This window comes from Strigops habroptila, chromosome 4 (genome assembly GCF_004027225.2).
Source record: "Strigops habroptila isolate Jane chromosome 4, bStrHab1.2.pri, whole genome shotgun sequence".
Lineage (NCBI taxonomy): Eukaryota > Metazoa > Chordata > Aves > Psittaciformes > Psittacidae > Strigops > Strigops habroptila.
Window position 1 is genome coordinate 63349757 of NC_046358.1, and position 288358 is coordinate 63638114.

At 37.3% G+C, this 288358-nt stretch overlaps 1 protein-coding gene across 2 annotated transcripts; it reads right to left on the bottom strand.

The window, feature by feature from the left end:
• Positions 1-517: 517 nt before the first annotated feature.
• On the bottom strand, positions 518-175561 carry LUZP2 (leucine zipper protein 2). 2 transcript variants are annotated; one of them, XM_030481770.1, is made up of 13 exons: positions 175213-175274; positions 103771-103969; positions 91127-91244; positions 89600-89670; positions 87690-87771; positions 79531-79593; positions 50894-50956; positions 47535-47597; positions 28066-28140; positions 25147-25308; positions 12198-12284; positions 1944-2021; positions 520-1127 (listed from the first exon to the last, which is right to left on the bottom strand). In XM_030481770.1, exons 2-13 carry the CDS (start codon positions 103869-103871, stop codon positions 1023-1025), a joined length of 1068 nt encoding a protein of 355 aa, XP_030337630.1. In that variant the 5' UTR covers positions 103872-103969; positions 175213-175274; the 3' UTR covers positions 520-1022. The 2 variants fall into 2 exon arrangements, with proteins under 2 accessions (XP_030337631.1, XP_030337630.1); XM_030481771.1 differs by lacking the exon at positions 103771-103969 and having other exon boundaries at positions 518-1127; positions 175213-175561.
• Between the last annotated feature and the right edge of the window lie 112797 nt (positions 175562-288358).

Consider the following 288358-nt stretch of genomic DNA (forward strand, 5'->3'; position numbering starts at 1 on the left):
AACACTTCAAGCAAGAGGAAAGCATCAAAGCATTGCTTCAGGCAGCTAACTGTTCCTAAGGCACTAGGGCTTGAAAGCCTTGCATCTCAACAAGATGAGGCATATGCATTCCTACATCAGACCAATAATGATATACACACAAAGAAGCAAAAGCATCCTTTCTTCCTTCTCCCTTTCTTTCCATAGAGCATGTGACCCATGAGAAACTGCAAGAACCTTAGGAGTCACAGAGCTTACCCTATCCAAACACTCTGCTGGAGTGACCAAAAGCCACCTGTACTGGAGAAAATGGGGTTTTACCATTCAAAGTATGTTTATCCTGTTGAGATTAGCATAAACATAGGGGATAGAACTGACTTCCCATGACTGGTACACAAGCTATAAAATTTTAACGTAGTTGCACCTGCAAAAATCTTTGCTTGACCCCTAAAAGCCATGACCAATTCTATCCCCATTTTTCTAACTCTGCATTTCTGTCAGCACTTTAGTGCTCAAAAAAAGGACTAGTTGTGATAGCCATTAGATTAAAAAAAAGTCTTTTATTTTTTAAGTAAGCAGATTTGAAATGGTATTACTGAAAGGTAAGTATACATGGACCTCCACTATTCCGTTTTTACAGTTTTTATGAGTTATACTGTACTTAGACTATGTTTACACAAATGTTTTTTCCCCATATTAACTTAATTCTGAACTTGATTTAAAACCTAAACTGCAATAACAGAAGAGACTGTGAAAATACTTGAGAATGACAGTTGTCTACTAAGAAACTAATTTATAGTGTGCAATTACTAATCAGATAAACAAGAGCTCGAAAATCAGACTGTATTGCAAAGCATTTCTTCAAACATCCATTTTGGATTATTGCTGGAATGTAATTCGTCTATTCTAGACTAATTTACAAACATTCAAAAAACAGTGAAAAATGCATGCTTTAGAAACCTGGTACATTTCATGCCTCTGGACTAAAAACAATATGAGGATGGAAGCAAGTCATAAGCATTTTGAACGGAAATTAGTAGTGCTTAGATTTTTTTTCTTTTTGTACTAATAGGCTCCTCGATTTTTTTCTCATTCCTTTCAGGTGATTTTTTATCTTCGGGTTTAGTCCATGGAGAGCTGTGCAACTTCTGTTGAAGGTGAAAACAGCATCAGTTTAAACACTGCACATATGATAGGCACATATGTAAGCAAAGAAAGAATTGTGTTAAAAATCCATGACAATAATGCACACAGAACTGTACTTCTGTTCAGCTGATGTACCAGACTTAAAATACTGTGGCTCGATGTGATATTCATCAACTGCATCTACAAAAGGATTCTGATCTCTACTAATGGAAGCATATTTAACAATCTTTGACAGTGCAAAATCACACAAGTCTGATGCTGCTTTATAATTACTGTGATTTCATAGGATCATGGACTGGTCTGGGTTGGAAGGTATCTTAAAGATCATCTAGTTCTGACTCTCCTGCTATAGGCAGGGACACGTTCCACCAGACCAGCTTGCTAAAAGCCCTGTCCAACCTGGCCTTGAATTGTATCTTCTTCTCTTGGTCTATCAAATCAAAGAACTCAGATGTACAACTTGCTTACAACTTCTTCCAATGGTAATATGGCTGCATACAGTTTCACGTAATTCCATATATATACAGTTATTTCAGAAACCTCTCCCTTCTCTGTTCCCAGGGCTATGGACATCACGTTATCAAATTAAGCCATTTGACCACTAGGTTAGTCCAGTTCTTCAAGTATTAAATAGTTCTCTAATTTTTACCAACCAGAACCCATCTCGAACTGATTAACTGCATATGGTCAAAGTCTGAATTGAGAAAGCAGTTCTGTCTCAAAAGCAGTAGCGCAGAATGTGTACATATACTTCAAGTAATTGCATGCTTTACAAGACCTTTTAATAAAACCCCTAGAATTACTCAGAAACAGAATACCTGAAAGCTTGTCTCTGATTCTGCTGTCTTCAAATGAGATGTTGAATTACTGCGATTCCCCAAACATGTCTTGCCAACCTGTCAATACAAATGTCAGAGTTAATGACTTTATATTTTTTCTTAAAAGATTCATTGCTTAAAAAAAAAAAAAAACCCCACAAAAAACCCACCAAAAAACCTCAACAACCCCAGGTTAGCCTAGTTGATGAAGTGAAGCAAAACAGTTTTCATAGCTAAGTGAATTCCGTACTCCCATCATCACTAATGTGTCTAATGTGGCTGCAAGTTTAAGAACTTAACACTTATGTAGTTTTTTTAACTCATGTTTAAATCTCATCACAAATAATGAATTTTATCCCTACAGCGTTCCCATGGAACAGATAAGTAAATATAATTGTCTGTTACAGGTGAGGGAAATGGTAACACACAGCTGAAAAACCAGCATTACAGTTAGGACTTCTTCATTACTATTCTCTTGTCTTAGCAAGATCTCTTAGCTATAAGAATTCCCTAAATGGGGAAGTTAGCTGACTCTCAAGGTATGGAAAAGCTTGTTACATTCAATGCTATCGTTTTATTCCAGCAATAATGTAATTTTCTTTGCCAATATGCTTTGTAATATCATGGAAAAAAGAGTCGAACAACATAAAATTCATTACACAAATTTTTTTTGAAGCAACGAGAACTCAGGTTGCAAGTCTTAAGCAGAGATTTATCCATCATTGCCATTTCTGCTGTAATTAAATTAAAGTCCCTTCTGGAGAAGGATTAATGGTGCCATAGGTGGAAAACTGAAACATGAAATACAGCAAAACATTGATAATCTTTGATTATTACTTTAAAAAGTGTCCACATTGGAATTTAGCTACTTGCTTGCTGTTAAAATTGGTACATTTAAATGGAGTGAAAATAAATGAGGGGCTTTTTAAAGTTTTAAGTCATCAAGACTCTTTCCAACATAATAGTAATTTTGTTTATTTTAAACATAACTTTTCCTCTGAGATGTTTCCCATTTAGCATGAGCCCTTGAAGGTTTGTGAATCTAAGTAAAGCCTAGATAGAATAGTTTTTCCTCATCAGACATAATCCAATATATTAATGAAAGAAAGGTGAAAAAAAATCATTAGTATATAGACATGAGCTTTGACGTGCTGACAGGAATATGCATGCAAATAGACCTTCAAGTAGAAGATTCCAATAATATCCACTAAAATGTTTGTTGGCCTTTCTGATTTTTTTTAATTATGGTTGATAACATTTGTTTGGGGTAGAATAAACTATTTGGGTCTAGGAGGCCAAATGGCAAAGAGAGAAAAAAATCTCTAAATAGTATGTTTTGAGGCTTTTTGTGTTTTTTGGACAGACTTCTTAAAAAACCAACCAAACAAACAAAAAACCAAACCAAAAAGAAACTAAGCCAGAAAGTAAATTTGAATTCATCCTGTAACAGCTTAAAACACAACTCTAAAAAATACTTCACTCAGCAGAAAACATGGAAAATAAACATCCTCACAGGCAAATTGAATAGCAAGAAATTTAATAAATATCCTTTCCGTAGACTTGACATTAGATTGGAGTTAATTAAAAAGTAAGGGCGAAGAAAATTCATTAAGTTTTTGCACTTGAGAAATTCTGACAGTCCCTTGCCTGTAACAAAGTTGATTTATGAACAGGTGTGATTACCAAAATGAAGACTGCTATTAAGAAAACTACTTGGAAAGGATACAACTTCCTCCCTCCTGAAAGCTTCTAGTGACACTGGTACTGCCAAGGATTTTACAGCAGTTCAGGTGGGGTTTAGTAATGTTTAAGCTACTGAAGTCAGCCTCTGAGATGGTGCAAGGGAAGTGAGTGATGGTGAGGACTCTCAAAATTTTCCCATGACACAAAATTGCTAATAAAAGTTGGATTAGTGTTACATTATGGAGACTAATTAGGGTAGTGTTGATAAAAAAATAATCTACTGATAAAGCACCTACAACGTTTATGAAAAAAAGTCAAATAACAACAGGGGGTTTATATTAAAAGTAGACATTTAAAATAAAATTTTCATACTTCAAAAGCTTGAAAGTGTGGTCCTGTCAGTACTTGTGTTTAAAACGTTTACCAGTGAGCTAGATTAAAGAAGATGTTTTCCACTTAGTTATGTTGAGAAAAATTTGAGGGTTTGAGAGACTTCCAGGTGAGCAGCTTGAGGACAAAAAAAGTTACAGGTCAACAAAGGAAGAGCAATTCAGGCTGTGTAATGAAAAGGACAGAAATAGAACCATTGAAATATAAGATCATTTACAAATCCATAATCTAATGGTACATACTAAAAAAAAAAAATCAGGTAACCTATTTCACCAAGACAATACAGAGAAAATAGGAATCCAAAAATATTAATTTAAATTAATAAAAAATATAGGTTAACTATATAAGACTTATGAAAAGAAGTTTAAAAAAAAGGAGAAAAAAGTTTGCCTTAGAGAAAAGAAAAGCTAAAGATAAAAGCAATGCTTTGTGACTAATCTTCCATGCTCTTTTCATAGACCGGATAACAATGGCTGTAGTGGTAGGAAAACAGCAGTGAAGATTTATGTCTCCAGTATTTCATATTTGCCAATTTGCAGTTGTCTTCTTTGTCATACCATGCGAATCACTGTGCGTTTGTATATATGCAGACCTATATAGTCTGCACATATATATATAGGTATGCAGAACTATATAGATATACACACATAAGTGTGTATATAAGTGCAGGTCTATGTATATATAAATACATAAATGTTCAAACACACCCACCCTTTCCCTCACCTAAAGAACACCTCAGACCAATGGGGAGCTATAATACCAATGCACTAGAATACCTTTCACAGCCATGAGTGACAGACAGACAAAATCCTCCAATATATTAAACTTGTTTTTTCTGCCCTTCTCTGCGAGTCAGGTTCACTCCTGTGAGAGGTACACTAATTACAAAAACGCAGAATGATAGCTTGACATGGTGGAAACTAGCAGAAAGCAAAAATAATTGCTTTTTGAAAAATAAAGGGGTTGAAATGTTGTCAGCATGGTTTTTCTGTTTTATAGAATAGTTTGTGTTGGAAAGGACCATAAGATCATCTAGTTCCAACCCAAAAATTTTTGCATGTGTTTTATGAAGATGAGATTTTTTTAGAAGTGTCTACTGGAAGAGATAGGGTCAACATATTAATACAACTAAATAATATTGGCTGCTTTTCTGTTTGTGCCTGAAGTGACAGGTGGGTAAAGAATGTAGATCAAAAAGCAGAGGACATGGTAGAGGTGGGCAAGACTAAGCACCTGGGAAGCTATTAAGTAAGGAGAAGATAATTCAACACACATGCTTTAATCTAGTGGAAAAACACTAGATGACTAAAACCTTGCAGCATTTTAAAAAATGCAAATTATTGTTAGCATGGTGAAAAGCTGTCTTATAACCAACTTTTCATACAAGATTATAAAAGAAAAGAATTAGTGTACTGTTTTGCATTACAAAACCAACAGCAAAAAAGCTAATAGTGTTCTCAAATTTTAACTTTATTACAGAAGTCTATTTCCTGCCATTGGCATTTGCAACAGAACATGGTAGTTTAACTGTTCTGTGCTTTCTTCTGCCTTCCTTTAAGGAGCCTTAGGTTGTTGGTTTCAAAGGGTGCGGGGATTTCAGACTAAATCCTAGACTCATTCAGAAGCACAATCTCTGATGTTTCAGAGTTGACAGACCCATAGAATGCTTTGGATTGGAAGGGACCTTCAAAGCTCATCTAGTCCAACCCTTTGCAATGAGCAGGGACATCTTCAACTAGATCAGGTTGCCCAGAAATACATCCAGCCTGGTCCTGAATGTCTCCAGGGATGGTGATTCAATTCGTGTTTATTCACTGGCCACAAACAATGCTTTCCTCCCCAGGCTTGGAGGAGCATTTGCACCATTTCATTGTCTTCCTCACCCAGCTCAACTTAACATTTGTCGAAACTTGAACTGCAAGAGTCACATTCATAGGTTCATCAGATGAAGAGGAATTTTGCTACAGATATTTTCTTCCCTTTCTAAAGACTTCTCAACAAAGTACATTTCATCTTAGCTTCAATAACATGTGCCTACACAAGCAATCCCCTTTTAATATGTTCAGGAAGCAAACCTTCTATGCTTATAATCACAGTCAGTACTTATCCATGTACATAGTTAAGTAAATAATGAGTAGTCTTTGAAGGACTTTTATGACTCAGAGCGCTGAAAAAAGACAGAAAGATAGATTTCTCTGGAGCTTATCTCTTCTATTCCCCTTCCCTAATATTTCCTCATTTTAAGAAAATTTATAATAATTTAATGTGTTGTACACTAATCATTAGTGACAGATCCCAGAATTTAGCTTGGCCAACATTTAAAATTTTTATGACTAAGCACAACAGACGTCTTATTCTGATTTTCTACATAGAAGAGAAACAGATCAAATTTAGTAATGTTGAATGCTTATTACTTGGTCTATGTAAACTTTAAGAAACACATTAATAATTTATTTGTGCTTGTAAAAGAAAAATTTCCTGCAACAAGTGCATTTTGCCTTAAGCAATATATTTTGTATTTGCAAGAGGAAAAAATGTTGACAACAGTGAGAAATTTAACAAGATGGGACAATTGAGGTCGGGCATACCTTGAAATCTTGTGCTGCTTTAATTAATGTGTGCAGTTTAATTAAGGAAGTATCTGTGCGAAATTCTGGTTATAGAAAACACTGCTTGATCAGTAAAGTAAGCAAAATTTCAGAAGTTAGTGTATACAGTTCACCTACTGAATTATGCAGCAGAGCTGGAGCAGTTCACAGCAGGATGTATAAATTACAAAAGTGGATCAGCCAAGTGTGCATCTTCATTTAAATAGAATTTTCAAAAAGCCAGTTAAAATTCTGCATGTCCCGTGGTTAGTAAACTATGCAATTTGATCGGAAAACTGCTCAACAATATAAGTAGAAGGATATTTCACCGCGTCAACACAGCAAGTAAGAACTGGCTTTATTGCTCAAATAACCACCCAACATACCACAAGAGGACAGGAAATGAAGAACTTTAAATAAGTGGTATTATATCCAGCTTTTATAATTAGAAAACAATTCTGCTGCTGCAAATGTATATCATATAGATTTAGTAGACCAAACATTGCAGCTTCAGCTTTCCTCCACATCACTACAGACTTCGCTGTGGCTTCAGTAGGCACTAAAGCAGATATGCAGGATGTTTGTAGAGTACAATGGAGGAGAAAGCACTGAGCTGGTTCTGAAGACACTATATCAGCTAAGGAGAAAAGGATGGTATGGTTAGGTCAAGCGACAAACTAGATAGATGGCTTAGTTCTCACTAGCTAAGTTAGGTCCACAGTTTATTCAAGGATACGCTTTATCAGATTTGCTCATTAATTTATTACAGATCTGTATGTCAATCCCCTTAACCCTCATAGTTTAGAAGAAAGATACATAGCAAGATGTGAAGTGCGTATAGCTGTTTTCATAAGACACCTTTGCAGTTTTTCATATCCTTCTCCTATTTTAGAGCACAGTGTACTGAGTGGATGGTTAAACTAAGATGATGTAACTCTTTTATGACCTTCTAGTCCTCATTTAGGGAATAGAATTACTGAATTCACTTGAAGAATTTTATCAGGCTGAAATTCTGTTATAATGATGCCTTTTTTTCCCCCTCTCATTACTCCCTTGGGGAAACAATGGGAGAACACAATGTGATCAAAGCTCTGCGACTGAAACTGATGGAGAAAAATGAAGCAAAATGCTGTGGGTGCTTAGAACATGTACAAGTTTTGCTCCAATACTTGGCATCCTTTGTCACTGAATGATTAATGAGCATGCAGTATTTGTTTACTGCAGGAAATTAAGGTGGTAAATAAAAGCATAATCACTTTTATTTACCAGAGAAGAGCCTACAAGGACAAAGAGCAAGAAATCTAAGATGAGAACTGAAAATAAAGAATCACTTTATAAATTGTTTGATGTTCTAGCACTACTGCATAGGTGGATTTAAATTACGTGTTACTTACAAAAATTATTTACTATGAAGAAGGGGCACCAGTTTCTCCTGTAATAGGAAAAAAAAAAAAAAAAGAAAAACCCAACTCCCAAGGCTTCTGGAAAGAGGGAAAAGGGAAATGATACCAGGAAAAGAGCTCTGCAGAATTCTGATTCTGCACAGAGACTCTCAGCTGGTCATAGTGAAAACATCTCCGGAAAAAAAGTAGTATTGACAAGATTCCTCTAACAGAATACTACTAAATAGAGGCCCCATGTCAAATTCCATACCAAGTAAGGTATCATCAGTACCTAATTTCAAAACCTTCTAATATAATTTGGCCTGCCTGTATCCTGTTTGTGAACAAATCTTCATTTGCATGCATTCCAATGTAAACTATATCAATTATTATGAACATGCATAAAATCACAAAGAAAAAATTGTAGTAGGATTAGGGTTTGAGAAAGAGAGAGAGATGAGAGATGCTTAACCATAGAGACTGAAAAAATAGCTGAGACCAACAGCTAGCTATTATTTCCCTTTCTTTTTGCCTTAAGAAGTGACACGCTGCATGTTCTCTGGTCAGTTTTTACTACAGTAATTCTTCCAAAATATAAATCACATTTTGTTAACCAGAGACACAATCAGAGGATCTTTGCAAAGTTCTGAGAAAGCGTTGATGAAATTCTAAGCAATACTGAATTAAGCATATTCATGTTTTTTTTATCTTGGCCTCAACCTTCATTTATTTTTCTTAAAGAAATGGCACATGAGAACCTGTCATATGTTCTCAGCCATCCGGCCTATACCTCCTTCATCGAGAGTTTAACAGCTGAAAAAACTTCAGATAAGAACACACACACAAAACCAATAATGATAAAAATATGAGAAAAACCCTAATGCATTCCCAAGTCTGGAATTTTCTCAAAGCAAAAGTGTTCACGGCCTTGTATTACAGAAGTACTATGTACCTTCAGGAAAATAAATTGCTTTTGGTTATTTCAGGATTTAAGGTGGTATCTCTAAAGTCATCAAGACTTTTCAAGAAAGAAGCATTTTTATTCATTTCTCTAATTAATTTGATTTCTTCCTTGTCTCTAAAGCAATATATATACCTGTTAAGATATAAAAAATAACAATAAAAGGTGGAAGGAAGTTGCCAGCCCCGTGTCACCATCTGTACTATTTATATGGCCCATGCAGTCCATGTTCAGATGGCCAGGGTGTGTAAAAGAAAAAATAAAAAGCTTCACCTTAACGACCAGGAAAATTACTGTTCTTATCACCGAGAGCAACCTATAGGCCACAAAGTAGCCAAGGTAGGTCCATAGACTTGTAAAATAGTTGGAACAGTTGTGAAAAACATATTTTGATGCTTTAGTTCTGTTTAAAAATTTTACCGCCTCTCTTCAATCAATCCCTGGATTTACAAGAGAACTTTCTCATTTCCATTATTGAAGTTTGTGTGGTATTTAAAGAAAAATCAGGGGATTCTGACAAACTGGGATGTTTTATTCTCCCTTGACAGACTCCAAATGAACTGTTGTCAAAAGTTCAAGTGTGGAATCCTGAGAGCAAGGACGGATTTCTTATAAAACTTCATAGGTCAGCGTGGGGATGACAGCACAGAATTGGAGAAAATTCTCTAGAGAAAAGAATTATTTAATACCTCTCTAGCAATAAAATCCAGCCCTCGGAGTGCAGCCACAATTTGAAAATAAACATTTCTCTAAAATTATAATGTATATTGTGTATTACCTGAGCTATATTCATAGAGCTACTCTTTCATTTGTAGGACAGGGCTGTTGCAAGTTGTCCTGCATGCCAGAGGCCATGCTACTGCACTGTGCAGCTTGCTGCTCTCCAAAACAGTTCTTGTCTGAATATTGCTTTGCAGCTCTCTGTACTAAGAATTAACTCCTGGAATTCTCTTTGGACCATACCAATCAATTGCAAAAAATAGTGAACTGAACAATTTATATATATATTAACACTGGAGATTCTGTTTCTGACTGGGATAAACACCAGACTATTTATGGCTTCCTTGCTTGGAGGTGTGTCTGTCTTTACAATCTTTTTTGTGACTTGGCTCTCAAAGCCATCCCTCTAACAGATACTGCAAGCACAGAGAGGTGAAATCTTTGGACATTAGTGTGAATCCTAGATTCTTAGAAAATATGAACAGAATGGAACTATAGATGTTAGACAATACCCATTTTTTTCAGTTGGAAAATGAAATTTGTTCAAAAGCAAGATAATACTGATTGATACTACTACTGCCTTCTTAATTCTCCAATGAGAAACGTTACCTAGTAAGGAACAGTGAATTTGAATACCCTTCTGGTATGCTTTCTCTAATTTTACTACTTTTTCCTCCATACAGGAGGCTTTGTCAAATACAGACTTAACAAACCTTAAAGATTTAAAACTTAAAGAAAATGCAAGTCCCCTAGAATACAGAATTGGTCTTAAAATATGATAATTGAGAGGTTAAATGATATAAAACTTAATCCTATTACTCTAATTTAGATATGTAGCCTAACATCTTTTTCTTTGAATTATAATGTCACTTAGATGACGGCAGAGAAGAGGCTTAGATTTTAATTTAACTTGAATTATGAAAAGCAGTTTGACTCCTCACAATGTTTAACTCCAGTTGGAGTAATTTTCTGCTTTCTCTGACAAATTTTTCATACCAAGAGACATTCTATACTTACCGGCTAAAAATACCAGTTGCTAAAAGCACAAAAAGCCACCACTACTCCCTAATCAAAATTCCCAAATCATTGATTTTGTGGAAAACTGCATCTTTTAAGTATCTTTCGTTGCATTACTTGACACAGAAATTAAACACTCTTGATTTGTGAAATGCATTAACAACTTTCTTTTTTTCTCTCTGCTTTAATGTATCCACTTCTGTAAAAAATAGCAGCTTGAACCTTTTTCCACAAATACTCAGCCAAAATCAATTCAGCCTCTACCTAAATTAAACTTCCATAACTTTCCCAGATGGCAACCAACCTCTAGTCATAATCTAAATGAAGTTCACTCCAACTTCAGAATTTTACATCTTATTCTTTCTTCTCCTCCTTCCATTTTTATTAATTATTCTTATTATTATTAATAAGAAATGAAGTTCCCCTCATCTTTAGACATTAAGAAAGGTGCAACAGTATATAACACACTTTTCTCCTGGATACTCAATTTCTCCGCATCTCTGCCTCCCTCTAGAGGATGTGGCAGTGGGGAGATCACTTATAATTGAATAAACTACTAGTGTATTTGTAACAAATGGATAATATATACAAATTTTTACAATTTGTTGGATACGGAATTATCTAAGATTTGCTTTCCAAACTTTTCTTCACATCGCTATGATTGCTACCTGCAAGCTACCCAGCTACTTCCAGACGAGTTTGTTGTATTTGGAGGAAGGTAATATGTTCAGTAGTTCCTGCTGTATTCTATATTTCACCTGCAAATTAGTCAAGGTAGCACTATGCTTTTTCGACTACTGAGCAGACAATACACTCAACAAATTTTGTGTGTCTCATTCTTCCTGGGTTTTTTTTTTTTTGGTTGGGTTTTTTTTTTTTTCATATTCTATCTGCATAATTATTATTTCAGGCATAATACATGCATTTGGGATTTCTGTTGACAGCTCCCACTATGCTGTTTCAATTAGAGTTTTGCCTTAGTAAAAGCAGCAGATTCAGCTTTATGTCAGATGTGTCGTAAGAAAAGCACAGTTGCAGCTTTCCTAAACTGGCAGTGGACATGATTACATATTGTCAGCTATTACACTGTCACCTCTTACATCTCCCTTAAGGTTTTGTTTTATCAAATGAAGCATCTGTGACAGCTCTGCCTGATTATTAGTGGAAACAATATGTAAACAAGGTTCTGGATCTCACTGTAATGTGGCAACTCGTCGGGAACAAGCCAATTCTTGAAACGTTTGAACATCAAATCACATCTTTTCCACTCCTGCTCTTTGTGCAATAGCTCTACCCATTAAGTAGTCTTTAAACGAAACCCAGAGAGTATACCTGCACAGATTGACAGCAAAGAGCATTTGCTCTTCAGCACTTTAGTGCAGAATATAGCTGGCTTTTAATATCTATGCACCAGCTTGACTAGGAAAAGTAAGTCACATTGCTAATCCTCTAAGGCATTAACGTTTTCATAGAATTTAGATTAAACTCTGATTTCTAGGTGAGAGAAGCTTACATCTTGAGAATCGCAGTCCTGGAAGCTCTGATTTTCCTCCTTTCTCAATGCCATGTGAAAATTCTCTTTCTCGGCTGAGGCATTTCGCTAGACATGGGAAATAGAAAAGAAAGAGGTCATAGAAATTACATTGCAAGCAAGTTACATTTCAAAAGTCAGAATAATGATAAAAACCCAGTAAGTCAGGTATTGCAAACTGTTAACTACTTTATACACTGCAATTTCAGCAAATTTTATGAAGAGAATAAGTGCCTGTGCATAATGCTTCCTGTTTCAGAATTTGAATCCTGCTCAAGATTAGCAAATTATACACACAGCATATATAGCTGATTTCTCAGCATGCTGCACTCATTTCTACACAACAAAGGTAGGCGTGGGATATTTAGGTGAGGCTGTCTTCAAGAAAGCACTTTCCCAGTGCCACCTTTTCAAGTGTTTACAGCATTTTCTACATCTAGGAAAGTAGAAAACAGGAGAATTTCCAATTCTTATCCTCTTTCATTCTGAAAATATTCAAGTGTAATACTGTATCCTAGAAACCTTCCTCTTTTTTCTCTCCTAAACCAAAATCCAAGATTTTTTGAGGTGTTTCAATTTTCATATGATTGCCTTACCAGTAGGACCAGATACTCTAACAGCCTTTAAAAAATCACTTGCCACAGCTGCACTGCTCAGAATCCCGCCAAGCCAGGGAGCACCAACAGGTCTGCTGCATTTCATGTTTGGTTTCTAATTGAGCTATTGCGCAACCATCATCACCAATTATTTATCATATTGTTAGTCAAAGCTGATCATGATCTGCACGTCATGAGTTCTAGTTTAAAAGATCAACACACTTCTCTCACTGTGTTTTTTTGACTTTGATACAGAGTTCAATTCTTTCCTATATTCGAAATAGTCTTATCGGATCTTTCTTGTTCCCATGTGGCAAAAAAAAACTTTGGCATGACTGCACGACTTTTACTCTCTAGTCAGCATTTGTTCATGTGAGATGCCAGTGTTATTGACAGAACTGCTTGCCAGATGACCTGCCAACACAAATATGGGTTCCATCAATGCACTTATTTTGTGTTACTTAGGCTGTCTTGTTCCTTTGGATGGAAATGTCTTATTGCCACATCTAGGAAATTCAAAATTGCTCAAGGATTTGTAGCACTTACTGTGAACAACTAGAGCAGTTTTGTATGTAGCAGGTGGATGAAATTGTCAGAGCTTTTCTGGGCAAGGTGCATAGCTCAAGAGCCAGATATATCTCCTTTCCAAAGTTGGTTCTGTCTGACTGCTCCTGGAAGCCAGGATGTCTGTATATCACACATGGACACAGGCCAATTGCCATGTAATGCCTCACAAATAGTCCTTTTCCTTCCCCCGCCTCTTTTTGAGCAGCTTTGATTTCATTTGCAACTATGGAAGTTCACAGCAGTGTTTTGGATTGTATGATAGAATTTTGACTTGTCCTCCTAGCCCTATAAATTTCAGACAATTTAAAGTAACAGACATCACAGACAAATAAGTATTAATATCTACATATAGTATAAAGGAAATCACTGGATCACATTTCCTCATATCCTGACTAAAATCTTCCACAGTTCAACTCACACGCAGAAATAAATGAGAACTCCCTATATATTTCCATAACAGCGATGGTCATTCTGTATGTATTTAGAATCATATCATAGAATCACGGACTGGTTTGGGTTGGAAGGGGCCTTAAAGCTCACCCCGTTCCAACTCTCTGCCACAGGCAGGAACACCTTCCACTAGACCATATCGTTCCAAACCCTGTCCAGCCTGGCCTTGAACACTGCCAGGGATGGGGCAGCCACAAATACACATATATTTGTCTGTGTTAACAGCACAGGTAACTAGTTTTTCTCTATTACACAGTCAATATTATTCAACAATAAGTGTGAGAGACATTGCTCAGTTTTTATTTCTATTTAATGCACATCTACAGAGTTACACTTCTATAGGGAAATTCTTGTCAAAAGACTACAAATTCCACAATGTACTAGATCCTTTAACTTCTACATGCTGTTTCTAAAGTAAACAGAAGTACCCTTGATTTATCTTTTCTTAGCACTATATACATTTAAGGTGGAAAACAGCTGCTTACTGGTGTATACATTATGCTAACATTGAGCACAACAATCAGAAGTTTTGCACCTCACTCCCATTAGAAGTGAAAATTGTCAGGACATCTTTAACATGGGTACCAAAAGACCATATTTTCTTTTCTTCACATTTCACAGGCATTTGTGTTGGCTGTAATGGAATTCCTCCGAGTTGAACATTCATCATGACCTCAAATGGCTGAACATCCATCAGAGGGAAAGGACTTGTTCTTTCAAATAGATCATTGGGGATGACAGATGACATATTTAGATGTTAATTTCCCAAATCACCCTTTTCATCACATTACTACGGGTGCAGAATTTTACCTCACATATGCAGCTGCCTCCCAGGAGGGTATCATGCTGGACATACCATGTACATTATTGTTTAGATTTTTCTTTGTTACGTGTTCTGGGGTCCTTCCTCTCTTAAAAAAACTATGCTAAAAGAAAAAAAAAAGTCAAGAAGTCTCCTTTGTCAAGATCTGGGGAAGATGTCTTGAAGTTTTCAAGTGCTGTTTGAAGTATTCCCTACTAGATAATTCTTCTGTTAAAGTCAACTTCCTCGGGGAAAAAATCAAAACAGCTACTAACCACCACCAGTGGAACTTGTCTCTACTTGAACATCCTTTCTACATGAGAGCCAGTGCAGTGCTCCCTGAGCTCCAGAGAGCTGGAGGATGAGACCTGCTGTTAGAGCTCAGAGCATAGCGCCCACTCCAGGGGAGTCTGTCATGAAGAATAGAAAACTCACAAATGTGCTTAAAATAAGAAAGAAGCACAGAAACAGAAACTCAAATAGCAATAGCTCACTTTCCTCTGGTAGTATACAAGAATGTATTTGAATTTACAGTAGGGAGTGGAACTCCATTAACTACGCTCAGGCATATAGTGTTTAAGTTGATACCCAAATGCCTCCAAGGCAGCTGCAAGCGGCTGGTGAAGGAGACAGGTCTTGCAGGAGAGCAGTGCCCTTCTCCAGAAGTATCTGGAGAGCTATTCCAGGGATCTAAGTAGGCAATAGATGCCAATTTAAAGCAATTCCCAAAATACCTAGCTATGTGCAAACAAAAAGAAGCCACATCTGCTTATCATTGCACTCTGAATTCTGCTGGGTTTTTTTCCTAGCACAGCTTATTTTGAAAGTGTTGCATTTTTCTGACAATATAAATACATGTTCTCTAGCAGAATCATCACTCAACTATTTCAGTTGTCTCACTTCCTTGTAAAACTGCAGTTTCTCATTTATATTTCCATGAAGTTGATAGGTGAAAACCCCTTGTGTATGCAATCCATTTTCTCAGCGTCAATGAGAGCAGCTCTGTGACAATTCATTGTGCCTCAGTTTTCAATACAGAGCCAAAATGATGTATTTATTTCTATTTAACTACAAACAAGATAAAGCATATCTAAGTCACATGCTTTGAGAAGATTAAGCAATGTAAACAAAACAGATTTCTGGTAAGACTATACAACAGAGGGAGCTAAAATACCTAAATTAATTGGAAACAAAATTTAGGAATACTTTTCCTCATAATGACCTTGTGAAACCTGTAAGTAATAATCTACAGTAAGCTCAGGACAAAACATCACCATCTCCTAGTCATGTAGCAGACATGCATATGTTTGTATGAAGCATATGAGACAATTAAAAACTGAAATTATTGGAGTCAGCTGCTAGGTGAGGCTGCTCAGGAAAATAAAACACTAAGGAGAAGCCCATATATCACAGACGTTTAGAACCTAGTGAGGCTAAACGTTTACAGGCAAAACTATATTTTAATCAATAATGACCACCATAAGAGAATCTAAGTAGTTCTAAATAATGCTTAGTGCACAGATACTCCACATGTGTGCACACAGAATCATATATAATACCTAAAGTATAGCATGATATATAAACTTGATATGAATAATGTAGTAATTTATATATAAATGCATGTGTGTGTGCACAAGTGTGAGAGAAGAAAGAGACAACACAAGATTGCGATTAAATATCACCAGTCTAATTACAAAATTCATTTTTTAATCAGGTCATGCTTATGTCCTGGTTCTTATTCTTCCTAACTGACAAAATAAAAATAAAATTTAATAAACCATGTTATATTCAAAGGTATATTTACAGTATTTAAGGAAAGACCCCTATCTGATCATTTTATAAGTTCCACCAGGTGGCAATTTCCTAAGAGTTAGAGAAAATGGCGGCTTTGTTCTTTTTTGTATGTATTTTCCTGTTTTCTTCCAGAAGACACAGTCGATTTTGAACCAACTGTTATTACACTTGTCAGTGTTTAGATTTGAAGGTCACTGCAAGTTTTCTAGGGCATACACTGTTCTTTTTTACTAGGTTTGGGGTTTTTTTGGCAGTACCCGTTTCATATTTTCAAATACTCTGTGATTAACAGAGTAGACATTCACTTGCACAAAGGACAGTAGGGAAGCAATTTCCTGGTGGTTTTTTTTATCATTATTATTTATTTTTACCAGGAGTTGAATGGCCCTTATGTCTTAGATGATTTCCTAATGATGATAATAGTAGCAATAAAAAAAAACAATTTATAGATGGCTCATGATGGCTTACAGGAAAAAACAGGAAAATTAATCAAATAAACTATTCACTGTGAAACACTTATTCTGTTCTAAAGTTGTACATGTCTGGAGTAGCCTATGCAGTATTTTCGAAAGTAAATCTTTATAATGCCCAGCCTATCAAGTACTCTAAATAGAAACAGAGCAGAGACAGACAATTCTACTGGCCTCTTTGCAGAGGGTGGAACAATAGGATTGACGCCAATACTTTTAAAGTTTGTATAGGTGTGTAATAATCCAAGACCAAAGCATTAAAAGCTATTTGATTACCCACAACTTTTTCAGTCTTTACTGGTTAAATGCAGCAATTCATTGTCTTCTTGTTTTATGCTTCACTCTTCTATTACTAGAATCTTTTGTATGAAAAAAATTTAGAAAGAAAGTCAAAACAATAAAGTATTTTAACCATTAACAGAACATTGCATTCCAGTTTACATTTGTTACTATCTCTAAAGCTGTGAATACTCCCATGTACCAGCTCCCCCTGAAACTCTGCTGGGCCTAAACAGCTTATGCTTAGACTAATTTTACTTCTATTTCACATCAACAGAGCGGAGAAAAATCACAACTGGCCAAAGAACAGCCTGAAATCTAAAGCTTATCAGATAGCATTTTTTAAGGCTTTTACAGCCATGGAAATCTTTAATCACTCCCATTAGACCTATAAAAGACCTAAAAATAGCCCAGCAAAATTTTAAGTGTAGGTACCTTGTGACAAGCTAAATTTGCTCTGTAAGATCATTGTGTCTGCCAGATTTTCTAGCTTGCACTTTTTTCCTGTGTGTCTCCTTAGGACTTAAAACCAAATTAAACTAAAAAGAAATTAATTTAAAGTGCAGCTTAATTCCAGTGATAAGAGAACTAACCTGTGTAAGTCAAATGTATAAATCATCTATTATGGAGGATATGCAAGCATGTTCTGCGTACAAGGCAATTCTTCCACTGCCAGACACTTTTGGGTTATGAGAACTAGTGCAGTCGCAAGAAAGATTCTTAATAGAAAAGACTTTTGCAATTTTCTGCAGATAACAGAACTGAGACCTGCAGCTAAATACGTATGAAACACTTTGGCAATGCAAGAGAGCTAGTGAAATGTGAGGACAGATGGCATTCTGACATTACTCAAATGGCACTGTGTCCTACCACCACCACAAACCCCAGCTATTCAACTTTGAGGGTCACTGAACACTAAAATGAGTTTCCAAATGAGTCCCAGTTACAAATGCACCTGTCCCCAGTAATTTTGTACTAATCCAATAAAAACTGCAACATATTAAGCATCATGAGTCTACATAATTCCTCTTTTATTACCTGTAGTAATTTAGCCTACTGTTTACCCTCTCTATTTTAGTAGAGGACATATATGCAAAGTGAATTTAAAGGGTACTTGTCTTACATTCTGCCAAAACAGCTATTTCTTTGCTAAAAATATCCAAACTTGTTATTCATACAGTAAACTCAGCAAAGTATGCCAACCAGGTTAAACTTTGTATGTATGTATAGATTTGTAAAATGAGGCCATGGAAATGGAAATTACATCTTGTCAGGAAAAAACAAAACAAGCTTTCAGTACTATCATCAGCAAGTGACACTGCATTGCGTAAGAGAATGCCAGTGGAATCGGTAAAATTTTTGCTTTATGTGATTATCTGTTGGGATTTTGTTTGTAACCGGATAGGTGTTCCCACAGCTGTCTACAGCTTCTGCCTCACTTTAATCATTTGGCTGATATGTAAAAGAAGAGGAAAATACATTCTGAAAAACATCTCCTATTTTAGGAGTATATACCAATATAGCAAAATTTGTGCCTTAAAGAAGAAAAACTAAATTACACCTTGTACAATCCAGTTAAGAAATTTAACAAGTCCTATTAGGTCTCCTCTACTCCATCCGTAGGTGTAGCTTTCGCTAATCCTGACTTTCAAAGGTGACAGAAATGCTCTATTTGCTTACTTGAAGTTAACTGGGCTAATAATACAAACATTTTCTGAAGGCTAGTGCTGCCTCTAATGATGTAGTTAAGTGTGAGCTGCATATATATAAAGGATTTTGAGGACAGCTGAGTGCTGTGGGAAAGCTGTTGATCACATATTAGTGGTTTGGTACTGCAAACTCCAATGCACCACCATTGCAGTTTCAGTGGAAGCTGAGCAGGTTCAGTGCCTTACAAAAATGGGTGGGATTCCTGTAAGACATCCCTTGCCTCTAGATTTTTAATTCCCAAATGCAGCCTTTTTCTATGACCTTTCCAGTCTGAGATTTCCCTTAGATTAATTTCCTACTCTGACACAGATTTTAAAGAAAGTTTGTGTAGTACTACAGGATTTCAGTCCTGAGTTCAGATCTCATGGCACTACAGTTAGGTCATGGGCTTACCATAAAGTTATGCTGCAGACATTTTTATAATTCATCTGATAGTGTGCTGTTAAGGTCCACAGACAGCTTTTGCATAAATATCTCAAGAGAAGTGGATCCTAAAACCTTTATTTATATCACATAGGCGTGTACATGCTATTGGATATATTTAAAAGCATAAAAATATCATTGCTAAACTGCTTTCAAGGCATTTTATTGCACCCAATACACCTAAACCTATATTACCTAGATAAAAGGAAAAGTAGAATAACCTCTAAAATGGCCGAGAATTACATTTCTTACTGAAGGCTCTATGTAGTTGTCCTAGAAATATAACTGAATTTGCCACATAAGACATCAAGTCTTTCTTGAATTATTGTGCCCTTAAATGACTTCGTTATAGACTTCTTGAATCTGCATCATTAATCATCTGTATTTCAATTACAAAGTTGTAATTTGTTGTTTGTTTAAGTCAAGCAAAAGAATTGGGGACAACCTGAGAAATGACTGGGTTTGGACATCGTAAAAGCTGTATCTACTTTTCATATCCCATAATCATTCAAAGAGCAGTTTTGTGGAGTATTGTCTATGCTGCAGACCTGATACAAAGCACTTAGAGATCAATATTTTCCTAATATTTTTTGGAAAGGCAGGATTAGCTCTACGATATTGTGCTGCCTCCCACTATGAAAAGTGTCCTTCAAATCTTATTTCTGAGTCCACTTTTGAAATCTGAAAAAGAGAGAGTAAACTCCAGCATGATTTTCAGGGTCTTCTATGGCTGTTTGTCAAGATGTTGCATGAACTTTATTTCCAGGAGATCTTCCTAAGTATAAACAACAGATTTTAAAATATTTTAGCTTATTTTATTTTAAAATATTTTTCACCCAGCACACCTTGAATACAACAGTCCTGAATATGTACTTTGAAACTGCAGAATACCCTGCAGCTCCTTTCAGTAGCACCAGAACATTCTGTCTGTTTTGGATATTATACTTTTGACATACTCGTACTGTCATCTGCCAAGACCAACCCCAACTCATAGGCAATTTATCAGTCAGAGTACCTGAAGCATTACAAAGACGGAAACAGAGCACTATCTGACTCACCTATGCAAATCACAGCCTTAGGGTAGCTGAAAATTTATCACCTAGACAGTGCTGCTCACTAAAAAACAAAACAAAAACACCTCAGCCCTATCCCAAAAACCCACATCACCAGCCCACCGAAACCCAGAAATTAAGGATAATATGTCAGAAAACATATAAGGAACAAGGCAACCAGTGTAATATTAAAAAAAAAAATAAAAATTATAATGCATCTGCATGCCACTAACAGAGTTAACCACGCAAGGATGTCTCCGTCTCATCTCCCTATTCTGAATTCTTGCTTGTCACATCATAAATTGAAACTTATTTGGATGAGTGCAAAAGTGTGGACGTGATAACAAGCAGCATGCTGAAAATAGCTCTCCTACCGTTCATTCAGTTGCCCATGCTACAATTTACATGGCCTACCCCACACAGGGACAATAAGTGAAATAGCAGTTCATCAAACCTAAGAATACTGTGGTAAAATACAGGAATAACTTCATCTCCAAAAAATTACAAGTATTCTTTTAGGCCCTAAACATGTGAAATGAGTGAATACATTTTAGGCTTCCTTAGTGTTCATGTGCATTTAAAATATAAAGATGGGAACAGAGACAAATCAGGATGGCAAGTAAAGCACAGTTTACATTCTGCATAGGAATACCAAAACTTTAGAAATACGCTATATTAACAAAGTTAAAAAATTAAAACTATCCAACTGCAGAGCACAGGTTGTACATCATTTGTACAATACTGCATAGCAGACAAGGTCCAAACTTCCATTTGTAATACATGCTAAGATATCTACCACATCAGTATTCCACATTTCTCTAGAGCTCCTAGCACTTAAAGAAAAAAAAAAAAAACCAACCCACAACCAACCACCAAAACTTCTTCAATAAATAACATATACACTTTAAGACTTAAATAATGCATCTGGAAAGAAGCTGGGTTTTTTAATGACTTCCTAATAGACATTAAGTCTTGCTTGCTGCTTTTGGAGCTCTTGGATCAGCTTGTGTAATATAGAACATTGAATATTGCTGTAAATATTTAGGCATAACGTTATTGTTTGAGGATGAAGGGTCACCTTGACCAAGTTAAATTGGTTTTGGCACGTACGTAACCACTTTACTGACTTTCAACAGAATTTCTATGCAAGTCAGTAACTTTGTTTTGAAGATTACTTCAAACAAAGCTACCTCATGTGCTTCTACTATTTTGGGCTCTAAATTCACATTGAAACAACTTTATGCAGCCCTACTGAGGCTAGTCTAATCTTAAAATCATGCTTTGGAGACATTTTTCCACTTTTTTCTCCCACTTGACTTGCAGTGGGAGTTAGGCATTTAACTTTTCTTTCTTTCTTTGCCGTTCTCTAGGGCAGTGCTCTGACACTCTGTGAGAGAAACCTGAAGGAATATGAACCACAGATTCACCAAATCACTTTTTTTTTTTTTTTTCAATTGTCTCATAATTTGGAACTGCAGCTATACTAAACTTCATGCCAGCCCAAATTATGACATTATATTCACCATTGAAATGGAGAAGGCAGAGGTTGATTACTTTGAGGTTACCATTTGCACAAATGAGCTCAAGTTCTCAAGTACTGAGCTAGAAGCATTCTGGCATCTGTAATCTGTTGCACAGCAGAGGATGCCAAAATGTAAATAATTAGTTTGCAATGTATGGTCACTATATCATCCTGTATATGCCTTTGGTATTCACGCAATGCTACAGCAATTTATAATGAATTGCTGAAAACCACCAGACAAGCTGCAAAAATTGACGAGTGTGACATGCTACTAGATATTAAATATCTCCTTTCAAACCTTCAAAGGGACAAAACAGCAGCTGTAAAGTCCTCTTAACTACAGACAAACCAAAAGTTTCTTTTTTCTGTATCCACGCTTTCAGCTGATCAGTCTCAGAAATGTAATAGTTTTTCCATTACATGGTTCCCAGAGAGACCTTGAACTTGAACAATTAAGGGTTGTAAAAGCAGCATGAGTTATTCTGACTTGGATCCTTGATTTAATAAAGAAATAACACGTAATTTAAACAGAGCAATATCAATATGAATCAGCTGAGAAGCTGGACTGTGTTTCTGTAAGGTATGCTATCAAGAAATTACTATGTTCAAGGACTGTGCAGTTCTAATGCATTTTTCAGAATGAGTCTAAAATCAGAAAATTATCCTGTAGTTCTGATTGCATATAAGATGCTTTTAAATGCTGTCAGCCTATTTCTGGTTTTAGTGTAAATCACTTCTATGCATTGATTTGTACTGATTTTTTTTAAACATGATTTATACTTCTTTATATCACATTCCCTAGAAAGATCAAAATACCTTACCAGAAAATATTTTTTTTAAATGAACTTTCCCAAGAAATTTGGCACTTGGTTTTCCTAGTTATCCTTTCTATACCATGTTCTTGTGTGAAATGTCTCTAACAAGCACACAGGTGTTATGGTTACCAATTATGAACACAGGTATACAACCTGCTTTTTTTAAAATTTATTTTATTTAACCAGGAAGCACTCCAATCCCAGGGATGATTGTCCCCAAGTGATACAGGTATCATACATTTTATGATGTACCATTCAATGGATTTAAAGTAAGTTTGATATTTTCAGAAAGCAATTTTTAGCCTGGATGAGAACGTCTTTGAAATAACATATTTACCAGACAAATTATCATTTCTTCCCTGAAGGTGAAACTGCTGCTTATCAGACATGACAAGATTCATAAGTGCTGCTCCTCTCAAGTTCCCATTTTTACACATGAACACTTATTCAAGTAATCACACACATTTATATTCACTTAAAAATACTAGCTTGCTATATCAAAATGTGTATGCAAATTTAATTATAATAAATTAAAAACCACCAGCAAGCTATATATCTGTAGTTATGAATTAGTTCATTTGAAAAGGAAGAAAAAGTCAAGGAAAAGATACTTAAGAATGGATGCCATCATAAAAAAAAGCCTTCTATAATACAGCTCAAGTGCAAAGTGTATAACTCTGGACTGACTAGGATTCTTTGACAACCTATTTCACAGTAGCAGTTTTCAATGGTTTTTCAGGTAATGGACAGATTTATTATAAAGAGGTGTCAATGTGTGGAAGAAGAGGATTGCAGACCATTATTTTCTCTGACATTTTCACGGCATATGCCAAGAGCAGAGCAATGTGAGCGATGTCTATTAAAGAGGCAACATAACTTATTCAGGTCCTTTTCAATACAGAGGACTAAGTGCTGGTTCTCAAAAGGCTGAAGCACGAAATACTGATAGATTTTCTAAATAGGAACTTTAAACACAAAATCTATGTGAGGACTATTCTGTGTTTCAGTCAACTATCAAAAAACCTAATTCTAGTCTCTACACTGTATTCCCATTTCCTTTGCTTCACTGCAGTAATACCTGTAAAACCAAGGAGACCTCAAATAGTTCAAAGGCTCTGACCCTACAACAGTCTTAAACACAGGTATAGTGGCTTGCTCAGCCTTACCCTTCAGTACACCTACACTTTCATGATGTATGCATAAACCCTTCCAATGTGAAGAGAAGGACAATAAGAACAAGACAGTCAATTCTACAGCCACATCAATTAGGAAAACTGTGCTCCTGAGATCCCAGAGTGAAGCTCAGTCTGCACCACCTACAAGAATCTGTTCTCCTGAAGAACCCAGAACCAATGATAACCTAAATGAGCACTAATATCCCCATGTGATGTTATTAATTAAAACAGTGCTTTGTTTCCAGAGGTAGTAACTTTTGGGAATGAAGGATTTTTTCCTATAAAACAGTTATTAAGGAACTGACAATCATTAGTATTTTAAGAGTAGTAATGTGAGATCTAGTTTTATAATTCTACTCTGCTTTCTGAAATTATGTTTCAACTTTAATTACATACAGAAAGATTACTAATTTTTGGCTTCAGACTCTGTAATAACAGTGAGTATCAACAGCTGCCATATAAAAATCGGCTATGAGTTAGCAGTTCCTATTTATATTTCAGGAAGGAGTTCTGGAATTTAAGGAGGACATTGAAGTGTCCTTCAGCCATTCTTCTGTAAAACTTCCTTTTTAATTGAAAGGAAATTTTCATTTAAAGAAATCACAGATTTCTTCTACATCTATTGAATCACTTGAATACATGAGCAAAATGCAACCCCTTAGGACAGTTGTTAATTACTGCATATCTTGACTGTATTAAAATGCTTGAATTTATTGAATCAAAACATTTTTCATAATTTTTTTTTCTCATGTTTTCTCCTAAACTGCCCTTCCCAACTTGCACGATTGGAATATGGCCTACATTGGAATATGGCCTACTATCACTCATATAGATCCCTTTTGGCAAATTTGATTTGGGTCTCCCAGACTGTTCTATGTTTCCATATCAATATTTTTCACTAAGAAACCACATTAAGCAAAAACCACCTTACTGCTTATTTCTGTATTACTACAAACTTACTATCAGCGCCTGACAGGTAAATCAATGAATTAGCGTCCTCCTTTATTTTAGATGCAAATCCATCTTCCTTATAGACTTACTATGTAGACACAGTCCATTTAACAAATGATAAGCAGGATTTTGTTCCTCAGCAAAAATGTAGGTGTTTCCCAAGTTTTAAACAAAGTTTAGTGACATCAGAAACAGGCTTAGAATTATCCTCAAAATTCATCCTAATCTTTCAATGAATTTGAAATCCTCCTTAGTTACAGTTTGATGTTCTTACAGGACAAATTTCCAAAGACATTTAAAAAAAAGAACAAGATAGAAATCCTACCTTGGTGCTTGTCACTTGAAATGGAACTTTCGAGCCCTTTGCAACTGGAGTTGTCAGCTTAGCTGGTTTTGCAAGGATTAGATTCCTAGCAGGAGGCTGACTGTGCAGAACAGACGACAGGCAAAGCTGCACAGTCTCCTTCAGAGCTTTCAGCTGTGACTCCTGGGGAAAAGAAGAAATTATCAGTTCTCTAAGATGTATTATTATGAACAAAATTGCTTGCTTTCTCCCTCTGCACTAAACCAAACATTTACAAGCAGCTGCTGCTGCTTCTTATTAATGGAAGAAATTAAGGCTGTTTAAAGCAGGTTTTTAGTACTGCTAAATTACTGTGCCTTGCACCCCAAACTCACTAGCGAGTCACTGCACTCTTCCCTTCCTCCATGCAATTTTACTCACATTGATTATTGCAAATAATTATTAAATATTATTTTCTCTGAAAACAATAATACAATCTATACAATGTCATAGACTGTCCAGCCTTTTACATATAATAGTTACAGAAAATTAAACGTTCCCAAGTATTGCAAAGACACAGAGTTTGCACGGAATTTTGTTTATAACATTCACCCTAATTGGTGTTTTTCCACAGGTTATAAAGATTGATTTTAATTGAACAAAGATGACTTCCCCCATGAGCATCTTATGCTGCTGCAGTGTATAGCAAATAAACCATAGATGTTTTCATACTAACTTTCAAAGATTTTTTGAAGATTCATAAATCAAGATATACCATGGCAAAAGTTGATGGAAAATATAGGTATGAGTAACATTACACACTACATACTGCATGCATGAAATATTACATATACAATATAAAAATATTTCACACTTATACAAATCCTAAGCAATAGCATTTGGCATACATCACCTTATTTTTTTGCTAAACAAGTACTTTTTAGAACCTGACAAATATTCCATGTTTTACACCAGATAAACTTCCCCTGAACTGGGACCAGGGAATGTATTTCCTAACTTGAAAAAACTGAAGGTTTCTTTAAAAATAAGCAAACAAAACCAGTTAGTAGGGTACACTTCAATGGTAGGATCAAAGATAACCATACAAAGTTTAATGCGCAGCAAAATAAGGAAAATCAAAGAAATAGGAGATAGAATGAAGCTTGGTTTGTTTGCAAACAGACAAAAGCGAATGTCTTTCTCTTAAGATGTGTGCAGTGAGAAGGAATGCTGGATTATGAAAGAGGACAGACTTTGTATGAATTACTTACTAAAACGTATGAACCTTAAGTCAGAGTAAGATGTCTCTGACCTAATGGCAGTTGAAAAGTGAAAGGATTACTTCATCCATCTCAGGGATCTTTTAATTTCTAATTGACTTCTTTCATGTAATATGTCTTCTTCCCTACCTTTTCAAGAAGTTACTGCATGGAGAACATAAATCACCATCGGACATAGTCAAAATAAGCTCAAACACCAAACTGGCAGAGGTAGCAGACTCTGATTTTTCTTGAAGATGTGGACTCAGCCATTACAGCACTATATGACCCTTTTGCTCCCTGGAAATCACACTGATTTGAAACCACAGTTCTCCCATCCAGACATCCCTCTGGATAATTTCTCCTCCTCTCGTCTCCCACACCTGCCACTTAAGACATGGATGGACCACGGACTGTCTCTTTTCAGTACAAAGGTCATAAAGAAAAGCTCTTAACCAGAGGAAAAAGGTACCTATGACTTAAATGGTGCTATTGCTCTGTAATTAGAACTAGTCAAACGTGTATTTCTAGTCTGATAATTCTCACTGGCATGACCTTTATTTTTTTCCTTCACTTGCACTGTTTTTTTAACTCCCGCTTGCCATTTTGCAGCATGTATGCAGTGTACAGACTGACTCCATGATGATTTACGAGAAGAAGGTGCCAGGCTTCTGGTAAGCCTACGGAACCATAACTGAGCCCTGAATTAAAACCCTATCATTTTTAATAGGAAAGAAACAGAGAGTCAGAGAAGCCAGTTGTGTACGCTGCAAATTCCCTTTAATCTGCAGACAGAACCGCTTAATAGCAGTCTCATTAAAAGTTCCTGATATCATATGTTCTTTGCTTTCTCCTTAACAGCTGTCTGCATTATAATGAATAACTGCATTTGGAGGATATTTAGAGCAAGCATTGCTCTCCTGCCATTGCCACGGACAGTGTATTGGCACTAGTGAGAGACCATGCCTGTGAGTGTTATACTAGCAAAGAACAAATGTGCTTAATTTTTAAATTAAGATGTGGAGCAGTTCAGTGTGCTAACAAGAAACATGACATAGCATCAGACACACACAGAGATTTGAATAATGCTGCTGTGAGCACTGCTTACGCAGATGACATTTTGCAATGCTGGATGCAAACCCTCACTACTCAAGAGGATGAGTTCAGTGATTACAATACAGAAGAAAAATGCTTTTAGTGCAAGAGGCAAACTTTTCTTTAGATGTCTAATGGAAGCTGAAAATACCAGGAAGCCAAACAAAAAAAAAGTAATCTTTGATAGCATAATGAAGTTGTTTTCCTTTCTGATAAACTGCTTCCCTATTGCATGACATTTTCTTCCCAAACAAGATACCGACCCATTTCTATACTGCATCCTCGTTGGCAATATAACAACTTTAAATAAAAATCATATTGGTTACACATTCTCATTAGTGTACTTTTCTTCATAAAGAATTGCATCATTTGGCTTGCTGTGGGTTTTTGAGATGTTTCTAATTTGATCGCCCTCCTCTTAAATAACTTTGCAGTGGTACTTAACTCCATGCATCGTAATCAGTTCCACTGATTTCAGTACATTACTCCCAGGTACATGCAATCAAGTATGCATCTAAATAATTGCAAGACTTTGATTTATGTTTGTCAAATTACACTGGAACATTCACAGCTGATAAGCATGCTTACATTACAGTACAATTCTTACTTTGTCAAGGGCTGCCTTTTCCAGTTCATCTTTTGCAACTGCTAGTTTTTGCTCCAGATCTGTTAGCTGTTGTGCCTGTGGGAATAAAGAGGAAAAAGCTGATGCATTCTACAATGCATTTTTTTCCCCCCTTAATTTTTCATGCAGTGCCTGTGAGAGAGGAAAGGATATAAATTTTACAAGTAATATATATGAATTGGGTCAGAATTGCTTGCAAAAAGACCAGGCCTCAAGGGACTATTTTTTTTCCTGAGAAAAAAAAGCGAGTTTTCATGTGGAAACAGGGCTCAAATCTGCTCCATTTATGTGAATTCAAGTTCAGTCTAATTTCAGTGTCAACAGCAAAATTAATTCCATACCACAGAATATTTAGAAATATGCCATAACATCCTTATGGAAAATTCAATGTGTTCAATCAGTTTCTATTGTTTTGTTCATTTATCTGACTTCTATCTGCAATTTGAACTACTGTTTTCTAGTTTTCAACATTGAGATGCTAACATTAATGTAACTCAGCATAAACAGAGAAATTACAAAATACCCAAACAGTCATCCATGTAGACACCTTACAAAAGGTTACTATCTGCTGGTATACATCAGGTGAACTCCAGAGTTGTTTCTCCATCTACTTCCCTGGAGATATGAAAGGAAAATTCAGAATAGCTAGTTATGCAACTGCATAGGAAGAAAGCATTTTGGTTCAAGCAGCCTTCACCCTGTGCAGACGGGCTGTTGGATTTTTGTATGATATAACATTATTTTCCTGCTTAGTCCTTCAGAATGAAATCTGGCTTTTTACAATGTATAGACAATGCACTGAGTGCAGGGGTTCAGAAAATGTTTTTAAATGCTCAGTAAATAAAAACAATTATTTCCTCTCCCCTTCCCTAAGAGCTAGGTACACTCAAACAGACCTCTCTTCAGGGAAATACATTCTTCGCATGAGCTGTACAATTTAGAGAAGTAGGAGCTCCCAGATTGCTGCAGTTCTTGGCCCTGTTATTAATAACACATTACTATGCAACCAAAAGGAGTAAGGTACAGGTTTCTTTCATTGTTGTAGTTGCAAAAACCAGTCCATTAGTTTTCCATGTTTATGAAGGTAACCATAGAGAAAGACATTGGGCTTGTGGAGATTAAAGGCACGGACTCTGGCAATCTGCAGACCGATCTTTATTGCTTTAACAGAGCCTTATTTATACAGTAATAAACGTAAGCAGTTGCCACCAGGCAACTCCTGATGGGGTATAGCCTTTGCTCACACACCCCTGCTATACGTTAATTGGTTAAAGTGTTACCTACACACACGCAGTCTCTGTTAGCCAAGGCCCTGATTTTCTACTATGTCTCTTCACTCAGATAACTTTCTCAAAGTTGTTTTCTCTTCAGAGGCACAGGGCTCTATCATCAAGGTCAAATACTCCTGTTGCTGTCCAAGTCAGGGCCTCCTGCTACAGGACTAACCAGTTTTCTCCTCTCTCTGAAACTCTGATTAGGTAATACATATTTTGTGCATATGGTATAATTGAATAAAGTTCTCATTTCTCAGTTAAAGAGCAACACATTGTAATTTTGATCAAATATTTGCCAATGCCCTTTCCCTCAGCATCACCCCATGCTCATCATGTTTGTGAAGTTCATCCCCAGCCAGATACTATTTTCTTACCAGACTTTTCAAGATCATATGCACCCTGCTGACTTGAATTGCCGAGGTGAGTATCTCCAGAGAGGACGCCTTTAACACCGGAGCGGGGGGAAGCACAGCGTCCCGGAGCCTCAGTTCGGAGCGACAAGAGCGACCGAGAGAGCCTCAAGGCCTCGACAGGACTTGCCCAGGAGCCGGCAGCTCCGCTGACGCGAGCAGCTGACTCACAGGGGGCGGCGCCAGGAGTGACGGCACCAGCCCTCAGTGGGGAAAAACCCGCCCCAGGGAACGCGGGCGAGTAGGGCGTGGTGCGGCAGTTTGCGCGGGCAGGGTGAGCGGGATGGTGAGCACTCGCCTCAGGACCAGGGCCCGCTCTGGAAGCTCTGCCCCGGCGGTGGCCAGCGTAGGCACCCAGACAGAGCCGATGAGAGGGGAGGCTGCGGCGCAGACCTCGGAGTGTAGAAAGTGCCTCGACTGGTCTCTTGAGGCGAGGGTGCGCAATGGACAGGGCTGCACTCGGTGCGCCCTGGTGGGGGTCCTCCTGCAGCAGGTGGCTGAGCTGCGGGAGGCTGTTGGAGAGCTAGAAGATGCCAGGGAAGCTGAGAGGAAGCTGGGCTGCTTGCTCCAAGCCCAAACTGGTCAGGGGCTGCAAACGTCCAGCATTGCTCACATAGGAAAGAAGGAGGGCAGCAACCCAGGAAGCTGGGAATTAGTTACGAGAAAAACTAACAAAAAAAGGAGGAAGAGGAAAATTAACAACAAGGGGCTTCCTCCTAAATCTGATGTCCCCACCCAGAACTGCTTTGCGGTTCTGCAGGGGGCTAATGAGAAAGCACCCACCACACCTAATGAGCATCCTGCTGATGCACCAGTAAAGAGGATCACTACTGGTGCCTCCAGGAAAAAGAGGAGGGTCATAGTAGTAGGGAACTCTACTTTGAAAGGCACAGAGGCACCCATCTGCCGGCCTGATCCAGTCTCGAGGGAGGTGTGTTGCCTGCCAGGGGCTCGAATCAGGGATGTTGCTGAGAGGCTGCCTGCTCTAGTAAGTTCTGCTGACTATTACCCCCTTCTAGTGGTCCATGTGGGTGCTAGAGATATAGATAGCAGTAGCCTGGAGAACATTAAGAAGGACTACAGAGCCCTGGGAGAGGTGGTTAGGGGCTCTGGAGCTCAGACAGTTTTTTCATCGATTCTCCAGGGCAAAGGGGAGGACCTTAAAAAAGCTAGGCGCGTTTGGCAGGTTAATAAATAGTTAGAATGGTGGTGCCATAGTCAGGGGTTTGGCTATTTAGAACATGGGGCTCCATTTGGGAGGCCAGGTCTACTGGAGACTGGTGGAGCTGGTCTGACAAGGAAGGGAAAGAGCTGTTTTGGTAGGAGGCTTGCCAGGCTGGTCAAGAAAGCTTTAAACTAGATGTGTTGGGGGAGGGGAGCATTGAGCCATCCCAACACTCCTGCTCAGTTGCCAGCACCTGTAATAAGTGCTTGGAGCGATGCAGAGATGTTCCAGCTGCCCCAGCCATTGAGTCGGCTGCATTTGGAGCTCAGCTAAGGTGCCTCTATACAAACACCCGTAGTATGGGGAACAAGCAAGAGGAATTAGAGATGTGTGCAAGGCTACAGGAATATGATGCCATTGGTATCACAGAAACATGGTGGGATGGCTCCTATGACTGGAGTGTTGGGATGGAAGGTTACAGGCTGTTTAGAAAAGACAGGACAGGCAGACGGGGAGGGGGTGTTGCTATCTATGTCAGTGAGAGGCTAGAGAGTATGGAACTCTGTCTGGGGACGGGTGATGAGGTAACAGAGTGTTTGTGGGTCAGGATCAAAGGGAAAACAGCAATGGGGGACATTAGGGTGGGGATCTGTTACAGGCTGCCTGATCAAGAGGACTCTGTGGATGAAGCGCTCTACAGACAGATAGGAGCAGCCTCACGCTCGCAGGCCCTTGTCCTCATGGGGGACTTCAACCATCCTGACATCTGCTGGAGGGACGGTACGGCCCGGCACAAGCAATCCAGGAGGTTCCTCGATTGTGTGGAAGACAACTTTCCCTTTCAAGCAATAGAGGAGCCGACAGGGAGAGGTACCATGCTTGACCTCGTGCTCAGCAACAGGGAGGGACTGGTTGGAAATGTGGTGCTCCAGGGCAGCCTTGGCTCCAGTGATCACGAGATGGTTGAGTTTGAGATCCTCAGGACGGTGAGAAGAGCATGCAGCAAGCTCACTGCCCTGGACTTCAAGAAAGCAGACTTTGGCCTCTTCAGGAACCTCCTTAGTAAGGTTCCATGGGATATAGTCCTAGGGGGCACGGGGGCCCAAGACTGCTGGTCGATTCAAGGATCACCTGCTACGTGCTCAAGAGTGTTGCATCCCGACTAGAAGAAAGTGCAGCAGGAGGGCCAGGAGACCTCCATGGATGGACAAGGAGCTGCTGGGGAAACTTAGAGGGGAAAAAAGAAGCTTATAGAAGGTGGAAGCGAGGACAGGCAGCCTGGGAAGAATATAGGAGCATTGCCCGGGAAGCTAGGGACCAGGTTAGGAAAGCTAAGGCCCAGCTAGAATTAAGTTTGGCAAGGGATGTAAAAGATAACAGGAAAGGATTCTATAGATACGTAGCAAATAAAAGACAGACTAGTGACAACGTGGGCCCTCTCCAGAAGCTATCAGGAGAACTGGCTACCATGGATTTGGAGAAGGCTGAGGTTTTTAATGACTTCTTTGCCTCAGTCTTCACCAGCAAATGCTCTGACCACACCAAGAAAGTCTTGGAAAGCAAATGCAGGGACTGTGAAAATGAAGACCTTAGGCCCACTGTAGGAGAGGATCAGGTTCGAGACCATCTTAAGAACCTGAATGTGCACAAGTCCATGGGACCTGATGAAATCCATCCACGGGTCCTGAAAGACCTGGCGAATGAAGTTGCTAAGCCACTGTCCATCATATTTGAAAAATCCTGGCAGTCAGGTGAAGTTCCTGATGACTGGAAGAAGGGTAATATAACCCCCATTTTCAAGAAGGGGAAGATGGAAGACCCGGGAAACTACAGACCAGTCAGCCTCACCTCTGTGCCTGGCAAAATCTTGGAACAGTTTCTCCTGGAAAACATGCTAAGGCACATGAAAAACAACGAGGTGGTTGGTGACAGCCAACATGGCTTCACTAAGGGGAAATCCTGCCTGACCAATTTGGTGGCCTTCTATGATGGAGCCACGGAACTGATGGACAGGGGCAGAGCCGTTGACGTCATCTACCTGGACTTGTGCAAAGCGTTCAACACTGTCCCGCATGGCATCCTTGTCTCTAAATTGGAGAGACATCAATTTGGTAGATGGACCACTCGGTGGATCAAAAACTGGCTCGATGGCCGCATGCAAAGAGTTGTGGTAAATGGCTCAATGTCCAGTTGAAAACCTGTAACGAGTGGTGTCCCTCGGGGATCGGTGTTGGGACCGGTCCTGTTCAACATCTTTGTCGGTGACATGGACAGTGGGATTGAGTGCGCCCTCAGCAAGTTTGCCGATGACACCAAGCTGTGTGGTTCGGTTGATATGCTGGAGGGAAGGGATGCCATCCAGAGGGACCTTGACGCGCTTGTGAGGTGGGCCGATGAAGTTTACCAACCTTATGAAGTTTACCAACCTTATGAAGTTTACCAACCTTATGAAGTTTACCAACCTTATGAAGTTTAACCAAGCCAAGTGTAAGGTCCTACAACCTGGGTCGGGGCAATCCCAGGCACAGCTACAGGTTGGAAGGAGAACTGATTCAAAGCAGCCCTGCAGAGAAGGACTTGGGGGTGTTGGTTGATGAGAAGCTTAACATGAGCCAGCAGTGTGCGCTTGCAGCTCAGAAAGCCAACTTGTCCTGGGCTGCATCAAAAGAAGCGTGACCAGCAGGTCGAAGGAGGTGATCCTGCCCCTCTACTCTGCTCTTGTGAGACCTCACTTGGAGTACTGCGTACAGTTCTGGTGTCCTCAGCATAAAAAGGACACGGAGCTGTTGGAGCGAGTCCAGAGGAGGGCCACGAGGATGATAAGAGGGCTGGAGCACCTCCTGTAGGAAGACAGGCTGAGAGAGTTGGGGCTGTTCAGCCTGGAGAAGAGAAGGCTGCGTGGAGACCTCATAGCAGCCTTCCAGTATCTGAAGGGGGTCTATAAGGATGCTGGGGAGGGACTCTTCCTTAGGGACTGTAGTGGTAGGACAAGGAATAATGGCTTCAAACTTAAACAGGGGAAGTTTAGATTAGATATAAGGAAGAAGTTCTTTACAGTGAGGGTGGTGAAGCACTTGAATGGGTTGCCCAGGGAGGTTGTGGATGCTCCATCCCTGGCGGTGTTCAAGGCCAGGTTGGACAGAGCCTTGGGCGTCATGGTTTAGTGCGAGGTGTCCCTGCCCACGGCAGGGGGGTTGGAACTAGATGATCTTAAGGTCCTTTCCAACCCTTACTATTCTATGATTCTATGACTGTAGCCTAGTTTAATGTATAGCCATATAAGTGTTGTTTAGTGTAAACCCTACAAAATGTGGCTAAACTTGGTCTCTGTGTTGAGGCAATGACCAACATATCATAGGCCATAGGCAATGTGTTTTACCTTAGGCAAGCCTGTAGTGGCCAGGAGATACCTCAAGTGATATTTATTGCATTAGGCATAGGCTGTATTGGCTGATAAAATAAGAAGAGCCTGGAATTTTCAGTTTCCTGCTCATTTAAACTACTTAGTCACATTTTAAAACAGGATTAGGTGTTTATCTGCAGATTTATCAGATCAGCCACAGTTTCATTGGTCAAAACCATGCACGATTAGGCAATCTTGCTTCAAAGCAGAAGTCAACTGCTTGCTCAAGTGTGGGGAAGTCTCTTGTGAATGCCTCTAATTTCCACTGCATCACATTTCTTACACCTGAAATCAGTCACTAACACACACACACAACCCACACAGAATGCTGGTTTGGTTCCTCAGTCTGGCTACTGAGCATCCAGTACAGAAAGAATCCTCCCATTTCATTAGAATTTGCAACATTTAACTGGACTTATCACTGGCTTATTAGAGAATAACTTACTAACATACAAGAATCTTTCTAGAGTTCAGTAATATTTGCATTTATTACTAAATATAGTACATAGTACACTCACAATAAACATGATTCCAACAAATATGGTCACAATAAACATCAAGCCTGGCTCTTTCTGATGCAGAGACAGTTTTCATTGGGTACTAGAACCAGACCAAGTTATTTCTCACATCATCATTTTAGTTTTTGCTACTTATCAAACTGTTTTTACAGCACATTTACACAAATTAGTACCACTGAAAATTTGACTAGCTGACATAAAGCAGGTAATGGTAGTTTTAGGTGGCTGCTGCTTCTTTCTTTACAGGGGAAAGTCTAGTATAATACATGGTGTTCAATGAAATATCAAAAATCAAGCTGGAAGAAAAGTCTTTAATTTCTGCCTGCCATTATAAAGAATTAATATATTGTAATAACATTGCTCATATCAAGAAAAACAATTCCAGTTTATGGTGAAAAGCTATTCCTCCAAAGGACAGGTTCATATGTATTAATAAGATATTTCTGCTTGCATCATTTATTAAGCCTTATCCTTATTTTTGGTAACACTGTCGTATTTTGATGGACTTGAACTTTCATGCATATTTATTTTATTTCACAGATTACTGAGCCAATAGGTCAGTGATATCAATCCACCTGACATCAAGTAAGAATAAAATCCTAGCATTATTTATGTATTTTTCATGAACCACTCACTTGAGAATAGTGATATTTCTTAACATCTTAGTCCCAAAATTGCAGATTAATGCCCCATCCCTGGCAGTGTTCAAGACCAGGTTGGATGGGGATTGGAGCAACCTGGTCTAGTGGAAGGTGTCCCTGCCCGTGGCAGGGGGTTGGAACTGTGCGAGCTTTAAGGTCTCTTCCAACCCAAACCAGTCTGTGATTCTATGATTGACTAAATGATGTTTAATCACATGTTAAATAGATTGGATATTGCAAACTCCATTTTTTCCCCACACAATTTATTTATTTCCTTAAATAAATGTTTAAGGAAAAAAGATAAAATATTTACTTGACAACTTTTGAAATTGGAAACCACTTAACCAGAAACTGGAATAAATTATCTGGTAAACACAATTCCACTGTGCTTATTCTGTGTTATTTGTATCTTATAGAAACAGAGACTTGTGCTTCTAAATTGCACTGTTTATCGTAGCACAGGGTGTTAAATGTAACTGAAAACAACACTTTCTGGCAGCTATGCCGTTTAATCCAGACATTCGGCAACATCTGCATAGTATTTCAAGCACTTAGAACAAGAAGAAAAGTCAGTTAAAAACATCATTTCTGCAAAGCCCACAGCTTGAACATTTTCTTAATGCTCATTAGTGCCACAATACTTCTATCTCTCATTTGTAACTATTCTAGATGTACATTAAAAAGGAAATAAAACCTATATGCTTTTTTATTAGCTGAAATGTCACTTTTCCTTCCCCAATCCTCATGCTTTTCCTTCACATATAACTCATTACAATGAAAGCAAACCAGCAGTTCGCTAAGGTTTTAATGAAGTACGCAACTTCTAACTAAAGGAAAATAACTGGTTTCTCTGCAGAAATGAGTTATAAAGATGTGCATGAAGAGCCACCTCACTGACCTTTGTGCCTGGTCTCCTGTAGGGGATTTTCCTTCCTTCTAATCAGGCCAGAACACCTTTGCTTGTATAGTACCACTTGTCATTTCCAATGGAAAACCAATCCACGTGATCACAGCTACCTGCTGCTCTCTCTTTTCTAAGTCAGTCTTCTTTAAACAATTGACTTGCTTATTTTAGCAGTAAAAGAACAAACACTGAGGGGTAAGCATTTTAAAATTCCCATTAGGCATGCCGGAACATTCCACATCTCCACCAGTAGGGCACAGGAAACATGTATTTCCTCTTTTTGGGAGAGGATTAGTTCACATATGGTTTTCCTGCTACATGTTTACACAAGGCAAGGCTTTGACTCATCTTTCAGCTTCATATTGGGGGTTGGAACTAGATGATCTTAAGGTCCTTTCCAACCCTAACCATTCTATGATACATGTCTTTCTCTCTATCCATTTTTTTTCCTGAGATTTGGAATTTGTCAGTATTTTATGTCACAAAGTTTCTAAACTTTTCAACCCTACTGGGCACATACAAAATCATTATTATAATGAAAACATTTGGAAAATGTCAGCCAAAGTCCAAATCAATTCCAATTTGATATCAGTAATAAACCTCTCCTCATTTTTCAGTGGGAGCTGGACCAAGTCTGTAAGTGATTGAATAGCTGTACCGGTTAAATGTGGAGTTGCTGCTAGTAGACTTAAGTAACCTTGTCTCACACAGTAACTCTGACATAGCTATTTCAGACTACATCACTGTCTAATGCAAGTCCAAGTCCTTAAGGCCACATTCTCAGGACCATATAGAAAATTTTAAACTTGGATTTTTCAGTTCATTTAAAAAGTTACAACGATTTTTCATGCTCACAACTGTGTTGTAAAATATGCACTGTCAATAAATTAATAGACCTGAATTACTAAGTACTGAAATGATATCCACATTTCACAAGTCTGTGATTCAAAAACTGCATGAAACTATTCAAAAAATAGAACAGTAGAAGGAGATTTATTTCAGTAAGGATATAACTTCGTTATGTTATTACATAATTTATGTCCTTACCGGGAAATACTTATGAGGACACCCCTCCACCTTCTTTACCCTTATTTCTTCACCCAATATTTCTTAATATTTCTTCACCAGCAGCAATTCTGTCTAGATCTTTAGGTCCCTCCTGTGTTGCTAGTATAATGTGCTAGCACTAACATATTAGTAATGATTATATCATAGTAACAACATCCAAAATGCTAACATACAGCATTTGAAATGAAAATATGCACCAGGAAAAAGATGCTAATGTAGACAGTGACATCTACTTCCTAAGCAAAACACAGATAACCTAGATAAGACTTTCTACGTATATTTTTTGGTCAAGGTTGTGAAATCACACTTTGTCAGCGTTCAGGGGAAAATTAAAAAATACCTACTACTAAAGAAATAAAAATAATAATCTTGGGCTTCACAAAAACAAGAAGTACTCATAATACAGTGACAAAAGACCATGTATCAGAAGATGAGGAAACAGTCCCTATCCTATGTTATCTCAACAAGATAGCTATCTGAAAAGAAATCATGGCATCTCTTACCACCCCAATATCCCCTACAGATATTTATGCAACAGCCTTAACATATTTTACAAAAATCAACTAAACAAATCTCAATTTCCTGTCTCTCCCAGGGGCCTCAGCTTCTACTGAGAAAAACAACTCTATAATATCCTGTCTTAAAGCATTTTTCTACATCTAGTAAGTAGCCAGATGTAATCACAAATAATTGATATAATAATAACCTGAAAACCAAAATCCAGTGGGCAACAAACAACTACATATCTAAAATGTGCAAACACATTGACTTGATCAAGGAAAAAAAATCTCCAAGTGAATAATGAACAAAGACACTATTAAAAAAAAAAAAAAAAAAAAGCATCATAAGCCTTCTCACTTGGAATGGAAAAAAACTCCTAGCAGTTTCTAAGACTGAGCTACAACATCGAGTAAGAGCTATAGGGATCCTAAACCATGAAGACTAAGTTCAACACTCTTTATATTACAAAGTAGAAATACTTCAAAAGGAAGATTCCACAATCTCTAATCTTAGAGGTCAAAACGATCAGTTCTCACTCATGATATATTAGCCCATAAAATCCTGCACAGCTGAGCCCATCAGTCGTCCACCTTGGGGAGCAGCCTGCCAGATTCATCAACAAAAAATCCCAAACCCGGCACAAAGTTCATATGCAATCCTTTTATTCTCAAAACAGCAGAAATTTACTTCTATGAAGTTATTACATTCCAGAAATCCACAGATAAATAGAATAATTTCACATAACCGCAACTTCAAATATGAACAAAACCTACACTATACTTCCATTCCCTCAGCCATCAATGCAATTGCTTTGAGGAAAATACTTAGTTTTCTTCCTGCCATCCTGATGACTTTCAAAAAACAAGGATACCCCTTGAAGAAAATACATGTATTTTCAAGGAAGTCAAAGTAATAGCTGTACATTATCACATTGCAACATGAAAATTCAACTTTCCCTAACAACATGCTCCTGACTGTCATATATCACTAGATACAGCAACTTCTGTGGAAGAGCTATTAAACATAACTTGACTGATTTTGTAATTACCTTGTATTGAAAATGCTTTGAAAGAAAAAGGTCATCAATCTTTCTATCTGGCTTTGTACAAACCAATGTACATAAACAGAATCAGAGCATGAAATGTAAACCACTCTCTAAGTTCTGGGCTTGTAGACAACCTGATCTACATGTTTAACCATCAAATCACTGCATCTATTACTCACAAATGTTTAGTACTGCTAGCACAAAGATTATTACCCCTGAGCTAAAGAAGAAAAGCATTTTGCAATACTTGCAGCCATGATGCTGTCACCTTCACTACAGATCTTCACTAGAAGAGAACAAATCATAATTTGAAATAATTACTCAAAATAGTACTACCAAGGCCGTCTCCCAAGGTGCAGGCAAATTCCTTGAAATCTTTCATAGAATCCAAGAATACCAGGTTGGTAAGGACTCTTATCAAGCTTATGCACCAGGCCTCCCAGGCCCCTTTCCAGAAATCTGCTTCCCAGCCAGGTAGATCCCAGCCTGTGCTGCACTCCTGGATTATGTTTTTCCTTCCTGCAGGGTTGCTCTCCCTTCCAAAATGTCCACTTCCTCATTTAGTTTGATATTGTCAGCAAACTTCACCAAGGTACAATTGATCCCATCTTTCAGATGACTTACAAAAGTACTAAACAGTGGCGGGTTTTGGTCAGTTGATATAGGATTTGTTTTCACTACCATCTCCACCCCTTTTCAGCCAAATTTAAATGCCATGGTACACAGAACATGGTTTTTTTTGGCTTTTTTTTTTCCATGTAGTCCTAAACTTTTAAACAAATTGCCTTAGGCAAAAGATAATTTTTCTGTCTAATACAACTCTGTCCAATTACAGATTGATAAGAGTTTTCACTTGATTGTTTTCTGTTTGTCATGGTTGTGCATCATCACTTTTATTGCTTTATGAAGTGGTATTTGGCTCTAAGACCAAAGTTCCTTACATACTCAGTAGTGTGGATGAAGAACCTGAAGACTGGAAAAGAATAGGTGTGATACCCATCTTCAGAAAGAGAGAAATTGAAGATTTCATGACTTACAGATCCATTAGCACAACATTCATTTTTTGAAACATGCTGAAAAGAATAATCAGGGGAAAGAATTTTATTTGGTATATGTACCATTCATGAACTCAACAGTAAATTAAACATATACTCATTAAATATTCTGGTGGCATAAAACCAGAACTGTGTGTCACAGAAGATAGGACTTATTTAAATTTATCCTGACAAACTGGAAAAAATAGGATGACATTCACTAAAGACAAGTATAAGAGGCTAAATACAGACAGGAATAATCAATAAAACAAATATAGACTATAGAACAGTAGGGATGACTGACTCAAGATGATATCACCACTGAATGCGTCATAGAAAAGCCAAAGAACTCTGTGGGTACAGACTATAGAAATCCTTCTGCTCTGCTGAGCATGAATGAAATGTCCAGCTGGATTTGAGTGATTTTAGGGCATTGCAAACGGACTGAGAACAAAGAAAATAAGTTCAAATGCAACTAACATGAGGTATTAATGGTATGTAAACATGTACTGAGAAGCAAGACTTCGAATACAAAAAAATCTACATATGTTAAACTAAAAAGTACACACTGCGAGAGACACAGGGTAATAATCTCAAAATATGCAAAGTATGGCTTTAAAGGAAGGGGTTTAAATAAAAAACAAGCTACTCTCAAAGTCTGTGATAGCATAATAACTCATAGCCTTCAATTTCAGTAAGAAAAATTCTATATATACCAGAAAACATTTTCTACTACTAAGCTAAAAGACTAGAAGAGAGAAAAGCAGCAGAAATACATAGAGTTTGAACTGGTGATAATTTCTAAAAAGCTTAGATAAACATTGTGCAAGAATGCCATGCATATAATCAAACTTTCTTTGGAGTCAGAGAGTATGGAACATCCTTTCTGTTTTCCATCTCCTCCTAAGAAAACAGCTTTTGCCAGAACTAAACCAGTGATGGGATTGCCACAAAAGAATTTTTGATCTTAGTAAATACAAAGTAACTTCCCTTATTTATGTATTTAAAAGGAAAATCCGTGAGAATATTTTCAGACTTTTCAATTCATCGTCTATCAGAGTCTGTATTGTGGGCACTTCTCATTTCATCTTCATCCTTCATGAGAAAAGTAAAGGCCTTTAGAAAAAATAAACTCAAAAAAATAAGCTCAAAGAAAAATAACCTCTTTTTTTTACTAATAAAATAATCAAAGAATAGTATACAAGCCACAGGAGACCAATGAGATGAATTTTATCAAATAGAAAACATCATAAAATAAGTAAAAATATAGCTAAAGGAGGTTCAGTTTGCTATTTTATTCATTCATTTGTGATTTCTGACAAAAAAAAAAACAACCAACAAACAAAAAGCGCCATACATTAAATGTGTAATAACCAGAAAAAAAAAACCCAGATTCTGTTCCGTTGCTATATGATGTGCTGAGGTCAGCCTGTAGCTTATAGAACTTCTTATCCCTAAAAAAATCACTGGTTTAAGATCTCGGGGAGAAAAAAAACCCCTCTACTATTTTGCATTACAGTTATGTTTGTAACTGATATTTTGTAATAGTTTGTTTTGGTTTTCCTGAGCAACATTGCTACATTCCCAAGGAAGGTCACAAAAGATGCCAGTGCTGAGGAAACACAATGGATGAATAAGCACACCACAGTCAAGACATCCTGTCTGAAATGGAGATGAGTTGTAGTCTTCTCTCTGGGAACTTCGTATGAAAGGCCCATAGGAAGCTGCCCTCAGTTTTCTCTTATCATCTCCTTTTAACATTGAGCTACAGAAGTTACATTTAGCATTACAGGGCAATGCAAATGCAACAGCAAAGATAAGAACATTCTTTTTCTCCTAAATAAGTCAATGTATAAATAAAGTTCAAGGAAAACAATGTTGCTTTTTTCCAAACTTTCTGCAAGCAAAGAAGGAGTTTTATGGTACTTGGAACATAATGAAGAATCGTTTAAAATGTGTTAAATGGACTCATTTTTCAAACATGCAAAGTCAGCTGAATTCTGCAGTTGAGAACAGTTTTAATACAAGTAGGTGGAAGTCATGGGTGAAGTAAACGTACATTTACAAAATGGCTGGATTTGGGTCAAGCCTGAGTTCCAACTGTATACAAATAGTTAGAATTATATTGAAAACCTTTTCATCTCCATAACATGTGCAAGCACACAAAGCCCTTCTGTAAAAGGTTACCGGAAATCTAAAATCATTTAACCAATTACTTCAAGCTCAGACAACAATGTTCAAGTTTAACACAAGTTCTCTATTAAGTCAGGTCTTTGGTGGTTTTCTGGGGTGGTTTTCTCTTTGTTTTTCTTGAACCATTTCACCCCTTTCTCTTTAGAGAATGCAGAATCTCATAGTCTGTGTTACAGAAATAAATTGCAACTCCAGGAACTAGGTTTGCTGTGGCACGTAACTAACTACTGCTAATAAAAACACACATGGTAGCATCGATTTGACTTTGGAGGCAGGAATGGCATTATATAAATATTTACCACATCCAGTCAGTATGATGTGAAAACAATTTCACATAGTTTTGCTTCTTTTTTTCTTTCTTGATTCTGCTGTAGCAAATGCATGGTTTAAAGTGATTTTTCACACTTCTAAATAATGAATTGATTAGTGCAGCACTATGTGTTTCAAAGAATTTGGAAAATGGTATTGACTATAAATGTCAGTTTAGTTAGGTTAAGTCTTTAAAACATATCCTTTGCCTCTTACATATAAAGTCGATTCAGGTGTTTCCCAGACAGAAATACTTTCTTGAAACAAGTCCTTGAAACAAAAAGGAAAAATGATTAGTTTTAACCTGTCTTCTCTTTCTTATATAAGTCTGTATAAGCAGGTATAAGTCTAAATTTGAAGTGTTGATATGGTTCTGCTTAGTCCTTTAGAGGAATTGAGCACTCAACACTACTGAAACACTACTTAGAAGCATAAAAGAGAACTGAAGGCAAGTAACAATCTGCTCTTAATTTGTGACACTGCACTCCATAGAAACATGTGAATTCAAGCATACCACCATGGAAACAAGCTAGACCACTGTGAGGAGAGGTTGTCAAGTGTTGGGAGCAAGGTTCTTTCCTTGCTCCGTTTTCCCTCTTCCCATGCCTGTTCCTCTATCCCAGTCACCCCCACTATCCTCCTGCCTGCCTTCTCCTTTCCTTCTCTAACTGAGCACCATCTGCTACTTTTTGATGCCATCCATCTCGCAGCCCTGCTTTAGTCTTCCCAGACATCCTCTAGCTTCACACTATTATCTGGGCAACTGGTGGCTCTAAACATGTGGAGAGGCCTAAAAGACCCCCTAGGGCCACAGGCAGTAGAGTAAGTCAGTGTCAATACCCTCCCTTGAGAGCTATGCTTCAGGAACCAGACATGTCTGTGCACCCAGCTGGAACAAACTTGGTTTGCTTTTCAGAGGAGTGTGCCTTGTTATAAACCATCACACTCATGGTAAGACCAGGTACTCATTATATATGTGTATATATGTATAAAAATATATATATATTCATATATTTTAAGGCAGATGCTATTTACTTGCTTATTTCAATTTAAATTCTACTATGGAACAAATATTAAGCACATTGGTAGGCCAGGTGTTGCTTACATTTGAACTTTACTTTGGTTTTTAGGACTGTTTATATTTTGCATCAGAATTTAAATGACAAAAAGGGAAAACAGTAGATTGACACTTCTGAAATTCTGAAGTAGAATGCTTAGAAATTCATCACCAAAAAAGTAAACAAAGGTATACTCAAGCCATAGCAGTGAACCGTTCTCGCCATTTAAAAGAACTATTTCAAAAATAGAAGTTACTTGTATAAACTTATAGTGAATTGACTAAATTATTGATAGATTTATTTTTCTTCACTGCATATTCCAGTCAGACACACAGTTCATGAAATATTTTAATGAACAAAAACCCCCAAATTGTTTTTAACTCTTTCCTAATTTAATACAACTTGTGACTTCTTCTAGGACAGTACAGCCAATGATGGGAAGACAGTTAATAAAGGAGTAGCAATTTTAAAATAAGTGATTATGAATGCCCGAAACAAATGTAGATCTCACTTTAGCACAGCATTTAAACTCAAGGGTACTTCACTCAATCAGGGTTTTAGGACCACACTAAAATGATTGCAATTAAGAGTAGACTCACTCAGAACTAGTAAAGGCAGATATAAAATTAAGATGCTTAAGTGAAAATTTTTATTACTCATTCGTTAATTTTCTCATTATAATATAAAGCAAATTTCACCTGTTAACTCTTTTAGGATACTTGGCTGCATGGTTTAAGGGACTGAACACTGACAATGAGACAGGAGCTCCAATTCTAGCCTCAGCAGATATACCGACAGCTTCTACAGCCTTGAGCCCATTATGTAATTTCTGTGACTCTCACTGTTTATCCGTCCTGTGGCATTATATCACATAGAGGTATAAAAATATAAATATACATATGCACATAATTTATCAGCTAGATTACTTCAAAAGAGTAACCAAATATGATTAACTTATGTTATATTTACTACCATTTGTTAAGTAACTGTCACACGATGTTAAAAGTAAATATAATTTACCAATTCATTGGAGAATTAGAGGAGAAAGCTGTCTTTCCCACCCACTCCTCTTCCTCTCCCACTTAATGGCCAGAGCTCTAGTCAGTACAGAGTCATTGACAATAACAGTTACCAGAATTTAAGAAGTAGTTTCTCAGTGTTGCTTATGCAAAACAATAAGCAAAGTGCCCCTCCCGAATTACTTCATGTACATCTGCACAATTAATTCCACCACAGAAAGAAGTAGTTTAATGGACATGGACTGAAGCATTCCCTCGTGCCATTTAGAGATCTAATAGCCTGACGTTGTTCTGGTGAAGTGCTGTGGGAAGCTTGCTATATGCAGAGCTATACAAAGAACAGAATTCCCTGAAGTCCTCAGTAAGTCACACAGAAACGTCAAGTTTGATGAGGTGGGAACGCAGTGGAAAGGGGAAAGGGTAGAAGTCCTGTAACATCAACGAAACTAGCAGCCATGAGATTACCACACACACCATTCATGCTCTCTGCTGGTAGAAGACCATCCATCCCCTGGTTTGATCTTTTATCATAAAGAATCAGAGCTTCACAAAACAGCTTCAACAGCAATGATAAGATGAAATCTGTTTAGTTTTAGTATCAAAACAACTAGAAATGAAACACCACCTGTTCTTGCCCAAACCCAGCAGCCTCTCTCTGATCAGACAGGTATTTAAAAAGCTTTCCACCCTCTACCAAATGGCTTCCACTCTGTTTGGTGTTTCAGGTCTGAAGATGATAGACACACACACAAACCAGCACACTCAATCTCCCTTAATCTCCCCTTCCCCATATCTTACACAATTATTTAGGAGGATAGTGTAAGCTTGCTGTTCCCTTTTCTGCATAAATCCTTCCTTAGTCAGGAAAAAGATCAACAAAGAACCCTGACAAAAAAATTCTTGGCTAAAATAAATGATGTATTGAATTAGCAAACCAGGCAGTCAATCTTATACAGAATTGCATATGGTCAAGAGATTTTTCAGGTATTTGCACATGCAGTTCTCAGTATGTGGGACTTTGGAATCCATTTCACAATTCATTAACATCATCCATATAAAGTTCTCAAAGCATCTTTAATTACATTAGTTCATAATTTCCCTAAAAGGCATGTAACATTTTCCCTATTTTGCAAGTAAGTGCATTCAGAGCAGAACTCGCCCTATGTAACATGAGCTGGTAGCCTGAGTATCCCTTCATATTCAAGAGCTATGTCTATTCAACATAGGCCAAAGAGGTTAAGGCATAATTCATGTGACCAAATGTAGATATAGTCTTTAGGAGAAGATAAATTCCCCAGACTTCCACAGCAGTACTGGATAACTCTCCAGGGAAAAGAAGTGGAGCCTGTTGTGCAGACATCCATACCTGTTCAAATGGGAACCACTTCTATTCACATTCACATGATGCATTGCTACCATTATAACACAAGCAACATCCACTCCTCCACCACAAACCTCTGATCTTTACATCTGTACCTTAACTACTAAAATGTCCTGGTTTACTGAATTCGGATGGATGTCGTTTTATGTATGCCAGCAACTTGCCAGCCTTTCCCATTTATTTGTTCACTTCTTTGTGCTCCTGTTTTCCTTCTCCTTTTCTCTAAGCTGTTTGCAGGTGGGCAGCACTTACCAAGTATCCCCTTGCTAAGCATTACTACACAACCTAGCATAATTCTGATCCATTTTGAGGATCAGTGCATATTAGCATAATGAAAACAAGTAGATACCAATACTGAACAATCCTGCTTCAGCTAAAGAAAACAAGATCTCATACCTAGGCAAGACTAGAAATTAGAATCTTTTCCTCTGCTCAAGCTCTCAAATATACCTAAACTGAACCTGAAAAAAGTATATTATTTTTGTTAATGTTAGTTGGTATTAAAACTTAACTTTCCAGATGCATAATATGCCTAGTTTTTACGTCTAAATCTGTTCCCCTGGTTTAGCCCTTATGATGATGAGAAATAAATGTTCCTGACAAACCTTGGATACAATCTCTGCAAGAAAAAAATTCACACAAATCACACTGTGTTTTTTAAATGATCTATGTTATTTCATCTTCACAGCACTATGCATACAATAGAGGGACAGTAGAGAGAGTTAAACACTTACAGAAGGCAATTTGGACCTCATATTGAGCTGAACTGCTTTGCAAGTAATTCTATCTCTAGCCACTTTGAAGATGACTACTTATCTTCATCCTTTATGCCAGGAATAAAAGCACTGCTCAATTAGCAGTCTCCAGTCAGGTGACCTGAATCTCTCTCCTTCTTTAACAGGGATTAACTTCTCCCTGTGTTAAAAAAGACTTGCTGCCCTTCAACAGTGTATGTTTTGTTGCATACCCTCCCCTCCTACATTGCTTTTTTTTGTCAATGCCATGGAGGACTGCTGATCAAAGAAAATACAAGAACCATCTGTAAAATATACTATTGTTTAGTTAGAAAGCTGAGAAACATGTTACAGAATATATAGAATAGGCAATGGCTTTCGGTCACCAGCAGGAAACTGGAACATTGCTTTATGTGAGCATGTAAATACAGATATTCATAAACTAAATACTTGCCGCTGCATTTCTCTATTTAAAAACAAAGACACCAGACGAGGGTTTAGACTTTGAATCTTCTCTTCCTTGCCACAGAAAGCAATATAATAAAAAGCACTGTCCCTGTTAGAGTGGTTTTGGGGGGGGAATGGAAAAGAAAAAGAAAAAGAGAAACCAAAATAGATAATATTTCTGAAATGCATGATGATATTACGTCTGATGCTTTGAGCTTTTTTCTGTGTGCTGAGAAAGAAATGATTCCTTACAACTACAGTAATAAAGGCAGCTATCATACTCCTAGATTGTTTCAATACTACAATAACTCTAAAACCTTAGCTAAGTATAGAGAAATAAAACTTACCTTAAAAATCAAGTCCTTTTTCCCATAACGAAGCTCTTTCAGCTGGGCTTGGATCTTTTTTGACTGAAAACGAGGAACATAAAATCATACTTTTAAGGTCAGAAAAAAAGGTAGCAAGTTCTGAAAACAGCAGAAAGAAGATCAACTTTAAAATGCAGAAAAACAACCAAAACCAATGTCAACTGCTTTTTCAGGGTAGCAAGTCTAAACCAGGCAAAAGTGTCAAGAGAAATGTAAAATGGCACTCACCTAAAGCGCATACATGAGTTAGTACTACTGTGAATAGCTATGTGGATTACACATTTTCAACATGAGATGTTATTAATACTTTCCATGAAGCATAACTGAAGGCATCACCTTCAAAGTAAACAATCATCTTTTTCCAAGAAGGAAAAAGGTTCCATAGCATTGCACACGTTCTTTGTAATGACCAGGAACTTCCAGGTGGTATCCAAAAGAACTAGGTTCTCAGTTTGTGACCATGTGCTCTAAAATAGGCATAGTTATGCTGATTTAGATCAGTTTTGGATGATATTTATTTTAAATACTGTTACATTTATCCTTAAAATAATTTAAAGTAATGATTTATACATTCTTTTATATATTTATACAAAACAACATAGAAATGGGGCTTTTTTATACTACACCCAACTATCCAAGGAGCATTATTTCATCCTTTATCTACAAATCCTGTCAGAATAATAATATATTTTTTAAACAAAATCCAGAGTCTCAACTGATATGCAGTATATTTTCTTTTATTAGTTAATGCCAAATATTTAGAGCTTCCTGGAATGGATTAGAAGTCCATTTACTGAAACAGCAGATCCATAAACATGACATATTACAGATAGCAGTATATCTTTCATAAATAAATTGGAGCTTTTGGGAAGACTTTATGTCTTTCCAATTGGTGCAGTCAAATTCAGTGACAGACTTCTGGGATGGATGAAAGAATTTAAAGATAAAATTTTAGAACTCACTTCAAGTAGTTAAGAAGGAATGCCAAATTGGTTATCGCATTCCGTAAGATCTGAAACAAATAGCCAAGATAAGTTCAGTTCGATTCTTTCATCTATAACTGTATTTGCTGTTATTTCATCTACAGAGCCATCTAGAATTCATCTAGAGTGCAGCTAGCAGTGTTCTCTGACCTGGACCATACAATCAGTAGAGCTATGGAATATATTCCACATAACTAAAGACCTCCGAGAAAACCTTAACCAACTTAAATTGTTCTATGAGTTGTGCTTAAGAAAGTATACACTCTGTGACACAGCCAAAATGGCTATAGAGGGATCTAAGAGTTACAATTAAGATATCACTCATTTGCTCAATCACAAACCTGTGATGAAATTAAGAGTTACAGAGCTAAATGTATTTAGTGTATAATTTAAGTGACTCAAAAGCACGCATGTGACCTGTCATTCTTTATGATAAAATTTGGTTGGTTTGGGGGTTTTCTGCATTTCTAGGGAGAGGACTTAGAAAACTGACACCTTTTAGTGCAGTCAGTGGGATAAGGTCCTGATGAAACACAGGGTGATAGCAAACCCTATACCAAAGCATCTGGGAGTATTTTGTGGCACATACACCTTTCTGTGTCCTGGGAAGCCTGAGGTTTGCACCACCAGGTTTGCACCAGGGCTCTGAATTCTCGGAGAAGAAAAAGCAACCCTGTCAACTGCGCAGGAGCACAAGCATGCTCCCATCTATGCAACTGGACAAAAAGGAATCACAGGGCTCATTACAACTGTCTGCATGCAGCCCCAGAGAGCAGAACAAAGCAGGAGCTTCCGGGTGGGCAAATCTATACATGAAGGCTATTTGATTTAATAACTAAAAGGATACTGATTTCACACAGTTATATGCATAGTGACTATACTACTTAATTAAATAGCAGAAAATACACTGTGTTTCTCTGGCTGACATCACCTAACTGGCAAAACAACAAGAGGAGGATGCCCCTGCAGCACCTTTGCTAGTTCTAATGGTGCTAACCTGCTTAAGAGCCACAAATTTGCCAGGATGATTCACAAAGCCTGAGATTCTGAAGGTTTAAAATACACGTACAATCCGCTGCCCTGAATGTTAGTTAGCTTAGGTTTACTTTTCTGAAATTCTCTGACAGCCAGACTTGTCACACTACAATAAATTTAATTTGAGGTTTTGCCCTTTGATGACATTTGTGCAGCAAATATTGGAGACATAATCAGGCAAAAGATCTTCAAGTTAATCACCAAACATTGAAGACGTTATGCAGCTAGGAAAAACAAACTTGAAAAAAAAGGGGAAAACAGAAAGCTATGTTGCACACACTGTCAATTTTTTAAGTAGTAAACAAGGGAAGGAAGTATGTTTGTATCATATACTGTGGCATGTTTGAAAGCAACAATGATGGGATAGGAAGATAACATAGATTTTGACGAGCTACAAAAAAATACCCCAAAACCCTGTAATTTCCTACTATTGAGGATTACTAAGTAACCGTGGTTGCAGATCTTCAGTTAGGCTAAATAGCTAATACAACTAGAAATCACTATTTTGATGTTATAGCATTGACCTCTAAGTTAAACGGTAGAGTCTTTAATGCAGAAAACACATTCAACCATCATTATGAAAATTTTACCCAAGAAGCAAAGTGTTATGTTTGTGTTTCATTCTGGCAAGGTGCAATGACTTTCACAGAAATTATAGATGCAAAACCCATGACTGAAGTCATGTACTCGTGACATGCTTACTCATTAGTAAACCAGATTCATATATAGTAATATCCTCTTTCATGAAAAGTTAAAGAGCTAAAGGGACTACTCGCATGAATGCACTCACTGGTAGATTTATGTATTAGTGAAAAAAAGGACTTTTTGCATCATAGACTGTCTTTACTAGCTCGCTCCTCTGTAGAGAGAAAATTTCTTTCCCTCTTTTTCAGACAGTGACCATTTTTCCTTGAAGTAATGAAACATTATAGGAATCAGTAATAATAAATCTTTCCTGTCTCTTCATTTATTTCAAAAGGCAATTAGCTGTTCCTGTCTTAATCTAGGCATGGAGAGCATGGAAAGGAAATCAGGTTTATATATGTTATAGGTGTATAATATACATCTACAGAGCTATATATTCTTTTCATTAGCATGACCAAACGTTATTTTATTTGTCTAAAACTTGACTTTGCAGCTTGCTAACACATTTCAGTTTCTTCTATTGAAGTCACAGAAATGAATTGAGATAAGAGCGCTGTAGGAACACTCACGATACACGCAGAATATATAATCTATACTAGAACTTCAGTACAAAAGACTTTGATGCAAGCTTCTTTTAGGTATGTTAGCTTTAGAACAGAGAAGAACCTTACTTACCTCTTCTGCATGAATACCACAAAGCTTGTTTCCTGATAAGAGCTTGGTTTTGAGGCTTTTGTTCTAAGAGGGAAAAAAAAATACAGTTTTATTACTGAGAGTTACTGAAATATTAAGGGACCAGTAAAACATACTGGTTTTATTTTATACATTGATAACACCTTCCAGTCACCAGCAAAGACACGGATAAGATATATGTATCATGGCACAGTATCCTCTCACAGGATTCTATGATTCTATAAATTTGCATTAAACCCTCCTTTCAGGGGAACACCACTGCACACAGAAACCTAGCAACATAGCAACTGAAGCAATTTAGATTGGATATGCTGAGGTAAAAAAGGAAAGAAAAAACCCTCTAATTCTTTCCTGGTGTCAAGTACATAGCTCAATATGATTTTCAGTAAATCATTATAGCAACTGAGTAATAGGGCCAAGATCTCACCACTTGACCTTGATCAAATTCATGGGGTCTTTTTGCTAAATACCCAATAGCATTTTTCCAACTCAACATGCTTTTTCATGTAGGAGTTTTAAATGTATTTCTTCTCATTTTCAGGGAAAACAATGAACCTTGATAAAATGAGTTTTCAATGGTCTAGTAATTCTTCCTACACTCCTCAAGCATATGATTGCATAATTGACAATGACATGTAAAGACTTCTCTGCAGTGAGAATATCCTTCAAAACTGTTCCGAAACATGAGTATTCAATAAGCAGATCTTCAGGTGCCAGACATAATATGCTGAACACTAAAAAGAAATTAAAAGAACACCAAAACCAACCTCTCTCGTATGCTACACTGCATTTCAGGAATAAGTAGTTATTACTGAATAGCAGTAACTTTCTTGAACATTCTGCACAAGACCAAGCTGGCATTAGAGAAAAAAAAATGGTCATTCCATCCAGCTCAAATTGAGGTCCACATCCCACTGAAACTCTGGAAGCTTTATTTTCAAAATTGAAAGCTTGGAGGTTTTCTTGAAAAAAACCCAACTGTTTTATTAAAGCAAATGCAAAGAAACTAAAATTCCATTGAAACCTCCTTTGCACAATTCCAAAATAAAGAGAAGATACATCAAAATAAAAAGAACATCTTTTCAGATATTTCACTGTCACTATCTACTGTGCACCGATACACATTGCTGCAGAAACAGTAAATCTTTTCCAGCTGTTTGACACAGGTACCCACAGGTCTTAATGCAGCAGAAAAGAATTGGGATGTTACTTTGAGGCAACCCAGATTCTGCCTTAAAAAATATGATTTACAAAGGGCTGAGTGTGTTTAGAGAGAGAAGAAATTTTGCTCTGCTAAGTCTCACACTCTTTTTGTTTGTAATTTGAAAATGATGCTGTAGCTCATCACAGAGCAGCACCTTAGCATACTAACCACTGTAGAAATACAGAACAAGACAACTGGCTCTGCACAAAGGATTAAGTAGCAGATAAAGATGAACAAAGATAAATCAAACAGAAACCAAAGAAATGAAGCACACCCAGCACGTCTATTGCTCACCAGGGATACATCTAGAGAGCTCTGTTGTACTGTGATCACACAGTAGATGTGGCTGGTTTCACATAAAAGATCAGCATCACCTCTTGGGGTGATGGCCAAACACATGTGCCAAAGGCACTTTTTCATTAAAGAACCACACTTAATTAATCCAGGAAGTCAAGTCATCATGTTGTTTTGACTAACTACCTTAAGTATTTTTCAGTCCCCCTACAGCTTGGTGATGGTTGGTTTAGGTAAAAGACTCTATTCATATTTCAGATTCAAAGTAACAATGAGCTGCAATCCTTGCATTTTTTGCTCATTTATCTTCCTTTTGCCAAGCCTAAGCTGCTATAAGAAGTACTTCTATTGATACATTAACAAGTAACTTCTACATGTGTTATTTTGAGAAGACCCCACAGCAACCCAGAATGCGAAGAACTGAATTCCTACCGCCTCAGTAGGACACAAATTTTTTAGACGGTTGTCACAATTTCCACATTTTGTGCCAAAGTAGCCTGGCAAAAGAATATAATTAAAAGAATTTGTTCAGAACCAAAGCTTGATAAAAGTATTGTAAGTTGGGAGATGGACTCCATTTTGAAGGTTTAAGAGGATTTACCAATTCTGTTTCATTATCTATCCAGTCTATCAGCAACAAAACAAAAACCACAGTTACCAGAATGCAGGCAAAATAGTCATGATTTAATTAATCTGCACTTAATAATGTGCAGATAAATCAGAGCAAGCATTAAAGATTACAATTATCGAGAGCATAGTAAGTAGGAACTTGTCAGAGGTAGATGACAACTTCTTGCTTACAATTTGAGTGATTTAATGTTATTTCAAAAATCACATCAGTGTTAAAAATACCTTTGCATCCTGATTAACAGAGGTAATTTTCTATAGCAGAATGTTAAGTATACCAGTATAAACACGTGAAGTGTAAGAGAGCCTGGTTTGATAGGAATTCTGAATTAAATGTGGCAAAATGAAGTCTGATCAGATACATACTCTGTAAGTTTGCTAGAAAGGGGCTATTCAAAATCAGGTCAATCCATCAATGAAAATTTTAGGTTATAAATGCTTTTTGAGTCACGACAGAAGTTCTGACTTCTAAGTTTTAGATAAGGGTTCAAGATGATGCTTCCTATTTTCCTACTAAGTATCCTTCAAAGAACAACAACAAAGAAGTTAAACTAACTAAAATTTTACACAGTTTTTATTTCACATATTTGATTTCTTGATAAGTAGTTTTATGGAAAAGATCTTTATGTTTCAAGTTTAAAAAATAATAAAGTATAAAAGTTTAAGGAATGAGTTAAGTATCTGTAAACATGTCTTTAATGGCCTCTTTTAAAATTATACAGCATAATTATTTTAATTAGACATGGCCTTTTAGATTTAGAGAAAGGATACCATTATATTCAAACTAAATAGATATTTTAATTTATTTTACTATCTTAGAAAGCTTATAGCACAAACTGTTAGCTGGAGCATTGGCATGCAATCATAACATTCAGCCAAGTGACTGTAGTAGCCAACTCTGAATTTACTAATTCTTTTAGCTCATTTTGTACCAGTAGTTTCAGTGCATCCCTAAATTCAGGTGCAGAAAAGTGCTGTCAGCAGTTGTCACATGTGCAAGAATCCTGTTGTCTCTTCTCATGCAGTCAATTCTTACTGTCCCGGTACCTGCGCTCAAGATATATACCACACTGAAGTATAGTGTTTATTCTATGTCCTCAAAAAACATGAGAACTCTCAGTGACAACTGGTCAGAATTGTTAACATATTCCTCATAGGGCTTCCATATTGAAAATAAAAAGGTTTTTTCTTCATTCCTAAATAGATTTTTTCAGTCAGTCCCTGGGCAGGTTTTTTTCCTTACACTGACATAACATTCTCATTTTTTGTTTGGGTTCTGATATTATTCTGCTATTATTTTCAATATGTGAGACCAGGCTTAACAGAAGCTGTTCTTTCTATGAACATTGACAGTAACCCTACATTTAGGTTGCCTAAAGATCTCCCACCGATATAAAAGCACATAGAAGAAGCTGTAGCTCTGCCATCATGCCTTTGCAACCTGCAAGAAAAAAACCCCAACCTTGCTTGCTGGCTAGGCATATATATACCTTTATATTCCTAGCTTCCATTTCTATCATTTGTTCTCCTGAATCAAAGGCCAGCAGCCTGTACCCATGTTATTACAAAAGGAGCAATCCCTAACATGACAGACTGAGCACATCGCATCTCCAGAGAAGGCGGAGAGAAGGAAGTAAAATACAGAGGACTGTGACTACCTTCACATTCTTAGAAAATAATAGCCATGATGCCAGAGGTCCTTTCTCTTCATGTTGTTAAATAATTTTACTAACTTTTAGCTCTGTAAAATTGAGGTCTCCCTCCCCTCCCCTATCTCTTTCTCTCAACAGTATCAATGGATAATGGCTGAGAGGTGTGATAGAAGTTTTTTTAGTAGTCATTTTTTTTCTTTTTTTTTAGTCCCGTCTCTGTGTCAGAAAACTCAGAAAGACTTAGAAAGAAAAGCGCAAAGTATAAACTTGAAAGCTCAGTAGAAGCACTTTTGCAGTTGCAGTTTTAGTTCCTTCCTTTTCTGCAAAATCGTTTTATTAAAATCATTAATTACATAGCTACATATTGTATTTTTGATAATATCCTCTTTTTATTTAGCGTATACAATAAGCACCTTATGAGTCAAGCGTCACAGTTTATAGGCATTGTTAAGTGTGATAAACTACCCCTGCATCCAGTTCAAAGGGGTTTATCATCACTGTAAATCTGAAGTTATGGGGATTAATGTTTAGCTGATGTATCATATATTCTCTAATGGAAAGGTCAAATTATGCCATGATGTAAAACACACAAATTTTCAGATCTCATTTCTTGAGGTTGACCTCTGGCCACACAGATGAGTGCTTTAATACTCTTATGTTTATGTTTCATAATGTGAAACACCAGTGTTAGCTCTTTGAAACAGCATAAGGATGTCAACCCAGGATGAACAAACTATACAATTTACAAACAACAGTACAAAACAATTTTGTTTGCCTGCTAGTCTTTGAAAGCACAAGGACACAAGGTATGTTCAAGGAAAGAAAATCACTTTCTCAGAAAATTATTCCCAGCAATCAACTTCAAGTCACACATTTATCTGAAGTCTGACAGAGGTTGTTTGTTGTATACGAGATAAATCTGGCTCTGCCTCGTCTTGATGAATAGCACAAATCCTACTGTGCTGAGCCCCTGCTCATTACGGGAACATTTCTCTCTTATGGGCATCATATTAAAACAAAACCAAAAAGTGAACAGTAAAAAAACAAACCCAAGAACAACAAAACCTTGGTCTCTGCTCATCAGGAGTGTCAGGGCCAATTGCCAAGATGAACTGTTTTCCATCCCCTGTTAAATCAAAGTGGTTCACTGCGCCCTTAGGAGAGAAATGAGAAGACAGTAACAGACCAAAATCAAATATGTGGAGTTATCTGATATCACCATGTATTGGTATCCATTTTGCTTTGGATATTAGCTTTGTACTTCACGATGATGAAAAACGCTTTTAGCAACATGAAACAGAGTGACTGTTTTAATGCCCCAGCAGGGTTGGCTCAGCCCTTCATCTTTGTGAGACAGGTAAATTGAGTTTCCTGCTCCCTACTATGTGAGGTTTTTCAGATAAGACCTTAGAACTGCATTTCTACCTTCTTTATGATCTATAAAGACACTGTCTTTTTGTAAGAGGAGTTTCCTTTGATATTCTTGAGGATGTTTTGAATCTCTTCCCCCCCCAGTTTTTCAGTGGTCAAGTGTGCCAGACAGCTGAAGGACTCTGCCCCACCAATGTATTTTAGTGCTGATGATGCATATATGAACTGCACACTTTTCAGATTTGTCTGGATCTAAACTCAGAAAGCACAATTGTCCCCCTAGCTCTGAATTCCTGGGAAAAGCCCACTTTCACCATAGAAGTTGCTATTTTTAATTCTGAATTACAGGTAGTCCTGCTGAGCTGAAAGAGTTGATAAGCAACACACTAAAATATTATATTTGAGATTTTAGCTAGAGTTTTGTGGTGAGTGCCACAGGGCACAGGTACAACTATATAGAAACACACTAACTCCATGAATCTGGAAGTAACAAAGCAATTTTCTAGTGAACTGAACAGACTCCTGTTTGGTTGAGAAGTGCTTTGTCCACAACTTCTTCCAAACATTAATCTGGAAGCACACATTGAAAAGAAAGGGCAGAGTAAGAAATATAGCTAAGCACATAGAGCTTCCTCCTGAGAAAAACAGGTTTTGTTGGTATCTCCTTGTCTTTGTGCATACATGACAATTAAGCACAGCAATAGTCTAAGTTGATATGAAAGTCTCTGCTCTAGCAAATAAGCAATTCCTTATGTCTGAGACACGGCATGTCCTGCAGTTGTGCCCCATATAATCCCATGGTGTACAACTGAAATACAACTGTCTTCTGTCAGTGCTTTATCAGGTACCCAATGCTTGCCAGATGACATTGATAATTCATGCACCACTGCTGCTCAAGTCCTGACAAGTTTGGTACAGGTGGCCTCTGCTATCCCAGTGCATCACCTCCAAATCTCTCCATTAAGGAAGTTTTGTTTGGTTTGCACTCATGGGGCTTAGCCGTGGGTATAACTGTGGGTTTGTTGCATCATAAAACGGTTGTTATAAAAATGACAGCACAATGTTAAATGAACCAGAGTAAGGAGATGTAGAATAACATTAATATAAAGTATACATTTTGAGTATTTGTGGGTTTTTTCCCAATCTCTATTTCTTTCTCTAAATTGACACTTGAGATGGTAAATATACATATATATATTTAAAGTCATAACAAGCTAACACTTTGCAGCACGTTGGACTGGATTCATTATACACTGCAAATTTTTAGTCATGTCATTCCCACTTGATCATGTAAAAAACTTTGGAAGTATAATACAGAAAAAACCCTGTAGCACATGTTGAGGTTTGATTCCATCCAAACTGTGGAAGAGAGCTGGGTGTAAACGTGAGCCTGCTTAACACTCGTAGGGAAACAAAATTTCAGAGGCAGGCAGAAGTCTTTCTATAGCTAAAAACCACATTTCATCTGTCACATAATAATATTACATTTTACATATGTAATATATATTTTATATACAATATATACAATATATTGTGTGTATATATAGTATATAAATACACAGTAATTAATCTTTGATCTAGCCTTCTTCCTGCACATGCTCTTGTCTCACAATCTTTTCATATATTTCAACTTTTTAATGTTTCCACACAGAAGCACTGGCTTCTCCATAAAAGCTCATTCCTACAAAACTGTTTTAAGTGGGATTTGTGTCTCTGAAGCACAAATCGTTGATAGCTTGCATTGAAAATATTTAACGTTAAAGTTTAATGACTTAATAGGAAAGTTTAATTCTCAGTCTAGTTGCCATCAGGATTAGCATTTGCATCACAATTGCCTAGATACCTACTTGCAGACCAAACCCCGTAGATACATGGCTCTTCTACATTCAGAACACAGCCAAGCACAGGAATAGCAAGACTGATGTGAAACTATTCTCTCCTACCCAGGATGAAGTGTTAAAGATCCCTTCAAAGGCAGCTGGATTTAAGATGTCCTCCACCCTTGCTAGTCACTGACAAACCATTTGTATTCTGAACAGCATTAAAGAACCTCTGCTGTGGTTTATAACATTTTTAGAGAATGATTTAAGATGCTGATTTTTTCCATCACTGTCTTTTATATTAAAAAGGTGTGATGGGATCTAAGGAATCGAGTCGCTTTAGGGCTCAGTCTTTCATGACTGTTATTAGAAATACTTGTGCTCTGAATTCGAGAGAAATTCATAATGCAGTTCCTCAGCCACCAGCTATCTGGCAGCCTCTGGGACTAGCTCTTTTTCAGGCAAAAAAAGTGGCTGAAAAGCTCATTAAACTTCTGATCAAACACATTAATTTTAGTAATTATTACTATATTTGAACTACTATTTTCACAACATTTAAAGATGTGGGGTTTGTTTTTCATCCCTTTTATCCTGAGTTTTGAATTGTGTGTCTCCAAGTCACAGCAGGTTTTGCTCTACAGCTTTCATCTAAGGTGAGATTTATTTCTTGCCTAGTCCTCACAATTCGAAGCACTTGGAGAACAATGCTAACCCAGAACACCACAATTCATTCATGGAGAACAGTTATTTGGGAGCTAGGCTTATTCCTTCTCTTTGCCAGGTGGAATTTGAAGTCTTCACTATGACCTGTAAGGCAGCTTGTCTCTTCCTGCTATTACCTTCATGTACGAATAAAATTAAAATAAAAAGAAAACAAAAGACAGATTATAGCACACTGATACTTCTCTAATGCCTGGGAACTTGCTTCACTCTTCCTTAATCCGAAGCTTTTCTTTTCACCTGGAATAACTGAAATTGGGCAACTTTTCACGATTGTACCCAAACTTTCACACATACATCTGAATATTAATATTCTGTCAGAGTTTGCAAATATATATCCAAAGAACAAAAAAAGAGTTTGAGAAAAAAAAGCACATTCGTGAATGACTATTACTGTTTATAGGGTTCAGATACTGTATCAAATGTTGGTACATGCAATGTTTCCTATGCATGATTTGAATAGTTCAGTGGGGAAAATAATACTCTCAAACTCCCAGCACTCAGGAACAGTGGATTTTTATGTTACAACAGTGAATCAGTATACTGGACTAAGTATTCATTTTTTCCAGGGTGTTTTTCTTTCGGATTGCAAGAGGCCAGGGCCATTTATTTTCCTTATCAAAATAGCTCCCAATTGGAAAATGATACACAAAAATATTTATTGGACTGATTTACTTTGCAGTTACACATTTCCAGTCATTTCAAAAGGACTTTGTTATGGGAAAGCAAATGCCATTCCAAAGTCTTTCCATGTCAGCTATTCTAATTAAAAACAGAGCAGCAAATTAAATACAGCATCCCATTTTAGAAAATTTACATGATTAAGGCTGGTTGCCTATGCCATGCAGGATTACCTAGAGAAGAAATGTGGCAATTCTTTGATCTTTCCCTTTCGTAGAGATGGCTGAGTGCCCTGAGGATGGTTTGTGGGACCAATAAAGCAGAACACCTCATAAGGTAGATGTTAGCCTGTGGCTCCTACTTGTAATTTGTTCAACATTTGTGAACAGAATGGTGAAAAGCAGCTGATGCTGCTGCAAAAGAAAAAGCCTTCAGTGAGAGCTCTATTAAAATAAGGTGACAGAAATGAATAGAGCATGCTGAATGCAACCAAACATGTAAATAATAATCTAAATATAAAACATGTTTCTGACTCTAAAAAACTCAAGCTCCTCTATCAGCAGTGGAGTGAAGGGTCATAGTGGTTACAGTCTGTTCTACAAGTTCACTTTTCCTGCTGTACCAGCAGCAGGGGAAGAAATGCTGCATTAAGCATATTTTAGATTCAGAATTGTCAACATCTGGCTTAAAACATAAATGGCATATTTATGAAAAGAGAAGGGCAGGAGATGACTAAGGAATACATTTATGCTGTTCTCTGTGTAGTCATATCAGTCAGGTTCACTTCAATAATAGGCTCTGTCTCTGGAATTCTCTTAGTAGCAGAAAATTGCAATCTCTGAGGCAGAGAGAAACATATTTCCACCATGTTGTGCTTATTCAATACACTGAGAGGTAAGTACCGAAGTAACAGGTACTAGATAATACCCTATTCTTGTCTCTGTCCCCACTTATATGGCATACAAAGTGATTTTCAGAAGTATATTAACTTTCATGTTAGGCTATTTCAGCACTTTCTAAATTATTATTTTAAATTAAAAAATTCAATGCAGGCACTATCTCTGGTGCTACAAGGTTTGAAAGGTGAGACCTCTGTAAGGGTAGAGTTTCTATCAGGAAGCAATGCAATGCTGGCTCCACCTTTGAAACAGAAGAAGTAGAAATGAGTTTGCTTTCTCTTGTATCTTGATAAACAGATCATGGTAGCAATTTACCACAGTCAGCATATGCATAGCAAAACCATAAGCCACATCCATGTATTTTCAAAACATCAGGAGAGTAACCTAAACGTCATCCACTGCCCTACTATGTCAGGTGCAGGTAGCAACACAAGCTCTATCTATGATTGAAGCTGGCAAGACATGAGTTGTCTTCAGCCTCGATGTGGCCTGACTGCATTAGCCAGTTAATTGAGTCATTAACACGATTTCTTCAGGAATTATTGATCTACCCATGACAGTGAATTTACCTTTTTATTCCAGTATCACTGGAATAATCACTGGAATCCAGTATTGGGAAAGGAGGAGGAAAGGAGTATATCTTAAACAAAGCTAGTTTTCCATGTTACTGAAAAGTGTTTCCCCCTGTTGAAGCTCAGTACAGGAATATAAGATGCAGACACCTTGTACTTTAACACATTTAAACTAACTAACTATTTTCAGGAAAAAAATAGAAACCAATAAATAATATTTTGGTAAAAAACTGAAGTTAAAGATCATCATACAAAAAGTTGAAGACAACATTTCTTAGTACTTATGAGAAAGCCTAATCAGTCAAGAGGACATGGGACAGCCCTACTCTAAGAACATGTGGATTAGAAGGTGATCTGCCTGGTCATCTGCTTATCAATTCCTATATTCTGACAGGAATATATCCTTTTCATTAATGCTGCCATGAATGTGACTTGAGTTAATATCTCAAAGTCAAGAGAGGGCATCAGTGATACTTGGGGCCATGCCCTAAAACAGTAACAATTTAATATTACAAAAGAAACATTTTCTTTGTAATTTTTAGAAGTATTTTAAATGATAAAGCAAAGTTCTTTGAAATTATTCCTACAAAACATATTTCTCTGTAGATAAACTATCACATTTTTTCATGTTGATGACTTGATTCAGTATTGATGTTCTGCAAAGGACAAAAGGAATTCGTTGATCATTTACCTCATATAATTAAACAATAGAGGTTATCCTATGTAACTGTGAAATTACACAGACCACAATTCTGAATTATATTTAAAAGGACAAAGCCCTGAATATTTGAAGTATCAAAGCACGTCTTTACTGTTATCTCCTGGCATCCTGCTTTTGTGCACATTCCAAATGTCGTCTATCACTGATAATGTTTCTGAACAGCTGCATTGATGTGCAAGCATCAAAAAGTAATTTGCCAGGGCCATTTACCGTATCTAGATGTCCAAAAAAATGTTCTGTTATTCTTGATTAACTTCCCTTTTGGTTCTGCAACAAAACAAGTTTCAGACTGCTTGATACCAAAACTTCCTCTAAACCTATTTTCATAAATTAGATCATAATCCATTCAGTTCGAGTTACTATTAGCACTATAAATCAGAACCTCAGCCATGAGTCCAGCTATTTTGCCATCTTAGCATGCAGAATTAGCATCCTGAAATGAGCATCTTGTCTTTCTTTGCCATACTTTCACCTTACCAAAGCAGAGGATAAATGGTAGAATACATTTCATTCTGGTCTATTTTAACTGTCCTTTGATCACCTTTAGACAAGTCTTGACCAGACTAAAAGTCTTATAGTTTTAGGAAATGTCCAAAATAAAAATACGTTTCAGTCAGTCTACTAGACTAGCTTTACTTTGGTGACCTGTTAAGTTTAAATGTACACATTACATTTTGTAATGTGTAGTTACACTGCAAATGGTGTAGTATAGAAAGCACTAGCTCAGGAGTGGTTTGCAGATGGAAACTTTCTGTAAGTCTGTTTTTCCTTATTTTAATAATTGCCAAACAAGATCAGTATCGACTGTCAATACGTTATCACTCACAGTTGTATTTAACTTAAAATGGTATTTACAAAATCTGCTTAGCTGTGTTTTCTGTAGCTGAAGAGCAGCCTACATACATTGGCAAGGTATTTTTAGGACTGGAAACATGCTTTATGAGAAACAGACTTGCCATTTTCTAGATTTATGATCTTTGTTATTTTGCTAGATAGAATATAAGCATACTAATCATAATAGCAATTATTTTTAGATTGATTTACTTCAACTTTTAGAGGACCTTTCATGCTAAAAATAGAACAAATAAAAAAAATAAAAAAATCTGTGGAATACGAAAGAGATAGCTCTCCACTTCTCCCACCTCAACATCAAAGCCAACAAAATATTCAGAGGACTATGAATGTGCATAAGGAACATTTATGTTCGTGCTTGAGATTATCATGATGCAAAATATTTTGCTGAATGTGGTAACTGATGTATAAAATTATATCAGAACTAATGCCCATTTGCAATTTCCTGATTCCTTACGAATTCAGGAAAACTCTACATGCTGATGGATTGGAAAAATTGAAGACAGTTACGAATCCAGAGAACTACCACAAATGCTTTAAAAACCTCATCTGGTTAGGACTGATATCTTGCACATCCCTAAATAAAAAGAGGAGGGAAGATCTATCCTAAGAAAGACTAGGAAAACCAGAAGAGAAACCGGGAAAAGCAGAAGCCACTCAGCCAGTCTATCCTTGGAGGACTGCAACAGTGTGTGCAGTGTCAGTAATGAGTTGAACACATCCCCTCACCTCCAGGCAGCAGTGCTGGCTAACCACATCAGGACACACTGACATGATAAGAGATGCCAAAACTATGTATAAACCAACACAAAAATGTAAGGCAAAAGGAGGAGAGGAGAAGTAATTAAGACGACTATGCACAAGGTCAATCATTCCTGTGTAGAGCCTTGAATTAACAAACACAGAAATTTCTGTGCAGCTGCATGAAATTTATGACTCGAGCTGAGATTTCAACTCTGGGAGCTGGCATATGCAGCTATAACCATGGGGAGCATTGTTGTACCCTTCCCCCAACAGCAAAGGCTTCACAATCCTAAAGGAGTCTGCTACCTGAATAAAGTACCAGGAAATGCAGCAAAGAAAAATAAATGACAAATACACATTATTTATCCATACAATATTATAAGAAAATCCACACGTGCACACAGAAGTAAAAGATATGAATGATACCTCCTCTACAAACGCAGGGAGAGGTAAATGACGTAGAACAGCCCAATTCTGTTTACTGTTCCCATAAGGGGAAAAGGCTTACACAGAAAGCAAAAGGCCAAGCATGTCAACTATGTGCTCATTAAAAGCATATTCTGGAGTGAAATGAAAACAGCAAAATAAGCTAGTTAAGGAAAAAAGAGTAAATTAAAAACAATAAGCACAAAACCAGTGCATGAGATACATATTTTCTTCAATATGGATCCAAACAGCTGCTGTAAAGTCAGGTAGCTTAACTGAAATTACTTACTGAATTACACTGATTTAATGCTAAGCAAGTGTCAGACAACAGGTCTTATTGTGGTTGGTGTTTTTCATCATCATATCAAATGCAAGTTGCATTACATTATAACCACACAGGCGAATACTTTAAATACAAAACGTTTGTTCGTCTTCTGTCTCTGCTCTCTAGTCCTTCAATCTACAATATTAAAACCTCATAAGACTAATATGGTGCTTCTTGGGAGGTTCAGCACCATGGGTGCTCCAAGCCTGGAATTTTTGCTACTTTAGGGTCATGGAAGGAAAAGTTTAGAAATTGTAATCCCCTTTATGAAAATTATTGCACTTTGCACAAAATACATAAAGAGAGTACCCACAAAAAAGTGTGCAGGATTAATTTTTCATCATCACCCATCCCTTTTTTTTTATTCAACAGCTCTTCATATTTCAATACCGATTAGATTTTTCCTTTTTAGTTTTGGTGAAACTAAGTCTTAATAGGTTTGGACAAGAAAGCAAATTTGACAGTCAGCAGATTTCACATTAATACTTGTCTTGGAAAAAGAAAGGATGTAAAAATGTAATTTACCCAATCTGATGATATCAAATAGAATATTGGTCTGTCAGTCATAGGCAGGCAATCTAGGTAATGCATCTGCCCAGCAAATTTAATAACTTTTATGCTCATATACTTCTCAGAACTATCTTAGAGATCTGGCTCTAGGTCACAGAAGGTGTACTTCTGCTGAATGCTTCTTAAATCTACAGCTGACTACACATACTATTTAAAAGTAGTATGTTTTATGTCACTACTTCTGAACGCAGCTGGATTTTCAGAGGAGCAATCTTTTAATGATCTTACTGCTCCAACAGCCGCATGTCTTGGAATCCGTAATTATTTCTCAAAATCCCAACCCCACATCACTCCTAAAGCTATGCCATTCCAAATTCCCACAAGTTCAGGATTTAAATTCACAGATTCATAGACTAATAATTCTGGCAATTATAAATAACTATGCCTGGAAATGCTGAAAGCCAAGACATGACAAAATCATGATCATTAAATCTGGCATGCCAAGCAGATGTGTGGTCCTATTCCCTGTTGTGATATTTAACACGTGATACTAGTTCATTTTGCTTTAAGAATTGGTCCTACTCATTGTTCTTTGGAATAACTGATTAAACATAAAAATAAGGTATTTGGCAAGTAAGAAAAGGGAATCCAAGCCACAGAACAATCAGCATCTTGATTAGGGACTAGTGAAGAAGAATAGCCAACCAAGCTGTCATCACCCATGCTGCAGCAAAGGCAATCATCACAGAGGTGATGCTGATACCATGGCTCAAACAGATGAGACTCAGCAAACGCTTCAGGGATCCTGATGCAAAGGTCAGCAGATGAAACAAACTGTCCAACTACTTCACAAACTTCTGGTGGGACTTGAAGATGCCTGAACTGCCTCTGCTGAGGCTTGAAAGTAGAAGAGTATACAGTTGCAGATGTGATTAGTTGTTTATTAAAATTATCAGCTACAAATACTATTTTTACACTGATATTTGTAAATTAAGAAGCCTAGTTCCTGAGATTATTTTTTTTAAAGCCAAAACAAATAACAAACCACAATCAAAAACAAAGACAGCAGAAAGTAGACATTTACTTTAGAAATCACAAAATAAACATTCATGTGCTTTAAAAACTTTCCTTAAGATTTCTACAAGATGATTGCAGCCTTTATAAAAGACAAACATTTCTCACTCTAAGCCACCCACCAAATAGCAATAGTCTCTTTCTTTCAAGCACATGGTCTTGAATTCTTTCCACAAATACATAGTTCTGTTTATAAGCTTACAAAGACTAACAGTACTTAACACTACACTGTTGAGTGTCTTGCTGGCTCCTCCACTCTCCTTTGGAACCAAGAGTTACAGCATGAAAATGGCAGAGCACTATTTTAAAGTCAATCTTAATTGAATGGAAAAAAGTAATATCACTTGGGTTGTATTAAATTATATGTAATCAAACTTTAAAAGAAAGTCAGAATTAGAATGAGAAATATACACTCTAAAGCATCATTAAAAATAACAGAAGAAAAACCCCAAAGGACAAAGTTATGTTTTAATTTCCTTCCTTTGAACACTTGCAGGACTACTTCTAGTTACATCAGCAAGATCATAACGACTAGAGGAAAACAAAAAAATTTTCCAAAGGAAAAAATGTGGTCTGTTTAATGATTAAAAATCATTTACTTAAAATTACTGATTTCTACATCACTCACTGAGCTTAAACCAACAAAATTGGGTGTTATTTCACAGCAATTTTAAAGAACCCACAGTAACCATGTATCTGTAGTACGCAAAGTACTACCCAACTGACCGTTTCCTATTGTACTTGCTCTCTGCAGAGGATGAAAGCCATAGTAAGCAATGCAGTGCAAATAAGATCACTATGAACCGCACATACACACCTGCCTCCCCATGTAAATAAATTGTGGCTTTAGTCAAATCATAAAATAAGAGTTGGCAACAGTCACTGGAAATCTGCATCAACAAAGAGAAAAATAATCACAATGTGTTTTCCAACTAAGCGTTTTGGTGAAATGCAATGCCATAATACTGCTTCTAATCTAGCTGTATTTTAGCAATCAAACTAGATCTAGTGTTGCTTGTTGCAACAATAGTAAGCTTAAGAAATCTTATTTTTTCTCCTTTTGCAGCCACAGAAAACAGTCACCCTCTAACCCAGCAAAGGATGCAATTATCTATAATCATACCAGCCAATTCTTGTGTGGTGTTGAAATGATGCTTAAAGAAGCAGCATGAAGCTTACAAAAAAAATTCATTTTCCATACAGTATACCAAGCATGCATACTGTAGGTAGAGGGACTTTGCAGAAGTAGTCCATGAAGAGTATTGAATCACTCCATTCTCATACCTGTCTCAGCAATTCTGGCTTTGACTGGTTCTGTGGTATGTTGCATTTACATTTTTCCTACAAATAATGTCCTTTTCACAATGAATTTCCATGCCACACTATATCTTCTTGTAAAATTAAAACAGGGCAGCAGCATTGTGAACAAAACAGTGTATTTCAAAGCAAGATTCAGTATCTTAGTGAATCCCTATGCTGATTCCTAAAGACAGACATCACTATAGGAAAGAAGCTTTGGTAAGTAGCAGGTTACCGCTTTTACCCAAAACTAATCTGCATCCATTGAATAGCTACAGGATATCAATTTCATGCCTGAGTTCTAATATTTCCTTGATCTAGTTAAGCTCATCTTTTGGCAAAGGAAGGAGAAGATTCTCACTTTCAGGTTCCAGATCTTCACTTCTTTTCTCCTGAGACTTAAAATGCATCAGCATAAAATCTAAAGTTTAAACACTAAGTGTCTAGCATTGGCCAAACCAAATACACAAAAGTTCACAGCTGTAATGCACAAGTGCACAACACGAAAAGATTTTTTTATAAAAGAACAAATCATGCTATTGGGAATTCAGGGAGAGAGAAAAAAAAAAAATGTCTTTTACACTTAATCTGCCTACTGACTCCATGCAGCAATAAAAAAGAAAGACATTTCCAGCACAGCAAGCGTTTGATTTAATACCAGCGATACACAGGAGTTACCTCAGAAACCTGATGGAGATCACCTGGCCTCTGTGACTACCAAAGCAATGCAGCGGAATATGAGCAGAGAGGCCAACTCGCCATCTATCTACTCCTATTGTTCATTTAGGCCAAACTGAAGGCAATCTACTCCTGTTGTTCATTTAGGCTAAACTGAAGGCACAACTAGCCATCAAACAGGGCATCATCACATGGCTCCTGGGAATTTTGTTTTACACAACTCTTACTCTCTCCAATATCCAATTTTTTGCTGTCCACACACATAATTTTAAATGGAAAGCAGTTTCTTATCAGTAATCAACAAGCTGATGCTCCTAGGGCTGGAGCAGCTCTGCTCTGGAGACAGGCTGAGAGAGCTGGACTTGTTCAGCCTGGAGAAGAGAGGGTTCTGGGGACACCTTAGACCAGGTTCCAGTGCTTAAAGGGGCCCACAAGAAATCTGGAGAGGAGTTTTTGACAAGGGCCTGTAGGGACAGGACAAGCGGAATGGCTTTAAACTGACAGAGAGGAGATTTAGATGAGATCTTAGGAAGAAGTTCTTCCCTGTGAGGGTGGTGAGGTGCTGGCTCTGGTTGCCCAGAGAAGCTGCAGCTGCCCCATCCCTGGTAGTGTTCAAAGCCAGGTTGGATGGAGCTTGGAGCAACCTGGTCTAGTGGAAGGTGCCCCTGCCCGTGGCAGGGGGTTGGAACTGGATGACCTTTAAGGTCCCTTCCAACCCAAACCAGTCTGTGATTATCTGAAGCTGGAAACGAGCAAAGAACAATCCTAGCACCTGCATTCACTTAGCAGGAAGACATCCTCATTTTCCTCACAATTTTTTTGACTATCTTGCTTTGACCATTAAAACGCAAGTAAACAGCCCAAAAGAACACATACCGAAACCAAAGCAAGTTGTTAATGGCTACTCTCTTTCTCAGGGAGAGGCTTTAATTTTTGGCTTTTTATCAAGTCCAGGGATTTTTCTACATAAGAAGAACTCCCCAAATCCCTTTTTATGCCTCCCAGTGGCACAGCATCAAAAGCTGTACAGCTGAAGCATACCTTTGTGTGTGCCCACCTTTACACAGCACATCCCATGTTCTTCCACTAAAATATGGGCCCCAGCATAAAATCCTTCGTGTTTAAAGGTTCTTGCAGAGTACCAGCTCTCCACTGTCAAAATAAAGGATGGCAGGCTGATACGATTTTAAGAAAAACTAAATGGATAGAGTAATACTTGAGACAATTGCTCAGGGTAATTCAGAAATGTGGATTTTCTAGCTCAGTGCTCTCCTGAAGGACTTAAAATTTAAGATCAAATCATCTTCTGCAGCAAATGAGCAAAACTGCACTGAAATAAATTGAAAAATAACCTCACATAAGGACCAAAAATTCTGCCAGAAACAGAATAACTTGAGTGTGACATGCAAAGATTTGAAGTTTTGATACCAGAAATAAGATCGGCAAATTGATACGAGCAAAATTTTCCTGGGCAGATCCAGAGGAACTGAGCCATTAGTTTTCAGTGAATCAACTGCTGGCATTTTGGTACTTTTAACCTACTTTTTAGCATCACATTATATTCTTGTACACATGTAAATACATGCTGGAATCTATATGTAAAGGGTGCTTTTGATTTAAAAGTACACACAAATACTTCCATACAAATACATGCACAAATACACATGCACATGTGTCGTGGTTTAAGCCCAGACGGTAACTCAGAACCAGGCAGCTGCTCACTCATTCTCCCCCTTCTTCTCGCCCCGCTCCTGGAGGGATGGGGAGGAGAATCAAAAGAATGGAAATCCCCCGAGTTGAGATAAGAACAGTCCTGTAACTAAGGTACAATACAAAACCACTACTGCTACCGCCAGTAATAATGATAAGGGAAATAAGAAGGGGAGAGGATACAGTTGCTCACCATCTGCCGACCAATACTCAGCCTGACCCAAGCAGCGATCTGAGCCTTCCGGGTAACTCCCCCCAGTTTATATACTGGGCATGACGTGCTGTGGTATGGAATACCCCTTTGGCTAGTTTGGGTCAGGTGTCCTGTCTCTTCTTCCTTCTGGCTTCCCCTTCTCCCTGGCAAAGCATGAGACTGAGAAAGTCCTTGGTTGGAATAAACATTACTTAGCAACAACTAAGGTTATCAGCGTTGTTCCCAGGCTGAAAGTCAAAAAACACAGCACTGCACCAGCTACTAAGAAGGAGAAAAAATGACTGCTGTAGCTGAACCCAGGACACATGATCAGGAAGTGGACACCTGACACATACAAGATTAAATTTACAGTGTGAAATTGAATAACTATTTTACATTAGAAAGTAATCGCAATACATAAAAGACATCACAGCTTATGGGTGAACCATATGAATCTGACATTTGCACAATATTTCTTTTTAATCCATGCAGACCTTTCCTGAGTACATGTAGCTATGTGATAAAATGCTACTCAGATCCTTACTCACAAAAGAAAACTGAGATAAGACACCACCTTCCAGAATACTTTAAGCAGCACCTGCTTGATTAAACCCTTATAATTTCACTTAGACACATTTCCACATCTATTAAACTCTGAATGTTTTAAATTTTTTATGAGACAGAGATCATTAAATAAAGGGAGTAATTCATGTATTATTGTGCTTGTTCTTTTAAAAAATTTTGGTTGTAAAAATTGTGAAATCAAATTCTGAAGAACGGAAGATTCATTCCATGGGAAGGCTTTTATAGGTAAACTTGACAAATAGGCCAAATTATTGGGACAGATATGGCAAAGCCACTTGGAAGCAATCTGATTAAAACAGTATTTTTGAATTATAGCATAGCTATAAAACCAGCTTTCTTAAGATCAATACAGTACTTACACAATAACTAAATAAAATCAATGCAACTCAGTCCAGGTATTGTGCCTAAAACTATGACAAGTCGATTGATCTACTTAATATTTCCTTCCCTAGTAACATCTGCAACTCCAAATGTCATTGAACAGTGTTCAAAAGGAGCATGGGAGAGAAGACTTAGATGTTTAAGATGTTACTGGCTAACAGAAAACTGGCAATTTTGGCTGAGAATAGCACAATTTCTACTAATTTAAGACTCAGTATGATGTTGACTGGACATAGAGGGTGAACTATTTCCTATCACTAGGGTAATACACAGTGAATTGCTGCAGTGATTTTACACGAAGAGGCCAGTCAAATTTGAGAGTTTTGTTTGTGCTGCACTGCACAATAAAGGTTTTCATATTTTTAAGGCAAGCAACTCCCTAAGAAGCTGAGCTTTTCCTTAAGAAAAGTGCTACATAAGTATTTGAGTTGAATAAATTTGAATATCCCTCCTAAGACTGCTGATCTTTTTTTTTGCAGGAACAAAGATGTCTGCATTTGAGAATACTCCAGGTTTTCAAGCTTAAATAGATGCAAAGTATGTGAGAACCAATTCTTTTTGCTGTAAAGAAGAAAGTTTTGTGTGTTTCTACTTTTCTTATAACAACACGGTAGGGTCATAACTGAACAGCTTGAACAGACATCTCAGCTCAGGTCATAAGATGACTGACAAGATAGGAATTTCATGTGAGGCTCTTTTCTAGAATAATTCTAACATGAATTTCAGTTAAGTGTTTTTTTATTGTTATCTTTTTATCCTCTTTGAATCACCACACATAATTGGAATTATCATTCCAAATATTGTATTTAGTTTGATCAAATTACAACTAGAGGATAATGAGTCTCAGGAGAGGACTATAATCTTTATAAAGGCACAGGCTATCAACCTGCAGTTGAAAAATACTTCACCATATAAAGTTGACACCTCTTGATTAAAATTAAAAAGTACAAGACAATAGCAGTCAAGTTTAAGTTAAACCCCTGAATAGCAAATATTAAAAATAAAAATCACTTTCTGCTCCCACTGAACTTAGCAAATAAACATCTGTATTCAACAGCATGATCCTAAAGAAAACACAAACAACTCAAGCCTTCTCCCTGGAAATTAATGGAAGTTTTGTATGATGTACTGTAATATGATCAGTTTGGGGCTTGCCAGTCTTTTTTCTCTAAATTCTTATTGACTTTCATGGAAATCTAGTTATAATATGACAGCCACGTCCCTGCGAACTACTCTAGTAGTCTGAGCTTCACAGTTCCTGGAGAGCTCTCAGCCCAGGACAGGAGCAGTCCAGGTGCAACACAACTTTATCAAGCAACTTCTTAACTTAATAAGCAATGTCTCATGCTTTTATAAATTGTTATGGTATTAAGCACTGTGTGGTGTTTTCAGAAGCAAAGAGTACTCTGACACTGAATCTGGGTGACTCAGCTTCTCAAGAGTGATCTCTCTTTTTTGATCCTAAGAGACTAACATCAGTAATTGAATAGCATTATTTGTAATGATGAAATCAACAACTCACCTTCTCTTTCTTTATGAACCATGGAAACATGATTATTAAGTGCTCTTTTATTATTTCATCTAAGGATAAAAATCCATAGTTGCAACACCCTGAAGTTAGCAATTTACATTCTTTTTTCTTTTTAACCACATCTATCACTTCCTTTTAAGTGGTCTTTCCACTATGTAATTTTAACATCTTGGTACTAAAAGCAAACTCTTCCACTTTTCTGCACAACACGAATAAATAAGTTCAACACTTTTCCTGTTTGGCAAGACTTACGCTAGCTTCAGGGAAAGTTTTCCATTAATTATAAAATTTTATCTATGCTTCAAGTTCTCTGAAGCTTGGCTCCGACCACGCCACCTTGCTCCAGCATCTGTCATGCTGGAAAACACTGATTTGGATAACAGAGACTCACATAACTCTGTATAAGTTCAAAGATCAAAGTTTTTAATTAGGTTTCATGCTGGCCCTGTTACCTGGTGTGAAACTGCAAGAGATGTCTGAGAGTTGTGTGAATGACAGAATATAGAACTTCTAAACTTTACTATTCAAGATGATCTCTATACTTCATATTTTTCTGCCTTTTTGAAATAAGATGTAGTGAAGGAACTACTGGTTACACTTACATAAAAATAAGATGCCTCCCTTTTCCCACAGATATATACAATCTGATCTTTGAAATGCTTATAGAAGTTTACCTTAGACACTACCACATTATGTCGCATCAATATCCAGGAGCACTAATTACCAGTAGCAAGTTCCTATGAAAGGAAATGAAGCCATAGAGTGGAAATTACTCTTTCTTTTCTCCATGGATGATATTTTGCTACAAATGACAATTGAAAAAGACTAAGCTTCAGGGATAAAAAGCCTATTACACAGATTTGAGACTAGATGAATAAGAAAAATAAAGAATTCAGACCTGTCTTAATTTTTTTTACTTAATGAAGGAGGGCTTCAGAAATAAGAATTTAAAAGTGTCCTGGGCAGCAAGGGGAAACTGAGTCAAGACATCAGAATGACTTCAGCAAGATTACAAAGAACACTGCTATGATTTTCAACACTGCAGTCAACTGAAATGATGACAGACAAAGAATATTGGGCAAAATCCAAGCAGACAGTTTAGTAAGCACTGTGGCTAAGAACAGGATGAAAAGAGAGCCTTAATAGGTATACATTTGATTTTTAATCTTCTCATATATTAAGGATACATTGAACCCAAATATTCTTATTTGAACATCTCCTTACTCCTTCACTTTCTAGTAACTCATGGCTGTGAATCTTTAAACCCTGGATCAGGATGGAAAAAATGAATGAAGACTCCAAGATTTGGCAGTCCCCAGGAGAGAGAGGTCCAGGCACACCAGAGCCATTATATTCCCTCAACTGCTGCTCTGATTCCAATTAGCACTCAACTGAGAAAATGTGTCCTAAGCTCTTAGGTCTAACAAGGTCAGGAAAACAAAACTTGGAAAAACAAAAGCTTATTTTAACATTCCCTGCAGTTGCTACTGTATCACCATAAATATATCTCACTGACAATCTTGATGCAGAAGGATTTGTTGTCTATATGATCTTATATACTGTCCCCTAAGAGCCATTTTCAACTGATTAAACTGCTTTTCATAGAATCATAGAATGGTTTGGGCTGGAAGGGGCCTTAAAGCTCATCCACTTCCAATCCCCTGCCATGGGCAGGGGCACCTCCCACTAGATCATTTCACCCAAAGGCCCTGTCCAACCTGGCCTTGAACACTGCCAGGGATGGAGCAGCCGCAGCTTCTTGGGCTAAGCTATGCCAGAATATGCAGCTGCTCCTGCATTCTTCCTGCTCATTCACCTTTTCCTGGGCAATGCCCCTACCTCTGACACTTGTGGAGGTTTTCTGATTGTAGAACCAATGCAGTACCCAAAGAGGGAACAGGACTCTACCCAACTTTCTCGTCAGGGGGACGGGATATTATGCTTAGTTAAAAAAAGTCAGTTTTATCTGCAGAATAGGGACACTGATGAACTACAATGTCCTCCTTTACGGAACAGTAACAGCATACAGTCTCAAAGCCTTAAAATTTCATTTCTGCTTCACTAAGGGTGGTTTCCTCATGATTTTTTTCCCCCACCATAATTTAATGCAATTCAACTGAATTTACCCTGCAGGGAAGGAAATTCTGAATAGATCAGGTGAGACTTTAAACTGCTGTGACTTTACCTTTTATTAGTGCAGCTAAGCACAGAGAGCTTGGGGAAAATTCTATTTTAGGACAATTTACTCAACACTAAAGCTATAACCACAATTTATACACGAATAGAGCAAACCCATTGTTTACAAGGTAGTTATTTAAAACTGTGCTTCTTAACAAAAAGAACACAGATTACAAAAAGCTACAGTCAAATTCATTTCCTGTTCGTCGTTTACTTCATATTGCCTGTACTACTATACATCTTTCATGTAATTTGTGTTTTTCAAAGTTCTGCCACAGCCGGAACAGCAAAGAAATATGTTGCTTGATTTAAACCACAGGCTTAACTTTATAAGTACATGGGACTGTTGTAAATCTATAAATATATTAACATACCTTAATGTAGGTATACACAAGCGATATTATAGAATGTTTTGCCCACAAATAATATAACAAGCTAGGCAGTCATTTCTTATCTAATGAAATGTGGTTAAATGGTATAAGTAAGATTTTTTTTTTTATACACACTTCTAAGTCAAATGTGACAAAGTTGAATAACTTCTCACTACCTTTCAGTAGAGAATATACACCATTTATTAATTTTCAGGGAAAGTTCATGACTGAACTAATGGAAACTGCATAGAAGTGTATATCAGCTAGGACATTTACCTTCAACTGAAGGTGGCTTTTAGAGGTGTACCAGTAGGAAATTAATGACAAACTACCACATGCACAACACATCAATGCAGGGAAGACATTCCTTGAAGAGACTAATCCATCACATATATGCATATTCAGAGTTGCACCCAAAACAATCAGTTCTGAATGCCAAATAGCAAATGGAAAGACCCATAATTTTTCTGATCTAAACAAAGGTTGACACCACATCCTACTATAGCTTCATTGTTAGAGCAGTTTTGGCATCATTTTCCACAATTATATATGACTAACAGAAGGGAGCTGGTCACTCCATAACAGACCATCCCCAAAAGTGAAATCTTTGGAAGTATTTTATACATATTCTGTTTCACTTTGCATCTTGGCCAAGTTTCTTAGCTCCACCATTGCTTCTGAATTTTCAGACCTCTTGATTCTTTGTCAATAATAGAAGCTTCTTAAAATAGGAGATTATCTGTTCACATGTCATCCTTTATTAGACTACATTAACACATAACACGTGATGGTACAGCTGGAAGTCTGACAGATTTTTTTCTGCTACTGCAGGAAGCACTTGGAGACCCCTAATAGATAGGATTTTTAGACACATAATCCCTATGCACTCTATCTGGCACGTTTTTCCTTCCACACCAGTGACTATTCTTGCTGTTAACTGTTTTTCCCAAAGCCTTGAATAGACTAAAAATTGCCTTTCTGTACAATGTCTCTCCTCATACGTTGCACCACAGCTGCTGCAGTCAGTTGGAAGGCTGCTGTTTTCTGTTCCTATCTCTGAATTGCAAAGTTGAATGGCAGTAGGGCACGCGCTAAAAGAACACAACTAAATAGGGAATTTTTTTTCCGGCCATGGAAGAGCTGAGATTGCAAAATTCGCCATTTCCCCGTACAAACTGAGGATGAATGTGCTATTTGAAAGGACAAAAGTAGCTATGAAAGGAAATCCATTTTCATTAATGGTCTCTATCTATCTGTATGCAGGTGGCACTTCTAAAAATACACATATAAAATGCTATTATTTAAATATATAGCATATCCAATCTTAAACCCAAGATTTTTTAAAGCATACTATATATTCAGTGATTGGAGGCAAGACCAAGATAACATTGTTTCCTTGAAATCATACCATCTAAATCCAGCCAAATTTTTGTCAAAATATGAAGTCCTATTGAAACTCTCAAAAACAATTACTGAAATTTGAGCAAAACTGGTATTAATGGACTTATTTTTAAGGAACCGTCAAACATAATATAGGAGTTTAATAGAAAGCTTTAAGGTAGCTATTGGTTCCTTTTCCACATGGTACCTGATGCACAGAAGTACTAAGCAATGCTCTCAAATCAAATTTCTCTCAAGACAAATTTAGTTGACTGAGCCAAGAACAGAATGCTGGAGCTTCTGATTTCCAGGGCACACTAGGACCATACTGCTGCTTTAATCACAAGTACTATTCTGTGTTTCCTCTTAAAATAAGTGCAGAATAAACAGTGCCCACAGCTTTCTCCTTCAGCTCTTGGAATATCTTGCAAGTTGATAACATTAAAAAATGGAAATATTTGAGCTAATTTGATTAATTGGAAGCAAAAAGCTGATCACTTGTGCAGACTTTTCCACTATTTATCTACATAAATGTGTTTGGATAAAGTAGGAATGAAAGAATGGCAAATGCATCACCTGAATGCAAGTGCTGTCAAGCACTTGCATCAAACTTTTTCCTGCTCTTTATATGCCTATATATCTAGCTACATATTGTTGCTTTTAAATACATAGGTGTGCAAAACCCGTGTCTCTTGGGGAGGAGGGTGGCATTTGGTGAGGGCAGGGGAGATTGGCCTTTATCACTTCCCACGCAATTTTGAAAACCTGGAGGACCAAATATTTATTGCATTTTTTCTACACCTCATTTCCTCTTTGCTGCATATGATATTAAGTCTCTTTCCCTTAGTTATGTCTTTGTTATTATACTCCTTCTGGAAGATTTAATCCTTTTATTCCCACGTCAAGTTTGATACATCTGTAGAAAGTACTGGAAGATTCTGTAGTTCCATTTAGTGCATCTAGACATTAATTCATTATTTCCCTAGAGAAGAATGTGGCCTTTTTCTTCTCTACAGTAGAACTCCCAACCACCACCTTTTTAAATTTATGACCTAAAAGAGATGAGTAACAGAAACAGACAGATCTTTTTTAATAATTCCAGGACGATTTGAATGACAATTAAGTCTTATGTAATTTGGATATATGGAGAATAAGATGAGCTAGGGTAGAACACACAGCACTGAAGGCCTCAGGAAACTGGAAATGTTTTTGCTTGTTGTGTTGTACTTCCCACTTATACCAACAACTCTAGTCTAATCAGTGCTCTAAGGTTAATCATAATTTTTCATTTTTTTTTCTTTTTTTTTTTTTTTTTTGCATTTTGAGAAGTCTCAATCACAGATGTCCCAAATAACATTTATGCAGGACTCTAGAAACCGTTCACTCGGAGACTCTCAAAACCCCTATCTGTCTTCTCTGCTGTTTTGTAGTCAAAGTACTTCCCTAAAAACTCAGGCAAATCACAACCAGGCAGGATAGTAGCGATGCATATCAAAAGTACTCCTTAAATATTTATGATCTTATAAATGTCAGTGTTGTGGTTTAAGCCCAACTGGTAACTCAGAACTCGAAGGGATGGGAGGGAGAATAGAAAGAATGTAAATCGTACGGGTTGAGATAAGAACAGTCCTGTAACTAAGGTACAATACAAAACTACTACTGCCACCACCAATAATAATAATGACAACGGAAATAAGAAGGGGAGAGAATACAATTGCTCACCGCTCACCAACCAATACCCAGCCCGACCTGAGCAGTGATCTGGGCCTTCCAGGTAACTCCCCCCACTTTATATACTGGGCATGACGTGCTGTGGCGTGGAATACTCCTTTGGCTAGCTTGGGTCAGGTGTCCTGTCTCTGCTTCCTCCCGGCTTCCCATGTCCCTCCTCCCTGGCAGAGCATGAGACTGAGAAAATCCTTGGTCGGAATAAACATTACTTAGCAACAACTAAAAACATTGGCATTATCAGCACTGTTCTCAAACTAAAGTTGAAAACACAGCACTGCACCAGCTACTAAGGAGAAAAATGACTGCTACAGCTGAACACAGGGCAGTCAGTCATTCACCTTACAGTTTTACTTTTATAAGCAAAACATTACACTGTTTATATTAAAAAGCTTATACTTTCCTTTTCATACTTCTATGTTTTTCCTCTGTGTGTTTATCTATTCTCTAAGGATTTGCAAAGTTATCAAAGAGAAATCATAATCTTTTCCATTTTTCATTTAGCAGAGAGACCCTAACCAGACTGAAGCTTCATTTAGCACCAGACATTTGTAATATGACTAAAAGAAGCTACACAGTAAACTACTGCAGCCAGCCCTGCAACCCCCAAGAAAAGACATTACTCTGTCTTTTTCTCAAGGGTTTCCTTGGGTTCACAACTGCTAACAAAGTGCAGTCACATGTCCTACTGTGGCAGGGCAGTAAAACACATATAAATCCAGCACGCAGACATTCTATTTCATGAAAGAGTACTATTTATAAGTAAAGCAAAGAGTAGCAAACTCTGAAAGGAACAGTCAGACAACCAAAAACATACAAACTGCCTAGAGGCTGTAAAAAAAGTGCTGTATCAGAAGCACTTAAAACCTTGAATGACTCAATAAAGCCAAAGTGGCTACACAAGGAACAACTCAGAATTTAGAAAAACTTGCTCAAGGGAGGAGAACAGGAAAATATAAAAATTTTAAGTTAAACAGAGTGAAGTGAGAGGGAATTTGACAGTGTAAGAAGTTATGGAAGTATCTGGTATCGAAAAAGGCCTTGGAGAAATTAATAGACAACAGGTTCATAGGGATACACTACAGGGAATAGACAGGGACACGCCTTTCCTAGCATCCCAAACCCAGTGATTGCAGATGTTGAGCATTTCTTATGTTCTTGTAATTCAAAAGACAGGAGGAGTCACGCCAGAGCACCATCTACCAGAACATGGTGACTCCTCAGGTTTGCCACAGGCATGAATTTGTTTGTGATGTACCTTTGTGTGCAGTAAGAGATAGGATTATTTTTTTTTTTTTTTTATGGCTGGTCAGTAGGATTCTACTGATACGATTTATTAGAATTAACAGGCTTAAGTGCAAAGCATCCAATGATCACAGGTGGGAAAAGCAAGCAACACAGTTGTGACTGTAGGCGAAGACAACTGCAAACTCAGTGTAAATAATGTGAGCAATTAAAATTAACCTTTGCAACTTAAAAAGAGATGTCCACTTCTATCAGATTAACCCTATGTGTATATATATATATATACACACTGTCATAGACCAAAGACATAAGAGATCACTATTTAAATAAGTGTTTTAGGGACATCGGGTTTTCATACACATCAAACTCAGAATAGTTTAAGTGAGTAAACTGTAAGAATTGAACAGAACAGATAGAGACAAGAAGCCTGATCGGTAAGAGAACAAGAAGTCACCAGAATATTTTCAAGCGCAAAGTTCTTTGCAAACCAAATCAATGGGAAGTGAAACTATATCCTGACTCAGGCAATTTGTTTGGGGAGAAAAAAATTAGGAAAAAAAATATTATGCTGCTCAGATGTTTTAAGTTTCTACTCCAAGATCAAATTTCAAAATAAGTTCAGCTTAATACTAACAAGAATTAAAGAAAATATGTTTCATGTTTTATTTGGGATTTTGGGATCAATCTGGAATTAATATTCATGACATACAAAGCTTAGGAAAACATCTTAGGAATGTGTGGCAGGGTAAATTTTATAAGGCATGTCCTTTTTTTTTTTTTTTTTTTATTTTTACGGTATTTCACGGGAGCTTTACCTTTCTATTAAACAACGTGTTTTAAACATGAAGCCAAACTATAATCTCTTTCAGTGTAAACTGTGACTGGAGATGACACTCTGTTCCTCTTACCTCGTTTTGAAGGTCACGGATCATTTTGCTTTTCCTTTCCATTTCAGTCTTCAAAAAGTTGATCTACAAGTTTAAAGAAATGCTGAGTGTGAGTTGTTGAAATGTACCTAAACATCAGTTTATCCATTCACACTTTTTTTACTCCATTCACAGCTTTGAAAAAAACACCAACAACAAAAAAACAGGAGGATGCTCTTGGATACCTTAATTAGCAAAATACTCATTGCTATGTACTCAATGTCACATTCCCTCCCCCACTGATACAAAGGATCTGCGTTCACAGGGAACTACAGTTGTTCTCACATTGCAGCAGACTTGTTCAGAAAAACAAAACCTCTGTAACAAAAGGGATTTAGATCAGAGAGACACTGACCTAGAGATTGATGCTTTGGATGTCATGCAGGTGAAAAATGACACTGAATTTGCATGGTAGGACAGCTGTTCTTAGAATTGTGTCAACACTCAGGTAGGCAAACGTAGTAATTTGAAAACCGTCACCAAACATGACATCACTCTCATCTGTACCAAAAGAGAACTCAGAGTATTATCATCACTTAAGAGAGGAAAGAGGTGGGGGTCCATGAGGCTAGTGCCACATGACATGCATAAATGGAATTTCTTTTGCAAACTCTTGCAAAATTCTAAGTAGTTCGATTGTGGAGATGCTAACTGGATATCCAGCGAACACTGAGGGTGATGTTTTAACAGAACATTAATATAGTCAGCACTTGCCTAGCAATCACATCCACAAGTACTGACATTTAGTCTGTGTATACTGTGTAGCAAATATGAAGCTTTTGCACAACAAAAAATAAAGGTCACAAACTATAAGATCAGGATTAACAGGAGAAACATAAAAAACTATTTATATGGTGGGTTTTGGTTTTTCAGCTGTTCAAAAGATTTTCCAGCTACCATTAAATACAGACAAAAATAATATACTGACGTCTGTTAAAGAGCGTTCTCATTCTTAGTCCTCACTCTTAGAATCATAGAATGGTTTGCATTGGAAAGGACCTTAGGATCATCTAGTTCCAACCCCCCCGCCATGGGCAGGGACACCTCGCACTAAACCATGACGCCCAAGGCTCTGTCCAACCTGGCTCCACCAGGGATAGAGCATTCACAGCTTCCTTGGGCAACCCATTCCAGTGCCTCACCACCCTCACAGTAAAGAACATCTTCCTAATATCTAATCTAAACTTCCCCTGTTTAAGTTTGAAGCCATTATTCCTTGTCCTACCACTACAGTCCCTAAGGAAGAGTCCCTCCCCAGCATTCTTATACGCCTCCTTCACATACTGGAAGGCTGCTATGAGGTCACCACGCAGCCTTCTCTTCTCCAGGCTGAATAGCCCCAACGCTCTCAGCCTATCTTCACACGGGAGGTGCTCCAGCCCTCTTATCATCCTCGTGGCCCTCCTCTGGACTCGCTCCAACAGCTCCATGTCCTTTTTATGTTGAGGACACCAGAATTTTACACAATACTCCAAGTGAGGTCTCACAAGAGCAGAGTAGAGGGGCAGGATCACCTCCTTTGACCTGCTGGTCATGCTTCTTTTGATGCAGCCCAGGAGACGGTTGGCTTTCTGGGCTGCAAGCGCACACTGGCGGCTCATGTTAAGCTTCTCGTCAACCAACACCCCCAAGTCCTTCTCCGCAGGGCTGCTCTGAATCAATTCTCCTTCCAACCTGTAGCTGTGCCTGGGATTGCCCCGACCCAGGTTGTAGCACCTTGCAGTTGGCTTGGTTAAACTTCATAAGGTTGGTATCAGCCCACCTCTCAAGCGTGTCAAGGTCCCTCTCGATGGCATCCCTTCCCTCCAGTGTGTCAACTGAACCACACAACTTGGTGTCATCGGCAAACTTGCTGAGGGCGCACTCAATCCCACTGTCCATGTCGCCGACAAAGATGTTGAACAGGACAGGTCCCAACACCGATCTCTGAGGGACACCACTCGTTACAGGTTTCGAACTGGACATCGAGCCATTTACCACAACTCTTTGCATGCGACCATCCAGCCAGTTCTTTCTCCACTGAGTGGTCCATCTATCAAATTGATGTCTCTCCAATTCAGAGACAAGGATGTCATGCGGGACAGCGTCGAACGCTTTGCACAAGTCCAGGTAGATGACGTCAACTGCTCTGCCGCTGTCCATCAGTTCCGTAGCCCCGTCATAGAAGGCCACCAAATTGATCAGGCAGGATTTCCCCTTAGTGAAACTGTGTTGGCTGTCACCAACCACCTCGCTGTTTTTCATGTGCGTTAGCATGTTTTCCGGGAGAATGTGCTCCAAGATTTTGCCAGGCACAGAGGTGAGACTGACTGGTCTGTAGTTCCCCGGGTCTTCCACCTTCCCCATCTTGAAAATGGGGGTTATATTACCCTTCTTCTAGTCATTAGGAACTTCACCTGACTGCCATGACTCTTAAAAGACTATTGTTATTCCTTGAAAGCACTTCACTTCTAAAGCTTAATATGTATGAAATAACTAGAGATATTATACCAAAATTATTATTTGTGTGCATAGGTTGCAAGTATCAGCTTGGATTTTGTAGGGGAGAGATATTTAAGACATTACAAGGCTGTTAATTTAACCAGCAATCTACATTAGTTAAACCAGCAATATTTGTTAATTACTATTAACATACACATACATCTGGTATCACTGATATGGACATCTTAAATTGTGCAGAATTACTGTTTCAGGAAAAAAAAAGGACACTCCTTTTAAAAAAATAACAGCATTAATTATGAAGTAATTAATTTTTACTTTCATATTAAAACAGCCTTTTAAAAGCTTTTCTAATAAATCTCTGACAACTGAAGGACCACTTTGTCATAAAGAATAGTTACAGAGAGCCACATAGGAGAGATTTATGTGGCTTGGCTACTGGAGCTAATACAGAGATAACCCTATTAAGTGCATCTATGTCTATAATTTCATACTTTAGGGAACATCAGTCTGTATCAGACTATTTGCATGATGCTTTTATGTAGTCCTAAGGACTAGGCATAATACAATTTTCCAGAAGAAATGTAAAGCTTCTACTTTCAGTCACCAAATCCAGACAGCACAATAAACAAGAATGGACATTTATATCCAGCTCTAAATTAAAAGGCACAGAAACTGAAAAATTGAAACTAAGAAACTTTCTACACCTCTTCCGCCTTCGCACCAATCTTCGTTCTTATTTGACATTCATCTCTTCCCACATGTTGGCTGCCTTTAATTTCTATCTAGCTGTAATTATGAAAATAAATAATGAAAATCTATTGTTCTAAGACTGAACTTCGCAATATTAAGCAAGGATGCTGCTTCTGTCTCCTGGAGATAAACATCCAAGGTACTCAGAGCTTCGTGTGTTTCAGAGCTCATTATGTTTATTAAAGGCAACAGCTTCCATCCAGTGGCCTTTACTCACAGCAGTCTGTGACCTTGAAATGTTCAAATTAAATTTCCCCCCATCGAAATACAGAATACTTTAGCAGATGGCAGGGATGTAATTCTAAGAGTCAGACAATAGTTATTTGCTACAGATGAAGGTTGGAGGAATATCAATATAGCATCATTACCACACAGTCCAAGCTCAGCTGTATGCATACTTGCTTACCTCCAGACTTCTATCTTGCCCAGGACTAAGACATGAGCAATTAATACAGGATTGTAATAATTTATTAACATCTAACTATTTTGGCCATATCTGGAAATCCTACCATACTCCATATTAATTTTTATGGTCTCATTTTCAAGTTATAACAATTGACTCCAAAAACCAGAGTGAACTTGTTAGGCTATTACCTAAATCATAGGAAATATTATTTCCCTGGGCAAAAAAGTGTTCGACAAAGTGTTAAATACTTTCAAAAGCAAAGCTAAATGTATTGTTACCTACCAGGATTCCTTGAATGTAATTAATTAAATGTAAATTATATTGTGATTAAACACATTTTTGTCAGACAAGTGAATGAACATCTGATTTTTTCATAAAAATACTGCTCACATGAGCTTGTGGTGGCTCTTAATATTCTTGTTTGGTGGTGGATATGTCCGAATTAAATTCCCCATATTCTGTTAGTCTTCTATTCCTAAGAAAAAACCTACTAATTTCAAAATAACCATATTGCTTATTGTTTATTTTTACAAGTCTTACATAACATGTTACTCAATTCTAATTTTTGATAATGAACACAGAGCAACTGGGAAAAGGGAATTTACATAGACATTTTCTCCTTTATTTTGACAGACAGTACTATAAATTGTATTTTCATTCCACCACCATATCTTTTTAAAACCATAAACATAATGTAAAATACCAACAGTAACAGAATGTAAATGCAGACTAAACTTACTCTACATAGCCAAACTATTTTTGAGTATTTCCCTGTTTCATTCTTTATTTTCTCTCTCATCCAGTGCTATCCAGCTCTTTTTATGAACCTTAATTGCAGATAGTGGGAAACAACTTTACAAACCTCGAGGTCTCACTAAAAAAAAAATAACTATTAGATACAAGCAGTTAGCATGAAATACAGTCAAGTGAAGAGCCCTTCACTAAAAAGCTCTAACAGCCTGTTAACCTAATGCAGAGGTACAGAATCACTCATTATTCTATTTATTCAAATCCACTGGGAAAAAAAACCCACTTCCAAGTTACATGTGTCATTTGCCCTCTGTCTTTTTGAAAAGAAAAGTGAAAATTAGTCCATGGTCCCTAATCCTGTTTCTGGAAGCAGTGGTTCCACTTCACATTTAGAGATACAGCCTGACATTATTAACACTTTTTTTCACCACATAACAATATATTATAAATTGCTTAGGCATTTGATATTAAATGCATGACAAAAAGCTCTATCAACCTTCATCAATTGTTAAAGAGGACAGCAGGCTATTTGGAATGATGTCTTACATGTTTTATATACATATTGTATAACTAAACCCAGTTTGATTCTTCTGACTAACAAGCTTTACCTATTTAAGAAATGTTTTTTGATGATATACAAATAATCCATAGTTTTAGTCTGAGATGGTCTGTAAAGAAGCTCCCCCACAACCCAAGGCTTTCTGGAAGATGCTGAACTTTGCGACATAGGATTACTCTAAAATTACACCCTTATCATAACTAGCATTCCTCTGCACATTGTATTATCCCAAATAGAGCAGCTGTGATCTGCCACATATTTTCTAGAAAAGCCTTGTCCGAAGACAGACTGCTGCTCTTGTTCTTCATATGTTAGTACTACTGATGCAGAAGACAAAAGAACCCACAAAAGGGAGTGCTCACTCCTGCTAAGAGTCCCCAGGTCAGTCCTTGGAGTGATTAGTACTGTAAAGGACAGGAATGTCTTTACACCTCGTTTTCTCAAGCTGGAGTTCCTGCTTCTACTGTCAGAAGGTTGCTACTACCCTGGCAACAGCTCTACTGGCTGCTCTCTGAGACTGTACCCACCAACAAATGGTCCAGCAGAGACTCTGAACAGCAGCTGCTCAGATGCCTACCCTTCTTGGCTTCTCTAATCTAAAAGGGGGGAGAGCGGAAATGGATAAGGATGCATGATAACATTAATAACATCATTTCTGATGAATTATTTATACAACTAACAGTGAAGAGTCTTGCCAAACATTGCACAAGAGGTGGATGCAAAGTGTAATGTATTGGTGTTGTATCTTCTTTCTTTTTTTAGTTTGGTCAGAGTCCTTGAATACTTTTCAGGTTATTTTTCCATGTAATTTTACTTAGTTCTTGTAAATTCTTGCTTACACTTTGGGATGTACTTAGTAAAGAGCACCTTCAGGCAAGTATTCCCTGTTGAATATATACAGCCAATTAGCATACAGTGAGCATTGTACTCTGCCTCCTTGACAAGTGCAGCAAAGTAGGTATTTCCAACCCCCCTCCAGTGTTTTATTCTTTTGGCTTTGAGAAACGTAATTCTATTCTTATTTACTCTGATTGAAATCAAGATTTACTTCACCAAATCCTGTAGAGTAAAATGTATTTAAATTGGATTGGAAACAAGACTCACAACTCATTAAATTAGAATTAAATTCAAGCTCCCATTCTGTAGCTGGGCCTGCCTCAAAGTTCCTAAGACCTTCTTTCATAGCATTCATATTGCTTTCAGAAAAACATGAAACACATAAAGAAACCAGGTGTAAAGTAGTCCTGTGTGACAGGAATAATATTTATTTCCAGTTCTATTGCAGCTTTCATCTGAGGATTCTGAAGCACTTTTTGAATATTCAGTCTTACTGCACTGGCGAGCTTCATTATGTACACTGTACCTTGAGGCATAAAGAAATAAATGTCACAAACCAAGGACACAGTGCTGCTTTCCTTAAAATCAGTGGCAAATTTCATATTCTACTATTGGCAAGTTTTAGAATACAAGAACTCAGGTTTATAACGATTCCAAGCCAATTTCTGTTATAAACTCAGATGCGTTTTTCCTTGTTTCTGCATTAGGTAATATTTTTGCTAACAGTTAACAGTAGATTTTTTTTTATTTGTGTTTTCCCCAGCACTAGGGTGTGAACTGAATTTACACAAAGTACTGCTGCTCAAGTTTAAAAAAAAACGAATACCACAAAGAACAGAACCAATAACCCTTTCACTACATCTGAGATTTATTTAACCCACAGTTGAATTAGTCTTGATTATCAAAATGTAATGCAGAGATTAAATAATGAAATATGTCTTCCACATTTAATTTGTAGGACTAGAATTCATTGTGCTGATGAAGCTAGTTAGAATGTAACCACGCACCTGAAAAAAAGACAACTTTCAACCAGCATGTTCTGAGTACTTGCCGGAGATAACTGGGTTCTCATTTTTTCTTATTTCAGCACTATATCTCTTGCCTCAGTATAAAACCGTTGTCAAACAGAAAGGCCTCAAAAATATGTTATCTTTTTCAAGTTCAATACATCATTCAGTTTACTACTTTTCTCCCCTCCAGAGGGTTTTTGTTCTCTAGACAAAATTGCAAGCACCAAAACTCTACAAAGTATATGTTGTGAGGGGAACAAGAATAGGTAAAGCAGTATCTTTACCCTTCAGACTTTTGAGCAACAAAGAGGAAAAAAGTGTTTGCAAAAATCACATTAATTGAAAGAAACCTGCAAAGGAATACGTCAGTTCAAAATCTACATTGTTTCTAATTAGAAAGTAGCGTGTAAAACATGCACACTCCTATCTTGTTCACCAAGGGCATAAAACAACATACAAATCGCATTCATACAAAACAATGCATTTGTAAATATTTCCTAAATTTAGTAATTATATTCAAATGCTTCGCTTGGAGAAACTGTTGTTTTATGAACCTGGATGACAGTAAAATCTTACTAAATAAACCAGTAATTATCTAATATGAAACTTAAACCAGGTCTAGAAATCCTTCTAGCAGATTGTTTTCAAATCCAGAGTAAGAATCACATAAAACTTGAGGTTTGAAAGGACCTCTGTAGATTATCTAGTCGACTTCTGCTCAGCGGCGTTCGTGTTATAGAAACACTACTAACCAAGACAGGAAAAGTTTCCTTTTTGCATTTTAGAATTAAACAGAAAGCATGATTCTACTTTTTTTTTTCCTGCAATAGCAAACCATGGCCATTTATGCCCCACAACATTACGGTGCCATTCAAAAATCCAACCAATTGTACAATTTATCCAGAAACAAAATTTTCTTAAAGCATGAAACCTGAATGGGACTTAATAGCTTCCTATAGTGATAATTAGATCTACTATGGTCAAAATCAGACACTCTATTTTGTTGCTGAAAATCAGTAGTGATTCTAAAAAGTCAATGAGTGTATGGCAGTGTACATTGGTACAAATGAGAGATGAGGGTCTATAAAGATAAACTCATCAGGGAACGTACTTAGGCTCAAGTCTCCAAGCGCAAATCTCCAGAAGTATATATATATACCTAAATTCCACCGAAATTAATCGATGGGGATCTTGTCACTTGTAAACATACAAACTTTTTTGAGCTTCTTTTTTTCTGAAGCTTAGAGTACTAACACATACTTGAAATCCAAGTTTTACATGCAAACTTACTTGAGCTAATTGCAAATTCAAGGCAAAATGATTAAAAAAATAAAAAACCCAGAAGAAACAAACAAAAGTAATGAAGGAGGGACAGGGAATCACTCACGGTAGCCTGCTGCTTTTCTGCTTTCTCAGCTGCCTCATTAAGCTGCTTTTGAAAGGCCTCCTGGAGAGATTTCATTTCTTCCCTAGTTTATTGAAAACACAGAACACAAACTTCATCTCAAGTGTCCATTAAGAAATAATTCTTTAGTTTCAAAAAAAGACACCCTTCATTATTCAAAGTAACAGACAGATGTACTGTGTCTATTAGTCTTGCTAGTAACATCACAATGACACCCTGATCCACAGTGCCAACAGAAGACAAAAATTATCTATGATGGAAATTGGCCACCTTTTACATCTACTGAATTGCCTGCTGTGCAAAACATCTGCCAGTGTATCATTTCTAGCAAAAAGGATTGGCATCAAATAAGTGAGGGAAGCAGGCTACTGAAAACACATCAAAATGGAACCATACCGTTAAGAACTAGTTTATACTTGCTTTAAAATAATTAAATAAATTATGCTTAGCAACACTGGTACAGACCAGATTTAATTGAAATAGTGATGGAGCAGCATGAAACCAGCACATCACCAGTACATTAGAGCTCTCTTATCATACAGATGTGATCATTCCAAAGTGCTGATAGTACACAGAAAGAATAAAACTTGAGGCACCACAGTAAGTGACCCAAATTTTACTTGCAACTTAGTAAGTACTGAAGAATTCACACAAAAGGGGTTGAAAAGAAAAAATATAATTTGAAGTCAGCAGAACTGTGTCTACAAGCTGAGATTCCAGCACTCTAAACTTTACTGTATCATCCATCACTGTAGAGAATAATTAAAGTAGTGCTCACAGACCAAACACAGCTCACATTTGTCCAAAGAAAGATCATAAATTTAATATTGCAATATATCTCGAATTTTGGTTCAAGTACAATAGGTTTAAGCATAACATTATGTTCACTGTTCTTTACTTACTCCAGATGAAGTACAGCCAGAGGCTACTGGCAAATAAACTGTGATCCTTCCTTGACAAAATTCTATGAGGGAGATTCCCTGGAACATTTTTAGTACCAAGTTCTTACACTGAACTTCCACACCTCTCTGGAAGTGAAATCCAGTAAGCCTGTGAAGAGCTGTCAAGTACCTGCAGTAGCTCCAAGGCATTTCCTTGGAGTATATTGTAAAAGCCTTTTATTTTGTGAAGGAGGATGAGGGCTGCTCAGCAGCATTTTTCACCCATCCAGATTCTATCTCTGGGAACTGCTATGGTGCAGTATACTCAATAGCTGAAACCCTTAGAAGCAAAAGTCAACATGTACTTTTAAGTGGTCCTGGAGAGATTTTAAGGGCTGGTTTAAGGAAGAGATTGGGAAGAATACTTGTAGTTTGTAAAACTGGCAGACTCAATTTTCCTATCTGCAACTAAGATCTATTTCCTAAACAGTCCCTTAATACTTCTAATAGATTAATCTATTTCATCAGATCTGCACATCAATCAAACTACTACAAAAATACATTAACGTATGAAGGATGGAGTCTGTGACAAGGGCGGCTATGATGCTGAGATGTATACCTTCAGTTGCACCCAAGCCATATAACATGAGTTTAAATTGGGCATTAGCTGAAGTTTTGCTTTCATCATTTAATAGATTTGTCTGGAATACCTGAAAGATCCTTATGTGATTTCATGACTAACTCTTCACAAGAAATTCAAAATCCCTTTCTTCAGCAGATATCTCACTATAGCATTTTAATATCTTTTCCTAACATTAACCAAAAATCAGCAACTACATCATTTGTTTAAATAACTTCCCAAAATAGCATTCACTGACTTCCTTTTACTGTTATAATCAGCAGACTATGGAATACAGTTTAAAAATTAAAGTAAAAAGAAAGATGGCATTTCCTAGTCTGCCTGTTTTCAGTCTGGAAATGGAAAGAGAAGGATGGAGATAGGGGTCTTACCTTTGCTTTTGGCCCAGTTCCAGAAGTTTCTGCACATCATTTTTGGCTGATGCTTCATCATTTTTCAATGACTGATAGCAAGGAAACAACTCTATTACCAAAGAGATCTTTAATATTACTCATCTGTGAAATGATACATTTGGTCTTCTTTCATAAAATGTTCCCAGTGAATTACAGTTATTGCCACTTGTGAGAAACACAGAAACAGCCTGACTTTCCCTTTACCCTAACTCAAACACAGCTAACTGTACACAGCTGTTTTTCAAATATTAAATGAGAGCCAATCAAGTAAAAGAAGTAGATTTAGAAACAAACGACAAATCATTAAAATTTTATGACAAAGGCAAGTGTGTATATACAGAAGATAATACTACAGCTCTTTGCCTATATCTGGATCTCTCCAGTGATGAGTCTAAAATATCTTATAGTAGCATTTTGCTGACTGCTACCTTCAGCTGTACCGCGTACAAAATCCAACTCTAAAATAACTTAGTTACAAGGAGAAGCACATTTATCTAAAATGAAGAAAACACCTACAATAATAGAGTGGTAAAGCACTCCGAAAAAAAAAAAAAAAAAAAAAGGGAGAAATAAAAGATTTAAGAATTCACATTGATTAGAACCACAATCTGAAATATAAGTCAATATAACATAATTTAGCACAGTAATAATACACAGTACCAGTATTCTTCTGTGAACAGACACAGGGAATCTACTCCTCAGTATTTTTCCCATCTAGCTTACATCAACATGAAGATAAAAGTGCAATTTCAGAAAACCACTGTCCTTTAATATAATATGGAAATACAGAGACCAATCTCAAGTGATAATGTGTCTGAATGTTTTCACCAGATCAACAGACAATACCTGGAAAAGACAGGCATGCTCATAAGTGAACATCTGGTGATTTCAGGACCTCAAATCCAGAGCCAGATTTTTAATCTACTTTTCACTCTTAAGGAGCTGATTTGAGTCCAGAGATATTATGAGACTATTGCCCTTTCAGCCTAACCATGATACCCAAAATTTAAATGCAGAGGTGTCTCAGCTCTAGCTGCAGGCTCGTCTAGCACAATTTGTCAGCTAAACTTGTAAAGTAATGGCCTGCAGTAAATCCAGTCAATCTGTGCAGATGGCATGTCAGGGAGGTAAAGTGAGCACCTAAACTAGGCTGAATGTATGTAACTCATCAGCAAAGATGCAACCTGCAACAGCAAAAGATCCTTTGTAGTAGCTGCCAGGACAAACAGGTGGTAACTCCACTAAGAAGGCTAATTTTTTTCCTTCCCTTCCTCTTTTGTTCTGCTATGCTCTATTTTCATATTTTTAAGTGGACAAACAGCTCAATTCATTAGGATTATGTTTTCCATAAAAACATCCAGTTTATGTTAAGTACAATAGCAGCAAAAAACCAATTATTCACATATTAAAACCAAAAAAAAACCCACCAAATTTGTTTTAATAAATAGATACCAATACGAAAAAGTTAAGGAAAGTAATCCTAGAGAAACCGAGACAGAACCTGACCTGGAGGTTTGCTTTAATTCCCTCAAGTTCTTTAGATGTCTTCGACAGCTGACGAAGGATATTGCTCCTTTCCTTAAAGACTTCTTTCAGCTGTCTTTCCAGTTCTTCATAGCCCTGTCTAACACAGAAAACAAAAGCATGAGATCTTCTCAAAACATTCCTCAATGCATTTGAAAACAGACTCGGTTCATCCAAACTGAATTAATTCCAAGTCGCATTATAGATTCCAAATTGGAACATGTCCCCCTGTTCACCTATATAACAACTTGATTTCTCCTAGAGTAGATCAATAGATGTTTTACATGTATTTATGTGCTGCATCTGAGTTTGCAAATTATCAGCCTAAAACACTGCCAGTGGTGTATCGTCCATGATGAACAGGAGACAGAAAGGATGCATTTAACAAAAGTGATGATACATAGCATAAAATTTTTCTTGTTTGAAAAGGTATCCCATGTAGGAAACCAAGCAACACCTGGGAAGCATGAAGGTTTGTGACACCCAGTAATTTAAGGGAATGATGTCTCATATTTATTTTAACTTTGTAACATTTATTACTTCAACGATTTCTCCTCACTTAAACCTCCTTACAGTATGAACTAGAACCAACAAACATGCCAAGACTCAAACCTAATTATTAATTAATGGGTAAGTCAAAACACTCTATTCTTTTCAAAATGGTAGTTTTTACTTGGAATGCAACTATACATTTTAAATTTTTTTATAACATCCACAATGAATTGAAAAATCTGTTCTTTCTACAACTCAATTTTTATTTTTTTCCTCCTTGCTGTACCTCTGGCTTAAGAAGGGGGAAACAAGAAACTCAACTCTGCAACGCATCAATATTATTTTGTTATCGGAATCAAGACCTTGAAGTTAAACAGGAATCTTAAAACTCCTTTAATGAATTTGGAATACACACTTTAGCAAGGAAACTCAGTAAAGCAAATGAAATGTTATCTAGTATGAGTCCTTTTTTAACAATAGAGAGGTCACAGAATATATTTACAAAAAAAGAAAAATATTCTTTATTAAATCATACTTTGGATACCTAGAAGAGATGAAAGTGAATAAAACATCTCTTTCATCAACATAAGACTTTAAGCAAAGAATCTTCATGTTATATTGGAGTTTCAGCGATAATTGTATTTGGCTTTGACAGAATGTTGCAAATTAAAATGTGTAGACTTCTTTGAGCTTGCATTGCTAATGAAACACAAAACATCTCAAATTTCTCCTTATTGCTGCAAAATTCAGCACAACTGCTAGGTCAAGTAGAAATTTTACAGTAGAAATTCTCTTTTAAAGGAAAGTTGAAATGGAACACAGGAGAGACATCCCTCCCCTTCCCAAAATTAAGTTTTCCCAGGATGCTAAAATAAAAACTACAGCCTTTCTAATATGTTCCATAGCTGGTAGATAAAAAGCTCAGCTGTCAGTAAAATATTTTAGTCTCTTGGTAAGTATTGCTTTTTCTTTCAATATGTGGATGAACTTTATTTCAAGAAACCATGGCTTCAGACCATTTTAATTATGTTCGTCCACCAGAGGAAAGCAAAAACTGCAGATCTAGTGGAGGAACAAGAAGTATCTCTGAGAATGACTGTAAGAAGACATGGCATGAAATCAGTGGAAAGAGATAATGCCAGAACTCAGCTATGCTTACCTGTGGTTATCCTTGATCTGGATAACTCATGTTATCAAAAATAAGTTGTCTCAAATACAGGTCAGGGAGCCAAAACTCATGATGGGTTTACAGGAAAATCTATATGCCGAGATTACGAACCTTCCAGAATTTAGCCAAACATCAAGGGTTTGGCTCAAATTTTTGTATCAAATTGAATGAAAGAATCTATATGAATTAAATCCAGCTAGTGGTATAATATCTGATAAATATTAGCATTCTGGTTGATACAGGCAATGTAAATAAAACATCCTGCATTCAGTTTTATGTAGAAACACCTGTAGTTTTGGGGGGTTTGTTACCATTCCAGATGGTAACCGTGTGTGGTTTTAAACCAGGTATACATCACTGTAACAGAGCTGGCTCACCTCAGCAGTAACAACATTTTGCTTAATCAGCCTGACAAGCTTCAGAGAACACTCCCATTTCAATTTGCTGATGAACAGAGGTCAAGGAGGAATTTCCTCCTGCTAAAGTAATCAGGGATATTCAATAAGGTCATCATTTCCATTCGTCTTTACGCATTGCAAAAAGTTATACTTAATAGTCTCCTTTGCCACTGAAACATGCTTTTTTTTTTCAAGTTAAAACCTGTATTTAAAAAAAAAAAAATACTTGCAAGTAGTAACACTTTGTTTTAATGATCACTTTAAAGTAACACCCCCTTCCAATTCCAGTTGAGCTTGAGCAGTTAAAGGCCATCTTTCCCAAGCAGTTGACTGTGCTGCCCGTGAGTATCCAGTTGGCACAGGTTTCATCCTACTGTCTTGTAAATACTGATACATATCAATTTGCATCAACTAGGATATTTCCCAAAGTTCTACATTAAATTTAGTATAAACTATGCATGCACTTATATCTTCCTCTCTATTATCTTTTATGACATACTGGGCAGGGAGAAGGAGACAAAAAGCCAACAAACATCTTACTACTTGAGAGTCACAAACAAATCAAACCCTCAGAACTATTAGAAGATAACTTTAAAAGGAAAGAGGGATGAAGATAAAAGACATAGGTAGCATCTATTAACTATTAGGTCCTCAACACTTTTTTAATTCTGGACAATATTATCTCTGATATCAAGCTTTGACACTTAGCGTGGTGTCCAAGAACAGTGCCCATGTGTTTGAAGACAGTAAAACTCCACTTTGCAACTGCGTAATAACCAATAAATCCTCAGATTAGCCCATCTACTTTGGTCACCTCAATTTCTACATTACTAACTTGCATCATTTAGACCAACAAAATAAAGTGAAATCTAAGTGGCAAAGGGTAAGTTTGCAAATATGGTGGTCTAATCATGAATCATTTAGATTATTCAATAGCTCTCATATTCTCCCACAAAAATTAGTATATCTTCACTTTTACACTTCCTTAATACTAACAGGATTCTCAGGATTGGGTCTAAGGAAAGACCCGTGGTCCTTTGGTTTTCATTTTCTTCCCTTCTTGAATTCTAAAGGTCCAGATTTTAGTCTCCCAAGTATTTGAAGAGCACTCTTTGAAAGGTTTCACACAAATATATATGCAATATAATTGGCATAAAAGTATGGATAGGCAGGCCATTCTAGAAGGAAAGTCACTTTTCTACACCACCACACCCATACGCTGCAGCTGTGCTACTATATGAAAAGCATAGTATATTTTCTAAAACTAAGGCTAAAATAATATTTCCACTATGACATATTAGAATTTCTTTTATATTTGAAAACACATCAGTTACAAACTATATAATCACATATGCAGAATTTTGTCCTGATGAATATCGGCAAACTCCTTTGAATCTGATTAACTAAGATTATTTGTCTAATTAAGAAAAACCTGCAAGATGTAAAGCAATTGGACCAGATATCAACAAGACTTAATCAGCATAATTCCTCTGAAATCACAGAAGAGTTGAATGGAAGGAACACCTAATCTGTATCTAGGTACCCATGTGAAGGAACCATATGGATCTTTAAGAAGGATGGCATCATCCCTCACTATGTGGGAGAAAGTAAGAGAAGGAACTTCAGCAGAAAAAAAGTGAAATGTTAAACTCGATGGCAAGTTAGGTGGGTGTGGGGGGATTCCTGCTGCCAGAAATACAAGCTCTAAACTGAACAATTTGCTTACACTGAACTTGGATGCCAGTTTTGTGCTACAGGATAATTCTGGAAGAAGGTGACTTGGTGGATATGAGGCATCACCACTGTACCACCCTGCCATGAACACCATAAAATCCTGGGATTTTCTTAAAACTTCCAATCCTCAAAAAATGTTGAGGGTTCTCTACTCATTTTTCAGTGTAATTATACATGGCCAACATAAATTGAAACCCATCCCTAGGAAACCCAGTATGTAATTATACACAGATGACACCTGTTCTCTAAATATTGGTTACATCAGTTACACCATTCTGCAAAATAAAGTGTCATTATCAGCATATCCACCTAGGATTAAAATGAGTATTTATCATTTTAGCACATAAACGTGCTTTTAAAAACATTTATTATGAAACAGAACAATTTAATAATACTCTTTACATGTTAAGGTCTCCACTAGCACTCTAATTACAAGTTGTTGCATTTTTACTGTCAGGTTGTTGATGTAGTATTAATGTAAATTCCAATATAATTAATTTTCAAGGGAATGATGTTCATGTAGAATTTTGAGCTTAGCTGTTTTGGCTCCTCTATTATTTTTACTGACACGATTTAACACAGTATACTAAAAATTTCAACAGAATCTAATTTGCAGTATGCAACAGAGACTAATGTCTAGTAACTCCAAAGACTTGCATCCCACAGACCACTCCACCTCAGGCTATTATTTCCCTAAATATTAGAAGCAAAGCTTTTAGTCTTCAAAATAAGGATGGAGTTTATTTCTCACTGAATAACATGTACTATGTCAGGCCAAATGAAAATTGATTTTGTTTTCCCACTAGGTTTTCAAAGCCTGTCTTTGAAATAAAACTTTTATAAAGATTTCAATTATTTATGGTACATAGGTGTCCCTGGCAAAAAAAAACCAAAAACCAACCAACAAACAAAACCTAACCCTTACGTACAAAAGAGAAAACTCAAATACAATCTGCAGTTTAAGACTAATTTAAATAGATGTCTCTTTCAGCAAATCTATTGCCACTTACGTTCTTTCAGTGACTCTTTTCACAAAACATTTCTGTTCTAATTGCAATTAATAGTTTAGGGCAATCTACTGTGAATTTAAAGTAAATTAAGTGAGAAGATGAGACGATCACACTCTCTTGGGTTTGGTTATTTTTTAAAGCAGCAACAGTTAAAAAAATCATAGACTATATACATTTTTATGCATTACATAGAAAATAGTGCTTACAGGTACACTTGCAAAGTGCACGATTCCCTTTAGGTGTCTTTAAAGCAATCCTTTGAATATATTCTTGGTGGTGCACGTGAACACATGAATGTGATTTACATTCAAGCGAGAAAAAGATTCATCACAATTCTAAATCAACATCTGGAAGTTGAAGATAGGAAACTTTAAAACTCTAAAACAAGCAAATGAAATGGAAATAATTTATAATGACAGAGCACTGGAATGCTGCTTTTTCTCTCTTTCTAAATATGGGCATTTTTTATCTAGAAATTCAGTGGGAGGAAACTAATTTATTAATGATCAACAAGCAGAATGATCAGGTTATCTAATTATCAAGTATGCAATATACAGTGTATATATAATTATAGTGTGTATATATAGAGTGTACTATAATAGTATTCAAGCCAAGTGTCACCTACTTTGATCTGATTTCAGTTGACTCTGAATAAACAATTACATTTGGGAAAAAACAAAGATTAAGTTGATTATGAGATCAGCTCTTGCTGAAATATAAATGGCATTTACATTATATATTGTGTATTTGGGCATTATCTAAACACTGTGTTTCAGACTGCGGGGGAGGGCAGAGAGGAAGAATAATTAAGAGAAATCTTGGGGATTTAAGGCAAGACAAGGAAAATTTTTCTTTACCTGACCCTTATAAATTGTGCTAAATATTTGCTTGGAATGTTTCATCTCTGTCTACTGAGAATAACGTATGCTTTTGTGGTTCAGGCTTGATTTACAACTACTTCAAATAAAAATCCCATTGTCAGTATGTATATGACTACAACAGTTTATGACCACTCAAGCAGACTTAAGTACCCAACCTATTGTACCTTTAATAGCCTAAAAAATGGAAGCAGTGCTTGTGCATTTTGCTTGGGTTCTACACAGCCAGCACTACAGACTCAGTCCTTTGCATCTATTTCACCTTCTTTTTAATGACTTGCCATAAATAAAGCAAAACAACCTAGCTTCCTTTTTGGCAGACTCTTGGCTGTGTAGAACCAATGACTGATCAGGGAAAAAATGCAACTGTCCGTTCCCATCAATGAGTAAAAGAGCAAAAGAAGATTTCTAAAAACTTGTAGCTGGCACAAGCACCTGGCCTCGGGAAATGGAACTGCAGGTTCAATCATTGTGAAGAATATGATACTGAAAGTAATGAACCAAAGGGAAAAACAGCTTGTATTCATTCACTGAATGCCACAAAAGCCACAAAAAGCCACAAAAGCAAAGAGTGAACATCACAAGGAGGACTGTGCAAAACTCTGTGATTGACCCCAAAGAAAAATAACTCCTGCCCCCACACAGAGAGATGTGTTGAGCCTTTTTTCTGCTTCAAGCTATCAATCAGAAGGGACTCCACCTACAGCAATGAATCCCTATTGGATTTATACAGTTGTAATACGGAACAGGCTTCTTCTGAAAAGGAAGTTATTAAACTCTTTACAACTATTAAAATACAGACTGCATAAATATAGGCTTGTTCTCTGTATGTAGAGTTGATTTTTCACATCAGTTCTACAGGATTTAGTCTTGAGTCTCTAATAGGAAATCTATTCACATCAAACCCATTCTTTTTCAATAGCTAACATTACCCTTTTCGGTTCTGACATTCTTCATTATTTAACTCCATAATACTGCCTGTGGTCTGATTTTCTACTGTACATCTAAAATTTTTGGCTATGACCTCAATATTTTACCCTTAAATATAGCACTGTTACACTAGTCCCCTCAGACAACCAGCAGCGCTTTTTTCCAACATCTCTTCCAGTACAGTCAGGTTAACATTCCTCTCTCAGCTAGCTGTATAATTTGATCTCATAGTTGGTTTGGAATTTTACATTTAATTCTGCTTTTTAATAAAAAGAGGACCTCCCAACATAGAATCATAGAATAACAGAATAGTTAGGGTTGGAAAGAACCTTAAGATCATCTAGTTCCAACTCCCCTGCCATGGGCAGGGACACCTTGCACTAAACCATGATGCCCAAGGCTCTGTCCAACCTGGCCTTGAACACCGCCAGGGATGGAGCATTCACAACTTCCTTGGGCAACTCATTCCAGTGCCCCACCACCCTCACAGTAAAGAACTTCTTCCTTATATCTAATCTAAACTTCCCCTGTTTAAGTTTGAACCCATTACTCCTTGTCCTACCACTACAGTCCCTAAGGAAGAGTCCCTCCCCAGCATTCTTATACGCCTCCTTCAGATACTGGAAGGCTGCTATGAGGTCACCACGCAGCCTTCTCTTCTCCAGGCTGAACAGCCCCAACTCTCTCAGCCTGTCTTCACACGGGAGGTGCTCCAGCCCTCTTATCATCCTCGTGGCCCTCCTCTGGACTCGCTCCAACAGCTCCATGTCCTTTTTATGTTGAGGACACCAGAATTTTACACAATACTCCAAGTGAGGTCTCACAAGAGCAGAGTAGAGGGGCAGGATCACCTCCTTTGACCTGCTGGTCACGCTTCTTTTGATGCAGCCCAGGAGACGGTTGGCTTTCTGGGCTGCAAGCACACACTGGCGGCTCATGTTAAGCTTCTCGTCAACCAACACCCCCAAGTCCTTCTCCGCAGGGCTGCTCTGAATCAATTCTCCTTCCAACCTGTAGCTGTGCCTGGGATTGCCCCGACCCAGGTTGTAGCACCTTGCAGTTGGCTTGGTTAAACTTCATAAGGTTGGTATCAGCCCACCTCTCAAGCGTGTCAAGGTCCCTCTCGATGGCATCTCTTCCCTCCAGCGTATGAACCGAACCACACAGCTTGGTGTCGTCGGCAAACTTGCTGAGGGCGCACTCAATCCCACTGTCCATGTCGCCGACAAAGATGTTGAACAGGACAGGTCCCAACACCGATCCCTGAGGGACACCACTCGTTACAGGTTTCCAACTGGACATTGAGCCATTTACCACAACTCTTTGCATGCGACCATCCAGCCAGTTCTTTCTCCGCTGAGTGGTCCATCTATCAAATTGATGTCTCTCCAATTCAGAGACAAGGATGTCATGCGGGACAGTGTCGAACGGTTTGCACAAGTCCAGGTAGATGACGTCAACTGCTCTGCCGCTGTCCATCAGTTCCGTAGCCCCATCATAGAAGGCCACCAAATTGATCAGGCAGGATTTCCCCTTAGTGAAACTGTGTTGGCTGTCACCAACCACCTCGCTGTTTTTCATGTGCGTTAGCATGTTTTCCGGGAGAATGTGCTCCAAGATTTTGCCAGGCACAGAGGTGAGACTGACTGGTCTGTAGTTCCCTGGGTCTTCCACCTTCCCCTTCTTGAAAATGGGGGTTGTATTACCCTTCTTCCAGTCATTAGGAACTTCATCTGACTGCCATGATTTTTCAAATATGATGAACAGGAGCTTAGCAACTTCATTCTCCAGCTCCTTCAGGACCCGCGGATGGATTTCATCAGGTCCCATGGACTTGTGCACAATCAGGTTCTACATCATGCCATCTATAGTAAATTTCAGTCTCTAAGTTGTTCTTTCAGTTGATATAAAATTGAAGTATCTCTACCTTACATAACAAAACTGCCAATGAGGATCCTCTGAAAGCCTGTTTACTGTTTAATAATCTAGTTTAGTAAAGTTCACTGATCAGCTATCAGCAAGCTTTAGAAACGTAACTTGTGAAAACTTTTTTTTTAACCCAGAGGCAACAAGATAGTAGTCCCAGATCATTTGATTCTATATACATAACCATGCACACACACTATGCACATATATAAACATGCACAAAAATGAGATGTATAAACCTAGGACTAAAGCATTTCTAGGCAGAGACAAGCCACAGGAGTATTTTTAAATTCAAGCTGGTATTCTATAATCATGCTAAGAACATGCATAATAGGATCAGAAGCCCATAGCAGGGGTGTTGGAACTAGATGATCTTAAGGTCCTTTCCAAGCCAAACCGTTCTATGATTCTGTCTATGATGTAGATTTCCCAAGTCCACTCAATTTTTCTAGTGGCTGTGGAAGGGCAAACAACACAGTATCATAGAATCATAGAATAGTTAGGGTTGGAAAGGACCTTAAGATCATCTAGTTCCAACCCCCCTGCCGTGGGCAGGGATACCTCGCACTAAACCATATTGCCCAAGGCTCTGTCTAGCCTGGACAGCTGACAGTATAAGGTCAGCTAGTTAAATTACTTTCCCCTACTCTATTTATAAACATAAATGTGTCCTAATGATAAGCTACCCACTTTGTGTTATGTGGCACATATTTCCTTATATTCTGTGATTATGAAGGAGAGGAACAACTCCTTCAGACAGGAAAGACAGTGACTGTAGCACAGCTACAGTTTGGGCAGAGAAGTGATTCAGAGCAGCCCTGCTGAGAAGGACTTGGGGATGTTGGGTGATGAGAAGCTCCCCATGACCTGGCACCATGCGCTTGCAGCACAGAAACCCCCTTGTGCTGGGCTGCACCCCCAGCAGTGTGAGCAGCAGGTCAAGGGAAGGGATTCTCCCCCTCTACTGCGCTCTGGGGAAACTCCTCCTGCAGTCCTGCGTCATGCTCTGAGGGCAACAACACAAGAGGGACATGGAGCTGTTGGAGCGAGTCCAGGGGAAGCCACGAGGATGATAAGGGGGCTGGAGCACCTCCTGTACAAAGAAAAGCTGAGAAAGCTGGGGATGTTCAGCCTAGAGAAGAGAAGCTGCTTGGAGACCTCAGAGCAGCCCTCCAGTATCTGAAGGGGGCCTACGAGGGTGTGCTGGAGAAGGGCTCTTCATCAGGGACTGTAGCAATAGGACAAGGAGTGATGGGTTTAAACTGCAACAGGGGAGATTCAGGTTAGATATAAGGAAGAAGTTCTCTCTGAGGGTGGTGAGGCACTGGCGCAGGCGACCCAAGGAAGTTGTGAATGACCCATCCCTGGCAGTGTTCCAGGTCAGGTTGGATGGGGATTGGAGCAACCTGGTCTAGTGAAAGGTGTCCCTGCCCATGGCAGGGGGTTGGATCTGGATGATCTTAATGTCCTTTCCAACCCAAACCATTCTATGATTCTATGACTCAGGAATTAACCCCTCTGCAGAAAGATTTCTCTCTCCTGCTGACTGCAAAGGAAGCCTAGCGAGAAACACCATCATGATAATGTTTTCTGTAAAAGACTGAAAACAAAACAAAGCTGCTGAATATAACTGAATTCAGCCACAACAGCAGTAATTGCAGAAATAGCCAGACTGCAGCAGTAAATCAACCAACACAACTGTCCCTACCACCAAAGCCTAGTGACTTGCTTGAAAGGCAACATAACTTTAGTTACAGCTTTCCAAAATCCTTATGCTGCTTAAGAATTTAGGGAAGATGTATCTACACTTCTATTTCTAGTCCATCTCTCCCACATTTGAGATAGCTGGTATTAATAACTGGGTTACTACCAACGGAGATATATGTTAAGTGTTGGGAGAAAGAAATATCCTTGCTATTTAAAGTCCTGCCAATACAAAATACAATATATTAGATTTGTCCAGTAATAGTTTCCCATTTTTCCCAAATATTCCCAATTCTCAAATTATTTGATTTTCCAATTTACCAATTTCCAAATATTTGAAATTGCTGTTGCATGTGACTTTTACATTAGCTCTGCTCAAAAGTGAAGAAAAGAGCCTGTTTAGTAGAATTCTTCCTCTTGTCTCTCACATGCTCTGGTGCTAATGTGATTCACCCTAGATCATTACAAAAACCAAGCATTAGTGTTTTTCAACTGAAGAAATGAAAAAACCCTCCATTTGATTAAAATTGTTACAGACATTCTTATAGAAATTTAGAAAATCAAGAAGGAAAAGTTTATTGAAGAAATACTCTATCATCTTCTGCTGACCCTATTGTTCTCTGTTGTAAAGTTGATAGCATTTCAGCCCTTTAAATTCCCCAATGGCTCAAAGCCTTGGAACTTCTACCAAACGCAGAATATTTCAATAATAATAATAAAAAAAGCTTCCTGACTTTCAGCCTGCACATTTCCTTTTTTCCCTTGAATCATGGAAACGCTTGCCAACAAATCTGTCACATTTAAGTTTGTCTCCTTTTTCTCCTTCATGGCGCTATAAATTAAATATATGCTAGGCACATAAAGGACAGTCTCATGGTTGCAAAGACATAAAACATAATCAACTTATTTTCGTATTGTGGTTTGTAGGCAAGTAGTATGGCTAGTTTAATACTTGGATTTTCGTTTATGCATTTTGACACTTGAGAATACAGAATATCACAAGAGTCTTATTTGCTACTGAACGTGGCTGACCTGGAACGATTGAGTGCATTCCGTTCTAATCAGAGAATGATAGGTCTGCATATCTTTTGCTTTGAGGGTGAATATTTCTTCATCTTGATTCTATTTTCAAATCAATCAGGACATCTCACTCTAAAATACTACTTCAATATGTCAATATATCACCAAGCCAAACCATTATTTCTACAAGCTATTAATTACATATTGAGTATATGATTCCCAAAAGAGGGATGTAAAGTATGCTACATTGTAGGTGTCCCACAACTTGTTGGCAAATAAAATTTTAATTTTTCTTTTTTTTTAAATGCATCATAGCACATCACTGAGCCCAGACTCTATAGAGGACTGTCTCTCATTACCCTGCCATCAGCCCTATGTTAAATTGTCTTCTGCCTACCTTAGAGTCAGAGCAAGCACGTGTCTGTCTGGAAAAGAAAATATCAATAACCTGAAAAAACCAACTTCTTTCTGTGCAGAAATTGCTACAAAAGCCACATAGTGTAAGAAATACAGAAAAGTTCATGTCATGGCTCCCAGACATCAGTAGAAAATTTGTCATCAGTTTTAGGCGACTCTTCTGACAACACATCCTAGTCTTAGAATATAAAAGTCTCATCCAAGGCAACTCCAGAATCTGTCCTCGACTTTTGGTAAATTTTTCAGCACTGTCTGGGGGTAAGCTGGCCAGCAGTAAACCTCCTGTGTTTCATTTTTTAATCCATCTGCTAGACAATTATGCAAAAGAAAAAGCCTGCAAATCCCTTCAGCAGAAGACTATCTTTTTAAAGGAATCACAGTAGGAATATTCTGTTCTATCCAGCAGCAGGAGTTCGAGATACTCGTTTTACTCAAACTGGAACAAAATGAAGAAAATGAAAACCAAACCTCCTTATAATGCAAGCCACCCACTCAGCAATTCTTTCAGCACGTCTGTCCTTGCGCCTGCTCTTCACCCCTTTATAGTGGCATTACAATAATAAGCAGCATAGACAGAAACAATACTGTAGTTCATTTTCTGCTAGAAAGGACAACTTTTAACAATTTACCATTAAATCGGTCTTTATGGTATCAAGTCATTTTTAACTTTGTTCACTCCGCTGTGAACATAGATTATCTCAAGATACTATTATCCTGTGCTTGTACAAAATGCAGGACCATGCATGCTGCAGCTAATTTCTTCAGGATCCTTAATATATTCAAAACCACTTGTTCCAGGGATCGAAGGGTTCCGGGTGGAGAAGGAATGTAAGCCACACACACACCAAACTGCTAGAAAGTTTGTTACAAGATCCAGAGATACAACAAGCTAGAAAGAGAGATAACTAAAGGCTACCAAAGCATAGATTAGGCACAGATTCTTACCGACCCACACACTTGTCCAGCGACCAGGAGGCCAGCTCCAAGGTGCATCGTGAAGAGATGGGATGGCAGGCAGTACTTTAGCGGGCGTCCCCGTGGAGGCAACATCGACCTTGGTAGTAGTTGGATCCGCCTCCTCGATCTCTCTTGAACCCCAGGCTTTTACATATCAAAAACTGCAGATTCCTCCTGATGCGGGGTCCAGCCTGTGTCGGGAGGAGTGGCCTAGTTGGCTCTTTTTCCCCACGCACACTCATTCTGACACAGGGGGCCAGCCTGCACCAGGAGGAGTGGCCTTGTTGGCTCTTTGCCGTGCACACTCATTGTAGATGATCAGGGTGGTCCACCATGGACCAATTCCACAGTGCTAGACCTATCTAACACACCACTTGAAACAATTCTTTGTTACTTTTCAGCATGACAATGATGCTGTTCCACTGACACATTCAGGATGTCTTTTTCACATCTGTTTTTACAACTTACAAAAAATTTTCTCCACCTCTTGAACTTTGTCCTCACTACACTTCAAACACTTGCCTAAAGTGCCCATAAAGCCTTGTTATGTATAAGTGCTGTTGTGGGTATAAATCCATGTTCTTATAATCTGTACCTCACTGGAGGCCCCTAACCTAACTGAGAACAATTGAATTTGGTTTTCTTGCTACTCTATTAGGCATTTCTCTTGAATTGTACAGATGTACTATATTTCTATTTTAATTACAATGCTCCAAAATGCATTACTTTTTAGGGTCATATACTGACTGACCAACCAACCAAAACTGTTACCTTGACTTTAGCCATAATGTCACTTCATTTCTGTATCTCAATGTGACATGACCACCAGGTAAAAAACAAAGTAAAAGACAGGCAAGCTGAAATGAAAAATATAACTCTACCTGCTAAGGATCAAGGTACAGTCTCACGAGAGAAGGTGGACTGTAGAAAGACAGAAACAGAATAAAAGTCATCAAGTGGAAAAGAAGATATAGAAGCAGCAGAAAATAAATATGAAGTTCTGAAGAGCCAGCTGAAATCTACATCAGTCAGAAATATCTGAAGAGCTCAAAAGAACTGGCAAGTCCTGGGTAAGCAATGAAGGGGGCTAAATAAAGGTCTTGCGGTCCACTGCTGTGTTTCTGAGTCCTTAACAACAAAATACTGCTCTCAGCATAATTTACATCAGGGGAATTTGGAGTAACAAAATGTAAACCAACTAGTGAATACAAATTATGAAGAACAGACACAAGTTCTTGGGCAGCCAGAGAACTGGCAGTTCAAAAACATGTTAACATCATAAAAAAGAAACAGAAATGCTGAAAACTAAAAACAACAACAAAGAAATTAGGTAGATTTTAAAGAACAGGAAATGAAAAATACAAGAAAGGATCATAAAAGCAAAATTATTTTTCTAACACTTGTAAAAATATTGCAAATTTCTGTAAAAGTGATATAGTCTTTTCCAACCACAGAAAATGATCCAGAAATAGCTATATGCAGAAAACACTACATCAAGAATTACGCGCACTAAACCAGCACAGAGATTAACTGACTTAGAGCAGCTCTGCCCATACATTCATTTTTTCCCTCTCATTCCATATCTGCTTTGAATGACATCCCCATTGCAGGTTCAAATGAAGAAAATGCTATATAGCTAACATCTTCATCAATACACTTTGTGAGATCAAAAGTTTCTTTCCGAGAATGGTACATGAACATGCCTGATATTTGCCATAGATGCAGACTGAGGAGGATGGTTCAATGTATTGGGTATCAGTTCTTTCCTGAAAAAGAGCAGCTTCCTTCACTCTGTATTGAGCCCATTTTTACTAGATCAGAACTGAAGTATAACTTCATGAAATTATCTATACTTTTAATGTTTTGCAGCATGACTGTCACACAGTTTTATAAGTTTTGCATTGTCTTTTGTAATCCTCACTCAAGTGATCTCCAAATCAATTCTATCAAAATTGGAAAGAACAGGCTCTAGCTCTACTGTAACATATGAATTCATAGTGGAGAGATTTTCCAGGTTATCAGCATACTATTACAGGCATGCTGTCCAACTACAAATGTTACTGCAGGATTTACATTTTCCTAAATGCTCAAAATATCAGATTTCTTCGTTCAGATGATTGTTTCTTATATAAGAGTAATATATAATTAAAAAGTAGAGAGTTACATTCAAAAGATGTTCAGGAATTTAATTAAAATTTGAACAACTCTAATTCCCTACCCAAGAAAAAAATCAAGATCATAGAAATATCTAGGCCTGCTAAGCTGCATGTATTCTCATCTCTGAAAACTGTGCTCCTCTGCAGTAAGTATGCAAAGATTTACCTATGTTAGAAAAGAAAGGCAATGCCAAACTGCACTCAAATATTTCTCTTCAGTTAAGTAGCTTACTTAAATAACCTACATCAGTTAGTTTGAACCTGTATTCAACTTCTCTCTGATAATGGCTTGGTCTTGAGGGAACTAAAAATGTTAATTGCTTTTCTGGAAGCACTGAGAACTTAAAACAACTGTTATCCGACCTCAGATAGTGCAGACAGAGTCCTGGGTAAGATCCTATCCCCCAGTATAAGTACTTGGTATGAAAAACCTTTCGTGCTGCACTTGGAAGTACCACTGAAAAGCAGCCTGACTGTGAGAAACTATCCAATCTTTAGCAGAGTTTAGTTACAAATTCCCACAATCGAAGTGAACAGTAGTCGGTCTTACAGGAGGCTGTAAAGGAGACACTTCTATTTACCACTACACATTCCAAGAAAGTTAGAAAATGAGTATAACCTATATAATCCACTAGCAACTTAAAAGGCTTATTGATTTAGCTCGTACCTGAACTGCAGAATGGTTTTCTCCAGGGAAATTACAGTATGAGATCTCTTACCAAGGACAAGTCCACTCCTTTTGAGAGTGATGTATTTTGCCTTGTAGTATATATAACCAAATGGCTACCTAAGGCAAATACACATGAAGGGGTTTAAAGCTAGCAAATTATAGTATTATTAGATATGAGAAAGGATTAGTTGCTTATGGGATGAAAGTTGTATTTAACGTAGCCATTTTACAATTTGTGCTGACTACAAAATCTAGGATATTGCCTTCTTGAAAATTCTGTCACCACTTGCTCCGAGACAAAATACAAGGTATTTTCCTCTATATTTCTTTTTCTTGGGGACCATAGTGAAAACACTTGAAATGCTACAAACTCCATGCTTTTTTAGTTATTCATTATCATGGGAAGAATCTTGCATTTAGTTCATTAACTTCAGAGAAGCAGAGGTGATGTAGAGCCTTGATGATATATTTACACACTTCCAGGCAGGAGAATTTAGAGAAAAATGCTTCTACATACAAAATCAGGCATTCCTACATAGCTCAGAAATCAAAAGTGCTATTTGCGACAAAAGACTTGGATAGTCACACTCCAAACTCCCATGCTGCACACATCCATTTGTGCCACAAGCAACACCCAGCAGGTGCCCTCACACACGTGCAAGAATGCCAGAGTTAGGAGGCATGAGCTCTAAAGCATTACTAAGATCAAGACCTGAAGAGTCCAATTCTTACAAGGCTTGCTCAAAGCCCAGCACGTCTTTCACCTGTATCTTCTGTTCCCTGCTCTTTTTGCAAGACTTGACTGACACCCGCATTTTCCAGGAAGTAATCATTGTGCTTGTCTGTAAGAGTTTATTTATGGCATGTGGTTCAATTACTGAGACTGTTATTAAAAATCAAATAACTGACACACAGCAGTAGCAAAAAGAGGTGGCAGGCCATCTCAGACCAGCAAGACTATTCTCTGGACAAACAGATGTTGTTCTTATCTACACACAGTATATCCTTATGCGTCAGGTTATCATAGACTATGAAAACATGAAAATAGGAAAGCGAGTTGCAGCACATTAATTACAGAAGAGAGGCCAACTTAACTATTACATCAACAGAGTGGTTGGCATTGACCCCAGTGGAAGCTGCATTATGAGCCATATAGTGATCTATGTCTTTCTGTTTGGATTAATACTTACGTGTCAGTAATTTGTGTTCACTTAATATTAAGAGTGGTTACTAATTAATAACAAAATTCAGGCTTTAAAGTCAAAGTTGGTTTGGCACCACACCCTGATAATAAGTATTTTGTGGCACTAAAAGAAACTCTGACTCAAGATCTTCCATTCTTATCAGAAAACCCCGAGACAATTCAATGCATTAAGAGCAATGGGATTCTAAATATTTGAATGGAGTTCTACAGAAATTATACTAGGTACAAACCCCCGTATTTTGCCAGTAACACAATCTCCAATAACAAAATCGGACAAACTGAATTGTACCTACACGTCTTGTAGAAAGGACAGTACCTTTGGAAATCTACTTCAGTGAAACAGATCCAAATGTTTGGTAGCAAAACATGTAGTGCTTAGGTTATAAAACCTTGTAGCAAACTCACCAACTCATTACACAACCCTGTGCTTGCTGTTTATCTTCTTATCTTTTATTTACATTATTTTAAAAAGTTGGCATTCTTGTGTTTACACTTCTTTTGTGATCAATTTTATGAAGGGAAGGGGAGAAAACAAATAATGTTAGTTTTCATTCACTTTTTTCCTCCATGGCACTTGGTGACATTAAATACTCATAAGCGTGCCACAGGTTTGACTTTATGAACTCAAAATATGACACCATTTCACTTGCTTTCTTTGCACGGCCTACTAAACTGATGCATGTTGGTCTAAACTGCAATGTCCTTTCTTAAAGGGACAGCTATTAATTACTAACTGTTCGTATCTGAAGTAGTCTTACTGTTACTAATGCAACTCTATCATTAGAGCTGCGTGTGCATACACAAACCAGGGACTGATGTAACATTGCTTTGTGCTGGATCACTACAAATTTTCCAAAGAGGACTACATGCTGCACTCAATAGATCATCTTCTGAAGGTACCCATATTTTAAGTTCAAGCTGGAAAAGTATGAAAGGGAGAGCACAATACTAAATGATACAGTATGAGTAATTTCCACATTATTTTCATTTGATCTGATTCATTAAATAGCTCTTGCTGGAAGGAAAAAGTAGCAAAGAAGCTACAAAACCAAACAAGGAACAGCTATATCGCTCATATTCAATGGCCCCGTTATGAGTATGTGGGAGATTTAAATTGATATTTTCAACTACTTGAGCTCATATCTCTGACAATAATGTAAAGCAACCAGATTTTAAAGCGCTTACTGGTAACACTGCAGTTCTCACTGGTGGTGTTCACAATTAATAGAGTCATGGTAGTGGAAGTACAAAAATCCCACCCCTCATGTGAGTGATTCTTTCAAGAAGAAAAAAATAGAACTATTCTCAATGTATTTGCCTATTTCACACAAAGTAAACCAGCTATAAATAAATGGGAATGATATTTCACCTTCTCATCTTTCAAAGTAACTAATTAACTTCATATTTCATATATTAAACTTCAAAAGTAGTACAAATCCACAGCCTGCATAACACAGAGACTTCAAGGATTTTGTGACATTGGAGAGGGAGAGGTTACGAAAAAAGAAATATTATTTATTTGAATGTTGTTAGGCTAATAAATCAAAAATAATTATTCATTCTTTACCAATTTTAACTCGCACTCAAAAAATTAAGTTTTAAAATATGAGGTGTTCAATACAAGTTATTAGTTGCAAAAAACCTTAACCCTCAAAAGGAGTCAGAGTTTCCTTTCTGGTACTCCTGGCATTTGTTTTGTTTTGACATATTTTTTTCAATGCACATGGCAAACACCAAGGGTCCAATGTAACTTTCCACATAAGAAAAACACATGTCACTTTTTGGGTGATAATTTGGCTCAACAGCTCTCTATCTTTAGGCAAGTAAGCCTGGGGGGAAAAGGCTTTATCAAACCAACAGCCAGCTTGCAGTAGATCCTGCACAATACTTCTGAGGGAGGGAGAAAGAAGTCTTAGCTCCATAAAAGCTCATCTGTTAAACTGGCAGTAGGTATTGGTACACTGAGCCCTGCTAACACTAGTTTAAGAAACAAGTGTTCTCAAATATACTGCTTGGAGAATGGTAGTTTGGGCATTTGGTACTGGGGTTTTGCATCACCCCCACTAGCATAGTGCAACACAGTTCTGTTGAAGGCAACCCATTTGACGAAAAGTTCCTGGTTGAAGTTAAGTCATTTTTTAGGTTCTTTTCAAATTAGTTTCACCTTTGCTGCTTAGGTATAGCAGACTAAGCAGGAGAAAGGACAGGCGGACTGGGAGCAGCCAATTATTTTGTGTTTGCAGTCTAGTGTCTGTTTATGCTTGCAAGCCTGAAGCAATAATTCTTCGTTAATGGCAGCTGATTTCTTGGTACACACTGCTTTTAAGGGGTCACTTGCAAAGATTCCTCATTACTCATCATAAATAACACAAACCTTAGTAAAACAATCAAACACTGATAACAAATTTAAAAGAAAATTTAATTTAATAAAAAATGCCTTTCTGTCCATCCTCTCTTCAATTTTTTTTTTTTTTTTAATTATTATGTTATTCCCAACTTTTGGAGGCACGGAAGAGCTCCATACTGAAGATGTCTCATCACCTTTGCTTTAGTGCTGTATTCAGAAAGCTTATATACTTGCCTGAGATCTTTGAATACTTCTCTACTGCCAGTTTCCCAAGGATATATTAAATTCTTATCTGTTATTAGTCACACTGGAGTCTGTTTTTTTAAAGTCCAGTATTAAGTGAATATAGTCTAGTTTAAGTATTTTTATCCTTCCATTTTTCATTTAGCCAAACTAAAGAAATTATGATCACCAGACTCTAGATGTTCAAAATCTGGTGTCTAATTCATCATTCATGGTTAGTTTTCTACTGCATAGTCTGAAATAGAATCTTAAGAACGATTTGAGTTGGAAGGGACCTTAAAGACCATCCAGCTCCAACACCCCTGTCGTGGGCAGGGGCACCTTCCACTAGAATAAGCTATGAAGTTAAGGCTTTTCAGCAAACATAATTCAGAGGAAGGAAGGAAAAGGAAAAAAAAACAAACCACAGTACTGATAAAGTTCTTCTTTTGGTGGGGAGAGGCAGGGAGCTATGTTTTCAATTGTTTCTAGCAAGAACCAGTCCAATTGTCTACTTACTGAAACTCCCTGATCAACTCAGTGTCCTCTTCTACATATTTAAGCTTTGCCCTGTAAAGCCTGTTTATAACTTATGCTTAAGCTATCTTTGGCAAAGCTGTCTATTTACCTTATGGTTTTGAGTTAGAACAGTGTGAAAAATATTTACGTTAAGCAAACAAAGGTGAGTAGAAAAAAGAAGCACCTGGACCTGATGGCTTTAATGGTGAAATCTTATCATAGAGTATCTCACAGAAATTGCCTTTGTTTAATGAAACAAACTCAAAGAGCAAGTTTATTTTGCTCTGTAATATGTAAATATTCAGCGCAAGACAGAACCTATCCCTGGTCCTCTAATCTCTTGCTAAGCTTACAATATAAATATATTTTTTCCCTATAAAATTAAACTCACAGGACATCCACAGTAGTCCAATTCCAGCGAAGCAGCCTGTGCCAAGTCCAGCCACCGTGCTTGCCTATCCTCTTCTTTTAAAATGCTTCCTCTGAAAGCTGAAAACTGCCAAATGGTAGGAAAGGCATCACATTTTAAGTACAGGGAAGGATGATCCACACAGAAAGTGGAATGTAAGGTCTGAAGCTACCCTCTTTACACACCAGTGGAGCAGAACTGCGAGTAGCCAGGCAAATCCCCGATGTAAATACCACGGAAGAAACAAAAACAAACCCTCATTTCAAAACCAATGCAATGTCTGACTCTTTTTAGCAAACATGGTCTATTTTACTTTTATAGTCCCCAGAGTACAATGCTGCTGTCAATCCCAAAGATACAAAGATTGATAGATGATCTAGTATTATGCTAAGCAGGCTTTCTATGCTTTCTTTTTGTTGTACTCAGTTCATATGGGCTCTGCTGTCCACATCAACCAAGGAAGATACGTAACTCTACCAAGGCATGTATACAGAAATTAGTTGATATCAGGGTTCCAGCAGCTGAACAGAAAATACAAATGCACTCTACCCAGGAGCTAGGAATTTGTTATCATTAGCTTCATGCCAAAAGGCTAATTTTTGATGCTGTAATCTTTTATTTAATGATTTGGATCCTGGTAGTCTAATACTTTGTACGTAAACCTACTCCAGATGTTCTCAACCTGCAAGTTCCTGGTAGTTGAGCAGCTTCTCCTCTGAGGCACTAACAGAGCATTTTTATTACTGCTACGATTAGTATTTGAGGTAGACTGGGCAAACATAGATTGACATCTGATAGGAATTGTATGAGCAATTTAAACCTCAAGGAACTTAGTTTTATGTTCTACACAGCAATTAGCTTGAAAACAGACTATGTTGTCATTTCCATGGTAATGAATCATACCTTTAGAGAACTATCAGACACCATCAAGGAAATTAATATGATACTATGCAAATTGTTAGTCTATAAACCTGCTTTAAGATCAAGCAATTATGGTGGGGACAAAGATATGAAATATGAATCTGCATAATTCTCAATTTCCCCATTCCCTCTCCCTCCCACTTTTGGTTTTGTTTGTTTGTTTGTTTTTGTTGTTTTTTTTTAACTTAGAAAACTGTAGATTTGCAGCAGGAAGAAATATAGGCAGTATTATTTCAGTCTCTAAAGACAACTTCATAAACAGTTTGTTTCCAAAAAAAATGAAGCAAGATCCAAAGACAATGGCAAGCACCACTAAAATGAGAGTCATACTCAGCACTTACACCAATCAAAGAAAACACAGATTTTACTGAAATAAAGCAGATTTCTAAGGCATACCTAAACTCTGAACCAAAGAAAGAGTAGATTTGTCAATTGTTATATTACAGGTCTGTGACCTGTAACAAAAACCATCTCCCCCCCAGTATTGACCTAGAAACATTTATTTAAAGTACCATCCATCTTCCAATCTAACCTTTATTTTCTACTCCATACTTATGAACCGGAAAAAGGAGCAATATATCTGTCAGCTAATCAAAAAGAAGCCAGAAGCAGGAGTAGAATAACAGGTTTAATGCATAGGTAAAATGAAAAGTGTTTCATGTTCCCCAAAATGTTCCAATTTATTAAAGTCTCCTAACTAAAAAATATTTTTTGAGTAAAAACATTCCCCTTGTTTATAGTACTTTTATGCTTGTATTTGAGCAAGAGACAGAGGAAACACTCATTTAAGAAAATACCTAAGGAGGTGACTGGCAGTGTTAAAGCAGACTCTGTTCAAAGGGCACTCTGCTGCCTGCTGTCAAGCTTTCCTTGCTCACCTTCCAACCTGTAATGAGACACCGAAAACTCACATGGCAGGAATTCACATTCAGAAGAAAGGAAGGAAAATCTTAAATAGAGAAACACTAGACTGAAGAAAAAAAACCCACCAGCACACAAAACACATAACATTAAGATTTGATTATTTAGCTCAAGAAGTTCATTAGCTTAAGCATCCTAACTCGTCTATCTTTTCAAAGCCTTGCCAGATGCCACAGCAAGAAGTTGCCTTTACAAACACAAGATTTTATTTATTTTGTTCTAATAATAACTACCTTTTCTATCCCTAATGAGTAGATCTGATTATCAATGATATGATATGAGACAAGGAAGTACAAAATGAAATATAATCCTTTGCAAACAAGAAAATTCAGTTCTAAGTAACGTTAAGCTTGGTGGCTTTGTACATAACAACAAAACTTTCCAAACCTAAAAAGCCCAACCAAAAGAACATAATAAGGATCCTTGTATAAGATAAATCGTTGTAGCTGACATAGTTTTAGAACCTTATGACCTTCGTATAAAATTTATTGTAAGCAAAATAAGGACTGTAGATAAAGTGTCTGAAACTAGGAGATGTTCAGGATGTGCTGTAGCTAAGTTAACTGATAAGTAGAAGGACGAGAAGAAATCACTCACTTATGTCAGCAGTGTTACCGAACTAATTAAACTGACGTAAGCGCTTGTCCACTGTGCAGACCTCAAAGACTACCAGAACAAGAATTCAAGGAAAAGATAAGGTGATGAAGAGGAAGATGATGAAGAAACAACCACCAAAGGTCCCAAAGACCACTACCTTAATAAAGTGCGCATGTGGGAAGAATTTTCTAGGAATGTGATGTCATGTATAAACAACTTCATGAATATATATACAAGATAATGAATATGTATGACTAACGACAATATAATCACGGTTTGATTGATGCTCAGACGGAACATGCTAGGAGGATCTATCCCCTGTGTTCTCCGGTGCTGCAATAAAGAATACCTGCTTATCAACCTTAGACTTTTTTGGTGAGTTTGTAACGAGTTCTACGAATCAGATAAATCTCAGTGAGAATCACATGGAGTGTACTGGGTTTGACATCCAGCACTATCCTCTATCCCAAGCCTCCCAAACCTTAGGGGCTGCACTAGAACAGTTAGAACAAATGAACACAGTTTTCTTAGCTTCTAAGTTCAACTGGTCCAGAAATTATACAGAACAGTTTCATTTAATGAAATCTAACCAAAGTCCTATTAATCCTGTTAATATCCTCCTCCAACTATCATATTTTCCCCCTTTCACCTACTGAAATGTTTCTGTTCGAAGATTTTCCCCAAAGCACTAATCATTTCTTTTCATAACATTTATCATGCTAAAATCAATTGGATGCTTTTAATACCCATGTGATGTCACTTATATTCCTGGTTTCTCTCATTCAAATAGTGAAGGGAAACAGATGCCTTTGGCAAATCTGAGAACAAAGTTGCAAGGTCAATAAGTATTTGCTCCTGTTACTCATTTTTGTTCAGGCGTGCTTTGATCAGATAATTGAATTGTCCTTTTTAACCTCAGTACGTATCCACAATGGTAGTTATTCATGAGCCGTGTTCCAGTACAAAAGAATTGAAATGCCACTGAAAATGCAAAAATATTGAGATCACACTCTTATAGGGAATCGTAAAGGAAAAGTCTGTCCTGATCCTGCTCTGTCTGTGGTAGAATGAAAGAAGTGACTACTAGGTCAGTGCATGTGCACCAGGATTAAACTGATGTATGAGATAATCAGGACTAAACCATATACAAAGACTGACATCTAAATGCTTTTTGTAAATACAATATCAAACACAGTAATATTTCATCATCACTAAATTTTCATATCCCATTCCTCCATTTCCCTTCTTGGTATGTCTAATATCAATATTAGATGCATACGAACAGAAACTTTATCCTGTACAACCATTCTTCCAGAATTCTACAACAGTGAGAGGAGGTTAAGGGGATGAATGGAAGTTCAACAGTGATACCTTTTCTGAAAATAGCTGTAAAGCCATAAAACTGACCTGGACCTATTGTACAAGTTATTACAGAACTTAAAAAAAAAAAAAAAAAAGCCCAAAGAAAACTGACCTTCACACAGCACTTTGCCCCTGAAAATTGGTCTCTTTGGATGATTCAAAAACACACTGAAGAACAGACAGTTTCAAATTGAATAATGAAAACCTAAATTCACCTATACTGATTCCCACCTACGAATGTAATATTTGGATAGGCAAAAAAATGGTTGCAATAGTTCTGTTAGTCAAATCAATAAGATACGCCGCTTATGCACATTCTGACTTTCCACAGAAGGATCTTGTTCCAACTATTCTGTCCATTCTGGTTGTTTTCCTTTTCTAGAGTATGCTGACATTCTGAATTCAAGACAACCACCTACTGCCAATCTCTAGCAAGGGTGTTCTGCAGCATGGCATGGGAGAAATATATATGTTAATAAATAATAAAGCACTGGCATTTCCTATAATTCCTAATATTTTTCCTATCATGGGACACTCACACACATACATATAGGATGATCTTAAAGGTCTTTGCTGACCTAGTTGATTCTATGATTCCATGTGCATATATACACACACACACAAATACAACCACACAAATAACTGCGTGTACCCGTACATTTATGTCAAAGGATTTTTAAGTATTTTTTAAGTGTCATCATTGCTATCACACACTTCCCACCCATCTTAAATATTTCTCTTGTTTCTGCATTTTTTTTTAGGCACATGATAGAACCCCTCAGAGCTTTTTGCATATATACTAAATCACTTTTCATAAAGTTCTGATGGATTCAGTTACTACCCTGCTACTCACCTCATGAGTATTCTCAGTTCACATTTTGCTGACAGGAATACGAGACAGCTTTTCAACACACATTCTGCATTTAGAAAATAAGAAAAAACACTGCAGAATTTCAGGAAGCTTATCATAATCTTTAAACTAGAACCAAGTCAAAGTAGAAACATTTTACCTGTGTGCCTGCCCATAGAGAAACATAGAATGATTTGAGTTGGAAGGGACCTTAAAGGTCATCCAGTTCCAACCCGCTGCCACAGGCAGGGGCACTTTCCACTAGACCAGGTTGCTCCAAGCCCCATCCAACTCGGCCTTGAACACTGCCAGGGATGGGGCAGCCACAGCTTCTCTGGGCAATCTGTGCCAGCACCTCACCACCCTCACAGGGAAGAACTTCTTCCTTATATCTAACCTAGATCTCCCTGGTTTGAGAACAGAAAAATTAGTTCCCTGTCTTCTGCCAGAGAGGATCAGGCACTCCTAATGGTTTTTCTATAACCCTATTATGTCTTTACATATATTTACAGTTTAAAAAAAATATATGGAGAAGCTGCCATATTGACAGTTTTAGGCAAGCAACCATTCAGCATTTGCTTACATTAAAGTTATTTCTATGCACTTATTTGTCTTTTCATACATATCTGAACCTCCTCATGCACAAGATAATGCTCTCACAAGCCCTGCTGACTCCCTCCCTCCTAGAAATCACAACTTGTAGAACACTGCCTTGTTTATGAAATTACTAGGAACAGCATAAACAAGCAAGGGACTGGATTTTCAACTGATGTTTCCAATTTAAGTGAAATCTGTTGCTTTAACATTTGCCTCAAAAGGTGTGGTAAACACCAAGCAAGCATCTACACTAAAATAATTTTACTTACAAACGTTTTGAGTGACCTGAATCTGCCTTTCCTATTATAGCTACAAATAATTCTTACAGCTGTTCTTTTTGCAATTCTGAAATGAAAGACAAATTCCTGCAAACAGCCCCCTTTCAATAAAAAAAGATAAAAGAAAAAAAAAAAGAAAAAAAGAAAAAATGAAAAAATGAAAGATTCAGCATGCTTCGCATTTGTCATTTAATTGGATTGGGATCCTGGATTTGAACTCAGATTTTTCCTTTTAAACCTGGCTTCATTGTATAATAATTTTTCATAGCTGCCCTTTATATTGAATGGTTTTGTACAAGTATCAGTATATCACCTCTTTCAAGAATCACGTCAAAAGTCGAACGTTTTACATCTCATGAGTTTTCTTCAGGTCAAACAAATAGTCAGAAATTGAACTGAAAACCTGACCTTGAAATTGGCTTTTCATTTCTACAGCTCTCAAAGGTACCACAGTATCAATAATTTTCTTCCTTAGATACAAGTTTAAGTGGGGAATACCTGCATGTTGCTTCAGCAGAGAATCTGGGAACTCCACTTCTGAAGTAACTGAATCAAAATGTTACTGTTTGCTTTGCTAGGATCTGCCATGGACGAAATTGTCTCAGCTTGGGGAAATTTTTTTTAACTAATTTTATTTATTGTTGATCAACACCAGCTTCTGATAACTGATTTGGGTATGAGGAAAGAAGGGGAGCAGGAAAAGAAAAACCCCCAAACCAGTACTTCAGTAAATACTCTTCCTTCCTCTTCCCCACACTCATCCTACATCAAACATCTTCCCCCACTCTCATCTCAACTTTTCCTATGTGCATGACAGATTACTCTTGAGCCATCACAGGAGACCGGGGACAGTGCAAAACAGTTTTCCCCTACTGCTCTTTGCTTCTTGGTGCTTTTTCTTTGCTCCAGCATCAGTCCTCCATGGGCTGCAGTCACTCAGGGGAATTCCTGCTCGGGCATGTGTGGCCCACAGGCTGCCTTCCCTTTAGGATGGCCCTGTCCTAGTGTGGGTGATGCCCTTTCAGAAGTGACCCCACTTTAGCATACAACACTTCCTTCCATAAAGAGAAGGGCAGGAAGAGGTTCTCTGGAAAATAAAACCCTTTCAGATTCAGAAAGAAATTAGGATTCCTCGATTTCCCCCCATCCCCATTTATTCCACCAGTATATGCCCCATCCCTGGCAGTGTTCAAGGCCAGGCTGGACAGGGCTTAGAGCAACCTGGTCCAGTGGAAGGTGAACCCGCCCATGGCAGGGGGTTGGAACTAGAGGAGCTTTTAGGTCCCTTCCAACCCAAACCATTCTGTATCAACAAGATCATCACTGACTCAGTCATTTACAACAGTTACAACACGTAAATGACTACATATTTCACCTGCCTTCAAAATGAAAGCTAGAGAAAAAGCATGGCTCAGCATGCATTAGGAAAAACTGTATGTTTTATACAGTAGAAAAGTGATCTTTTTACTCAAAAATTTGCAAGCTTCCTTTTCCATCGTATTTTTCTCATATTTTAGAATGTTCCTAAAAGTTTAGTGAAGGGCCAAAATACAGATAAATAAATCATAGAATCATAGAATCACAGAATAGTAAGGGTTGGAAAGGACGTTAAGATCATCTAGTTCCAACCCCCCTGCCATGGGCAGGGACACCTTGCCCTAAACCATGTGGCCCAAGGCTCTGTCCAACCTGGCCTTGAACACCACCAGGGATGGAGCATCCACAACCTCCCTGGGCAACCCATTCCAGTGCTTCACCACCCTCACTGTAAAGAACTTCTTCCTTATATCTAATCTAAACTTCCCCTGTTTAAGTTTGAAGCCATTACCCCTTGTCCTACCACTACAGTCCCTAAGGAAGAGTCCTTCCCCAGCATCCTTATAGACCCCCTTCAGATACTGGAAGGCTGCTATAAGGTCTCCACGCAGCCTTCTCTTCTCCAGGCTGAACAGCCCCAACTCTCTCAGCCTGTCTTCCTACAGGAGGTGCTCCAGCCCTCTTATCATCCTCGTGGCCTCCTCTGGACTCCCTCCAACAGCTCCATGTCCTTTTTATGTTGAGGACACCAGAATTTTACACAATACTCCAAGTGAGGTCTCACAAGAGCAGAGTAGAGGGGCAGGATCACCTCCTTTGACCTGCTGGTCACGATTCTTTTGATGCAGCCCAGGAGACGGTTGGCTTTCTGAGCTGCAAGCGCACGCTGGCGGCTCATGTTAAGCTTCTCGTCAACCAACACCCCCAAGTCCTTCTCCGCAGGGCTGCTCTGAATCAATTCTCCTTCCAACCTGTAGCTGTGCCTGGGATTGCCCCGACCCAGGTTGTAGCACCTTGCAGTTGGCTTGGTTAAACTTCATAAGGTTGGTATCGGCCCACCTCTCAAGCGTGTCAAGGTCCCTCTCGATGGCATCTCTTCCCTCCAGCGTATGAACTGAACCACACAACTTGGTGTCGTCGGCAAACTTGCTGAGGGCGCACTCAATCCCACTGTCCATGTCACCAACAAAGATGTTGAACAGGACAGGTCCCAACACCGATCCCTGAGGGACACCACTCATTACAGGTTTCCAAATGATTTAGAACATCTGAATTCAATATAATTGTGATGATTGCAGTTATTTTATTCTACATATCTGTACAGATACTCCTTCCTCTGAAGTAGCTGACACTGAGAACATAGGACTAGATGCATCTCTGTACAATTACAGGATGGCAATTTCTACCTTCTCATGTTAAGAAGAGTTCAGAAGCACCTGAGACTTCTGGCCAGATTTTTAGAAGAGACTGGAAGGTGACACTTGAGCAGATGCTCATATCCAGAATTGTTTTGTATTTCCTCTATGTCTATTCACCTAATGATGATCAGCTCTAGATTGAGGGTATAATTACCCACTGATTAAAAATGAAAACAACAATTAAAAATTACCAATTAACATCTCCTAATATGTCAATACAGAAGACACATTATCAGTGTCACTGCAGTCGTAACTTCTCAGTAGTCGCAGCAAGTGCAGGAGAGGTCAAGAACATATAAAACATGTTCAACTATTTTTTCAAACAACTGATTTACAGGCATCTGATTAAATTTCTTGCTTATATTAAGAATTAAAATGCACTTCTTAATACTTGCATTCCCTAAAGAAGGTGCTATAAATTGTCTATAAAGTATCCAAATGTAATCAAGATAACTGGATAATGATAACAATAATACAGCATTTTTTTAGAATACATCATCTGAAATTCAAATACTGTTGATAATCAGAAAAAGAGGTGGTTCAAAATGCCGGAACAGATTTTGGATAGGATCATCTTTTATTGTCTACAATAAGAGCTGAAAAAACACTTCATAAACCATAATGGAGCACACATGCTGGAGGCAGGCTAAAAGCAAGAAGGCAAGTACTTCAGGATTCGCAGCTACCAGTGAAGTACCCTGTGGACCCTCCTGAGGAGTTAATCATAACTGACAGTCATCAGACACTGTAATAAAAGATACACCTCTAAAAAGTGCAGTATACAACCCATGCTTATTAATGCTGACTACAACAAGATTTAGTATTATTTAAGTCCTTTTGCAGGAGTCATTTTTTGCTCACTAGAAAAATACAGGTCAGCAACTTATGGCACTTACAACAAGAAAATGGATAAAAATTAATTATTTCAAAGAAAGATTTTAGGAAACATTTGAAATGTTTTCTTCCTTACTTCACTTTCTTACTTCACAATTACTTTGATGGAATTTATTGATGTGAGGAAAAACACACTTGATTTCTTAATTTTTCACTTGTATAAAAAAAAAAAACCAAAACCCCAAAACTGCACAAAACCAACCAAACAAAACCCCAACAAAATAAAAACCCCTGAGCTAGGATATGAAACACAAAACAGACAATTAGACAGTTATGTAAAAAAATAAAAGTAAAAAATATCAAGAAACAAACACTTGCCTGACCTAAAGGGAAAAAGTAATTTTGCAGAAACAGTTTAAAAAATTCCTTGGTTGTTTTCCTCTTTTGAAGAAGAAAAAAAACAAACCGACACATTCTTCAATATAACAATTTAGTTAATAAAGGATGCATCAATCTTCCTGAGAAGTTTGGCAGAAGGAAAAATATATAGAAAGGCCGGTCCTTGGTCATTTGAAAATGATTTTCCATCAAGGACTGACTTTACTGCGAGTATAGGCCTGCCATGTTCATATAATTGCCTGCATTTATCACCTATTATACATATGCTGTGTTTTAAATCAATGCACTAATTTATTCCATATTATTCAAACAATAATGGTATTTTTTCATCTTTCATGGTTGTAAGTATTGCGTTTACTTAATTCATCAGAGAAACTGTCCCAGTGCACTTCATTTTCACCTATTTAAAGCATTGACTTTTAACATGTCAGAAACTTTATGTATGTTTTAATTGACTTTGCTTGCTCCCCAGGTAAAAGCACCAACCAAATACTTTAAGGCAACTTTGGCAGAGGTCTGCTTTGGCTCTGTATGGCTCTTTGAGAAAGGGTCTAAGATCACACTGTTCATTCCAAATATCATCCTCACTATTCAAACCCTTCACAAGCAAAGGGTTTAAACTACTTCCAAATGAGAGGTTTTGTGCTGGACCCAGTCATTCTCCAGATGCATACTACTCCTTCCCCTCTTTAAATGCAAAAAAAATGAAATGTGACTATGAGGGAGAAAGACTTCTTTGCACAGAGCATTTGCAACTATTTATACTAATCTCATAAAGCCTCACACAATTCTGACATACATTTGCAGAAGCGAATTGTAGACACACATAACTAGAGTTACTGTTTTTAATTTCTTCAAGTTTCTCTCCCCCTTCTAGTCTTTTAGAAATGTGATTCTATGAAGTTGTACTTGACATTTCAAAATTTGAACAGAGAGGGGGAATTTATATTTGTGAAGTTTTAAAAGACTCACTAAAGCCAAGTGAGGGAGAAAGGCCTATGAATTACTCCTAACACCATTACATGGTTCAGCCAAGCTCTGAGTAACAAATCCATTTGCCCAAAAGAGAGAGAGAAATGAAAGAAAAGAGAATAAAGGGACTAAACCAAAGCCAGGAACTAAACGAAGAGCCCTAAAAATGTCATGTTCTTGGGGTTTTTTTTAAAAAGCAAGATTGTACATAGATATTGCTAAATATTTTTTTCCCCTGGAGATGATACATTCCATGCTCACACATGCTTCAGTACAGCTATCCAACCTAACACTCCCCACAAGTGTCAAAAGATAGAATATATAGGACAACTTTTACATTATTCCAGTATTTTCACTTGGACACTGGCCAGTGACAACCTTAACAGACCAAGCCTTACACCACATAGCCAATGACACTGCTTCACTCTGCTGCTACTCCCTCCTCCTATGGAAGCAAAGGTGTGCTAATTATATCTGGAGCTATTTTAAACTGTGATCTTTTCCTAGAATGCTCATCACATGACTGAGCTGCAGCACACTCTCAGGCTCTGTGCCAAGGTAGTTATATTCAAGCTGGTTGGTGCTTCTTATGCAGGAAACAACTGAAGTCAAGTAGAACATCCTAACACCCTCAAAGTCAACAATCCATTTTAAGCAATTAAATATCTAGTGTGATCTAACAAATTCAAGAGTTGTATGAATTCAGACTAATACCTACTGCAACTATGATAAACAAAGGGATACTTTTATTAATTAAAAGAATATCTGAATGGCTAGTGCATTGAGAACTTCAATCCTAAGTCATCTGATTATCTTAGAGCTTGAACATATCTGAACTCACACATTTCCACATATGGATCGTACAGCCTGGAATCTTGTTTCTAATTTCTTAGTCTTCTCCCACTTGCTCTGAAAAATAGACTCTCTCTGCTATTTTTTGTTAATGGCAGATGGCTCTCAATGCCTTAATGATATTGCTTTCATAACTAAGTCCCCTGCAGAGTTAAACTTGTTTTACTATTATACCAAAATGCAACTGATACATAGTACAATATCTTTAGAATATAAGTTTCATCAACTTGCTGTGGCTTTGTGTTTGTGGGTTGGTTTTGTTTTGGTTTTTTTTCTTTTAAGAACTTAGAGGGTTTTTTTCCTTGGTTTTAAACAAATAATTCAAAATATAATCACAATGAATACCCATAAAGGTTGCAAACTTTAGAGCTTCTCAATTCCCAACAATTTTCACATTTACAAGGACTGCTAACATGCACTTAAGCCCTTGCTGCTCCTCCATTTTTAATGGAGTATTTTATATTTTTACCTACTAAACAAATAAAAAAATAATGTCCACCTTTTCATCAACTAAAAAACCCAGTACTGTGTGTTAAGCACAAGTCCATATTCTTCCAGCAATTTAGATGTCAACAGTGGACACATTTCCTGCTCTATTTAACATTTGATTTAAAGCGCAGCTACTTCGTCCATTAGGTAGCATGTCGATATTTACAGTCAGTATAAAGCCATATGTGCTTTGAGAGTTACTAATTTTGGCTTATAACTCACTGCTGTATGGCACAAAACCAGTTCCATCATTTACTAGTTGGCATTATTAATTTCTAAATGCTTCTTCTCAAGTCAGCAATACGTTTTTGAACTCATGCTGGATAAACCAGAAAAATAGTCACCTGAAGTAAGAATGCTTTGATAGTTTAATATTAACACTCAAGAAGAGTTTAAGCTGTATTCTTTGTTAATTAGGAAGATACTCAAGAGTCACACAGTTGAGTAGCCAGAGTTTCAGTGTTCAGCGGATTACTTTTCTGACTTTAACAGGCACTTAATCAGACTTCAACACATGCCAGTCTGTGTACAGCATACTATATGGCTTGTAACACTATGGGTTAAAGATACGTCAGAATACTTGAGGACATCACACACACCACTTCTCAAAATATAAAATGCCAGCGTAACAAGACCAGAGATTGCTATAGTCCAGACATTTGTTGAAATACCTTATAAATCAAAGTAATTATACTACCATTCTGGATGGTTATTTTCAATCTGTAACATTAGCCATTTAGTTTAGATGCATTCAGCAATCATAAGTTTAGGAAAATGAATCACCTTTGAAAAATTAACACTTAATTTTCCATTAAAAAGAAAAAGTTAAGATGAAACAATCTTTAACTCTTATAAGGGAAAATTCCTTAAAAAAATGATTACTCCATGCAGTTACAACTTGTGACTCCTATTTTACATGTCTTAAGGAACTGTTCTAATAGCAGTGACAGTGACACAACGTCACTAGGGGGCATAGGCAGTGTTATATAGGAATGCACAGGCTTATAATCAGTTCCTTTCCATTTTCAAAAGAGACACCAACCTATTATTTATACAATGCAAAAGCAGTGAAAACACTTGACACCACCAAGAAATAAAGTTACACTCTGAGGAATTTCCAGCAAAAGCTGTTACAGGCATAAGTGGAGAGTGACTCTGTGGGCTATGTTAAAACTAAAATTATGTTCTTCCCATTTTATCAAAAGTAAGTTCAATGGGTCACCAGAAGAGCAAAGATGGAAGTAATAGCACATATAAAACTCCAAGAACAGTATGGAATTAAATCCTTGTGTTTCATTGTCCTGGGTTCAGCTATAGCATTCCCAAAAAGCCATAAACCCCATGATTTTGCTGCTGTGGACTTGCATGTATTTAAAAGTACATGAACTGTCCCAGAGACACAACTGAAGGACCAGTATTAGACTGTGTTTTCCAACACTTTAAATACAATCTGCAGCAAAGAAAATATGTATAAAAACATATGCAATCAAGTTATATACATATTTTTCATACTAATTATTATTTACAAGAAAAAGAAAATGCAAATGTTCCAAGTTTGTGACTTCGCCAATGGTTAAATGATTCTGGCTTTCACACAGAATTTTGTTTCCAAAAAAAATGACTTTAAAAATACCTGCAATATGTAACACTTAAATGAAATTAAAGTACACCAAAGAATGTTTTCCTGCTACAAGTTTAATGCGCTTGACAGCCTAAGGTGATAGAACCCTTTTTTTTTTTTTTGTAGATCTTTTAACCCTGTAAAGGGACACTGCTATCACAACTGTATATTACTTCAGCTTCCTATTAGAAACAGAGCTTTTAGGGAAGTATCCAAAAATATCACAAGTATTATATTTTTCAGTTTACATTTTCCTTGTTTTTAAACTGAGCATCCATTTAAACACAAGCATTAAATTGTAAACCTCCAATTACTGTGAAATCCTGTGATCTCTACCTCTAGACACACGAAATCTCTGTATGGAATTATTCTCACCACTTCAGTAAAGACCTATAGTGAGCTGCTCAGTGATCATACCATGAAAATATCTAGATTAATGTTTACAACTTTGAATTTTTCTAACTTAAGGTCTAACTGCATCTAGTCATGCCAGGTTTATGTCAAACTGTACATGATTTGATTTCAGAAGTACTAATGTAACCAATTAGTGCTCTGACACATCTTTGTCTTCTCATGTTGGTCTCAATAGAACTTCAATAACAGTAGGGCAAAATACCATCTTACAGAAGACAGTCTGTTCTCACTTTTAGTGACATGTCTACCCTGAATATTGATTGTAAATTACACTTCATAAAAATAACTCTATTGGCCAAAAGAGGAATTTGTTCACACAGTGATGGCCATCTGAGACATGAACAATGAAAACCCTGTCATATGAAGAGTTCTTGTGAAGGCTTTTTAATTAGAAAGCCTTTTTAGTATGAGGATTCATATATACAAACATCCTTCAGCCAGTGATGATGGTTGCATATTTTCATGTTATTATCCAGAAGTATATGCTATAGAAAGCATAAGAGTGGAATTCAAACAATTTAATACATTTTATGAACAACTAAAGTCAGAATATCTGTTGTTATACCAAATAAATAGAATAGAAGCATAATGGAGTCCTGTCTCTCCTAGTTTCAGGACCATATTGAAAATATCATTAGTCTTCTCATATGGAAAAAAAAAAAAAAAAAAAGAAAAAAATTCCCAGGTTTCTTTGGCTTTAATTGGTTATTTAACTTTTTAATCATAACCTGAGAGCTTCACAACAATATTTATTAAATTCCTGTTGAAATTAATATACATACAGGAAAATTAAAAGCTTGTCAAATTATCATTTGGAGAAAAAGTGATCTTTGACATTCTTTATCTGTCAGATAAAGATGATCTACACCCAGGTTAACGAACAACAATAATACGTAGGAAATGCCGCTATTTCCAGTGCAAGACAACATAACTAGAAACATCTTGCAAGTATTTTGAGATTTTACTTATGCATGAGCTGCACAGCTGCAGCAACAATCCATGACCCAGTATTAAAACCTTAGGTCAGATTTATAAAGCACTGGATGTTTGACACACAAATAAGTAGAACTTTAATTCTCTGATACACTTGACCACTCTATAACTAAAAGGTAAGTTATAAAGGACAGTAAGTCTATAAATAAGTACATAAACCATCTCCAGAAAACCAGACATCTTTACTTTTGAGAAGCTATAAAAATTCAACCTCATCTTTGATCAAGATTACCATTTAAAAGCAATTTAAAAGATAGATAGGCAGTGGATTACTACAGATAAGGGAACACAGATTGAGCAGTACAGCAATGCCAAAGAGTGCTGGGAGAGTAAAATCACAGACATTGTGCTCCATTATAGAGAACAAATTTGAAGGTTGCTTGTGGTTTTGGGGGGCGTTATTTTGCTATGCAAGCAGGTATCTCTCATCAGTGCACAAATTTGAAGGTAACACCTCAGGAAACAAATACTTAATTTGCCATCCTGTTCATCTTGTTAATCAGCATTTACATGAATTTGCAGTAGAGATTAGAAGCAATAACAAAGCAACCAGAGTGGAAAAGAATTGCCAGCCCCTTTAACAGATTTCAGTCATTAAATATCTTGGAACTTTAAAAGGGTTGGTTTTATGACTACAAAATAGAGGTCAGGACATAAATAGCTGTCCTCAATGTTTAGTCATTCCAGAAAATATGCAAGACAGAAAGCTAGAATAAGGAAATAAATCAAGAAAGCAAGTTTCCAAATTGAAATGGAATGCTTTGAAAATATTCCTTGGTGCTGTATTTTTATTTCCCCTCTCAGTGAACACTTACATCTCTCAGCTTGCTTCTGAGAAGCTTTTCCACAGATCAGGATAAAAAAAGGCAAAACACTGGAAGTAAACACATTCATAATGAACTTGTTTTCACACACCCCTGAAAATAGGTGGATATTTTATGTTTGCTTAAATGCTTCATGAAAGGTTTTTTGGTTTGTAATAATTTTCTCCCACTCTGAAGCCTAAATATAAATGTACAGAAGGCACGCTTGCTCATACTTTTCAAAGCTAAGTGATAGGGATGCAAAGCACTGTGCATTTTATCTTCTGAAGAGACTCAGGAAATATTCCTTGGGTATGGGTCTGAAACAGCTTGTGTCTTTTGCATATAGATAGGTCTTTTGCAGAACTAGGATGCTATATTGAAAACAGAAAAGGTTACTAAAAAGGTCTCAGTAAATGAGTAGGAATTAAATGAGGGAAGACAATCTCCACTGTTCTCTACCTTGTGCAATCAGTTATACACATGTGCAAGGAGAATTTCCACGCTTTTTAATCAGCCTGGATTTTCACTTACTTTGAGCTGACACAAAGCCCAAGAGCTGTCACTGATATTGTTAAATATAAAGCCTATTAGTCTCAGAGACAACAAAGTCTTTCCCCTTCTCCACACATTCACTTTGTCTTCAAGTCTTCCTTTATTTTAATGAAGGGACTACAATGAAAATAAACCTCACAAAGAACAGCAGTCAGCATAAAATCAGATACTGGTTTTCCAAGTGACTCAAGATGTAGACATTTTCTCTCCATAGTATTCCATCTTGTAAGTACAAGTTCATTTTCTGTAGAACTTTGTTTGCCATTATCCTATCCAATACACACCACCATTAAAAAAGTGGTAAAGATGATTATGATAATCTGTCATTCAAACAAGATCTTCACTTGAAATTTCTTATCTGAGGAGCTCATAACTATTGTTCTATCTCAGACTAGAAACATAGAAAGAATAATGTTTGTCCCAGCATAGTAGCATTGCCTTTCTTCTAACATACGAGCCACCATCCTTACATATGACCTATGTTTTGCTGTTATCTTTTTTTTTATTTTTTAACTGTTGTTGTATAAAATAAATTCAAGCAGGGCCTTGGAGCAACATACAGCAACAGAGTTGTTATAGATGATGGGCATTTTTCTCCAATTAATTTAAAACTAAAACAATAACTGCAATCTGCGCTGGAAAACAACAACTAAAGTGTAATACTAGCACCAAGAGATAAAATGAAACGTCTCGTTCACTCTGCTGCTCTCAACCATCCCAGAATTACTAGTTTTGGGAGAATAGCTAAATAATCTAACAGGAAAATAGTGCTTACAAGAAAAAAAGAAAAAAACCAAAACCAAACCCCACACATTTCCCATACCTATCAAAGCAAAGGAGCCACATTTACTAAATTTTATTCTCACCTGAACAAAGCTTCTGCTTTTGATCTAAAATACTGAAGTAAAATTTTTGGCATTTCTGATTCAGCATTTCTTATTTTAGTTATCCTATTTTGATTTCTTTTCTCCCCAGAAATGGTAACAAAGCTAAAAGAAAAACACTGGGCTGCCCAGAGTATGCAAATCCTAAGTTTTAAACACACTTTTTCATCTATATGAATGATGAATATCCACATGTTTTAAAGCCAAATGAACAAAATGAGGGAAGGAGGTTTGGTTTTCTTTTATGCTCTCACACTTAATAATTACACTTGTGTGCAATTACTGGCAATTTTCTGATTTAAAGGGTTTGTGCTTGGTTGACATGAGTAAAAATACTCAAAGTAGGAGGCACCTCAATGATCTTCTCAAACTCAGACAGGGTATTCCCCCCAATAATGGTTCCTGTAAGAATCAATATGCAAACATATACATGCCTGTTATCAGCTATTTCATCAAAGAAACACCAGTTTGATCATATTGCTCTGGAATTGGATTGTCTAAGCCTTTTGACCTACAGGTTACGTGCTTGTCTGGAAAATAGTAATGATGTTCCCATGAACCCCAGAATACAGAACATGCCAAAATAATAGAGCCCTGGTGCCAAGAATACAAAGCATCATATTGGATGGCAAGGTGACCTACATGTCCCTGGAGAAGTAAAGTAACTTTAACAGAAGAAAAGACTGAGAGGTAATTAAACAGCAGGAAGACAATCGAGAGAATGAAAGAAGCAGCGCTACTGCATAAGCCAAAATGAAAGCATCAAAGTTATTCATATTTCTACACAGCTAATTACAGTGGCAATAGGCATGAATAGCAGACTTTTTTAGTTGGCTAATTTCTGCCATAGGTACTGAACTATGTGAAGAAAAGAACATAAAGGAGGAGAAGGACAGAAAAAAAGCAGCTCAGAAAAGGTCTTGAGCATCCTGAAAATACTGAAGAGGATTCTTTCTTCCAGGCAGGACCTGTAGCACTATTCTCTCTTACTAATTATACCCTATTTTTTCATTGGCTACCAAAACAGATTATGACAATAAAAATATAACTAAACCCAAATGAAACAGGGGAAACAAAAAAAAAAAAAAGGAAGAAAAAACCAAAACAAACCAGGAATAGAGGAATTATTTTAAAAGGTCAAATCCTCATGAAAAAAGTGTCTAAAAATACGAGAAAAAACAATGGGAAAAGCCTCAAGAAGTGTCTCTATTGGTATGATACTTCAGCAACTTGCTGTTCTGTAGCAACTGCTTTATCAGTGATGTATCTTGCACCTAGCATTTACCCCAAGGTGACATGTTTCCATTAACATTTCCAAGTCATTTAAGTAAAAGTACAAATAAAAAATATCTGGTTAATTCTGGTATCATGTAAGGCCAGGCAGCAGCATACAAGGGAATAAGAATGGGAAAATGTGCTCAGCAGTGCTGACTCACTTGATGTACCTGGTCTCTAGGTATTACTAGAAAACCCCCCCAAAACTCCAGGAGATCCAGAGCCTTCATCTTCCAAAGCCAAAGCCACTTGGATGGAACAGGTCCTCTTCCCTCTGCACAAAGATGTCCCTAAAACACTTTGCACCATGAAAACTACTTAAGGCATCTCCTTTAATGTTTTTCCAGTGTCATTTACCACAAGCGGAAAAAACCCCCGAGTACTATGTCTGGGTGTTGTAAACATAAATCTAGACTCTACCCTACATTTCATTACAATATTTAAGTAACTTTTTTTACTTGACAGCTTGGAATAATTGTATTACCATCTAAGTATAACCTTCTTTAAAGAAATAGAAAAGTAACATAATTACACAATACTTTGGACATTTTGAAAATTATAAGAAATTTAAAACAGAAATAATAATTAAAATACCTTGTGTATAAAGTACAAAGAAAGATAGGTTTTAAAGCCTTTTGAGAAAATGAATGCCTTTTCTCCAGTTATGCTAATATAAATCAGAGGAGCAAAGGGTTGGGCTTTTCATGGATCGATCAATTTAACTGAAAAGTTATAGTCTAGCAAAATTTCAAATCAAATTTTACCAACATGGCTCGACCTCACATCTATTACTAGCCCTATAAATCAGAAGCACCATGTAAAATATGGAATCAACTTCTTCAATCATTAGCATTCATTAAACCTCTCCAGCTAAACCAAACAAGCAGAGGAGTTCTCGTTAATAAGCTGTAAGAGTGCAGGTTGAAGAGAGTCCTTGACTCAGCATGACTGGCCTGTAAACCTCTACAATGAGAAAAGGCCCAGAGGAGATTGGCAAGGGTGATGCACCCATGAAGTTCAGGGAAAAGGATGGAAATATTCCTTACTATATTAAAAGTGCCCGGAGAGCCAATGTAAATGTGCTCATCTGGGCTTGTGGAGATGGGCTTTGTATGGCTGGTGGCTCCTATGGTGGGCCTGGGAGGAGCCAGGACAAGGCATTAGGAACATACTACCCAGAGATGTTGTGTATGTCCCATCCCCAGCAGTCACCAAGGCCAGATTAGATGGGGCTTGGAGCAACCTGGTCTAGTGGAAGGTGTCCCTGCCTGTGGCAGGGGGTTGGAACTCTATGAGCTTTAAGGTCCCTTCCAACCCAAATCATTCTACGATTCTATGGCTGAACACAGCATGGGGGCAGTGATTATGTGCAACAAAAGAATTTCAGAGAGAGCAATGAGCTTGAGCTGGCTCCAAGCCACATATTGCTTCCTGGTGACAGGATAGACAGCATCATGACAGAGAGCATATTACAGAGACTGGTAACAGAGATTACATTGATATTGTGATTAACGCGCATATTGCAACTGCTCTATTTTGTTAAGTGTAACCTACACTTATATTGTGATTACTGTACATTGCTGTATCATTCTGCCAGATCAAAAAACCTGTGTAACATCAAGTATCTTCACATAACTAAATGTGACATTAAACAGTATACCATCTGCACATGGAGTATCTAGAAAAACCTGGTCAGAACAGGCTACTAGTCTCTGAGGGTAGAAGCAAAGCAAGTAACATGTAATACAACAAGACTTCCAAACGTTTGCCTAGATCCTTACAGCTGAATACAGACCTCACACAACAGTATACCACACCACGCAAACCTAAGGACTGTGGTTTCTAAAGCACTGTGCCCTGGTCAGCAGTTCTGCCCATCAAACAAGTTCCAAAGTTTGCCTAGAATTCTCAACACTATTTTATCACATAGTGTAGGTAGTTAAGGTCTGGTGGCCGGAAGATATCACGCTGTACGGAAAGAGAGCGCCCCTCCCCTGATACTTTTACAAGCCCCATAGCATGGAGAGGGGAATTGTGGGGCAAGGCCTGGCGATACCATAAAAGGCAAAAATTGTTAACCTGCCTTCTGATTGGATCAGCATAGGTACTTCCGTGTGGCCGAAAGGTATATAATGCTTGCTGTTGTTCAATAAAATGCTGTTTGATCATCCTCCATATTGGTGTCTGTGATCTCTAGCCCTAAGCCAGGGGGTTGGCTTAGCTCTGCAAGTCTTGGCTGGAGCAACGCAGCAACAACATAGCAAAAATATGCACCAATTCTCCCTCAGGTTATCTCTTGATTGTCTCTTTCTGGGTTTCTTGTTTCGACACTACACTGGGCCTTGTTTTGTGGATATAATCTAGTTCTTAAAACATACAATTTTTAAGAATTGAGGAAAAGAATGGAAGAGATGTATTGAGGTGCAGGTCAGGAAAGTAAAATGATTTTCTATCTATCTCATTGAAACAGCTTCAAACTTCAGCAGTAATAGCCAAACCTTTCCATCTGGTAAGTGCTCAGCTATGTGACCAGAGCTGGTAGGTGCAATTTGGTCCTACCTAGTAGCTACATACACATGATCAAGAGATTGTATTCTCTCTCCAATCAACACCTAAGCATACCATGCTAACTGCTTCTTCCAAGATATTCTTACTGCCTCAACACAGTTTCGCACTTAGAGCATGTCCTTGATTTTCAAGGCATTGCTTCATATTCCCAGCATATTTCTGTGTCTCAGAGCTGCTGATCCAACCCCCTGCCAAAAGAAAAAAAGTAAAAAAAAAAAGAAAGAAAATATCTATGGAAGGGGACACAAGGTCATGGAAACATCACTCATTACACAGGGAACCCTGGATTTATAACAACCACAAATCAGAGAAATAAACCCTAAATGAGGAAATCCTCTATTTATCTGAGTGATGTGAAATGTGGCATAACAGGAAATCTTAGGAGTAGTACTTAATTTGATTTTGATTCTCACTACTGATTCACAAGCAAAATACTAGTTTGATTTGGATATACCCAATGAAGCCAAAGAAACCTGAGCAAGTACAGCTCTGAGCTGCACAAATTCTCTTATTTCTCCACACCTGTATACACTTAGTCTGTTTCTTCCCATTTCAGAGAGTCACCTTTTATGGAAATAAAAAATCTCTTCCGTTACATGTGTGCATACGGTTTTTATGAGTGGATTTATTTTATCTGTAAACTAAATTATGTTCAAATCCCCAATTAAACAACCTCAGAACAGCAAAATAAGAAGCATATGGTTAATCTGGTGGAACATCCCAGTTTAGCCCATGCTGAGTTGTGCTCTTTCCAAATATCAAATATCAGGGCTCTTTGCACGTAACAAGCTTTCCTTAATTCACTCTCCCACGTAGCACATCCTGCTACATGGTAATTATGACTGCCCTAATGTTAGGAAAACATATGCGCAAAAAAGACAGGCTACATTAGAGAGAAAAGGTGTAACTATCACAGTCAAAGGAAATGTGGTTCTGTTTCCATCTCTTTCTATTATTTTCTAGGAGTTATTTCCTCATATTTATCTCCTTTCTCACCATTTACAAACACATGAAGTGTTAAAAAAACCTAACTTACTGAGACAAATTTATGTAAGAATATATAGGCTGGATAATTTCAAATGTTCACTTAAACTGGAACATCAAAGTGGAACTTTGAAAAGCTACACTATGCTAAGATACATTTGATTGTTCATCTTTCCACCGATATAGTTACATTCTACATGAGGACTTAGTTTACCTCCTCAAAAAATAAAAAAATTAAAACAAACAAACAAAACAAAAAAAACATCCCCAGCCCCACCCCCACCCCCCCAAACCAACCCAAAAGCAACAAAACCCCACCTATGGAGGAATTTGCAAAGAGGTTGTAATAAAGGGGGAGGAGAGGGAGAGGGGACAGAATCTATGAATCAGCAAATACTATTTCCAGTCTGCCTGGGGCACAGTAAAACACCAACACGAGTGAATGTTGTGCAGGAACATAAATCCATCCCATGAGTGCACACTTTGTAGTCCACAGATGTCACAAAGTGCAATAAAGGCCCAGAGCAACCCACTGAGAGACTCAAGGCAAGTTTTGAGAGAGTTGGGCTAGTTCTACATCAGGGAAGTAGCATCCCAGGAGTGACTTATGTCCCCCCATAAATTAATCATTCCAGGCAGCAATTTGAAGAACTTGGTATCTTTGAGCTCGAAGAGCAGCAACAAACAGGAAGCACCTACAACTGGCTCCTGTATTCCGTAACATTAAACACATACAAAAGAGAGCTTTGAAAATTGGAGTCAAAATAATCTCACTTTTACTCCTCAGAAAGAAAGGAGCAAACTAGTTTAATAATTTTAGCCCATAGGGAATAAAAAGAAAAAAAAAGATATTTTTTTTAATGCATCACTGAGTTAATAAATCATTGAATATGGAAAAAAATAGTACCATCATTTGTAGGAGATAATATATCAATGAATATTTTTTGCTAATGAAACCTCTTCAATTAATAAATATGCAAGAAATAGTACAATTTAGTATGGGAAGTCAAATAAGGCAAGCTCATTAAAATCTGTAAATCTGCTACAGACACCTAGTGTTGAATAATTCATCAACTGTTTAACACATGTACTAAAAAAAAATAAATGCATGTAAATTACTTCTTTCACTGGCCCAATTCTAATTTTTTTGTTTTGTGAAGGGATTCTTTTTTCTAGCACTAGTTTGAAAGTTTAATTGCAAATTGATTAACATGGAGCTTTGCTAATTAAATCAGCTGAAGGACATTTAGGCTGACACCATGCTATATGCTCAAGTTAAGGGACTGTCCCATTGCACTAAATATAGTGCATTTATCATAGATAAACTAACAGGCTGTTAATTTGAGCTGACAGATAATGGAGGGAGAAAATGAATCTTTAGAGTATTGTGTGTAATAGATACACAGGGCTTTTACTACTAATTGTAGCTTTGCAGGTTTCTGAACAATTATAGAGAGCATTTTAATGTTGCTTTCAGTTTGAATGAGAAGAATAAAATCCCTCACTAATTCTTTGCTTATGTGTCTGTATCGGTACCAAAGCTCTGCATATATTTCAGTATTGATATGCTGACTTAGAAACCTTTTGACTGGACAGGGCTAATAAAACTAAAGAAATTGGCTATATAGTATCTAAATGAAACCTGACTTCTAAATGAATCTTTATTATCTGAGCATTCTCATGTAGATGGTGGTATTCTGTTAGTGTAGTGTACAAGTTTCATGTACTCAGTTGCAAGGTCCTTGAGTTTTCAGTTTCTAGGCACTGACAAAAGCCCTAATCATTCTGTTTTCAGCAGTCAACAGCACAGACCTGGTTTCAGACCAACGCAACATGTGCACAGATGCAAAGGGGGAACTCAGTAAGGCTTGGAGAGCATCAGGCATCATACTGCTATCCACAGAGCTCTCACATATGAAAACAGAAGCAAGTACAGAAAGGAGAAATGTAATACTACACAAAAATATGCTTCAGTAGCTACAACATGCTAAACATGTCTTGAAAGTTTTCGCCCTTCTCATTTCAGGTGAAATACATCACAACATTCAGCACCAGAAAGGTCCATACACAGACCTTAATGTCAAATTGGTTAGCTTAGCAACTTAAAGACAATATCAAGGAGCATCTCTTCCTTACTTGTTTCACCTGCAATAAGTCTAAGGCAGACTATCACCACATGACCCTCTCTCCTTGTTCATGCCAACAGCAGTGGTTATGTGCAGTCACATAAAGAGAGAAGCAGGGTTTGGATAAAGCTTCAGCCAGATCATTTCCTTGATACGCCTCATAAGCAAGTACACTGATGCATATATTAGGAAATGCTCATGTGAAAACAGAAGTGTGACACTGTTTTGATATCAGATTAAGCGCTGGCTACTCACAAAATTGCTGACTCAAAGGAGTAGCACTGCTACTACCTAAGTAATTTCAATCAAATCAGCTTGTCCTTTCACTTGAGAAATCAACCGCTCCTCTCGCAACAATAAGTAAATTAATAATTCAGGTAAAGCCAAGAGCAGTTTAGAGTATGTGAAAAATGCTCAAGTCTGTTTATGATGAAATCTCTTCCTCTCATCACTCTCCTTCCAAACAACTGAAAAAGATAGTGATCTTAGGTTAAGAGTAGAGATTAGTAAGGATGTTAATATCATATATTTAAGACTAAAAATTAGTTACGAATCTGTATCTGAAATGAATAATACTTTACCATTAGATTTTGTTTATGTTTTATGATACTAATGCCAAGTATAATCTCATACATGGTCATAGTATGAATGAATCATAGAATGATAGAGGAGGTTGCTCAAAGCCTCATCCAGCTTGGCTGCATGTTTCAAATTATTAAAACTGCATAGTTCAAGATTAATGTTTTGGAAAGTACCTCCTAACTTCCACATGAGGTGCTCCCAATATACTTCAAAAAGAGTGATCAGCAGAAGGTAAAATAATTACATATTTACTTACAAGCAAGGGGCAGGAGGGGGAGAGAAAAAAAAAAAAGGTTATTTGGTTGAGAATACACTACAGATTTTCAAGAAAGGTCAGAAATCTTTTCAAAACCAGACTAATGATTGAAGCCAAATTACATTTTTGTGCTCAACTTAAGAATTCCTGTTTCATGAAACTCTAGTACTTAGGGATGAACTGCTGCTTGCCTAAATTTCAGGTTTATAAATATTTATAACTATTCTCTTGGTTAATTAATTTACCTTGCAACAATTATCCATTATTACTGCTCTCATTTGGACAATACTTTAAAGTCATCCTCAGTAATGAAAATCTCTTCCAACCAGATCAGTCTTCCACTCCCTTCAAAATAAATTAAATCAGTATCAGCTAAATGTTACCTGCAAGTAAAAGTGCTACAAGATTTCTCCAATTTGAGCTTTGGAATAAGGACAAACTAGAAGGCATTGGGAAAATAATATTAGCCTGGAAAATCTCCCAAAGCTTCTTTTATGCTACCCACAGAAAATTTTTATCATGCATCATAGATGGTTGGACAGTGTCCAACCCTTTTTTAGAAGAGATGTAAGAAGAGATCCTCAAACATACCTTGACATTAAATGACTTGGACCTCTGGAACAGATCCAGCATTTACAGAAATAGTTCATAAGTTCAACTTCACTTACTTTCTGTAAACTGCATTTTGCAGCAGGCACATACAGATATAAGAAAAACCATTTTATTTTGCAGATGTGATTAAAATGTTGGTGTTGCATTTCACCCAATAAATGATGTTTTTCAGAAACTAATCAACATTCACGCAAAAAGGAAGAGTTGATGCTTCTTCAAAATTGACAATACGAGGTGCTGACACTGACACTCTGCCTGTGTGGCATTCTGCCCCTGGAAATGTAGAGAAAATTCCTCCTGTGAAGAAGCCTTACACATTTATCATGCCATAAACTATCACTGAAGTTTCCAAATTATGTTCATGCGCAAAATCTGGCATCTGACAAAATCCCACAGAGGGGACACTAACCCATGAAGGCAAGATCAAACAAGAAAAATTTACGAAAACATGCATAATAATTCTCTAGACTGAAAGGATGACCCACTGCAGTTATTTACAAGGTACTTCTGTATAAATTCCCTAGGAATATTTATGTCTTTCATAGTTATTCAGCACCATACATTTATGCTTGCAATTTTATCTCTCTCCTTTCACAGCATCAATTTTCCTGATCCTTCTTTGCAGCAGTGTGTGGTTATTGGTAGGACAGGCTTCTCCCTGTTTGTTTTTCCTGCTCCTCATGTTATTCACTCCAAATATTCTTAAGCAAAGATAAATGGAGACATTGATGATGTTCGTGTTCTACTAACTTCTGGTCAAACCTAAAAAAAACCAAAAAAACAAAAATACAAAACCCAAAAACCCCACCACAAAACCAAATCAAAAACCAAACAAGAAAAGCAATATGCTTTTAACTCCTGCATTTGTCACTTTTGGCAATGCCTGATTCTGGATGCACTGTTCCATTATGCACATTAATTGCCTTCCAATCATGAAATAGCACATCTTGAGCTCTCATCTTCATCTGCTCTTTTCATTCTTCACCTCTGCTACTCAGAGCATTAGTGTTAACTTCCAATCTTTATTGATGTTTTCAGTGTTCCAGGCCTGAGTCTCAGGGTGAAATTGCCTAAACTTTATCTGTGCCAGCAAACAACTACCGTTGCAGATTATCTCACTGACACTGCATCACTATTGATGCAGCAATATGAGCTAGTTATGTAGGGGAGGGTGGGGTCATGGGGGAAGGAGCAGGGCTAGTTGAAGCTATTATTCTTATTAAACTAAACTTTTCTGCTGATTTTTTTCCGTTAAAATCCATGCTGGACAAAAATCATACACCAGTCTCAGCCACCTGTTAAGATCACCTTGCTTATGAATAATAAAGTATTTTCTTTGTGCTGCATGGGTTTTGTGCTCCAAGTAGATTCACCTAAGTTTTCTGTCACTTAAGTGACAGCAGGCACTTAAGACCCTCCACCACCACGTTGCATTTAGTTGGTGTACGTTATTTCGCTTTACTCTTACTCAAGCACATCAAGAACAAAACAACCAAAGAGTTTTCAGTCTTGGTGTGCTCATGTTTAAGGTGTCTAAGGACATTCTACAGAGAGAGACAACACACACCAGAGAACACCTCAGAGTAAACTAGAACTTTTTATCATTCACAAATTGCTTTTCCTAAGGAATTTTTGTATGAATAATTTGATGCAGGCAATATAGATAGGGAGTAGAATAAACAGGAAATAGGACAGACCTTGAGTTTAAGAAGAGTTTACAGATAATTCTACAATATTATACACCTGTAGAACTAAATCTCTTTTCATAACTAACTGAGTGTTATTTTACTATTTGGGAAACAGCATTACCTGTAATAACACTCAAACATCTATATGCTGGAAAAATAGGAATGGAACTTAATCAGAAAAAAATCCATAAATTAATCACATTTCTCTGAAAACTATGTAAAGTATATTCAAATTTGTACTAACTACTGCATTTAACCTACTTTCTAATAATGTTATTCCATTTCTCTTACCAACAAGCCAGTTTGTATTTAAAAGAAGCACTTGCTAGAAAGAAGTCAAAAAGTTTTCAAGATACTCCGTGGAAGATATTCAGCATATGCTGAAAACACACTCTGAGTTTTAATCTCTTTAATGAGTTTGTGTTTCATAAAGCTGAGAACAAAGAGCAGTTACAACTACAGCTGAGCTGGTCTAGTCCATGATTTAAGATAAGCAAAGTTTAGACAGTTTCAGAAGATGAGCAAAATCTAATTGGACAAATGCAACACCATCATCAATGGAATAAGGTGTCTCATTGATAAATGTACTGTTATTTCCAAGCCTTAGAGATTAAAGCTATTAATTTCTGATTTTGTTTTTCCTATAATCAAGCTTTGCAGATAAACAGGTGGAACAGAACTATTTCTAATAAAGGTTCCATTATAATTTGTTGCTAATAACCAACAGCTCAAGTATTCTTTCTGCTTTACCATTTAAACTCAATTATTACAGTCATTATTTATTTTTGCAACACTAGTGCCCAGGGGATTGAAATACTGACATTGAAATGCACAATACCAAATAATGTGAAAAGTAACTACTTCTGCCCTACATTGCTTAATAGACAGATCAGAAATTACAAGTGTGTCAAGACGGATACTCAAGTGCAATAACTTGCTCAAGGTCAGATAGCAGGTCCATAGCAAAGCTAAGAACAGGAATCAGGTCTCTTGATATCATTTGAAGTACCCTATTTAGTAAAATAAGCTGATCAAAAGTGATTAAAAGGATATGTCTTTTTTATGATGAAATTATCGGTAAATAGATAAAAAATTCAACGGTATGTTTATAATTAGCAATCATTCTTCTTTCTAAAGCCTTTGAAAGCTGCAATGATAGCTCCACTACATAAGCAGTCTTCTCTTTCATAAAGCAGGTACAAAAATTACACTTCCCTTGCTTATGAAAGGCCATGGACTTCTAAAATAATTTCATTGCAGAAGACTACTAATTTGTAACCTTGGCTACCCAAGAACATGCATTGTTCTTACTGAATAGTAGTCCTAAATTCTTAGACTTTTTATCTTCATGTATACTAGTATTAAAGAGGACAGTGCTTAATAAAGTAACAATTCTAGTACTTTTCAATAAAAAAATATTAGCTGACTATAATAGCACATGGAAACATAACAAGTGCCTTCATTTTTCCTAGGTTAGTTTAAAACAAAACAACCCACCCAAAAAAACCCCCTAACAAAATCCACCACCAGAACCAAAGCCAACACTTGCAAACCACAACCATGAGAAATTTCTGAGAATCATCAATCAGAAATAATGAACTGTCATACAACTAGGATATTCTCATTTTAAATTATCAGACTAAGACAGATTCTGTAGAGAATTCCAGGTTTGCAGCTGCATGCAGAAACTTTTATGTGCATTATAGGTATACAAACACATTTTGTGTTACAGTTTTATCATGTCACTGTGGAGCATATTCCACCTCAATATATAGTATCATCCACTTGCCTCCTCTTTTTAAAAAGGTTGGCCCAAAATGTTCTTAATTAGAGGATTTAAACCTACAAACACTTCATTCTTTCCTACATAGTGTGTATAACAAATAGCTACAACTGAAATTCTATCCCAAAATAATATTGAGAGTGATGAAAATGTGGGGTGTTCTCTATGAGTAGTCTTCAAAGAGTCTTGCTAAAAAAGTCAGTATTCCACTGCGTACTGAATTTTTATTTGGAGGGTTTATATGAATTAAACCTTAGTGTTATAAAGGCAAGTTAAATTGCCCTTTGAGTGCATGTCAATTAAAAACAAAAATATATCATTACCCACAAAAGTCAAGTTCCATGCACAGCTATTCTTTTCTCTATCTCAACCTCATGTATTAGTACTACTGTTTAAGGAAATCTTGCATGCTATTACACCCCAGATGCTGTACTAGTACCTAAGAATATTGCTACTCCACCGAAATCACAAGCTAAACAGAAGAAATCACCTCAGTTGCACAGTCATACCACCCACCTGAAAGCTAACATCCGTATTAATAGTGACTGAGGTTTTATCTGGGACAGGAAAGTTGAGACAAATAAGGGCTAAGGAAACAATCTGGTCTTCCAGGAAAGCTTGCCCAGATTACCTATATTGCTTTTCTATTAGAAGATACTCAGGTGAAATGAGGTATTGTGTCTCAGCCAGCACAGCTGCTTGCTCAGTATAATTTTACTTTTGTAAGGCACTTGGGGAAATCCTCCACACTGTAAAATGGTAACTTATGCATGAAGCCAACTTAAGAGGACTCATTGCTATGCTGGAGTGAGCTGTACCTTTACAAGTCTCAGTGTCTACCCAAAAAGAGACTGTGGTCCAACTGCACTGGTACCTAAATTCCTCTGGCACAGAACGTGGTGTGAGCTATTATGAGAGGTGGCTATATAATCCATGAGTAACGGATGTCCTGACAAGTGCTTTAGAATCATCCCAAAACAGATCCTGAAAATTTTGAGCATTTGAGAATGCTCTTTCCTAGCCCTGGTTTGATTTATAGCACTACCTACCTGCATGGTTCTGTGAATCTGTTCTCCCTACAAAGGTTAAAACAGAAAATGAAAAATGGATGTGCAAACTTCATGTATAGGTTTTCACATTACATTCTCTTAGCTGTAGTTTGTACTTGTAGAAGCTTTCCTCTCTCTGCTTCACTGAGCCTAGAATAAAAATACTCAAAGTCCTATTCTACGTTTCTTCACATGGTACTTCATGTTTATAGTGGAGGTAGAAGATAAAGAGATCTAGATCCCTGCACATGGGGCCAATTCCACTGACATCAGTAAGAATAAGGAAAGTAGAGCCAGCCTGTTTTTTATTTCCTATTTTATTCTACCGTGAAAGGTATTTTCTCTGCTACTTAATTACAGGTTCATGTTTATTATCCACACCACACAGATTTCTCAGTACGAGTTATGAAATAACAGTTTATCTTTTCCTTTGAGAATGCTTGCCAGTGAATAACAAGTTTTAAAAATCTCAGTGGCATACAAACCCAGCCTAAGCTTCTTTAGAGCAAAAAAAACCCTCACCACAACTCACCCTCAACTCACACTAGTGTTTTTGTTTAAATTTATATATTTTTCTTCTACAGTTCTTGTTTTTTCTGCTTTGCTAAATAGAACATGATTTAGGAACTTAGTTGATTATGCCAGATATTAATTCCTTCCTACAGAGCAGCACTGAATAGGTGGACTGCTTGTGTGGATTACTCTAACATTTGCTTGCCTGTTTCAGTGATACTCACATTGCTGCATGCTAGTCATTTGAATGCAAAGCACTTTCACTTCTCTACATAGCATTGTTAGAATAAGGATGCAATTTTATTTGTTAAAACAGAGTACAACTCCTGTAAGACCTAGCAGCCTCTGTCAGCATAAAGACAAAAAACACCCATCATTTGATGTGCTAGTGGACAAGCACGCTGGGATTTTATGTGTGATTATAATACACACTTGCTTACAGCTCCACAATCTTACATCATGTGTGATCTAAAGTTACAAGATATTTGTAGTCCTCTACCTCCCTGCAGAAATAGCTAGCACAGGGCTTTTCTTGTTCAGTCATGTTTCAGGCCATCCACACCAAAGGTCTACTCACGTTGGTAAACAAAGATAAAACCTGTGCAGCTCCTGCACAGGTATAAAATATTTATACTAAAAGATCTGCCATAGTTGCATGTTTTATGTCTGTATTTAGCTCTGCAGGGCCATTGTCGTGGTTTAAGCCCAGCTGGTAACTCAGAACCATGCAGCCGCTCGCTCACTCCACCCCTCATTCTTCCCTCCCCCCTGCTCCTGGAGGGATAGGGAGAAGAATCGAAAGAATGTAACTCCCACGGGTTTAGATAGGAACAGTCCAGTAACTAAGGTATAATACAAAACCACTACTGCTACCACCAATAATAATAATGATAAGGGAAATAACAAGGGGAGAAAATATAAAACTAAGAGATGAAAAAGAAAAGAAACCAATAAATACTAGTGATGCACAATGCAATTGCTCACCACCTGCCGATCGATACCCAGCCAACCTGAGCAGTGATCTGGGCCTTCCAGGTAACTCCTCCCAGTTTCTATACTGGGCATGACGTGCTGTGGTATGGAATACCCCTTTGGCCAGTTTGGGTCAGGTGCCCTGTCTCTGCTTCCTCATGGTTTGTTGTGCCCCTCTTCACAGGCAGAGCATGAGAGACTGACAAGTCTGTGATCAGGATAAGCATTACTTAGTGACAGTTGAAAACACCAGTCTGTTATCAGCATTGTTCTCAGACTGGAGTCAAAAACACAGCACTGCACCAGCTACTAAGAAGGAGAAAAATACTTCTTACAGCTGAATCCAGGACAGTCACAGATTCTGATGGTCTTGGTCCCAAAAAAGGGACAGAGTGGTTCACCAGGTATTTGCATATTGTTTCCTTTGAAATCCTCACCATTCACCAACTTCTTTCACCCTCATGCAGGAAGAAAAAGCATGAGCAGCTGAAATTCCACAAGTAGGGAGGGTTGCGTATAATTTTTCTAATGATTTCTAATGATTTCTCCCATCAGTGCATCCTTCTCATTTGTGAGTTTCTGTTGTAGAAAACTTGGTAACACATTAAGACCCTCTTTGCTGGCCAAGCAATATCATTTACTAGTAAAATGAACCATAGAAGCCATGAAGAGCTGGAAACCAACACATGTACATGTCATCATTTTTTTATATGCATATATGGTTCTAATTAAGCTCCTCAATATGCTAATACCAGAGACTAAAGTACAGTAATGACACCTGACACCTTCTGGGTGGAATAAATAAATATAAATTAACACTTAGTACTGTGTATAAACATGCCTTTTCAAGAGAGTAGATGTTTGAAATTACCAGTCAAGACCACAATATTTTAATACTCCACTTGAAAAACAAGTTGTATCCTTAAATGAAGAAGCAAGTTTAGTTGGCATCTCAAAATACTCCAGGAGAGAAAGTCTAGTTTTTATGAATTCCTCTGCTTGAGTTTTTTTTTGTTGGGTTTGGGTTTTTTTGGGGGGGTGGGATTTTTCTGCAGTTTTGTTTTCTTGCAGTTTTCTTTTCCTGCTAACCCCCTCCCTCCTTAGTAGTTTATGAACAATGATTGCTGAAGGGTCAAACATGCCCTCACTGTAGATCTCTAGATCAGAAAGTAACTTGTACTCTTCAAAAGTTGTAACTGAAAGCTGTGCTAGGAAAAAAAAAAAAAAAAAAAAAAAAAAAAAAAGATACTGTTTTACCTCAGACTAAATCACAAAATCGTGGCTATTTTCTAGATTCCAGAATGCCTGCTGTTTCTAAATAAGTTGGCTGCATGGCTACAATCATGTGTTCTGCAGTGTACAGACCTGTTTGCTCTGTCTAACCTACAAATACACTTTTTTTTAATAGTGCATTGAGGAGAAAGGGGAGATTAACAGAAAATGTTTGTGCATCAAGTACCTATATTTTCTAATTAGAGCGATACCAGAAAAAGTGGTATTCAGCTATACATATTTGATATGCCCAAGGAAGCTGTGGCTGCCTCATCACTGGCAGTGTTCAAGGCCAGGCTGGACGGGGCTTGGAGCAACCCGGTCTACTGGAAGGTGTTCCTGCTTGTGTCAGGGGGTTGGAACTGGATGAGCTTTAAGGTCCCTTGCAACCCAAACCAATCTGTGGTTTTATGATTCTACGAATATTACAATGCTAAAGTCACTATAGATGGACATCATGCAGCAAATAACTGAATGATTTCTGCCTTTCAAGAAATGTTTTAGAACATAATCCATTCGCACATTAAAGCTTAAACATCACTTTAGAAGTACATTGCTATAATACCAAGCATGTTTTAATTTTTTTTTAAGAGCCAAATAGTCCACTTCAAAAAGCTCTTGGTCCAGTGCCCATATACACTTAAATCAGAGCAAATCCAGTCAAATATATGTATAGAATCGAATTGTTATCAAATCTCTGCATTTCAAACAAAATTCTTTTTTTCAGTTATTTTTTCAGTTCAGTTTTTTCACAAATACACAGTGATTAACTGTTGAATGAGCTTTCAAACTTACTTTCAGTCATTCATATCTAATTGAAGAAAGTAAAAGTTGAATCTTAATATTTACCTGCACTAAAAGTTCATAAAATTCATAGGTACAAAATTTCTACTTGAGAAGAGGGGGGTTCTGCATATTTACATGAATCACATTTCTAATTAGCTTTCTGCATTAGCTGAGGTTTCTTACAGTGAAGACTTCTGAATGCAACTTAACAATAAGCAGGAATTTAACAACTAAAATTAACTGATTTGGGATTAAGGGGGTTAGGGTTTTGGGTTTACTTGGCATTAATCCCTTGTCTACCTATAAATATTCAACAAATTACTACATTCTACAGCACACGTTCTCAATATTTTATCTTCCTAAGTACTTTTAGCTTCACCTGCTGATGTCAAAAATCTCAAATGCACTCTGAATTTTAAACACCACCAGTATTCCACTTTCTGAAATCTTAATCAAACAAAATATTCAAGGTTAATGTCTCTAATTTGGCCTCTCTCTGACCAATACATTTACATTTGTAGTCGTTACTCATGCCAGCTGACTTGATGAGCTCATTAAATGGAAAAAAATGCAACAAACCCAACCCATTGCATTATTGATTTTAGGTAGTTGACAATTTTTGCCTCCCTGAAGATGTCAATGTCGTAGCCTCACACATCATATTTTTTGTACTTCACAGAGCCATTGCTAAATATTGCCACATAAGTCTTATTCTTAAATTTTTCAACACATTTTTTTGATTCTCCAATATGGAATTTACACCATTCCAGAAGAGTTTAGAAGGCAGTCTTGCTCTATTTCAGCATGACTTCTTGCTGTCAGCAGCAACAACTGCGCAAGAAGTTACTTCTACTTTGATTGCCACACTGTCACTTAGAATTAACTGGTTTTGCTATGCTTTAGCGTTTTATCTAGCACAGGGAGATACATTATTCATGTAACATATGAACTACATAAATATCCTTCAGCTGGTAGAACTGTGGAAGAAAGCTCTCAACATGCATATTTCATGGGATGGTTTGGTGATGTCCATTGGTTTTAACAGCAGCACCAGTTCGTATGTTAATTATGTCTACCTACTTCACAACGTACCAATAAAGCAACAGCTGGAAACTGAACTGGCCTGTCCAGAAACAGAAATGCTTGGGAACAGGTTTTACTGCTAAAAATAATGCACACTTCATCTTGAGGCTCAGGAGCTACTTATTACTCTTCTGCTGCCTGCATTGGTGACCTTCATGCCTCCTCATTCTGCATTAATCTCTTGATCATGTGCACTTTTTGAGGACTGTGCCAAGATAAATCCCTGCAAATGCATGCCAGCTATGACCAATTTGTGACAGCTTCAGTTTGACAAGGAGTTTTCTTTTAAGACAATGGTAAAGCATAAGAGGTTGCCTTTCTTTTTTTTGACTCACCACACATCACTGGTTTCCACAATCAAATTTCTACTCAATATGTCAATTTTCAAAGAAAAAAATCCAGGGTCTTTCTCATTTCAGATTTTCAATTTGGATTTGTCATATATTTCTATGAATGTAAAACATTGCACCAGCTGTTATGGGTAGAGTGAAGTAAGTTTCTGGAGGCTTGATATTTTCATTCATCACGTACGTATACAACATGTAATGTAAACCAAACATTGTATGGCTTTAAGTTCTTCCCTAAGAAAGCATTAATAATTTGATTCTATACCAACATTTATTATAAAAAAAGGCGAAACTTTACTTTTCATTTTTAACCAAGATCACTTGGGGTTCCAAACCTGAATTTTTTAACAGTTTGTTGAGTATAAAGTCTAAATTTTAAGTCTCAATATAGTGTTGAGCAATAATTCCACCTACTCAACAAACTATTTTTATGAAGGTCTTTAAAGCACATTTGTTCGGAAAATATTCTAGTCCCCATTTTAAAAATAAACTGCTTGCAGAATTGTAAGCTTTATGTCAGGTGTGTAATTGTGCTTTATTGCTTCATTCAGTATCAAGAGACTGACTGACCATTCTGCTCAAGTGCACAATGTTCTCACTATTATTTCAATCCAACTGTATTCTAGAAGTACAGGTAATGGATTCTGGACCAGAAACTGCTGGTTTTCTGCAGTAGAATATAGAGATTTCAGATTAACTCTGAACTGAAGAGCAAGTTGTTTCTAGTTCAGCAATTAGCCTACTATCATGGCAGGGGGATGGAATTAGATTATCTTTAAGGTCCTTTCCAACCCAAATCATTCTATGAATTTATCTTTCAGGTAGTTTTATAGCTCAATTTTCAGCTGGCCTGCTAAACTCACATTTTACCTCTATATTACAGAGGTCCTCTCCTCTGTGAAGCACTATGGCTAATTTATTAATACTGTTGAACCCTCAAGCATTTTTCTGGAACAAAGAATTGAAGAAAAGTTAGCAGAAACAAAAAAAACCAAAAAACACAAACCACCAAACCAAACCAAAAGTGACATTACTAAAATCATAGCTGGAAGGACAAAATAAACACAGAATTGGGAATAAATCCCACATTATCCAAATTCTTGTTTTGTGCACTAGAGCATGTATTATTCTCTCAAGAAATTAAAATGCCTGCAGTCCTTTATGCATTTAATTTTATTCAGGGTGGTTTTCTGAAAGGAAGTGCAGAATAGAAATACACAGAATGAAACAGGTGAAAACAATACTGGATGACTGGCCTTCTGTTGTTTCTCATATATGAATTTGAAAGTCTAAGTGCATTTTCCATTAATAAAGCACTTTTACAGTAGAATTAAAGCTAATGTGGAAGACATAAACAAGATGAAATGACACATGGAAAGCCAAAGAAATGAAGAAACAGCAGTTGCCACCAGAGGAGCACATGTACTGCTGAACACATCCAGTACTCCTAATGTACCAAAGTGGCAGAAGTATGTGAACTGTTTCAATTTCCTTGCATAATTTCACCAATTCAAAAGAGTCAAATTGCTCAAGCTTCCAGCCAGGGCCCTAAATACACTTGGCCTTATACTAACTCACAAACATGCTTTCAGAGAACTGCATTACTTCCAGAAAACACTTGTGTTAATACCTTTGAAGAAAATGAAGGAAGATAAAATATTCAGCTTTTAGGGATCATTATCTTTGTTAACTATTCATTATTAAGAATCCCTTAACAACAAAAACCCTCCAGACAGCAAGCCTTCCCTCCACATAGCAAAAAAGCTCCCTCTAAACAAACCCCAAAAGACAGAATCAACACAACCCCCTCCCAGGGGAAAAAAAAACCCAAAACAAAGCCAATAAAACCAAACAAAAAACTAAACCACTCCCTGCCAAACCCACCAAACCCCCCACTTGGGGGAATAAGTGTCTGCCAAGTTGTGTGTTTTGTTTTGTTTTATTCTGAAGTGAAGGCATTTTCATTCCAAGAAAGTTCATTAACCCAGCAAGAATTCCCTTCTTTTGGTTAGAAAAAAGTATCTTAATAGTAACTAGGAAACACTTTTGTGAAAAGCAGAAGGCCTTATTAAACCAAATGACTAAGCATTAAGTGGAAAGGAGGAAGGCATCTTGGAAAAAGATGTTTACCCACATCATGCCTCTCATGTCAAGTCAGAACCCCTGCTTAAACTTTTATTACCTTCATAGCATATATCTGCAAACAGTTAATTTAATAAGTGAGTCCTTTTTCTTGCTCTCTCTCCTCCAAAATGGGTTGATTATTTAAGAAACATCATGCTATCTGCAAGAGTCAATCTGTTCTACAACTTTACAGGGAGAAGATTAGAGCTGACCCATTTTTGTAGTGAAGGAAAGCAGCACTGATACATTCCTAAACCATGGTAACCATTATCTGCATTACCTACTTATGAAAGAATACCAAGTACCCATTGAAAGTTTATACTTGTATTAATATATGATTAATAAAGTGCTTTCTGATGCATACAAAACTTCTGTACAGCTACCCTTGCTTTCAGGTCAGTATCTCTACCCTCATTACAGATAAGACCATTAAGAAAAATCTTACAAGGGAAGCTAACCGATCCTATTATCAACTGTTCAAATAGTTCAAACAATTATTTTCTCTAATTCTCAACACAAATGTTTCAATACAAACACTTTGAGAGGCAAAATTAAAGATACGTTTTCATTCCAAAGCAGAAGAAAAAGTAACAAACCCGCCTCAGAAGCAATTATTGAAAGCCATGGCCAAATCCACTACAAAGCAGGAAAAGCAACATTTTGATTCAAGACAAATGAGGTAGTGATCAAGATAACCAAGCATCTAACAGCAACAAACAGAATTTCAGATCTTTCATATTTTCTCTCTTCAACTTTCAAGTACTCTCCATTATTTCTCTTCAAGAATTGGTATTTATTTAATCCTTCCTCCTCTAGATATAAATACATTTAGCAAAACATGTTCCTAGAAATTACAAAAATCATCTGTTGTTCTGTTGCCTCCTACACAAAGTCTTGAAAAATAGGAGTACTATGAAAACAGTACATGGGAGAGGAATGAAAAACATCTTCCTGAGTAATTTGTTTTCATAAATATGGGTCTACTAGTCTAAATGAACTTTCAAAGCAAGGCATACTCTTGGTATCCTTCAGGGACTACTATCTTGATAATTGCTTTATCATCAAAGTTTATTAAACAAAAATTGAATGAGATGCACACATTTAAGTCTAGCAAGTTGCTTCTACTTGATGTTGAAGAGGCAGGCAGTAACTGCTTAGTCAACACCAAATATAGCATGGCAATGATGTGACTTTAAAACTAAGGATTTGTTTATCCCTGTGCATATAAATAGAAATCACTATGTTCTGTATTAAAGGGCACAGTGATAAAAACGTGTCAACATTCTGAAGATTTGACCTCTCTGGCTCTTGGGTTGTTAACAGTTTTAGTAGAAAATCAATAATAAATTTTGACACATTTAGTCATGTTTATTTGCAACCCTCTGTGTAACATTTATGTGACCTACCAGTACTCACAGTACATAATACTAGTAGGTAAGAGGCAGTGCAGAGCTGAAGGAAGATGCCACAGATACCAAGACAGGCACATGTTTATGGTAAAGCTGTAATACAAATTTAAATGCATATTTATGCAAGAAGGGATCTACACAAAGCTTTTCTAGATGGAACTTTATAAAATCTAGATCTTAACATCTTAACTACACCTTAATAAAATGCACACTACTAACTTAACAATTTTCTGATCCTCAAATAATATTGAAACTACTCCTAAATGATCCTTAATGCAGGAGTCTTAAGAAGCACAAGGAATGTATTTTGCACTTTGCTTTTTTATACCTGTTATTAGTTATATTTACTTTCAGCAGTCTAGAGGAACTACATGTGCACACCACATAGCATTTCTGTATAATAGCATGAATAGAAGAATTAGACTAAATTCAAAGTCTAAGTTGAAATAGTTTTAGAAAAACATTCAAATTAATTTGATCTCAACTACAGCATATCAAGTTGTAAGTCACCTAAGACTGTACAAATGGCTTGTAACACACTCCATGATTCTGGAATTATGGTTTACAAGACATCTTTGACATTAAAAGACCAGAAGGATGTTAATTCATGCCATAATTTCTACAGATGCAAACCTCCTTTTCTCTGTAAAATTCCCAACTGCCTATTTTTAAGCCAAAGCTCAGGAAAAGAAAAAAAGCATCTAAATCATGGTTTACGATTAATCATTTTGATTAATGATTCTATGAACTGCCTTTATCAAAACCATCCAATCTGTGGTTTCTATATGCTTGTCTTCATATAACTCTGCTCTTGCCTGGATATGAGTCTTAGGTGTGTTAGGAGCCCGTCAATGGAGTTGACCAAGATTGTGGTAGGCTACGAGTAGTGAATAACTTAACAGAGGCATTACAAGTGACAGAAGAGGAAAGCAGACTGGCTTTTAGGACAAAAAGAAATAGGCGAGGAAAATAACAAGAGTCTGAACAAACCTTTATCTCATGTGAAAAGTAGCAGCAACACAGCAACAAAGACCATCAGACCAGCACCATGCAAGTACCAGTACTTCTCTGAAGTATTACAGAATCCCAACAATATTCATATCCTGAGACTATCAGTCACAGTTTGAAATACAGGAAAAACAGGTTTACATCTGTACACAGAATATCTTTCAACTATTATTCTATGCGGAAAAATGAATATAAAATTTAAACTCTGTTACTGGAATGTTGTTGACCCACATAAATGATTTGAAAGAGTCCTACCTTCCCTAAGAAGTCCTCTTCCATGAGCCAGTGGAGTCTCCAGCCTAACTCACATCTCTTGGGATTCCTAGTAACACATGCTTTTACAACAACCTGCAGTGCCGTCCAGAGCCTCCACACTCCTGCACACTCCAACCATCACTCAGTTTTACCTTCTCCAGTAACAGGCATTGTGAGTGGACCCTCAGGAAGAGCTGACAGCTTCTTTGCACAATGTCCATTTATTTCTCAGAGGTAGTAAAACCCATTTATTTAACAAACCAACATCACACACCACTTTGCTCTGCGCAGTAAATGCACAAGTACATTTACAGTTCAGAAAAAACCATTCTTGTTAGGGCTTCTTTCCTTCTGACCACACTAGGGTAATTCTTACTCCTAGTCTCTGCTGCAAATACTCATGGGGAATACATTTTATATTTACTTCCTGTGTGATTTTCGTTTTACATAAGCAATAGGACTAGTAAAAAATAGTTCTACCAAATAAGAACAAAAAATATAAGTTGGTCATCAATAATTGTCACCAAGTAAAATTAGATTAATGATGTGTGTGTTTTAGGGGCTGTGTCCATCCATAAATAAAACCAAGAAGAGTATTAAAACCCACAAAAACCATATTGCAAGTATCTGTATTTATCATTTCCTACTGATGTGAAGGAGAAGTATTGTTATTTGATGTATTTCAGATGCCAGTCAAGGTCTCCTATAAGGAGCTGAAATCAAGTTAGATCTTCCTCTCACTGTTCGCCAAAGCCTGTTATGAATCTTGTACAGAAATGTGTGAGGCCAAATTGTCTCAGTGACATGACTGGAACACCTTTGATCACAATATATGTGACTTTGCAATCACAGTTAGGAAAAAGTCCTTTCAAATACTTCAGCTGTTAGTGGAAGAGGACAGAGAGAATAATGCACTGAAAGAAAGAGAATGGAAACCTCTCTCCTTTAACTGTATGAGCCACTAAAGCAGTTATGTGTGACTAAAATCTCAAAGAGCAGACACAGAATACTGTTGTTAGCTCCCAAAAAGGAAGTTTATTTTTAAGGTTACTTATCACTCACTAAAATTAGTCTGCCTTGAAGTTAGTGCTTTTTAGAAGATAAACCAAAGCAAACTGTCACTGGTATGGGATGTTACCATCACTGTCTACCTGTTTTCTAAAGGTACAGTAATAGAATTTCATAAGTATGAAAGGCAATGAAATTGTGTTTACTATTTGTTTCATTTGCTAGTGTTCCTGGCAAAAAAAAAAAGAAAAAAAAAAAACCAAACAAACCAACCAACCCACCCAAAACAAAACCGAAAAAAGATGAACAATCCTTTTAGAACAGTCTTCTGGTATACTTGCATCCAACAGCTTATTTTTAAAAAGAACTGCACACATTTTAAAGGCATAGAAACAACCTACACTAGCTTTAATGGTTTTATATTTCGTAATTCACTAGGCATTCACATTAGAACATCCATGCTAGACATACTTGAAGATTTTGATCAGCACAGAAAAGTCACCTGCGCTATTCAGTGAAAGGGAACTATTAATTTCAATTGGTTGAAATAATTATTTTTATACTAAAATGGGAATGCAATTTCTGAAAAGGAGAAAACAAACCAATTTCTTTTCAGTCAGTAACATAGGTGGTTACAACAGACTTAGGCACACACTTTTAAACTACCAAGTAAAAATGTAACCAAGTAAAAGTAACAAAATCGAGTATTCTGCTATACTATGTATTCTACTGAAAAAGAAAGTTGAAACAATAAATTATTGTATTTCCATGAATTCTTAAGCTGGACTCTTAGCTCGACTTCACTTTTATAACCCAATTATCAGCTGGGTATCTGTGACCAGTTAGGTTTGTCTGTAACACATATAATATCGTACAATATCATTTAAATCCACACTGAAATGCAAAGCAGCAAGTCTGTTTCATGCAGTCCTTTAAATAGCAACTATGTATTTCTACTAAACAACTCACTGATCTAATGGCATATTACTCAAGAAAACATAAACAAATGTCGCTTGATGGTTGGGGGAGGGGACGGGAGGGAGAAGGTTTGATGCTTTGGGGGGTTTTTGTTTGTTTGTTTGGGGTTTTTTTGTTTGTTTTTTGCCTTTTTTTTTTTCTTTTTTTAAGCCAAATTTAACTACAGCTCTGACTTCTATCTGGAAAGAGATGAAAAATAGCTTTGATGTGATATTAAATGCGAAATTAGCAAGTTAGGTGACATTAGATGTGACATTAGAAAGTAACAAAGAGGGAACAAATGCCTCATATTTAGTCATTCCTTTATTTCCATTGAGTGGACACTTATCTCATGACTTGAAATTTGTGACAAAAGGAATTATTCCACTCGTTAGGAAAAAAATTGCAATTACTTGCACTGCACATAGTAAATCATAGAATGGTTTGGGTTGGAAAGGACCTTAAAGCTCATCCAGTTCCAACCCCCTGCCAGAGGCAGGGACACCTTCCACTAGACCAGGTTGCTCCAAGCCCTGTTCAGCCAGTCTCACCACCAAAGCTCATTTGCTAATTCAAAGGTCATTAACCATATGCCAAGTCCAAAACCAAAAGACTACTAATTAACTAATATCCTAAAAGCTAAGAAAACAGGTCTGAGCTACTCTTCTGTGTGATAGCAGATGATGATTCACAGTGCATAATTCTGCTTTTGCCAGCCAGTTTTCCCATTTACTTCTTGTAGGAGAAGCCGCTTAATGCACGCTGTTGCATATGCAATATTGATAGTAATTGAAGATATATCCTTTCTGGCTGCTGGCTATTTTGCTGGGATGTGTCTGCACTAAAATCATCCAGGAGAGTGGGTGATTTAAAAAACTGTTGTATTCCTGAGTTTAAAAGTCAGCCTCTTCCATTGTGAACTCACTTAAAAGGCTCATTACCCTTATCCTCATTACTGCATAGATTCTGTGAGGGTTAAATACATAGCACAACTTATTGTGCGCAAGTTCAACTGATGTCCCCTCAACTTGGCCTCTATAAGCAATTTCACAGGTCTAAATCTATACTGCCAATGAAGAATTATACAGGCTACCTGCATAAGTTTGACAATTCCATCTGCAGACATTGTTAGTATGTTCTCAGTTTTTTGGTGTTGGTGTTTTTTGTTTCCCCCCCTCCCCCCCCTTAAAACAGTAAAGTCTTTCACCTAACACTGACTTGTGAAGAATATTCACTGTTATTATTTTCAGGAAATAACTTTGTAAAATATTTGTAGCCAAATAACAACATGGTAGAGATGACATGTATGAAAGACTAAAACGAACTTTGTACCTCCATCAGAATGAAGTATGTATTAAATCAGAAAGGCTACATTATGGGACCAACCACCATTTGGTTGTCTTCATAGTATTAAATTAAAGTTTAGAAAAAAAGTATGTTTTTTAAACTCTAAGCATTCTAAGTAACACTTCATGAACATATTTCACATCATTCTACAGTACACAGAACTACACGTGATATGAGAGTTCTTGATCTCTCTCCTATGAAACCAGAATAAAAACCAGTTTCCAAAGAGTTTATAAGACAGGTTTTATCATTTAAGAGAAGGAGAGATATTTCCTATAATCATTTTATTGTCTGAAAACAAACAGAGCAGCTAATTTGCTCCTAGTCGTAGATGAAATATCTTAAGGAACAGTTACATTTGGTTGGGATCTTTAGCAGAGGAGTGCTCAGACAAGCTGGAAACAATCTCAGGTTACTACATACTACACACAGAACAGACAAAGGAGTTAGAATAACTTCCTTCAGGAACATCATAATTTTCAAAACATCATGAGCAAAAATAAACCTTTAAATGCTCACACTTTGTAGGCAACACTTGGACCTCACATCAAGAGTTACCAAGGCTGATGACACTTCTCTAATGTTTGCAACTCAAGGGTCCCCAGACTGCTTGAACTATCAATATTGCCTAAGGTATTAATTTATTTTTTTATTTTTTTTTTCAATAGGAGTGGTTGCAAATATTCTTCAGCTTGAACTCTGATATTGTAACTGGGATCATCCTAACTATGCAAAGCCTCTTACTTGGGAGAAAGTTTACATTTCAACTTTTATCCATCAGAATACAGTTAAATGCTAATTTGCACAGTGGTGCTGCTACTACATAACCATACTTTGCTGGTTTGGAAAGCACATTTTTAGATACATTTATCTGAACATTCCTTCAGAGTTTACTTATGTATCATACACCAAGTTCCTAGAACATCTAAGTGTTAATTCACAACAGTAAAGTTGATGAAGAAGTCTAATTTCATTGTCTGAACTGTAACTTGATCACAGAAACTGAAAGCTTGTTTTGTTTTCAGAAAAAGAAGAAACAAGCTTCTATTTTGCTATTACTCTCAAATGTTGTCAGAAAGGATTCATCCAATAAATGTTTACACACAGTTCTTGATAATAGGAACAAGTTCTGATTTCAGTCAAGTACATGACATGGTTTCTGTTGGATTTCAAGCAAGGCCAACATTCAGTTATAAAACATAAAACCAAATTATTACTGTAACAGTGTAGTTTGATTATTTTTGTTGGTTTTACTTATGCATACATGGGGGCTTATATCAGAGGCTTAAGAAGCTCTCTAAAAGCTATTCACACAAACAAATTCAAATATTACTTGTTATTGCTCTTCCAAAGCTTTCAGTTTGTTTGGTTTTTTTGGTTTGGGAATTTTAGGCTTGGGGGATTTTTGCTGTTGCTGTTTTTTGTTCATTTGTTTTTTGAGGTTTTTCATGGGATTTTGTTTGGTTGGGGTTTTTTAAGGAAATACCTTGCTTACTACTACCAAGTCAAGTCATCATGCAACTGAAAAGAAATAAGCAATGTCCCATCCCAGCAGTGTTCGAAGCTGGGCTGGATGGGGCTTGGAGCAACCTGGTCTAGTGGGAGGTGTCCCTGCCCATGGCAGAGGGTTGGAACTGGATGAGCTTTAAGGTCCCTTCCAACTCAAACTAGTCTGTGATTCTATGAAGTCTTAAAAGTTACACCAGTGTGATAGTTTAATACTTCATGATCTTATGTTTCTGTAGTAATAACATAAACGTTTCACCATAGGGCCTATAAAGAGAAAATTGAAAGAGGTACTAGAGCTGCAATACTGCACTTTAAAAGTAAAAAGAGACCATATTTAAGAAAATAAAAGGAAGAAAGTCATGTTCAATACAGGATCAGGTCGCACCTTTTCCTAGGCTTTTAAACCCTATTACATAATTATTTGAGACCATCTGTTGTTTAATGAAATATTGAACTGTTAACAATCAAGTACAGTAGATTGACAAGAAGAGTGACTTTTTTTTTTTTTTTTTTTTTTAATAATAGGCTCGTAACATCTTAAAAGAAATATGATTTTGAACTACAAAACTCCAGGGATAATTCTCAAATCGGGTAAGGAGCAGCTAACACATTACCAATCTCTACAAATACACCAGCTAAGTAAAAATAATTATGCAATTTTCATTCACAACAGGATTCTAACACAATGTTTTGTCCTGAAAATGATATGCTTTATCTAAAATGTCAATTTAAAGTTCCAACTTATGAGTTGCAGAAAACTTACATGATGCCACTGCATGTTAATTTATGGTAAACTGCTTCTTTTGTAAGGAATATTTACCATCCTTTTTCTTTAAGAAATTCAACAGTAACCTACTACCACTGAATTTCATCAGAAACTACAGTTCACTAAAACATGTTGTGCATTAGTGTTTCATAAAGGCAGATATTTAAATGGAGACTGCAGGAGCGAAATAGTGAACAACCAAATATTTGTGACTGATTGGAAGAGGTGGGCACCAGTCCCTTCTGGGTTTTACACCAGGCTGCAAGTCACTATATGTCATTATGCCCCAGTTTCCTGTTGAACCTCCAAAATGAAATACCTCATGAGAAAACAAAATATCCGTAGGGCTGAAGGAAAAGCAGGCTTTTGTTTGGAAATGTGAATTAGCTGCTATGTCATTATCACCTACTTCAATGGAAGCAGATTATCAAAACTTGGAAGATTTAACTACTGATTTTTCGTTTTAATAAACCCCTCTAGTTACGCAGAGCTAAACATCATAACCCTGTAACATAAACTATGATCCAAAACTACAACTACTACACTATCTTGTGTATATATAAAACAGCATACAGAGACAAAGATGAGGTGAACACTTCATGTTTCAGAAAAAGATCCACATAATTTCAGTTGAAAGTCTACTAATGTTCTTCACGAAGAACAAGAATAATTTAAATCATACTTCAGTTCTGTCCTACAATTCTTTTTGTAACTCAAAGAAAACACCCCCTGAGAAATGTTGGTTTTAAGGACTAAAGACTATATTCATACTATAAAGGCTATATTCATACTACATTTTATACTCACAAAATAAAAGGTTCTTAATACTGATAAAATTTCTAAGTTAGTAGTGGGTTTTTTCCCTTAGAATAAGTTTTAACTAACCTGTATTTAAAAATGTATTTTTTGGAGACAACAGTTTCTTTTCAGTATCTGAATTTTTTTACTTTATAAGATAGGAGTATAAGCTTCAGTGTGCTCAGCCCTGCAAGAGGAAGGCCCATGAAAAGTACCAGGTAATTGACTGTACTTCTACCAGCACCAACAGCAACACTTTCCATTATTTTAGCTGAGTATATGAAGATAAAGCTGGGCTTTATTAAGACAAACATGTTACCTTGGAAATATTTCCCTACAAAGGCACATCTTACCTAAAAGGCACCAAAAAAAAAAAAAAAAAAAAAAAAAAAAAAAAAAAATTAGAAAGGTGGTGGTTTATGATTCCATGATTTCAAACGGTCATTTCCTAAGGCCAGTGGAATAAGCCAAGAGAAAAACAAGGATTCTATTTCATCAGCACACCCCTCTCAGCATTTTTATAATATAGTTGATCATTTTCATCACACATTTGGCTTATCTAAAAAATTTCTCCCTCATCCTCTTTCCTTAATTATCTTTGGAGGAAAAAACATCAGCATGACATTAAAAGCCATAAGGATAACAGGGATCCTAGTTCAGACAAACTTAAGACCATCAGACAAATCGAATCATAGCAAACAAATGTATGGGTACAATACCAGTTCCCTCGGATCAGCTGTATTTTTGTCACTCTGATCCTGGGTTGAAATCCATCCAGACAATGTTCTACAGCTAAGACAAGTATATTTCTGATCTAGTATTTCAACACTAGTAAGGTAAAGCAGAAGAAAGTAGTAAATTGGATCTTCTTCCAATTTACTGGCAAACTCAAGGCATTTATATTCCTTTACTATTTGAATTAGAGAAACATGTGCATATGACTTCATGTTTCAATTCCTCCTCTAACTTATCTCTATGACTCTTCCTAAATTGTATGGTTAGTCTCAAAAGAAACTCCAATACTATAACTCAGCCTTTTACCATGTCGCCTGTTTCCAGATCTTTATTTCTCTGCCAAGCAATGTTCCTCTTCATCTTTCACTACTTATCAGTTCCTCCAGAAGTGCTACTGCACTTTGTTCCCTGTTGCAAATAATTCCACTACATGATGACAACTGTATTTCTCCAATTACCCTTTCAGCACCACTTACTTCTCCAGGCAGCATCTGAGCAGATCACACCCACCACGAGAACCTCCAAATGCACAGATCCTAACATGCTGCTTCTCTTCCAAGCTGCATAAACCACCAAGCTTGAACCACGGGACAGCAACAAATGGGATGCATTCCTTTGCATCCCCATTGTTTCAGTTGTGCTTCATTTATCAAGTTCAAGAATTCATGCTTCGGCTCATGCAGGAATTAAAATCCAAAGTTACAGTCTTGCCTTCAGAGAAAAACATTTGTTTCTCTCTTACTGCAGTGTGAAGAACATATGTTAGTCATCTAGTGAAACCATAAGAATCTTCCCTGACACTAGTATTTAATACATGACAACACTAAGTATCATAGCACTGTTAGGAGGAATAAATGGGATTTCAATCTTAGTCTCTCACTCCGTTACCTGTCTTCTCTCTTCCTCTTTCCTAAAGTAGAACTGATTTTCTATCCCCATTCCTTTCATCCTATAATGAAAGCTAACCCAGAAATATTTTCGATTCAGTTCCCTGAATGTAAGATACTTTAATGATGGAGTTCTTTCCTGTACATTTCCAAGACCCATGCTCTTGAAGCATACATGTTGCCTATTACATTGGGATACACACACAAAAACATTACAAAACCCTTTCCTCCTAGCCAAAGCTAGGTTTGAAGGCAAAGGCATGAACACTGAATCTGACTGATACAAAATGGAGCTGGGCAAAAGTACTGCTAGGTAACACAAAAGTACTTCTGCAGTCCTGTTGCACTGTAGCATCTCTACTATATACTATGCCTCAGCTATCTCCGTCTTACCTTATAATTCCCCACAAGCGCAGCATCTTAGATCTACATTCTGCTCTCCCCAATATATCTGTATGTATTCTGACACTGCTAGGGGAAATCTGAGAATTGGTATTTTCATATGGCAACATAAAGCCTTATTTTTAATTAGGGGAGTATGCTCTCTTTCCCGATGTTTAAAGGGTAACAAGTACATCAGACTAGAAACTAACACAGCATCTGTCATAACATTACCAAAAAAACCACCCCACCAAATATGGCACAAGCCAACTGATAGGAATACCTAGAAGCTTAAAGCATGCACAATTCACTCAAAGAGAAAGAAACACAAACTATTAGATCCTTTAAGCAGGAAATATGTGAATACAAAGGGAAAAAGACAGCACGTATAAATGGTATGAGTCTTAAGAGAGATCTTGCTGGTCACCAGAGTATGGGGTAAAACAGAGCCTTGCTTTAGCTTCAAATCATGTTCAATGCAGAGCCCTACAACCCTGCTTGTTTAGTCACTGCTTCATTAGCAGCAAGCATCAAGCAAGCATTAGGCTTTCCATACACCTTGTGAAGCAAGTTCAGAAAACACTAAAGACCATGTTTTCGTGCTCAATATATTAAAAAAAGTAACAGGTTATAAATTAATCTTTATTTCAGAGTCTTCATAGCATTTGCTGGAAAAAACAAACATTGATTTCCACCCAAATAACCTGAAGTTGTCAAGATACATATTAGCTCCTAGGTGATCTCCACCACTGACTTAGCATCAGGGAATAATTTTGACAACCTAACCATGTTTCCAGATGTTGCAAATACTTAAGCAGGTAAAGGTAAAAAAGCATTACCCACAAAAGTACTATGGTTTACTTAAATTTATGGCCTACTCTTAGAACAAATTTTCTCTATTAAAGATAGTGAGCAACTAGGGACAGGTGTATTAGATATCATTATATCCCACATAAACACTTTATTTTCTCTTCTCCACCTCCATGCCTTCTGCCTGTACAGAAGAAATATGGAATCTTTTGAAGTAGCTGTGCAGGTGAATAAAAAAGAAGGCAGGTAGGCACCAGACTGATCAATATCACACAAAGTGAATACACTCTGGAAGGGTGGAAAACAGCACACAGGCTAGAACATATTCCTGCATAAGGAGTCTGGAGGGAGCTCAGTTTATAAGCTGCAGTTATCTCAAAGGGGCTTGTTTACTGTCGAAAACAAGAGGTCATCTAACATTATTGTTTTTCATGTTTGACGTTAAACACTGGCTGTTCTTACACAGTTCAGCCTACGAATCAAGTCTTAAATACTAATTTGGATCAAAATGTTGAAAGTGCTAATTGAACTGGAAAAGATACAATGCTCACAGTTAAAAAATGTCTCCATTTGGTTAGCGGCCAGATCCATAGCTCGAATAAAGTTGCAGACGCCAGCTGATGATCCGAGCCAGTTCCACTCTGAAACACAGTGCTGCTGCATTTCTTTCTTCTACGCTGGAAGGAACTACAGTTTTTCTTACATTGCAGTGTAGTCACTGACCTCAGATAGTGAGTCTTAAATGGGGAGTATTATTTTCTTCTTTACTCAGTGGCACAAATCCAGCCACAATTTAAACATTAAAATATCCAGAATAAGTTTTCAACAGAACCATCCTTCAGCTATGATGTACAACTCTGCCTGTTGACATGCAATAGCCAATTACTTAGAGATACACACTTTATTCCTTTGAGTTACTTATTGAATTGTAAGATTCACAGGCGTTGCCATGCCTGCGTTCTTCACTTCTGTACATTAGAAGGCACATCAGATTCATTGGTACTAATTTGATGAATGTTGAACATTTTCTCCATTATTGTTTTCACTGTTCATGTTATGCTGAGGACTAGCATTACCCTGTGAACCACCCTTTGTAGCAAATGTAAAGAAAAATAAAAGTAAAACAACTTTTAAAGCATCAAAGGCTTAAAATATTTAAGTGACAAACAAACTAAAGCTGTTCAAGATGTATCTGGGACACCAGATTTCATAGACGTCTCACATCTACTGTAAGACTCATTCCATACCCATTAAGGGCAAACATTTCAGAGGGTTGTAAATATCACTCACAAAATAAAAAGAAACCCCACAAATTTGAAAGCAGAATGCCTTTTATTTCACAGAATGAGATGGCTCTCAGAGAAAGATACAAGGAAGTTAAGTTAGACTGCTTAGTATACCCAAGTGCCCTTGTGTGTTTGTTAGTAGGACACCATGAAGCTGAGACAGTGAGAACACATGGTTAGTATCTGTACTTATTCAAAAAGAAGATCATTAAACTACTGAAGAAACGTATCCCTCAGGATACCAAATGTGTCAAAAGTCAAAGGGGAAGTGAGCAAAGCCTGAAAGATTACTCCCCTAACACAAGTGACAGTCACTCTGATCTGTATCAAGAGTCTGCCTTTTCTCCTCACAGCCCCAGATTCAAGCAAATGCATGAACTTTCTCCAGAAGTCCCAAACCAAGAACAGAAGAGTAAATATACTAGCAGGTTGTAAAACAAGAAACTTGTTGAACAAAAAAGGAGACACCTCTGTATATCATGCGTTCCGCTTCTACTGTGGTTCATTAGACTTTAAATTGTGTAGTAAATCAGACGTGCATTGGAAAAAAAAAAACAAACTAACAAACAAAAAAAAAAAACAAAAAACCAACCCAAACAAACAAACAAAAACCTTTAAAGAAAGAAATAAACAGGATTCACTGTATGCCAGTACTTCAAGGATCTAAATCAGGAAGCAAATTTAAATAAAACCTCATACTTATGTTCTTCTAGTGGGGGATAATTGAAAACAAGAAGAATTAAAAAGCCAACCATATTTCACAGAAGAAGCCTCAACCCAGTGAGATTTTCTGTATCAAAGAAATTAGAGCTAAATATCAAAAGGCCAAATTGAAAAATAATCTGTAACCATCTTGCCTATAAATAAAAAAATTCTCCACCGAAAAAGATCTTTGAGTGTTGTATTGGTTTTGACTTTACTAAACTGAGTGCCAATTTCTTACTCTTTTTCTTGTTCTCTTACCATATGTGCTAGGAGGATGCCCCTGAGAGCTTTATATTAATGTTAGAGTCATGGTGAGTCAATGAAGTCAGTGGATGATACAATGACTCCAAAGGTATCAGATGGGTGTTTTCATTAGTAGTTACTGAAGGTGATCAAATAATTGATTTAAAGCTCCAGTCTGCACAGAGTTTTACACCAGTGGAATCCTGCCAAATCAGTTAATATTCCCAGGGCTATATGGCTGCTGAAACTTCCATGACCTTGACCCATAGAGATTGTAAAACAATGAAGTTTTAGAGTGGTTGGTTTTACTTTTTTTTTTTTTAACCTAAAATATGGTCCATGGTCCTCCCTCATTGGTAAGATGCAGTTACAAATCCGTTGCTATTTCTTACAAGAGAGAAAGTTCTGTATTGTTTGGTCCACCAGAATTTTGAAACCAGGTATCAAACTCAGTCTTATGCACACTACATACAGGCACTTTAGCTGTTCAAAGTGGTTTCTGTATATAAAAGGAAGTCCTTTACTATCACAAAAGTAGCACTTCAAACCACAAGTGGGCAAAGGACTGGTGTGTTGTGAGGGTTTATAAATGGATTTGCTTCAGATTGAATGCTTATTTACTCTGAAATTGATTTCAGAGGTCCACAGTTGTGAACACAGTGGTCTTGTGAACATGGCCTGAAGTTTTAAAATGTCTATGCAATCATCAAGCAAACAAAGATTAAAGGTGAGGCAGAACACATTTCTAACACTGTAATATCCATTTAATAATTTTTAAAATGTTTGAGAGTTGTTGGGATTTTTTGTTTTGTGGTTTGGTTGCGGTTTTTTAAGATTAATCTTTAAAAGATTGCATCTTGATATTCACTATGCATATATATATGTTTTCATATATTACTGAGTTATTTTCTTCTACTATTCCTGTTTCAACATCTACAAGACAACTGAACCTCCAAAACCAATCTCCACTTTTTATACATATCCAAGGCTGTAGCAACAAACACTCATTACATAGCTTTAGCCAGAAATGTACCAGACCCACCAATTCATTTGTTTTTATATCCTTCATTTTTTCCAATATTCCAAATGAAGACGTAATGGAAATCTGGACCTTCTGAGCATTTTAAGAAACAGGTGTTTACACAAGCATATGAAGAATGGTCTTCGGACTACTGCTGACCTGAAAACCCAAATCAGATGAAGCACGCTTGACCCTAACCATGTCCATGCTTTTTACAAAGGCAGGATTTCATGAAGTTTTATAACTTAATACCCACACAGGTTTTTGGAGGAAAAGAATAACAGAAAGCAAATAGAAAAAAAAATCTTCCCACTTATCTTCTCCACACAAAAATCTGAAGCTAACACAGACCACTTCATCAGCTCCAAATTATCTCAATTTAAAACAATGCTGCAAGGCAAAGTAATGATGATGGAAGAACAAACACTGTTCTTGGCTCCTATCAACTCTCTTGCTGAAGTTAGTATGGTACTGTTTAATGCAATTTTATAGATCAGTATCTTTTAATCCCAGTGGTTTCTGAAAGTATATATTCCTGATAGTTGACCGAAAGCTTCCATTGCTTTACTTTCTCCCTTAAAGGAACAGTGTAACATGGATCAAAAGGCTGAAGTACTGCAATGAGAAAATAATCATTGAAATACCCATTCAAAGACAGTGTTAAATCCTCAGCCATTGTAAATAAGGATAAATACAAACAAATTAATCATAGGAGGTTACTAGTCCTACTATTTCTGCAATTATAGTATGATTACAGTATGGTAAGAGAAGCAGCTCTCAAGAAAGTAAGTAGTGAAATACGTTTTGATTACATGTAAAGTTACCAACTTGTAACAACTGATACCTGTGCAGAAGAGAATAGATTGCCTAAACTTTACTAACAATTTTTTCCCATAATACCATTGCCTTGTCATTTATTAGTTGTGTATCTATGATCACTAACCCCTTTTATTAACTCCTTGTCATCTCTGTATGTAAATATGATATGAAAACTGACATTTTCATTCATTAGCAAAGGTAACACAGAGATACCTTAAAGCCCAGCTATCCCAAGTAGTGTAAGCATGACTTTATATTTCTTATTTTTAACTTTTGCCTCAGTATTTCATCTTATTATTACTCAAAAGCAGATGCAGGATTCTGCTCATCCCACCTATTGGTCCAATCATGCTTGAAATCTAATTTTATAAGCATAGTCATTTTCAGTAGAGCCACTAACATTTTTAACATGGATTTAGAGGTTATAAGCACTTAACATAATACTAGTTCTTCAGCAGTGTTAGACCTATGCCATAATGGCAGCAATTAATGGTCATTATCAACATAAATATAATATTCGGTTGAAATACAAGGCATCTACAGAAAGTTTTTAATCTTTTCTACCAATTGCAAAAAACACTCAACCTAAAGGGTGAAAAAGTAAGTTAGCAGAATAATTCCAGAATACTTTATTTGCCAGAAACAATGTTTGTTTCCAGTCTAATTTCTTGCATTTTAAGGAAGCTGCACGATATTAAAACATTAAAGCCCAATCTGTAGAAATAATTTGATATTTTTATCTGCAAAAGGTATATCCAAAGATTCAGCTGTTTTAGAGCATCTCATTCTATACAAGCAAAAGCATATGTATCTATTCAAGCCATTGAGAAAAGACAGCCAAAAATCAATTTTTCATACTATATTATGTGTTTACAACTAGAAATCCTTTACACAGAGGCACATATGAATACATATTTATGTATTTTCCCTTGAGCAAAGGAGATCTTTTTATATTCAAAAAAATACACTAATGGAATTGGATACAATTTTGCAGTCTTTAGTTTCTTTTTATCAGCATCCACAATAATGGTTTGGCATCTGCTCCAGATGAGGAGATTTTCCCACTGCCACTCTTTTTCGTTAAATTAACAAGAAACAGGTAAGAATTCTCTCCATCCTCATTACTGTGTGGTAAGTAATAAGCACTAAGGAGATTTCACACATACAATCTATACTTGTCTGTAGAACACTGAAAGATTTACCACTAAGTTCACATTAAGTTTACATCTTTTATGAACTTTAAAGTGTATGGAGTACAGTTATTTGTAGCACAAGAGGAATCTGTTCTATTGCCCTGGAATTGAGGTGAAAGTGCTAGCTTTGTACTGTTTTCTCATTAAGAGACTGTCAAGCCCTATTTTTAAATATTTTTTAAGCTTTTAAGAATTAAACCTGCACCAATACTGTAATTTCTAAGTCAAGAGCAGTAACCAGCAGAGCAGAAAAATTCTCCTTTCCTCCAATGTTTTCTCACAGTCTACCTACATAGCTTTTTTCTTCCTCTTTGTATACAGAAAGAGTCACGCCTGGATGTAGCTAGCCTCTGGTAAGGCACCAGTAAATAGAATGTAAATAGACTATCTCTAGCCTTGTATCAATAATCAAACTTATTCATTCACCATGTAATGTCTCTTTTATCTATGTCCTTCTAACAAATATCAAAATTAGTCTGTTTTCCCATCACCCTCCTTTGATATTGTATTTCACTCTATCAGGTCGCAGAACGGCTATGGAATTTCTCACTTCTGACTTTGTATAGTGAACAGTTTTCCAACAGTTTCCCTGCAAATCAGGTGGTGGGGGGATTGCTTGGGCATGTATGCTTGTTTACAGCTTAGTCACCAATGGAATTACTGCAAACACATCTATTTATGTCACAAGAGCAAAGACTCTGTTACCTGTCTGAATATTCTTCTACAGGAATGGCTCAAGCTACCTTAAGGATCATTTCATTCTGCAGAACATAAACGATTTAAAACAGATTGAGTTACTCCACACTGCTTTTTCCAAGGTTTTTTCACCTTCTTCTGGCAGCAACCATTCTTAAGCAGAGGTTTAATCCAGTGCAACAAAACCTTCATTTTCCTGTAATGACTAAAAGTTATTGGGAAAGGTTTTCCATGACAAATAGAAGTACCATTTTACTGTGTGGTATAATCATCAAGTTGAAGCAGCAAAGAAACTTATGATCTCCCTGCAGTAAAGAAGAGTGAAGGCTGTAATATTTAACCCTGACTGCTGTTATCAGCTTCTGTACATCACCTATTTGACGGAAATGGGTTAAGCCTTTCAGATTATGCTTGATAAACCATTGCTGGGGGATTCATCTCTTACAAAGAGAACCTATATTCCTTAAGCACTCAGTTCTGGTATACGTGTCCTGTGTTTCTTCATAGCAATTTCAGAAGCTATTTAAATTTTTTCAGGCTAGTTACTTCTGAAACAGGCAGTATCACCTACTATCACATCAAAACAGATAGAAATGCAAACTTTTCTGAGTCCATTTGAATAACTGATTAGTATTTCTTTAAAATATATTTTAGTATTGAATTTTTACAGCAATTTAATTCTTTCTGTTTCCAGCAACAGATAACAATCTTCCCTTGAGCCACAAGTGCTGCAGTTGAGCAGTAATTCAGGAAGGAACTAGTATGTTTGAAACAGAGACAGAGAAGGCGGCGTGAGTTAGAGAAAAATAGTAAATTAAATGTCTGCTTTCATAAACTTTCCTGAGCCAAATACAGCACATCTGTGTATACTGAACAGCAAATAGTTGCTTTACAAGTAAACAAAAGAGCAACTGCAGAGAGTCTCTGCTCACTATCTATGCACTTGAGGAGTATTTTTTTCATAAACGATTCATGTAGGAATGCAGAGATTTCACAGAACACAGTATTTGAGACTGATTTTTCACCAAATATTACAGGCTGCATTGATTGCAAAGTTAGAGATGCTTAATGAAAGAAACAGAAGGGAAGCAGGTTCTAACCCACCCTTGCCCCATTGTCATCTAGGTACCATGGTTACAGATTCATTTCCCGAGCTTTACCATTTGCATTAAGCCAAAAAACCTTATTCCTCAGCTGAGAGTGAAATGAAGGCTAGACATTCTAAAAGAGGTCAGGGTGGATTGCTAACAGTCAGGACAATTTGGTATCCCCCATACACATCAGCAGCTGAATAACAGTCTAATTAATCAAAGGATACGTGTCTCATTTGTGCTCAGATTTATTCAGTGCAGCCAACACGCTGTCGCCTTTTGCAATTCAAACAGCATTATCAGATTAGACTCAGATTTTGACATATAAAATAAAAATTAATCATCAACTGATCAGTTTCAGCAAAGCAGCTCAGAGGTTCAGCTAGTTACTAAACACAGATATTTGATATACATCCTGGTTGAGCTTCACCCCATCTTGAAAAATATTACTTTCCAAAAAATGCTGTAAGCAAAGCAGTAGTAAAACTGATTTTATTTCTCCATTTTCAAGAAAGACATTCTCTCTTTCCACATCAAGCACACATTTTGTTACGCTGCATCATGAGGAAGAAACTTCCTCAACAATCTAATGCCACCCAGAGCACAGCTGCTTTTCAGTCTTGTCAGTTAAATTTTTTTACACACATTTTTTTCTTTTCTCTTCCACATTTCAGTAAAGTCTCACTTTTTTTCCCCCCTTGTTTGTTGCCACAGGCTAGCATGAAACGAAACACATAACTGTAAAATCATTCAGACATGATGCGGATGGCTGACATAGGTGTATTACAGTGTATTACTGGGCTTACTGTCACCCTAGATCCCTTGTTTGACTTGTTCCACCCAGCAATTCTGAGGTACAAAGTCACAGCTCTAACTTCTGTAGTCATTCATATCAACAAAATCACAGAAACACTTGAAAAGCAGTATTAACTATTGAGAATCCACAGCTATATAGGGCTAGTTAATGACCACATTTTGTTTACTACTTATAGCACCAGGTAATTTGTTTCCCCATCAACACCACACCAAGTTTTATCAAGACTCATAACAGCTACCAAAAATATATTAAGTGTTACATTATAGTGAAATGAAATTACAGAGACTATACCTCCATTTGCCTGTCCTTTCTGGATACCTTCTAAGTAAGAGCACAGTAACAATGCCAGTGATAACATACACCAGTGGGTAAAGGTGTGGCAGCCTAGAAGATTTTGTATGGATAAGTCAGAAGAACGTTCTGCTACAGCTCCATCTCCAACTCAAAAGGAAAGGTGTTAGTTCTACCATTAGATGGGATGCAGCAAACAGGGGCTCAGTTTCCTAAGTGCTGCAATGTGTCTCACAATTTGTTTTTCAACCAGCTTCCCGTTACATAAGCAGCAAGTGAAATGAGAGCCTACCTATTTCCTAGAAGGAAATTGTGAACATAAATCGACCAAATATAACAATTCTTAAATAACAATGAGAAAAATATGTAAATGGCTGGAAAAAATACCAACTTGAGTAAAACATAGCAGCTGGCAGCATACTAGCCTTATCTTCCTAAGGTAGCATGTAGAGACAAAACACAATAGATTTTTTTGATGCTTCTTTCCATAGAAACTGTTGATCAGTATCGACAAGCAATTGAGAAATTCCATACACACTTATTTCTTCAACTTCTAAGCCATGCACATTGATATCTTTCATGATTCACCAAAGCATTGTGTATTTCAATAAACACAGCAGACACTTGAGAGGGAACACTAAAAAAAGCATTGCTAAGATAATACACAGTAGGTGTAAAGACTAATAAACACAGGAGTGACATGAGCTAAAGGTTAAAATGAGTAAGTAATAGCACAAAAAATAAAGGGACAAAAATCTGTAGTAGCACACAAAACCTGATATTTGATGCAATATCATATTTATTCTTCAGCATTTCTAAAATGTGCTTGCCACTCCAATGTGTTTGAAAAAGCAAATATAACAATACACATCTCAAACCTTCTCACAATATTAAGATCGAAAGATTCTATGAAATATCTTTCTTCTTTCTGACAAACATATTACCTGTCTTCCATACAGAGAATAGTTACAGATCTGACCCCTTACAAGACAGCTGACGCATGCATTATGCAAAACAAGACAATGAGAAGAAAGACTGGTTTTGACAAGTGCCATAAATGAGATTTATTTGCCTTCAGAGTGGTACATCACTAGGATTACTATCTGTGAACGTGTTTCTGTTAAATATAGAAAGTAATACCAAACCCACAATCTCAAAGAAAATGGGATTACAAATTTGGATTAAGATCGCTTTATATTCTGCCCTATCTATAAATTAATACACGAGAAATAAACAGGGAAGTGTCAGCATTATAATTTCCCTAAACACAAAGAATACATTAAAATGTCAAAATTAACTCCTCAGCAAGTCTCCTGGGCAGAAATGCATTATACATAGCATAACAAGCAGAATTCCAGCTGTTCTATTACATTAACACTGCATTCTAGAGATACTCATAATTTACCCAAGATCACATGGAACTTCAAGAATATTTAACTGTAGATTAGATCAAATCTAAAATATGTCTTTCCTGAAGGTTATCTATTTTTTTGCGGCATCCTTTTTCCCTCCCCCCCCTTTTTTTTTTTCTTCTTCTTCTTTTCATATTGCAGAAATCAGAAACATAAATGACAAACCATCACAATATATTTTTAGTATTTCTGGCCAAACTGAAAAAGATTTTCTTTCTGCATTTCTAATTTAGGTTGCTGATCTTAAATTTGTAAAGCATTTTTAAGTGTTTTAGACCAGGGGGGGTGGGGAGGGAGTGGTTGTTGGGTTTTGGGGGGTTTGTTCTTTCTAACTTAAGCTCAGAACTTGTCTCCCAGAAGAAGAAAAAGTCTTTGTTTCACCAAATAGTTTCTAGGTTGCTGTATTAGGCACTTGCTTGTAAGTCATCATAATAAAGCCGTCACAACAAAGCTAAACACATTCCTTGAAATAATGGAGTTGTGCAACTGGTAAATTTATCCCATTACATTTAAACAGAGTTCAACAACAAAGCACATGGTTCTTCAGGTATAGTAAGGTTGCAAGCCACATGCTAAATGCCACTTCTGTACCTCAAACATAAGTCCTTACAAGCCATTAACCAAACATGCATCACCATCTACATTGATAGGAACTGGGAAGCTTTCATGGCCCAGGAAACACAGCGAAAGTAAGCATGAAACAAATTCTAAGCAGAAGACAAATGATAAAGATAATGCCCCTGTATTTCTGGAAGAATTCATAAAGCACAGTATGAAGAGAGTCTTTGTTGTCCACTAAGCCTACAGCAAAAATGCATCATAGACTCACATAATGGCTTGGAAGGGACCTTAAAGCTCACCTAGTTCCAACTCCCTGCCATGGGCAGGGACACCTTCCACTAGACCAGGTTGCTCCAAGCCCTGTCCAACTTGGTCTTGAAATCTTTTCTGAAAGATTCTGAAGAAATAGGTTGCTACTACTCCACAGATTTCACCTTCAATCTCAGGGAAAAGGAAGGACACCTCTAGACCTCAGCCTGAGATGTCAGAAGTGGGAATCACTTTTGGCTACCTGCCACAATGGTGTGGCTACAGCCAAGGGCATTAGAACACAGTGAGCCTCCTTTCATTTCAAGATCTAGAAAGGAGTAGGGTTCCCTCTACTCTCATAGCAGTCCAAATGAAAGAGTTACTTTCAAAATTATATGTAAATATAATTTGGGTTGATTATAGCCCAAACAGTGCTTCTAAGATGGAAAAGAGCTGAAGAACTCGAAACAAGGATTTTGAACATTCTCCATCTCTCCCACAGCATAACAACATCAAAGACATTCTCCATCATCTTTCCTCGAGTCTCGGACTGAGTCCTTCACACACCTTTATCTGAGAGGAGGGGAAAACATTAGTGCTTTCATATTCCTTAAAAAATAATTACCAAACCCAACAAAGAAAATAGTCAACCTTGAAAACATATCCAGGAAAAAAGTAAGCACGTAAGTGGGATTCTCATGTCTAATAATGCAAGTGAATTGACTATACTTCTATCGCTTCCAACAACAGACGTACACCAGATCAACAGCCATAAGTTCATTAACCAACATCCACCTGCCAGAAATGAGCACACTACTTAGTTTTTCCCACAACAAAGTACAGGTTACATATTGCTTTGTCATATCAAGTGTAGTAGGACTGCCAGGGAACTGCAGTTGCAGAAAAACAACCACCAGCCATTTCTCTGCCATTAAAATAAATTGTTTTTTTACAGCCCTGTTGTCTGTATATACATTTAATGAGTTGTTGTAGTAGTAATATTGCTATTAAAGTGCATCTTGTTGGTTTTATGGTCCTGTTCTCAGCTATAAAATGTTCTACTTCAATAACATTATTCAACGTCTTGAATCTTCGTCATATTTCATATGTGGACAGAAAGGAATTAATTAGCTGTCAGAAAAAAAAAAAAGCAAGCTCTGTTTCACATCAAGCTTCATAGTCATTTGGAGAAAAGAAATTTTTTGGTCATCAAAGACTGACGTATCCAGTCTTTCAATAGTAATGTTCAGAAAACTGTACTTTTTGCAAAAAGTAGGGAAGTCTCGTTAACCAAGGTAGTTTGGACCACAGATCTTAGATACTAAGCCAAACTACTAACTTCATGCAAGCATTCCCTTCAACAAGTAGTTTTCCAGTCAGAATGTTTTGGTGTCTGGGGCCACAAAAGCACCAGGTGGCTGCAGAATCAAACTCTGAGCCTATCACGCACTCAGTGGGACCGATTCCTTAAGTAGTATTAAAGAACTATGCTGCCTTCAGCACAGTGTGACAAAAGTAACACTTACACAACCATCACTTTACATGTGCTAAAACCAAAATGTGCAAGGAAATCTGAAAGTGGGCAGAATAAGACAAACTTCAAAGTAGTTTCGCCAGGTTAAATTCACCTTCAAAAACATTCCTCTGAACTTTGCATGAGACTACTGCAACCAAATGGAAACATGACAGTCACTGTTGTGTTTCAAGGCTGCACCAAGCTTAGACAATACAGAAAAGATTGTTCATTACAAAAATAAGAACTTTCTGTAATTTGACAGGCATCTGGTTCACACCTATGATTTCAGACCATGCTGACAAGTCAGCTGCATACAGTTCTGAAAATCAGAAGTTAATATTGAGCACAATCTTAGAAGTGATAGCTGTGTATTTTCCTCTCTTTAACAATACTATAAAATAGGAAAAAATGGCACGCTGTGTTAACATAGCTGAACTCATCAATTCATGTTTATTTACAATTAGGCTTGAACACATGCTGAGCTCTTCCAAAACTATCCCCATGACATGATGCAAAGATGGCATCACCACATGAGAAGGAACAAAAAGCAGCAGCTGTCCACCCCTGCAGCAAGTACTGTGCTCGCTGATTTCAGCACCAACATATGAAATGGAGAAACTGTACCAGCTTTCAAGATAAATAATTCTTCACGATGGAAAACTTTCTGTGCTGCAAGACTGATGCTTTGCCTTCGCTCAGCACTTTCACACAGCAGGATATCAAACCCTGCTTTTTGCAAACATGACCAGTCATGCAAACATACTCTGTGTCTGACCAATGAATTAACCATGTTTACAAGTAATACTAACTGCTACAGACAGAACTGCTTTCTGCTGAAGGAGATTAAAAAATAATCTCTTTCCAGTAGATGGCATATTGATAACACCGTATAATTTTTTAAACTTCCATTGTGTGCTGTTGAAAAATTACTCTATGTTCAACACAGTCAGTTCAAGATCAAGTGACAGAAACCAACTGCTGAACAGAGTAGTCCAGGACTTTTATAAATATCCAACTCCACAGTAAAGTTTCAGTGTCCTTTCTAACAGGATAGCCAATCTGGTATCAAAAGCAAAACTTTACTTTGCAACACATTGGGGGGAATTTTAACCGGAATTTCTCTCGCATTGATAATTTTCATACCTCAACTACACAAACACATAAATCATCATGTGCCACAAAATTATACTCTTATGATAGTACCTCCGCTCCTCAGTGATACCGTTCTTAAATAAGATTCACATGCCAACTTCAACTTCATATTCTTACCTGTTTTTCAAAGGTGGGGAGGGACTTCAATTATTTTATTTTACAGTTATCAAGAATGTGCTACTGTTCATTTTTCATACAGGTAATATCTTCTCAAGAAGATGAAGATCTGCTTTTAGGGCTTTACACTAGATACCTTGTCCCAGCTTAACCCTCTAAATGTTTAAGTAGTTTTTAAGACACTTCATAAAACCAGGAAAATATAAACATTTAGAATGGTTCTCCATATCTCTTTCCACTACAGTTTCATCTGCACAAGCTCATGCAAGACATAAACCCTCATTTGCATAAGTTGGCTTGGTGCTTTCCTCCCCTTTCTAACTCTGGCATAATTTAACAAAGAAAGTATCACTCTTAAACAAATGTAAAATTATTAATCCAAATTGCGAAGAAGTTTTATACTTGACTGCTAGTGAATGTTTCCTTAGACCACTTGCTATATCAGCAGGGATAATTATTGAATCACAATAATTGAATCACAATATTACAATATCCTTCTAAATGTTCTATTTCAAAGAGCATCAGAGCAGCTGGTATGGACTGACACTGTGGAGTGTTATTCCCAAAAAAGTATTCCTCCTTCGCCAATAACATCCCCCTCCAAAAGAGTAAAATATTTAATTGAAGCATTTTGATATTGCCAATTTCCCCCTGCATTCGGGCCTTTTCTCACCCAGAGATTTTCATAGTTATTACCTCTCCCAACATTACATGTTGGAGTATGTACAGAGATGTGCTCCTGCTGTCCCTGACTTTGAGTGCTTGCAGGCACGCACTACTTATTTAAGTCTCAGTGACTGTTTAAGGCTTAAAACGTGCAGCACTTCTGCAAAAAGCTGCTTCATGCTGATTTTACAAGAAGAGACCAAGAATAAGGGAAAAGACACATTTGCCTGATGAAGGTACATGCGTATATCCTCTGGTAACATGTTTTATGGACTTACTACTAACTATCCTATAAACTTCCAAGAGCAGAGAAATAGCAATCAAAATTTGGGCTTGGTTTTCCATACCATGTTAACTTTCCATCTGTGTACATTAAGATATCCAGGACAGAGTGTCTCAGCTTTATCTTTTCTTTGCTGAACATGTTATGTCTACAGCATAGAGAATATTACTATCTCTGAGCAAGTGTGCAGTATATGTTATCTTATCAGAACACTGCATGGTCAGGACAAGGTTTTATTTTTAAGCTGCAGTAGATTTTGTTCCTGTTTTATCTGTGATTATACTTGCAGAGAAATGAATACTTCTGGATTGCAGCAACTTCTAAACACATTGAATTAAAGCTGCAACATCTCCCCAGCATTTCACAGGTAAAAAGGTAAGCCTTAGGTCTACATTCAGATATCAAAACCTGAACTGAGATGAGATTGGTCAAGTGTTTCTGGGTATTGCACTTTGTAAGGGAAAACATTAGCATGCTCTCGATTTCAGATGTTCGGCTTCCCTATTTCCAATGAAACAGTCTATCTGGTTTTACTGCTGTATATGCAAAGCTTATGTTTGTTACTGCCTTATATCACACACACTGTAGGTCAACTTATACAGCTCTTTTACATTATTAATTAAAAAAGTGTAGAAACACACAGAGACAACTCAGAATCTTTCAGAGGATCGGGAGAGGAAGAGAGCAGAATCAGATAAGGTATCTGCTCTAAACTTCCTACCCCAGCTGACATCTGTATTATTTCACTACAGCATTAAATCTAAAAAAGCAAAGAGCAAACAAACCAGGGAAACTCTAAGCAAAATAGCTCTCGGTACTCACCTAGCGCCGAAGACCAGTGCGGGGAAAAGAGGCAGCAAGTAATAAGCAGAGATGAATTTCATACTGGAGCTTCTCTGGTGCGTTCTGTTCCTTACTCAGCTCCTCACAGCGACTCTTCCCTCCTCCTCCTCCTGCTCCTCCTGCTCCTCCTTCTCCTCCTCCCGAGGCGGCTCCCGAGCAGAGCCTCGCCCGGAGCTGGGGGAGGTTCCCTCGCTCCGCCGGTGCCGACGCAGCGGGAACAACGAGTGTCGCGCCCACCCCCCCCCCGCTTTCCCCCGGCTCCAGCCCTGGCGCCGCGGCTGCAGGGACCCGGGCAGGGGTGGGCACAGACTGCAGCGAACTCGCTCCGGGGCTGCAGCAGGATAGAGCGGGGAAATGCTTCCTGGAGAAAAGGGGAGAAAAAGGGAAAGAAAGAGGAGGAAAAAAGGAAAGAGGGAGGAAAAGGGGGAGAAATAGGGGCAAAAGGGGAGATATAGGGGAAAAGGAAAAAAAAGGGGGGGAGGGAAGAGAGGATAAAGAAGCAAAAAGGAAAAAAGAAAATAATGAGAAAGAGAAAAAAAAAGAAAACTAAAATTACAATGAAACCCCTACCACTATTTAGTGTCTTTATTTGAAGAGAATCTAGACAAGACAGATGACCCAGAGGCAGAGATTGTCTCAAGCAGGTGTCAAGTCACAGCTCAGCCTGCCACTGCATCTGTAAAGGCATCTTGTCTGCAAAGCAGGAGTTCACAAGTTGCTCTTTCAATGAGGTATTCATTTACCCCAGAACCACACCACGTTGAAGGCAAGAGCTTCCGAAATTGTACTTTCAAACAGTGATGTCATCACTAAATGCCCTTCATCACTTGAAGCACCTGATTAGCCTTTCAGAACAATTAAGACCATTTTCCTGCTTTACCTGTTTGTATGTCATTTGATCTTAATGTCCTTTTAAATAAATCAGCGTTGGTTAAAGATGTTTTCGGACTTTTAAGTATTCCCCACCTTGACACAACTGAAGCTCATCAGATGGCAGATGATATCAAAGTTTAATATTTAAACAAAAATCATCTTTCCATGCAATGCAAAAAAACCCCAAATAAACAAACAAACAAACAAAAAAAACCCTAAACAAACAAACAAAAAAAAAAAACCCCAAAACCAAAACCCCACAAAAAAACTCCCAAAAAGCCAAACACAAAATCCCAAACAAACTTGTCTACAAGTGAATGAAGTGTGAGCATTAAGAGGAGTGCTGGTCATCCATATGCTTGTCTGGCCGTATGAAAGGCCATCCAGAAACTACATTATACATCAGAAGCATAAAATATAAGTTTCCACAGCTTCAGCTGGTATGTCATTGTATCCAACTGTTTATTGAGGAGTAATTCTGGATGCCATGAAAGATTATAGAAATTCACTGTTTGAAGTGAATGGAAACCTTGCTGAAATTAGTATTGACCCTAATAAGATATTCACATGGCATACGAATAGAATTAATAAATTAAATTACTGGTTACATTCTTCATTATCAAACTGAGAGGGAGGGGACACAAAAAGAAGAAAACGCAATGCACATAGCCAACAAGGAAGAAATTAATGTATTTCTGACACCTCTTCCTTGTGTCCCAACTCTAGTGTCTGTTTTCAGCACACCTGGCAGCATGTTCTATTCAAACATATTAATTTAAATCAGCAATTATTGTTATTTTGATGCTACATACCAGCATGAAAGAATAGTCATGTTACCATGGATACTTATGATAGAGTAGTAAAAAGGTCATAAAAAGTGGAGACAGCTTGTTATTTTCTCTTCCAGAAAAAGCCATCTTTTCCCAAGCTACCAAGCACCTCACAACCATGGACCTGCAGCTGAGTCTTCTTCCACCTTTCCTTTTATGTGCACACAGGCAGAGAGGGAGAGAAGGGAAGGTACCAATGCATCAAGGCAGTAAATTATGCCTGATGATGCTGAGTGAGCTGAAGTGTGAAATTTTGCAATGTGAGAATGTATTTTTTTAATTCTATTACTACTCTGCTTATTTTTTATTTTTTTAAAATTTATTTTTGGTGGGAGTGGTGGGGTGGAATAGAGAGGCCTACTGCTAAGTCCTGGTTTCATCTCAGATGTTTTACCATGGTTTCACAGGAGAACCATCTCCAAAAGTGTGTAGGTGGCCGCAGTACCAGTAGTCTGCAGCTATAATAGTGTTACATCACTAGATTAGGTATTAGGAAGAAGTTCCCTGTGAGGCTGGTGGGACATTGGCATAGGTTGCCATATAACCATAGACAGAAAATATAAATAAGAAGAAAACAATGGAACTATTTCTGCAAAATTCCAAGGCATTTTGAACACCAGTTGTCACACAGGTTCTTGCAAGTTTCGCTAAATATACTGATAGTGTAGGAATATCAATGCCTACTTCAGAAAGGAAAATGAATCAACTGTCTCCCTTGACAAAAGGCAGCACAAGCTTCTGCTTGCCAGAGCAGAAAGACATTCACTTATGCCTGTATTTATGTAGTAACTGCTATAACAGGAGTCCTAATTTCATTTTCATTCTTTGGAAATAATGGTAATAAAAGAAAAAATAATTAAATGATGGTGTATATTATATTCAGTTATTTTGAATGCATATAGGGTAATAGAAATTTCTATAAATATATTTAACAAAGACTATTAATGTATCTCACTGTTGAATACTAAAATTCTAAATGTTGAAGCCTTCACAAGACTTGGCACAAAAGATTTCAAGAAGAATAAAGGCACAACCATTAGAAAAAATTCAGTACGTTTTATTTCAGGGTGCTTTACAAATGCAATTGAGAAATACCTATTTGTGAAAGAAACCTACAAGAGATGCAAAGCCATGAGCTCAACTCACCTATTCCAATTTCATGTCCAGTGCTTGGTAAATCAGACTATATTATGATGTAGATAGCATACCACCACTGCAGAATGCCACCTTTTTAAAGTACTTGTATATCTGCCTGTACAAAAATGCACATATATATTTTCATTGAACTGAAGCACCAGTTTAGGTAACTAGAACAGTGACTTCATACATTTTTTACACACTTTGTACCACATATTGCATTTCTACTCTAGAAAAGACTGGCCAGACAGACCAAGCTCCCAAGTAATAAAATCAGCTCTGAAATACAGCATGATAAATAGCATCTTAAGGGAGGAAGTACAAAATCACAGACATGATTGTTGCGAGCTAGTTAATGTTGCACACCTCAAGGATGAAAGATGAGCATAACTAGCGTTCTGAGGCAACATTACTGGTTGAGCAGGAGCAGAAGAAACAAAAAACTTAGAGGGGACACTTCTTCAGCTCTTATCCATGTTTCTTTCTCCCCTCGAAGAAAGATTTTACATTAACTTTGAAAACAGATTTGACATTCCTGTTCCCAATTTTTCACCTGCTTTTCCCACTGCATCTTCTCATTCCATCCCCCTCAGTGGAGGGTTTCCCTGCCTTTGGAAACGGTCCTTGATTTAACTAAACTCTTGCCAAATCTGTTAAGCAACAGAAGGGCAGAACATTCTCACCAAAATAGGAAGGCAAAGCATAAGACTCAGGGAGAAGCATTTCAATATACAGGGCCTGGTTGTTCATCTCCACATGTACAAACCCAATCAGCACAAACAGGTACATAGAACTAATGCATGCAACTTATTCTTGATTGAAACCTGACACGCTAAAGATACCACTTTATAAGATAATAGGTTTGGAGTGACTGCTTCCCACCTCTATCTTCAACATGCAGGCTTTCCTAAACACCACAAAATCCATTTGCTCTGAGTGGTGAACCCGTGGAGACTAGCTTGCATGGCAAAAGAAGGTACTTGAGTGACAAACATGAGTAAAGAGTGTGGAAGAGAGCACTGTCTTCTTCAGGAATATCTATTCCATTTTCATTTAAAAGTATATATTTCAGGTGAGACTGGATATTATTACCTCTCACATGCATACTCATAGCAGAAATACACAGAGCCACGTGTAATACTATAACTACAGTAATTCCTGTAGCAACAACAAGACTTGATCCAACCACTACATACATGATAAGAAGTTGATCTAGGATATCAGAAAACAGAACAACAAAACCAACTCGCTTGAGAATTTCTGGACTTCCCTATGTTGACCAGAATCAACAATGCTGAACCTCTTAATCCATATATCTACATTTAAACTTGTATGTGGTAGAGGAAAGGGAGGAGGAGAAGAAAACAGAAGAAAACAAGGGAAATCCAGTCCTCTACTACTTGCTGCATAAATTGTGCCAGCATAAGAACTAGGATCAAACCTCTCACATCTACAATTGACCTGCAGTATATTAATTGGTATTCGAAAACTTGAAATTTTTTTTTTTGTGGAAGGTTCTTCTTCAGAAGCTGTTACAAATGCCTCTCCATATCCATCTAAAACAAGTCACCTCTGATAACTTGTAGGTGCTGTCACATGTACCAAGCACTTCAAGGTTTTAGAGAGGCCTCTTTCATTTTGTAGTTACAGGGACAGAGATTTAAATCAAGCATGCCACCAAGTTCACCAAGGTCATAGAAAAAAAAAGGAGTTAGGACATATTCTGAAACACTGTTTCTTTCAGCAGTCACTAACATTAAAACTCCTTTTTTAGCATCTCAGAGCTGAGGTTTGCTTTTATCCAGCAGACACCTCAGGGCAAACTGTCCTTCTCAACCTTGTTGAGGTCAGCATAGATTCAAAACTTAAGGCAGAAAAAAATACATGCATACCAAGGTGGTTTGACAACCTACATACAGGTCCATTAAAGAATTACTTATTGTTTAACTCTGAAACTATTTCTTGTTTCATTTAATAAATACTGTATTAAGTTGGAGAAATTTGACGTCTATAAGACAAAAACTACCTGATAATCATTCCAGACAAAATAGAAATCAAATCTCAGAAACAATTTGTTTTTCCATTCCTGTGAGACTAATTGGTTTAAAAACTGAAAATATTAGGCAATAAGATTTTAATATCTTTAACAAAACAAGGAAAGAATAACACATTTCAGTCACATCTGGGTAGTCCTGGAATGACCAGGAATCATTCTTATCAGTTTCACAGTGGATGGACTTATTCTGGGTATTAGGTTCAACAGACTTCAGAGTATGCTAAAAATTGTTTTAAGGACTTGTTTCCATTTCAAAATAATGAATTTTTTTATTTTAAAATAAGTTTGCAGTTCCAGAAGGCTTTTCTAATGCTTTTTTGGTCCATAAGACTGAATTTGGCTGATAGCAAACAATGGTGTTTATTGTGACAGCAAAATTCTTAAAGAACTGTCTCCTCTTAGTCAAATACAGCATATTTAGCACCAATTCATTAGACCATCCAAAAATTTTCACTTAGGAATTAAGATACCGATTAAAAGTCCAAATCTGAACAAATCTTTTTCTTTAGGGGAAAAAAAAAAAAAAAGAGCTGAACAGATCTTTTTCTTTAGAACATTTATAGTCATTTAACAACTTTGCTCCCTGCTCCCTCCCCCCCCCCCCAGTTTAAAAGGCTAAAGGTACATAGGCTGGTACCTATGCTTAGATGTAGGGCAGATGATCTCTCCCAGTATATTTGGATCCTAACTGACCACCAGTTTTAAAAACAAAACAAAAAATGCAAAACAAAAGAGCCATGTGTAGAAAGAAATTAAATCCAATTCAATCAGTTGTAAAGCATTTGGTCTTCTAGAGCTATAATGAGATTGAATGTGATCCAAGAGAGAATTATTACAACAAAGTCATCAGGATATTTCAGTCCTGGACTTTGCAAACATCCGAATCCAGATGATCCAAATATCAGAGCTCATACCTGTACTTCTCAGACTCCTATATCCAAAGCACTTAAGCATTTTTGGTAAATCCACATATAATTTCATCACCATTTATCTGTTGGGAATCTATGGTGTGTAATAATTTGAAACAATTGAAGGGGGTGGGAGAGGAAATTACACAGAGAAACTGCTGTTGATAAGCTTCTCATAAGAAGTCTTGCATTACAGTATTTCTGACTTCGTATTAAATAACATCAGAAGTAGTCTCTTGAAAGTATAAATGAAGAGTCAGATAATGCAATATAATAACTAATAGCATAGAAGATGCACACGTAAACTATACCTATATCATGTCATTCTGAAACTGCTGTAGCTATTTATGATGGTCATGTTTTCCACTATATTTTACACTTATTTGCTTTACCATGTTGTTTCATAATACAAAAATTGTTATAGTGTTTTTGTGGCCAAATAAAGGTTACCTTAAGACTGAGTAAGAGAATGCTCCGCTGCTTCTTTACAAAGCTACAGATAGAACATGTTGTGTGCTCTTATTCACACCAGCAATACATGTGTTCCTTCCCCTTTGCATTAACTTCTTTTAATAAAGTAGGAATGTAAGACTTTAACCAATAATTAGATTTCTTTAATTAAATAGTAAGATTTTCCTAATATTTTGAACTGTTTTCTCTTAAACCCTGATAAAAAAATGATTTTTAAAAATCTAGAACTCCAGCCCTACTTCAAAATTGATTAGACATGACAATGCATTAAGATTATACTATCGAGGCCATATCAAAATGTCATTTACACAGAATTAATGGGAACACAGTGAAAATTGCTATCAATGCTGAGATTTTCACACTAATACTATGTTATAATTGCACCATTAAAAAAATCTTGACTACCTCTGAATTATAATAAACAATTTCACTTTTTACAAACCCCACAAAGTACGGTCTGGAGCAGTCAAGTCAGACTACACGCAGATGGTTCCACTAACTTCAGAGAAACCACTGGGTTTTATTTTCTCAAAATATGGCCTAAAAAGGATTCATAACACTTAAGAATTATCTTATATTTTCTTTCCTAATTTGCAGTTTCAAATTAAAGCCAGTATGTATGTCAAATTAGACACCTAAGTGGCAAAATTAGTCATTTTATATAGTGCAAATAATTGAGCAATCTCAATTAATGTTACCTTTTCTTTAATTTCAAACATGAAGATTGGAATCTTCCACTAGTGCAATTTTTCAACACAAAAAAAAAAAAAAAAAGCTATTACAAAGTGGGGGGAAAGGCAGTTTTACAATGGCATTGAATAACCACAAGATTTTCACATTTACCTCAGAATTCGTCGCTACCAAAAGTAATAAAACAAACAAACAAAAAAATAGTAGTCCTAATTTGTTTTTTACCTTACAAGAATTTGTTCTCCATCTTTAAACAAAAGGAATCAACTGGAACTTCTGAACAGTGGCATAATGTAATATTTTTGGTTCTGTTTACCTTTTAATGTCATTACTAGAGTTCATAGAATGCACCATTTTATCATCATCATTAGGAACCTGGTCAAGTATAGGTGTGCCATATGTCACCTATGAGGCCCAGTATCAAACTGAACTTGATTCAATGAATGGATTTCAGCAGAGCCCAGAGGCTTAAACTGTAATCCTTTTGCAATCCGTTTTTCCAGCACACCTTGCCACTAAAGTGATATGGGAGTTTTAATGCTTCCAAACATTGTTCTCTGATTTCTTTTCTTCACATGGAGTAGAACGGAAAATTATGTTCACATAAACATAAAACCTGTTATAAATGCAAAAAAAGTAAGTTGAAAAGATGATTTAATAAGCCTGCTTTTAAGATAGCTGAAAAACATTAAATACTAATGTGGACAAATGTAATGAAAAAGGCAAAGAAAAGAGTTCTCTTCTGCCACACAGGAATTGCTGAAGGACAGAAGGGAAACATTCAGAAGTGTGAAAGACACCATGCCATGCACACTCATCTTGTGAAAATTTACACAAGCAAAATAGGCAAGATATCAAAGAGCAGGGGCATTTTTCTTTATTACTTTCAGTCATAAATGTAAGTTTTCAGTCATTCATGACCTGTCTTTTCAGATTTGGGGAGAAATATCCAAATAGTCATGTGTAAATCGATGAAGAGTAATACAAGAACAACACTTATCTCTAGGTATCTGTTGTCAATTCCTATCTCTCCTTTCTAGTCTAGTTTTCTACTAGCAGAAGGAAGAGGTACCAGTACTAATGTCTGGAAAGCTCAACTGAAGAAACAAAGGAGGACACAAGGGGCTGTCTGGCAGTGCACAGAGCTACAAACCAACCTCTATTCAGCCATCTTGTGGCTCAGTGCATTGCTGCTTTTCTTTCAAGAAATGTGGATTCTTGCAACAAGGAATACATTTCAGAACTACTCTTGCTGAATAACCACTGGCTAGATGGTTGGAGAAGGGATATGATTTTTTTTTTTTTTTGTCATAGCAATGAGCTGGGTCAAAAAAAGCTCGCACGAAGGTGGTCAGCACTGGAGCACAGCATGCAATGTGGATTCTGTGAAAAAGTCATTTATTTGAACCCTCTATGAAGTAGGATGATTTAGCCCTAAATACCCTGGCATTTCAATAAAACCTTCTAGGAAAAGCACTTTACAGTGTAATTAACTGGAAAAATTTAAAGTTCTCTCTGGTTTAAGCTGAGAAAAACTAGTGAGTACCTATCATGATATGGAGCACTACACACTAAGGGCACTTGAGGCATTTCAGACACCTCTTTAAAATAGAGGCGAAACACATTCAGGCAGAACTTCAAAAGTGACAATATGTTGGTAAACCCCCCAATACTGAGCTTCTTAAAGGTCTGTTTTGACACATTTCAGCTTCTGCACATGTCAAATATATAATACATATGTTAAAGACATAATCTACATGCTAAATACATAACATACAATTATGCAATCATGTATTCAGAACCATCTGCTCCTATGTTTTCACCTGAATTTGTGGTTATATTCACCTTCTAACAACAGCTTCACTGGAAAGACTCTTATAATCAAGCGTTTTGGTTTTTAAATAAAGCAGCAGTTAGGGAGAGAGATGGCTGAGATTCTTGGAGAGTAAAGTTGAGATATCATGTTACTCTAGCCTGAAAATTAAACAGCACAGCCTTTGTATCCCTTCTCAAATATCAATTTTATGGCTAAATTGTCATCCATACTGAATTTTATTTTGTGACTCTCCAAAGGGTGAGCCTGTTATCAAGGTCATGCATGTCAAAGTATGCAGCAGTGTATTAGTATTTAATATCATCCAATAAAGCAATAGGAAGTGATGAAAGGATTTATTTACCATTTCTGAAGTATATTGAAGAGTTATGAACATGTAATTCATACTGTTCAGAGACTTTCCTGGCAGTGTGACTGAAAGAATAACTCACTAAATACATTATTTGAGCATTTGTTATTCATCTAGGACAAACAATGACATTTTAAATCTTTACCCTGTAAAATCTGTTAAATCACATCTTAGTTAATGAAGAACTTTTTATATAATCCTCCAGTTAGTCACTTTTCTTTAGCTAGTGAAGACTATTGTATACAAGTGCTAATTTTTTAAAATCAATATTTAACCATGGAAAGATCCATAAATGCTAGGGGTAACTTTAAAAATTAGTATGTATCTACAAAATGCAAATTAATACTTTGTGTTCTTTTTTCATCCCCCTAAAAAACATCCCAACTTAAAACATTCTATTTCAAGTAGTTAAATCGTCTCCAACCTACTTACCCTTTTGCACTAAATAACTTTCAATGTTTAATGGTTCAAACCTTTGCTATTGTAGTTCTTTAATTTGAGTTTGATTCCATCATAGGTTTTAACAGAAAGAAGAGTGTCATGCAGGTCACAAACCAGGCATATAATTATCTGCTTTTCCCTACCGCCCCCAGCTGTCTAGCAACTGTCTGTCGCGCAAAAATGTTAATTGCACAGTTTGGTGTAGCACTATGACAAGGTGAAGCCCACCACAAAGTTAATTTGATAATAGACTAAATGAGTGAGAACCATAATACACTGGATTTAGAGTAATTACCTTTGCTGTCCTCTGTGGAAGAGGACCTTTACTAAAGTCTCCCAAATATGACCATCCTTTGAACTCCTCAAAGCCATCATGGACTTCTCCCGATTTGCATTCTTCCACACAAGGAACTACTCAGCCTGCTTCAGAATAGTTGACGGTACTGAACACAAAAGTCTCAAAACCATATTTTTACAGTCAGATTATCTTCAACATGCGATGCTGTATAATTGTTCCTCCCCAACCTTGGGCAAACCTTTAGAACCATAATTTCAGTAGGCTTAACAAAGCCTGATACTAGAAACGCTCTGAAGCAAGTAAATATTAGGTAGCTTAGGTAATCACGGTGGCTTTTATGTAACAGGAGACAGAACTAGCATACTCATTGAATTTTTCTATTCTATCTATTTAAATATATTCAGACTAAGGATAATTACAATGTCTTAAAAACAAACAGCTGAACCCTGCTATTATGCTATGTTACTTTAGAGAGGCACTTAATTCCACTCCAATAAAAAGTGACCTCTGGTAGATTAAACTCACTATTTTACTCATGAAGCAAATGAAGAAAATAAACTAATGTAAAAATGATATAAACTAAGCTCTACTGGGCAGCTCTTTGATCTCCTGAGTAGTTGACTATTTGTAACTTTGAAGCCTATCTACAGTGACAAGGGATCTAACCCTTTGTGATATGCAGAACACTCAGACGAACGTTGCTTATAGCACAAGCGCTCGTAATTTAGGTTTGATATCCCTGCAGGCTTTTATCCAATTTGAAAGTCCTTTCTGTAATTGCCTATCCACTTGGTGCAAGTTTCTGCAAACTGAGGTTTTCTAAACATCATTTTCCATCATATGCAGAATAGTACCTTGCTCTTGCAGGAAGCAGACAGGGCAGAGCAACAGCCAAAGTCTAATAGATGCTTTAGATCCTGCATACCTGCATGCTTTTAGAAAAAAAGTATCACACAGCATCCCTTCAGCTAGCAACCCCTATCGCAAACAAAACAATTGGCAGGATTATGCCATGTATCAGCTCATGAACAATGTTAACAGTATCGCTCTTGTAATAAGAGCGAATGAGCTTTTCCAAAGAAAAAGGGGAGGGGGGAAGGGCGAGAAGGAGGGCAGAAGACTTGAAGGAAAGGTTAAATATTGAAGTAAGATCTTAAAAAGAAAAGATCTTAAAAAGAAAAAAATCCCCAAAACCAAAAAAGACCAAATGACCTATGGAGAAGCCTAGTGATTTCCATATGGAACCGTTGTTAAATTAGGTATTAACACCTTGGCACTTTTTGCTTTAACTTAAGATCTTCAGAGAAACCCAGATTGCAGACATCAACATAACTCAGGTTTAAACAAGATAATAGTGCTTAGATTTTCAGGACAGCCTTTCAGCATACCTCCCCAATCCAAGTGACATGTCACTGATGACAGAAGGTAATTCTGTGTATGTGATTTATGCTCCCCACTTCCCATGCCCTTCTTTAGTCATCCTCTTTTTTGGACATTTATACTCCTCAACCACATACCAGCTCTGTCTTGTTGCTCACAAAGTAGCAGGTGGTGATGAATAAACACTGCTGTGTAACTTCCTCAGAAAAGGCATGGCTTTTTGTCATCTGCACAAAAATCTCATTATAAACAGTATCTAAGCAAGCAACAGATGTTTTAGTGCAGCTAGATTATCAGGGTAGTGTACAGGTTTTGTCCCCATTCCCCACTCCAATTTAGCTTTTTTAGGCTATTCTAACAGATATAGCTCCATCAGACATCAGCTTTGTTGCCTGTCAATTTTTCCCTCCTCTTCTTCTTCAATGCATTCTGTCCATATGTGTCCTGCTCCACACCACCCCTTCCCCAGCAGAATAATAATTCCCAGGAATATTTTTGCAAAGAACGCATTTCCTTGATAATCATGTAGCATGTACAAGAACTATTTGCTCTTCTCTAAAAACATAGAAAGTAACCATTAATGATACTTTTATATATAAATATATATAAATCCAAATGATCTAATACTATATATGATCTCAAGTCCAGCACTTTACAATGGTCAAAAATTAACACATGCAAGATGAAAATCAAACTGAGCCAATTATTCCAGGATTTTGCAAGCTTGAAATTGTAGTAGAGCATAATCTATCATAACAGACCTTAAAAACATAGATATCACTGCAACATACATCTAGAAGCATGCTTGGCCTTAAACATGGGCTAGTCCCAGAGGCAATACACTTCAGAGATTTGTCTTTCATACACGTTCTCAAAGCCAGAGCCTAGAAGACAGTAGGTTTTAATACAGGAATGCAAAAACATCATTAATATAAGACTGGTATAGAATAGTCTTTGGAAAGCTGCTTATTCGGATTATTTCAGAAGAATATTCAGGAATCACCATGCAGGATTCCTAGCCAGGTTAATTTCAGTGAGTAGCTGTTTGTTTTCTTTCTCAGGCTTTCTGTTTATGCCCAAGTAAAACAAACTTGAAAATCCGTATTTACTTTTTTTTTTTTAACCTATTCTAACAACAACTACATTCATTCATGCTCAGACCTTCCCCCCCCCAGTCAATTGTTTAAAATTTGACATTCTGCAGAAATCCATCCCATTAAAAAAGGTTGTATAATAAAAAACCTCATTAAATGAATATTAAAACTCATCTCAAACTCACTAATTTTCAGTTTGATTTACTATTCTTATACTATGGCAAGGAGTAGCATAGGTATACTCCCGCTGTTTCTTATCAAGTAATTTATTGACTTACCTAATTAATTTTGGTGGGGTTTTTTTTTCATTTGTATCCATTCCTTTTTTTCTAGAAGCACTGGTGAGCAGCTGAGATATTACTGCTCTCTTACAGTAACAGTAAGTCCTTTTCCTGTGGCTCGTTTCAGACCTACCAGTAACAAGTTTATCAAATCTTACCATGCAGGTTTTGATCTCCGTTTGTCAATCCTAAGTCTGCCAGACATCTGCTTCTGTTGAGTTCTTCTGGAATAGCCTCTGTGTTCTTTCCAAATGGTCTGGCACCTACTGTGACAATTTTCCTACCAAGGATTAATACACTTTTGTAAATTATTAATAAAGCTTTGTGCTCCAAGTCCTGTTCAAAAATACTTTTTTCCTACGCTGTAACCAAATCTTTAGTTCTCTTAAAGTCTTCTTCTCTTAGCTTGTTTTTGATCCATGAAATTTACCTGCCACTCACATGAATTGATTTTTTTCTCCCTTTTAAAGCCACTTTGAAGGATTTCGCGAAACACTTTTAAGAAATTGAGCTATCATTTATCTTCTACTTTTTTTTTTAATGTATTTTTTAAATATAAATACTTACTTAATGCTGTGGCTGAACAATACACACAACTGCCCAGGGCAGGGAGAGAACACCAAGGTAACTTCATCTACTGATCCTGAGGCTGAACCGAGGTAATTTGAGGGAACTCAAGAGCTAAGGTTGAGGCAGACCCTCATGGCCACAACATCAGCTGCAAGAGGGTTTGGGAGGAAGAGGAAAACTTGCCTCTATCTTCAAAGTGCTGCTTCTGGGGGTGATCATCCTTTATATTGGACCCTTAAGAATCTGGGTCCTTGAGCCACATAAATAAAGACCCCAAAGGTGACATAACTTAAAATTCCTAGACTACCATACAGAATTTCACCCTTGAATCCCAGCATGAATTTTCATATCAGGATTTGCAAATGCCTCCCTACAAATGCAAGACAAGAACGCCTAATTAGAAAACATACCTACCTTTCTAATACTGAAAAACCCCGAAAATTAATTCAATCCACAGCTTTTGAGTTAAAGACATTCTTCTTTGTAGAAGCAAACACTGGGATTTCACAAAGCTCCAGTGACTAGTAGCAGTGTTGGATATTTAGCTTCACAGTAGCATAGTAGATATTCACAGTAGATATTCCAGTAGCATAAGTCACATCTGTATAGATATTCCAGTAGCATAAGTCACATCTGTATTCATGAGCCTAGTGAAAGAAGAGTAGTACGAGTTCATCTCTGATGTTCCTGTAACCTTGATTTGCAGTCCACCTTAAGTCATCAAAGGATGGGAAAACTTATTTTCTTGATTACTTCCCAAATAATAAAATATTTTTCCTATTCTTTAGCAGAGAGACAGAAGATCAGTAATTCACAACATGTGAATTCACAGCATGTGAATTACAAGGTTAATATGACTTATGTTTATAGAGAAAGATATCCAGCATCTTTGAACTAGGCAGGCTTCTTTTATTAACTTAATTTTATTAGTAGTTCAACATGCTTCGTCTACAGGACCTTATTGAGAATTTAATTGGTTATTATTTCTGCCAGTTGGTTATTATTTCTAGCAGGCTCACACATTCACAAGCTCGTTTGATCCTTGTCACACAATACAAAGCCATTATGCATTCTAATAGATTTAATGATTATGTATGTGTGTTTTCAAGCACAGACCGGCACACTGCACAGAATGTTATGTATTTAAGGTATTCAAAGTACAACTTTGATCACTGATGGGTCTTACTTCTACCTACTACCATTATGCTGCAAAGATGAACGCTGAGGAATCTTTCCCATGAATTTGCTAGAAAGCAGGAAAGGGGGGGGGGGAGGAAACAAAACAAACCCTAAACCCACAGAAACCTACCCAAACAAATGAAAAAAAAAACCCAACAGAACAACTACAAATCTCAGCTGGTTAGAAACCTAGGTAGACAGCCTTGTTTTATGTACATGTGAGAAGGTAATGAAAGGAAGCAGAAACCAGCCATTTATGTCTGAAATAAAATTTCACCTTTTGAAGATTTTGAAAGCATGACTTTCAGTAAAGTATTCTTTTTAAATATGTGATTAATGCCAGGATCTCAAGTAAGAGGGTTTTTTAAACACAATGGTAACCAGTGAGTTCTGTATTACATAGCCAGGAAGCTGCTAAAAAGGAAAAGGCAGCAGAAGGCAACACTAAGAAGCTAAACCTACTGAAATTAGTGGAGGATTTGTACAAGAGAAGAAAAAGTCTCTAGAAATTTGATCTTTGATCTCCAGTTTTCAAGTGTTTGGCCTTGCTTTCAAAAATACTTTCTGCTACATATTTGTAAGGTTAAGCATAGAGATCACCAGACAAAGTTCATCAATATTACTCCATCAGTTTACTTCCTCCAAGATTTGGATTTTCTAACAAGATTTGAAGGCCCTCTAAATGTACTGCATTGGCTTCTCTGATACCCAATGGAGAAAAGCTACTGTGAGCCATAACCATAATAAATGCAAATATTATCATTGACTTAGTCTGTATTACTCACCTATACAGCTAAAAAGAATACAGTAACCCAATATCCATTCTATAGAGGAAATGCCTCCAGTACCAAATAAACAAAGAACCTCTGAAACTTAACTTTCTGAGATATCTTTCCCTCTAAATTCCTATATGGAAATCAAGTGTGCTTTACAAAGGTATATTGAAAGCAATTATAAGCTTCCTAACTGTGGAATAATTACTGAATATGATTTAGAAATTAAACTTATATTTAAAAATGTGGCATTGCTCACACATAAAGGAAAAACGGACTTTCAGGGTAAGATGCAGCTGCGCCTCGTGCCAGGAATTCACTCCACAGCAGTTCCCGTGGCAACATTGCTTGACGGAGGATGGAGCAGAGTGGAGATTCTGCGGCCAGGCTCTGCCCCAACACCAGCAGAGATGGGAACTAGGTGGTACTTAAAACTGGCAAGCTGCATACTTGCTACCCTGAGCCAACAGTCTGTCATCTTTTGACAAAATGCTGCCCTTTGCGTGAACTTTGCTTCATTATAATGCATTTTAATACGAAAACACACCTCCATCTCCAATGCTACCCACCTCCAAAGTGAGACCACCCCTCTTTGAGCATGCTCTTTGAATTTTTTTGTGGCATATACCTTTAAAAGCAAAGCAAGGAAAATTTACACCAATAATAATAAAGGTATGTATGACTAGAGTCACTCAAGCTCCACCTTGAAAGTGAAAAATAGTAAAAAAATGGCCCCAAAAGTAGGGGACATCAGGGAAGACATCATCGTGGATGAGCCAAGGAAGATTCCATTAGCAGACTACTCTCGACTCCTGGGACCGGTCGACAGGCTGGACCTTTCTTCCCCCCCACAGGGACACCTTTGGGTAAGACGTGCACTGTATCCAGTGCTTCCCCAGGAAAATTAGGAATCTCTATACAGAGTTACTTTTTTTACTTTTATACTTTAAAGCCAGGCTGTATTATTCATAACTTTGTCGTGCTTTTGTATACCTTATTATTTGCACGTGCTTTTGCAGACAGTGTATTTATCACCAGCAATCCATAAGAACCTGTATCTGTTGCTTTAATAAACTGCACTGTTTAAGTAGTTAATCATAAATCTCTCATTGAACATGACCAGCTCCCTCAGTGTGGCTGTGCTAGTTCGAGAGCACGATTAGACTGAAGGTGCAGTGCACTATTAGTGCATCCGGAATCGTGATTATTCAATATATTGAATGCGACTGGACTGATAGCGGTAAATTGGGCATCCCTCAGAATCTAAGCCTAGCCGCACCCAGCCCCTCTAATATCTGAGGACCAGTTGGAACGCAACAGGGTTTATTTTCTGCCAAATTATCTTACCTTTTAACGCAACACTAGCTTATTAGCAACTTATCTATTTCAACTTATCTACCAAATTTGTTTCCTAAAGTAATGTGGATTCTGACAAACAGTATATTTCTTTCACAGCTACATAAACCAGCATGGGTTTGCTGTCATGCTTCAGTTTAAGTACATTTTTTTTATTTCCTCTTCATTAATTTTCAAGGCCTGTGACACTGAGGAATACAGGCTTTTTCCTTTGTACTTTATCAGTCTCTGACATCCTGTGTAAAAAAAAAAATAAATAAAAATATAAAAAAATTAAAGAAAGTGCTAGTCCAGTCCAAGTTCTTTTGTTAACCAAGACCAACAATCTGTTTGGTTTCCTGAAGTTAATTCATAAAATCTTAACCTCATATTTTTATGAAATTAAAAGATCAATAAATAATAACAATTGCTCTGATTATTGAAGTACTTTCTTCTGCAACTACATGTTAATTCAAAAGCTTAATGATCTGTTATGTTACAGGTATATTATGAAACCATTTTCTAGCTTGTATTTTGCTTTGAGGTGTTGCAGTATATGCCTATAACCCCTTAGTAAATGGAACATTTTTCTGAAAGAATAGTTGGGCGTTATCTCCACTTTTTTCTTATTGTGTCTATGTTTTTATCTCTAGATACAAATGCACACATGAATGAATGCAGGAATGCATGACTGCACGGAAAGGTGACAGAACAGCTATTGCTCATCGTTTGTGGATTATTAAGAAAAAGGACCTTATAGTCTGCTTGTAATCAAGCCCATTGTCTGATTAAGAATGATACGTAACATGTATTTTATCCTTGAGTCGTTTTGCAAGACAACTCAGGCCTCACCTTCAAATACCCCCAAATCTAGCAGTACTTCTTCTCCAGCTTAGGAGTTCAAGCCTACAAATAACTTTATTCCATTCTAACAAAAGTGGGTTAGCTCTATTTTTAGAAGCATATGATTTTTTTAAGCTATCATTTTCTCTTACCATCTCTCCTCCCTTTGCTTTTGTTCCTCTCACTTAGTGGATAAGCCAACATTTTCCTCATCTCAGTTTTTCCTGTAAACCCTTTTTTTTTTAATCTTGTGTTTGCATATATTCTCAATGTATCTAAGACTAACTGGTGCTCCTTCAACAGAAGGAACAAAAGTTTTGTTTTCAATAGACTTATCCAACCAGATTTTTTTGCCATCACAAGGCAGACTAAGACCTTGCAGTTACCTCTTTAAAGCTGCTGGGAAGTTCTGAAGGCAGAATGTGCTGATTTGATGCCATTCTGTCCCCATACTGATTCTTGCTAAGGTTAAACTGACAAAATAACTGAGGCATCATTTTGGCAAAGGCAACAAAAACTAAGTATAAGACGTCTTCTCGCTGTAAAAGGAAAGCAATAGTCCCATTATTATAAGTGATCATGTCTGATGTTTTTGATAGTTTCAAAACTGATCTAAAACATTTTATGTTATAGGTTCAAGTTTTACTTCACAGATTACTGCATCATGCCTTATAGTGGTAGTCACTGTGCACTGGATTTGGTCTCATCTCTATTTGTTCTCCTTACACAAGAGCAAAAGCACATTCCCATTTCTCACCATTTGAGAAGGTAAGTTCTAATCTACCTGTCAAAACAGATAAGCATTGTACCTCCAATCAACCACAAACCAGACACAGCACAGGAAAAGTAAGCAAAGTAATTGATTTCCTGTCATTACAAGGCTGGATAACTTATTAACTTTAAGGTTTTTATTCTTTACATATGCGCATTTATGTCCGACAGAATTATTAATGTTTACTGGAAAGGGTACTATATTTTCCAACTCTGGCAGTGGGCCAAAACAAAGCCACAGCATCACAAAAACACTCCCTACATTTCATCCACAGAAGGAAGTTGCGTGCACCTCAGATACCCAATGAATATCGCTTCAAAATAAGGCCACTTAGGCTCTGCAATTACTAGAAAATTCACTGTGACGAATTTATGTCATTACTCATCTCCTCATGGAGAGGAGAAAATAGAAGACGAACTATACACTGTCTACAACTGAAAGATTCTCAGTGACATATTTTCAAGGAGTGGAGAAACAAGACCATTTGGATTTAGATCATAGTAGGGGCACTCCACTCCCAAAACTGAGATTTTTTTCAAGTGTCTGTGGGAAGTTTGACTTGTAGAACATGCAAACATATCAATTCACATGTTCCAAAAACTTCACCTTTACCCAGGTTCAACATCAAATCTCTTCAGATCCACCTGCAGAGCAGTCTGTCTTAGCAAGCTACGGTTCCAAAAATTTATCTTGCTGTAGAAGCACATACCACATTACAAGCATGTCTCTCTATGCCAGATTCCCTTTTTTCCATCAAAATACCTGAAGTATTCCTCCACCACACTGACACATAACCACCACCCCTAGGTGACCTGAACTTCTATGCAAGTCATATAGCCTGAAGACTCAGCAGAAATAAAGTTTTCTGCAAGACTTTGAGAGCCAACCAATTTACAGGTTCATTTATGTGATGCTATTGTATATCTGTATAATAGATATGTTTAGTAGATGAACATGTAAAACTCCACATCTCCATTCCAATACAGGCAAGGGTTTTGTGTGCACCTGTGTTGAAGTCTTTAAAGGGAACTATGCTCATACGTTTCTGTTCCTTCTGAATAATAATGTTCAGTTAAGAATGAAACATCCAATTATCACTTAAGTACTGATAGGATTTTCCTTGCAAAATGCTATTTTAATGGGTTCTAACTGGCTTTATTTAACAGTGTATTTCACTATTGATTACTCCTAGCGGTGCTGTGTTGTTGCACAATGAGACATAACCAGCTTCTCTTTCAGAAGCGGTTTGTTCATGTTAGTGATTAATTTTTCTAATGTGCAGCTTAGAGCAATTAAGGAAAAGGCTCTCAGCTGTTCTTGCTAACAGCTAACACAAAAGCTGAATAACTTACCGGAAAGAACTGCAAGCTTTGAATTGTTCAATACTCTGGATGGATATTTGGAAGATCAATTACACCTGGATTACTATCATGAAAATATATACACATTGCTGGTTCAATTATCATGTATCCTAAAACACCAGAGAAATTTCCTTGTTCTAGAGAATTTCTTCCTCTTTGTCTATGAATCCCTTTTCTGAAGGAGCAATCCCAGTCCTCATGAAAAACCACAATAATAAAAAAAATGGCTGGACTGTAATCAGCCTAAGGAAATCACAGGCAGTTAGATACTTGCAGAAGCAATTGGTACTCAGGATATTCATATTCAAAGAAGTAGATTATCTAAAGTTATAAAGTGGGTTTGATGTTTCAAAATTTATCATTGCCATTTTTAAAAGCGTAGGAGGCACAGGGAGTTATTCAGAAGAGCCTCCTTGCTTAAGGGAGCTCTAACTGCAAGCTGATACTTCCTTATATATTTTTTGTTTTAGTATCTTATTTTTTGCTAAAGTTACCATTCAGGATCAGATTGAAGCAGTGCCAACAAAAATCTTTCAAGGTCTGCTCATGCACTTGAGCTGCCACAGGAATTAGATCAAATCCATGATGACTACAATTCTGAAGTCTAGTCAATTTACAAGTGTGAACCATTTGTGACAATGTTAACTTTCTGTCCAAATCTCATAAGCTTTCCTCCAAATTAAAGCTCTGCAAACTGCAATTTACATGTACAATACTCAGCTTTTTCACAAGAAAAAAGGAAAAAAATTACTTATTTCAATGTATTCTCTTTACTTCATAACCTTAATCCCTTTGCTATTTCCACAGAGAAGAAAGGGAACACATCTTCAGTTATGGCATTTTTTATCTTTTATTTCATGTAACTAGGTGGCAGATCTTGAATAAAAATCCCTAGTGACTAATCCACAAATAAAAACAAGGATGAGCTTGCCTTGAGGGAACTGAGGCTGATAGAAAAAGTCTAAAGTTTTCCCTACATGTATGTGAAATCTTCAGGAAAGGGACTGTTCTTTCTGTTTGAACACTCAATATAAAAGAAGGTATCGCAATTTTACTCCACATGCACCCCCTCCCTTGCTCCCAGTGATATGTTAGTCAGCTAGACAGTAGAAATAAAATTCTAGAAGAGAATTAACAAATATTCACTGCATGAATAATCATCAGGATGCTTAGGGAATTTGCAACTCCAAAATTCTACAGCCAGAAACATTCACATAACATTTTCTAGGGCACAATGGAGACACTCAAGTGCTGTGACTAAGTCATCAGATGCATGCATCATCAAAAGCATCATTCCAGACAGTGCAGATGAGTCATCAAGTGGCAAACTTGCACAGAATAGGTATCAGGCTTAATTCAAAGTACTGGGGAGTATCTTAGTGTGGTTAGAGTCTGTGTGCAGAATCAGGTTGTTTAGTTAATTCAACAGTGACTCAGTGGATGTGATTTCTTGAGACTGAGAATAGCAGAGAATTTCCTTCTTGAACATCTTTGAACAAGCCTGGCTTCACATTTAATTTCTTTCAAAATAGATTTCTTCACAGAGATCTATGCATTAAAAATGCTATAATTTTGCCACTTCAGTCATCCTCTTTAACTCGTACTTCTGAGAAATATTATTATAGCACAATTCAATACGGCTGGCTTTGAAACAAGTTTCCTGCCCCTGACACAACAGTAAGAATTTAGATGTCTTTCCTTCACTATTTCAGTCCATGACAAAAATTTTCCACTAAACCAGAAATAAGTTATAAGTTTCCACTGACAATTTTTCAAGAAAGTGCGGATAGTTTAGTTGCATCTTTGGTTCAGAACTGATTACATTAGATGTAATTAAAACCTCAACAATACAGAAAAGATTACATATTCAGTAATATGAAAAGAAAGCAAAAGTTCACCAACTCCCCAAAAATCAACCCCTTTACTGTTCAACTCATCTGTTGTTCAGTATGACAGTTGATCAGAGAGTGTGTAGGTCAAATTTGTTCTTTTAGCTGATTCTATAGTGCAAAGACATATTAATGACTTCTTCCACAATTCAGAAGGTTTTTTTGTATAGTTGAAAAAAGCCAAATTGTTCTTCACTGTGGAAAAATAGATGACACCACAAGTAAATTAGACAAGATCAGAACTTTGTAAGTTGTGTTGATTAAAAAACATATAGGGGACTTCACTTGACTGGAGTCAAATATAAAGCAAAGTAACTTTTGCAACAACAGAGCCCATGTGTTTGTATGGTTTGTTTAAAGTGTAAATCAAGTTAAATATATATATTTACTGTATTGTTAAAGAAACACTCTCTAGATTTACTTCTTTCTCCCCACCAAAAAGAGAAAACCCCAAAACTTCCCTTCTATTAAATCCAAAGGTAGTTTTACTCCTACTTCAGTACTGCTATCATTAGATTAACTGCCTTTTCACAGATTTAAATTGCTTCTACATTTCCATGAGTTACTCTATTCATTATTAAGGGGGGCTGGGTTTTGTTTGCCCTTTTTTTTTTTCAATAAACATCACAGTCATCCAAGCACAAAAAATTAATCACAACAATTTAAGAATAGTTTTCCAGACATGTAGACCATCCCTGCTTCAGACAGCAAATGGAAATGCTGACCACTTAAGAACTTCCCCCACATGAAGTGGAAGGTATGGAAAGCTGAGAACAGATTTACTAGGTCTTTACTCAGGCCTCACAGGCCTCCTCTTTCAACAGCTTTTCCAGGGCTTCCTTGAACCCACAGAATTTCATCCTAGTTGGATCAATTTTCAAACAAGACCGATACTGCTCACACTTCCATTTACTCTAGTTCTGCTGCAGTCATCTATTGTAAGAACAACCCATGACTATCTCTTAAAAAGAGGAGCTGCTAGCTACACAAAAGCACAGCAGTGTATGCACAAGGCCGACCTTACACTACTTTCAGCTAGAGGCAGGACCTTTGCTTGATGTTCCTTGGGCCCACATTTGTCCCCCAGATTCACCTCATTTCTCCTGACAGAAATCACTTTTGTGGCACTGTTTCCTGAGAAACATCAAGCTCCTTTTGAGAGCTAATTTATGCAGCACTGCATAGTGCATTTCTTACTGTTTCTTTGAAGTACCTTGCAGGGGCTGCCATCACAGCAAATGAGTACCTTGTGTTGGCAAAACCACTCTTGACACTCCCAGTTTTAGTCATTCCTCCCTCACTACACAGTGTAGTAACAAGAAGTTGATACTTATTTCTCTTACAGCTAATTTGATAAAGTATTTCAGTCAGGAAGAAGGAATTTTTAGATTGCCAGATTTTATTAGACTTGAGTTTTAATACAGTCTTTTATATTTAGTTATACAAATAATAGGTTTAGGGTTTTTTAAGACGGAGTCAATAGCAAATATTAAGTACAGTATATAACACCAAATACATGGTTTACATCATAAAAAGTAATAGGAGCTAAAGCTCCTACACTATGCCAGATTACTAGTGTAACAGCTACATGGAAAAAAAAAAAATAAACCCAAACCAACACTGACCGCTAGCAATAATAAAAATCTAATACAGATAAATTGGCATTGAATAAATGTTAGAGGGTCTAATCCTGCTACAACAATTTAGTAAAGACTAGAAAAACCTTATTTTTAAAATCAAAAAAACCAAGCCATGCAAAGAACCAACCCACACTCCATGCTGGGAACAAGTAGTTCTGAAACGCAGCGTGGTTAACAACCCCAGTATAACAACTTTGTCTGTACCAGCTTGTACAGGGTTCTGCAGTACATCACTTACTCTTTGGTGCTCTGCCTAGCCATCTGTGAAGTGGATACATCACTTAGTTCTGTTTTCCTCCTTCAGCCTCGCTGGTTCATAGTTATTTAAGTATTTGAGAAACAATGAAAGCATTTTTAAAGAACTTGAGATACTTGATAATGCTTGGAACATCACTTTATGCTCTGTGCAGCCTTTTGTCATCTGTTGTTAGTGTCCACATTGGTAACATGGCTCATAACATTCATGCATTGAAAATGCACCATAAAATAGTGGTTCTCACAAATTCCTTTCAACTGTTTGGACTGTCCATTCTTCGTTCATTACTTTATTACTAACAGCATTTCACCTCCAAAGAAGAAAGTAGTGTTATACATCAATCGTACATTATTTTAAATTAACCAGATGAACTGAATTTCCCATTTTTGCACCAATTTTCACCAATTCTGCATGGATTATTTTGCAAGTAGCACCAGAATTCTTGATGGTGTATTACACAGACTCAAACGATAGATTAAGGTGTAGTGCTACTTTCCTTGTGTAATATTATAACTGTTAATACCTAGAGACTAGACCTTTATAACATCCAGGTTCCAAGTTAATTTCCTTCAGATCCTGTAAAGATCCTTGCATAAAATCCATAAAAGCTATTCTCTTCTACACGCAGGAACTGGCATATCCATGGTTTGTGTTGGTTTATGTTTGATTAGTAACAGGTTTCTCATGATGTCAGTGTTAGTCGTTTCCCTTATTCAGGTAAAGGGCCTTTCTAGATAGAAGTAATTTTAATATAGAGTAATTCCATCATTCATATTTGATTATGCCTGATATCATATTGCCTATTTGCATTCTTTAGAGAAATAGGATGATATCAGTTCCTGAACTGAATATATGCTAACATACCTGAAACTGATGTTAGCATGTATTTTAAGTTTAGCTGAACTAAAGCAGTCACTTAACTTCCTCACAGCTTAGGTAATAGTTGCTGTTCTCCTCAGAAGTCATATGTACAAGGATATTAGGAGCTTTTTCAGTCCATCTATGGCTAATACTTTTTTTTTTTTGGGCCAGATTATCACACAGATCTATTTATTTTTGTACTTGAAAAACTTGACTTTAGCAATACATTTTACTAGTAGCAAAAGCAGTATTTCAAAAGCATGATCATCATCCTGCTGTACAGGGGTTAACAACCCAGCTGAGAATTCAGTGCCCTGACAACTTCAGCTATAAGACACTGTCACTGCTTATTACATACAAACATCTCACTGCAATCCTGATTTTTCTCCATAACATCTAAATAAAGTTTATTTTGGCATGCATACCTGTGGTATTTCAAGAAATGTAAGATGTAATCTTCATATTGAAAAACTTACAAAGAAAACCCAAATTTTGTCTTCATGGCTGACTGCACATGAATCCAGATTGTCCATGGACCAGCATCAATAGTGAAAGTGTGTCTCCAGTATCCCTTGCCACCTATATATAGCTAAGTCGCTGCCTGGTTTATGCAGTTATGTATTCAGAACCACACCAGCATTAGGCTATCTTATGTTGTTGACAACCTTTAAAGCAAGTAGCTTTTCAGTAGTATCTCTCCAGAACAATCTAGCATGGAAGAGTCATGCCAAAGTACTCCTTATGGACTCTACTCTCAGGTCTTCCGTTGACAAACGCATGCAAATGGGCAAGATGAATTTTATTTTTCCTTCTTATACTAAAAACCCTCCTATGGCACATTTGAAGGATTCATGTTAAGCGTGTAGTCAACCTAAACACTTGCATCTTTACTCCTTTAGTAACAGTAACACACTTTGGTCTGTTACTTGTGAGGTGCTGAGGACTAACTACAGGTGGGGAAAGTAAGCTTTAGTTGCTTTTTTTAATGCTTTTGACAAGACCTTCAACTCATTAAAATATATATAGTAGGAGTCATTCATTTATAGAAAGCTGTCACCATCGAGTTTTACTTCAATAACTGCTGTATTAGCAATGAAGAACTGAAATGTTTTCTCAGGTATCAGTCTGTTTTAACTAGTTCAGTAACAACTTCCAAAGTTCAACCAGAAGCTTGATGACCAGTCGTCTCCATTGTTAGTATTAGGTAAGGGTACTCAAATTGCCGAAAGGGAATCAGTTTCAAAAGAGCAAGTGAAAAGATTTATTTCTGGCCTTAAAAGATAAAGCTGTTGGTACATAAATCCAGCTAAAGATCTGATTTTCATTAGCAATGTACTGCATCAAAGGAAAATGAAAATACAATGTAGCTGGGTTTCTGAATGCAAATTAATACTTCATGGTAACATACCCATTGCAGTATAAAATGTACAACGACTAGTGAGCAACTGTCATGGTTACCCAGCATAGCGTTAGGAACATTGAGAAATTATTAACCTAGATGGCAAAGACAGCATGAATCAGAGAAATATAAGATTTTCTTCCACTTCTCAAACAGCCAGAAAATACATAAAGTATTTGAGATCAAGTATTTTAATAAGAAATTAATTCAATATCCCATCCAAAACATTTCTTTCCCTACCATGAAGTTCAACAAAGCAAAGTGCAAGGTCCTACACCTGGGTCGGGGCAATCCCAGGCACAGCTACAGGTTGGGTGGAGAAGTGATTCAGAGCAGCCCTGCGGAGAAAGACTTGGGGGTGTTGGTCAATGAGAAGCTGAACATGACCCTGCTTCAGTGTGTACTCACAGCACAGAAAGCCAACCATGTGCCGTGCTGCATCAAAAGGAGTGTGACCAGCAGGTCGAAGGAGGTGATCCTGGCCCTCTAGTCTGCTCTTGTGGGACTCTGAGTACTGTGTACAGTTCTGGTGTCCTCAACATAAGGAGGACATAGAGCTGTTGAAGCAAGTCCAGAGGAAGGCCACGAGGATAATAAGGGAGCTGGAGCACCCCCTGTGTGAAGTCAGGCTGAGAGAGCTGGGTTGTTCAGCCTGGAGAAGAGAAGGCTGCGTGGAGACCTCATAGCAGCCTTCCAATATCTGAAAAGGGCCTAAAGGATGCTGGAGAGGGACTCTTCATCAGGGATTGTAGTGATAGGACAAGGGGCAATGGGTTCAAACTTAAACAGGGGAAGTTCAGGTTAGATATAAGGAAGAAGTTCTTTACTGTAATGGTGGTGAGGCACTGGAACAGGTTGCCCAAAGAAGTGGTAAATGCCCCCATCCCTGGCAGTGTTGAAGGCCAGGTTGGACAGAGCCTTGGGCGACAAGGTCTAGGGTGAGGCATCCCTGCCCATGGCAGGGGGGTTGAAACTAGATGATCTTCAGAGCCATTCCAACCTTAACTATTCTATGATTCTACTTCATAATAACAACATAAAAATTTAAAGGTTTTTCCATGTTTTCTCTTTTAAGATCACACTTGAACAAAATAGCTTCAGAGGGCTGTACTGTTGTTCACCTAAGTATTCCAGTTTCCAAGTTAATATGATACAGATTCCTGATGCTCTTAACTGTAGCAAATCAAAACCCATGCTATGAAAAAAGAGGGGAAAGGTGCAATTAAGTTCATTAGTCATGTCACCTTTCCTTTCACAGGGAGAGACCTGAAAAACAGAAACCAGCTTACCCAGACTGCCTGACAGTTACTGCTGTCACCAAGGGTGGCTATCAGCATCACATAATTAGCATTATCATAGTGATAAGGATTCAGAATTTCTGCAAAGGAGTTCTGGGGTTGTGGCTGGGAGGTTTTTTTGGGTCACTATTGAAGAATTGATGAAAGAGCAAGATAAAGAGACACCAGTTAGGAATTTTTGTCTTTTAGATAACCAAAAATCAAGTATAGACCAGACTTCAAATTCTTATACTCAGGCCTGGACTATATTTATTGCATAGCACTTGATGCATAGCTAAGCACATTGTACCTACTGTTCTATATTTTCCACAGTCCTAAAAAGACAGCTATACCTAACACAAAAAGCAATAAACAACAATAAAAAATGGATATGTTCCAGGAAACTCATGAACTTAATGTAGTCTTCACAAGCAACTGAAAAAACAGAAAGGTATAAAATGCTTTCTAGTTGTTAGCCTGACAAGACGCACCACTATCCACTCAAGTCAGACTGCAAATTGGCTAAGGAAATGGCTTTTTAAATGAGCCAAACAGGGTTAAATTTGCCTTATAGGATGCCAAACAAGACAGTGATGTTGTTTCTTCCCCTCTAGCAGCCACGAAGCGAGGTATAGGTTAGAGCCCTTGCCCAGGCAGTCAATTACTCCTGTTCAAATCCCTCCTCACCTCAAGAGTGCATTTTCCACAACTCAGCATTCTCCAGTTTATAGGAAGCTGAATACTATTTGGGTGCTCCTGTGCAGTACAGGACAAGGCAGACAAACCCTTTCTGAAGGCTTGGCATGAATTTCTTGATTCTTTTTGAGTTTAGCCATCAACAACATATTGAGATGCACGGAGCGTACACTGAGAACAGGGCTCTCAGCACCTAACCTAAAACTCATAAAAGCTGCAAGTAAGCACTTTAAGAGCAAGAAGCAATTGAGGAAGGTGGATTTGAACATACTTTGAATAGAGACATTCATCAGGCTGACAATCTCAATAATTATAATAGAAATATTGAATCAGAAACCCCTTCAATTAAAAGCAATGGTATTCTTATTAGGAAAACAATGGAGCCAGAAAAACAATGCTGAAGATGCAAGACCTTATCAGTGCATGTTTACAACTATCAATACCTTTCTTGAGTTGTAATATTTTACTAGTCCTTGTCTCTAAATTGGAGAGACATCAATTTGATAGATGGACCACTCGGTGGATAAAGAACTGGCTCGATGGCCGCACGCAAAGAGTTGTGGTAAATGGCTCGATGTCCAGTTGGAAACCTGTAACGAGTGGTGTCCCTCAGGGATCGGTGTTGGGACCGGTCCTGTTCAACATCTTTGTCGGCGACATGGACAGTGGGATTGAGTGCGCCCTCAGCAAGTTTGCCGATGACACCAAGCTGTGTGGTTCGGTTGATACGCTGGAGGGAAGGGATGCCATCCAGAGGGACCTTGACACGCTTGTGAGGTGGGCTGATGCCAACCTTATGAAGTTTAACCAAGCCAAGTGTAAGGTCCTACACCTGGGTCGGGGCAACCCCAGGCACTGCTACAGGCTGGGCAGAGAAGAGATTCAGAGCAGCCCTGCAGAAAAGGACTTGGGGGTGTTGGTTGACGAGAAGCTTAACATGAGCCGGCTTCAGTGTGCGCTTGCAGCCCAGAAAACCAACCGTATCCTGGGCTGCATCAAAAGAATCGTGACCAGCAGGTCAAAGGAGGTGATCCTGCCCCTCTACTCTGCTCTCGTGAGACCTCACTTGGAGTACTGCGTACAGTTCGGGTGTCCTCAACATAAAAAGGACATGGAGCTGTTGGAGCGAGTCCAGAGGAGGGCCACGAGGATGATAAGAGGGCTGGAGCGCCTCCCATATGAAGACAGGCTGAGAGAGTTGGGGCTGTTCAGCCTGGAGAAGAGAAGGCTGCGTGGTGACCTCATAGCAGCCTTCCAGTATCTGAAGGGGGTCTACAAGGATGCTGGGGAGGGACTCTTCCTTAGGGACTGTAGTGGTAGGACAAGGGGTAATGGGTTCAAACTTAAACAGGGAAAGTTTAGACTAGATATAAGGAAGAAGTTCTTTACAGTGAGGGTGGTGAAGCACTGGAATGGGTTGCCCAGGGAGGTTGTGGATGCTCCATCCCTGGCGGTGTTCAAGGCCAGGTTGGACAGAGCCTTGAGCCACGTGGTTTAGGGCAAGGTGTCCCTGCCCATGGCAGGGGGGTTGGAACTAGATGATCTTAAGGTCCTTTCCAACCCTTACGATTCTATGATTCTATGATTCTATTGAGTCTGGTTTCACTAGGTTCTTTTATTATTCATAATGGAGAAATGGAGGCTGATTTTGAATGCCTTACTTCCCAGCTTTTCAACCGTTCTAGAGACTGTTAAAATATTTCTAGAATATATATATTCAGCACTTCAATAAAAGTCAGATAAAGCTGAAATAGAAATTCCCTCTTCTTCTAACCATTTTTAGTACAGCCAAAAACCGAAATATTTTTTGCAATATTACTGGTAGAAAGGTGGTGGATAGCACCTCAAAAATATAAGAGTTTAGCTTTCATCCAGCATCAAACAGAGATCAAACCAAGGAGATAAGTCACTAAAAGGATGACTGAATGCTCCTCATTCAGTCTAATGAGGAGCAAAGCAGCAAATGCTTTGCTCTGAATTCTGATGATAATGATTTCAAGCCTTTGATTTCAGAAAAGTGATCAACTGCAGTTATAAATTGTAACCTTACCCAAAGTGTTATTCAAGTTTCTGGCATGCTTATATTCACAATGAAAACTAATTTAAGAGGAATATTCATGTTTTGTACCAATTTTAGCAGCTACTAAAATACCGGCCATGTTTGACACTTCCATGTCACTTTGATTGATGGAGCTCAAAACTGATACATTTAAAAGAACAGCATATGAAAGAGGGAAGAGTAATGTATGAGCTGCAGTGAACTAAAGATTCTTCAGTAGACTTTTCATAATGTGTATGTGTATAACAAAACAGAGCAAAAATAAATCAAAACAAAACAGCCAGAGCCAAGGTGAATAGCTGTTGTAGCAGATAAGGGCTTACAGGAAGATGTACACATACTTGTGAATGTCTGGAAATCAGTTTGGTACTAATTGCTGCCTAAATATTCCTGGTTTGCCACCAGAATGGCGTGGGATGACTCTAGAAAAGCTGGAGCACCTCAAAATTCCTGCAGGTTTTCACTTCTGCATCTTCACTTCTTGCTCTCAAGACAAAAAGTGCATAGAACTAACATAGAATAACATTCTGCCCTATTTAAAAAAAATAGAGGCTAGATTCATAATCAAAATAAGTTAGCAAATGAAGTTGTCCAATGCCAAAGCAGCCCTAATCTTTCTCATGAAGTTATAGCTGTTAATAACTAGAACTAATTTTGATTCCCATCACCCTACTGACAATATTGAAAAACACAGTAATATCAAGTATTCACTGTCATATTCACCTGCCTGTCTGTAGATTAGGATTCAAAATCTGGTCCCACCCTAGGCAAACTTCCCTGCATTTCAAGTACACCCATTTTTTCTATCAGCCTTCTAGGATACGCTTCAAATACATGAAACACTATACATCTAACACCTTTTATACATAAGCAATGTAAAAAGGCAAAGCAATGTTGAACAAAAAGTCCCCCAAAAATAACACCCTGAGCAACCTGCTATACTTCTGCTCATTATTTGAACATAATTAACATCCTTTTTATCATATTTTTGTTTTTAAAATACCACATCTGTATACCGATAGGAGAGCCTTTGCATTTAGCTAATGAAGATAAGCTCAAAGGCAAGAAATCTAATGCATCACTTAGAATATGTGTTCATTAATCAAACAATGCCTCCTAAGCATACTGGTATTCTTAGTCCTGGTCCACTTGGGATAAGCATGCTGAGAAAAGATTGTAAGCCACAAAGATCCAGGAAGGCAGCACACAACAACTCGGATATGATTATTTTATTGTGGGATAAACAACAGTGCAATACTTCTCTATTGTTATGGTTAGAATTTACTGACAGAGGAAGAGCTTGGAAACATAAACTAGCAAGCCACTCAACCAGCCACCTGCAGATTGGTATCATTTCAGTGTCCATAATATGATTAGTACAAGTGATAGCTGAAGAAGGCTCTCTCATTTAACTGATGTTCTCAGAGTTGCTTGGGGTAGTTCAAAACCTATCTTAAAGAAAAACCACAACCAATACGCCTAATTCCAGTTATTAGATATTTATATCTATTGACAGAGGGCTCATTTAGTTTGAAAGAAATGCCATCAGCAAGGTTTAGATTAAAATTAAGCCACCTTAAATCAAGGACTATTTCTGAAGATCTCAGATAATCTGGCACTTCACTCAACAGTCAGAACTTCATATTTGTTATATTCATATTCAGATTCTTATGATGTTCTATAAACACTAGAGATGGACTTTTTGCCACATCCACATTCAGAAGCTGAGCCCACCCTAAGCTCTAATTAACTCCCAGAAGACATTTTTCCTTTAAGTCCATATATGGAGGCCAAAACCTATTGTCATAATGACATTAAAATGCCTGACTTACATCCAGTAAGTTCTTTCCCAACTCTGCTCACAGTGAATTTACCACGATACAGTGACACCCTTGGAAATTTTTCTTTTATTTTTAAATCAAGTCACGTCCTTCCAGACATAAAGGGGCAGCGTTAAGTACTATCTTTAGACCCATTTTATCCAAGACCTCAAACGAAATAGAGATGCCATATTTCAAGTCCTTAGAAAGACATACACAACTAACTCATACCAGACAGCCTGGCACCACATGTTTTGGATTTTGAAGCTTAAGTCATTATGTGAGGAACATAGGAGTGATTCGTGTCAACAAATAGGAAATCTTAATGATTATTATGTGTAAAAGAATATGATAAATGTCCCTGTCGACATCACAGTAAGAGGGAAGAAGGGATAAGGGAATAATTCCTTGTTTAATCACACAATTGCTGAAAGAAGTGTTCTGTTCCTTGTTTGGTTGCTTAAATGCTTTTAGGGGGTTAGGAATGTGTTCTGTTGTTGAATGTCGTGGAACCTAACCATATAAAAATGGAATGTGTGAGGGCTAAAATGGTGATAAGACTCGTGATGGACATCTGTAATGTATATAGTTCCTATGTTTACAAGGTTTTTTGCAAGGTCGTTTGGCAGGCATTGCAGCATACCAGCCTAAAACCGGCCGGGCCGGTTTTGTTGCTAGCCGAAGCAGGAGAAGTTCAAGACACGCCTACCCCTGGAAGGTCGCTGCTAGCCGACGCGGGAAGAAGTTGGAGACACGCCTACCCCTGGAAGGTCGCTGCTAGCCGACGCGGGAAGAAGTTGGAGACACGCCTACCCCTGGAAGGTCGCTGCTAGCCGAGGCGAGAAAAGTCCGGAGCGGGAAAGTTTGAGACCCGCCTATCCCTGAAAGATATAAAAACCAGGGGCGGGAACTGTGGGTTGTGTGTCTTGGTGGGAAGAGACTCCCGGCGCACCCAGCGCTGCTTGCTTGCCTTTATTTGTTTAATAAATTCTAAAATTCCTATTTGGGACTCGACTAATTTATAACAATTATAGTAGGAAAATAGGTCGTGGGAAACAAAATAACCCTCTTTGTCACTGACAATGATTTAGAAAAAAAGAGCCCCTCTAAAGACTATCCAGAAACTGTTGACAATTTTGATGTATGGTTCCTGCAAAATTCTCTTCTGTACTCAATGCTATCAACTCACAACATGCCAATCAAAAGAGAATAAGGCCAGTGACTGCTAAAGAAAAAGAAGGCAGAAGGGAAGGACCACTTGTTTATTAAAAAAAAAAATTGTTCATTAATCAGGTTATGCTCTTTAACCAGATCCAAAAAGGAGCTGATCCGTATAAAGTCCCAGCACTGTGAGTAACTTAGCAGAACCTTGCGAAATCATTAACTGTTACCTCAATTTTCTTGTTTAGCACCACTGAACAAAAAGAATAGCTATCACCAGACTTAAAAGTCTCTTTTACTGGATATGTTATCCCTAACTGGGATTTTTCCTTAATATCCCTTTTCTGCCCTTCTGGTTTATATCATTAAAATGCAAATTTTAGAGGTAAATGAACTTGAAGTCCCTTATTACATAGGTAGAAAAATTTCATTACCAAAGACTTCAAATATAGGATTAACTTTAAAGAATGTTTCCATTATTATGATACAGCATTTTTAACACTTCTGCCATGTCTTTATTGGCAAGTATATTGAGATATTACAAAGGCTAAGGAAGTTTTCCACTAATATCCTCAACACCTGAATCAGCCAAACACTAATTATTGCAAGGGATAAGGCATTAAAATAATTTAGCCTCAAAAATGTTTTCAAGATTAAAACGGTAGAGGAATTACTCTCTTCACCAGTGAATTCAACCACCTCTAAAGTTTAGCAACACAGAAACCATGTACTACATGAACAATACCCTCTACTATGACAGTTAAAAATATATTAACAGTAGAAACCTCTGGGTTCCTACAGTTCTTTTTCCAGCAATGAAGTACATCACAATACTGTGGATTTTGGCCACTGATGAGGACATTTATTCTTTCTTATTGCTCACCCTCCTAGTTGCATATCAGATGATATTATGCATAACTGCAAAATCACAGCCATCCTCCCAGCTCTTCAGTTTCAGCTGACCTGTACCATACTTTATTTCAAATGAGCTAAGTAACACCCATCACCTTTATTAACTAATAGAGTAAGGCAACAGATTTTGCATTTAAATGAAACAGTTGATTCGTTACCCAAGCATAGCTTTACTGTTCAATTCAGTTATGGTTTTCTTATTTAAAACTTTGGGAAAATGTTTCACTGCCTGCTTGCTTTCAGCAGAGTTTCTGGTGCTAAAGACCAGGTGTGCCAACTGGAAGCTCTCTCTAAGGAGAGGATCACATGGGGAAGAGGCTGGATGTGCAAAAGCTGTGAGTGATATACAGCATGACAGTTCCTTGGAATGGGAGCCCACAGCACTCTGGTAATGCTGGCAGACTGTGGACCTCAAACTTTAGACTGCAGAATGAATCAAGTATTTGACAGACATTAGCATGTGGCAGGGGCACCAGTTTCCCAATCAATGCTGTGAAAACAAAATTGAAGCTACAAGCTCAGCTGCCAGAACTAAAAAAAAGTATCAGAAAACAGAGGTGGAATAAATATTTCTATGCAAAAAAACCATGTCCAAAAAATCATAACAATTTAAGAGCTTTAAGGCATCTGCACTGCAAAACCTGAAATATTCAATACTGTGATCTTCCAGCCGTTCTTGGAGAACACTGCACAATGAACTCCTTGTCCTTGTGATTCCCAGAAACAAACACAAGCATTTTAGCTGCACAGTTGCATTTATTAAACATCAGCTGAAACAGTATCCAGTTTTACCAGCATTCTCCCGCATAGCACATACACACATACGTATCCCTAATTTTGCAGATGAATACCTGTGTTTTACTTAGCAGTTCTTCACTGATTAAAACACCAATTTTGATGTTCCAGCTAGCAGAACCAAAAAAATAAAACAATGGGGAAGGGGTAGGAAAAGGAAGGGTAAAGGCAGAAAAGAATGAGGAAAACACAGAACAGCTGAAAACAGTCCAAGAAAGAAGAGAAAACCATGAATGAGGAAAAAAATTTTCTTTCAGAAAAAGAAGGTGAAAAAATTAAGTGCTACTGATCATAAAGAAAAAAAACCACTTATTTACTAATCTTTGTCTGGCATAGTCTTCCATATCTATTTAGCATTTATTAAACACTACCAGTGTGAAGTGAGGTAGCCACCAGAAAAGCCTCAGTTATAATGATGTCAACTCTTGCTCTTATTCCAAAAAGGAAAGCTGTTATTGAGAGACACATCTTAGCTCTATAGAGACATCTATACTATAAAGATCTAAAGGTGAGTCTAAACCCTCTCTAATTAACACAATCAAAGAAAATAAGCATCTGTAGAGAATAACTCTTTTTGCACATACTTCACTGCCTCAGGACAAGATGTTTCATTTTCTAGAGCGTTCTTAGCCCTGCATCAGGTATAATCAACTCAAGATGACTGACACAAACACAGTTCTCCACATTGCAGAGGTTAAAAGTTTAAAATTCAACAACTTTTTTAAAAAAAGGCAGTTCAGCATCAGCAAGACAGAATACCAAGTTCCCATCACGTTCCCATCAAGTTCAGCTTTCCAACATAAGGTCAGATTTGATTCACTGGAGATCACTGTTTGTATTACCTAATAATAGATAGTAAGAACTAACATTGCCCAAGTTGTTTAAGCAAAGATTGATACTGTTCCTGTTGTTAAAAATTGAGAGTTTTGACATATGTATGTACACATTTTATTTATATATATAAAATATTCACGTCTTGTGATCCTAACAGGAGTAAAAACACATGACTTGTTAAATTTGCTGCTAATGTTGATGCACACACTAACAATGCACACTACACAAGACTCCAGTGATAGAGTTGGAAGTACTTAAAAATAACACAAGACTGCTTTGTCTGCTCCACTACAAAAAAAAACCCAAAAAAAAACACCAAAACCCCAAACTTATAATGAGTGTCCACCCATCTTAATATGTTTTAATTAATAATCTGTGGGAAAAGGTTTTATCTGGCCATAACTTACATTTCCAGTGTTGCAATGAATTCAGAGGTCTCGTGCTAAAAGAAAAACAAAGTGATGCCCCTCCTCCCCTCCCACATACTCACAGGCACAAAAAGCCAAATGTTTATTTTGGTCTGAGTGGCGCTCTCAGACAGCAGGTTCCACCCAATAATTCCAGACTAAATGTGTATGGAGATCTTTTTTTTAATTCCATATATAGCAAGTTGTAATGTGAAATTTCAGAAGAGAAGTGTTAGAAGTGTCTGAGTCCAGGCAAATGCCAAATAATTTGGATAATGTTTTCTCCTCTAAATGTCTTATCAAACCATGGATAAACTTATTTAGATGAAGCTGCATCTGCTCCAGAGACAAAATTATGCACAGTTTTTCAGAGTTATCATATTTGATCACAAGTTTTATTAATAAATTCATGGGGAAAACATTTTAAAAATATAAGTATTTTATGTGTTGTTTGCAGAGATAACTTAGAAAGTCTGCATCACAGAAGACAATATAAGGTGAATTAGGATGCCTTTATTCATAAACTTCATGCTGTTGAGTGTATTTAGTCCTTTGATAAGTCCTTTCCACCACACTTAGCAGTGCACCACTTTTAAAACTAATGCTGCAAGCTTCATTGAAGTTCTCCACATCCAGTCATGGAAAGCAGAAATCTAGCAATGAACAGCTTCAGATTGCCAGAATCTCTTCGAAGCCTGAGCTGTTCTGTTGTAGTTCTTCAAGAACAAGAATGAAAAGTAATGGTAGTGAAGAGCCTGTCTCAACTTGCAGCAGGCAGCCTGTAAGATGTTCCTAAAGCATTCCACAGGTTTCATCTGTTCCTACTATTTCCTCCCTCTTAAGGAAGCCATTCATCCTGGAAGAATCTTTTACCCTCCCCTAACTTGTCAATACATTTTCTACCTCTCTGAAGTTCTACTTCATTTTCACTCCAGCTTTCTTGTTCTGTATTCCACACACACTCACACGCCCCACTTGGTTATTCTACTACTGTATTTCTCAGGCACATTTCCTTTACTTCCCTGGAGAGGTTACTCTGTTCTTTAACTGCCTTCAAAACCATTAAAGTACAAAGCAGCCAGCAAGTATGACAGGTCCACACAATAACCTTTATGTCACAACTACTGACTAGAAAAAAAAAAAATCTTTATATAAACACCCTCATATTACAGCCTTTTGTTCAGCAGTGTTGAGATTATAGCTACAGGTATTCTGTCTCAAAATAAGTTAATACATGGACTAAAAGTATCCTTCTTGCAGCTGTGAAGGTCTCCAAACCCAGTATGTAAAGTCACTGGTAATCATAATTGCCTAAAAGAGGGTGATGACATTTTCTTATCAAATCCAGGGCTCCAATCACCGTTAGCTTCTTTTTTTCCCTGCAAGATGGACTTTCACTGTCCATTTGATATTCTTCTATCACAGCTAAGCCCAGACAAAATAAAAATGGTACAGATGATGCCAGTGCTTGCCCTTCAACATTCTCACCCCAGAAGGTTCTGCCTATCTCCCAAAATTTTCGTAATTTTTTCTAAAGGAAAAAAAAAAAAGAAAAAAAAGCCTTCCCTAATGCTGACTCTTCTTCAGTTTGTCATCTGTGAAGATTTTCTCCATATATTCATTTTTCCATCACTGTCCCGACAACTATCCTTAGACTTTGTGACAGCACTTGGCTTATTTTGTCTTCCAATCAGTAATAACTAGTGATTGAGAGAAGGAAAAAAGAAAAAGAAATAATCATGTTTTGGCTGAAAACAGGGGGAGATAAAAGCATTCCTTCCTGCTACTCTACTCAAAGAGGCAGAGAATAACTTGCAGAACCTCATCTCCACTACCAGAGTGATGCTGCCTCCGGGGGAGAGGGAAATAAATAAAAGTGATCAAGAAACAGACAGAAGTTCCCTTAGCTGTGCTAAGCACAGCTCTCAGGTAGACTCACAAGCTTTAACTGTGCAATTTAGTTAGCACTCTGGTTCAGAACTTTTAATTTCTAGAGCACTTATTTTAGCGCAACCGCTGTTTTATTCACTACTGTTCTCCACTCTGGGAGAATTCATGACTGGTTCTGGCATCTCACTCTGATTCTCCTTTGCAAGCACTGAAACAGAATACATTTAATTTCTTAGCACTCTAATCTCTTTTGTCAATAAATTACTACCGCTATTGAACAGAGACCTGGCTGTCTCCTTCACTGACCTTTTGTTGCTTATAAATTTCTTATTCTTTACCATAACCTTTTCTGTAACCTTCCTTTCATCTTTCACCTTGGCTTTCTGTACTTTTATTTTCCCTTTGAGCCTTCTGAGCCTGCAATATTAAGTCCTCTTTAGTTGCTCTTTTATACCATCCATTTGATTTCTCAGAGTTGGGGTTTTTTTTTATATATACATGTACATATACACTTATATAATTTATTACTTGCTCAGCTCAGCTTGAAACCTCAGAACATGGCAAGACACCAACCAAGAGTAAAGGGCAAAATATGTTTTAATCATAACTGAAATTTGTTTCTTGTCAAAGGTGCTTTTACATTCAGTAATTCTGTTGTATCTCAACACAGCACACTCCAGGATATTTTATTACCTTAAACTGTGGTCAAAAATGACTAACTGTGAATTTGGTCTAGGATATTATTCACAGTATGTCCTAATGCAGAAACAGTGTGAGAGCAGAACTAGCCTTCCACACAAATATCAGTTCTGGTGTTAATAGTTAAGCCTACTACTTTTCTTGACAGCTATTAGCACCACTTATAAGTTGGTAGTCACCAACTTATAGAAGCACACATCTAAGAAAACAAAAATAAAATGGCCCGGGTTAAAACTGCATTGCATCCCTCATAGTTGCTGGCAACTGTATACCTGTCAGAAGGTCCAAGATCCATAAAACCATCTAGTCATCTTAAATATCCTCCAAACACAAACAACAAAGTGCACATTATGAAATCAAAGCCTGCCACTGCCAATACAGTTTTAAATACTGCATTTTCAGCTTTTAGCTTTGCACGAATAAACACAAGTGATTTTACTTTGCCACATGTGTTATGATATTTGACTCAAACATACTAAAAACTGGGGAAAAAAAAAAAAAAAAACTAGCTACCACAACCAGACTGATCCTGAGCCATATACATCTGCAGCAACAATATATCTCTTACCTTTACAAAAATATCGCTCTTCTCTCATTCATTGGTGTTTATAGTTTGTGTTATTTGGATGCATTTCTGCCATAAAAATCTCTCTGCTAGATGATTTTATTCTACAGTTATTCCTTCTTTCCATACCAATGTATCTTTATGTCCTATTTAATCTCCTACACAATACAATTCACAGATAAATCTGCTCTTATATTCCTATTTCACTGACACATACTTCTCTCAGTGCTGATTGTACATGCTAGTTCCACTGTTTATTATTATTTTTTAGTTTAGGTCCTGTTATATTCAGGACTTGTCTTTCATATGGATCAGATTATCTATACACTGAACAGATGCTAAGCATCAGAATATTTCCAGTATCAACTGTCAAAAGACAGAAAGGCCTGAAAATTATTACAGAACCTCCAGTTTCAATTGCAATCCAGCAGAATTGAAGGCCCATGAAGATAGGTAGGATAAGACTTTCTTCCCCTTCCACCTTTATCTTAAAGGGGTTAGCACAACCCCACTTACCTGTGTTAAAAAAAGAAACAACAAAACAATACACGACGCAATTTTTGAGCAGTGACGAGCTCCACAGCTTTCTTTCATAGTTGGGGTCATAAAAAGACAAGCATTGTTTAGCCAAAAAAGGTACACTTGACCAAGCCATAGGGATATCAGGTTTATGCTTGTTTAGAAGCTCAGTGTGCTTTGTGTTCTCACATTAAAAAGACCCCAACAACCATACAACCAGGTAGTAGCAACTACGTTAAACTTTACCATTTATGTTGATAGACCTTTATGTAATTCACCTGAATAAGAGCTACCCACTGTCTGAGGCAGTTTCTGAAATAGATACAAAAGCATTCTACTAGAATCTCCACCTTTTGATCTGCCGCACACATGCCTTGAGTTCAGTACTTTACAAGAGGCAGCAACTGAACTGAATACAAATCTCATAACTAGCACAAATAGAATAAGCCATTTTTATGTCTGATACAGTTAGACAAAAACCTATGTCAAGACCTTAAGAGTCAGGTCTGGCATTTTACATGACCTTGTCTATGTATATTTATTAATGGCTTAAGTAACACCAAGAATATTACTGAGAAACTCTATAAAATCGGAAACTTAGCATTTCCTTATTTGTCAGCATAATGGCAACAAGACTAGTTTTAAGTTGAAATAAAGTAGATAACCCTTTACCCTCCCCCCCGCCCCCAGTATAAGCCTACCTTTCTTCTCCTTTGTCTCACACAGCTACCCTGACAAGAATCAGCTATTCCAGCTACGTATGTTCAGTCACTACAGAGACAATAGGATTTTTTAATTTCTTCCGTTTTGTAATGCAGTATTTACTTTGGGATAATATGTACTGTTTATGTGTATTAAGTGATTTTTGCAAGTATGATGATACTAGGGCATGATGTAACAAAATGCGTAGCTCAGAGTATTTATTGTGCTTATGATGAACACAATTGATGTCATGTCAATATATATATATACAGACAATATAAAGCTATGATGAAGACAGCTAATAAAATAAAGGGAGCAACCCAGGTTGAAAAGCTCCTGGTTTTTGTTTTGCATTTGTTTTGTTGGGGTTTTTGGGGTGGTGTTTGGGATTTTTTTTTTTTTGTTTGGTTTGGTTTTTTGTTTGTTTAGGTTTTTTTTTCATTTTTCATTTGCTTAATTGTTTTTTCCAAACACATTGGGTTCTTCTCACTAGCTTAACCTAAGGAAAAAGAAAAAACAACCAAAGCTGTTAACAGGAAGGACCTGGAATTTGAAAAACCAAGAAAACAACAGGAAATATGGGTTTGGCTCACAAATGATGAATTTGCATTTTCACAAAAGGACAATTAAGAATCAGGTTTTACTCACCTCCTAAAGGTGAATCAGGGCTTGACAGTAATTAAAGCTCAGGACTCAGAATCAGGAGATGCATGTTTATATTTCTCTACACCCTCAACTTCACTAAACCCTCTGAAATGCCACTTAACTTCTGTGGCTTGACATTGCATATTTTTTTAACTGAACAATGCTACTTTTTATAAGGAATCTATTTTAAGCATGTCTCAAAGTAGTTTTACATATGCTGTATGTTTGCATAGCTGGTAAAACATATTTGCATTTGACGTGTTACAGAATTGATCTTTGTACATTAATCACATTAATTACCATCTTGCTAAATGTATTCAGATCCCTGAAATACATTAATTGGATACATGAGTTCAAAATGTACTCTTTGGTTAAAAATGGGGCGCTGCTGAGACTGAGAACCATGGTATGCTAACATAGTATTTTTCCTAAATGTACAAACCAACAGTACAATTTACTTGTACATGTCAAAATTAAATGCTATTAGAAAAAAAATCCATCCAAAAAATAACCAGAATCTCTTTAAATAATACATTTTATTGGTTGTTTTGTCTTATTTATAATTCCCTGAATGGATCCCCTATTTCTCCGGAGGGCTCTGTAACATGAAAATTAAATGGCTTTCTTCCAGTTAGAAAAACCACATTCCTTTGTTTCCCATTATTTCCTGTTACACAGCATGCATTAATCCAAACACCCTCTTTCCTATTGCTATCCACTCTCAGCATTTCATTAAGGTCTATCCAACTGGAAAACCTTCAATATAGTTACACAGGAAGTATGCAAGGGAGTCCAGGAACCCTTCCCAAGAGCTCAGAATAATCCTGCTGAATAAAACAAAAACTAAGCAGTTCTCCTTGTACACAGTGAAAGGGTTGCAACACAAAAGGAAATGCAACTGTGCTAGAGGTATCTTGGTTCATATACCTCCCCCCTTAATTACAGCTTCGGAAAGAAGCCTGCTACTTGCTCTGCGCCTATTTTTTCAGCTCTACCAGAGCAAGCTCTGGTTAGCTTTGCCAGCCTAAAGAAAACCTTCATGCAGCGACAGTGAAGTTGAGGGTCAAAGCTGAAATACAGCTCACTATCTGCATGAATTTAACAGCATGCTAGCCAGCTACACCCAAGAAAAAGATGCCCTTATCTATACCGCTACACAGCTCTTCAATGCTACCTTTAATTTCCTCCTGAATCACTCAAAATTCAGCATTAGAATGAGAGCAACTCAAAATATCCTGTCACAGCTATGTTTTGTTCTGTTTGTGTTGGGTTTCAGACTTCTGTTTGCTTGGTTTTGGTTTGTTTGGGTTTAGGTTTGGTTGGTTTTGTCCTTTTTTTATCGTTGCTGTTGTTTGTTTAGTTTTGTGTTGGTTTTTTTTTTTTTCCTCAAGTCCAGACTCTCCATCAAACTTCTGCAAATCTCAGGCATTTTGATTTATTTACCTGACAACAACTTGCATAATCAAAAATTTGCCTTGAAAACTGCCTGTCAAAGTGGCAAACGGGGACTGCTATGCTAACTGTACAGCTAATTGGGTGGAGGACCATGTACTAACTTACTTATTATGGCTTTATACTGCACCACTAAAATTTTTTTTAACATGGAGTAAGGAAAAAAGATACCCCATATTCAGTGCAGAGTGCTGAGGAAAGCCAGAAACCAGAGACACTTTCCTGATGCAAATGAAGTTTATGGTTGGACTTGATCTTAAAGGTCTTTTCCTAACTAGCTGATTCTATGAAGTGATGCTGTAATGTATAAGCATTGTCAAAGCAGGCTTGATGGAGAGGCTTGGTCACTACAGAAACTCCCACTCATTTTATGGATTTCTGTGTAGATCCTGCACCATCATTCTTTCTTTACATTATATTTGAAAGGTGAGTCAATATGGAGGTAACCAACTTAATTTGCTCATCGACTGTCAAGGAAATTGTCCTGGGTTCAGCTATAGCAGTCATTTTTCTCCTTAGTAGTAGCTGGTGCAGTGCTGTGTTTTTTAACTTTCAGCCTGGGAACAACGCTGATAACACTGATGTTTTTAGTTGTTGCTAAGTAATGTTTATTCCAACCAAGGGCTTTCTCAGTCTCATGCTTTGCCAGGGAGGAGGGGAAGCCGGGAGGAAGCAGAGACAGGACACCTGACCCAAACTAGCCAAAGGGGTATTCCATACCACAGCACATCATGCCCAGTATATAAACTGGGGGGAGTTACCCGGAAGGCCCAGATCACTGCTCGGGTCGGGCTGGGTATCGGTCGGCGGGTGGCGAGCAATTGTATCCTCTCCCCTTGTTATTTCACTAATCATTATTATCATTGGTGGCAGCAGTAGTGGGTTTGTATTATACCTTAGTTGCGGGACTGCTCTTATCTCAACTCGTGGGAGTTACATTCTTCCGATTCTCCTCCCCATCCCTCCGGGAGCGTGGGGAGGAAGGCGGGGAGTGAGCGAGTGGCTGTGTGGTTCTGAGTTACCGGCTGGGCTCAAACCACGACAGAAATCTACTTTTGTGACTTAACAGCTATGCAATTTCCTACTGAACTGGCAACATACAGAAAATCCAGCAGCCAAAAGCTGAACTGTTTACTAGAAAATCACGAAGCATTTCACAAACTATATGAGGGCACTGCAAGAGTCTACACAGCCCCAGATTGTGATGAAAGATCTTCATCACAAACTGAATTTCCAGAGAGCACAGTTTCACCCATTAGTTTCAATGAGAATTCACTTTGCATTTGTCAGATATGCTGAAAGCGCTGCTTAACGAGGCTTGAAAAAAAAAAAAAAGGAGAAAAAGAAAAAAAAGAGAAAAAAAAAGCATCTTAAATGAGACTTTTAAATATTAAAAACTCTATCTCTCATATCCTCAAACCTAAGGATGCTCTGCCCCACCTGACAGTCCTAATTGGTTCAGTCTTGCTTCTAAGTTGGGTACCAAAGTACTTCCTACAGGGAAGGGTTATGCTGTCCCACCTAGTTCTCACCACTCTTCAGATTTTTCCTTCAACCATGTATCTGCCTGCTAAATTAGTTGTTTTCTGAAACTGCCCCGAGATGGTTGTATCAGGTGTTTTAAAGCAATTAGATTGATAGACCACAAAGCAATCTAGTCCAGATTATATTAGAAAATGAGTAATTTAGCCAAGCAATTACACAAACTTCATATTGTACTGTACATGTGCAGTGCCACATTACGGGAATTTCTCCTGAAGACATGACAGGAACTTCTAAATCACATCACTCTCAAAAAAAAATTACTGCTACGATTACTCAGATTTTTCAATACTTTTAATATTTACCAAAAGAGCCTCAAACAATAATTTGGCTTGCAACAAAGGTCATCTATTACAACTTCTCGACCCTGTACAAGTCACTAAAAATGGGACTGTATGTGCCACACCTTTAGATACAGCCTGCTTAATTTTTCAGGAGTCACTGCCACCCTTAATTGAACATTAATAAAGGATTGCCTTCCACAAAGTTTCTTGAAGTTTTTTCAAAGCAACAAATAGTGAAAATTTAAGGGAATCCGAGAAATAATCTGAGAGAATAATTCTCTAGTATTGAGAGCACAAGTGTTCTGATAAAGCAATAAAAAGATTAAGGTTCTATTCCTGCCCTGACTGCAGAGTTTGACCTTCAGCAAATTGATTTCATTCTCTTAACCTCAGATACCTGTTGTTCTCCTCTCCTTTCCCTGTAAGTGAAAACACGTGCTTAGTTTGTGAATTCTTTTGCAGAGAAATTGTCTCTTTTTCACTGTGTTTTTATACAGTGGGCTCTGTTCCAAAATGAATCTAAATTCATTTAGATTCAATTGTCTATTAGGGACAACATGGGCCCTCTCTGGAAGCTGGCTACCATGGATTTGGAGAAGGCTGAGGTTTTTAATGACTTCTTTGCCTCAGTCTTCACCAGCAAATGCTCTGACCACACCAAGAAAGTCTTGGAAAGCAAATGCAGGGACTGTGAAAATGAAGACCTTAGGCCCACTGTAGGAGAGGATCAGGTTTGAGACCATCTTAAAAACCTGAACGTGCACAAGTCCATGGGACCTGATGAAATCCATCCACGGGTCCTGAAGGAGCTGGCGAATGAAGTTGCTAAACCACTGTCCATCATATTTGAAAAATCCTGGCAGCCAGGTGAAGTTCCCGATGACTGGAAGAAGGGTAATATAACCCCCATTTTCAAGAAGGGGAAGGTGGAACGCCCGGGAAACTACAGACCAGTCAGCCTCACCTCTGTGCCTGGCAAAATCTTGGAACAGTTTCTCCTGGAAAACATGCCAAGGCACATGAAAAACAACGAGGTGGTTGGTGACAGCCAACATGGCTTCACTAAGGGGAAATCCTGCCTGACCAATTTGGTGGCCTTCTATGATGGAGCCACGGAACTGATGGACAGGGGCAGAGCCGTTGACGTCATCTACCTGGACTTGTGCAAAGCGTTTGACGCTGTCCCGCATGACATCCTTGTCTCTAAATTGGAGAGACATCAATTTGATAGATGGACCACTCGGTGGATCAAAAATTGGCTCGATGGCCGCACGCAAAGAGTTGCGGTAAATGGCTCAATGTCCAGTTGAAAACCTGTAATGAGTGGTGTCCCTCAGGGATCGGTGTTGGGACCGGTCCTGTTCAACATCTTTGTCGGCGACATGGACAGTGGGATTGAGTGCGCCCTCAGCAAGTTTGCCGACGACACCAAGCTGTGTGGTTCGGTTGACACGCTGGAGGGAAGGGATGCCATCGAGAGGGACCTTGACACGCTTGTGAGGTGGGCCAACACCAACTTAAACTTATGAAGTTTAACCAAGCCATGTGTAAGGTCCTACACCTGGGCCGGGGCAATCCCAGGCACTGCTACAGGCTGGGCAGAGAATTGATTCAGAGCAGCCCTGCAGAAAAGGACTTGGGGGTGTTGGTTGATGAGAAGCTTAACATGAGCTGGCAGTGTGTGCTTGCAGCCCAGAAAGCCAACCGTATCCTGGGCTGCATCAAAAGAATTGTGACCAGCAGGTTGAAGGAGGTGATCCTGCCCCTCTGCTCTGCTCTTGTGAGACCTCACTTGGAGTACTGTGTACGGTTCTGGTGTCCTCAACATAAAAAGGACATGGAGCTGTTGGAGCGAGTCCAGAGGAGGGCCACGAGGATGATAAGAGGGCTGGAGCACCTCCCATATGAAGACAGGCTGAGGAAGTTGGGGCTATTCAGCCTGGAGAAGAGAAGGCTGCGTGGAGACCTCATAGCAGCCTTCCAGTATCCGAAGGGGGTCTATAAGGATGCTGGGGAGGGACTCTTCCTTAGGGACTGTAGTGGTAGGACAAGGGGTAATGGGTTCAAACTTAAACAGGGAAAGTTTAGATTAGATATAAGGAAGAAGTTCTTTACTGTGAGGGTGGTGAAACACTGGCATGGGTTGCCCAGGGAGGTTGTGGATGCTCCATCCCTGGTGGTGTTCAAGGCCAGGTTGGACAGAGCCTTGGACCTCATGGTTTAGGGCGAGGTGTCCCTGCCCATGGCAGGGGGGTTGGAACTAGATCATCTTAAGGTCCTTTCCAACCCTTACTATTCTATGATTCTATGATTTAAATATTAATATGTTCTATATCACCATACAGTAAATACAGATGATATATTTGATTCTGTAGGGATATATTATATTTCTCACCTAATACCTCAATTACAAGTAGCAATTATATCAAGTATACTCCACAATATCCCAGAGTCATAAAAACTTTTAGAACTTTGATGCCTGGAAGCAAGGACTTTCTTTCACCTACATGTGAAGTTATCAAGAACTGTTAATTCAATATTCATAGTAACTATAGACTTTTAAGATGGGGAGAGGTGAATTAGGTATATTTGCAGTTTACACAGGAGGTACAATATTCTGCCAACTCGGTCACGGAAGAAGTGCTTTCATACCTGTCCACATTTCTGTATTAGAGGTGTTCTAGAACTACGGGCACACTAGCAGTCACTAGAACTATTGAATTTAATTGCTAGTGACATAACAAAAAGGTATGTCTTGGGGTTTACTGTATATTCACTTAGTCTTCCCCTTGACTGTACCATAGCATACTGTAGCAATTCTGTAACCTCCAATATGTTATTTTAAACTTTCTTTCTGAAACAGAGGCCAGACATTGAATTTCTGTCTTATATATTCTTGTATACATTATACACATTTATTAAAAATGCAGCAAATAGCTGAAGTTTTTCTGAACTACACAACATTCTAATCCACCAGTTCTCAAGATTATTCAGTGCAGACATATATGCTCCTCCTGACATAGTGAACACATAAAAAAGCTCATTAACTTTGTGGGAATCACTTCACTGCATGAATAGTTTGGGCAAGTAACAACCTTACTCCTACTCTTAACAAAGACACAAAAGCTCTTACGGGTGGAACATGTGTCTTTGTTCAGCTAAAGCCTCACAACCCACACCTCAGCAAGAGTGAGGAAGGCATCGATTTTGTCATAGATGTTAAAATCCAAGTGCCAAGGCTCAAGTTTTAAATGCAAGTGGCTACTCTAGAATAATCCCAGCTTCATCTTTATAAAGAAAGAGATTAAGAATCTACAAAATTTATGAGGAAATATAAGGTTACTTAGGCAGGTGTGTAGAACTAAGCTTTAACTGCATATTTAGATTTCTAGATATAGGAAGATCAGATCTGATATTGAGTCAAAGCAGCTTTTGGCACAGTACTACAACTGAGTAGATAAGAAAAACTATAAAAACCTGCAATATAATGCAGTGTTTCTAGGTTTGCAGGGTCACAAAAACAATCAGAGGGCTGGAGCACCTCTGCTCTGAAGACAGAGAGAGAGCTGGGCTTGTTCAGCCTGGACAAGAGAAGGCTCCAGGGAGACCTTAGAGCAGCTTGAATGCATAAAGGGGCCAACAAGAAATATGGAGAGGGGCTTTTCATAAAGGCAGGTAGTGACAGGACAAGGAGGAACAGATTTAAACTGACAGAAGGGAGATTTAGATTAGATATTGGGAAGAAGTTCTTCCCTGTGAGGGTGGTGAGATGCTGACACAGGTTGCCCAGAGAAGCTGTGGCTGCCCCATCCCTGGCAGTGTTCAAGGCCAGACTGGACAGGGCTTGGAGCAACCTGGTCCAGTGGAAGGTGTCCCTGCCTGTGGGAGGGGGTTAGAACTGGATGAGCTTTAAGGTCCTTTCCAACCCAAATCATTCTATCATTCTATTATACATTTGCTTGCAAATTACTCTTGGTTAAGAAACTGCATATAGTACATACCTTTCCATGCTGTGTCAAAATTTTACATTATATATACTTTGGTATGATATGGCTACGTCTCCCGAGTAATCAAGCAGTTGCCTATTAGCTTGACAAGTCACAGTACAAATTGCCTGTAGATGTTAATATATACATCTTGTGTCTTTCACTATTTAAACATAGAACTTATACTTTTTTAATGTTTAAATAGTTCTTTACATTGAACTGATTCTCAAAGATATGTTTATGCTACAATGGCAGTCTGTAATGTTTAAATAGTTCTTTACATTGAACTGATTCTCAAAGATATGTTTATGCTACAATGGCAGTCTGTAATCAAATCACAGAAGGGGGAGTCAAGTTTGTTTTACAGTTTGTACGGTCTCCGTAAGACTATTCTACTTTCCAACTGCGGAGGAAGTTTGTTCTTAATTCTTCCATCCTTGGATAAGTGAGAGCCAGTGATGCTCAGTCACCTGTAAAGTACAGGACAGATGTAAAACTAACCTAGCTGAACTGAATAGTTCAAGCCGTTTGGGGAACACCCTTGACTAGGTCAGAGATTTGTGTGATCCCTCCAATGGAAAGCTAAATTTCCACTGCTGAAAAATCTACAGATGCAAAGCTCTATTCAGGAAGTTACACTTCCCTGACATTTTAGCTGCTTTTAAGCAATCCACATGAGTCCCTAACATATGTATAAAACTGTGCAAAAGCTTAGGGGGAAAAAAGTTGCTAGTCAGCTCTAATAACAGAGACACAGACCTTGCTGCTCTGCTTACACAACCTCAGCCATGCATCAGCAACTGCAACACAAGATTTTTCTCTTTCTACCTGGGTAATTGAAATTTAAGACAGAAATCATCATCATGTCTCAGAGTGCTTAACAGTGAAAATAGGATGTCTACCACTAATTCTTTTTACATCACTGAAAGGTGTGTATTTTGCTTTTTAACTGAAAACAGAACCCAAAAATCTCAGAAGAGAGTGAAATCTCTTCTGCTACCCCCTCCTTCCCTATAAATTCTTCCATCAAGTAAAAAAGCTTCTAAAGCAAAAACAGAGATACAGATGCTGCACTTGTTTTCTGTTGTTAGAAGAACAGAACATCACCAAAATATTAATATAATGATTGAAATACAACCACCTATGTCTTTAAACTGAAAAAAGATTTCTCATACCATCTGCAATTCAATTGTTTATTTCTAGCTTAGCAACAATGTTGTGGGAGCTATAAGATACCCTAATAATACAGAACGGAGAAGAGTCATAAGAAGCATTAGCCTCACAACTGAGAGATAATCCAGATATCAAATGTGTATTTGATGGAAGTCAGAAGGGAAGCAGAGGTGAGCTTCAGCCAGCACTGAAAAGGGGAAAAGGAGCAGGATGTGTCTTCCAACTTTGGAACAACAAAAATGCTACATTTGATACAACTAGTGACATTTGCTATCAATATAAAGCATGCTCAAAAAGCTGATTACCGTACTCTAGAATTGCTTGTGAATTGACTTTAAAACAATATATTGCAGGTCTATAGCTTCAAAATAAAGATAGGTTGAGCAAGATTATACACATAGCTCATAGTTTCCTCTGAAGACAGATGGAGTAAACTAGGCCAATCCAGTAGGAGCCTCAATTTAGTTTAGTCTTCTGTTTTGAAGGAACAAAAACCCACCATATTTGACAAACTGCTGCTGACTTCAACAACCACTATTGTTATCAGTGTGGTGCAAGCGTTTTAACCAAATATTCACCTAGTTTCCTATAGTCTAACAACAATTCTGAAGTGAGTTTTCAACAGCTTGCTGCTTTCATACTACTTAATTCTTGATGTATAGAGAAGCAACCATTCTATTTTAGAAGAATGTGCTATAGAAAGCATATGTATTTGGGCATCAACTATATATTGCACACACATTTCTATCCCGCCCCCTCTCCCCCCCCAAATCCTCAATCAAGCTGGTCATATCACTCAAAAGTTTTGTGGAAAGAAAAAAAAGGGAGCTTTAATAACCGAAACCTAGCTTTAACTGCAAATTATCTGGAATGTTTTTGGTGGGGGTTTTTTTTTTGTATAGTGATAGATTGTAAATCTAAGTATTCTAAATAAAGAAATTGCTTTTAGTGTATTTTTTTTTTTTACAAAAATTTTTTTTGCAAAATATTTTTGCTTTTTGAAACACTCCTGCTTCTCTGAAGAACAGAAACCCACATTTCACAGAACAGATCTTAGAAGGTCAACACAGCAGAAAACACATGTTCTACCCTTGCCTGAACACCCAACAATAGCAGCAGCAAACCCTGTTGCGCATTTCTTCTCTCAGAAGAGAGAACGCAGATATTCACTTCTATTCGTAAATAAAACTTTCATACTAAATCTGTAAAAAGGTGAAGTGTTTATTGTTCAGGTGCTCTGACATCAGACTTCTGGAAGCATTTTATAACACCTCTTACATAGCTCATGTCTCTAACCCTGAGGTAAGTTCAGGGGAAATTGTTTTTAATGTTTTTCCCAGAAGATTAAAAACATAAAACCCTCAAAACCAACCCCCTTTCCTCTCCCTAATACAAAAAGCCCAACACACCAAGCAAAATAGATTCAGGAAAACATACCAGCTGTTTTGCATTGGAGAGGGGAAAATACGCATCCTCTCTAAGGAAATATAGGCTATGTCATATAAATGCTGCATGAAATCCACTTGATGCTTCATGAAAATCTATTTCAAGAATTTTGTGTCTCCATTCTGCCCTGGCAGACCTCACTCTACAGCTAGCTGTTTCTTAGCTCTGAGCAAAGGCTGTTCTGCAGCTACAGCACTTCTTACAAGTTTGACACTTCCAACTCTTCCTTCTTCCTGGTTTTGGGTTTGGTTTTTTTTTTGGCGATATTTTAATTTTCTCATCATTTATCTCTAAGAGGGTAGTTTCTTATTCCGATTTGTGAAGAGATACTGAAAAGTTAGAATTTCTTAAAGAAAAAAATTGCCTTTTATTCAGCTTTGCCCATGATTTCCCCCTTTTCCCACAGATACAGTAGCAATTTATATACAAAAGTGCAATTTAGATTATCTCATTAGCAGCTGCAAATGACATTTAAATTGCATCTATTCGCCTAGTTATCAACTTGGGACAAAACCATTTCCCTCTGCACAGTAACCAAACAGATTCCATTTGTATGAAATTAGTGTAATGTCTCCACAATGACAAAAAGTCAAACTTATCCAATTTGTTTTGGAACTGGGCATGGATATAGATTCACTTCCAAGCCTCATGATGATGTAGAAATAATTTGCAAATTACTCAGAGATAGACTCCTGCAGATCCATGGCATGATTTCTTAGACAGCAAAGCTGGAGAAATCTCTTTCTTGCCCTGATCTGCAGTTATGTCAGTTCAGCTCAACTACTTCAGAGAAATCATAGAAAATCAAGTTCATTTTGTTGAATACAGGTGATAAAAAGAGTTGTATCATGATAGGTGATAGAGAACACAGGTTAGAAGAGTGGGAATTCAAAACAGCTTCACTGTTACAGGACAAGGTGCAATCATGGCCTTTAAAATAAAAATGTTTATGTTCTCCATTCTGCCTTTATAGCCAGCTCAGTCTTTTACTACTGAACACAATACTAAGCTTGAATGTTTATGCTGTTAGGATTAGAGGGGAGGGAGGGAGTGCATGCTGAATTTTTTTTGAACTAAAGCAAAAAAGAGTTAAGACAAAGAATGGTCATTTATTAGAGCAGCACTCAAACCAACAAAGAACACTCCTTCAGCACAACAGTGCAGTTTATCAATGCACTGAGAGTTCATAGGTAGGTTTTTCAGTCACACCTGATGAAAACAAAAAGCACACATCCTTGGGCTGCAAAAATTATTTGCAGCTACAAGTATCTCAGATTACATACACTGATTTTTCATTGTTTGAAAAATCTTTTGAGAATTTAGGAACTTAAAAGCACCACGAAAAGTTTTATGTATGTTTTTATGGTCCACAATGTAATGGCATTGGCATCCTTGCTTCAGCAAGATATCTGACTCCAATTGCCAAAAACACTTACTGAAAGTTAAGTTTTATGATACTTCAAAATACAAGCCTACGCAAGCGTGATTAGATATCACTCAAACCACAAAGGTGAACATATGTCATAGACTAGTAAATCCTTTATGCATTAGAAAATGAGCATTTCTAGTACAAGATAAAAGGCTTTATTTGGTTAAAGGCCCTTGAAACAGAAAAACAATTCAAGCTAATCAATGAACATGCTAATATGCCTTAAGCACATTAACTATGACTAATGAGTAATATTCAAACTATGCAAAACTAACCATTTCAGCACATCCCTATTTTGGAAGCACTTGCTACATAAGGGTTAATGATACTTAAATCTCCTGAGGTTTAAATATGCCCTTTAAATTGAAGTTTGATATTTAAATAATAATACCTGAATAAATGGTAAATGCTCCATCCCTGGCAGTGTTCAAGGCCAGGTTGGACAGAGCCTTGGGCAACATGGTCTAGGATGAGGCGTCCCTACCCATGGCAAGGGGGTTGGAACTAGATGATCTTAAGGTCCTTTCTAACTCTGACTGTTCTATGATTCCATAATACGCATTAGGACACTGTTCTCTGTTCTATAGCAGAATGTGATCAACTCTGCTGGTTGACATGGCATTTCCATTATAAATCCCTACAGCCATCTGGGGATTATTTAATGCCTTTTCCTGGAATTCTTTGCTACAGAGAGATCAATATTTGCTCTTAGTTGAAAGGAAAGCTAGTTGAAAGAAGTTTGAGACAGAGATACTTATAATTTGGGCTAGATGAAAAAGAATTTAAAATACTTCAAACTTTTTCCAGTTCTGCATATTGTCCTCTATGAATCCATAAGTCCACAGAGAAAGATCATAATTCAGGTTTAAATGTCAAATTTTTCATTAGCTACTTTCAGAAATAGCCACGTAGCTTATGAAAGGTCGCATGGTGATTTAAGTGCAAGACAATCAGAATTTTTTGGACAATACATTCAAAGAGGAGGGTGATATTTTGGTAAGAAAACTTATGCTAGACTATTCTGCCTTGTACAATTAGATCTGTGCAGAATTCCAAACATAAAGGTCAAAGTTTGACCTCCTGTCATGCATGCCCCCATAGGGAATTAGCCAGCTGAAAACTCAGCAAGAGTTAAAATAAATATTTGCATCCTCAAAATCCTTAACAGTATGGATGTTCACATCAAAAGACCTCTCTCTGTTGTTACTGAGGGGCTTGTCTTCCATTTGACTGCTAATTTAGATAGTCGGTGTCTCCACTACTCTGCTGCTAGTTCAGTTTATATATATCTAGTTCAAGTAGTAAGTACTGGTATGCTAGAAAATCAAAGGAATAAAACCAAAGTTCTCCATAATGGCCTACAATGAATAATCTTGAAAAGACAATTCACAGGGATGCTCTAAAAAAGTCAGCAGAATCCTAAATTTAGCTCATTGCTACTGGAGTACCTAACAATTGATGAACAGGTCACAGTGTCTTTATTTTAATCTACAAATAAATGTTAACAATCTATACAGCTGGGTTACTTTGCTCTATCAATGCCTTATCTTAGTCTTCCCCTCTCACTAGTAAGTCTTAAAAGCAGGTGAAAAATCCTATTCATGTTGTGCCATCTCTTTCCCTTGCTTTTTTGCTCTCTCGTTTGTATTCTCCCTTGCATGAGTCAAATACCTGCTGGAAATCAAGCAGAAATTAGAAGAAATATCTATTTCAGTCTAGCAAGTTTTCAGTGTGATACAAACATAAGAGCCAATTAGTATCCCAATGCACACTGAGCCTCAGATATAATTACCTCCAAGCTCTACATCTCACTCAGCATCTCCATATTACCTCATGACAGAACTGTAGCAAAATTTTATCATAATGGGCAAAACCAAAACAAAAAAGATAGAAAACTTTTTTTATTATTTTCTAGTGTATTAGAATGTGTAATAATTCATGTTAATGTTTTCATCTAAAGCAAACTAATATACCTTCATTTAGTTTTGAAATGTTGTTATTAAGATACCAACTTTCTTCTCCCTCCAGCTACTGTTTACTATCTATGGAAATATAAGCTATATCTCATTCATAATAGGTTTAAACATTGCTAAAATTGGAGAATTAACTTGCTTAGAGTTTCATTTTTAGACACGATTGAAATTTAAAGTTACTATAAAAATGTACAACTTATTGCATAGATAATTCAAAACTATGGACTGCCACATTACTCAAAACAAATTGGTACAGCTATTATGCCCACTGAACAAGGTGGGCAAACCTCAGACGTACTCAAAGCCAACAAGGTTTGTCTAAGTGGCAGTTATCTAATTGGCAGAAAAAAAAAAAACTTGCTTAATGAGAAATGTAACTTGAAGACAACAAAGTAAAAAAAAACAAACAAACAAACAAAAAACCCACAAAACACCAAAACAACAATTTTTAATAAACTTTTTAGGAAATTGAAAAAATAAACCTTGATAAAGAAGGCTCAGAAAGGTGCATTCATGGAATTAGCAGGATGCATGTGGCATGAAGGTGTGTAGAATAACATTTGTGGAAACATAGCACCCTGTAACAGTGTTGCTGGGCTTAGGAAACTAGAGACCTCACTCCTCAGAGGACAGGCAGTAAAATAAGGATACGTCTAAAGCAACAGGAAGAAAAAGGATGAGAAGTGCAGAAAAGGGAGTACTGAGGTCTGAAAGGATCAAAATTAACCATTAACCTGAATAAAGTTAAAAGAAAGATGCAATTTCCAGATTCTGCCAATATCACTATGCTGATATTAAGAGGTATAAGATGATTTCAAGAGGTAGGGATGTGATACTATCAGAAGTGTTGGAATATTTTTGTTTAGTGGAGATCCAGCTCTCATCTAAAGAACAAACTCTGTTATCTTCAAGTTTGGCCCTGACATGCTTCAGTTCTTCTGTTGCTCATCCCAGGGCCACATCTAGCACACAAACTTTGCTAATATGTTAGTAGTATTCCAAGTTCTTAATGGAAATGGTCATTTGCAATAGATTAAGTTATTCTGTACTGAAAGTATATTGGAGTATTCTGCAGAGCATAGTCTGTAGTCTGCAATTTCTTATGAGCAGTGACATACTATGCCTAATTTGACTAGTTTTTTCAGTCATTCCTGACCAAGCTAGAAGCTGAGCCATTTAACCAAGTGGTCTTCAGGTTCAAAATGCGAACTGGAAGAACCTGGGAAATATTTATACTACATGTAAGGAAGAGAGAGAGGGCTGTAAGCCCAGGTGCTTGCTACAAAGTAACTGGAGACTACCAAAACGCTATCCAAAGAATACTGAATTTAAAATCAACAGAAGAGATAAAAGCAAAAAGCTTTAAGTAAATCAGCTGTTTCACTTCTCAGCTTTCAAACTATTTCAAGACTTGCCAGCTGACTTGCCTTGGGTGTTCTTAAACATATGAATAAATTTTCAGATTAAACAATGCCAATGCTGATCACAGAGATAGGCTCCTGCTCATGAGCTAGTTTTACAATTTGCTTAACAAATGGCTTCAGCTCTGCAGAAGTATTTATTTAAAAGAATACTCAGTGTCAAGTGCCATTCTATATTCTAGTGCATTCCTTGGTTGATGTGCCCATTTAACACAGATCATCTAAGGAAAACATTAAGATATTTTAAAAGGAATAAAGCTGAATATGAAAGTCTGTGAAACTTTCATCTTTAGTCTGTGAAAACAGCCTAGGTCAATCACTATGTTTCTGATAATCAAATGCCATTAATATTAAAACAGCAGAATAGTGGAAGTCTGAGCACTGAACCAGTGAGAGGACAGACAGCCGCTATACTGCAAATCAGATTTTAGCTTAATCAGAACCAGAAGTTCCACATATGATCATCCTTGCATTTCATTGACATTGAGTAAGCACCATTAACGTGAACGTTACAGAACACAGTCCAGACTTTTTTTTGTTTGTTAAATACACATTAGCAGATTTATGCCTTGCCCTAATTCACAATTGCTATTCATAAAGCAATTTTACAGGAATCATCTGCCTTGTTATGAAATAGTTTAAAACCAACAGCATGTCTTTTAGTTTTTCCTCTCAACATTTAAGCACAAGTCCCCAAATAAGATTCACTAGACTTGTGACAACCACTAATTTCAACTTGGATCTACACAGAAGGGAAATAAAAACACAAATAAAACCAATTTAATAAAATAAAAATCCTTGTAGTGTTCAAACTCCTGTTATATTCCTTGCAAGCGTGCCAAGCAATGTTCAAAATTACATAGATGGAAATGTACCTTTTAGAACTATTGTTAGAATACAAACACCAGGTACTAAGACACATCATAAGTAAACTTTGTTTGTGTTCAAGTTTTAGAGTCTGACACTTCCAACTATGTTTTTCTGAACGGAAATATGTATGTCTCCTTTCCTTTGTTGATCAAATTCAGAACACCTGCTGTCCAAATTGCTAATTTGCCTTCATTATCACCCCATGCATTTTCAAATGATCTACTTGCAAATCCAAGGAATTTCCAGCTTGTCCAATTAGCATGTTACAATTTTGATTCAGCTCCCTGTTGTTCAAGCCTAAGCAGCCATTTTTGCTACTGAGGAACTACTTCTTCTATGTGAATTGCAGGTCTGGTGTCTGAACTATTCATGCATAGTTCAGACAATGTAAAACAAGAGTGAAAACTAAAAATACTGTCTCTAAGTATAATCACATGCTTTCTCCAGTATCAGTTTGATATTGAGGCTTTCATGTAACAAAAAGCAAGGTGAAGGAGCACCATCTAGAAAAATGTCATATTCCTTTATATTTATATATTCTTGCAGCACCTCTGCTGCTAATAAAGGAAAACAACACTTAGGCATGTGTTTTTTTTATGAACACCAATATAATCATAACACAAGTGTCTTCAGTGTACAGGAGAATTGTATTATCTTTTCAGCTTCCTGAGATGATCCTTAGCAGACACTCCCCACCTGCAGTAGGTTTTTCTCCACTTCTTTCTCCCATTGTCTCCACTTCCCTTCCTGAACACTCCAGTTATCTTCAGTTATTTCTTGATGTCAACAGTTCTAGTCATCATCATCCATCTAATACAGACATGGCCACATGAACTTGGTCACAGACTTTGCGGATGATACATAGTTATCTACTGCTGTGCCCTTTCCTTGCTGTGGAATTACTTCCAAACTCAAGATCTTTCTGTAGTAACCTAAACCGCCTCCCAGACAAGCAGTGCACAGAAACCCATTTGAAGATGCATAGCTCATTTCTGACTAACCTAAACCTTCCCTCCCTACCCCCCAGTACTAACACTACCTCTATCAGATGAAAACTTGTCGTAAAATTTGTTTTTAGCCAAGAACACTTAAAAATCTGAGATGTCAAACACACAAGAAAAGTTTTCTACTCTACCACAGAAGTCACCTCACTGACTATGGTCTGGAGCATTCTCATTTTATGTCTTTATTCTACTAACCATAACAAACTATCTACTCAAGCAACTACAGGGCAGCTAGAAGCTACAATCAAAACATCCTGTAAATAAATGCAACAGAAGAGGTACGTAGAAAAGATATAATCAAGGCAAATGTCCTGTTAACTCCTTCCCTTCCCATGATCAGAGATAAATTGTTCAACAAGTATAACCATAATACATGCCGAGTTCCACTTAACACCATCCCAAGTCCCACGTCATAAAATTTCTGCCAAATTCTGCTTTATAAACTTGTAAAGCACATTGACTACAAAAATACCACAAAACTATCTTTATCCTGCTTATATGGAAATTACATCAATGAGCCCCAGCAGAGCTTCCTTTAAGCAGGCACCTGCAGTGCTGTTACACACTGCTAAGTGCCTACAGGAAAAGAAATGAGGGAGAACTCTATAAGAAACTGGCTGCTGATGAGGCTTTTTGTTCTAGCTGTGTTTTCTTCTTAGAACAGTTTTCAAGGAAACATGTTCTGAAGATGTTCTTCCAAATTATTTTTTCTTACTGAAGCAGCACTGAACCTCAGAAGCTATGTTGATATTTAATCATAAGGAAGGTTCCACAAGCAGTCATTTTCTCATTTCCTAACCTGACTACAAAGATTTTTATCCATATTTTAGTGCTAAGTGCTGGTATTTCAATGTCTAAGAAACTGCCTTCTGAAGTCAGCTAAAAAAAAAAAAAAAAAAAAAAGAAGGAACACACCACAAAACATTCCACCTTGATTTATAGCTGAATCAACAGCAATAAAGGGATACCTGATAAAACTGGGATGCACAGGTGCCCCATTATGAGTAGTAGCTTCAATTTGTCATAAAGCACTGAGGAAGTCTTTAGATCAATATTTTAATTCCTTCTAGAACAGGCACTTCCTTAATTTGAAGAAGTGGAAAAAAAAAACACCCAACATTTTTAATCAATTTTAGCATATATGCAAGTAAGAATATGGTTTTACTCACAAGATCTAAATAAGCAAAGTACCAGAGGTCACACACATCATGTCATAACTGTAACAGGTTTTACCATGCTAGTAAGTATTTAGGAAGAAATTTAGATTGAAGCATAGCAAGGAAGACATTCTGAGCACACAATCATGCAGCCCTAACATCACACTGCTCTTTTGCATTTGAGGAAGCAGGAATTAATCCTAAAACCCACGCCTGGCTGCAAAGTAATGTTATTGCTTATAACAACACTAACAGGTGCATTGCAGCATCTTTAGGAAAATTCACATATCCTCTCTACTCAAACTAATAGTGACATATAAAAAAGTAGCATATATGAAGTCCTCCTGTTACAGGGATTTATCTTTTCAATCTCCATGCACTAACATCCCATGTCCTGCTTTTAACCCTCATCACAATACCTTGGTGTTTGGAGGGGATAATAATTCAGAAAGGATGAAGATTGCCATCTCCCTCAGTTTGTCCATAAGCTGCTTTTACATATGGTCTCACAAAAAGGAGCAGGGCAAGAGATCACCAGCGATACTTTGGAGTCCCAGCCTCACACTATCAGTGGGTTTCCTGCCAGCTACCATCTGCTCAGGAGTTTGAGCAGCTGAGAAAAAGGGGGCTTGCTAGCATGACAGCCCCAGCTTCAGCAAAGGGGCTTTATTTCTTTGGCAAGACCACAGACTTCAAAAGATTTGATGCAGAGCACAGTTCAACAGTAGCTCCAGGTCTTTTTATCTCCCCACAGAGCTGGGAGAAGAGCATATTTTTCTCAAGCCTTTGATCAAATTTTAACAGTTAAATAACATTAGCTGAGCTTTTGTCCCTTTATAATTTGAGTGGTAAGTGAACATAAGTCATTTTGGCAGAACAGAAAAAAGTAGGCCTCATGCACTTTCATATTCATACTACAACTGCCCTGCATGATATAAGAGGGATTCACTCAGCAGAGCTGGCAACTGTTTTGCCAAGGCCCAGTCAAAGCAGTGCTCAAGGAGAACCATTCATTATCTGGTCACTGAAGGTACACACATGCACACAAGTACTCATTATTTCTAATGAGTATTATAATTGTAATGTATTGTCATAAACACGGGACAAAGGAAACTGATCTTACAGTTACCTTCCCACCACTACTGAAGTAATCATAGAATCACAGACTCATAGAATGGTTTGGATTGGAAAGGACCTTAAGATCATTCAGTTCCAACCCCCCTGCCATGGGCAGGGATGCCTCACACTAGACCATGTCGCTCAATGCTCTGTCCAGCCTGGCCTTGAGCACTGCCAGCAGTCGAGCATTTACTGTTTCTTCGGGCAGCCTGTTCCAGTGCTTCCCCACCCTCACAGGGAAGAACTTCTTATATCTAACCTGAACTTCCCCTGTTCAAATATAAACCCATCATCCTTTGTCCTATCACCACAGTCCCTGATGAAGAGTTCCTCTCCAAGACCCTTGAAGGCCCCCTTCAGATATTGGCAGGCTGCTATAAGGTCACCACACAGCCTTCTCTTCTCCAAGCTGATCAAGACCTTTAGCTGGCACAAATAGATTTAGCTATAGGGTTTGACTGTATAGCTCTGGGTATTTTTATTTTGGTTTTTTGGTTCAGCAACAGAGTTTCTGTTATTTACACACTTCATGATTTGCTACTGTTAAACTAAACTTAATCTGAGCTGTATATCAAGCATAACAAGAGGCAGTCATCATTCATTTTGAGAGTCATAACGGGTCATCTGACAAAACATTGAGAAGTATTTTGAGCACAGACTAGAGCATATGGACAGCAACTAACATATGAATAACAATAATAATAATACACCTCTGAAAAGTCACAAAGCAATTAAATAAGAAAATTATTCGCTCTTACATTTTGACTAGCTATGGGTAGGAATTTAGCCACTGAATTACCCACTGAAACCTACTGCTCAGTGACACTGGCTCGTAAAAACTATGCCTGGTATTGAAATAGAGCACTTAAATACTAAGCTAGTAAATATTCAAATGTCCCTCAACAATTCATGATTTTTATTTTTATATAAATATATGCATACAAAGCAGAAGTAGTGTATAGGTAATATCTCCAATGTTTGTTTTTACAAAACTAATATTCCACAGTTTTCATAGAGCTGCTCAAAGTCACTTTATTCTGGTTTCCTATTAACTTTTATGTCAAAAGGCAAAGGCCAGAATCTCAGCTGTAATCTCAAACATAGATCAGAGCAAGTTAATTCTTTTGAAGAAGTCTGACACAAGAAACATTCATACAGAATATAGACTGTAGATTAAGGTTATATACTTAACCAGTGGAAAATTACATTATCACAGCTGAGAGGTTGGCTGGCTCAAAGGACAGCCCTACTTTTAGACACTTCTGTTGTAAAGTGAAAGAGCCATATGTAAAACAAGAATTTTTAGCAATGTTTCAGCACCAGTAATATAAAATCATTTAACAGCTTTTAGATTATATTTTCATTGTAAAACTGTCATTTTATCTACACACTCTTATGGAAACATAAAGCGTGTTTCTTGGCACCCAAATACACTTGTGATTCCTGGTTATTAGATGAACTGTGTTCGTTTTTGTGGTGCAAGACTTACTTTCAACCTGTTCCTTATTAGCTTGCAAAAAGAACCCTTGACCTTCAGGACAAAGCATCAGTGGTCTCTAGACCTTGTCTCTGAATGGGCACCATGACCAAAATGTTAGTAACTTCAATCCCACATTGGTGGGCCAATTCAAATAAATTCCACTGTAATGCTATTCTATATATGATGTTCTATGTATGATAGATGTAAATACATTTTGGGTAAATAACAGCAAATAGTTAATGATATCTAGTTAGATAAAGCTCTTCCTTCTTGTTAACCCACACACCCCCCAGTGTAACAGAGCTGTTCCTAGAAAACCCAGAACATTTTAAATTTAATATTTTAAGACTTCACCCTCTACTACTCTCATGAGTTTTTCTTTGTCAAGAAAAAAAAGAAACACACAAGCAGCTTAGTAAAAATGGCACATCCAGAGAGAAGCAGCAGAATGAGTGACTCAGCCCTGTGAAGCAAGTCACTTGGTTTCCCGTTTACAATGCAGTTACAGCCATGGAAGACCATGCTTTTTATTCAAATTACCTTATAAACTAATGACAACTGTACTGAAGTTGTGGCTCAAAAATCAACTTTATCCTACTTTTCTTAAGAGATTCTTCAAGGTGTAATTATAAGTATCAACTGTCTAGCCACAGGGCAAGTGGACTCAGCACACATGAGCCATTCACTACCCCCCCAATAAATATTATGTACATATATATACACACACAGAGATACCTTTTCTGCCTACAGCAATCTGCCAAAATCTTTTTTGTTTACAGTGAGTTGATCATGTGCAATAGCAGATGCAGTGCAGTTGATGAGATTTTATCAATTTGCTCATTGGCTAATTAGGATAACATATCTGCTAACTTCAGACCCTCAGCTAGCAGTCTTCTTATTTAATGGATACTACTAGGCTGTGCCCCTAAACAGTAGCAGTTTAAATCAGCTGAGCCCAGTTAAAAGCCAGTCAAGGAATGATTAGGTGAAAAATGTGCTGGGGTTATTAAACTAAACAGACCATCTGAAAATTCAGATCTGCTCTACAAAGACCTTGAAAGCTGCAAGAAACTCTTTAATGTTCTCTATCATCATAGATGCAGAAGTGCTTCACTGAAGGCTACAGCCATCTGCCATGGTATTATCAGACATAGCTCCTTTCAGAGGTCACTGTTATGGACAAGCACTAGATTTAAGTCTTCAAGACTGTCTTCCTGAATATATTTTGTGACAGAGCTTCACTTTGAAATCGCCTTGCTTATGACCTCTGGGTTATGCCACTGCAACATCACCTACTTGGGGCCACTGTGAAATAATATTCACATGGTCAGACTCGAGTTGTCATTAAAACAAGCTGAAAACTCCTGGGGCTGTTTCATGCTCGCCACATTCTGCAACCTGTGATCTGTAAAAAATAACCATGCTAAAACACAGAGGACTAAGATATCCATGCAACCTACTGAATCCTGCCTTCCTCTCACTGCTTTAGGACAAAACAGTTACAGATACTACCCATCTCATGCTATCACTTTAAAATAAAAGTAGGCTTAAAGAATTCCTTTCCCCACTAGGAGGCAAAAATAACAATAGACTTTCTGTTGCCCTCTTTTAAACAAATTAAGCAGCAATTCTTTCAGCCTCTCCTGCCCCAGCTCCTGCTCTTTGTTGGCTCAAGTTTTCCAGTATTGCTGAGAAATCTAAGACAACGGGTGAAAAATCTTATCTGAAATACAGAGAAAGTTACAAGAAACCTGCACTCTTTTATAGACGATTTTCTGTTAACAACATACATTAAAAACAGAGAAGAAAATAACAAGCACCAGAACAGGTGACCCAGCATAGCAGAAAAAAAGGTACACACCACCTTACTTCTTCCATCCCTAACATCCCTTCAGCTAATGAGGAATCCACACTAGGAATAGGCATGTCAGGTGTTTTCCTTCTAAAACAGGAGTGAACAGTAATGAAGGCAATTAAGCTTTACTTAGACCATGCTGTAAAAGCAGCTTTCTCTGTAGGATACCTTCAAGAAAGGCAGTAGCCCATTCAGCTAGGACTGCTTTATGCAGTTGTTTGCTTCTAAGCCTTTATTTATTGTGTTTAGGAATAGTTGATAAAAGGATTTCTTCGCTTATTTCTTTAGCTGTTAGACTGCACTAAATCTTCTGTTATTCTGAACTTGGAAATTTAGGTACAAGTACCACACAAATGCAAAGCAATTATTTTAATCCAAGGCAGTTGCAGAGCACATATTATTGTATAGCTCAGAGAAAAAAAGTCACTTTGTTTTTAAAATTTTTTCAAGTGTTCCATGCTGCAGTCTGCCTGCAGATAGAATCAATGGGATTACAGAGAGAGCAACAGAGCCAGCTGGATTAAAACGTGACCTGCAGGTGTTAAAGGCAGAACCACAGTAATAGTTTTAGGAGTGCACTAGCAAGATACACCATCGTTTTCTTGATTAGAAGAATTCTGTAATTACGAGTTTATATAAACAATCCAACCTAAGTAAAATTGTAACCAAGTTTGAGGTAGTGGGGTTTTTTTAGTTCAAAAGTAAAAGTGTACTTCTATGTTAGTTTGTATAAATTGTGTGGTATTTTATGCATACAGAGAATCATACCATAGTTAGGGTTGGAAAGGACCTTGTGCTCATCCAGTTCCAACCCCCCTGGCCAAGGGTAGGGACTCTTCACACTAGACCATATTGCCCAATGCTCTGTCCAGCCTGGCCTTGAACACTGACAGGGATGGAGCAATTACCACTTCTTTGGGCAGCCTGTTCCAGTGCCTCACCACCTTCACAGTAAAGAACTTCTTCCTTATATCTAACCTGAACTTCCCCTGGCTAAGTTTGAACCCATTCCCCCTTGTCCTATCACTACAGTCCCTAATGAAGAGTCCCTCTCCAGTATCCTTGAAGGACCCCTTCAGATACTGAAAAGCTGCTATGAGGTCTGCGTGCAGCCTTCTTTTATTTCTTTGTGTTAGCCATTATAATGTCTAAACAACGCTTGAACACTAGACACTAACAAGAAATTGCAATAACTTCTGTCAATACAGTGTACAATTCTATTTTCTACTACAGTTATGTGGGGTTATTGTCTTTTTTTACAGGGGAGTGGAGGGCAGAATGAGGGGAGAACATCTGTTTTGTCTTAAAAAAAAAAAAATAAATTTTCAGCCTTGAATCATCTGTTTCATTTTCTCCCTCTAAAGTCAGGATAGCCTGCAGAACATTACCATGATACATGCAGCAAAGTACAAGAATAAATACCCGGGTAAAAACTACAGCAAGCATTTCAGCAGAACTACAAGGGTTCACTGTTGCAGCTGATATAAGGAAAGGGAGTTCCTTAATCTCAGATAGAATTACAGCAATGTTTTACAATATGGCCCTGGTTTTTATGCTTGCTAGCGCTCTCTTCACTTGACAGCTAACTATAGGGGTGGTCTACTTTTACGGTATTTCATAGAGCATTCTTCCTTTGAAAATATCAAAGGAATATCAAGCTTGGTTTCTATACATTGGCAACAGTGACTATGCTTGCTTCTTCTCTGCCTAACATAAAACCTGAACACCTGAATGTGGAGAGCTGAATTCATCTCCCTTTCACTATGAGTATATCATATGAGTCCTTCAGTTCTTACCCAAGTACTAAGTATGTTCATATCTGAAAAAATAATTAAATACCAGTTAGTTCATCACAGTTCAAAATCCACTGTTATTTTTTGGGTTCTGCTGATATTTTTGACAACGAAGACAGCTGATCATGGGACAGCATACACTGTTTATAAATGGTGTTTCATAACATAGTTCAAACACTCATTGTTTTTGGTATAAATGTATGAAACTCTCCACATTTAAACAACAGCTTAATTCCACCCAATTTATCTGGAATGATGCCCAAGCAAGTAGAGAGAGAGTCAGGATAAGTGTGTTTGTATTATCCTAGTCACAAGCATTTTTTTGTCTGTTCAGTACTGTTCCTTATCTAAACCCAACCATATAAAAACTTTTATTTTCTTACATAGCTGAGTATGCATGGTTTTGAACTACTTACACTTTAACATTTTCAATATTCTGAACAGCTGAACCAGTGCTTCTCCCTCCCCTGGTAGGAGCCAGTAGCAGCTTTTAGTTCTTGAAACAAAAAAACCACAGAATAAACACACAACCACCAAGGAGAAAGCACTACCTAAATTGTTCCCAATGCAGCACAGCTGTAGCACCAAGGGGCTAGCAGCAACCAATACTTTTATGAAAAATCCTTTGGTTTTTAAGCAAATAATGCTTACCTTTTGAGGAGAGCACAGTTCACGTCTTCCGACTAGCCCCTACCTCCTTCTTGAAGGATTCTAAGAACTTTAATACATCTCTTCTTACTACTAGGGCTCACTGACTCCACTCTCCTACCAAACAAAAGCACTTCTGAGCCATACAGGCATATTTTACACAGGCTTTGACAAGCTCTGCAAGTCAGGCTGTTTTCCTAGGCCACATATGAAAATAACACCTCAGAAAAAGACTTTCTGTCCTTAAGGGGAGGCTGAACACCACAGGGAAGGTACAACCACCACACGACAATCACCTCAGCTCTTCATGCTGCTCAGTCTCAGCCATTTGCTCTGAAGAAAATGGCTACAGGATTTGACTCACATTTTATTTCTTATAAAACACCTTCTCTATCACTTATTCCTCCCCTTCCCAGTCTTACGGCAGAAACACATGACAAAATTTCTTAGACACCTCCAAACCTTTGCCTGCTCATGCCCTTTCTCAGCCATACTAGGAATGGGATGTGGTGAAAAAGAAGAGATACTGCAAAGAATTTCATACCTACCCCACACATCCTCTGACAAAAAACTCCACCTTTGGGCTATCAAACAGGGAAATACCTCTTGTCTGACATAAAAAGCAGGTTTGGTGGTGGCTGGGAAAGGTCCATCTGCAGTAAGCCCTAATGAGGCAAATTATGAGTGTCAGCTGAGACAGCCTGGGGGTCATGACAGGCAGGCCACGGCCTGGAAGGAAGCTGCAGTCATGTTTTAACACATTAGAATATGCTTTAAAAGAACATTAGAGATTATAGAGTAGTAGTATTCTAGTAGCATATTGAGGGTTTTTTTTCTGTCAGCCTGGCTATGCACTGGGCTGCTGTGGCATCCTTGCTGCCTGCTCGGCACTGGTTTTCTGGCACAGGCATCCCAGAGGTGACATCTCCCATTGCTGAGGACAGAAAATGCCACTTCCAGGCATGTGGTGGGGATAGCAGGATCAGCAAAGCAGCAGCAGCAATCGTCACATGAGAAGCAGTTCACGCAGCAGCAAATGCAGGGGACATGCACCCCCTTTCTGGCTTGCCTTTCCCTAAGAGCATTACCTGTAGAAAGTCAAGATCCAGAAGGCACAAACCCAGTTCCTCAGAGAATAATTTGATAGGTTATTATACTGAAACCAGCAACAATGTTTTAGTGAATGCAAGGAGGGAAAATGTGCTGATGAAATTCACCGTATCATTTAAATCTCCAAGCCTGGATATGCCATTTCAAGTGCTGGGATATGCAGAAGGATTAGGGGCTTGATTAGCACTTTAGTCCTGATGCTGCTAAGGACTTAACACATATTTAACTTTACACACATGAAGAGTCACAGCAACTTATCTGACCTACTGAAGGGAATAAGCTAATGACATGCTTAAGCATCCTGTGCCACCCAGAGCTGAACTCTTGCTTTTGGTGGGATCACACTTCACATCTTTGTCTCCACAAGGACTTCAGAGTTCTCAAAAATGGAAGAGGTGCAGTTTGCACCACTGCTGTGCTGCCTCACCAAAGTACTGCTTCCCATAAGAGCAACAAACCTGGTTTATTTACAGATTAAGAAACAACATGACCTACAGTAATGCTCACACAGTGCATTGGTACAGAGTAACTCAGGATAAGAAGACTGTTAAACTATATTCTGTATAAACTATAATATGCATTCAGGTAAAAGCCAGAAGACTCAGCGTAACCCAGTGGAGCTATTACAATTATATCTTCACCTAGAAGAAAATAAGGAAGACCTTAGTTAGTAGGGATTTTCTAACATTTCCTCAATGAGGACATACTGTCAGATCAAGATCTTTACTTTCACAGGACCAAACTCTCTGTTGCTGCAGCAACAGCAGGTCTGCTGTGCATCTTTGTAAGAGCATGGATAAAAAATATTTCAGGAGCAAACGTTTCTGTAGGACACAAATATATGTTACAATAAACCAATTTCCAGATTTTAGTTCTCTTATGAAGCTAACAGGATTTGGACTAAATGCACTGATAAAAGTTCAGTCATGTTAATGTAACTAGATACACTTGATTAAGCAATAACTTAAATGAATGATGCTGTTTTTTCTTGCTTTTTTTTCCCAACCATACAGTACAGTGATACACCCTGAGTTGATATACCACCACTGCAAAGTTTCTGTAACATGATTTCTGATCCAGCGCTGCTGCTACTGCTGCAATAACTAAACCAGACAGAATCAATGAGTTATAAGTTCAACTCACAGTCCCATGACTTTCTTAAAAGCCTAAGGTTAAGATTTAAAGAATGTAAGGATAGACCTAAGAAGAATCTAAGGTCCTAAATTTAAGAATCTAAAGTGGGACACAGGGAAACTTTATTAGTGTTCCCCAGGGACAAAGCAAACCAGGTAGGCTGATTTCCCTGTCATGAAAGTAAAAGGAGGAAAAGTTAATGGAACAAAAGAAGCTCCTCAAGACCAATTAACATATTATTATAAATTCCTTCCAAATCTACAGGATTCGCAGCACAATGTGTAATCTTTGGGAATTCAGAGGCCGTCTTGCCTGAAAGGGGTACTTTTAGCCATAAACTCATTGCTGATGGTGTGGGAATAACAGGATAACATATGCAGACTTCCCATGTATTACAGAAGTACAATGAGTCTTTCCTCTCAGCTCATATTGGTCTTGAGCCTGTTGTTATCCTTATACGGACAGTAAGCAACTAGTGACCCCTGGCATAGTGCAGTGGGTAGCTTGAAGGGATTCAAAAGCTCTAGCTCGCAATAGAAGCATGAGCTTCTTTCCTGAAGAACATACAGCACATCATGATGGCATGTTCTCCAGCTACATATTTGGGTTTGAGACAGATAAAAGTATGAGTATTTTACTAGCGAGTAGTGAATGTCCAGATCTTGCTGTCACATGAGGATGCAGAGACAGTGTCAGGGAATTGGAAAAGAGATTAAAGAAATTCTTTGGTAACAGGTTCCAAAATGGATGTTGAAAAAAATGGGTAAGGATGCTCCATAGAACATCTTTATGTAAAAATTGTGAATGCTGTGAAAGCATGAGGGGAATGGACCACATAAAATGACCTAGCTTGCATGAGAAATATTTCCTGTCTAGAGTGCATCTGCTATTCCCCACTGCTGGAGGCTTACAACTGGATGAGGTGGACCATGTACTGATCCATTTGGGCTTTTTGTATGTGTGATGGACAGTGTGATGGAGAATAAACATCACCCCAAATAACAGTTTAAAAACATAACAGCAGATTTCTATGGGTGGGGATTTTGACAGTCATTTAAAGATAAGCAATTTACAGAAACAATGTATTTAAAAACAACTATGATTGCCAAATCCAAATCATTAATTACTGTGACAATTCCAGGATAGGCAACTTGGCAAAAGGATAACTATATTAATATAAGCAGGGATTTGAGCATGTATGATATTATTCTATTGACCTTGAAAATTGGAAATTGACCTTGATGTTGAAATTCAGAGTAATATTTTTCATATGCCTACTCCTCATTATATTGTACTTCATATTTTCTACTCTCAATAATTAATATATTTACCTTCCTTTTTTTTTTTCTGTCCTTCTTTCCTTGAAATAAATAACATCCTAAAATAACAAAAGAAATGGAGAGTTGTCGTGGTTTAAGCCCAGCTGGCAACTCAGAACCACACAGCTGCTCGCTCACTCCCCCCCTTCTTCCTCCCCGCCGTTCCCAGAGGGATGGGGAGGAGAATTGAAAGAACGTAAATCCCACGGGTTGAGATAAGAACAGTCCAGTTACTCAGGCATAATACAAAACTACTACTGCTACTGCCAATAATAATAATGATAAGGGAAATAACAAGAGGGAGAGGATACAATTGCTCACCACCTGCTGGCTGATACCCAGCCTGACCTGAGCAGTGATCTGGGGCCTTCTGGGTAACTCCCCCACTTCATATACTGGGCATGATGTCCTGTGGCATGGAATACCCCGTTGGCTAATTTGGGTCAGGTGTCCTGTCTCTGCTTCCTCCTGGCTTCCCCTCCTCCCTGGCAGAGCATGAGACTGAGAAAGTCCTTGATCGGAGTAAACATTACTTAGCAAGAACCAAAAACATTGGTGTTATCAGCACTGTTCCAAGACTAAAGTCGAAAACAGCACTGCACCAGCTACTAAGAAGGAGAAAAATGACTGCTACTGCTGAACCCAGGACAATGGTTTATAATTATAAATTATAGGCTGTGCAGTAATTTCAAGGCAAAACTGATACCAAAATTCATATGCTCTGCAGCATGACAGAGAAGAGAGAGATTTTCCATCCAGCCAAAGCTTATGAATTCCTCATTTGAGAAAAGGTTCTCTTACAGTCAATTACCTTGAACTGCCACATTTTTTGTTTTTATTTCAAGAGCTTGCTGTGGTTTTCATAAGCAAGTAGTGATTCTTATTACTAAAACAGCCAGGCACAGAGTCCAACTCTTACTGAGGTTCAGTGATACCAACTATTGATTTCTACAAGAGTTATATTTCTATTACTTGATTAAGAATGAAGTAAATAATAGAAAATCAACATTGTCTTCTATTATGGGTAATTGGCTTTTGAGAAGGCAGAGCAAACTCAGGTGCCCAAATTATAGAAAGGGGAATAAATTCTTCAATGGTTGCTGTCCAATTATGTGTAAAGCAAAGGATGATTTGCTTTATCTGCATACTATGCACAGCTCAAAGAGCACAAAATGAATGACTTCCAACCATCTCTCTTTCTCTGGGGGCTGTGCCAAAAACTAGACTGATGCTGGAGACACCCCGTCTACAGATTTCCTTAATGAGAATATTTGTCAGAGAAAGTGGCCATGTATGCTTCAGTTTATGGAATGCATATGTTGACCTATTGGTAGGTATTTGTGTTCTTTTTATGAGCTCCTATGGAAAATGGCTTTATCACAGAGAAGTGCTTGTTCTCATTAGATATCAGATCTGGTTACACATAAGATACTTACATTTTTAATTTCAAAATTTCCAATTTATTTTACTTAACCTCGTGAATAAAATACCTCTTTAAAGAGACAGTATTTTTACCTTAAAGCCTAATGTATCATTTTTGGAAGTCAGAGGCAAATTGCCAGAGGTATTCATTTACAGCAATTATATAGTCTACACACTTAGAGTGATGAGTAGACTGATTAATGCCTTGCAGTTTTACATTCTACTAAAAGCGAGTTCTTAGCCTAAGTCTGTAAGACATCTTCTGCATTTATCCCAGGAATTATTTGTCCTCTCTAAAACTGAGTATTACCATAAAAATTAAATCACTGAGTCATTAGAAAATTATCCAGGATCACCTAATTAAATGATAAAACATAAATTAAGAAATTAGATTTTTTTTCACAGTAGTTACTAAGAGCTATCATAACACGGGGGCCACAGAGCTCTTTATTTAGTAACAAAATAATTTTACTAAATGCAGACAGTAATTCTTACCACTTTTTACATGAACTGAGTCGTGTCCTTAACCAGAATGGGAAAAAAAACAACCACTCTCGGGATGCAAGTAAGATCTCTACTCTTGTAAAAACATTACAAAAGCACACTTCTCTGCTGCTGCCTCCTAACGCCACTGACTTTGTGCTAAGATTTGCAGTCCATAGAAAGAATAAAAGTGGTCTTGTGAAGTTAGTAGGAGCTTTACTATAGACTTCAGGAGAAGTAGTATTTTAAATAGTCTATTGCATGTAATCAAAATATGCTCTTGATAGCAGGGTGTTTCTTAAAGTAACTGGCTATGCCTGATACATGGTAGAACGTCTATATGCAAACAATGATGTATATGAATATTAGCAATGAAAATACACCACGCTGCAGTGCTAAGGTTCTATGAAATGTGCTCAGGTCTCCAGAACCACTGATACCCCTGCTTTCTTGAGGTTACAAAGCAGTAACACAGATCTTGGAAAAATCTTAAAAGTGCTTGTAATGTTTCCTGTATGTCCACATTTTTCATGCTCAAAGTTTCCTATGCCTTTCCAAGTCTGTTTCTAGCAAATATTTCAGGTATTTGTAACTAAATATTGAGAACACCCTTTCTATAAGAATACGAATAGTTAATAAACACGGTTGCAGTACTTCACAGGAAGAAACCTCAGAAATGAAAGGCTGTTAACAGCTGCAGTGGAAAACTGAAAATATTGATGCCGTGAAAAGCATTTAAACAAGAATAAAGCTAAAATTAAGGTGTTATTCAGGGAAACAAAAGTCATTCATTTACAAAACAAGTTATTCAAACTGAAGCTTTGTTTTCTTTATATGGAAAAGAGAAAACCTAAGGACACTTTAAGCACATGCTGATAACTGCTGGTCATAAAAAAGTGAAAGAAAAAGAAACACAGAAAATTGTAAATGTGATTTTCAAGTGCCGTGGTACTCAGCCCTGGTTTACGTGACTAATGACAGACTGATGCCAGAGGAAATCATAGAATAGTTAGGGTTGGAAAGGACCTTAAGGTCACCTAGTTCCAGCCCCCCTGCCATGGGCAGGGACACCTCACACTAAACCATGTCACCCAAGGCTTTGTCCAACATGGCCTTGAACACTGCCAGTGATGGAGCATTCACAACTTCCTTGAGCAACCCACTCCAGTGCCTCACCACCCTCACAGTAAATCACCACCCTCACAGTAAAATCAGATAATATAACAGATGAAATATTCTCCTAAAACAGCATTCTTAAAAATTTCCAAAAAACTCAAGAATAAAAATCAATGTCACATAAGGAAATAGACATTTGTTTTCTTTACTCTGCTGAAATTGTTTGTAATATACTGAAACTAGTGCAAAACTATTGTGGTTGTATCCACACAGGGTTCATAATTTTTTCGGTATAAAAACCAGGCTTAATGTACTTATTTATACAGACTTATGGCAGAGAGGTATCTTCAGTCTGAGATCAGTTTCTGAAGCCAGGAGTTACTGTACGAAAAAAAAAGTGAGAAAGAAATAGCATGCATTGACAAACTAGCCTCGGGTAAGAACTCTCTCAGAAGAACTGGACACACTGGATAGAGTTGAGAACAACTGCAGAACTGACTATCCATCTGGACATTATCCGTTGATGTGGAAGGCTGAAGAAACATGTTTACATCAGAAAAGAGGCAATCATGGTTTTTCACAGATGTTCACAGTTAACTAGTTGGAGTAGAGACTTCTGAAAATATCTCTTTAAATTAACAAAAAATTGTACTATGATCCAACATTTGACATAAATACTAAACTAGGTTAAAAAAATTAAAAGTGCAGCCTTTTTTTGATGAGGGTTATTAAGTTTGAAATTATTTGTTTTCTGATAACTGCATTTTAAAATAAAGTTTTAAAATTAAGATGGGAAGTATTCTGATTTTATCAAAATGATAGAAAAATGGCAAGGTGGAAGGAAAGCAGAATTGTCCCATTATTTTTGATAAATGCCATCTTAAGACTAGAAACTTCTTTGTTTCTTTCCCTGAGACTTAGTATCAGAATCAGTTCAGCATCAGAATCTGTTCTGTATCAGAATCAGTTTTCTCTAGCAAAACTGGAAGTTATTTTGAATAAAATCTTAGCATGTTTCTTATCATAATTATGAAGCAACTCCAAGCACGAGTCACGTTGTTGCCTCCGAAAAAAATAATCTCAGTAGAAGAAGCTCAATTTTCTCTAATGGTAGTAGGTAGGGATCAGTAAAAAAGGATGTTCTTACTGTATTTTTTAGTTGGAACAAGATAAACAAATATAGATTTGTCCCAGAATATGAAGCTGCTCTGTAAGGGCTGTCTATTAGACACGCAACATCAAAGAAATCTGTATGATGCTTTAAGAAGTATTGGGAGACAGACAGCTGAACCAAAGATTATTCTTGGTGCCACAGCACACTGTTCTTCAATTCTCTTATTTGCAAGAAACTGAAAACAAAGATTTGTTTGTCATGTCAATTTTCAACATGCTGCATTTCTCTTTACAGATAAACAATGCTTAATCATGGGATTAGTGCCATTTAAAAATTATTAGCAACAAAACAGGCCAATTTTAATTTGTCGAGGCATTCTCTGTGAGAAAACTATTTAACTTTCTGCAGATTCTTTGGGAAAGGTGCCTGAAGAAAGCAAGAAAAAATGATCCTGTGACATGAAAATTTGAACCATCAGAAATAAGAACTGAGAACTAAAAGCAAAATGTACACACTGGGGTTTTTGTTTGGTATTGTTAACAACTTTTTAGAGTTAACAATTCTGATTATCACAAGCCTGCTGTCTGCAATCAGTAACAGAGTTCTGCTTGTATAATCAGCAGCTTTCTCTATTATTATGTTTGCTTAAAACCAAACCCATAACATTAGGCAATACTCAACTGTAATGAATTCCCAGAACATAAACCAATGTTTCAATTCTTTTATCTATTTTTAGATAGATAAAAGTTCAGTGTCTTGATTATCTTATGACATGGTTTTCTACCTGGAACTAACAATGAGCAAAAAAAAAATTCTTCTACTTGATATATAATATAACCATTCAGATGACAGGATTAGCTGTTTTTGCTGTGGGCCTATTTTCCTGTTGTCCGTTTATCTGGCTACATGTTCTGTTTAAAGTACTGAACGTCAGCCTAAATTTGGCCTTTTATGTAGAAGAGTTCACAATAAAGCAACAGCTGTTATGCTGTTATGCGCTTAACAAAACTGACTGGGCTTTTTGGTTTCATGCTGTTACTCCCACCCCTGAAAGAGTAGGAAGAAGACTCTCCAACATGCAGGTAGAACATGCTTTATTTGAAGCCAGTCTAATGTACACATACTGGCTTGTGGACAAGCACCACAAAACTAGGTTAATTTCCAGACTTTGGCATGGATCCTGCAATGAACCCCACTCACCTCTTCCACCTGACATATTCTTTGGTAATTTAGATTTTAAGAAATCAGGGCAGAGTCCGTACTATGTACACATGCCATGTGACTCATTCACACATTGGGTTTGTCAATACTTACCAAATATAATCAATAAGTAATAATTTATGTCATTTGAAGTCCTCACAGCTATACAAAACTTAAAGTGCATAATCCATGAGTGCCCAGACTTACTTCAGTCTCAGAAATCATCCACAACATTTGTCTGATGACTTCTTAAATCTGTAATTTTCTTTAGGTTTTGCTCATCTTGTAACTTTCACATTGAGCCAAACTCCATCTTCTTTGTGAAAGTAAAAGGCTTGACAATTACACTGCAAGATCTGCCCTTGATACTTTAACAAAGGCTGGTGGCACTGCCTAGAGCAGGGGGAGAAGAGACTTCAGCAGAACTTGAGGGAGCAATCTCTAGTTGCTCCTGGCTGTTTAAGCTCACAAATTCTCACTGACTGTTCTGATCACCTGGAATGCCTAGTATGGAGATGTCATCAGACTGAAATTTGTACACACAAATTACCTCAGACGTCTTCAACACACCTTTCAACACCTCAAGCAAAGGCAACATTTTTGGAACTGAGGCAACCATAATCTGGAGCTCTGTGTCCAGTTTTGGGCTCGCCAGCACAAGAAAGACATTGGCATACTGGAGTGAGTTCAGAGAGGGTCACCAAGATGGTGGAGGGTCTGAAGGACATCATGTATGGGGAGGCATGAGAGTGCTGGGCTCACTCAGCTCGAGAAAGGGATGATTAAGGGTGGGGAGAATCTCACTGCTGTCTGTAGTTATGTAATAGGAGGAGTTAAAGAAGATGGATTCTTCTCAAGTGTAGATAGTGAGAAGATAAGAGAGAATGGGCATAAGTGGGAACAAGGGAAGTTCTGATTAAGCAGGGAGGTCAAATTTCTGGCTGTATTTCTTCAGAAAAGATGACTATGTTTATATCGAATCAAAGATGAGTAAATGGAAAATGCGCTGAGATTTCCATCTAAGTTGCTTAATTGTAATTTACAGCTCCTTCTGAGGCAAATAGAACAAGAGATCATGAAAAAGCCTGAAAAATTGTTGACTTTTCATGTTTAAAATTTTGTCTGTAGGACAAAGCTATATGAAACTGTTACTATTTTATCAAATTTCAAATCATAAAAATATTCACAGGTCAGAGGTGAGAAAGAATACACCTGTGGGTATTTCTCATTTTCTTTTGGAAAGTTTGAAAATTACTGAAAGGCAAATAAGAAGAGAAATCTGTCAGTTCTTACTATTCAAACCCAATGTCCTCTAAAATGACAGAGGATAAGTTCACAGCATTTTAGCTCAGGTCTAAAGTGCATTTTAGAAACAAATGTTCTGTTTGCTACCACTCACTGAGTGTTTGTTAGCTTTAGGGATGTCTTGAACCTCACTGAAAATTAAACTGGAATATATACCATAAAAGCATATTAATGCACTCTAGCTCCCCAAAGCCCCAGTGTTCACAGAAGTAAGGTAGAGATAAGTCCCAAAATATAAAGTTAGTTGATGTTGAGTCATCAACACCAACTATTTTGCTCTGCAGGTGTCCTGTTATTGTGCTTCTTCCTAATATAGGCATAGCCTGAATGGCCAATATTGTACTGTTGAATTCAAAGCAATTTTGTCTAAGCATTGACATGTGATAGTATTTCATGTAAACTCAACAGGAGTTTTTGCTTGACTTTAGGGTTGGGAAGATGAAGCTTTGTTTAATGACTCCAAGATGTGGTCATAAATATAGTATTCTGGGTTAATTACAGATGAACCTGAAGTGATGCATTTAAATCTTAATCCCATTTTAGCCCAAATAAAAATGATGGAGAATGAACTTGGAAACAATTAAATTTTGCTTCTTAAATTGAAGGGATAAATTGATATCTCAGAAATTAATATCTTCCTCAGGCTCCTGTACTTATTTAGCTCACTGCAATTCAATTTCAGAAGCCTTTCTTAGCTCCAGCCAAAACAAAAACCAAACCCTCACCAAGTTGTGAAAAGTTACTGAAAGTGAAGGAAAAAAGAGCAGACATTTTATTCACTTGCACTTCTTGAACTTACTGAATACAGCGATAGACAATCAATGGGGGTGTTTCTAGAGAGCATTTTGTTAAGACTTTTCCATAATTGCATTGGAAGGATGCCAGTTCAATATTAATACTCTATATCTGTTTTGAAGGTAATAAAATCATGTTGAGTGTTAGTGAGAATGCAGAGCCTGCCATAACCCTTTCCTGACCATCATCTATGACTTAAACCTAAGAGAATATTTACTGGCTCCCTAGTTTAAAAAATATATCATTTGGGTCCAGAGTTCAACAGTGCTCTTAGCCATGAACTTCACATTGGAGGCACTTGGTAATTAAAGCTAGGAACATGATTAAATGCTGTGTTTAGTGAGGATTACATTGGTGAAGAGGAATCACTTTATATTACCATAGGAAGAAAAAAAAAGAAAAAAAAAGTACAATTTGAAAAAGGACAGAGGAAGAGAAATAGCTTTTGGGACACTACTTTAATTTTTTCTTTTTCCATCTCTCCCCCACCCCCACTGGCCACTCAGAAGTAGAGATGCTTAATTGATTTTTAAACATTTTAATATCACAAAGACAACTCTTTTTTTAATTTTTTGCCTCAAAACAAGACTTTTTGACTAAATAAGCCAGCAAGCCAAAAGTTCTATTAATGAGGTTCCATTTCCTAAGCCATCTGATGGATTCTTATTAGAACTGCATAGACAGCTCAAACTGCCCCTAATTTAAAGTGGCATGAACTTCTACTCCCAAAAAATGGACTTTTTTTAAACTCATTTCTTAAGAAAAGAGAAGTCATTCATCTCTAGAAGTCGGATATGCTGCAAAATTCTCAGATATAGTTAAAATAATGAACTGAATATATCCATCCACTACTAATGTTTTTCTTTCTTCCATACCTTTCTGAAGAAACAGATGTCAAATTATGTTATTTACCTGTCAGTTTTATTTTTCATATAAGTAAACAGTTGAAAGGTGAAAAAAAATCAGTCTCAGAAAAGAAAAATGTGTTATAGAGTCTGCAGTTATAGACTAATCTGATTCCTAGCCTTACTACACTGGCTGCGTTTAAAAGAAGAAAATGCAATAGATTTTTTTTTTTGAAGAACACAAAATGCTTGAATAGAAAGTTTTTAGGTATAGACTCAGAAAGGTTTCTTAGTATTCCATTAATGAATGCATGTTTTTTCCATTATGTATGTTTTATAGGTCTTCGTAATATTTTCCTGTGTCGTTCTGGCTTCAAAATACAGTTTATATTGTAGAAACAAAAAGAGTTTGTGTCTTTACAGGACTAATCCCTAACTTCTATACCTCAGGGGAAAAAAATGTACAAAACCTAAATGGCTGGACTTAAACCTAGGATTAGTGTCAGGATTAGTTCTGCTGGCTTAGCTAGAAAATTTGGGAGTGCAGTGTTATTGTTCCGAATCAACAAGACTGAAGACTTTCAAAACTAGTCATGCCCTTGATATTTCAAAACAAACAAACAAACAAACAACCTGTGTTTGTAATGGGAAGTTATGAAAGGTTGTTCTTCACAACATATTCAGTATGTGAAAAAAGTAAGGGAAAACGTAATTCTAGACAGAAAGCAGCTCTGGAAACAGTGCCCATACAGAATCTCACTCCCTGGTGAGGGCTTTGAGGGGATGCAGCAGTTTCCAGATGCTTTGCCATGCCATCAGGTGGATCGTGTCTCTGACAACCTGTATTAACTCTGTAGAACTAACTAGAATGTGCAGCTAAATTCCTATCATGTACAATGGTGTTCACAGAGAATTAAAATCGCAATAGCACTACCTATACACACTTCTGCTTTAGGTATAAGTTTACTATAAAAAAAAAAATAGTGTCAGCATAAGAAGAACACTTGTGTTCCTCTAAATTCCATTATATGATCTGTGAACTCTTCGTATCTTCTGATCATTACCAATACAGCACACATAATACAGATACGATCACTCTGACTTAACAAATGTAAACTGATACTATGAATAGATGTAGTTTTTACCCAGGAAATAAAAAAAAGCCAGCATTTGTATTTAACTAAAATTTAAAGTCTCATCTTTCTCATTGAAACACAAGCAAGCATAAAATTGAATAAGCTCCTAGTCTTCCTATTTATTCCTAGTGCTATAACCTCTGGCTCCTTTCTTCCAAAAAAGTACAGCATCAAGTCATGGTCCCATTGATTCAGCAGGGCTATGATTCTATTGGTATTGCTTTACTGTAAGTATTGATTACTGTCAATGACAGCTGAAAGCAAAAGGCACAGATACTCATCTGTTATAAATGGTATAGCTTGTAAATGTAAATACCATATATTTAGGCTGGATGTTATGAACACCTGCTTATATATTTACAGTATGCATGAGAGTGATAAGATTTTAAATGCTGATCCAATTATGATTAATTTGTGGCATTAAGGTTGCATAATTAGGATCTTGATTTCTGCAGCAGTCTTCAGTGCAGTAATTTCAAACACAGGAAGAACACCACCTTCAGATCTTGCAGAACACAGCATAGTTATAAATGCTATAACTGAGTGTAGACTTTCCTGCTAAGTGGAAGGAAAAACATTTTTGTTAACTCCTTCCTCTTTATTGATTGCATTGTGTCATAAAAAAGCAAACTGAAAACAATTAGGTAAATGAGGATATGGTTTGCTTAGGAAAATGGGGGATATATGAATGGGGGATATATGATATATAATGAAGGGTAAAATCCATTGCCACCCAATTATCCCCTTTGCCTTCATATTAAATTGAATGCACTTTCAGATTTTATCAAAAACCTGTTAGTATTTGAAATAAAAATTCTTTCATGTCACTCCAGCTGAAAAACAGGCAATTTTATAAATGAATCTTTAATATAGTAGATAAGTTTTCATGAATTATATGATTATTTTCCCTCAAAAAGTTTCATAATCCAACCCAAAACATTTATACTTCTCCCTTTCACCAACTTTAAGGAGAAAAATAATCAGTAATAAATTTGAGACTGTAGACAGATCTGGAAGTCTGATGGTTAAAATGAATAAAGCTAATACTCCTTCGCATTTGGCAAGAAGAAAGTAATATCAGAAAGTTATCCAAAAAGACAACTGACCTTTTACATTTTCCAGGTTGGAAAATCATCCAATAATGCACAAAAGCACTTCTTTTTTCTTTTGAGAAGTACAGTTCTGAGATCCTCTTTGAGGTTCACCCTTATTTTAAATGCTCTACCATATGAATTCCCACCAAGATAAATGTATGTGAAAAAGAGGCCATCCTCATCTTCTTTCCTAAAAGTCCCTTAGGGAGAGGCTCTCAGTCTGTAAGAACCTTCCTGAGTCTATTCCTGGAATCTTTTTTCCTGTGGGCCCCATTTGAGATGGGTATCTCATATTCACGTTAATATTTACCCGTGTATACCTAGGCACAAAACAGAAATGTGCTCTCGAACGCCAAGGAATGATGACAGTTGAAAAAGCTGCTGCTGCCAGAACAAGCAATTGTGTCTAGAAGTCTACTGTGACTACTGCAGAATTGCCTGACATGAGCCATAATATCTTATGCAGACAAAAGCATCTCACACAGTAGTTTCAGCCCATTTTCAGGTGGTTTGCTTTCCCTAAGGCAATACCGGACATGACAGCCACATCCTTTCTGCTTATGGCATCTTGTGCAATAGAGAGTCCATGTGCAAAATATACTTGACACTTCCTAGAAAGCACTGGATATTTGAAGACTAACTGTATTGAGCACCCACATTAAGTCTGCTCATATTATAGGAGAAAGACTGGGCAGATAAACCTCTTCTGTTCAAATAAGGTCTGGATCTGGCCAAACTACATCATTCACTTAGAATACGTGAAATGACTTGGGAAAAAAATCTAGATGACAACTCTTTGGCAATGGCATTTAGCTTGTTATGAACTACTAATACTTATTGTCATGTAAAAAACACAGCCATTACTGGTACATCTGCTCTCAGTAGGGAGCTAAGACAAAATGAATATGGAAATTGGGATGTGTTTTCTTTCTTTATCATTGCTTTTTTGTAATTTTAGTATCTGAATGCTGAATGGTTGCAAAATATTGACAAGCAAGATCCTACTCCTGCTACTGAAGTCATACCTATTTCTAGAGAGACATTAGATTTCCTAGTTAAATTGGAAAGCTTTTCAAGTGCCAACTTTTACTGAAAAATTTTGCCATAAACCCTGTATTGGGTTTGCATGGCACGGTTTTGGTAGTTTTGCGTCAGTGAGTTTTTTCCATCAAAAATTAACTTCAGGTTGTTTCTTAGTAACCTACAGCTATTGTCTGTGTAATATTTAAATGGATCTTTCTTTTCTTAAGCTATCTGAAGCAATAGAATGGTATATATTACAGTACTCAGTCTTCTACAGATTGTTTACAGTCAGAAAGCAATCTAAATGAAAATTTTAAAGAAACAAAACTGTCTTGCTTTCTAGTACATTATCCAGCTGATTCCAGACACTCAACAAATGTAAGTATTTCTGAGTAAGATTCTAAGGACATGGGAGAAAAATTTATGTTTACAAAATACCTCCTCAGAGTTAGAGCATCAGCATTTAACTAACTAGGTACCCTTGCAAAGTTTTGAAACATTGTATGCTAATAGGAAGGGAAAAAAGTGGAATTATTCATGAGCAGGTTACAAATATTGATGCGATGCTCTCCTAAGTAGAGCATATTATCAAAGGAGGGTTGTGTAATGTACATGGAAACCTTAGTGGTTACTATAAAATAATTATAGGGCATGTAGCCTTTGCCATACATATCAGGTAAAATAAAAGTCTCTTTTGAGGCTTCCTCAGTCAAGTGTGAATGTGCCAAAAAGTTGAGCAGTTCTGAACACTGTAAAATTCTCCCACTAGGATAAGTTCTTTGCAAAGTCCCATCACTTAGTTGTTGATTTATATTCCTCCTGAAATCATATGTATTTCTTGAAGTTAATTTAAGTACAGAAGCAGGGATGCATTTCATTTTCCTTTTCTAAATGTAGCAGTTTAATGATATAAAATACTGAAAAGGTCTGTAATTTTCACCAGAGTTCATCAAAGATTGGATGTTGAAACCCTTTGCAAATCCACACGATTTCGGAGCCCTCAGATGCCTGTAAAATCCAAACCACACAGACTGCACTGTTGGATTGGCATATAAAGGACTATTATACTTCCAATATAAAACATGACAGAAATAATAGCCCTATTAGAGCAGAAAGAAAGAGATCGCAGGGATGGAGGGAAGGTATAATGAGTGAGATAAAAAGGCCCCTCTGTGTGTCTCTCTATTCATTACTAAGGAATCTTAAAAGCAAGAATAAACTAGATAGTTAACTTTTTTTTTTTTTTTAACATGATTGAAGCTAGACAGGATGAATACTAACTTGTGCTCACTTTCAAAACTGACTTAAGCAAAATCCTAAGTAGAAATGAATCCTAGACTTGGAAACACCTAAGTTGTTTCTGGAAATATCTCTTAAATGGCTTAGCCATTGGAACTCAGCATAAAAGCAGCATATAAAACCAACTTCACTCCTAAAAAAACCCCTGCACATTGCAAAAGTGGTAACACTGTGTTTCAGATAGCCACTATAGAATCCATTTTATGAAATTAATAAACACTTTTCAGTTCTGGAATATGTTCTTACACAATCTTCTAATGTATTCATTTAGAGTAATTATATTAGCAACAGTAAACAGACATTGGTAGTCTTTATCGTTTCTCTCTCTAATGGTTTTTTTGAATAGTCTGAAAATACATTTTTTGACCAGAAATCTGTCATCATCTTTCCCATCTCTTTGCAATGCAACAGATTAAAATATCCTCTTAGAAAGGAATATTACTCTCAATATTTTTCTCTTCCTCTGAACTTTGTTTCCATCATTGAACCTGATCAAAATGGCCCTGGAGCTCTTTCAGACCCCTGGAGGCTTCACTTGCTCACATCTTATCAATTAGGTCTGTTATGATTCTTCACATTCTTATATTCTTTAAGTCTTCCATATCAATCTTTGTAGCTGGGAGGGGATACAGTAAATCCTGAGCTGCTTTCTCAGTATATATCCTGTGAAATACACCAATTAAATTAGCAGTTTTAAACCTTTCTATTCTCTTCAGCATTTAATTGACTCCTTCTATATATGGATTATCTTTATGAAAGGCACTATAGGAAAATCAATAGTGTTCATTTGTCATATAAAATATAGTTGATATGCATTTTTGCAGAGTACAGTGTATTTTCTCTCTTTGGCTGCTCTGTAAACAGAACCCCCACAGGAAAAAAGTCTCCATTTAGTGGAAGTCTTTTATAGCTTCATAAGAAAAGGTCTAGCTGAAAAAACACTGTACAAAATAGGAATTTTATCATCCAGCACTGCTGCAGAAACCTTTTCAGAGGTAGTAATTGTAGGCTTTACAAGAGAATAGGAAGTTTCTTGATGCATACTTGAATGTATATGTTTTATTCCTTCTCAGAAGGGATGATTTGATGAATTATATATATACCTTCTACATGGTAGAAGCCATTTAGTGACTTCTAACAGAATGCAGAAGCAGAGGAGAACCAGTGGGGAACCAGCTTGCACTATAGGAAAGAGAAGAGTGGGCTCAAGTCAGATTCACACTCCTTGGCCACAGACAGATAGTTGTGATCTGGAAGTAACTCCCATAAAATTTTCCTGTTGTTACTCAAAGTCCCCAGTATTTCAATACTGAAAAAAATCAAATTTCTGTCTGGTTCTTACAAAGCTGAAAACTCAGAAGAGAAACACCATTTTTTATCTAATCTTTCACAGAAATTCTTGGTGTAGCCCTAACTTAGTATTATTTATGAAGTAAAGTATTACTGGGATTTTGTGATGCATTGCCTTTTGTAAACAACAGTGTTTTCATTTTTATGTAGAAAATGCAGTGAATACTTCACATAATAGTACTTCAGTCTGTGTCATGGAGCACATGGTTACAACACAAAGAACACCTATATTGAAGACATCATTTCAACAAATGAGGTAAAAAATATTAGTCCTTAATTCAGCCTGATCTATCAATTAGTTTATGACACTGGAAGAAACACCATTGCATTGTTGTTACGGCCTTCTAAGAATAGCTAGGGTGATAACAAGACAGAAGAGGAAGCTGGCAAATAGTCGGGAGGTTTCAGCAAAACTCACTGTAGTCAGAGTGATAAAAGGGCTAGAACAAGGTTCGATACTTAAAACCAAGCTTCCCAAGGGGAGGATTGGGGAGGAATGAGTTAGGCGACTATACCATAAAAGGGAATGTGTAAATAAGGTGAAGGGGCACTTAAAGTACAGTAGTGGGAGATGTAACCAGGGACGGGCTTCACATGGGTAACTCAAGCCCTTCAGGTAGGCTGTAAACCTTGGAGTACCTAGTCAGTGGGGAAACAAGGGCGGGACTTTGTGATTGGAAATAGAGGATAAAAAGGAGAAGCCTTGTTACCAGGGTGTGCCTGCTCACTAGGACATCCCTTGTAGCAGAAATGTTTAATAAATAGCTGCTTCACTGTTGTGTCTAACCTGAGGCTTTACAAGAAAAGTTTTTAAGTTTCTAACATCACCACCATTATCAATTAATAAAACTATCCTTCATAACCAAAGTAGAAAAAAACAACAGCTTTTTAAATGAAATATTTCCATTTAAATGAAATATTTAAATTAAATATTTCTATGATATGTATTTTATTGAAATAGTATTTAAAAAAACACAAGTTGTAAATGCAACAATTGAAAACTGGTGGTTCAACATACAAAATCAGAGCATGGTCAAAAGCTGCACTGTAAGGACAGACCTACCCCAGGCTTCATTTTACACTTAGGACAAAACATTACAGAGAAAGCGTGATTATTACACAATCATGCTTCCTAAGTGTATTACACATCTGTGATAATCAACCCATAGAACGTGATGTAACTTTCATAAGTATATATGTTATAGCCTAACAAGCAGTCCTAATTCTCAGGGGAAATAAATAAACCCTAACAACAGAACAGCACACCCCAACCCAGAAGCCAAAGACCCTGGGTTGACTGATAGGCTTTGGAGAGAGAAAAATAATAAAATCTTTGTCCAGCATTAAGGGACAGAGTCAAAGACTGGTCTAAATTATGTCAACAGTCTGAAATTAAATGCTACGTGAAGCTTATAATGTTGTTCCTGTGTGTAGAAACATATATATAGGTATGTTTATGTATGTATATATATATACGTATGTCTGTTTGTATATATAGAGATAAGAGACATAGATTTTGTCTATACACTGGACAAAGAACAAAATGTAACATCTGGTAGAAAAAACCTTTGTCTTACTATAAGGTTTGTAGTACCACTTCTTTATCTTCGAAGAGTGCTGGTAATGCCTCTCAGTCCTACCACTGTGGGGAGTTCAGTACAACCGCAGAAAACACTTCTCTGCCAACTTGATGATGCTGTTAGGCTAACAAGTGGCTTATCGCTGCCCATCAGTCCTTCATGGAAATGTAAATGAGGGAAAATTAAGAGAGATGATGGGTTTCCTGGAAACATACTACAATGAGAAGTAAGAGGTGTTCTTTGAGAGATCATTTTATCCCCTGGATAAACACTAAAATATTTACTTTTACTAAATATTAAATGGAATACTAAAAGAGGTGTTTCAGTAACAATCAATAACCTTAAAATAAGAAGAAATTTCACAGTTCTGAAGCATATGCCCATAATTAATACAGTCTAATCCAGACACAAAAATCCTTGTGGAAAAACATGATACAATCAGGTGATCAGAGATAGAACCACCCAATTCTAAATATGATTAAAGATTGAAATTATGGATCTGAATCACAAAGGGGCATCTCTTTTAGTACTAGGTTAAAACGAAAATAAAAAATTCAGCAATATTTGAAATTTCATAATAACCTGATGATCTGGGTGAGATGAATTCTAAAATTTGTGCTCAAATGAACGATTTGCATCAATGAGGAGGAATGGATTGGATCTTTCAAGAGGCTGAGTGCATCCCTGGAGAAATAAAAGACTGCAAGAACCTAACAGGAGAGAGTGCTCAGCAAAAGCTTTTAAATGCATCAAAATGCGTAAGACGTTATTGTGGGGGAAGTGACACACCAGTTCACAAAGGAAATTTCCAGTAACAAAAAATTAAACTCCATGAAAAGTAGAGACAGGCCTCCAGGGAAATTAACAAATTATTTTACACACCATCTACCAGTAGTTTAACATGGTTAATTATTGCTTATGGAAGCAGAAATCTAAGAATAGAGATTGATTTCCTTCATGCACTACTCAATAGGAATGAGTTCTTACACAAGTATCCAGCCTCAAAGGTCCTGAAATAGATAAAAGAATTAGCATTGAATCAGACAAACGACCCAAAATGACTTCATACTTGTATTTAACATATGTAATGTGTGTCTGAGTGCACATGTCCAAATTGATTGTTATAGATTGAATAAAGTTGTAACTGTGAAACAGTGATTCTTTCATGAGATCTTGTGGCCTTTGCTGTTGATTTTTATGCAAACCTCTTCTCACTAAACAAAGGACTAGTCATTTCCAGTGGGAAATTTTACACATTCCAGCAGCAACCGTGAAAGTATCCTACGTTACCACATATGCTAATTATAGAAACAGCAGTATTAAAGTGCATCTTTTCCCTGGAGACCTCCTTCCTTCTGGGCTTGCCTAGCATATCAGCTTCTTGCATAAGCTGTAAGAAGAGGTCAACTGGAAATAACTCAAGACAGCGAAAAGGAAAACCAATTTCTTGACAGTAGGACATTGTAGTAGGTCTCTTTAATTACATAATACGTACTTTCAGTTCCGTTTAGAAAACATCTTTTAGTTTCCTCATAGAAAACATAAGATGCCATCCCTGTCTTCAAGAGGTAACATTGATCTTAACCAGAGAGGCAGACACATCCAAATCGCCACGTGAAGTGTGGAAAGGAGAGAAAATACATGAAATCATATATATATATGAATTTTTCAGATGTGTAAGGAAGAATTATATATGCGTGTGTGTAAATATATATGTATAAAGCAAAAATAGATGAGCATAACAATAAAATCACTCCTTCTCCAAAAAAAGGTTTTGAATTTATTGTTTGACAGTACATAGTGTGCAAGAAGAATGGGGTCTCAGAGCATGCTTTGTCTCAGATCATTCTACCTATGCACAGCTAATGCCACTAAATTCTTAATTTTTCTATTACTTCAGCCTACAGCTAGGAATTACTCTGCTTTTAGAAATCCCAACTAGCAAAAACAATGTACATCGACAGTTATTGAAAATGCTTGCAGTTAACAGTTCACCATTAATCACATTGACTTTAAAATCACAAATTGTTGCTCAATACCTTACAAGGAGTAGCTATTGTTATGAGTAGGCCACGTTACAAGCAGGCAGCAAAACACTGTGTGATGGCTGTCTGATGAAAACAGAGAACTCGGCTAGAATAATATTGGAACTGAATTCCTGTTGCGTCTGTTGCTCTAAATTTCACTATATAAGTTACCCCTCCCCCTATCCTGAATGTCAAATGGTTTTAGCAGAAGCAGCAATTAAAACCTTCTCTGATTCAAGTCTTTGTATTTATTTTTTATTCTTTGACATTTTGACAGCTTGTTTCATACTGGCTGCTACACAGGATGGTGAGGAAAGGTTAAGTGTGCAGCATTTTGCTAAAAGGCAGTTAGTTAATATTATGAGTGTTTTCAAGCATCTTCAGCCCTACTTTGGAAAAGTCCCAGCAACCATTCATACCAATTTCAGGTAATCTGTTCTGCTGATATAGATGGGTTCTGGCTTTCACAGATGCTTGCTTAGAGATCCTTCCCCTTTTCAGTGTGTGAATTTTGTACTTTGCTGTGGAAGTATCAGCTTGTCACCCAGTTCATTGAAGTTCAACAAGGTCTCTTGGGAAATTAGGGGTTGGTTTTGGTCATGTTCTATTTCTAGTAAAAAGCATTTTGAAGTAGAGAAATGGAAATGTTTGAGCAATGTGTTTTATGATTTCTTGAAAGAGAAGTTTACATCTCTCTATTGTTGAGAAGGACAAAATCTGAAAATCAACATTTTAAAGCAGGGCGCAAATCCAAGAAACTGGCTCCAAAATTAGGAATGTGAGAAAGTGTTATACAAAATGATAATGCTAATGGATTGCTCTATATGGGCACAGCAATAAAAGCAGAAGAGTTGATGACCGCTTGCCTCTTGCCGAAATACACAGATCTGAATTCGGCAGTTCACAGATCTGCTTTTGTGTGAGAAGCAATGTATTGTGACTTTAATGCTTTACAGGAGAAAAGACTTACTTCCCCTCTTACTTATGTTCCTGGATTGGTGTTGCTGGTTTGATTTCTTAAACATAGTGCTGATTATAATCACACATAGAATCATGGAATTATAGATCATGACTTATTGTTCGTTTCTTTCATGATGGGATTAACTCACTAGAGATAACTGGAATTGGGACCAATTTAGTCTCTGTTGAAGAAAGCTTAGATCTAATTCTGTGGCTTCTAGCTAATAAACAAGGACTACAACTGTGAGAATTTTGAAAAATTTCATGATGGTCCTAATTCTGCTGCTTATAAAAATAATTAAAAAAATTTTTAGGTATGTCCTCGGTTCAGCTGTAGCAGTCATTTTTCTCCTTATTAGTAGCTGGTGCAGTGCTGTGTTTTTTGACTTTAGTCTGGGAACAGTGCTGATAACACCAATGTTTTTAGTTCTTGCTAAGTAATGTTTACTCCGACCAAGGACTTTCTCAGTCTCATGCTTTGCCAGGGAGGAGGGGAAGTTGGGAGGAAGCAGAGACAGGACACCTGACCCAAATTAGCCAAAGGGGTATTCCATACCACAGCACGTCATGCCCAGTATATAGACTGGGGGAAGTTAACCAGACGGCCCAGATCACTGCTCGGGTCGGGCTGGGTATTGGTCGGCAGGTGGTGAGCAATTGTATCCTCTCCCCTTGTTATTTCCCTTATCATTATTATTATTGGCAGTAGCAGTAGTAGTTTTGTATTATGCCTGAGTAACTGGACTGTTCTTATCTCAACCTGTGGGATTTACATTCTTCCGATTCTCCTCCCCATCCCTCCGGGAGTGGGGAGAAGAAGAAGGGGGGGAGTAAGCAAGTGATTGCGTGGTTCTGAATTACCAGCTGGGCTTAAACCACAACAAGGTAAAAGCAGAGTTACTAGTGTTAAGTACATCTGAATCCCTGTCCTCCAACATGAACTATAGGATATTTCATTTAATTGGTGCACATCATTCTGGCAGAGAATAAGTAACACAGACAAAATATTTTCCGTCTTCACATAAACCTTGGGATACAAATTTCGTATGGCCATTTCTTTGTCAAAAGAATAAGTTTATAAGCTCAATATGCAATGAACATGGTAAAACAACAGTAGAAGTGGGGCAGGATGCAAAGCAAGAGAAGTGCCCAAACCCAGGACTGGATATGGAATCAGCATGGCCTGCTATAGGAAAGGAAGTTGCAGTTTGGAGGGAGGAATCCTCCCCTCACCCACATCTTCAAACCTAGATTATAGAAAGAAAATACTGCTCATGCAGAGCATTTCTCATGCAATCATACAGCTCCTGGTCCAGAGCTGTTTACACTCAGCTGGCCAGGGCACAGGGGTGAGGCTGCCAGCTCTGTTTGGCCCTCTCCATGAATCCACAGTGCTGTTTTGTTTACCTGAATTCTGTATCTATTTGAGGGCTCAGCCTTTTCTAGGCTTTAGTCAGGGGCTATTTCACCGTGGATGACTACTGAGGGAGTTACTACTTGCAATAGGCTGCTTGAAACACATTTTGTTTCTCCCCAGGCAGCACTCAAGCTGTCCTTTCTTTTGCCTGTCACCCCTACATATGCTCAGCTCTGATCTTCCTCTAAGACATTCAAGGATACAAATTAGAGTTTGTAAATTGGTGTTCCACAGAGATAAGTCTCATCTATGGATATTGCACAGCCCCTGTACTCCAGCACACAAACCAAAGGAAAACAAGTCTTTGGATGACCCTAAGCAACACATTGCGCCCAAAAGAGACTGAACTGAAGATAAACAAAAACCCAGGAAGAATTTCAGGTCAAAACTACTTAAAATAACAGAAACTGAGTGTAATGCACTTCCCTGACAGCACTGATGCTAAAGCTGTGCCTGAAAATTTGTGCTAGGAAAACCCCAAAACCAAACCGCAGTGGTATTGAAGGTCATGCTTAGAGCTATGAATATTCCTAAATCTTTCCAAGATCATGACTATTCTGTTACAATCAGCAATTCTGGTTTGGTTTTTGGTTTTGGTTTGGGGTTTTTTTGACCAATTCATGTAAAAAACCAACTTATTTGGGATTTCCTCTTTTCTTCCCAAGTATAAGAAAAGTAAATACTATAATCGTTTATAAATATGCAGTTTACTCTCCCCTATAGCTGTGTTTTTTCTCTGCTGTGAGAAGTGAAAACAAAAGAAAGTGGGTGTCAACAATACAAAGCCAAATAAGCAAATACAGCTCTGATGCAAGTGGAAGTAACTCCCATTGAAATAAGTGAGAGTCCTCACTGCTTATACTCAGATTGCATTAGGCTCTTAGTTCCTATGCCTGTTTCTAGTGAAAATATATTCAAATGCTCTAATTCCAATCCATTCCCAGTTACCAAATATAGTACAGAACATGGTGTACAACCAGTCTCCATAGGTCTATATAAGACTGAGTCTTCCAGACCAAATCCTTTCCTGAATTAAATGCTAGCTCATGAAAACAGCCTACACAGTTTTAAATAGTATACGGCCCTTGCTTTTAGTGAAATATCTTTATGAAGGATATACAGTTAAAAAATGAATGCAGATCTGATAAATATTTCCTTCACTTGCTCTTGATTTGTTCATTCATTTTATGTGTTCTAGAGAAATAAGAGATTCTGCAATACTGAAGCAGAATACCTCTGACAGGAGGGCAGAAAAGGACAGAACTCAGTAACCCAGAATGTCTTTTCCAGATCTACATTATTATTTTGATTTAGACAAAAAACTTTATTTGTATTGCTTAGTTCCCAAGATTTTAAATTAAAAGCAATTGGAAACTTAAAATGTAATTTTTATTTGCAAAGTATGGATAACACAGCTCTGTCAGTGCTGTGACTTCGGACTTTGAACTTGCACAGCTATAGAGATTTCAGAAATTTTTCATATTTTTGCTTACTGAAAATTTGCATTTACCTGAATAAAAAACTTCTAAATTTGTTTTTAATTAAAACAGATCCACAGCTGGACTACCGCTGCAGGGAACTTCTGTTCATTTGTTGTAAAGATGGCCATGACATACATCTTCTTGCTGTTGAATTTTTTTACAGGGAAAGCTGAAACTGGAAAGGGATATAGAATATGATTTTCAGTATGAGAAACTGAAGTAAGTTTGTCAATGAATATATTAAAAAAGCAAAGTCTGAGGGACATATAAATAGTGGTCATTTCAGAAAAGCTTGGCTCTAATAATCTTGGTGCAGTTATGACACATTCTTTTAAATTCTTTTTTGCATCATCTCTGATGTTAGACTTTAAAGAGATAAATCTGTTTACTGGCACCTTGTTTATTTGGACTGAAAACAAAATGCCTTTTTTAATCTGTGGTAGAAGCCTACTTAAACTAGGCTGTATCTCATTACCACTGAAACCTAAAGCTTCTAACTGACTTCAATCATATTAGAAAGGATTTAGAATATGCTACTCTCTTGTAATTTAGAAACTAAGAGTATTTCACTGCAAATACTTAGGCTTTCAAATTATTCTTATACTTAATTATTAAACTTCATTTATACAATATAAATTTTGCCAACTGTTCAATAAAATATGGTTACTATCCCCTATAAGACTACTTTTTTATATATATATAAAAAGACCACTCTACCACATTTTTTCCTTAGAAATCCAAGGAAATGCTATTCAGAATGCTAATGAATCAATTAAACCCAAAAATAATAAAAATCAATATGTAGAAGAAAATGAAAACCTAAGTTTTGTCACACTGTAGTGAGCCCAAGTGAAGGGCTCTTCAGGGTCAGAGGGGCCTGGATTTGCTCCGCATAGGGAAGAGGCTTGGAAGAGTGTATGAGTGTAGTATATGACTGATGTCCTCAACTATCAGGCAGCTAGCAGAGAGAAAGTAGAATCAGAGTCTTCTTGGACGTACATAGTGAGAGGACTAGAAACTATAATCACAATTTTCAGCAAGGGAAATTCCAGCTGGATGTAAGGAAAACACTTTCATAATGAGGCTAATTTGACAATGGAACAGGTTGAACAGGGAAATTGTGAAGCCTCTGTCTCCAGAAATATTTTAAAGTAAATGATCTTTTAAATCATACCACGAGAGTGGAACCAAAAAAAGAAAAAAAAAAAAAAAAATTAGATTCATATTAATCTAGTTTAAACATGTGTTCAAACTGAAATATGCATACTTTATTTTGGAATAAATCCAGTAGCATTAGAAACTGATCATAATAAACATATGACAGGATATGTGATGCATATGCGTGCAGGTGTGCAATGCAAAGTGTTTAAGAAAAACCACAAGATTTAATTTGCATGCATGCAAAAGTTGTATGCGACACAATATTTAGAACAGTGGTCAGTATGTTGATAAAGATATGCTTTCAGCATACAGGCAATTAGATTCAGAGACTTAAAGAAGGAAGTGCTGCAAGGAAATTTCCTTTTACAAGAGGTCAAAGGGGGAGAAGGTTCAAATGTTTTAATTTCATACTTTGTTGTGAGAAGGAGGCTTACAAACCAGCCTCTTTCCTTTTTCTCTTGTAGTGAGTTGGCCCTGGAAGCAAAGATTAAAAACAGAACTGAAAGCAGCTCTTCTCAGCACCTACTAATGATCTTAATTTACTCTCTGAAGCCTTTTGTCCTGCCACAATATCGTCCACCCTTCCTGCTTTTCTTTCCTCTCAAATAGCATGAAGGAACAACTGGTTAAAGCAGTAGGCTCACTTAAACAGTTGGAATACTCAAGTGTTTTATTTTTATCTGCTCACTTCATCATCATTACTTTGACAGGTATCAAGTAATACAAGGAATACGAGGTCAAGTTTATCCCTGATGTAATATTCATGACTTTTTTGAATATGCTCCAGAGTACAAACTAGGAGTGGGAAGAAAAAATAAGAAGGGAAAAAAAAAAAAAAAAAGAGAAAGGGAAAAAGGTCATTTTGGAAAACAAGACAAAAAAAAAATCTTTGAAGTAAAGGTTCACCTTGGCTATGAGACTGATGAAAAAAAACCTGTGACAAATTAATGACAGAAAGAGGATTTAAGAAAGAGGATTACTTTGTCAGCATTCTGAAGCACATGTTAGGTATAGGTTTTAAAGTAGGTTGTGGGTACATTTTTTGAATTTATAATACTCTGCTCATTATTTAATTTGGGAGAAAAAAAAAGAACTCATTTTTTGCCTAGAGATAATTACACTGATCAAAGGTTTATGCTAATGAATATATGCCAGACTGAGTCTTTTATTTTAATGGAAAGGGGAAGCAGTGTAATACTGGTAGTTGAGCAGCAGCCTCTCACGGAAAATTCCTAAGTGGGCACCATCTCTTTAGTACAGTAAGATAATAACGCCCTTGGGTCAATTCCAGTTCTCTCGGAAGCTACAAAGATCATCCGTCCTTCAGGAAAGCAATACCACATGTTTACATTCTCATTAGAGAAAAACCCCGAATGAAATCTATTTACCAAACACTTGATCACTATTTTAAAGAGGAATGCTTCCTTCAGTCAGGGTCTCAGCTGAACAGAACAAGATGACCTTCTGAAAAGCTGATCATCCTGTGAAAAATGTAGGCTACAGTGTGACTAGATGCATTTACACACAGTTGAGCTAAGCACCAGCAACATGCAGAGCTGATGGAGTTTTGAGCTCTCTAGATGAAGGTTGCAAGAAGGACTAACAGCAAATATAGTCATTTTGAATCTAGGCAGCTAATAATTCGACCATGAATGTCTTCCACATTCAAGCTATGCAAGTAGTTCTGGTTAGAGCCATTATTTGTGCAAACAGCTTTTCTCCAGTACAGGAATCCAGTTCATAGTCTGTATTAGCGACAACCAAGTGCCTTGTCAATTTGCAGAGCTCATCCATAGATATGAGTGGACATTGGTTTGGACCCAAATATCTCAGACTAACATCTACACTTGCAATGCAGACTCCAGAATTGTTCAACCTGCTGCCGCATTGTCACCTAAAAGCCCTCCTGTTAAAACGTGGCAAAATGCAATGTCAGTGCTACATAAGCTAGCTTTCAAATCCAGTTTCTGCATGAAATGAGAGTAAAAAAAGATTGTTTCAGATTTAAAAAGTTTTCAGTCCATATACAGCTACTGTCAGTTGTATTGTTTGGTGAAGCTGGCTTCCTCTTTAAAATTTAGACTATTAGAAGAAAACTCAAGGAAAGAAATAAGACTTTTGCTGCTCAATGTCAAAACTTAGCAGCAATATCATTGAGCTAATACAGAGAGGCTTTAAAAGAAATATGCTTCAGGTCACTAGTCCCACTCTGTGCTGTTATTAGGCATCTTGTTAGGATACTCTGTTAGCTTTAATGAAGCACAAAGGAAAATGCAACTAACTCCTATGATGCGGTGGAACAAAACAGAATCATGTCCGCACATAATTCTAAAAGTCAGAGATAACCAGCATTAAAATATGTATTTTTAAAACAAATATTTAATGGCTTGATTTTCTTACTTTTTATAGATAAAAGATGTGGAAATTTACCTATGCTATTGCTTTTGACTTCCATCTCCGAAGAGCCTAATTTGTTTCTGTAGCTTTCTACCTTTGTCAAAAGTACCTCTCAAGCTATTTGGTATAATGCTGGCAACAAAAAGAAGCTTCAGACTTCTTACAGCCTGGATTTAAGTTCTGTATTACTTCAGAGATAACTTAAGGAGAATCTTTTTAGGTCAGTTGGTTGCATTAAAGGGAGGACGAAGGAGGAAAAGAGAAAACAGATCAGCAGCCCCTGTTCAAAGCTGGATGAACTCTATACTGAAATACACTTGCTGATCTGGAGATTTTCACAAATCTCAGAAAAAAATTAGTGGATGGATAGCCAAAAGGAAAAGATTAGTGAGAAACACATGTACTTTTCATCTTTAGTGCTTAGTATGTTTCTCTTTTGTAAATGTATAAACCAGCATAAACTAGTACATGAAAAAGAGAAATTCCTAACTTACAGCTTAAATAAAAGTTCATATCATCTACTGCCGCTGGTGACGACATTTTAGCATGAAATAATTGTCAAGTTTTCCTGTAGAATCCCAGAATTATAGATTTTCTTTTCTTCTTGTTTTTATCTCAAACTCCAATGTCAGCATACACCAAATTAGAGGTAAAACCTGTTCACACTATTGCTGTGGCTTGCCCAATCATATACCTCTCTAGTTCCCAGATCAATGCTTGAGTAAGATGCGACAACTAAGCTTCATAAAAAGGAAATGCTACAGAGCACTCTGAACATTCATCTCAGACCTCAACACTAAAAGTCTCCCATTCATTTGAGTGGATTTACATCAGATATCCATAGTAACAGCTTTACAGGATTAGGCTTTTGATAGCTAAGTTCATCATGCATTCAGCTTGAGCTACAGAATTGAAATGCCTCCATCAGTAAGGGAGGCAGAATGGGTCTCCAAGTGATTGTTACAAACCTTTAATGGTCCACTGCAATAGGACATTGAACTTGCATACCATCCTTTTGCAGGAAAGTTTTGCATGCTTTGCAGTATTCTCTGGTTTATTAGGCACTGAAGGTAATTCCCATCTGGATTCTCAGCAATTTAAATAGCTATAGAGCTGTTTTGATTAGTTTCCATCAGAACCTGGTTTATCACCCAGAATTGTAGTAACCTCTTTCAGCCCAGAAAGCTCTATATCATCTGCTGCATTCAAAAAAAGCATGAATGGTCTTCTGCGGCTGGCCTGTCCCATCTGAGAGGCCCAGCTGGAACTTGGAGCCAGAACTATTCCATATAGCCCATTATCTGCTGTATTGTCACTGGTTTGTCCATCTAATTACCTGCTTCATCATTTTGACATGCAAAATACCTGAAACCTTGAAGCTCAGCTACTATTGTTGTTAGGTTAATAATTCATAGGTTTCAAACAGTTTTGTTCGGCAGTTATAACAGACAATCTTACTTTAGTTTCTAAAAATTATACTAATTTACAAATAAACTAATTTAATTTTAAGGTCTGTCAGCTTGATTGGCAGTTTAAAGAAATTTACTTTAGAGAAAACATAACATTAAGTTGCTACTAAAAAAGTCCAATATTTATTCTCCAGTCTTTTCTCAAGTAAAAGGGTACTGAAGCAAAAATTAGAAGGCATGAGATTACTATCAATTCTAGTCTCTAGTATGTTATCAATTCTATTTTTTATTCCATAGAAACATGTGGTAAAGTGCATTTGGTAATTCTTACATTGCAAAAAGGCAAATAGTTTTGTTTATTAATTTTATTAGCTCACTAAGATGTTATAATTTTGACATCAGTTCATTTAACATTGTATCCCATCCCAGTTGGAAACACAGATTGCCTTCAAGGTGCAAATATGATGGTTTTGGTTTTTTTTTTAATGTTAAAAACTACTAAGGAATATTTGATTTATTTTTCTGATCTCATTGGTAGAGGAGTTATGAATTATGGAAAAACATGACAAGCCAAAGAAGTGCAAATAAAGTTAACTATACTTAATTATTTTTGAAAGGCTATAGCATGGCCTTTTCTTTGGAATTCTGGAATAATTACCAGAAGTAATTGAAGACAATATGACATTTTTATAACATCCTGTAATATCAGTACTACATCCAGTAGGATCTATCAAAAAATTGAAAGCTTAAATCATTTTCTGATAACATTTCCAAATCTATTTTCACACAACATAATCCTTCAGAAATCACAGATGCAAGTCATTCCAGATGTGGTTGCTTTTTGGCAGTCCCAAATGGACCAAAACATACAGCTTTCTGCAATGAAGATATTTTATTTTTATCTCAGTGAAAACAAACTGTTATGTATTAAGGAAGCAAAACCAACATAAGCTCAAGATGTTCCACAGCTTAATTTACTTGAGCACCTATGCAATTTAAAGCTCTTAATTATTTACCCTGAAACCCCAAATTTCAGGAACATCAGAACTTTCCATGAGCTTGTATGTGACACAAATAACAGCAGCACAGTGTTAATAAACCGTGCAGATAAATGGATTCAATTAGGTTTCTTGTTAGTTTCTACCAAGATATCTCCTTAGCCATGACTAATTTATCTCTCTTTGTGGCTGGATTTTTTTATTTTTCCCTCTCCCTTCTATTTACTAAGGCTTCAAGGAGCTGTTTACCAGGCATACGAATTCTCATGAATTAGGTACATTTTGGAATCTGCCTTTTTCTTTAACCTTGCAGGCTTGTCTTCATCTCTTCTATTTAAAAATAGCTACCAGCACTGTATTATAATGAATATAGTAGAAGAAAATAATGAAATACATGTAAAAGTATGGCAGATTCATAGGACTGCAGGAATATTTACAACTATTGCAAGAAGGTTGTGATTAATCCACCAGTGTTTCTGCCTTGGTTTACTACTTGTTTCATTCTTGCTTAAATGGGAGAGAAAAGAAAGCATCTCCTACTGAGCTTAAGCTCCTCCAAGACAAGTAGAAATAAGCTGAAACTGGAGATAAGTGTAAAGCTCCATGCCTGCTGCATCTGAGGGAAGATGTATTACCTGGTTTTATAGGTTACGGAGCAAAGTAAGGGTTTAAGGGAAACAGTTTTGAGTTTCAAGAGCAAAAGTTTATGATATGACTCTGCTTTTGGCTTGGCACCAAGTTGCACTCTTGACACGTCTCAGCATCCAGGTATCATCTACACTGCTTATGAGGGGGGGCCAGAAGCAGTGCAGGCATCAAGTACCCACTTTTATGGGAGAAGCAAGAAGTATACTCCAAACTTCACCTAAAATCTGCTGAAGGAAACAGGTTTTCTTTGATTTTAAAGGGCTGCGGCATAAACTCACTACAGTAATGTAAGAGAACTTAAGGATTCCAGGAAAACTATGTGGCTTCACATGATCCCTAAGAAAGAAATGTAAAGGAGAGTTTTGGGATGATAGCTTGAAACTGATAGAAATCATTGGAAAGAAGACAATAATGAGAAAAAAGGCAATAGGAGGAATGTACTAATCATGCGCTGTCACAACCCAGCTTGGAACATGAAACATTTAAGATGAAAAGTTAGTATGGCAGGGTATCAGGTCGTCCTGCAGCACCAAGAGCAGTGAGTGTTTTGGTTCAGATTAAGAGGAACTAAAGCTTTGATTTCACTGTGTCTCAGTGGTAAATGAGTAATGTTTAGACTAATTAAAAAATTCTGAATTTATTATTTATGCCAATTAACACATTCAATAGTTCTGAGGAAGTTACTAGGACTCCTCCAGTGCTCAAACTTCGACATACTTAATCTTTCACTGAAGCAATATTTCATAAATCAAGTTTGCACCTAAAGTGTTTGAGACATAAATTGACCATGTAAACAAGCTTGGTACTCAGACCCCTAGAATGGATCTGTTCTCTGCTTTTTTGGAAGTTAGGCAGATAAAAAAAAGTGACATTTCACTGTTAATCATAAAATCTAAGTGCTTGGAATCCACTTGGATTGTTACAGGGCAGTACAAGTTCTTCCAGTAGTAAAGCCTTAGGATTTCTGCTAAGGTTCCCATCCCACTTATAAAATAAAGCAATACAGAAGTAAATAGTATTGGGCTGAATTCAGCTCACAGTTTCCTAGTTGCAGCTGACAGTTATTTTCTAGTTATGTTCAGTTTGTCACAGTGTGCTGAAGTGGGTTTTTTTGTTAATTCAGTTTCCCGGTGGATCTTCTTGGAGGAAACATTATTAAAGTTCATCCCAGAAATGAAAACAAAGCTCTATACATTAAACTTTTAGCCCATTCCAAGTTCAGTCACAGCAACGTAGAGGTCTGTATTTTGGCACACTGTTACAAAGTCAAAGCTCTATTCCAAGGCCAGATCAAGAAAATGAGGCCAGAGATCAAACCGGCTTCCTTGGAAAAAGAAGGTTGTGCAAAGAACAAGCTGTCACTGAAATTCAGAGACTCTGTCCAGATTTGTTTTAATGTCCTGATGTAGAGTAAAATAAAGAGATCCCTCCCAGCTTTCTCACTTGCTGGTATTTCCACTTTGTTTTTAATAAAGAACAAATTCACCACTTCTCCTGCCCCCAGGAACAAGTTTTATCATGTTTCTTTACTTCTGTTTGTCAGTCTCCCAAATACATTTATTCCCGAGGAGCCTGTTTGTCTTTTATGTAATGTAGAAGCTGAACCTATTAAAAAGATATAGATGCTATGCGGCTGGAGAGCAAACTTTAAGGTTTTGGATAACAACTCATGAAATTAAGTTGACCTTCTACTAAATCTTTTGGCACAAACACTGCATCCAAATGAAGTGTTTGTAGGAATCATCACTGGTTTTTAAAAGCCATGTTGTTACAACCAAAGACTTCCGAAGATTTCTGGTTTTAGCTGTAATCTGAGGGGTTCTTACATTTGGGTTAGGATCTTGCTTGAGCAGCAGCAATACTGTGGCATCTTTACTTCTATGGAATTGCAAACTGAAGTGTGAAGAATCAGCTAGTTAAAAATAAATATTTTATAAACATTCTACCTCCTACAAAAGCACTGAGAGATAATATGTAAGTGTTTTGTTTTCTTTTTATCCAAATATATAGACATCCAGCTGGATCCAGCAACACTGATACCAGTAGGAACTATGAACAATAAAAGCATAACAACCTAGCTGTATAGCAATTTCTCAGTTCTGGTGGTGTTATTCCCGTTTCAGTTCCCAATCCAATACAGTACACTTATTGTGGATAGAATTTGAACAAGTAGAAGGTGCAGATCATTGGTTTATCTTGAATTAGGTCACATGACGAGGTTATGATGACCAAGTTACAGAAATGAGAGGAACCCCTATTTGTGCGTCAGCTTGAGCCATAAGGAAAGCTTTAATAGTGATTTTCTGCTTTAGATGACCCGTGTCTCATGAATGTTTAATGAGAGGCATACATGATAGGTACTAGTAAGAGAAGAAACTGTGCTTAACCTACAGCTCCAATTAATATGTGGCCTATTTATCTACAACGTATTTTCTAAAGATTGTTGTAATCATATATGATCACACAGCCAATCTAAGGCACTTCCATTTGATCTATTTGCCCCTTAGCTTGAACTATTACTTTCCTGTAGTTTACCCCTTACTTTCCAATAGTTTGGTTACCAAGCAATGAACAGAATAGTTTATAAATACATAGCATTCAGCCCCATAACTTACACAGGAAACTAGACTTTTAAATTGTACAATAATTCATTCTTATAGTAAAGACTTAAAGAGGGAATCAGGAGGAACAATTTCGTTTATTTTTCTATCACAGGCTTAGGTGAAGAATGATTTCAAGACAGAATAATGTTTCTGGGACTCAAAGATATTCAGGCAAAAAAAGAAAATCTATTGAACTAAATTGCCCAGGGATATCCAAAGATTACTAAATCAAAAGTTCACAAACACCTCAGTACTGTAAGATGTCTAAGGTCAACTTCATGCTTCCAATTCTTGTTAATCTAACTGAAATTGGATACCTAAATATCTTACAGATCTAAGCTCAGTAATCCAAGTAAAGCCTCACTCTAGCACCTATTTTATGAGTAGTCCCACTGATTTTTAATCTTTTGACATTCCGATCTGTCAGTATTTTTAATATTTGTCAATATTATCCCAGAATGGTTTACTTGAATATTCAAAATTTACCTGGGAAGTGTTTTGGTTTTTACCACAGTCATTCTCTATCACTCATGAAAGGATTAAGCTCTCTTTGCCCATTAAACTCAGCAAATGATGCCATTGGACAGGGTCCAGAGAAAGGACACAAAAATTATCAGAGGGCTGGAACATCTCTCCTATGAGGAACAGCAGGGGTTGTTCAGCCTGGAGAAGAAAAGCCTCCGAGGAGAACTTCTAGCAGCATTTCAGTTCTTAAAAGGGGCCTATAAGAAAGATGGGGAGAGACTTTTTAGCAGGGCCTGTTGCGACAGGATGAGGAGTGATGGTCTTAAACTAAAAGAGAGGAGATTCAAAGCTGGATGTGAGGAAAACATTCTTTAAAATGAGGGTGGTGAAATACTGGCACACGTTGCCCAGAGGTGGTGGATGCCCCATCCCTGGAAACATCCAAGTCCAGGCTGGACGTAATAATGGGCAACCTGATTAAGTTGAAGATGTCCTTGCTCATTGCAGGGGTGTTGCACTAGGCGACCTTTGGAGGTCCCCTCTGACCCAGACCATTCTATGATTCTATAAAGCACGTTGTGAAGCACACCACAGAGCTGCTTGCTTCAACTGAGTGAAACCTAACATACAGAAACTGTTCATAAGGAATTGCCTGGGATTGTTTTACTTCACTGCAACAAGTCAACTGAAAGGTTTTCCTGCAGGGCTCCATTATGCAAAACGCTGACCATCCAGGCTCTAGTCCACAACAAGAGGCACAAAGTTCAACATATTTTTAGACACAAACCTATGGTTATTACTTGCTTAAGTGCTGAAGGCTGGGCAGACCTGAGCCCCTGGTAGATCTTCCTGCAGCTTGGTCATAGGATGGGCAGGACAGAGCCCTATGCAGCAGGGCAGGCTCCTTTTTCCCCAGGACCTACCAGATTGCGGCCAAGACATGCCTCTAGTTGCACAAAGATCAGGAGTTTTCACAGTGGCATGATTTGTAATGCCTGTTGAGTGGAACAGCTCACGGTAGGCTCTGTAGACACTGGTATTTCATTGTAACATGACTTCACTACTAAAAGTTAGTAAAGACCAAGCTGCAGTCAGTGCAACTCCTCTTCATCCTATGAAACTCTGCTAATGTGCCTCATGCCTTTCCTACAGGAAATTTCCTTTTTCAACTGTTTTTATTTATTTATTGTTTTAAAGAGGTAAAGTACCAATTGCAAATGCACTCAAGTAGATGCACAATGGAACTTACAGTTCCTACTGACACCAAAAATGTAGTCATTTCTTGTAGAAGTTGTCCAGAAGGCATTTAAGACTCCAGATATAATTATTCTTTTGTACATAAAGTAATTATGTATCTTCTATATTAATTATTCCCTTGTTTGCAAAAAATGGTTTTGCATACAATTACTTTTAAAAGAAAGGCATGGTTGTTTTTACTGTTGCTAATTAGCAGAGTTCTTTGTTCCAGCTCCCACAGTATATTCCTGCTCCCCTCCCCCCCTTTTTTTTTTCTAAACATACAAAGCTAAAACTCTAGAACCTGGAAAATCTCCACAATATTTCTGGGCTTGCTTTCTTTTTAATAAACATTCTGATTTCAGACATTCTTTTCTCATATTTACCTCAACCTCTCCTTACTGAAGGATAAATTCAAACAAGATCAATAACAGTATGTGTTGCCCTCACTGAAGGAGCCCACAGAAACATACTTTGCATGGTCTGCCCAATTAATGCTTCTCTTGATTTTTTTTTTATCCTGGGCAAACTTGTTCCTATGCAGTTAAGATCTGAAGACACTGCAGCCTGCTTGCAAATACTACACAGACCGATAAACAGCCAAATTAGTAAACTAAATTATTCATTGCAAATATTATTAGCTCATTTTTACAGAGCACACTGAACACCCTGTTTAAGTGCCATTATATATTCTTCTCATCATGTCGATTTTGTGGCTAGACTTCATTTTTTTTGTGAACATAATAGCCACTTTCTTTCACTGTCCAAAATTTGAATTAAAAAGAGGCAACAACCACTGTGATCTAACAAAAGATGTGACAAAGGTAATCATGCTGGGCAGTATTCATTGTGAGGGCAAAGAATAAAGACAAAAACTAGGCAAAGAGCCCAAAAATGGAGACTGCTATGAACTGATACAACACAACAGTGTCACCCTATGTATTTGGAAATGCGAATGAAACCGGAAGACAAAGCTATATGAGGGAGAGTTTTACATTGCATAATGACAAGGCTCTAATAGCTCTATTGGAACCGGAAGAGGCAAACCTACTGACTCTGATGCTGCTCAGATGATCAACAACTTCTGTAAGCGCTTCTTAGCTTTCAGTCAACTTGCTGTTTCACTATAATTGTCTCTGTATCTGCATACACAGTGGTTAATTTAAAAAACCTTACGAAATTGGCCAAGTAACTGATGCCCTCACACTTCCCATCTCCCAAAAGCTGAACCTGTTACAACTATTTACAAGTTTTAGGTCCATGTCTACAGTTCTATGGTGTACCATACTTGGTCCAATAGCAATTAGTGGCATGTAAATAAGGATCAGAACATTTGAGTTAAAGCAAATGCCCCAAAATAGTCGATATTACATCAGAATTAACAGTTGCTATTAGAACTTCTGTTAATTCTCCATTCATACTTTTGCTCCCAGATTTATCTATTCACAGCCACGGAAATAGAAATAGACAAAGGATGGGGCAGGAGGAAGTAGCAGGAGGTATGTGAAAGAACTCCCAAATAGAAAATGGTTCTGTGATTAAAAAGATTTTATCAGTACTTTTATTTCCTAGTTTCTCCAGATTTCCTCCTGTTTAATTTCTTTGATTTTAAGACCTGCTGCTTCTTAAGTAAGAGAAAATGATTCTTCAGTGACTGAACCATCATTATTCTGTGCTATTAATAGAAGTCAGGTCTACAGTGCAGAAATACATTTTTCAACGTTTAGATTAATTAGAAAATCAGATTTATCACATTATTATGTCCTTTCCCTCCCTCTGCTTTATATTAGTGCTTGGATAAATTATGTTTTGTTCATACAGAAAATTAAGTTTGAATTCTAATTACCTCCCTCCATTTTTTCAAGCACTGATTTTTTTCTTTTTTTTTTTTTTTTTCTTCATGAGGCTCTAGTCAAGAAGAAAAATAGCAATGCATAGTCCCTAAGCCTTGCTGGGATATATGAATTCCACTCCCACAACTTTACTTTCCTTTCTTTGGGAGAATTCAAATTCCACTTATCACTTCATATTTTCTACAGTTCTAATTATCCAAATTGGAGAGGAAAACCCAATATACCTGTAGTTCAGGTAACTAACCAAAAAGAGAGAATTATGAATAATGAGAGTAATCCACAGCACGAAACTTGCTTCAACAATCACTGTGATGTTTTTATACAGTTTTTATCTATCTTGCCTACAATCAAAATGGGTCAAAATGCAACAGTAATGTACAGAGACAAAAGCAAAAGTCTAATAAAAATTACTGTAAGGAAGATCTTTGCTTACACTTCTCATACTATATGATAAGAATTCCACCTAAAGTCAGGACTGAGTAATATGAAATTGCAAAAGACCATTTTGGAGATCCTGCAACTGAACTGAGACAGATGCCATGCTCTGGAATCATGGACTAATTCACACCTTTTACACTGAGATACACTGATGCGGTATTAAAACACTGCTATAATAAAGAGATGCTGGTTGCTTATTTCTGGAAATGAATTGATGCTGCCTGCTTATTTCTGGAATTTCTTCCTATCTGTATTGCTCACTAAATGCCAGATCAAGAGTACTTAACACAGGAACTAAAGGTATATCTAAGGAAGAAAATCTATACATACTCCAATACCAAAAAGTAGCAGCAACTCATCACTTGGCATTTTATTTCTCTGGGAGAATGAAGCAGGTAACACTAACATGAGCGGAAGAAACTGTGAGAACTATTCCAAGAAGTGCTATTAATATGTAACTGAAGAATCAAAAGTTATTTATTGCTGGAAGTCAGTCATGAGAACACGTCCGCATTGTTTTAGATGGACCTGTGCATTCCCTGGGAATGGGGTGACTGTCACCCAACTGTTATAGATCTGTGTAGAGGCATTATTCAAAACACCTCTCTACTCGGAATGCTGCCTTTACCTTATAAGCACCATCACTGTCGTGTCCCTTGTATCTGTCCTATCAAAATTCCTTTCTTCCTTATTTTAAGTATGAGGAGATGAAAATGATCTAAGCAGAAGACCCAGAGGGTGCTTATGTGTCTGGATTTAGTTTTCCTGGTATTTCCCTTCTATAGGTCTCTATACTGAGCTGGTGACTGTAGTATGCCTAAATAGATTCAGTTGCTTTATGATTTTGTGCAAAGAGTATAGAGACCCAACATAATTAATCTTTATTTATGCCCCTGAATTAAGTCACCAGGTTGCCTGAGAAAGTAGAAATACAGCACTTGTTAACCCTCATAGGACGAAAAAAGCAGCACAATCTTTTTCTACTTTATGTTATAGCTCATTCTACTGTGTTATCTTTTCAAGAGTAATGTTCATTGCACTGGACTATGTCTACCAGTAAAGAGTTTTGCAGATGTCTCAGCTTTACTCCAGCATTTAACCATTACCTAATGCTTTAATTTTTTGTATATTCAGGACCATACACACCATTCTCTTCCAATTCAGATAGTGTTTATAAATATCTCTTCTTTATAACATGCTTCTAGACAATCATTATATAAGTTGCTATTGACAATTTTCTATTTTTATGATTTTTTTTAAAAGTGCTCTGTTTTACCATATACCTCACAGGAATAGACACAGACATATTAATATTTGAAGGGCAAGGATTAAATACAGATCCAAAGCATCACATGATTACACTAACAAGAGGATACCAGAGATTTTCATGTTGTCTCCAATATAATTATTCAGCATGGCCCACCACGAATAAACTACTCTTAATATTCCTGTTACAAGTGATGCAAAACTGGAAACTTCTTACAGTTTTCCTACTTTAAGTACTATTTTAATGCAGTTACATCATGCAGAGCATTGATGTGAGTCATTAGCAGAACAAGGTTCAAACAGGTTCTTCTCTCAGACTCATCAGTGTCTTCACTTGAGCTTTAACTTACAAAACACAGGCTGAGTGTGAGAGCAGGACCTTACAGGTTTCTGAACCCACTTTGTCAGAGACACGCATGTAGAAATTAGGTCTGAGCTTGTGGAGTCTGGGCAACTCAGCTTTCGTAGTTCAACTCAAACCAGCAACCACCTTATTACTTGGCAAAATGTGGCAGAAAGCAGATAGCAGATACATCCCCTAGTACCTAATTTACAAAGGCTATTATACTCTCCTCATTAATAAGGGAATGGGAAGCTGTTGGTAACTGCACCTGGAGAAATACTAGTATAATATAGCTTCATGAAGATTATTAAGAATGAATACCAGCTTTGAGTTCTTTGTGGTTTTGATGATCTCTGGACTGATTATGACGGGTGTACTCTTGTGCTTCGCAATCCAATTTCCAGATCCAGAGCCAGATAAATCCCAAAATCTATTAAGTTTTTTTCATGACTTTTGCCATTTTTCATTTGTAATAAGGGAAAGTTAGTGATTGTCATTACACTAGTTTCTTTCCTACTATTTCAAGCACATGATCTGCTTTATTATCATTTCATTGTCCTCTTAGGATAGACATTTGCGGCAGAAATATAGCTGGTTTTTTGGAAATAATGAATTCAGTACTTCTAGCCACCCAAGATGTTGATTTTTATAAGTTTACCTGGAATTGCAGGGTGCAATTCTGAGCAGTATCTATCTGTAACTATCTGAGCAGTAGCACCCAAGGGTCAGAGCCAGTGAGTGACTAACACTGCAAAGCCCCATCTTCCATTTTAAGTCCTCAGAGGAAGTGGGCAGGGTTGGGGCGAGAGGATGGTAAGTTTGTTTTAAAACATAGCACATGGAACAAGAGGAAAGAGTTTACTTTGCTCAGCTCTTTAAAAGGAATCTCCTAACACCATTTTTTAAATGATTGTCTAGTTTTTCCCCCTTTATTTTTGCTCTGTAAAGGGACTCTGTCACCGCAGTTGGAGCTCTAGAGCCTACTCTATAATCAAGCATGTAAAACGCAGGCACAGCAGCAGATAAAGCTTACCTATGTTTGATTGACAATAGCTTTTGGTCCCTTCCCAACTAGTCTGAATCATTCATAGCCTGTCTTGTCCTTTACTTAAGTATCTACCCTGCCTAAATCTAAACCTAACTGTTTGCAGAGTACTCTAAACTCCCCTAGGGAATAGCTTCACATAGGAGAAAAACATTTATATCCAGGGCTCAAACAGCTTCAACAAAAGCAAGCTACACTAAATCTCAGATGCAGGGTATCACGTGGATAGGGAGAATGTTAAAGGAAAGGATAAAGCATCTTAACTAGAATTTCTACTTGTACATGTATTTAGAAAGACTTCTCATAATGTAATGGGGTGGGTGAGCAAATCTCCACTGTAGAAATGTCAGCAATCCTTTCCACTACAAATCATTTATTTGCAGCCTATCCACATGTCACCTGCAAAAACTCTGTGCTGCCAGCCCAACCCAAGGGAAACCAAAGGAAAAGTAATTAATCCTCAAGAGCATCCTCAAACTGCCATCAAAGAGCCACCAGAGATCCCTACTCCAGCTGTCTAAGCTCAAAGCAGAGACAGCAAAATGTGCTCTGGCTGCACAACCTTTCTCCTAATGATTTGCACTCTAAAGTTTTCCCCCTCAGCTGGCTAGCAAAGCATTTCTCTGGCTTTTCCATCGCTGTTATTCACAACTACACACCAGATGGGAAGCTCAAAAGAGAAACAGAAAATTAATTCCGTGTACTTGATGAAGCAACACAATGAAAATGCTCCTGAAGGACCAATCCTTTTCTTCAGGCTCCCACTGCCAGGAAATCGACAGTTTCCACATAGGTATAACAGTGTAGAAAGTGATATGGCACATCCCCCACAGCATGTTTTCTCCCTGGGGAGCTTAGGGCAGCTGAAATGCTTGTTTGAATGTTCTGACTTTTCCTGGATCAAATTATTTAGCACTTTAAACAGAAAAAAGTCTTCTTTCATGTAGAAGTTTGTGCTGGATATTTCACCAAGCAGAGGAGATTATTGAATGCAGGTCTTTGATACAGACCTGTTATGGGTTGTTATAAATAAAAATAAATATTAGCCTCTGTGCTAACACACTAGATATTTTTCTCTTTTGTTTTTGGCCATTCTCTCCCTTTTTACTTGTGACTGTCCAAGAATCATCAGAGCAAAAGTCTTAAAAAAATAAGGCAAAAAAAAAAAAAAATCTTACAGGCTGCTCATCTCCTCTTTTCTCACTCTGTTTTACATCAGACACTTCCATAACTTTAAATCCCCCACTATATTACTGAATCAATGAATGAAAAAATAGGCAGACATATTTAAGAGCCGAGATGACATAGATCTGCATAACAGAAGCCACAGATCAGTAATCGGGGAAGGAATGTAGGATATAAAGATCATTAGAATAAGCAAAATTTTGATGATAAACACTGTAAAACCTCAAGTTTGGATTTAACAGTAACTGTTTTATTAGGGAGAAAATGAAGACTTCAGAATAAGAGCATCATGTTTAGCAATGGAGGCAACACTGTCTGGTGGATTGCTTAATGAATGTGTAGTTAAGCAAAATTAATTTTTGTCTTTCATTTCTGACCCTGGGCAAGTGACTTTGACTCTCAGTACTATAATTTCCACATGTTGATCACTGTCCACACAGAGCATTAGCATAGCAAGACAGACAGGCTCTGCTGGGGTTTTGAGATGACACAAGAATATAAATAATAGGTGATAATAGGAAATTAGAGGAGAAAGACCATTCAAACTCTACAGAAATGCTGAGAGAAAAAATAAAGATGCATTGCAAGAACATTCAGCTCAACCGGATGTTTCATTACTGCTATGCTCTGTCTTTACTAAATCAAGAAAAAAATTTACGAAAGCAAATTAACTGTAGCAAAAGAAAGGACAAGAGTAGACCGTGAAGCTATGTAAAAGGTATTTTTGCCATCATGCAGACCCCTCACTAAATGACTAGAATTTCCCACTTACTCCAAATCAGTATTTCATTACTTCATTAATTTTATAAATAATTAGAAATGAAATACATGCCTCAAGAAAGAATAAAACAATTGGGAGTAAAATCTAGACTGAAGTTTGTTTCTTCCCAGCTTTACTTATCCATCCTAAATGTTTACTTTCACAGAAGACACTGAAATAAGAACAAAGCAGAAACACAGCACAAGGAATAAGCACATATTCCTAATTATGAAGTTGCATTTTATTCCCAAGACAGCTGAATTTTCAGTATATTAAATAAAGGGAAATCAAGCAAATGGTTTCAACTGTTAATGAGAACTCCTGGGAAATTAAAAACTATAAAAGAAACAAATTCCTATGTAGGGACAAAATAGACAAGCTGTAATTATGGCTAAACAGTTGACAGATTATAAAATAATACTTTGGCACAAAGTTGCAAGAGAATTTCTAGCATTAAGACATCCTTTGGAGACTCACTCAGCACTATTTATCTCTGCTCATATTCTGACTTCCACTTCAAATTGCCTGTGTTGAAATAAGGGATTTTTCAGTAGTAAAAAAATTATAGCCCAAGATGAAAGAATTACCATTTGGCTTGCTGGAGGATTTCTACCTATTGTAAAGCTTGTTTTTGAGATTCTTGCTCATACTGAGCTGTTCCTTAGTCCAAAGTATTCCCACTGAAGGTCATGGTGAGGGGGAAGAACATCAGGATCTGTTCTGTGTGCCAGCTGAAGGTCAGTTTCTGCGACACCGAAGGAGTCTAAAGCAATATAAAATAGCAACTCTTTCTACTACATCACTCTTGACTTGAAATTGTATGCCTCCAGTGATCTTTTTTGAATTGGACATCCAAACATACAACCACTTGGAGACTATGAAAGTTGACCCATTCATTTTTCTCTGTTCTCTCCAAAGGACAACAAACCCAGCCTTTAACAAAAAGTTACAGGTTTTCTGAAATGCTTTGCTTTACTTTCTAGCAATAAATTAAGTACTTAGCACCCAGCTTCAGGAGTCTGAAATAAAACCTGAGCACATTTAATACTTTTGAAAATGCATTCAGCATCTGATTAAAGATTAGTGGTGCACTTTTGAATTTAGCAATATTTCTTCCACTGACCTTCTGACAGCAACCCTCTGGAAAGCACTAAAAAACAAAATTAGTTTACAGTGCCAGGCAATGTTTGTCTTCACCATAACTAGATTATTCTCACTATCATTCAGAAACCTAACTGCCCATATTTATGTATGTATATAAACACAGATATAAAAACACATACACACTTCAGAATGCTGCCTTAATTGCCTATGCTTCCATGCAACTCCTAATTTCCTTTCAATTTCACAGTAATATTGCCCAAATTATTTCACACTGTAAGATTTCTCATACTTCCGCAACAGTGATATAAATTTTCTCTTAATTCTGATTGTTTCTTGCCCTACTGTATCCAACTTCCTTGCCCTTTCTCTGAAATGCTACTTATTTCACCCCTCCATGTTACTCATACGTAACCTTTGGGCACACAACAATTTCTTCTGAACACTTTAATTTCTTTCTGCATTATTTCAGCCTTTTACTGAGTATCTCTCAAAGTCCTAGCCTATCCCTTCTTATCTGAAACACAAAGTTCTGCGTTATGATTTTCTGATATTACTCACTCAGCCTTTCCATGACTGAAGACCTAATTAGATTAGTCACTTTTCCCAACTGTTCACCTACCATCACTCAAATCTTGTTTATATGTATATATATTGTATATATATTTAGAACCAACCATGAATCAACACTTCTTAAGCTTCCTCCTTTTACTGTGTAATGAAAGCAGCTTTTTGTAGTATGGCTAGAACAGTGAGTAGCAGCAGTATTATGCCTTACACATGCCTGTTTGCTTTTGGCCTCCGAGATTTCCCATCACCAGTTGTCAGGACTTGCTATAACTCTTTGCATGGATTGATGAAGAAAACACACAAGTCAAAATTTGAACTCTTTTCAGATGAACAGCAAACTTAGAGACACAGATCTGCCCTTCAGCCAAACTTAATAAACTTCTTGCACAGAGGCCGTAAAAAAAATCTCAGGACTGAGCTGGACTGCTATGAATTTGATGCACTGGTTATTTCTGGTCCTAAGAATAAATCCCACAAGGGTGCTTAGCGTCATCTGTTACAGTACAGTTAGGACTTCATGTGAAAAAGCACATAAAGAATATAAATGTTCTTCAGGAATTTAGGAGCTAGGTCTCCTTGAGTTTGGGTTCAAGTATTAATCAAATTTCACTTTTCTTTCAGACAGATTGTCAGTTAATTTATTCATTTTGCACAGGACAGCATGAGTATTTTTGTTTCATGTGGTGTCTCTGGTTTAAGTCCTGATTGATCCTACACTTAAATCTGCCTCTGGTAAATTAATAGAAGGACAGCAATAGGTCAGTAGACACCTGTGTTTTCTTTCACTGCCCACTGGATGAACTGGTATCTGGCAACATCTGGAATGAGACAAGTACAATGCTCTTTTCTACCACTTTGTTTCAGCGTGTCTCCCTTGTTCCTCAGTTCCTCTCCTCCCTCAAAATGCCTGGAGCAGGGAAAACTTTACTGCCTCAGGATACGGTTTGGTTTAGTAGGGGAAGGTTACGTTCTTACCTCACCTTACTCACTAAGTGAAGCTGAACGCTAAATAAAAAGCTTCAGGGAACTCTCATATTACAGAAAGCCTTGCCTTCCTTTCACCTTCAATTCATTAACAGTGGTAACTGATAAGGAGCACTTGTTTTTCTAAAAGAAGTCAGTGTCTTCTTGAAGGCACTGCTGTTATAGTTCTGCTTTTCCTTTTTTCCTTCCTATGACCTTATGCTACTGCAGCTGTGTATCAGTCATCATTACCCACTGTGGCTTTTTGCAGTGTTCCTGAAAACAAGTCTTTCTTGTTCCATTTTTAATTTTATCCTTAGTGATGATGACTGCATAGGGTCTGGCAGGAATGCAACAGCACAACATGAGATAGTCTCAAACATCCTAGAACTTGCCTTTTTCAGGCCAGGTCGTCAAACATTTTCCTGAAGAAAAGGAAACATTTTGTGATGACATGATATTGGTATGTCTTTGGAAAATGGCTATTTCTCATTCCCTGGTAATATCTGAAAAATATCTGAAAAATATTTAATATTTAACCTATGAGTATCTCTTTTTACACTAATCATAGCAACAGACCTATGATTTCCTAGCCAAAATACCTCTCGTGCATTTTAAATCAAAAGACTGGCTTTTGCACCTCAGAAGCTAGCATTATCTAAGATGAAATACAGGCACAAGTCCATACCAGCATGAATTTAATGGGAAAAGCCTGAGATTTGCCTCCTATTGTTCACAGAATTATTCTAAAACCCTAGATAATTGGGAATAAGTTTACTTCTATTCAAAATACAGAGAGTGGAAATGTTTCTCTTAATTCAGAGAATTAAGGAGAAATAGGTTTTTTACATTGAGAAATAGTTTATCAACCCAAAGACAGGATCGCAGAAGTAGTAATAGTACATGGTTTATTCTTCCTATTATTATTAGGATAATTCTGTGAACTGCTGCCTATGTTCCATTTCCCCAAGCTACTTATATTTTAGTCCCACATCTGCTCTTTTCAGCAGATCTTTTACAAAGCAACTGTAGACCTGCCAGCAATTCAGGAATTAAACCAACAACCATTTCTGATCAAAAGAAAAAAAAAAAGCAAAACCACACTGTTGGGAAGCAAGATAGAGAGATTGGTTTTTCTTTAAAAATAAAATCATTATTATTATTACACTGCTACTCTTGTGCCTGGATTTGATGTGACTTCAAAATACGGCCAGGTACCAAAATGGCAACCTCGGAAACACTTTGCATAGACCATCTCCAGAGCAAGAAGGAAGAGAAGGGGGAAACAGCTGCAAAAGTATATGTTGACTGTACATGAAATTGCTCATGTCCAGCTTATTAGTAAACACATCTGGGCTGGTTTGGCCCTGTATTAATAAAACACTCACTGAATCATGACTCCATATTCCACCTCTTCCTAAGCAAGTTCCTACACTGATAGTTATGGAAATATAACCAAGCTAGAACCCAAATTTCCTGTGCTGTGCAAACGATTAAGTTACTGGGGTGAGAAGGGAGAGAGACACAGAGCAAGAAAGAAAAAATAGTGACTGCTGAGCTATTACAACAAAGAAGCCACATTCCTTTTTCTGCAGAACTGGATGTAATAGGAATTAATAGATCCTCTCAGACAATAAAAGTGGAATACTTTATGCATTATGAGTTATATTTTTCACTCTCAGAACAGCCAAAAACCTTCCAGGTGAGATGGGAAACTTTGGACTTCTAAAGTAATAAAAAGATCCAAATGCATTTCGTACTGGGGAAATGAAGGTTTAGGAGGGGTTGTGCAGTAAATTAAGTCCTAATTAAATCTTCCGGATCATCTAATTTTAAATCTATTGCTTAGAAAGCTTTTTCTATTCCTAGTCGGTGGAACAAAAAAAAAAAAAAAAGGCAAATAGTCTTCCCTTAAAAGAGATCAACAGTACTTAGGTGGCCTCAAGGCAGGAGAAAGGACCAGATTTAGAATTGCCCCTAGAAACATGCAGCAAGGTAAACAAAATATTCTGCAAAAACAATATTTAAAAGTAGATGTGTTTTATAATGATAAAGAGACTTTTAGAGATTTTTCTCTCGATCAGTTTAGATGCTTTTTGTGAAACAAATATTGTACTGGCAAATCTATAAAAAAACCCCTCAAAATACCCTTTTACCTTTTTTTTTTCCTCCTTATATTTTGCTGTCTTCACTTTCAATTTTACTGCCTAATGCCTCTTCATAAACAAATATGAATGACTATGGAACTACTGCAAGAGCAAAGAGAGAAAAAAAACAGAATTTCTCACTTATGTACAGAGGACTTGGTAAGGCAGTCATGTACCAGGGAGATAAGAATGGT

What these genes read in the sequence shown, in the direction of transcription:
- LUZP2 (XM_030481770.1), bottom strand. Translation starts at nt 103,871, where the DNA reads ATGTTGCCTCCACGGGGACGCCCGCTAAAGTACTGCCTGCCATCCCAT. An exon ending in GAATTAAAGCAAACCTCCAG is followed by an intron (nt 89,671 to 91,126) that starts GTCAGGTTCTGT and finishes CCTTGCTATCAG; the next exon opens with TCATTGAAAAATGATGAAGC. An exon ending in AGGACTGCGATTCTCAAGAT is followed by an intron (nt 2,022 to 12,197) that starts GTAAGCTTCTCT and finishes TTGTATTGACAG; the next exon opens with GTTGGCAAGACATGTTTGGG.